The following is a 269,497-nucleotide window of genomic DNA, read 5'->3' on the forward strand; positions in this document are numbered from 1 at the left end:
ATGGTATTTGGGGGAAGTTTATGGAAAATAGGGGAATTCTACCAAAGGGAATTCTAGTCGGGATCTCAGGTGGGAGTTGGTTTGATTGAAGAGCTTTAAAGGCTTAAAAATGGGGGGTATTTCGCGCTTAAGTAGCAGTGATCGTCCCTGAATAGCAGGTTCTCAGTGCAAATTCTTTTATCAAGAACCCCATTTCCTTAATATTTGAAGCTTGTTAGGGATGGAACTCTGCTTGAACCTTAGAAGAAGTGTTCTATGTATTAGTCAAGAGGCTTTTTGGCTTGTTCCGCAGTCTAGGGCACCGAAAAGTCGATCATTGTACCTTAGACTTGCTCTCCCTTGGCCGTTAGTAATGCCCTTTCTTTCTGGTGGAATTGGGATTTTGGTGGTGTTTTGGTGGTGTGCTGCTGGTGTGGCGGTGTGTAGTGCCACTGACTTTTGGCAATGGAGCCGCAGCGGCCAAAAAACAATCTAATGTCAGGCCCCGCTCCCTAGCCAGACTTTGCCTTCATTGAAGCGTTGAAATTTCCAGCGCGCAAAACTTTTTAACAAAACTTTTCATTAAAGTTTTGGCCAAGAAGCAAACCCCCCCGCCCCCCTACTACCCGCCCGCCCCCCTCGAACCACGACCTGGAACAGCAGCAGCAGCAGCAAAAGATGCGAAAACTTTGCCGCTGGCAGGCGTAGTAAACGTCATTTCGGTCGGAGGCGTTTAGCGCTGGGCGTGGTCGAATGCACTAAAAGAAACAACAAAAAAAAAAACTTTCTTTTATATAAGAAATGGCTGCTGCCTGCAAAAGTATTTGTTTTTGGCTCACATGTGTGTGTGTGGGGGGTGGGTGTGTGTGTGTGGGGGGGTGGCTGTGTGTGTGGGGTGCAAGGTTTTTCTCAAGTTTTTAGTCGCCATCCGCAAAATGTTTTTCTCGCATTTCAATTCACCACAAAAACGTTTTGAGAAATTATTGCAAAAGTTTTTCATAAAATGAAAGCGCATAAATTTAGTGCAACAACAAGAGGAGCCCGTACCTAAGGTTATGGTCGTAGCCGACGCTTGAGATGCCCTAGCAGATGTCAGGGAGCACCTTTTCGACCACGACCAACAGGGACTAGGGGCCAGATGTCTTTAGAACTGAAGCACTAGCCCTATAAAGCCTTGAAGAAAGAAGGAAGGAGCCATGACAAGTGTCTCTGGATTCTAATGGAGAATATATATATGATTCTAGTCAAAATCATTGCACCCCCATTGAAGGGTATTCAAAAAGGCAGCACTGCCCTGCGGGGACTTCGGGTCTGAGCCAAATATCAAGAGCTAGCAGCAGCCTTGCAAGCGTGTGATATGAGCCACACACAGATACCCACACATACACATACCCACGCCGTCAGTGCACCTTTGTGCGACACGTTAAGTTGTAAAAACAAAAACAAAAAAACCAAAAAAAAAAGAAGAGAACCCAAATACAACAATTGCAAAGCAACAAACAGCAAACGAGTGCGAAAAAGTTGTGTGGCGGATGGGTAATGTAGCGCAGTGGAAGGGTTAAGGGGGAGGAGGGGGAGGAGGGCTTTCTAAAATTGAGAGTACTTCTACATGGCCACTGGAAGCCCCTGCAGATATGCCTTCATTGTATCCAATTCAATACAGGAATCTCTAAATACCCAATGAAGTACTCGCAGATTCAATCAAGTTTCAACTTGGATCGGCCAGCCATTAAATCTAAAACTATATTTAGGTCCATTTTGGAATTTCGAATTTCAAGTGCTGGCCAATTCAGCGCATCCATAGTTCGTCCAATTCGGTCTTGGGGCTGGGTCGGATGAAATTTTCCGCTTTCTATAGTATGCTTGTCTGTACCAATGTCTGGTCGTATTTTTGTCGACTTTTCAACTTGGCGATGGCTATATGGTGGTGCCATTGCCGGTGCCAGAGCCGGTGCCAGAGCCGGTGACGGTGACGGTGACGGTTGGTGGTGGCGGTGCGGTGTGCATTTGAAATATGGTCGCTTGTGCCACAAATAAATAACGCTTTCAAATCGCTCGCAAGTGGATACAGCTACATTTCAGTGTGCCACTGTATCTGTATCTGCAGCTGTATCTGTATCTGTGCGCCATTGTACATGTGTGTGTGTGTGTGTGGCTGATTGTTGTTCTGGCAAAGCCGAGCGGTCGGTGGAGGGGGGCGGGGGGCGCCTGCTGCTAGTTAAGCACTCACCCACACATAAACAGGAATTAATATGAAACGCTCTCGCCGGCAGAAATAAGTGAGCAGCAGAATGTAGATGACTAAACACAGATACACCAACAGGAAGATACAGACACAAAGAGATACAGATACAGATACAGCTAGAGCTGTACATAGATTTCGTTTTGTTGCGTCCCCCGAAATATTTAGCATTATTTTTAGAGAAACTTTTCGATACTGGATAAACGCCAATTGGTTTTGTTTCTGGACATTTGGATGTATATTTTTTATAAATATTTAAACATATTTTAATACGTATTTGTGGATGCTTTTAAACACCCAAAGAGTTTAGCATTTGTTTAGAGAAAACATAAATCAAAGAATCAATTACTTGAACAAACATTTAAGGACCCCAATGATGAAAAGCATTGGAATTTGTAACTTGAAATATATGCAAAAAATATAGAAATTTAAGAAGAATTTTACAAGTCTAGAAACATATTTTTAATAACCTTTTCTTAAAGGTATTATTGTATTACTTCTACAGAGTATTTTAATAGTATCCGACAACATGCATTCATATTATATTTTAATATTTTTAGAATAACCCCAACTCAACAAATTTATACACTAATTTTAATTTAGAGAACCCTTAAGTCTAACGCCTAAAAAACAATAATTTTAAAAGAATAGAAGCAAATTCAAAAGCATTTTTTGAGTAGTATTAAAAGGTATTCGGGATAATTTTGTGGAATGTATAAATGGGTAAATAGCTCTTTATTTTAGTCGTACAATATTATACTTTTGCAACAATTTCTACGAATATTATTACTTGAAGCCTCAGGCCCGTAAAATAGAATGTTTCTTATTAATTTTGGAATAATTCCAATTGAACTTTCAGAGTCCCTGAATACCTTAAAATTTCAAGGAATATATATTAACATTTAAATAGAGCTTCTTAGAACAACCTGGTGTTTTGGACAAAGCCATTAGCATATTAGAAAGGCTTCAAGGCTGTGAAAGGATAATTATTTTTGGAGAAGAGCAGAATATTTTAATGTTGATATATTGAGTATATTGATTTTTAGGGAATTATCATCATAAGTTAGGAATTGGGGAGCATTTGAAAACAGAAATGAATGAATCTGATCTCTCAGCCGGTAGGGATTTCACCCACGGTGGCATATGTATGCGAATGGAGCTCGATGGCGCTATACAAATACCCCACCATCGCTCTCCCCCGCTCACTGGAGTATTTGAAAAACAGTTGAATTTCCATTGAAGTAATTTTCGAAAATGAAACCCAGAAGCATCTTTAAGCCCCTTGAAGGGGACTCAATCTGAGTCGCAGCCAAAGTTATGCCCTTCAGACAGACGACAACTTTCGGTGGAGGAACTTACAAATGAAATCAGACATACTTAAGTTGGTCCACACGCACACCCAGATAGACATCGAGAGACACAGAATAACAATTAAACATCAAGCTGACAAACTTTGGAACAGCAAACAAACAAAACTACATAGAAGACGGGTCGGGGGGCATGGAGAGAGGCCCAGAGGTAGAGCCTTCGAGCGGGACAAGTCAGAGGATGTGGAGACAAGTTCGAGACTGGAGTGAGCCAGGGCCCCGGGCAAATAGCAGATACAAGAGTTTATATACATATATATATATGGCCACAAAAGATGCGCCGCAGAGATGTTTGAAACTTCGCGCCAGGATGCGACTCAAGGATAAGCCTGAGCGAGTTTGTGGAAAGGGAAAGGTTATGGGGGGGGGGGGGGGGGGGGGGTCGGTGGAAACTTTGTCAGCGAACGTGACATGAAAATCGCTGAGCTGATGAAAAATGCTAAATCGTGACGGGAATCTGCAAATCGTCGAAACGCCGAAACGCTTGGAAAACTTGCAGGCGACACACATGCACGAGAATTGTGCCTACAGCGGAGTGGCAAGGGGCACCGTGGGCACAGCCCCAGTCTGGGAGATCGAGATCCCCAAAAAGAAACTCGAGATCGCTGGAGCTGGGGCCTGGGGCCTGGGGCCACTGGCACTGGCCAAATATAGCGTATAGCCAACTTCATTGGAGAGTTTATATTTAGGCCAGAAGTTCTGTTTGCTAATGGCTTCATTTGGTCTGGCGGACGATGAATCTCTGTTGCTGGCTACCCCCGGACACTTGATGCCAATGCAGAGCACATCGGAGCAGATCAGAGCACACCAGAGCAGAGCTCTTAATGCACTTGACTTCGCCTGCAGCGTTTTTATCGTTTAAAAATATCATAAAACGATCCACCACACATACGGGCTATCCCTCCATCTCTTTCTCTCTCTCTAGCCTTCTCACTTGCTCTGCGCTGCTCTAAAAATACTAAGAGAACAACAAAAAGCAACACAGATCTCAGTTGTTCGTTCCGGCAACACATTTGTGTTGCAGCTACGGTTACGTGTTGATGCCACACTCTTCGCTCTTTCTATGCCCATCTCCGAGTTGGTCTTTCTCCTAGACAAAGGCTAATGCACTCTCTCTCCGCGGAGACATTCAATTACCAACGCATCGGGTATGGGTGGAGGAGCCTTTCCCCGATTTATAGAGATCGATGCACGTGTAGTCCGAGGCATACTTTCCCGCCTAATTGCTCCCTAAGTGGCAAATATGCTTAGACCCCGATGAACGGCCTGTCAACTGGCAGTCGGAGAGGCTCAGCATGTGGAGATCCAACAATATTGAGTGAGGGTATTTCTATTTTGGTTTGTCAATGTGGGAGGTTTCCCATATCAACCTGAACTGAAACAGAGACAGTGACAGTGACGGTGACGGTGGGGAATTCATGATTTAAGTCTGTGGATCAATTATTATGAGCGGAACGACTGAACACATAGGAAGAACTCTTTGATGGGAGGACAGTATATATAGGAATTATGAAAAGACTATGCTGTGGGCTATTTTAATCCATGTCTAGTGTGTAGTAGTATCTGTTGTCTATAAATAAGAGACGCAAAGAACAACAGATTATTAAAGTCTTAGATATAACATCTATAGGCCTTTGTGATGTTTCAAGGAGTGATATCTTAACTTTTTCCTTAAGAGATGAGCATACAAATAATAAGGCATGGTAAATGTTAATAAAACACGAGTAATGAATACATAAATACGTCATATCGGAATGTACTCATCTGAAAAAGTAGCAAATATCTTGGCCTTTCCATTCTCTGACTGAAATCAACCATTATGGCGGTCGCCGCATGAGGGGAACTGTTTGGGGGCTATAAAATGTAGTTCCCTAAATGAGAATCCACACCATCAAAGGGATTCCATGAAGTATGTTTCAGGCTATTGCCTGGCATTGGATCAGTGCAACCTGGTAAGGATTCAATACTCTACTTCTACACTTTTCTGAGCTGCTGGCCATCCCTGGACATTGGGCAAAGGATTTGACACCTCTACTCCCGTTTCGAGATTCAAACCCTTCGATAATGTGGACGATCCACACACACAGGTCAAGGGACAAGTGAAGCAACAGGGCTGCACCGCTGATCTGATCTTTAAAGTGCCCGAAATCATTACGTATGTGTCCAAATATATGACCCAGGGGAGCCCAACGATCTGATACTTATAGGAAATTTCTCTTTAAGTAAACAGTTGGTATCTGTTCAGCATTATGTACCGAAAATTCAGCTTAAAGGAACCCCTAACCATATTAACGATCTACAGAAAATACCCACAAATCGTAGGATTTATTAAAAATGCATTTGCAGCGTCCACAATTTGTTGCAAGTTGTTTTGGAACGCACAAAGCAGCCTCGAATGAAGTTTGTTCTGCAATTTACTCGAACCCAGACTCTGGGACTCTGGGACTCTCGAAGTCGGCCACTTTATTAATTTTAAAATAAAATGGCACAACCATTAACAATGCACCAGCAAAGTCCACTAACAGCCAAGAGCCACAATAGCAGAAGGCATCTAAAAAACAGGCAAAGCCACAATAAACAATAAACAAGCACAGCAACAGCAACACGAAAACAAGGACAAGTCGAGAGCAGAGCCGTGAACAGGACCGGCAGTGGGAGTGGGAGTGGGAGTAGGAGGGGGGGGCAGGATCCCGAGCTGGATCCAGGTCCAAGTGCCACTGAAAAGCTGCAACGAAATAAAACATGCTTACTTACACAATGTTGAGTACGTGTAGAACATATATACGAGTGTCTGCAAGAGGTACATATACTACTGTGATGCACTGTAAAAAGCACAAAACTTAGTCAGCCAGTCAGCGATGCGATGCTGAACGGGAGAGAGAGAGAGTCCGAGAGAGAGAGGGAAAGAGGGAGAGAGAGAACTTTCTTCGCACGCTTTGCAGTCATTTGGAGCATATGTTTCGAACATTTTTCATAATCAAAAAGCTTTTAGCGGCGGACAGTGGCAATGATGGCCAGAACGTCGGCGAGGATGCTACGATGCCACGATGCCACGATGCCACGCCTTCCTGCCGCTGACCCTGCCACCACTACCACACCACGCCCGCTGCTGATTCTGGCCAAGTGGAGCTTATTGTCCGTTTCATTTTCGAGTGCAGCAGCGTGTAAAATCGCAATAATGCACAAGATTCCCTGCCCAGTGGCCCTTTTCCTTTTCCAGGGATAAAAACTAAAGCAAGTACCTTGCCCCCAAACCAAGCCTAAGCGGGAATACTCTACAAAAGGATCGCTGGTGGCAGAACCTTATCAGGGCTAACATATCAGGGTTTAAAATGGATATTCTAATTACAAGAACTTATAGATTTTGAATCTTCTGCCTCCCATTGGGAATACCCCCTTTGAAAGTGTCTCCAGAAGATCCGAGTTCCTAGCCACACATTCAGCTCGACATGCCCCTCCAGGAAGGGTATATCCACTTGACAAATACAAGCCAAACGGCAAGCAGAAGCGACAACAACAACCACTGAAACAGAAACAGAAACATTTGTCATGGCAATTGATTGCCAAGAAATCCAAAAACACCCAAAAGCAAATTCAATTTAACTTTCAACAAATAAACGGGGGGGAAAAAAAAACAATTGCGAAAACGAAATGCAATTCAATTTTCATAGGCATAAACATATATCTAACAAATAGCATTAAATTACCGGGGGTTACACAAACGAAATCATTCCATTATTACTCGTATTGCAATATTTTGTGCATTTCCCCAAAAGCCCCAAAATACAATATTTATTTGCCGTTGACAGGGGAGTGGAGTGGAGAGGAGGGGAGAGGAGTGGAGTGGAGTGGAGTGCACTGCAGTGCCTGTCCTCGAAAGAGAGCCGCATTTAATATGTTGCTGGCATACATTTTATTATTACATTTCCGAATGCTTTTAATTGCCTTTCATTAATTTTTACGCAATGCCGGTCGGTCCTTCGTATGCAAATAAATTGCGCATACGCCTCGTTGATGCCACATAAAGCACAGCCGTTGCAGCCGAGTATTTGGCTAGAGATCCGCCTGGGCTGGGGAGCAACTCCGTTGTTGTGTACGGCTTGAAATTATGCTATCAAATATTTACTTGGCTTATTTAAATGATTCGAGAAAAGATGCGCCTAAGAGTATGGAACAAACATTTGAATAAGGTTACTCTGCCATATCCATGATTGGTTATTCACCGACGGTATTTTGGTGGCGTTTTGGCAATCCACAAACTAATATCTAAGCCGATAAGCTATGGAATCTATTCATCATTTCAGAAGCGGTCCAGGGCATTCAGTTTGATAACAGCTTTTGTGGCTGTCGATGGCTGATAATAATATTGTTGAAATTTTAGGCATTTTTCAAGAACTTCCTGGCACAAAATCATTTCCAACAAGACCACATATATTTCAATGCTTAAGATTTTAAATTTAAAATCTCCTTCTGTTGCCAGCCAATCGGCAGCAAACCCCCAACTTTATCCGATGCTTTGTGAGCCTTTTGTTGGGGGAATCTTGGCTTCGTTTAAAGTTCCTGCCGCAGCCCAGCCGGCTCTGGGGTCATAATTTCTGGTTAAGCCGAGCGTAATCGGCACTTTTACCTAAATGGACCATAAGGCGTTAAAATGTTGTTATCGCCCCGCACAAAACGTGGCCCAGGCCCACTCAGACAGTCGTTCGTTCCACTCGGCAGCCCTTAGACCCCCACCATTGTCTTGGCCAGGCCAGGACTCACCTTTGGCAAGGCAATAAAGAGGCAAAATACATTTCGATTATGCGGCAAGAAAGCACATTTCTCTTTTCTTTACTTTCCTTCTGTGAGTTTTTCTTCTTTTTTATTTTATTTTATTTCTCTAAATTTCCAAGCGGGCCCCCAACGACAATCGAGAGCGTGGGCCAACCCTTATGCCAGCTTAAGTTAATCGAATCTCCCGTACCATTTGCAATAAAAGAGGAATTTTTGTAAGAAAACGGCATAAAATATAATTTGCCTGAAAGCCAAAATATGCTCACTCGAAGGGAATGCCTAATGGAGTCTGGGTTGGGTTATCATTTTTATGGGCAAAGTATTCCAATTGTTTTGCGACAGTAATAAGCCCGAAATTGATATCATTTTACCCCAGAGCATATGCCCCGACATGGAGGAGGCCCTGCTTTATCACTAATGCTCGTAATTTCTGATTAAACAAATTTCAACAAATAAAAGTTTACATTTCAAAATCACAAATTATGTGTGTCGGAATAATCGGATCTGCCCTGTGCTGGTAAGCAAGTGTTCCTCCAAACCATTTCAGAAATTGGACTAGTTTTAAACCGTTTTCAGCTGCCTTAAGTTGGGGACAAAGGTGCTGTTCTGCATCGCCTGCTCTGGAATCGGGATACTGATCATAGGCGGTCTGGTCATATACTTTGTCTTCTTCCACAACAAGTCGGGGAAGAAGACCACCACGGTGGAGGACGCGACGACAGTCACTGTAGCAGTCAGAGCAATGGCTAATCGAGTCTATAACGAGCACCTGAAACAGCATTTGTTTGGAAATGATATGCCGGATGAGAAAGCTGAAGATGATTTGGGGCCACTCCCCGAGTGACCCGACCAAACCGCTGATGAACACAAGTGTATCCGCGACCTTCCACTCATATTTACAAATTAAATCTATTCTACGTCTACGTCAAACATCGTTCGAACTCCTCTCAAATGTTGCCCCTTTGGAAACTGTTCCAAAAAGGCCTACGATTGGGCATCGTGGCGGTCCTATTTTTCATTATATACGATACTATGGTGATAATAATCTATTGCATAATACAGTTGCTAAAAGCGAAAGATGAGAGCTTCTAGGACACAAGGTGAGAGGAAGTAAAGCTTATGAAATGTAGTATTTATAAATGTTTCCTTAATTTGTTCAAGGTATCCGTATTGTATCTGGTGGGATGTGCCTAAATTCGTCGTTATTTTCGGTGTACAAATTATTCTCTTGGAATACTGTTCAATTGATGTTTAAACTATGTAACTTTTTGGTAAAGTAAGCAGCTGTTTTTTTGCATATGGGCACAATAAATATTGTTTAAAGTATGGGTATCGAGGGATATTTCCAAGGAGACATAACCTATAGAACCTTCCAATAGCGATCACCGAACAAATCCACAAATGTGTGTACAAAGTGAGGGAAAAGTTTAGTAGATCTACTGCCAATGAGACATCAAATGGTAACCGAAGTGCGCCTCGAAAGGACCTTGTAGAGCCTTGTAGGATAGCCCCACCCTGATATACGCATTTTCTTCAATAGTTTTAGGCAAGGCAGGGGGACATTTTCCCACCTCATCTAAAAGGAATATCCACCTCAATCCAAAGAGGACTCCCCTGGTCAAATCACTTGGCTTTTGGTAATCTTCAGGCTCTGCACTCCTTTTATTTTCTTTCCATGGCGGCACCGGGAATGGAAATCAGTGGAAAAACCGCCAAACCATCAGCGGAGGGCTGTTGTGTGAAAAACTGATGCCACTAGTTAACTGTACTTTGTATGCAAAGTGCCAGAGAGAGAGAGAGAAGACAATGGAGAAGAGTGTGGAGTGTGAGTGAGAGAAAGCGGAAACGGAAGTTAAAGCGCCAGAATGCGGAACAGAGAAACGCCAGACGAAGAAGACGTCTGCCCCTGGCCACAGAACCGTTTTTTGGCTGCTATTTGATTATATATAAAATGTTCCTTTTTTCTTGCTTTTCCCTTCTCCGCCGGGGCACTTTACTGGCTGGTTGTAAGCGTTTAGTGGCAAACAACTGACAGCTGCCGAAATGTCGGCGGGCATCTCCAAATCGCCCGAGTAAACGTTTAGCTCCGCCAGCTGCCGCACAGAATGCTCCGTGCGGGTGTTGCCACGGTATCTGTGATGTGATGTGATGTGATTAAGATGGTTAGTCATTCCATTTAAGAGCTCGCCCCGAGGCTCTGACTTTGCCATTGATGGGGCCAGGGGAACGGACTCTCTCTCTCTCTCTCTTTTGGTGTTTCATTTATATCTATGTTTGTCTAGGGATAGTGATTGCCATGGAAATTGGAAAGAAGATTTCAAATGATTTTGATATTAGCTGGAAATGTATAACCATATTATGTTAGATATCATCCTATTACAATCGAGTATGCGTTTTTGATGGCAACAATCCGAAGATATCTCCAATAGTTGGTAGTTTTCCATCTTCTTGTTGACACGGAGGCTCTCTGGGGCATGCCACTGTTTCTGTACTCCCATGTTTTTTTGTGGCAGGTAAAAAACGTGCCTGATAAGCGGCAGTATCCTGCTATTAATTCCTTTTTTTTTCTCTTCCATCCAGTACCGAAAAAAAACGCTTCAATGAATTTGGATTCATTTGAATGGATTTTCGGTTTCCTTTATTTTTTCATTATGTGAAGAGCTTCCTTCGTCTGCATTCCAGCACCATTTCGAAGCTTTTTCCATTGCCTTTTACAACATTTGAGCATTTGGTATTTGGTATCTAGCCATCTACGAGGTGGCAATCGAGGGGGGGGGGGGGGGGACTTTGCCATTACTTCGATTTGTTTCTTATTTAAATTTTGTATACACTTCAATCAGAAAAAAGCAGAAAGTGCGAGAGTGAGTGGGTGAGAGGGGGAGAGGGTGAGAGAGCAAGAACGTTAAGTGCCTTTGTCGGTTGGAAAAGCGAATTAATGCTGGGCGGGAGACAGAGGGAGAGAGAAAAAAACGCAAGGGAAAATCGCTGCGGTTTCCTACTCTAATGCGTTTAATTTATATCCATCCTCCCGGGCATCCGTGGCCCAGCCCCGTCCACCCACAGGCAACTACAACAAAGAGAAGTACAAGAAATGGATGGTGCGGAATGGGTATATATAAAAATATATATTTATTTTACAGCTGCTGCACTTAGATGTGCGATGGCAATAAAAAGCAGCCCCAGCAAGTGGCATTCAACACCTTTTTTTTTTTGCCCCACCGATTCTCTATTTCTGCCCCAGCCAGAAAAGCTTAATAAACAAACGACGAAAATGGTCTAGAGTGGGGTGGTGCCACGGCGTGGAGTTGCGTTACTGGTGGTGGAACGTTGCGGAAGGCGGGGGGGCATGGTGGGGATGCGTTATAAACATTTAAGTCCACAATTTGCACAGACTGTAAGGGCCAGAACAGAGCGTAACAGAATACCCCAATACCGAATACCGAATGGCACTCCACTCCACTCCACTCCAGTCCGCTTCTCGTGTAACCAGCAGCCCAGCAGCCAAATGCTGGCCAAATGCAATTTTCACGTGCAACCGCAACGATATTTATGCCACTCCAGCAACAAAACCAACGCCAGAACCAATTTCTACACTCCACAAAAACTAGGAGGATCACAAGTTAGTTTTTGGAAATGAATAAATCACACCACATTCGAAAATCGAATATATAATGGACTTTTTCCTCATTTAAATGAGGACTACGGGGGCACATAGATCCCTGAGAATGTTAGAGACTGTCTGAAGACTTTCCTGCCACGATCATTAGGGGTTTTTCTTCTATAAAGTACTGGACCTTCGCTGAAGGACTGTTGTGGTCTCTGGGAATCTGAGGTTTACCTTTTTTGCTTGGGAAAACGACAAGTTTTTATAGCAACATTTTTCTCACGTTTTCCTACATTATTCCAAACATTTTTAGAATGTGATACAGAAACAAGTGCCTCTAAAGTTTTGTGTTTCGGCCCAGAATTTCTCCAAGTACAGTAGTGGCAGGTGGCACAGCTGCTGCCAGGCTCCACCACCAACTGACAATGGTTGTCACCGCCCCCACCCCCACCCCCACTCGAACCCGTTAGCCAGCTCCAGTGGCCCCCACCCAAAGTCACAGCTGCACCTATCGCCCCTGCATGCATGTATGTGTGTGTGTGTGTGTGCAGGGGGCTGCTGGGTTTGAGGCGAGGCCTTGCATGCGTGCCCTGCCACGATGTGGCAACATAAACATTGAACCAACAGCAACAACGACCGCAACAATACCAGCAACCACGCCGGACTACTAATAGTAGTAGTAGCTTGCCCCATGGACAATTTGAAGGTGTAAATAATTTCGGAAACTTTGAGTGGGAGAGAATTCCTGATCAGTACCCAGGGAAAGTCATAGAGCACTTTAAGAGTGTTAATATTTTATTTGTATCCACATGAATAAATCTTTGTTTATGGGCCACATATGTAAGCCTTAATCTATAATGTCCCATCGTTCAGGGGAGTATATCTCCAAATATCTCCTCACACCCCTTTGATTGCTTTTATGGCAGCTCAGAGGAGGAAGCCATCACCTGCCTTTCGCACCTTTGTTCGGTGGCTGGCTTATTTATGGCAGTTGAATTCAAATGAAAAACGCTTGCTGCTGCCACACTTCATTTCTGGCGCCCAAACCCAATGACCGGGCAATGCGAGGAGCTTCCGTTTACTAACGACACCGGCGACAGCCCCGACGACAGCCCCCACAAGCACAAGCAATCTCAAGCAGCCATAAACACGACTGGAGCACCTGCAACCTGCAACCTGCAACGCAGCGCCGAAGCCTTCGAGCCATGGAGGGTAGGAGGGGGGCGTGGGGGCCCATGATGGTGGGTTTGGGTTTCCGTTTCCGCTGCAATGTGTCGCCGCCATTATGCAAATGCCTGGTCTGACGCCCGAGTGGACAGACTGCTCATTCCGCAATCTGCATTTAAATGACCTCGACGAGGTGCGAGGACGCCCTGAGATTTCTCAGCATCATTTGCAAAAATATTAAAGGAATTTTCTATATGTATGTACGCGGCGAAATGGAATCTTTTTTACCTCTAAGGAATTATGCATGACCACGCCTTTTGCCTCAGTTATCATACGAAATGAGATTCTGGAGGAGCTGGAGCTGTGTAATTGAAAATCACCTTCAAAAGCGCTGCTGGGTGATGGTTTAAGATTTGCATCAGCAAAGCTTCCGATAAGCGATTTATGGGAGGACTTCAGATGGAGATTCTGGAGCCCACAGATCGGCAATATCTTAAAGGACATGGAAAATACCCATGTGGGACGGGAACCTGGAAAAGCAACAACGGAAAGGGATTTGTTCCATGGAAATCCCATGGAGGACTCCCACAAAAGATTATAAATATTGGTGGTAGTGCCACAAGCCCTTTTCGACACTTATCTTTAATACTATTCTGCATATTTTTAGCAACGATCTGTCCTTGTCTCCTCCTAAAGATACTCCTACTACACCACGTGAAATTCCCTATAGATAAAACCAGAGCATTTTCATTTGTTTTTGCCACATTTAATTATATTTAAACTTTGGCGTTCCAATCCTTGATTCAGACTTATGCACCCACATTGTTTCTATGTGCACGGTATATGGAAATCCACGCCCTAGACTAATTTCACACACGGCTAGACCGAGGGGAGCAGCAACCGCCAAGAGGGGCCTGTGACTGTGGCAGGGGCAGGGACAGGGACAGGGACTGGGGCAGGGACAGGGTCTGTGAACAGAGCCAGTTACAGCAGGTCCCCAGACATTTTCATAACTTTGACAAGGTAACACACACACAGTCGCACACTGGAGGCATACGCACAGTCACAGTCACAGACTTGCACCATTGGGGAGACGGCTAATAAAGTTACACGTAGCACACACACACACACAGGCACACACACATACACGCACAATCCCATACAGACTGAAAGATTGTGTGTGTAATGCGTTTTGTTTGGGTCCCCCCTCGGCGGCCCAAGAGAGTTGTTAACGTTTTTTCATAGCCGTGTTTACTCTTTTTCATCTTGGCGCCGAGACCCTAATGACACGCCCAACCCACTCCTGCCCCTCAACAGGGCACGGACACGGCACGAGCCGGGGGTACGGCACACTCCCCTCGGAGGCAACGATAAGCGACAATAAACATAAAAAATGAATGCTCAGCTCCGGCCCCACTGGAGCAGCAGGGCCACCCCATCGCTTTTGCCGGCTTTGCCGCTTTTCCAGCAGTGCAACGGGCACGCTTGGTGGAAATTTAACAACCATACGAGATTTTTCCGCCGGGCTTTATTGTTGCTGTCACGGATTTTTTGGGGATTTTCATCGCGTAAACATCTTTTTCATATTCATTTCGACAAGAAGAAGGACTGCGGCGGCGACTCGTTCGCCGAAGCGATGAATACACTGCCGTCAAGGGTGCCTGTGGGACAAGCACTTGATTTATGTGGGATGTAGGATATGTAGGAAACCAAAGAAGATTACGAAAATCACGATCCGTACTCAATTTGGTGCCGATATCTGGACTTTCCTTGAGGCCACAGCTACCTGATTTGTTCCCGATATCCGTACCGAATTCCAAATTGTACGCGATTTCCATAAGTATTTTGATTCCGATATCAGTTGGGCTTCCTTTCAGCGCTTTCAACCTTCTTCACACAATTTGTGAACCCCCTGAAAGGGTATAAGTTCGTGGCAGGCCTCACTGATGAGCCTGAGGGGGGGGCGGCGGGCATAACCATCCCATTGGGAACTCAAATTAGTGCACAACAAAAATTTATTAATTGAATCATAATTTACGAGCACAGGCCCCAGAACGGGGGGACAGACAACCAATCTTTATTAATGCAAAATATCTGAAATATGGGCATAAAAAACTCAATATTAAAACTAATAATGCAAATATTTTTGAAATTCATTTAATTGATTGCAATTTATGTGCGAGGAAATATGCACGGACTGCATTCATTAATCATGTGTCAGTGGAGTGAAAAAAGACTAATGCAAATGCAGCAGATTTTGTCTATAAATGGAAAGGTATCAGGTCTAAAATTATTATTCAAATTTCCGTAGAACCTCTAAGGAAAACTCATTCGGAATGCAAAGAAAGCAACAAGTAAGAAATACATATTTGTACCGAATTTTTAAATTATAAACAGAAACAAAAAACATTTTTTAATAGAGATGGAAACATTGTTGAAGTTGTTGCCTTTGGAGCCTGTTCCAGAACCGAATTTCATCAACAAATGGACATCAATAAAGGAGGGACTCTCCTAAGACTCTCCCCTGCCTAGGACTACTAGACAAAGAATAATATTTCCCTGTAGCGATTGAAACTTGGAACCCACAAGAACAGACTCTAATCCAAAAATTCGATGTTATCAATAAAAGAAGGGCATCTTCTCAGGTCTAAGAGAAAGACCCAAAGAATAATACTACTATGTAACAACCTAAATAATGGATGCAATAAAGATCTTTATAATTTTATTAATATACAATTCAATAAATAAATTGAAACAGGTATGTAATGGTGGCGATGAGGAGATCAATGAGGAGAACGATGACACAAAGATGAAAATTAAACTGAATAATTATGAGCATATACATTTTAAGCCAACCATTACTGCTTGTTGTTGCATTGTTTCGGGTAAATTCTTACCCCAAAAAATTTCAAATTAATTTAATTTAAAATTAGAAACCTACTTTTATCCTTTATTCAAAGTCATTCCTTGTCACTGTCGCTCGATGTAAATAGTCAACCCGCTGACGGCCTGATTTAATTGCGCTCATCGCTCATCTGCAAAGCTAGCGTGTAGATACAAATGTATCTCGTACAAGACATGCAAGAATATTAACAAATTGGTGTGCCATCGCATCCACATCGCATCCATCCCGGCTGTCAATTTGTCGCATCAACGGATAAAGAGGCAGGCAAAAAAGGCAGGCTAGGGAACCGCACAAGGAGGAGCTCCTCCAGATGGAGGATAGGATGCCGGCAAGATGACTGTCAATACAATTGCCGAGTAATTGAATGGGGAAAATGTCGGGCGAGGAATTGCTGATGACTGGCTGGATTGGCTGGGTGTCTGAGTGTCAGCTCCGAATGCGATCAGAGAGACAGCTAAACCGAGAACCCCACACTCGGGCGTTGACAGGGATACGAGTACGCGTACGAGTACTCAAACAATTTGGCAATTGCTGAAATAATTTCCAGCCGGCACTCGCCCCCCCTCCCCCCAGAAATGTTTGTTAACTGCCAAATCAATCTGCGCCAATCGATGCTCGACACAAAAACGCATCGTTCGCCTATTAAAAACCAATTTAATTTACTGGATGGAGCCGGGGTACGACGACTGGGCGGGGGGGGATGGTAGCTGGAGCTGGAGGTGGAGCTGAGAAGTATTGAACACATTTTCAGCAACCACGAAATTTGATCAGAGATAAATTCCAATTATTAAAATCGAATTTGCACAGAAAGTCAGGGAACACACTCACACACACACACACACACACGCGCAAGCACGCACACTAGCAGAAGGACTTTTGTAGTTGCACGCAACATGCAATGGGCGTGGCATAGAGGGCATTTGGAAGGCATTGCAACATTTTATCAAATTCTAATTATGCAAAATAGAAGGGAAAAAAGCAATTAAGCCGAATGTCCCAAAACTGTTGCAAATTATCAGATCTCTGTGGGGGATACATTGGGTCGGGGAGGCAGTCGCCCCCCTTTCTTGATTCCTTTTCCAATTAGAAATGGCTCTTAGCATGGGAGTGGACTGGAGGTACATTTGATTAACAAAATCACTATAGAAACATGTCAGTTTTTCTATCCCAAACCCTTCCACTGAAAGGTGTAGGGAGGGCACTGATAAGACTACCTTTTCCTCTGTGTTTTTTTTGCGATTTGTTCTTCCCCGGACCACTGTTGTAGCATAGGGTTCATTTGATCAATAAATGTGCTGTAAAATGACTCTGTTTCTGCTTCAACAAATTGTCAAATCTACAAATCAACAATCACTAAATCTATGCTGGGGTCTGTTCTACGTGGCTCTTGGGGGGAGGTTTACATATGCATATGTAATAGACTGTTAACGCATCATAAAATTGCACTTTAAACAATCGAATTCGCGAACAGGGAAAACAAAAAGAGAGAGAGGGAAAAACAAAACCAGGAAGAGTGTCCACAACAGCGATAGCATAAAGAATAAATTGTGAATAAATAAATTGTATCGCAAGGCGAATTGTTGTCCTGTCCTTTGCTTTTGTTTTACATTTTCTGCACCATACGAGTAGTCGTGCATTCGCATTTGGTAATCGACAGAGAAAAAGTATGGCAAATGGTGGGGAAATAAATAAAATGTGTGAATTATAAGCAAACAGTGGAAGAGGCACGAACATATGTACACATTTATGCAACAGAGCTATCATATCACATGATTATCTGTTGGGCATGAATTTTAAACGACTACCAGGTACTCTGTAAGAAGAATATGAAGAACCCCCAATTTCAATAATCGCAAATGAATTTCCCAAAATAGATCCTTGATGGTAGATTTCCTTAAGCTGATAAATCATCAAAGAATACCTTAAGGACCTTTAGCTGGTGGTACTTTTAATCCAAAAACTATACTTTCATATTGTTATATTTGTTCTCTGGCCTAATGTAACCAGAAGCTCACTTAATCCTGCCTGCACACAATTTAACTCCTGGAGAATGTGAAAAAATTCGCTGCATATTCAGGGGCGCCGATCGCTGCTTCGTTCGGTTGCATAAATGTGTGTATATTCTTTAATATTTCTGAATAAATGATGAAAGAAGTAATAACAAAGTGTATAAAAACAAATATAAATAATGCATAAATACTCGCACAATGACGAGCAGCCAGCCAGACATAAAGACGCGACCCATTAACGTAAATGTTCTCTCTTTCACTCGGGCCCTGTGTATCACTCTCGTGTGTTGTTTGTTTTTTAAGCTTTGGCACGTTGTCATGAAAAATGCATGCCTCATATTTACACGAAAGGCATTAATTTTGCAATTTCACTTCCGTTTCATTGCCATACACGAGCACACATCGCTATATGTGTTATATTCCTGCTTATTCTTTTATTTGTTGTGAGCTAAACGGTGTAAAATTGAAAAATGTTTCCCCATAAATATGCGGCAGATGAGATGGAGTCATATTCGCTGACATCTACAAGTGAGTGCTAACTCGGGGCAGATAAATTGTGGATAATTTTCTGACCAGGGCCATTTATAGAACGAATCGATAGCATGATTATCAAATGGGTAAAATTGTCCATGAAGAGTTTCTGGAGAGAAAACCTAGACCTAGACCGACTCGAATCGCAATGGTATTGGGACTCCCTGCTTAATCTTCGAGCAGAAGAGTACATTTTAATCGATTTCAAACAATTACTTAATGCTTAAATAAACAAATCTAAGGAAGACCTCCCCAACTATTCTGTTTGTTATGAAAAAATTGCACAAATTTCCATTTATTCAATACTCGTAGAGCGAAACATAAATACTTATTTATAAATGCCAAATCCCCATTGAACGCATCAAAGGCAGAATGCCAAATATTTTCATAATTAATCACATTGATTTACGCATTTTGCGTGATTTTCCTATATTTTATGGCTGTTTTTATTATTTTCTCACTGAGCCCATAAATCAGGGGCAAAAGCTGCAACTGCAACCAGTTCCGTTCCTGTTTAGGGGGCCATCCTGCCGCTTAAGCGGCACAATGGACAATTTCAATTATTTCTGAACGCTAATTAGTCTCGAAACTAGAGCCATTATGATTATTATTTCTCCTTTGCCATTTACACGGAAAAAAATTGAATAAAATCAATTAAGCGGGCCAGCGAACAGCATGGAAAATAATCTCGCCATGAGGACAATGGCGATAATGATGATGGTGCTGATTCCGATGCCGATAATTGTGATGGATATTTTATGTGACACTACTGACAGGCTGTGCCAGAGGCCGACTGAGGCCGACCTCAGTGCAGCGGATGACATTTTTGATGCTGCTTTGTTTCCGTTTCCGTTGAGCCCGGCATGACATCTGCGAATCGGCTGTGTTTCGCTGGCCCCCAGCAGGAAGCATTAATTCAATTGCTGTGACACTTTTAGGAATATGTATCTATTTATCAATCCACACAAAAACGAAATCACTGTGTGGAGCATTTGCACAGAATATACCACATATTCTCTATACGTTTTGGCGCACTAGTTTTTTGAAACATTTCTTTCCAATGCACTTAGGACGATCGCAAGCCCGAAACTGATTGAAGCGCAGCGAATTTCATGCCACAGCGCCTAAAGCAGGGTCATATGACGAGCATGTACAGGCATAGGAATTCCCCTTCCATATGCCAATTATGTTGCCCCAATATTATGTCTTGGACACACTTGAATGGTTCCCGCAACTGCAAAAGAACAACTACTGTCTGGGCTTACTTGCAACCCGAACAAGTTCTGGGTGTGTGTTCGATACCAATTGGGGTATTATGATGAATTCCACATACACCATTGCCGCTGTACATAAATGGGCAACTTTTAAAATTTAAGTCGAATACATTTTATTCCTAAAAATAACAGATAAAAAACCATGTGTCCACAAAGTTGTATACAAATCTGTACGAATTACACAGAAATCACGGAACGGTTTTTTGTCCAATGATACGATTATGTTAATTGTTTAATTATCTTTTTTTTAAAACATGAATGAAATTAGTTTAAAAATTCCATTTTTCGTGCGTCGATTTCGATTTTTTGTCACAGTTGACGTGCTGCCAGACCAGACGAGTTCGTACCCATAGCTCCAGATCATGGCAATAGAGAGCGTCCTGGTCGCAGTTGAAGTGTTGCCAGACCAGACGAGCTCGTACCCGTAGTTCCAGATCAATCCAATAGAGTGCGTATTGGTCTCACTTATGGGAACACTGCCTACAGTATTTGCCGGCGGCGAGCTTCTTGATCTTTTTTGTTTAAGCCGAATTTCAGACACAATCAAAAAAAGGGAGTCCCTTAAATAATTCAGTCATATAGAAAATGTATTCATCAATGACCTTAAATTATGTGGGCAGAGCTAAGGGTTCTATATAGCCAGCAATATTCAACGGAATATCAAAATCGAGGAATATGTATATTAGAACATGATTTCGTCAGTATATTTACGGTATGTTTTTGGTATTTTCTGAGGATCAGACCGTATATCGTTAAATCCGCGGTCACACTGACGGGCGCGCAAAATAATAATAAAAAAAATAAAAACAAGCCGAGGCAGCGACTATAAAAGCCAACCGCCACATCCGAGAGCATCGCAAAAACAAACGCGCACACCCGAGTAACAACACACAACACAACCAGCTGTGTGAGATAAAAGTTCCGTAAAAATAGTTAAAGTCGAGAGAATTGCCGGCATTTCTTGCATAACAAGAGCAACTGAACAGAATAGAATCAACATGCAATCCATGGCCAAACAATCCATGCGCGCCCTGCCGCAGGTGGGCAAGCAAGGTGTGTGTCTAATCCTCCGCGAGTTTTAGCCTAAATAATCATCTCCATTTACCAAATTAGTGAGCTACCTGTCGACGAGCAGCGCCTGGCGTGCAACAGTTGGTGGCAACGATTTGGTCGTTGATGTCTCCGAGCCGAAGACACGGACCGAGAAGCTGATGGCCTTCCAGAAGAAGCTGCGTGCCAAGACGCCGCTGGGGAAATTAGACGAGTTCTCTCGCCATCCCTACCAGGAGAAGGAGCCCCTAAAGCAGTGGCCCAATCAAACGAATCCTTACACAGGCGAGGTCGGCGGTCCCGCCGGTCCGGAGCCAACACGCTATGGCGATTGGGAGCGCAAAGGTCGCGTCTCCGATTTCTAGTCCCCCCAAAAGTTCCTTTAGCTAGCACTTAGGCTGTTATTTAAAAATTACAATTAAGAGACAAAGCAAATCACGTATACTCGACGCTTAATATTATGGTTTAGTATATAAAGTATAAATATAAAAATTTTACAAAGAACACAACATTTGTTTGGTGTAATTTAATGGTCCTCCAGCAGTTCGGATACCAGGTGCTCGCTGAGGTGCCACAGTTGCTGCTGCAGTGCAGCACTCTTGGAGAGCTTGCTGGGCTCACAGAAGTAGCAGTTGTTAAAGTATAGTCCCGACAATCCTGTCAGCTCGTTGGCTGTGGCACAGTAGATGCTGGTGGCAGCAGCTTGTTGCTGTCAGAGAGAGTACTCTTATAAGTGATAGTCAATTAAATTAAATGCGTGTCTCTTTTTCTCACCAGGGACTTGGTAAAGGGTCTCACGATGGCAAACAGCCATCGATAGAACCAATAATTACGCGACAATTCCGTGGAGACCATATTCCCAGGATGCACGGAGAACACAGAGATTCCGCGTTGCTTCCAGCGCTTCAGGTAGGTACAGAAGATAAGAGTTCAATTAGTGACCTAATTCTTGGTGCCAAATTTGGTCATGACTCACTTGAGCCAGTTCCTGGGCGAAAAGTACGTTGCACAGCTTTGCATTGTTGTAGGCCATCATGCTCCAGTATTTCTCCGCTGGGGGGGATACATGATGAATGGCCAGGTTGTCCACAGGCAGATTGGCGAACCTGAATACAAGCGATGGAAAATAAAGGATTGTTCATTTTTAAGACGCATTTGCTGGTTAGCCCAGTTCTTCCAATTTGAGTTAGTACGTATGGATCAGCATATATTATTCATCCAGCCGAACCCAGTGGACTTTGCCCCCCGTCAACGCCAATCGCCAAACGAGTCTTGATTGGCATTGTCGTTGTTCTTGTGTATTGCCGGCGCTTAACGCTCGTTATTAATGAGATGCATCAAGTCAGAATCAACAAACAGTACAGCCACAAAGTACAGGTCATTGACAATGACTAAGCCCTCTCCTACGTACACACATATGTACATACATATATTTATCTTGAATGCCCCCAACAATGGGCTACAACAAGTGGCTAGTGAAACAAAGCCCAGACATTAAACTGAGTCCCACAAGGACTGTCAGAAGTGTCTTCTGAGAGTCTGTTCAGAGGGGCTTCATCAATGGAGAGGGAGCTCCTTTTCGTGTAGCGCATGCTCAGGGCGCATAGAGCCGCCTCCAACATGAAAGTTTGATTCGCGCACATTCTGGACTTTGGATTTGTTTTCATTTTTCAAATGCCCGCGCATTTTCAATGCGCTCTCGGCTTGGGGCCACAGCCCACAGAACGAAACAGAACAGAACGGTCAATGTAAAAATAACGTCGCAAAAATCTATGCAAATTTGTATTTATTTATGCATACATTTGCTGCTTTCTAGATAAATGGAACTTGCTGTTGGGCTGGCTGTTGTTCGGGTTTGTGGGAGTTATTTGTTGTTGTTGGTTTGTGTTTGAGTTGCGGTAGGTACAGGCCGAAACGAGCATACGTGTTGTTTATGGCACTTGTACTTGTACGGAGTGGATCATATTTGAACAGCTTAGCATTCATTTGAGCAATTAATAACAAATAGTAATTGCATTAGCTAAATGCATTAAAGATTTCTGCATAATGATGTGAAAATCTTTTCAATTGTGCAAACAAAAAAATCTGTTCATTTCACAGGGATCTTTAATCATTATGGAGTGTTGTTTGCCTTCAAAATTTTTCGAAAATGTTTATCAGTTAGCACCCATTTGCTTCGCTTTTGACCCCAATAGGAACTGGGTATAATTCATCAAATCTTGGCCGAGCATTTTGTGGCATACATGACTATCAGCAAGTACACCGCATGGCGCACGCGACTTTTTGTTGCACGCCAGACCCGGCCTGGAAAGATACATACTCGAAACGAGAAGCCAAAAATGTAGTACGTGAGCAGAGCAACGCGCACAGTCAGCACATCAGCAGCAGCAGAGGCAGCCGCAGAGGCAGCAGCAGCGGCAAAAAAAAGAAACCACCTCCAATACTCGTAACAAACTCCCCTCTCCATTCAATTGCGTTTTGTGCTTCCTCCACTCGATTCACGCGAGTCTTCCATCATTTTTATATGTGTGACTCTGGGCACAGTGGATCAAGAGATGATGGAAACTAACTAACTTCCTATTAAGGTGCAGTAAAAGTGCTATGACTTAACTGAAACCCATCGACTATATCAACTGATCTTTATTTCTTTTATAAATTTAAATAAATTAAGAAACGGCATTCTCTTATGAAAGAGTTATATATGATGTTCTGGCTATGAAAAAGACATTTCACAGAATTGGAATCCTACAGGTTTCTTATAAACTCGACTTGGGGATGTTAACGGTTAAGAAGTTTGACTATAATTACTTATATCCGTTTGCTATATTTTTCACACCGGCCAGTAGGATTATGTGGTAGATCCCTTGGATCCCTTTTAATGGTGGATATTAATTTCCAAATTGACCCAACTGTTGAGATTTTCTAGAGAGTTCTATAGAGTGCTCCGATTTTTCCTAATCCATTTCACAGCATCAATAGCTGCCTATCTCTAAAAGTGATATTTCCCTGAGAGATGTCCATTTGAATGTCTTACTCAAAATTAATGGATTTTTTCTTTAGCATTTCTTTACGACCCTCTGTATTTAATATACAAACTACATCCCACTGTGCTTACATCTGCACGTGAGGGTTGCGCCCTGCCTCTACATGTGGGGTTTCGATAATGTAATCAAAGCTGTGGCGTTGTTGTTTTGATAGCAGAGTGGTTGATTCTGGTTTATCTGAAATTACGAATACGAATTGTGCGCAGCTCTGGATCGCCGTTGGATGGTAGATCGAAGTTCAATTGCGTTTCGCCTTGAAACGAGACCAAACAGAGCTTCAATCGTAGACAAACACAAAAGAGTCGAGGCAGATGGAGTGACGCCACAAGATTAAACATTTTTTGGAAACCTACACTAGCCCACACGGCATAGCTGCGAAATGAGTATGCAGGCGAAATTATTTATTTTTGGCTCGCACTATGAATAGTTTGGCCCCAAAGCGAAAAGAAACCGGTCGGGTCCAAAGTCCACATTGCGGAGGGGCATAAAAGTGCAATCAACTCGCAAATAAAATAAATAAATGAAGACATGTAGGAGCGCCATAAGCGATGGTGACGACCACCAAATACCTCGCTACTCTAGTAAGATCTCTGAGATCTATAACAACGATTAAGCTCAAGCCATCAAACCTATGTATTCTAAAGAACTTTTCAAATGCCAAACATTTACATTTCTCTCGAGTCCTTCCGTTTTATAGCCCCATATGGGATCTATTTTCAGAAACATGTTTCAAAATAAACAAAAATGCAGACAGGTCTACATATTGTGGACTGTGCAGATAAAACGAGCGATTAGCAGTGATTAGCTGACGCTGACCCAAAAACGAAATACAACAGACTTTGGTCATTGATAAGATTCGCCAATCGATCGATTGTGGGTATGGGGGATCGCAAAACGCTGCCTTCAGTTCCTGTTGCAAAGACCATGATGAATATACCTCATACTCTCCGAATACCGGTTGCAAAAGTGTCAAATGCTTGCCGCACAAAAGGAAAATATGGAACTTGAATGGGATTTACACTGAAGGCAGCGTAAGTGATCCCAGTTCAACATGACACTACAACGTAAAACACGTACATATGTATTCTGAAAGATGTTTTGAAAGGGAGTGGAGTACCTATTGTTAATGGTAAGATGGTATCAAATTCGGTTTACCTTCGAATTCGATAATTCAGATATAGATTCACCTTAAAGGAAACTTCACCTTATCAATGAAAATGCAGTTGTCGGCATTCTTTTCATATCAATTGTTTAGTTTGCATTTGAGGCCTTATCGTATATCAACAGTCTGACAATTGTTCCATTAACTAACAAAACCCCGCATCATATTTCAAATAAATAAATACCTGTGCGACTCAGATGACAGAACCACAATCCTCGTCTTGTAATCAAACAACGTCTCCAGTTGCATAGTCAAGTAGAAATGGGACAGATGCGATACTTGGAATGTGGTCTCCAGACCATCCACGGTCGTCGAATAGGGTAAGGCGAAAACGCCCGCGTTCAAGATGAGGTAATCAATGTGGCTGGAAAATACATGAATTTGTATATTTTTTATACTAGTAAACCTAATTGGTAGGCACTCACCTCACACTCTCCTTGATCTCCCGCACAAACTGCCGGACAGCACGCAACGAACTCAAATCGAGGGCCACAAAACGGCAGCGGGCCCGAGCCGAGGGTCGTTCCTGGGCAATCCGGTCGATGGCAGCTTCTGCGCTGGCCCGACTACGACAGGCGAATATGATCTCACAGCCATGTTGAGTCAGAGAGCGAGCAGTCTCAAACCCAATGCCGCAATTCGCTCCGGTTATCAGAGCAATTCGTCCATGCAGATCCTTGCCATGGAGCACCTGTAGTGCTGTGCTGCAGGAATCAAATCTCTGCCGCACCTGGGCCACATTCTGAGTGGGCTCTTCCACAGCGAAGGCTAGTCGGGGATCCACATTGCTACGCTGCTGGGTTTCTTTGTTCAGGAATATAAATTTCTTGAGCTGCTCGTCATAGTACTTTTCCCAGCCAATCGGCAGTTCCCCAGTAATTCGTTTGGACCGGCCAGTTCTTGGATGTGTCCACTGAGAGGTTTTGTTTTGCTGGCTGAAGAGATAAAAATCCATTTATCAGCTACGTTTTGCGATTGAGCTTGACCTTTATACTTCACATAGCAGACGGTGCCGTCGTCTGTGGCGCGCTCTTCCCAGCCGGGGGGCAGCTCATCCTCACTGTCTGTATCCGGTAAGGACATCATTTTTGCACGTTCTAAGCCTGGAAATTCGAAAAAAAACAAATCCAAAACAAAGCCAACAAGTCACCTGTTTTGACCAGTGTAACCGCGGATTTATCGTTAAAATTTACTGGCCGACCCTCAGAAATATACTAAAATATACCGTCTCATTTAAAAAATATACCGTCGCTTCAATTTTGACCTTAAAAAATACCGAAAAGTATCAAAAATACCGTAAATGGTCACCCTGGTTGTGGCTCTAATGTGCAGTGCCACCTGGGCACCAATTCATCGATATAAATATCGACTGGAGCAAACCCGAACTTTGGCGGTATAAATGCGAATTTGAAATAAAATTCAAAACTCAAACTCAGAAAAGAAGAAAGAGCCATCGGTTTTTTGTACACTATTTCACTTAGTTTATTATCATATTAAATTGCTTCTTAAATGCCTAACTAAAAAGTCAACGATCTTACATACTAAATCCTAGACATTCGAAACGAAACCTAATTAGCCGTTGGCGGTTCATTGATGATCCCATAGAACAGGATAAGCTTGGTTGGATCATGGCGCACCAAGACAATGAATGGTGTGTCGCCCCGGAAGAGTACATCGGGTCCGGATTTCTTCACATACGTGACCGTGGCCGCCGCTGCCTCCGTGCCCTGTTCGTTGACGGTGAAGTCAACCTTGTGGACAATGTCATCCACCACTAGATCAGAGCGTGCCGCTGGAGATGCACTCCGTTGGGCCTCCAGATTATGTAAGGCGTTGCCCCCCAGACTATTGCTCAGTCCATCTGAGGAGGCCGAGGGACCACCCGCCGCAGATTGCGCCTCATTTGTGGCAATCAGGGAGAGATCATTTTGGACTGTACTGAAGATGCCGCCGATACCCATGTGCTGGAGCATGGTCTTCAGGCTGACGGACTCTGTAATGTGCATCTTGGGAAAGGCCATCACGGCAGACCGGCGAACCATCCTGCTGATCAGGTCCTCGATCACGTCTGCGTTCAGTCTCTGCTGGAGCATATTCAACTTGTCCACCGACGACTTGAAGGGCTGGATGATATACATGGTGCTCAGGTTGCCGCGATAGGGCAGGCCAAGGATCTTGCAGCCCAGCTGATGATCCTCGTGGTAGGGAAAACTGCCGCCCGTAGCCATCATCGGGACACTCAGCACTGGTTGTGTGCCCTCGCCATTCGGATAGAAACTATCCGGCTTGGTGGCTGACTCGATGAAGTCCGTCTCCCAGAAGCCCTTGAAGTACAGGGCATTGGCCAGAATCATTCGAGTACTCTGCGGTATATCGCTTGATATAATGCTGTCAATATGGTTTCGCGTGTGTTGCGCCACCCAGCTGTTGATGTTGTAACGCGCCTTAGCCGGACTCGCTTCAAAATCCTGCGTCTCCAGATCCGATCCATATATTTCACGGATCACTTGACTGCAAATGCAAATAAAATAGAACACATGAGTAAAAAATCATCATGAGCTAACGAATTAGTGCAAGATCATTTGGAAGATATGTTGGAACAGCTGGTTCTCGGGATGGACAGACTAGGAGAATTGTAGTCAATGCAATAAAGAAACGCTTTAAAATGGTTCACTGAAACTAACAGATTGGCGGTGTAGATCATTAAAGTTTATGGTAATTCACGGAGGGAGAACCTCATTGTATGGACTTGCTAGGGATTTTCCTACTATGCTATACATTTCATCAGATTGCTTTTCCCATGCTATTTAAAGTTTATAATGGATGACGCTTTGCTGATAATTCTTTAATTTAATCCATATGTGAGTATACGTGAAATTTGCATGCATATATAGAATATATGCGAGAAAGTCTTTCCATTCTTGAAAAGTGTTAATCATAGCCTGCTTGCTAAACAACATTTTTCTCTTAAGTCAATCTGTATTGGATTCGATCTTGCACATTTCTTTGCATTGAAATGGCACAGATAAATGATCTCGCAATCAAACAATCCCAATCTTACTTTACATGATTCGCCGTTGAATCATTCTTGATATTCCAGATCGCTGCTCGATCGCTTCCCAACGATCCGATCTGATGGGGCCATCCCGTCCGAAGCAGCTCAAGGCAGCCACTAATAGTCTGGCATTCCCCATCTCCAACCTGAGCTCAGCTCAGATCCAGTTTATCGTTAATTAAACTCACCTGTAGCCGGCATTGAGCGTGTAGCCCGTCTGGGTGAAAAGTCCGTTGGCCAGATGCACCTCGTGGGGTGCAGGTCGCAGATATCGTCGGTACGTGCGCTGGCCATTACTTGTCCGCCACGGAACCAGTGGGCGCCCGGAGGACACCATCTCGCGGTTGGGTTGCCGCACATCCTGGAGCATCAGGCCGAATTGCTCGTGAAATTTGATTGTATCCGACGTGCCGAACACAGACGACAGCTCCTGGTAGCTGCGTCCCTTGGCGCCGAGCAGTAGCAGAGCCAGCGAAGAGACAATGCTGAGAGGCGAGAATACCTCTGTCTTGCGATATCTACTGCTCAGTTGATTCGCCAGATTCTGGGCGAAGTTCAACACACTGCGAGCTATCTGATCCGAGCTGGCAACGTCCACGTAGGATGAGCCGGAAGCGGAGCCGGAAGAGGCACCACCGCCACCCCAAGCAGAGCTGCCAGCACTCCCAGTTGTTGACCCTATCCGACTGTTCACGTTCTTGTTGGGAAGGCCACTGACAAGGCCGGGCGATAGCAGAGGTGCTGATTCCTGTATGGGCTGGAACTGGAACTCGGGCTGTGATTGCGGCTGAAGCAGGGGCAGTGGCTGCTGGCTGTCTTGCTGCTGTTGCGCGTTCTCTTGCTGGAGCCGCATGATATAGGCCTGGGTCTCGGGAGTGCGGAGATCGGATCGCCACAGATCTGTCTCTGATCGGACCACACTCATCATCACCAGTAAAGCGAAAACTAGGCGCCACATATTGTACGAGTAATAGTACGAGTAATTTCGAATCTTATCGGATCAGTGAATCCGTAGATGAGCACACAGATATACCTATATATATTTGCTGTATATAGTATATATATTTAGTATGAGTGTGAGTACGCGAGCTTAGAATTCGAACGCGATCGAGGCAGCTGCGTTGCTAACACCAGGCGACAGACTAAACTGCCACCGCTCAGCGCGAATCGTTATAAAACTTGAATCGGAAACTCGTTATCAGGTTTAATACGAACTGTTGTACGTACACACAGAGCAGCTCCTTCAAGCCGAGCTCTCTCGCTCTCTCTTTCTGGCCCTGTAATTTTCTCGCTAGCGTTTGTTTGGCCGTCGACTCATACCCATACCATCTGGTCTGGGTTATACCCCGATCGGACTCTGTTTACATTGATGCCCCCGAGAGGGGGTTGTCTGCACTTGTTATTGATTCCAATCGGTATGATCGGTACTTTCTGGGTTGTACGGATGAGACACAGCGCGGCATGCCGGTGCCTCCCTCATTTTTCTGCGAAACCAGTAGCGGAAATCCATTGAAGCTCTCTCTCTATCTCTCCCGACCTCATGTGACGTGCATACTAATGTGCTCTCTCTTTATATCTCTCCCGCCGACTACACAAAGAGGTAGAGTAAATATTTTAAATATTTATAAGGTACATATATTGTATGATTTATGTTAGATGCGTATTCTCAGACCCCGTCACTGGAAAGTTTGCGCTTTTGTGGAGCTCTAACAAGGCCCTTTGTGATAAAGTTAGGGGTTTCCCCATTTTGGCAGAAGAATGATATGGAAATCCGTTGAAGCGATGATGCTGGTAAAAGCCGCTACAAACAATTACCAAAGAACGCGGATTAACATGACCATTAGGCTTTAGTAGAGAAGAGCGGGAAGCAATCCGACCTCAGCACATTTCCGACACATTTTAAGATCATACAATATTCCAAGTTCGGGACCTCAAGAGCTGGTCTGAAAATAAGTTCTACCTTAAATAGCCAAATGATGTATCAAATGTTCTTTATTTATTACGAAAATTGCATTTGTTTGTAAAAATGTCTTTGCATTCAATTTTGTGCAATTGCACTGCATTGGAAATCGCCGAATATTTCGTATTAATTTTTGTCACCATTAATCTTCAACACCATGAAATCATTCTCGTCAGACAGGCTCTGTAGGAAACACTGACAATTGACAAACTAACGAAGATTGAATTAACTTTGGTCACGCGAAGGTGATTATCGCTTTGTAAGCCAATTTTTAATTTTTGAAAAGTAAAACAATAGTCGAAAAAAACTGTAATTTAAATTACATTTTAGTGATGACTAATCAGATGAATCCAATGATTGAATGAGTCACTTGTATAATCCAAACCATCTCTTCCCAAAAGGGATATGAAAACCCCAGGAAATGCAATTGTATTTTTGTTTATAAACTAAGACATAAACAATATATCAATTAACCCAATCAAACTGCCATCGTATGCTGTTTCTATGCCTCGGAATACTGCCCGCCTGTCATCTTATCTTCTGTTTTCTAGAAGTTCCCCAAGTTCAATAACCAAACGGAAAAGAAATAGAACACCCAAGGCATAAGCGGACTTCGCATTTATTAGCCATTAGATTATATTATAATTGATAATTGAGGTTTGAGATAACAGATTTTTGATTAGGGTCTTTTATTTTGCTTATCTATTGATCTGTTTATTCGGCCCAATAGACTTTATCAATCGGTTGGAAACCGATTTTCTCAAACATTCCGCGGGAGGCTGAATTTTGTGTTACCACCGGAGCCACGACCGATTCGCCCAAATCATTGATCTTTTTCGACAGAGCGCGAACCATGAGGCTGCCCAGGCCCAGGCGCTTATGCGATTCCAGAACTTGGAGCAGACCCAAGGCACCAATTGGCAATCTATCGGGTGATAAGAGGGAGTAATTTATAGATCGCACTAGGAATCAATCGAATTGTCTCACCTCAGGCACCAGGCCACCAATTTTCCAGTCTCATCATAGGCGCCAACATTCTCATTATATCGAATCAGTCGTCGGACAAATTTCACGGAATCATGAGCACGATGAGGCCAGATTTCGTTGACCGTTTCGGCATCTTTAACACTCAAATTGTCCAGTCTGATGCCATTTGGGACTCTAGAAGATACCACAATGAGATGGGGGTCAAGAACATTGGAAAATTTTTTCTTACTCGATGATGAATGTGGATACAAGTTCCTTGCTGGCAAAATACCAAACGGTGTCCACAATTCCGAGTTCTTTGGGGAGACATGTCTTCCCAAAATTCCTGACCAAAGGCTCAAAGCGAGAACTAAAGCCAAAGAACAGGTACTCATCATTTGAGGGCTTCAAGCATTCAATTGCCTTCGTCACTGGGCTCAGATCATCGCTCAATGTATTGAAGTAGAGATGCTGAAGATTAAGTCCCATATCGACCTTAATTCGGATAGATTCTCTTATAAAAGTTCTCTCAATTGCATACAACACTGGTACTCACAGCTATTAGGAATGTTCCCTCTTGTTTCCACTCCCCATTTAGCGATAATACTCTGACTGGCAGTTCTGGTTCTTTCTGCACCCAATTTATATAGTTATTAATGCACATGTAACCATGTGGATCCGTACCTCGGTCGGCATATAGATCTCGCAGCTTTATCCAATCGCCGCGTGGTATCTCAACCAGTGAATCCATTCCCGACGTGGTACCGACCTGAATGATAGCTGAAAACCGAATGAACAATAGAAAACTAAAATTCAATGCAAAGAGCACGAAACACCCCATAATCTAGAGCTCAGAGCAATATGCAATCTAATATAAGAGAGTAACTCGTAGATACAGATAAGAAACCGTTGGTGTTTGCTGAATTTTCTTTCTTACAGTAGGTAGAAACAATGGAAATGCAGTTTGAATGCAGCAGTGAATTATGGAATTATAATTTTTGAACTAAAATTTAATGTTTTATGCGGCGATGGTTTTATACAAGAATTTTATGACAATTTCTTGCCAAATATGTATTTCAATCTATTGAAATGTTATTCATCTGTCTGCATCTGGGATTCTGGCATTACCGACCAATACAATGCATTGATAACGTGAAAGCCAAGTTTCTCAAACATTTTGCGTGATTTCTCATTCTCAGGAACAACCGTGGCCAGAACTTCAGAGCCCGAGGCGGCAATTAATTCGGCGATGAAACGAACTATCATGGAACCCACTCCCGCACGTCTGTACTCGGGTAAGACATGCAGGTTGCTCATGCTCCCATGGGGAGATCTGTGGAGGAATGACAGTATAAGAGTAAGTCCCAAAACCCCTTTCTTGTCCCACCTGAGGCACCAGCCGTGCAGACTTCCAGTCTCATAGAAGCCGGCACTAATATTGTTCTTGATGAACCCTGTTATCAGTTCCAGAGAATCAGCAGAGCGATAGGGCCAGTGCTTATCCACCATTCCGGCCTCGATGGGCTCAAGCCTACGGCAATAAAATGAGGGAGTATCTCTGAAAGATTGGGTGATTAGCTGGGTTACATTAATAGGCCTTACAGTCTTACGTTCGTGGAAATTTCTTGATTTCGGATTTGGGTAAATGGTAGACAAGAGTGCCCTGATGTACCAGTTTACATGGATGTCCCCTTGCTGCCCAATAATGCTCAACAATGGGCTTTAGCCGTTCGTCATAGCCACAGATCAAATGCCAAGTTTGTAGATTCAAAGAGCACAGCGCGGATTGCAGTTCCTCCAGAGATTCTTTTACAGTATTCAAATAGACATACGCCTTCTTGGCCACAGCATGCTATCAGCAAAATATTCATATTAGTTTTTGGCTCATAGTAGATCAATCTTAAAAAAACAACAATTAAAATATATCTGCCATGTTCCGGAAAATCAAGATCGGTCGTATAGATCTTGATCGTTTCATCACTATCGATTGGTGTCCAGTTTATAAAGTATTCTATTAGGTCATAGCCGGTGAGATTTGTGCGATCGCCGGCATACAAATCCCTCAAGATTGTCCACTGATCACGAGGGATCTCTGTCAACTTGGAATCCATCAGATATACAGCTGAAACTGCATCAAAAATTGAACTGAAACTGAAAGCCTAAATGCTTATCGCACATACACAGCAAAAGTTGTGACGAGAGTGAGAGTCGGCGCGCGGTTTGAACGGTTTCGATCTGGGGACGGAGATAAGATTGTCCACTGATCACGAGGGATCTCTGTCAACTTGGAATCCATCAGATATACAGCTGAAACTGCATCAAAAATTGAACTGAAACTGAAAGCCCAAATGCTTATCGCACTTACACAGCAAAAGTTGTGACGAGAGTGAGAGTCGGCGGGCGGTTCGAACGGTTTCGATCTGGGGACGGAGATAAGATGCTTCCTTTTGTGCTATATACCCTCTGCAAGGGTATAAAAATGAGAGTAAATTTAGCGTGTTTGTTCTCTTGAATAGATAGTTTTTCTCTTAAATTCAAAATTCTCTTCATGCTTCTCTTACGATAGTTTTATTGAAATGCGATAGCAGCTTTACTCATATTTGCGTTGCCACCAATCGAATATCTATCGCCGGCGATCAGCTGCTTGTTGATTTGTTTATATTTGTAATTTTTTTTTGTACATAAGACAATTTCATTTCGAAGATTTTTGTAAATTTTTTTTCGAAGATGGATGATAACTATCTTATCTGGAATAAACGACCGGAAACAGTCTGAGCTCAAAATAGACTTGCGAACTACGGGGTGAGTGTGAAGGTTCTACAATGCATCATTCTTTAAATGGTAAATTCTGTTTTGCAGATGTCTGCCGACAGTTCAAGAAGAGCTGTCAGCTTCTATAGTTTCTTGGAACGACTTGAAGAAAGCATGGAAGAGCCGGTTGTCAAACTACTCCAGCGACTGCATCCGCCATAGCAGCTATTGCCTTCAATAGATGGCTTCGATAAAGTTGTCAAGATTCTGTCCAGACAGCCACACCTCACGTCGTCTTTACACCGAAGCAATTAGCTGCCCAAGAACAGCAGCAACACCATCTAGAAATCATAGTCAATCATGACACAATTACGATCTGCTCAGAGATGTTTCCATTCAGAGCCGATCAATTTACACACGCATGTCTGGTTTTTGGACACCCGAGGCCGTCCACTAGCTGACACTGGGGTCAGGCATGGCATACCATACATATGTAAAAACTGTTGAGCGAAGATGCCAGAACGGAACGGGGTGCCTAAACAGTCGCCGTCGAACGTTGGCGCGTTCCAGTTCAATCGAAGCTTTCGATGATGACGTGATCACAGTTGTTACAGTTTAAATTGTCTCGACTTTGCATTCCATTGCATTTTAACCAAAATATAAAATGCCAGCTAATTGTGGACACTAGAGAGTCGCACACGTCGGATGTCTCCAGTGAGGCATTGAAGTTCAAATACCGCACCTATAAGTTCATCGGACAAATCCACACCAAAGCAAAGGCTTATCAATTGACGGCCGAACCGGTTTGCCAATATATTTATCTACTCGGAGCTTGACTACGCCCTCCCTCGGTCAAAGTTTCGGAATTGTTAAGATCCTAAGTATGGGACAGAAACTGTCGTACTGCAAAAAGTGTAAGGATTGGTGGAAGAAGAGTGATCAGGATGAGACAAAGCCTCGTGTACGCAATGTCAATGCCAACTACTTGGCAGGAGCTCCCGGTCGAGATACAACGGGTGAGTGGCAATCAGGATAACGAATAAAGGAAGAAGTAAATATGTCTGACTGAGGTTTTATTCTCTCCAAATATGAAGCATGTCTGTACAAATCTATCCCTCTCTTTAAGTTTTCTCCAAGCCTGGGGCTCTCTGTCCCCATTTGATTTGATCTTTGCTATTGTTGTTGACTAACTCTATTCAAATTGATTTATTTTGTTGTGCAATACTCGTACCAACAATTATGCATTCGCTTCTATTGATATCGCCTTTTATGTATGCAAATTGCTGCCGTGAGTGTATCAGAATTCGTAGTTAGCTGCCCACCAACTTGTACCTTGTCTAGATCGAACAACAGCCAACAGCCAATCGAATTATTCATTTTATAGGTGCAATTTTCGAAAATTGTATAAAAACAAACAAACCAAAAACACACCTGCCAGCTGACAATGATCTTGCACAGCAGTTCTATCCCCGAAAAGTTCGATATTTATACAATTATTACTCACAAATAGCCAATGAAATGATTAATAAGATCACAGCTTAAATTGCGAATGCAAATTAATGATGAGCATTGAGAAATTCCTAAGAAAAACTAGTTTATAAGGGACGTTCCGACCTAGGGATACCATTTTTGTGCGCAAAGTAAAGTACGATCTAATTAAAATGTTATACATTTTAGGAAATGATCAAAAACAAACAAAAACTATATCAAGAAAGACTTAATTTTCTTTAAACCTTTTATAGCTAGCAAATTGTAAATGCCGCAGTTTTTCTATAGTAGTAGTAGCAACTCTTTAAGAGGTCTCCTACAGGCGATTCTTTCTGCCTGTTACATCTGTACCCAAGAATACAATATGCCCTTGACTCCCACTAGTACCGAGCATAACAATCAGTTTGCTCTTTTTGCTCTTTTGAGGCGGTTTCCAATCAAGATGTTGGCTGCCCATGAACGATGACGTAGTGCCTGAAACAGCTTCTTCGCCGTCTTACCAACGGGTCGGCTAGAAGCTGCCCTCAAGCGCTGCTTCCCGTAAATAATTATTAATGGCAGACTACCAATCCGAGAGAGATCCAGAGACATGGAGAGCCCATATAGAGAGATGTCTGAGAGCGAACCACACGCATTGAAGGCGAGGCAACTATCTGGCCCAAGCGATTTACTGATGGGCAGAGCAGAGAGTGATCAGTTTAGTTTAAAGCGTTGCGGCGTACACTTCGATATACGGGACAAAGAACAGAAAGACCCATTCGAGACGAGACTTTGAATCGAAGCGTTTCCGTTAGGCTTGCTGTGTTATTATAGCTATTACGGTTACTGTTGCTGCTTGTGTAAACCGTAGCACATAAATAGTCGTGCCCCAAGGCTTTCATTTCCCTAAGCCGAGTCGTGCTAGACAGCAGTGAAAATGAGCTACTGGAACTATCGGAATTATACCCCCAGCTGGATCCAGCGCTGGTGGCCTCAGTCCCCGCCCCGACGAGTGAATCCCTTCCGCAGCACACGTCCTGGTCCGGATATTGAAAGTAAATGCCCATTCCCCTGCATGCCCATTAAATGCGTGTTATGTGACACTTGTTGTGGGGAACTACCAGAAATATTTTCGAATCTTTGGAATATTATTTAATTTTGCTTTTGTTTGATTGTTTTTTTTTTCGGTCTATGACTTCACTTTTGTGTGTTTTTGTTTCCGTTCTGAATATTTGTATGGGTTGTTTGACACGTTCGGGAGGTTTTTGCTATTTCGCGCAATTTATTAACACACAGATACTCGTACATACAAATATGCATATTTCAGTGCTATTATATACGTATATACATACATATCAAATATTTGAGTTGATTACATTACTTATCAATGTCGAAATTCCAATCAAAAGTTCAACTAAAACGATTCAATTGTTTGCTCCCCTTGATTGAACAGTAAAGTAAACTGCACAAAAAGGTGGGGTGGCAGGGCAGCCATGTGGAACAGCGAGGCATCTGTAAGCCACATATCATAACTGCAAGATAGTTCTCAATAAAAATGAAAAAAATTATGCCTTTTTGATCATGCTCTTGGCTAATGTGCTTAGATTTTATGGGACACGATTGGACAATGGGAAAATATCTTTTGATGCTCAGGGAAAGGGAAATCGAATGGGAAGACCCATTTTCATGGTTCGATACGTTTTGGTAACCTTTGTAAATGGATTTTAGACATAAAAACACTTTTTCTGAATTTAAGAAGCTTTGGATTGAAATTGTTTTCGAAGAAGTTTCTCTAAAACCTGTTGGTCATTAAACAAGATTCCTATAAGGAAAAAGCAACAGTTTTTTTGTCTACTCAAATAAGCAATAAATAATGCAAAAATTTTAAATTTTAATCCTCAAAGCCAAAGTACCAAATGAGTAGGAATCTATTAGATGCACTATAGTTTGAAATTCATTCAATATATACATATTCTCTATAGATTCATTTAATAGCTAAACGTGCCAAAATTTATAATCTCTTGGGGAACAATATTTTCTTTGGCCACCAAACCATTGATCACAGAAAAGCTTCCCATTTGGTTATTAAGAAATACGATTTAAATAGGATTTATAATTTTTTTAGAAAAGTGAATTGGAACAAAAAAAACCCCGTATCTTTTAATCGGCTTCTTTCCGTTTATTTTAACATCTTAGATAATGATACACTTTTTATTCTCAAATAAGATGCCTTAGTTCAGACATTAATTATTTATTTCAGTTTTTTGTGTTGTGTTGACAGAAATCTTGAATGCTTTAACCAATATGTTATGTTCATCTTTCCGCTAAAAATATATCTTTATTGAGATACATAGTGACCAACTGAAGGAATACTTTCGGTCTATGAATTAAGTATGATTTGAAACGTTCCTAAATTGGCTTTTAGCAATGAAATAGTCGGTTATAAAAGTATTCGAGCTTACTTTATTGACATAACACGTGCCAAACAATACTAAATGCTAATTTTCTTTAGCCCAACATATTTTGAAGAAATTGATTTCTTCTCTTGTGATACATACTTTCTTGGAAAAGATTTCGCAGAACTATTTTCTACTTTTTTCTCTGCTATTTTTTGTCAATTTTTGTTGCTGTTTTTTGTGTGTTAGCGTTGGCGTCACTTTGATTGTCGTCCACTGAGAGAATTAATTGGCTTGGCATTGAACTTTTTGGCCATTGTGGCACAAGTTTGTTATGTTTATGGCCAAAGGCGATTAGTCAGTGAGTATGTTGCGAGGAAGGGGATCGTATCGCATGGGCAGACCAGCTGACAGGCCATTTGCTTTATGAGATCATCGCCTGTACCAGACAGAAGCGATCAGCTACGAGTAGAACCCCTCACTGACAGATTGTAATGAGAGCCGACAATTGACTAATCTGATTTTGTTATTTATATAGATGCGGCTAATTCGGCGGTTCTCGGTGTGCTTCGCGTGGATCTCTGCCAAGAGGATAACCATAACGAGCACCACACAAGCCACTTCTATGCGGCGGCGGCCAAGGAAGCTCTCATCGTGCGCCGCGGAGAACCCTTCCGCCTGCGCATTCACTTCAACCGCGACTACAGCCCCAGCAAGGATGCCATCAACTTTGTCTTCAGCGTGGCCGATGACAAGAATCCCAGGCCAGGACATGGCACACTGACTGCTCTGGTGCCCCACGATGGAATCGACGATCTGGGCGACACCCTGGACTGGGGAGCTGGAATTGAGACGCACGAGGGTACGCTCCTGACGGTGCTGATCAAACCGCCCTCGACTTGTCCGGTGACAGAGTGGCGTCTGGATATCGACACCAAGCTGCTGGGTGATGGCTCCCGCAGCTATCCCGTTCCGCTGCCCATCTACGTGCTGTTCAATCCGTGGTGCCCGGAGGATCAGGTGTATCTGGAGGATCGCGAGCAGCGCAAAGAGTACGTGATGCACGACACGACCCTCATCTGGAGAGGCTCCTACAACCGGCTGCGTCCCTCGGTGTGGAAGATTGGCCAGTTCGAGCGGCATGTTCTCGAATGCAGCCTGAATGTTCTCGGCACCGTGGGCCGGATCCCACCCGCCTACAGGGGCGATCCTGTGCGGGTGGCCCGTGCCCTGTCCGCGCTGGTAAACTCTGTGGATGATGATGGTGTGCTGCTGGGCAATTGGTCGGAAGATTTCTCGGGCGGCGTGGCGCCCACTAAGTGGACGGGCTCCCCGGAGATCTTGCAGCAGTTCCACAAGACCCAGAAGTCCGTGAAGTTCGCCCAGTGCTGGAACTTCAGTGGCGTCCTGGCCACCATTGCCCGCAGTCTGGGCATACCAGCCCGCATCGTGACATGCTACTCTTCTGCTCATGACACCCAAGCCTCGCTCACCGTGGACGTCTTCATCGATGCCAACAACAAGAAGCTGGACGCGGAGACCACCGACTCCATCTGGAACTACCATGTGTGGAACGAGCTGTGGATGCAGCGTCCCGATCTGGGCGTGGGCCAGCATGGCGCCTACGATGGCTGGCAGGTTGTGGATGCCACGCCCCAGGAGGCATCGGACAACATGTACCGTGTGGGCCCAGCCTCCGTGCTGGCGGTGAAGCATGGCGAGATCCTCAGACCCTTCGACGGTGGCTTCGTCTTTGCGGAGGTCAATGCGGACAAGCTCTACTGGCGGTACAACGGTCCCAGTCAGCCGCTGAAGCTGCTGCGAAAGGACACCCTGGCCATTGGACATCTGATCAGCACCAAGGCGGTCCTCAGGTGGGATCGGGAGGACATTACGGATAGCTACAAGCATGCCGAGCGGTCCGAGGAGGAGCGTAGCACCATGCTGAAAGCCCTGAAGCAATCACGGCATGCCTTCAGTCGGTATTACCTTAACGACAACTTCAACGAGGTAGAGTTCGATATGGAGCTAAAGGACGACATCAAGATCGGCGAAAACTTTAGCGTTGTCCTAAAGGTGACCAATAAGAGTGCGGAAAAGAGTCATCTGGCCACCGGTCAAGTCAACTGCGATGCGGTGCTTTACACGGGCGTGGGAGCCATGGAGGTTAAGTCCATCGGCTTCGAACTGGAGCTGGAGCCAAAGGCCAGCGAATACGTCCGCATGGAGGTCATCTTCGAGGAGTACTTTGAGAAACTCTCTTCCCAGGCGGCCTTTCAGATCTCCGCCTCTGCGCGAGTGAAGGATACAGACTACGAGTATTATGCCCAGGATGATTTCCGAGTCCGCAAGCCGGACATCAAGTTCCAGATGGGTGAGGGCAGCATTGTGTCCCGTAAAGAGATTGATGTCATTGTGCGCCTGGTCAATCCACTGCCAATACCCTTGCACAAGGGGCTCTTCACCGTCGAGGGTCCTGGCATAGAGCAGCCATTGAAGTTTAAGGTGAGTGGGGATGGCAATACATGTTTCTGAGTATTCTCTTCTAATACAAACTTTTTCAACAGATTACCGAGATACCTGTTGGGGGAACAGCTGCAGCCACATTTAAGTATGTCCCCCCGTATGCCGGTCGCGGCACACTTCTTGCCAAGTTTACCTCCAAGGAACTGGACGATGTGGATGGCTATAAGCACTACGAGATCGAGCCCCGTCCCGAGGATCTGCTCCAGCCCAACGGCAGCCATCGAAGTAGCAACATCATCCGACGACGCACAGATGTTATAGCATAATACGCAGAACCCGACCTCAATTGAAATGGGATTCGTTTTGTATTCATAGATTAAGTTTTTTGTTGTAAATAATATATATTAATATTAATAATATTATATTAATTTTTGATATTTTTAATAGAAAATGATGATCAGTTGTTCAAGATCTCGTCAATGCCCAGGGCGTAGCTCGGCTTGTTCGACGTCTTCACAAAGAAGATGCCTCGAGCATCGCGGGGCACTGGATCACCCATTAGGATTTTGCCGCCAGTGCAGTTCTTGCCCTTAAGTTCGTCCAGACCCGAGCACGGAACACCGTAAAAACCCTTTGGGGAGTTGATGGACTCGGCATAATATTCGTACGAGCGTCCATGACTGCAACCAGCTGGAAAAATATATTTCAGATAGGGAAAATGTATGAGGAAATGAACAATCTATCCAAATATTTATACAGATTGATTGGAAATCTATCTAGCTTATTCAGTGTTACCTTCAGAAACATTTAAGGCTCTTACGAATTTTTCAAAACTGAATGACGTAGTACTGGTTCTGTGAGGAAAAGTCCTCCAGAAAAAAACTAAGTAGTTTCCATAGAAGAACTAGAAAATGTCTAACTTATAGGGCTAGCTAATTCCTTCCTCTGTTTGTTACTAACTTTTGGTTAAGATTGTTATATGAATTAACCACCATACTCACTGAAAATCTGGGATAGCTCCTTGCAACCGGGTTGCGGTGGACCACCGCCATTCGGATAAAAGTCCACCATGCCAATGGGCTTGCGGAAGCCCAGATATCCCGCACAACTATGTATGACATCCACAAAGTTGGCATCCGTCTCATCCAGATGATTCTCCGGCCCAATACAATCCTCGAATGCAGGACGAGCAGGATCTAGGCCTGTAATACGATTCACCCTGTACTTCGTGTACGATCCCGCATAGCCCATTATGTGGGCACCCAGACTGTGGCCGATGAGGTGAATTCTTTGAGGATCAGCGTCCTTTTCCTCCACCAGGAGATCGATCAATTTGGCCACCGCTCTTCCCACTTGGACCGTATACCGAGCTGGAGTCAGGTAATAGATATTGTCCGCCTGATCCTGCCAATTGATAGCGAACACATTCACCTGACCGCGCTCTATGTAGGCCCCGCGGATGGACTGAATGGAGTTGCTCATGGTACTGGACTTCCAGCCGTGGACGAGGATTTTGGTGTCCAGTTCGGGATTGAATTTCTCGGCCATTTCCTGCCAGGTATCGCGCTTGTGTCGCTGCGTGAACTCAAAGTTGTTGTCGTCGATCCAGAAGTCCGCACTGGAGCTGAGAGAGGAATCGCTGGAAAAACCAGAAAATATGAGATTGAAAATCGAAGCTCGAATCAATCTTAGAAGAAACATACCTTCCATACAGCTCAAATTTTATTAGCTGCGGCAGATTGATACGGTTTTCCGGCGGTGGTTCCACCAAATAGGCAACCTCTGGCTTCCCCTCGCCATTTGGCATATAGATCCAGGTCTTGTTGTAGTCCTCCTGACTTAAAGCCACCTCCCCGCGTATGCCAACTGCAAAAGAGAAGTGGAAAACCAATCAGGAAAAGCCCAGTCACGTCGATGAACCACTTTACAGAGCAGCAGCACGGGCCGCACCACTTGAGCCAGAGCCGCAAAGCCCGTGATGAGCCACTGGATAACCACAAACGTGTTGGATACTTCATTCCGGCACGGATTGATCACATTACAGATGCAGGCCAGCGCATTGGAGGACATCTTGACCAGCTAAACGTTGCCCACCGACTGATCTGTCGCGATTCGGAGAACTCCCCATGATGACCCAAGGCCCAGCTCTCCAAGTGCCAGCCGCAGCGAACTCTTTAATGAGGCCATGCTGACGCATTAGTAATCCTCGAAACCGGTTGCTGTTCCAGCAATTAATTCTTGGCCTGGAGCGCTTTAATTATTCTGAATCAAAGCGCACTCACTGCTGCCGTCTTTGTGCATGTACGAGTAATAACTCGGACAGACTCAACATACTCAAACAGAGGCGGAGACAAAGCCGTATCCAAGTTATCCATAACTCACCAACCAGCCAGCCAAGGGCCACGTATAACCAGCAAAGCTTCAACATATTTGGACGTCCAACGACTGTAACTATGGCACGGCTCAATAAAGCTCCGCTTTTATAGTTGCCAGCGGCTCTTAGATAAGCCAGGACAGGGCCAGGTGTCAATCAAGACTGTCTTTTGAGCTGTGGAGCTTCCCAAATGGAAGCCTTAGCTGCAAAGTTTTTATCAAGCCTCCACGGGATGTCCAAAGCGCGGCACTGTTAATGGGGTTACAGCTAGTGCGGTGGGGCATGCTTAAAATGGTGCAGTGCACACAGATTGTTGTGTGGGGAAAAACTCGAGGGAAAATATCATCAAACAATCATTATACCATTGGAGAGGGTATATTAAAATTAAGCAGCAGTTTGTAACGCACAGAGAAAAGTATTAAGTAAGTATATATTCTTATTTTATTAATATTCAGATCATTTTTCTCCATCGGCCGGATCGTTACACCACGTTACATCATTAAATTTGCCAAAAATCGGCCCCACTTTCGGAGTCGAGATTTTGATACAGTTCGGCAGTCTGGATTCTCCCGATCCTGGGAGAGTTGGTCCTGCAGCGATCCGGCCCTATTCGTCTGAGATATAGCCTCCCGAATATTTGGATTTTGCATTTCGTTAGAATACTGGTTTTTTCTGCACGCTATATTTCCGCTATCCGTCAGCCGATGGGAGAGCGGTATGTCTTTTCGTGATCGGGAGAGTCCTGCAAGTCGATTTCCATCGGAAAAAGGGACATCCATTTTTTCACGATTCATCGATTCATCATCATTAAAATTGCCAAAAATCGGCCCCATTTTCGGAGTCGAGATTCTGTTACAGTTCGGCAGTCTGGATTCTCCCGATCCTGGGAGAGTTGGTCCTGCAGCGATCCGGCCCTATTCGTCTGAGATATAGCCTTCCGAAGATTTGGATATCATTAAAATACTGGGTTTTCTGTAGTCTATATCTCTGCTTTACGGCAGTCGATCGGAGTGCGGCATTGCTCTACGTGATCGGGAGAGTCCTCCCAATCGACTGACATCGGAATAAGGGACATCCAGTTTTTCACGATTTTCGCAAAAAATCATAATGGTTACATCATTAAAATTGCCAAAAATCGGCCCCACTTTCGGAGTCGAGATTTTGATACAGTTCGGCAGTCTGGATTCTCCCGATCCTGGGAGAGTTGGTCCTGCAGCGATCAGGCCCTATTCGTCTGAGATATAGCCTCCCGAATATGTGGATTTTGCATTTCGTTAGAATACTGGTTTTTTCTGCACGCTATATTTCTGCTATCCGTCAGCCGATGGGAGAGCGGTATGTCTTTTCGTGATCGGGAGAGTCCTGCAAGTCGATTTCCATCGGAAAAAGGGACATCCATTTTTTCACGATTCATCGATTCATCATCATTAAATTTGCCAAAAATCGGCCCCATTTTCGGAGTCGAGATTTTGATACAGTTCGGCAGTCTGGATTCTCCCGATCCTGGTAGAGTTGGTCCTGCAGCGATCTGGCCGTATTTGTCTGAGATATAGCCTCCCGAATATGTGGATTTTGCATTTCGTTAGAATACTGGTTTTTTCTGCACGCTATATTTCCGCTATCCGTCAGCCGATCGGAGAGCGGTATGTCTTTTCGTGATCGGGAGAGTCCTGCCAGTCGATTTCAATCGGAAAAAGGGACATCCATTTTTTCACGATTTTCGCAAAAAATCATGATGGTTACATCATTAAATTTGCCAAAAATCGGCCCCATTTTCGGAGTCGAGATTTTGATACAGTTCGGCAGTCTGGATTCTCCCGATCCTGGGAGAGTTGGTCCTGCAGCGATCTGGCCATATTCGTCTGAGATATAGCCTCCCGAATATGTGGATTTTGCATTTCGTTAGAATACTGGTTTTTTCTGCACGCTATATTTCCGCTATCCGTCAGCCGATCGGAGAGCGGTATGTCTTTTCGTGATCGGGAGAGTCCTGCCAGTCGATTTCAATCGGAAAAAGGGACATCCATTTTTTCACGATTTTCGCAAAAAATCATGATGGTTACATCATTAAATTTGCCAAAAATCGGCCCCATTTTCGGAGTCGAGATTTTGATACAGTTCGGCAGTCTGGATTCTCCCGATCCTGGGAGAGTTGGTCCTGCAGCGATCTGGCCGTATTTGTCTGAGATATAGCCTCCCGAATCTTTGGATTTTGCATTTCATTAGAATACTGGTTTTTCCGTAGGCTATATTTCCGCTATACTTCAGCCGATCGGAGAGCGGTATGTCTTTTCGTGATCGGGAGAGTCCTGCCAGTCGATTTCAATCGGAAAAGGGGACATCCATTTTTTCACGATTTTCGCAAAAAATCATGATGGTTACATCATTAAATTTGCCAAAAATCGGCCCCATTTTCGGAGTCGAGATTTTGATACAGTTCGGCAGTCTGGATTCTCCCGATCCTGGGAGAGTTGGTCCTGCAGCGATCTGGCCGTATTTGTCTGAGATATAGCCTCCCGAATATTTGGATTTTGCATTTCGTTAGAATACTGGTTTTTCCGTAGGCTATATTTCCGCTATACTTCAGCCGATCGGAGAGCGGTATGTCTTTTCGTGATCGGGAGAGTCCTGCCAGTCGATTTCAATCGGAAAAGGGGACATCCATTTTTTCACGATTTTCGCAAAAAATCATGATGGTTACATCATTAAATTTGCCAAAAATCGGCCCCATTTTCGGAGTCGAGATTTTGATACAGTTCGGCAGTCTGGATTCTCCCGATCCTGGGAGAGTTGGTCCTGCAGCGATCTGGCCGTATTTGTCTGAGATATAGCCTCCCGAATCTTTGGATTTTGCATTTCATTAGAATACTGGTTTTTCCGTAGGCTATATTTCGGCTCTCCGTCAGCCGATCGGAGAGCGGCATGTCTTTTCGTGATCGGGAGAGTCCTGCCAGTCGACTGCCGTCGGAAAAAGGGACATCCATTTTCACGATTTTCGCAAAAAATCATGATGGTTACATCATTAAAATTGCCAAAAATCGGCCCCATTTTCGGAGTCGAGATTCTGTTACAGTTCGGCAGTCTGGATTCTCCCGATCCTGGGAGAGTTGGTCCTGCAGCGATCTGGCCGTATTTGTCTGAGATATAGCCTCCCGAATATGTGGATTTTGCATTTCGTTAGAATACTGGTTTTTCCGTAGGCTATATTTCCGCTATACTTCAGCCGATCGGAGAGCGGCATGTCTTTTCGTGATCGGGAGAGTCCTGCCAGTCGACTGCCTTCGGAAAAAGGGACATCTATTTTTTCACGATTTTCGCAAAAAATCATGATGGTTACTTCATTAAATTTGCCAAAAATCGGCCCCATTTTCGGAGTCGAGATTTTGATACAGTTCGGCAGTCTGGATTCTCCCGATCCTGGGAGAGTTGGTCCTGCAGCGATCTGGCCGTATTTGTCTGAGATATAGCCTCCCGAATATTTGGATTTTGCATTTCGTTAGAATACTGGTTTTTTCTGCTCGTTATATTTCCGCTATCCGTCAGCCGATCGGATTGCGGCATGTCTTTTCGTGATCGGGAGAGTCCTGCCAGTCGACTGCCATCGGAAAAAGGGACATCCATTTTTTCACGATTTTCGCAAAAAATCATGATGGTTACTTCATTAAATTTGCCAAAAATCGGCCCCACTTTCGGAGTCGAGATTTTGATACAGTTCGGCAGTCTGGATTTTCCCGATCCTGGGAGAGTTGGTCCTGCAGCGATCTGGCCGTATTTGTCTGAGATATAGCCTCCCGAATATTTGGATTTTGCATTTCGTTAGAATACTGGTTTTTTCTGCACGCTATATTTCCGCTATCCGTCAGCCGATCGGAGAGCGGTATGTCTTTTCGTGATCGGGAGAGTCCTGCCAGTCGATTTCAATCGGAAAAAGGGACATCCATTTTTTCACGATTTTCGCAAAAAATCATGATGGTTACATCATTAAATTTGCCAAAAATCGGCCCCATTTTCGGAGTCGAGATTTTGATACAGTTCGGCAGTCTGGATTTTCCCGATCCTGGGAGAGTTGGTCCTGCAGCGATCTGGCCATATTCGTCTGAGATATAGCCTCCCGAATATGTGGATTTTGCATTTCGTTAGAATACTGGTTTTTCCGTAGGCTATATTTCCGCTATATCCGCTATTCGTCTGAGATATAGCCTCCCGAATATGTGGATTTTGCATTTCGTTAGAATACTGGTTTTTTCTGCACGCTATATTTCCGCTATACTTCAGCCGATCGGAGAGCGGCATGTCTTTTCGTGATCGGGAGAGTCCTGCCAGTCGACTGCCTTCGGAAAAAGGGACATCTATTTTTTCACGATTTTCGCAAAAAATCATGATGGTTACATCATTAAATTTGCCAAAAATCGGCCCCATTTTCGGAGTCGAGATTTTGATACAGTTCGGCAGTCTGGATTCTCCCGATCCTGGGAGAGTTGGTCCTGCAGCGATCTGGCCGTATTTGTCTGAGATATAGCCTCCCGAATATTTGGATTTTGCATTTCGTTAGAATACTGGTTTTTTCTGCTCGTTATATTTCCGCTATCCGTCAGCCGATCGGATTGCGGCATGTCTTTTCGTGATCGGGAGAGTCCTGCCAGTCGACTGCCATCGGAAAAAGGGACATCCATTTTTTCACGATTTTCGCAAAAAATCATGATGGTTACATCATTAAATTTGCCAAAAATCGGCCCCATTTTCGGAGTCGAGATTTTGATACAGTTCGGCAGTCTGGATTCTCCCGATCCTGGGAGAGTTGGTCCTGCAGCGATCTGGCCGTATTTGTCTGAGATATAGCCTCCCGAATATTTGGATTTTGCATTTCGTTAGAATACTGGTTTTTTCTGCTCGTTATATTTCCGCTATCCGTCAGCCGATCGGATTGCGGCATGTCTTTTCGTGATCGGGAGAGTCCTGCCAGTCGACTGCCATCGGAAAAAGGGACATCCATTTTTTCACGATTTTCGCAAAAAATCATGATGGTTACATCATTAAATTTGCCAAAAATCGGCCCCATTTTCGGAGTCGAGATTTTGATACAGTTCGGCAGTCTGGATTCTCCCGATCCTGGGAGAGTTGGTCCTGCAGCGATCTGGCCGTATTTGTCTGAGATATAGCCTCCCGAATATTTGGATTTTGCATTTCGTTAGAATACTGGTTTTTTCTGCTCGTTATATTTCCGCTATCCGTCAGCCGATCGGATTGCGGCATGTCTTTTCGTGATCGGGAGAGTCCTGCCAGTCGACTGCCATCGGAAAAAGGGACATCCATTTTTTCACGATTTTCGCAAAAAATCATGATGGTTACATCATTAAATTTGCCAAAAATCGGCCCCATTTTCGGAGTCGAGATTTTGATACAGTTCGGCAGTCTGGATTCTCCCGATCCTGGGAGAGTTGGTCCTGCAGCGATCTGGCCATATTCGTCTGAGATATAGCCTCCCGAATATGTGGATTTTGCATTTCGTTAGAATACTGGTTTTTCCGTAGGCTATATTTCCGCTATCCGTCAGCCGATCGGAGAGCGGCATGTCTTTTCGTGATCGGGAGAGTCCTGCCAGTCGACTGCCTTCGGAAAAAGGGACATCTATTTTTTCACGATTTTCGCAAAAAATCATGATGGTTACTTCATTAAATTTTCCAAAAATCGGCCCCATTTTCGGAGTCGAGATTTTGATACAGTTCGGCAGTCTGGATTCTCCCGATCCTGGGAGAGTTGGTCCTGCAGCGATCTGGCCATATTCGTTGTTACATTTAGCTTGTTTCCCAGAGGGCAATGCCGGCTAGCTGTCGACCCCAGGGCTGGGTAGTTCCCCTTGCCCGCCAAATGTAGACAAAAAAGGAGACATACTACTTCTCGGGACATCAGAACTAACAACAACCTAACAACAACAAAGAAAATCATAAACAGACGGCTATCAAGTGGGTGAAGCTTGGGTGTTACCACTTCGCGCGCCCGCCCTACCTGTGACCAAACACAACGTTCATTTTGGCCACCCTCTGCTGGAACGGTAACGGCTGGCCTAATCCATGGCTTACGCCACGCGTCCTCCCTCTATTTTAAATTTAACGCATCATACTTCAGTCTATATCCAAGCTTTAATAATTATAAATTGACAACTTCATATTTCTTATTAATAAATAGCTATACTCAAAATTATCCCTAACCAAAAAGAAACACCAAAACGTTCGACACAAAGACAAACACGGAAATAACTGCTGCAATTTCGTTTAACCTACAGGGATACCCTCACCCATTCGTACTGGACTATGTGTAGGTGAGTGGGGACTGGATCCGTCTTACGGGAGTTAATTCAACTCGGGCCCCTACGGAGACCTGACCTACCAAGAGCTCTTGTTAAGGGTCCCCGGGACATAAACAATATTTTCCACAATTCACTCGACCAAATACGGTGGACTGATGGGACCCCCGCGTCACCCGCTAAGGGTTAATCTTCTGGCGTTGACCAGCTGATCGCAGATTTACGTTTGTGAAAGGTGTTGGTGTTTTTACATACATATTTTTTTTCACTGGCCAAGATTTTACGTTAAACGTTTTAAGCTTATACTAAATACAGAATAAAGGACAACACACGGCACAAAATAACATTTACAGTGGAACGGTGTTTGGAGTGCGGATTATTTGTTTTTCTTTAAGTTCAATAACGTGGGCTCGCTGATCGCAGGCCGTGGCCGGTCAGCCCTAAATTTATCTAGGTTCGTGTATACGTGTGCGCGTGTGTGTGTGTGTGAATAGGATTTCGAGGTTTTCACTTGGTAAAAGAGCCCAAACGTGTGGCACGCACTGGACGGCGATGCAACGGTCGTGCGGTGTGGCTAGAATCGCCCTGGCCGCTCACTCGACCTCTTTCACCCCCCCCCTTCACACGTCCCGCGCTACTTGGCTCACACACGCGCAACTGGAACGAACTCACTCAGGTCCCGTTGTATCGTCTTCTTCTCTGCAGTCGACTTTCTCGGACTCCAGTTTTCCTCTCCAGGAAATCTTCCGGCCCGGTTCTAGTGGCTGTATTCCTTGCCGGTTCAAACTGTTTGTAAAATTTTGCATTACTACCTACTTTATTGCCCGCTTTTTCGGTACTCACTTCAAACTGTTTGTTTTATTCACAAAATTTCGGATCTCGACGTGACTCCGTCCACGCTCCACGATTTTCATAACCCAATCCACGTTTTCTAATCTTTTCACTCCTATTTATCCCTTTTTCCCTTACTAATACATATAACTAATCCTATTCTCTTCCTTATATCCCCAGTAACGGCTCCAGCTCCCCCCGATGTCCCCATCGACCATCGAGCCTCCCGGGACTTCCGCTAGATGGCGCGTCGCCCTCAGCCCTGGCCACCTATCGTTCAGGTGGGACTGGAACACCACCACGAGTATGTCGTCAGTCCCAGGAGGGACAACATACGCGTGGGCATGCCCACCGGATTCCGGAACACTATTGAGCACCCGCCGGCGTGCCCTGTATTCTTCTGCCGCGCCCAACGTAGGCCACACCCACACCTCACTACATTCTCAGGTCTTTGGCGTGGTACACTCCTATGGGACGGCCGTTAAGGTCCTCCAGAGCATACGCGTTCTCTCCTACTGGCTTCACTACCCGGCATCGGATGAATTTGCGCGCGAACTTGGCATTAAAGCCTTTTCCGAAGTCACTAAGGACAAAATTTCGGCGGAATACCTCTTGTCCCGGCCTCGCGTAAAACACCCGAGCTCGCTGGTTGTACCTTACCCTACTGCGCTCGTATGCCTGATGTAAACTAGCGCGAATCCTCTCTTGGATGAGTTGTCGCTTGTCCTGACCCTCCAGCAGCGATATGTCATGCTCGCCGATTGACCGCAGTCGCTTTGCCAACTTGTAGCATGACCCATGCAAATACATTTGCTGCCCGAAGACTGCAAAGAATGGCGTTACGCCTGTCGCCTCGTGAACCGAGTTCCTAATAGCCAGTTCTATCTCCGGCAGATGCACATCCCAGTCCCGGTGATCGTCTTCCAGATACGCCCGAATCGCGCTGAGTACTGTGCGATTCACGCGTTCGGCTGCGTTACTCTGCGGAGAATACACTGGCGTCCTCATATGAGTGACTCCGAATGCATCGGTCATCTCCTTAAAAGTTTTCGAGACGAACTGAGCCCCATTGTCCGAGTGAATCATCTCCGGCACTCCAAACTTGTAAAACACCTCGTGAACGAGGAATCTTACAACTTCCTTTGCTGTGGCCTTGGTCATGGTCTTTAGGAATGTAAACTTCGAGAAATGGTCAACTACAATAAATATCCACGCCTGACCGTTCTTTGACCGCGGATATTTACCCAAAAAATCAATATAAAGTTTTTGGAACGGGCGCTCAGTGAACACTTCTTGCCCCATGCCGACCTGCATCCGATAATTCGGCGCTTTCGACTCCTTGCACACGGTGCACCGTCGGATATAATCCCGTACCTCTATCGCCATGTTCGGCCAGTAAAACTGCCTACGCAATAAGTGCAAGGTTTTCGCGATTCCTCCGTGCGCTGTCTTCTCTTCCGAATGTGCTTTGTCTATCAACGCGGCCGTCAGCGAACTCGGAACCCACAATTTCCAGGCGGCGCCCTCCAGTTGATCATCCAATCGTTCAAAGCGCATGCGCTTGAATATCATGCCGTCAACAATCTGGAGATCAGGTAAGCGGTCTTGGTTCTCTGTTATTTCCTTCCTTAACTCCTGATATTCTACAGATTCAAACTCCACCGTTTCAAAACCCAGGATACTACTCGGATCCACTTCCAGCTCTTCAATACTGCGTGACAATGTATCTGCCACTACATTGTCCGCTCCTTTCCGGTGTTCTATGCCGAAATCGAAGGCCTGCAGTTGAAGGGACCAACGAGCTAAGCGACCATCCAGGTTCTTCATGGTCATGAGCCATTTGAGACTGGCGTGGTCAGTTATGACTGTAAACGGCATAAGCTCTACGTACGGACGGAACTTAAGGATCGCCATGAGAGCTGCCAGACACTCCTTCTCTGTCACTGAGTAGTTTTTTTGGTGGCAATTCAGTTTGGCAGAGAAAAACGCTATGGGCCTTTCGTTCTGCTCGTCATCCCGTTGGAAGAGTACGGCTCCTACCCCATAATGTGAGGCGTCGCACTGTATGTAGAAGTGCCGCTTGAAATCCGCGTGTACCAGGACTGGTGCCGAGGTGAGTGCAGCTTTTAGCTCCCCCATGGCTCGTTTTGCCTCCTCCGTCAATTTAAACTTCCCATTTCCCGACTTTTTCAGGGCGTCTGTGAGCGGACCGGCCATCTCAGCATAGTTTTTCATAAAGCGCCGGTACCAGCCCGCAGTTCCCAGGAAACTACGCAATTCTCGAACAGATCGCGGCTCGGGAATGCGCAAAATGGCCGACACACGATCCGGATCCATCTTCAGCGCTCCTCCTCCCACTATAAATCCCAGGTATTTAATGTTTTTATAGCAAAAATGAGATTTGCTCAGCCCTATCGTTAAATTTGCTTCTCGTAGACGCTCGGCAACCTGTCGCAGAATCTTCACGTGCGTTTGGAAGTCCTCAGCTATAATCAGCAAGTCGTCGAGATACGCATAGACGTTTGAACGCATCTCAACCGGAATCACCTTATCGACCAGTCTACATAGGCGTTGTGCGGCGTTGCAGAGGCCAAAGGGCATCATACGGAACTGATACAGAGGGCGTCCCGGCACCGTGAACGCAGTATATGGTCGACTCTGCTCGTCCAGCTCGATTTGCCAGAAGGCGAATTTTAAGTCGACGCTGGAGATATATATCGTCTGATCGAGACGCGACAAAATCCCCTCGATGCTAGGAAGTGGGTAAGCGTCCTTGATGGTTACTTTGTTGAGCTTTCGGGCATCGAGACAGAAACGATTTTTGCCCGGCCTTCGCACCACGGTGGTACGGTTGCTCCACGGACTATCACTGTACTCGATGACTCCCAAAGCCAACATTTTGTCCACCTCACCACACACCACTTCCTGCATCGCTGGCGACAGCGGGTAATGTCGATCCTTCACAGGCTCGGTCTTCTCCACCAATTGAATTTTGTGAGTCTCTCTCGACGTCCTCCCCAGGCCTACGGCTTCGAAAGTCAGAAACTCTGCCTTCACCTGATCCAAGGCTGCCTTTTGCTCTTCTGACAACTCCCATTCTTCCTGCACTATCTCCTTCTCCGGGCCTTCCACATAGTGGGCGACTTGATCAGCCAGCACTTCTTCCACTAATCTGTGAGATGCCCCTACTGGACCTTCTCCCATCACCTCAGGAGCCAATGAGAATACCCGCCAAAAGTCTACCCCCAAGTAAATTTCCTGTTCCAAGAAAGGGCATACGAAAAACGTTAATCTTTTTACCTCTCCCTTGTATTTCACCGGTAATTCCACTCGGCCAACGATTGCGCGATCTTCCCCATTCGCTACCTTCACTATAGAAGAATATCGACGAGCCTCCACGCCCAGCTTCTCCAGGAATTCCTGACCATTACACCCTAGCATGCTGTGTGTAGCGCCTGAATCTAACAGGCCTCGCACGGACTCGCCCATTATAGAGATTTCTGCGAAAACTCTCGGGTCTTCCTTGCACCAACGCTTTACTGAAGCAATCACCTGCCTCCTCATAGCTCGCCTTTGCTTAAATCGGGATCTCGCCTTTCTCACCCGCACCGACAGTGCTCGCATACCATCCACTCGGAGTTCAGAAAATATTCTATTTCTGGTTTCTAAATAATTTCTTAAGCGCTCTTCATATGATAAGTTCCTTAACCTAGCATGCAATTTACGTCTATCTAATTCATTTTTATTTTCTTCTACTTTCTCTGCGCAGGCCCCTTCTGTGAGCGTGATTCGCCTGCTTGGATCGCACCCCTCTTCACGTTTCCCGCGCAATTCGGACAGGTTGGACAATATGCATCGGGCTTTCCACACCGGTAGCAGAAAATTCGCCTCTCCGATGCCATGCAATCCCTAAAGCCATGATCGGTCTGCCCGCAGTTCCAGCAAATCAACTTCTGTGGACCACGCTGTGTCACTTCCGCTTCCTCAATGACCTCTGCCTCTTCATCGCTAATCGACCGATCCTGCGCGACCTCGCTGACGTTCGCATTCGCCCCGCGACCATAGTTTGTGGCTTTGGGTGCTCCTCGCCATGAAGATCGAGCCTTCCTCTTCAGATGTGCCTCTATTTCCACGCACTCATCCCGCAATTGGTCTAAGGAATAAACCCGTAAGCCGTAGACGAAACTCGCTATCTCATCTGTGAGTGCCTTTTTGACGATTTTTATCATCTCCTTTTCAGGTGGTGGCATCTCCAACCTCGACGCGAGCTTTCTCATGACGTGGAAAAAGTCTTCCACACTCTCGTTTGACCGCTGCATTCTTTCTCGCAGTTCTCTCATGCGGTCGAACTCGGACGCCGTGCCTCGGAAACGAGCAATTAAGTCGCCCCTTAGTTCCTGCCAAACACCACCGCCATGATCACGGATGTACTGCCAGTACCATTCTCGCGCGTTTCCTGTAACCAGGTGATGAAATCCCCTTAGAACTTCATCCCACGGACAGCGGCATTGGGCTTGTAGGAATTCAATTCGGAACACAAAATCTTCGACTGTCATTTTGTTGCTGTCTCCGTCGAACGTCACGTCCCATTTTTCGACTCGGCCCCACCGTGGCCAAGGTCTATTACCCGGGGGATTTGGATGCGGATCTTCTCGAGGAATTCCACCACCTCTCCTACCCTCGCCACGACCCTGACCCGAGTGTCTGTGTGCTATTGGGTTTCGCCAATTTCGCGCTTGATGCCCACCCCGTTGATGCTGCTCACTGGATGCGGTCTGTCCTACTCCTGAAGACGGTTCCGGACCAACACCACCTCGCCCCGAGCGAGACAAAAATGGTTTTGGTGGCGGAATCGGCGCATCAGTCGTGCTAGACGGCTTCCTTTTCGGGATTGCTCCTCGATACTCTTGCTCGTGGTGAACCTCCTCCCGCTGCGGTTCCTTCTGCTGCTGCAGCTGTCTAACCGGCTGGAGTACCTCGTTGAGTTGGTGCATCATCTCGATAAACCCCTTACGCAACTCTTCCTGCAACACCCGACTAATCGAGTCAGTGTTCGCTGCCCTGTGTGTCGCATGAGCCTGGGCCAACGATACGTTGACTGCTGATGCCAGTTCGGAAGCAAGCGTGGGTGTAGGATCGGACATTGGCCATTCTTCTGACCTGGCCTGGACCGGTGTTCTTGGCAACCCACCCACAGCTCCAAGTTCCTCCCGAGCTTGATCAAACATCGCCCCTGACCTTTCTCCTATCTGGTCCACTGTTTTGTTTACGCGTGATCGCGTAGGATACTGTCGACTACCCCCTTCTTGTGGCATCTGCACCGAGCAACACCAATATTACAAAAAAAAAAGGATACTCCTAAACTAAGATAATATATATAAATAAAGAAATAAATACCCAAAGAAATAACTAGTAAGAATAAATAACACCACGCTTCGGACCAATAAATACTCCGATAAATAAATAAATAAAGACGGATATAAATATTGCGTCAACTAGCTCCGTTGACGATAAATATGCAATTAAATATTTGAATAAATAATTAAATAATAACATACATGTATATTCGATCGACACCTAAGACACTCAAACTTCAAACACATTCAACACAACACAAAACCTAACAACAAAAATTCCTAACAGTTCTTCTTCTTACTAGATTCATTAAGAGGGGGACACGTGACTAGCCGGGACCGGTAACCGCTCCAGTTTCTGCGCTCCACTTGACAGTCGCCCTACGGATATCCTACAATTACGAACACCACCTTTGTGTGGCCTGTCATCTACTCTAGTCATCGCTCTACGCGATGGCCGATAAACGAGAAGCCTCACGGTGCATGAGCTCACTTTGCTTGTGATTTGTTCCTGTCATCCATCATGCCGATCTGCCATGACAACAGATGCATCGCGGGTTGTCTTTGCGACTCCCGGGCCACCTACTCCTCACCACCTCTCGGCAGACAGACAACAGGTCCAAAAACACGAAAGCGGCTTTGTTTTAAACAAACAGGTGCGAAACTACAATGAACATTTACCTACATGACTTACTCTAACTTATTCCAATATCACATTCCATCACAGATTTCTTCGATATCACAGTCCACCAGGCAATGTGTCCGTCGCAAACTCCCTGTTCATATTTTTGTTGAACGGCAGTGACTTACGTTCACTTGTGACATCGAATAGCGACAAAATGTTCAACTGTAATTCGTAAGTCCCTATCACATATTTTATATTTCCGTTAACTGCCTCCGTCTATCCATCCCTAGCATCAATCACCCCGCGCCATTAAGGACCAGCTTTACGCTCACCTTAAGCCTGCAGCTGCGACTTCTGCCGGGACAGCTAAACTGCACTTCGCGAGCTGTCGTCTTCTCCACAAGATTTATTTTTTTTTTCATTCCCCCGCATCTGCCTTTACCAGCCCGAGTGACATTTGTTGTAATCCCACTCGACCCTGCGTCAGTCCAGATGCATGCGAATTCGAAAAACCATTGGGCGCCATTTGTTACATTTAGCTTGTTTCCCAGAGGGCAATGCCGGCTAGCTGTCGACCCCAGGGCTGGGTAGTTCCCCTTGCCCGCCAAATGTAGACAAAAAAGGAGACATACTACTTCTCGGGACATCAGAACTAACAACAACCTAACAACAACAAAGAAAATCATAAACAGACGGCTATCAAGTGGGTGAAGCTTGGGTGTTACCACTTCGCGCGCCCGCCCTACCTGTGACCAAACACAACGTTCATTTTGGCCACCCTCTGCTGGAACGGTAACGGCTGGCCTAATCCATGGCTTACGCCACGCGTCCTCCCTCTATTTTAAATTTAACGCATCATACTTCAGTCTATATCCAAGCTTTAATAATTATAAATTGACAACTTCATATTTCTTATTAATAAATAGCTATACTCAAAATTATCCCTAACCAAAAAGAAACACCAAAACGTTCGACACAAAGACAAACACGGAAATAACTGCTGCAATTTCGTTTAACCTACAGGGATACCCTCACCCATTCGTACTGGACTATGTGTAGGTGAGTGGGGACTGGATCCGTCTTACGGGAGTTAATTCAACTCGGGCCCCTACGGAGACCTGACCTACCAAGAGCTCTTGTTAAGGGTCCCCGGGACATAAACAATATTTTCCACAATTCACTCGACCAAATACGGTGGACTGATGGGACCCCCGCGTCACCCGCTAAGGGTTAATCTTCTGGCGTTGACCAGCTGATCGCAGATTTACGTTTGTGAAAGGTGTTGGTGTTTTTACATACATATTTTTTTTCACTGGCCAAGATTTTACGTTAAACGTTTTAAGCTTATACTAAATACAGAATAAAGGACAACACACGGCACAAAATAACATTTACAGTGGAACGGTGTTTGGAGTGCGGATTATTTGTTTTTCTTTAAGTTCAATAACGTGGGCTCGCTGATCGCAGGCCGTGGCCGGTCAGCCCTAAATTTATCTAGGTTCGTGTATACGTGTGCGCGTGTGTGTGTGTGTGAATAGGATTTCGAGGTTTTCACTTGGTAAAAGAGCCCAAACGTGTGGCACGCACTGGACGGCGATGCAACGGTCGTGCGGTGTGGCTAGAATCGCCCTGGCCGCTCACTCGACCTCTTTCACCCCCCCCCTTCACACGTCCCGCGCTACTTGGCTCACACACGCGCAACTGGAACGAACTCACTCAGGTCCCGTTGTATCGTCTTCTTCTCTGCAGTCGACTTTCTCGGACTCCAGTTTTCCTCTCCAGGAAATCTTCCGGCCCGGTTCTAGTGGCTGTATTCCTTGCCGGTTCAAACTGTTTGTAAAATTTTGCATTACTACCTACTTTATTGCCCGCTTTTTCGGTACTCACTTCAAACTGTTTGTTTTATTCACAAAATTTCGGATCTCGACGTGACTCCGTCCACGCTCCACGATTTTCATAACCCAATCCACGTTTTCTAATCTTTTCACTCCTATTTATCCCTTTTTCCCTTACTAATACATATAACTAATCCTATTCTCTTCCTTATATCCCCAGTAACGGCTCCAGCTCCCCCCGATGTCCCCATCGACCATCGAGCCTCCCGGGACTTCCGCTAGATGGCGCGTCGCCCTCAGCCCTGGCCACCTATCGTTCAGGTGGGACTGGAACATCGTCTGAGATATAGCCTCCCGAATATGTGGATTTTGCATTTCGTTAGAATACTGGTTTTTCCGTAGGCTATATTTCCGCTATCCGTCAGCCGATCGGAGAGCGGCATGTCTTTTCGTGATCGGGAGAGTCCTGCCAATCGGCTGCAATCGGAAAATCGGACATCCATTTTTTCACGATTTTCGCAAAAAATCATGATGGTTACATCATTAAATTTGCCAAAAATCGGCCCCATTTTCGGAGTCGAGATTTTGATACAGTTCGGCAGTCTGGATTCTCCCGATCCTGGGAGAGTTGGTCCTGCAGCGATCTGGCCATATTCGTCTGAGATATAGCCTCCCGAATATGTGGATTTTGCATTTCGTTAGAATACTGGTTTTTCCGTAGGCTATATTTCCGCTATCCGTCAGCCGATCGGAGAGCGGCATGTCTTTTCGTGATCGGGAGAGTCCTGCCAATCGGCTGCAATCGGAAAATCGGACATCCATTTTTTCACGATTTTCGCAAAAAATCATGATGGTTACATCATTAAATTTGCCAAAAATCGGCCCCATTTTCGGAGTCGAGATTTTGATACAGTTCGGCAGTCTGGATTCTCCCGATCCTGGGAGAGTTGGTCCTGCAGCGATCTGGCCATATTCGTCTGAGATATAGCCTCCCGAATATGTGGATTTTGCATTTCGTTAGAATACTGGTTTTTTCTGCACGCTATATTTCCGCTATCCGTCAGCCGATCGGAGAGCGGTATGTCTTTTCGTGATCGGGAGAGTCCTGCCAGTCGATTTCAATCGGAAAAAGGGACATCCATTTTTTCACGATTTTCGCAAAAAATCATGATGGTTACATCATTAAATTTGCCAAAAATCGGCCCCATTTTCGGAGTCGAGATTTTGATACAGTTCGGCAGTCTGGATTCTCCCGATCCTGGGAGAGTTGGTCCTACACCGATCTGGCCGTATTTGTCTGAGATATAGCCTCCCGAAGATTTGCATATCATTTAAATACTGTTACTTTAATTAAACCTTCCTATCATTTTAGCAGCTTGCACCCTCCGGTGGCTAGAAATACCTTTTGCGTGCCCGTGGTCACCGATTTGCCCACCATTGTTTACAAGGGGCATCACCAGTCCAGAAGAGCGATTGTGCGCTCGATGACGTCTATCTACTCCAGGCGCCTCACCGGCAGACATCGTGAACCCCCGCTGGCTCCAGCGTACAGGGACATGATTCCTGTCCACTCACAAAACAGAGTACAATCCCAGGATTACAGCAGAAAAGAAGCGCACCCCTGCAAGATCCTGACCAAACAAGAGATCTTCATCCTTCGACGTGGCCATCGACAACAAGGACTTAGACAGTGGCAATCAAGGGAAGGCTACGCGGGCTACTAGACTCTAGATAGATATCGTTGTTGTTAGTTTTTAAGGATATCTGTATATCTGTATGTATATTGAGATAGTAGATACAAATTAGTTCCACTTGTATATTTACTTATACTAAGCTAAGTTATGATGAATAAAACTATTGAAAAATTATCCTTGTTGTATTCTGTTTTGGGGGAAATATAGCGGGGAATTAAGGAAAAAATGGCAGAGAAAATTTAATATTTTTGATTCTCTAAAATGTCCTTGATCCTTGATAAGGACTCTATCAAATCAGGGACATTTTTTGGATCATAGAGAGCCATCGCACGCCCAGATCGGCCCACAAATAGCCCAGAAATATAATATGTAGGTTTGGTTATCTTGGAGTCCTTACCGAAGGATCAGGGAAATTTTTCTGATCACGGCGGGCCATGGCACGCCTCGATCGGGCCACAAATAAGGCAGAACACAAGATATATAGATCTGGAGGATATATCCTTGATCCTTGTTCCTTTATAAGTAGTCCTTCAGATCAAAGATGTAATTCCGCACACAGGAAGTTGTCGCACGTCCCGTTCGGGCCTCAAATAACGGAGAAAAGAACAAAAGTTGTTGTTGTCATTTGTGGTACAACAAACTATTATTGTTGTACAACAACAACCATCAACTTGCGAGCGCTCAAAAGGCAGAAAACGAGAATTTCAAAACTGGGATACCAGGCGAACAGAAATCAGCAGAAGGTCGCTGGTTTTTTAAAAATTTTTTTAAAATATTTTTTGCTCTTCCGTTTTTCAAACCCCAAAAGTATGCAACAAATTTTTTTTAGAAAAATTTTTTTCCTTAATTCCCCGATATATTTCCCCCAAAACAGAATACAACAAGGATAATTTTTCAATAGTTTTATTCATCATAACTTAGCTTAGTATAAGTAAATATACAAGTGGAACTAATTTGTATCTACTATCTCAATATACATATGAACGCGTACAGATATCCTTAAAAACTAACAACAACGATATCTATCTAGAGTCTAGTAGCCCGCGTAGCCTTCCCTTGATTGCCACTGTCTAAGTCCTTGTTGTCGATGGCCACGTCGAAGGATGAAGATCTCTTGTTTGGTCAGGATCTTGCAGGGGTGCGCTTCTTTTCTGCTGTAATCCTGGGATTGTACTCTGTTTTGTGAGTGGACAGGAATCATGTCCCTGTACGCTGGAGCCAGCGGGGGTTCACGATGTCTGCCGGTGAGGCGCCTGGAGTAGATAGACGTCATCGAGCGCACAATCGCTCTTCTGGACTGGTGGTGCCCCTAGTAAACAATGGTGGGCAATTCGGTGACCACAGGCACGCAGAAGGTATTTCTAGCCATCGGAGGGTGCGAGCTGCTAAAATGAAAGGAAGGGTTAATAAAAGCAACAGTATTTAAATGATATGAAAATCTTCGGAAGGCTATATCTCAGACGAGTAGGGCGAGATCGGTGCAGGACCAACTCTCCCAGGATCGGGAGAATCCAGACTGCCGAACTGTATCAAAATCTCGACTCCGAAAATGGGGCCGATTTTTGGCAAATTTAATGATGTAACCATCATGATTTTTTGCGAAAATCGTGAAAAAATGTATGTCCGGTTTTCCGATTGAAATCGACTGGCAGGACTCTCCCGATCACGAAAAGACATGCCGCTCTCCGATCGGCTGACGGATAGCGGAAATATAGCGTGCAGAAAAAACCAGTATTCTAATGAAATGCAAAATCCAAATATTCGGGAGGCTATATCTCAGACGAATATGGCCAGATCGCTGCAGGACCAACTCTCCCAGGATCGGGAGAATCCAGACTGCCGAACTGTATCAAAATCTCGACTCCGAAAATGGGGCCGATTTTTGGCAAATTTAATGATGTAACCATCATGATTTTTTGCGAAAATCGTGAAAAAATGTATGTCCGGTTTTCCGATTGAAATCGACTGGCAGGACTCTCCCGATCACGAAAAGACATGCCGCTCTCCGATCGGCTGACGGATAGCGGAAATATAGCGTGCAGAAAAAACCAGTATTCTAATGAAATGCAAAATCCAAATATTCGGGAGGCTATATCTCAGACGAATAGGGCCTGATCGCTGCAGGACCAACTCTCCCAGGATCGAGAGAATCCAGACTGCCGAACTGTATCAAAATCTCGACTCCGAAAATGGGGCCGATTTTTGGCAAATTTAATGATGTAACCATCATGATTTTTTGCGAAAATCGTGAAAAAATGGATGAGCCTTATTCCGATGGCAGTCGACTGGCAGGACTCTCCCGATCACGAAAAGACAGGGCGCTCTCCGATCGGCTGACGGATAGCGGAAATATAGCGTTCAGAAAAAACCTGTATTCTAACGAAATGCAAAATCCACATATTCGGGAGGCTATATCTCAGACGAATATGGCCAGATCGCTGCAGGACCAACTCTCCCAGGATCGGGAGAATCCAGACTGCCGAACTGTATCAAAATCTCGACTCCGAAAATGGGGCCGATTTTTGGCAAATTTAATGATGTAACCATCATGATTTTTTGCGAAAATCGTGAAAAAATGGATGAGCCTTATTCCGATGGCAGTCGACTGGCAGGACTCTCCCGATCACGAAAAGACAGGGCGCTCTCCGATCGGCTGACGGATAGCGGAAATATAGCGTTCAGAAAAAACCTGTATTCTAACGAAATGCAAAATCCACATATTCGGGAGGCTATATCTCAGACGAATATGGCCAGATCGCTGCAGGACCAACTCTCCCAGGATCGGGAGAATCCAGACTGCCGAACTGTATCAAAATCTCGACTCCGAAAATGGGGCCGATTTTTGGCAAATTTAATGATGTAACCATCATGATTTTTTGCGAAAATCGTGAAAAAATGGATGTCCCTTTTTCCGATTGAAATCGACTGGCAGGACTCTCCCGATCACGAAAAGACATGCCGCTCTCCGATCGGCTGACGGATAGCGGAAATATAGCGTGCAGAAAAAACCAGTATTCTAATAAAATGCAAAATCCAAATATTCGGGAGGCTATATCTCAGACGAATAGGGCCTGATCGCTGCAGGACCAACTCTCCCAGGATCGAGAGAATCCAGACTGCCGAACTGTATCAAAATCTCGACTCCGAAAATGGGGCCGATTTTTGGCAAATTTAATGATGTAACCATCATGATTTTTTGCGAAAATCGTGAAAAAATGTATGTCCCCTTTTCCGATTGAAATCGACTGGCAGGACTCTCCCGATCACGAAAAGACATACCGCTCTCCGATCGGCTGACGGATAGCGGAACTATAGCCTACGGAAAAACCAGTATTCTAATGAAATGCAAAATCCAAATATTCGGGTGGCTATATCTCAGACGAATAGGGCCTGATCGCTGCAGGACCAACTCTCCCAGGATCGGGAGAATCCAGACTGCCGAACTGTATCAAAATCTCGACTCCGAAAATGGGGCCGATTTTTTGCAAATTTAATGATGTAACCATCATGATTTTTTGCGAAAATCGTGAAAAAATGGATGTCCCCTTTTCCGATTGAAATCGACTGGCAGGACTCTCCCGATCACGAAAAGACATACCGCTCTCCGATCGGCTGACGGATAGCGGAACTATAGCCTACGGAAAAACCAGTATTCTAATGAAATGCAAAATCCAAATATTCGGGAGGCTATATCTCAGACGAATAGGGCCTGATCGCTGCAGGACCAACTCTCCCAGGATCGGGAGAATCCAGACTGCCGAACTGTATCAAAATCTCGACTCCGAAAATGGGGCCGATTTTTGGCAAATTTAATGATGTAACCATCATGATTTTTTGCGAAAATCGTGAAAAAATGGATGTCCGATTTTCCGATTGCAGTCGATTGGCAGGACTCTCCCGATCACGAAAAGACATGCCGCTCTCCGATCGGCTGACGGATAGCGGAAATATAGCCTACGGAAAAACCAGTATTCTAACGAAATGCAAAATACAAATATTCGGGTGGCTATATCTCAGACGAATATGGCCAGATCGCTGCAGGACCAACTCTCCCAGGATCGGGAGAATCCAGACTGCCGAACTGTATCAAAATCTCGACTCCGAAAATGGGGCCGATTTTTGGCAAATTTAATGATGTAACCATCATGATTTTCTGCGAAAATCGTGAAAAAATGTATGTCCCTTTTTCCGATGGAAATCGACTGGCAGGACTCTCCCGATCACGAAAAGACATACCGCTCTCTGATCGGCTGAAGTATAGCGGAAATATAGCCTACGGAAAACCCAGTATTCTAACGAAACGCAAAATCCAAAACTTCGAAAGGCTTTATCTCAGATAAATAGAGTCAGATCGGTGAAGGACTAACTCTTCCAGGATCGTGAGGATTCTCAAATAAGTTTCAGTAAAGTTAATACAAATATTTTCACATCGGTATATTTACGGTATATTTTTTGCCACCATGTCCAGCTCACACACCTTGCAATGTTGATACTTTTTATAGAATTTTGAAGTGTATTTAAAGACGCGTTGTGGACTATCCAATGCAACAATGTAGATTCAATTAAGAAGAGAATTTAAAATTAGTCAGTCTTGTAGGAAATTGATTTACGAATCGGATAAAATTATGAGTCCACAATTATGAGTTCACAACTTATTGGTTTTGGTCAGTATATTTTCGGTATATTTTGTTTTACTTCTGAGGGTCACACTGCAATTTGTATACATTCATAAGAAAACAAAAAACCAAAAAGATTTAAAACATGACTGAAGAGGCCACTATTTCCGATCAAATAGCTGATGGAAAGAATAAAACCAATGTGCGATGCCAGTTCTGCAACAGTTTAATGCTGAAGGCGCGCGAGGGGAGCTACAGCGAGCAGGAGGTAAGTGCCGGCACGCATCCATGATTAAGATATTCTAATGCTTAAGCTGTTCTGCCAGATAGATGTCCCGCTGATGGTGCAAAAGCAGGACAGGACGGCGGACAACCTAAACACTGAGCCCTTGAAGCACTTCTGGCTGGTGAAGGATATGCTGACGTTCGAGAACATAGGCTTCTCCCACACTGTGGATGGCAAGAAGTTTCTGGTGTGTGCCGACTGCGAACGTGGACCCGTGGGCTATCACGAGCTGAGCACAAAGCATTGTTACCTGGCCCTCAAGCGGGTGGTGCATACGGACTAAGTGGCGGACTTTGTAGCTAAGATTTCAAGGCTTCATTTATCATTAAACGCACATTGCTTTTAACTTTTAACTGTCCGCAAAGGCCCATTAAAAAGTGTGTATTATATATCAGTGCGTTTTGTAAGATGTGCCGCACAAGAGCTGTTAAATATACATGTATTATCACTGTATTTTAAGCAATCCCTGGCCTGGGCAACACGGAAAGACACCTAGTTTTTGTATTCATATTTATTGTTTTTCACTTTAAACATTTTACAATTTTATTGCATTATAAATATTGCATTTTTAGAGGAGATTCTTTCTTAATTAACTAAAAAATTGTCACTATAAACTGTTATTTTGCTATTTTGAACTAAAAATGATGTATTTGTTGCTTTGGTTGGTTTCTGTAACGTTTAACATACATTTATTTTATTATTTTTATTTTCTTGCATTTATCTCTACAATGGACAAAACTTTTGCACATTTGCATTCGTTCTACTACTTGGATGTGGATGTCCCATAATGTTGGTTCCTTTTTTATGTGGGATGTGGGGATGCCTTTAGCCGGGAGGTGGCTCCATTGTGGGTTTGGTGTCGGTGTCCTCCTATTCCTCCTCCTGCTCCTCCTCCTATGCGGTAGATGAATCGATTCTCAAAGTTTTCCGTTTTTGGCAGTTGGTTACAACAACGAGTGTTTTTATTTTCTTTTTTTTTCGTTTTGGGGGAGTGCGTTAGATGGGGGCGTGGTTTTCGCTTGGCCTCTGGCTGTGTGGTGTCCTTCAAGCGTGCTTCAACTATTCTAGGAATGGGTATGGTTTTGGGTTTAGGGGATTTTCATTTCTTGATTCTTACTTTAGCTTCTTTTCTAATTATACTATAAAGTGTGTGTTTAATGCTTTTTCACGGCTTTGGCTGCCATTTAAATACTTTTTCGTTTGTTTAGCGGTTTAATTTTTTAGAAATTTCTTTAAATTTTCTTCCATTTTTTGTTTGTTTTTCTTTTGTTAATTTTAAGTCTTATGAAAATAAAAATAGAGAAACTTAGACAAAGAGTGTTAACATTTATAGTTTATTTACTACTGTTAGTTTGGGGCCTCCTTTGACTTTTATTTCGTTTGGTTTAATTGGATTTCTTTAAATACTTTTTAACTGCGGTAGGTTTTAGTTTTTATCGTTATATTATACTCGTATTCTCGTACATTAGTTTCAAAATTCATACTGTGTAAAATAGATTTGAACGATTATATTGGCCAAATGTAACATGATCTCTTTTTGTTTTTTATATACATTTACAACTTAAGCAATTCTCTCGTTTATTAAATGTTTCGTATAAAGCTTTTTACGGTTCTCCATTCAAAAATGTTACAAAATCATGCTGGGACAGAGCTGCAAATGATACAGATACACCATTAGATATTAGATATGATTGTTTTTCTTATTCTCGTGAACTTTTTTCGGTTCTTACCAAGCTCTGTGGCAGCTCTCTACGTGTGGACCATCTTGATGGGAGGGTGAGAGGGTAAAGCGGCAACGGGTTTCACAGAAGTGTCACAGAAGTTAAAAAGAGTCAGCAACAATACGAAAACAAAAAACATTTGGTTGGATGATGAATCGACGAAAAAACAAACCAAAAAAACACAACTGAGGCGGCTCCTCGCGTCTCCTGCGGCCGTCCTAACGCTGCAGCCACTGGAAGGCGCCCAGCAGGAGACCCACCATGGCCACCACACCCACCGTGGAGGCACTCATCGTGGCAGCGCCATTGCAATTGTCCGTATCACAGGAGCAGACCACCTGGCGCCCGCCAAAGCCGGCACGCGAATAGCAATAGTTGGTCGAGGTCTGGTTCTGATATCCGCAGGTCCGTATCACGCGGCTATCTGGGGGCACTGCAACAAGAGACTCTCAATTTAATGTTCATCAGTTTCGCTGTACTTTCTATACGTACGGCTGTTCACAGAGAACTCAATGATCTGTGTGATCTTGCGACAATAGGTGGGTATCCCCTTGCCACGAGACGAGTACTGCTCATCGCAGTCCTTTAGCAAATTCTCTGGCGGTATGTCCAGTGCACAGTTGGCATCTTTATGGCTATTGCAAACAAAGCATTTGATGGCATAGCCTGGAAAAAAGAGTAACGAACGGGTGTATATAGTGGTTGTAGGGGCTATAGTGGTTATAAAGGATGGGATCTGTTCCTCCCTGTTTAAAAGGTACCCTTTACTGATGTCATTCAAGCAAGACAAAACCTTTCCTCTACTTTTCTCTGGCACAGAATTGATTTGATTTCCATAATTGCATTTATGCATCCTGTTGGGAAAATTTCCCCCTCCTATTAGCTAATGGCACCCATATACCATTGCTAATACAATATTCCTGCCTTGCTGGGAATATTGCCTTCTGGTGGCACTCAGTGTTCCACTTAATTGACCACAAAGCAACCAAGTTAATGCCAATTAGAAATTTTCCATTCCTAGCATACGTTTAACCTTAATAGTTTGATAAAAAAAAAAAGCAGAGAAAATAATAGCAAAAAGCATATAAACAAATATCAGACGTTGTCAGGGCAAATGATACACACAGCACAGATTCTTCTATATAAAGAGATCTTTATAGTACTTTTGATGGTTGTGTTGCTGCCTTAGCTAAATTGAATTTAAGGTCGTGCGCGACACGAGATTCGCATTATTTAATCTTCGGAATATACAGATCCAAAATGTTGTGTCTACTGCTCTCTGCACTCTGCTCTCTACAGTGCCCTCTTCATCTACAATGATGCAACTTGTGATGCGCTTTTGCTTCACACTGTGTGCCAAAAATGGCACAATGGCACGGAAACGGTTGAGATGCCAGTGATGGAAGCGACGCCTCCATTAGTGCCATACTGCGAGTCTCTTCAGAGGCGATTGCTAATTGAAACCACAGCAGACATTGTTAATGGACTCCAATAACTTTGCTACTCCTCCTCCTCCTCCTCCTCCTCCTACTGCTACTATACTTCTCACCCAATCTGGGTTACATAAGCAAAGTGGCCATAGCGGAATAATGCCTGCTTTTAGGCAGTGCAGCTGATGGGCGAACAATAGAAAGGAAAGTAGTAGAAGGAGTATACACTCTGTGGGCTATAAGGAATCTTTTGTTTTAGAAGTATATTGATTTAAAAGGGTAGGGTATAGCTCATCCTATAGGGTTGTCTATTCGATAAATTGAATGAGTGAGTTTCTGAAACATCAATGAATAGGCCCAGAAGCTTGTATTTCTAACTACATCTGTTAGAGCTACAAGTCTCTATCATCTTTATCATACGATCTATCTCAACTCTGTTGGAATTAATAGTTTGAGAACATCTCGAACGAAGATATCATCATGCAATCCATGCAATAAAATTTGTATGACTTTAATGACTGAAATCCTGAATGACTTATTGGCAATCAAATCAATCCATCAATTAATCAATTAAATACCCTTAGTGGAACATTTTGTGTCGATTTTCAGACAGTTCAAGCATTTTCCGTCCATTAAATATTCATTTAGAAATTTTCTTGCCATAAAAGCTTTAAAAGTTTCCACTGTTTGCACTGTTAGTCATGACAAATTAAGGTTTGTTATAGTTTATAAATAGCCATAGATGCAATTGCATTGATTGCATTGCACGTATAGTATACTTGAACGAATATGTATCTATATTTTGGGGTATAACCAAGAATGAGGGGATCTATTGGGTTGTTTACAAAACACACAGATTTCCGCTTTCTTCAGTCATATCGACTTGAAGATTCCCTTTATGTAAGACGACTTTGGGGATATGGGATTACTGCATTTGGCCCCTGGCCGGACTCTTGGCCAAATAGAGTGCGCATGTCCTACATTATACTTGCACACACATATACACATGTCGACACAGGAAAACGGGGGGAAAATTTGATCCACTTTTGAAAAAAGAAGGCAGGAAGAGCCAACGGAAATGTAGAGTAATTAGGCCTGTCATTTGAGTTATTTTAATGACAGTTTGGGGGGACTTTACAACTTGTATCCAGAGATAGTAGAGGTGTCAAATTTTGGTGGGGTGTCAGGACAACAACCCTTAAAGACAATGCCCTAGCTCCTTTTTGGGGGAAAAAGCTGTGCGCTGTGAAAGAGAGCCGCCAACAAATGAAGTAGAGAAAAAAGTTCAGTTTTTGGCCAGGGCTTTGAGAAGAGAGAGATAGAGAGAGACGAGACGAGACCGAGACTCACTGAAAGGAACCTTACACACGATACACGATATATGTATCTATTGGAATGCAAAAATGCTCTTACTACTCGGAAGGGGAGTGTGCGTGCGTGCAAGTCGTGTCGGGGTGTGTGTGCTGTGATGTGATGGACAAAAAGGCGCCATGGCGGCCGGCTTAGATACTCCTTGGTGGCGTCAAGACGGCGCCACAAGCTCTCCCCAATTCATTGCCCCCACCCAAAGGTCTCTCTTTCTCTCTCTCTCACTCTCTCTCTATCTCTACCGCTCTCTGTGGCAGAGTGAATCGCTTATTATGTAATCGTAATCGCGATGTAAGGGCTTCCGCTGGCTATGGTAATCTCTACTCTACGAATAAGTTGGAGGATGGTATGTTTTTTGTGGGAGTGTTCCATTTGGTATGGTATCCTTTTACCTTGCTGCACGGCTACGGCCAGAATCAGCGCACTAATCACATAGATGTACTGCATTTTTATTCGATTCTTTTAATTGTTGTCAATTCTACGATGATGATGATGCTCTTCCAATTGAAACACACAGCCAGAAGGGACGTGACGCGCTTCGACTCGGAACTCGACTATTTAGTTGTGGGCACAAAGTAATTTAGCGAAATTGATTCGTTCGTTCTTTTCTCTTTTTGTTCAATTGAGCTTCAGATTCGACTCAATTCACGGCTCCTGATGCTATCTCTACACACAAAACGATTGTATTAAATTATTTTCCCTGCTGACTCTTGTGCAAAAAACAAGCGCTCACGGCGCACACGGCAAACGCTGACAAACGGTTGACAAACGACTGGGCGAATCCGGCAGCAGGCAGCAGGCAGCTCCACACGACAAATGTAGCACGAATGATTCGTTTCGTATGTGGAGGCAGCTGGCAGCTGGAGCTGTAGATGGAGACCGACCCCATCTAGCCCCAAAGCTTTCGCGGGAAGCTTTTTGAGTGCGCGACGCGGCGCTGCGTCCTCTTTCTTTCGGTTTTGAGTGTGTGGCTGCTGCACAGGGGAGGCAGGGAAGGAGCCGAGCCCCGAAAGAGCCGCAAGTGCAAATGGTTTTGGGGACTACACTGACCAGCATGGGTAGGGGTTATGGAATACAATTTTCAGCCTAAATAAAGCAAATAGAGCAAAATTTCATTTATAATCGTATATGTATAGGAGTGACCACTTGGCTCCTTCCTGGAGAATTGATTTCTTTGTACAAGAGAAGTGTATAGCTAAATAGCTTTGAATAGCAAAAACGTTTCAATAAAAAACTGCAGCTAGAACCACAACAGATCTTCCTAGAAAAACCCCGAGTTCTTTCTCATTGATGCTCCCATTCTCGTTTTCCCACTCCAACAAATTTTCATATTCATAACTTTCGTTCAAATATGTCCTAATTAATTCTAATTTTGCAGCTTACTTTGCCGAGAGACTCTCAAGTAATTTCAGCCTGCAATTAAGCGAAGTGACTGCACTGAACCCCATGGCCTAACCCTGAGCGCCACTTCAACCGGCCGTCCAGACACTCAATAAAGAGGCACACGTGAATGGCCCAAGATCTCATATCAGTATGCACTATACGTACGTGTAAATGATCGTGTACGATCATAAGCTAAGCATAAATCAGCCTAGTGCATTAATTAAGCTTAATCGCAGGCTTCCTCTTCGAGCTTATCAAAAAGTCTCACAAATTGTGGCCCCAAGCCGCTGGCCAATTGAATTAGGGGTCTCGTCTCGTCTCTCGTCTCTCGTATCTCGCTTTCTCTCACTCATTCTCACTTTATCAGCTTATTCTTATTTTTGCGGAGCATTTTGGCTTGGACTCTGCCTGCCTTTGTGCCCCAATCAGCGCGAAAATTAAAGAAGCCATGGGGAGATTGATTCAGGGGTTTGCCCTTTGGGAGCACACTAGTTCTCCTTGAGATCTCTTCACACTTCTCAGTCTGGTTTTTTTTTGTCACTCTCCTCCAATTGATGCTGTAGCTATAAATAGATATACTTATAGTGGGAAGCAGTTTTGTCGTAGGGTTAAAGTACGTATAACCCATTAAGGGCTGCTCCTAGACCCGATTTATATGAAACTTTGATATGTTTGCCTTGAAAGGCATAGTAGTTGATAGAAAGACAAAAGATCCATTAGGTATTAGTAGGTACCATTAGTATGGTATTGCTGTTAATTCTGGGATGCTGTTTGTAAGTTTTCCATGTCTGGTCTGCGCGAAAATTATAGTTTATAGTTTATCATTTTCATGGGTATTTAAATTCCCAACGGACCCGAATTCTCAGAGTACATAAAATTAAAGCTTTCTAAGCACATTCTAAGCTTTCTAATCCAAAGCTTTCAATCAGTGAAACCCGACTAAAAGCTTTAATCTAACTTAAAAAAAACAGGGTTAAGTTTATACTGGGTTTTTGATTTTGAAAAAATTTCCCCCTTTTTTGAACAGCTCAAATTTTGTTCCCTCTCATTTGAATTGGTTTATTTTGTTAAGGGAAAGCCCATTCATTTTGTTTTTTTTTATTACAATTAATCTGGAAATTAAATGCGACAATTAAATGCTCGGTGGGGGCAATAAAGGGGGAGGGTAGGGTCGTTACCTCTCCAGACAGACAGACAATCACTTGGCTGATTCAAATTCAAACCAAACCGGTTCCAACAAACAAGAATCTGTTTTCATAATTCGAATCCAAAGTCTGACCCACCAATAACGCAATAAAATTTTGTGTGTGTTTCAGTACTTAGAGAACAGCTGATTCCATGGATCGATGCGATCTCAATGCCATTTGCCCCAAAGCCAATGACAACACAACACTTTTTCTAGAATTTAGTTACACGTTCGATTTGCATGCGTTTGGTTCCGCTTACTGTCTACTGCCGGTTGAGGTATTTCGCTATTTGAGTGTTTCAAAAGTATTTACAGATTTACAGACTGCAAAGTTACGTTTAAAGTGACATTTAGTGTGAGTAAACAAAAATAATAGGGAATATTTGAACATTCTTCGAATAAACTAATTAATAAAAGTACATCCAATGGATGACCTTGAAAGAGTATTTTTTACCTGAATAATTTACTATTAAATAAAATAATTTCCACTCTTTGAAATAGTATTTTATGGATAGTTTTTGGTAGGGACGATTCTTTAAATCCACCCTTTTCTTATACACTTTTCAAATTTCCTCAATTTCCTTTCACTTTCCATTTTAACAAGCAAATTTTCCACTCTTTTATGGCCAAACGATCACGTCATAAATCCAAGCGCTTTACCTGTGAACCGCTTCGAACTGGCTAAAACCGGCAACTGAGTCGGTTGACCACGGATCTCATTTCGTTGAGCACCGAAGCAGAGTGGAAAATTTCAAATTTACATAGTTGCATGGCTTGCAGAAACCGAAATGAATGAATAAAGAACCGAAGAGAAATGAATTAAATTGAATGTTAAGAGGCACATGCAGCGATGACTCAAGAAAATGTTATTGTGAAACTGAAACCGCCCTGAACTAGGACAGATGATAAGCCAGGCGTGTACTCCGCACACTCTGAATCTCAATCACTCTGGCATCTATCTCTTTAATGTTTTCCTCAATTAAGAATCAGAGTCTTGATGTCTGGCACTAGACCAAACCAACACAACTGAGTTTTTGGAGGTAAATACCAGTTTTAACTAATCCCCAAAGCTGATAAGAGGGCGGGAAAAACATATAGAGAATGGCAGTGTTTTGGAGCGACCTCCGGAAGAAGCAACGCTCTCTGGCAGGTCTGTGCCTAGGATTCTCCTAATAAAACAATCAACAAGAAATGGGGATTCACCTGCTAATTATTTTGGGGTGGGAAGGGAACCATTCGGAAGCAGGTATTCAAATGGGGTTAATGTCGGCTAATGAGATGTCATTTTGGTTGAGCAAAGTCTTTTGTTGTCTGGGTTACAGTGACGTCACAGCGGTTTGAACCGGTTAAAGGCGGTAGATAGCCGGCTTCGATTTGGTTTCCATATTGTTTTGTTTCTCGGCTAAGAACCAAGCAGTAAACCAACTGGAGCCGGACCTTATCAATGCACTTACCTTGTAACATCATCTCTCTCTCTCTCGCGGAGAGTTATTTTCCCCATCTTTCAATGCAAAAGGGGGCTTCAAGACCCCGACCCGGCCCCGAGCAGACGATCGTGTGACGGAAGTTTTTCTTATTTGCTGCCGCCTGTGGGGCGTTTCATTCTCTCCCGCAATCTTTCTCTCTCTCTGATTCTCTCATTTTCTCTCTCTGGCTGAGCTGAGTCTTTTTGAAAAATCAACGTTTTTTGAAATATTGAATACGAGTTTTCAGATTCATCTCGACGGTGACCGCGTCAAGTTCCCCATTCGCCAGTCGCTCTTTACAATCGACATACATATAATAATCTTTACATCAATCCGATTGTGTGTGAATAATTGCGTGTTTTGTAATATTACGTATGAATATAAATATATACAAATATTGTGGCAGTTTATCAAATTGATTTGTTGAAGGTGAATAAACTTCTATGCCTACATTTTTAAGTGTGCAAAGAATTAAGGAAATGGAAAATATCAACCTCGAGTATTTATGAAATAAATGTGTGGAATTATGTAGATTATTTTCAAGAACAAAGATAAAATATGAGTGGTTAAGATCTTCAAGAAGTATTCCTCTGTTACACAGATTCCAAAAAAGTATTTTTGTATCAGCTTTATACGAAGAACTGGTTAAACGATTGTGTTTTGAGAGCAATTTCTATATATACTAGTATGGAGTATTCTAAAAAAAAATTGTGTAATATCTCAGCTTTTAGAAAAATTCTAAGCCTGCAAAGATTTCAAGGATCAAGGATGTTTTTTAGATGAAAAAATTTCCTCCTCGACTTTTGACCTAGTTTAAATAAAGGAAAAACTGTACAAATTCCACCTGCACCTTCATTTACATATTTACTAAGTAGAGTATATAGAAAATCTGAAACAAATAAAGCAGCTTTAGTAACATATTAGCACTTGTCACGTTGTGGGGCCACGCTTTCATACCGGTTTACAAAAGTGTAAATAAAAACAGCATACGTTAAATTATAGATTATAAAAATGCAAAAATGCTAATGAAAAGACCTCCGCCGCTGCTTTCTGCGCTAATCAAATTACAAACAGAACAAAATATCAGATAAATATAATAGATTTTCCGTCTGTTTCAGCCTCAAGGTTGGATAAGCCATAGATAGGATTGACCTCAGATTGGAGATCAAGTTCGCAGATCCGACACATCCCAGAAGCATTTCAGAAAAAAAACCGCAGAAATGTCAACGACGCTTCTCGCCTACGCCGTGTGCATTGGATTGATCGTCAATCTCTTATCAGGTGAATATATAGTCTATATTTAATCTATAGTATATAGTACGTATAGTATTGGGTCTAGCACATTCTCTAGAGAAATATTGGGGGTGGCGGTGGCGGAATTCGCCAGCTGCCTTTTGTTCATTAATCACATTAAAGCCACATCCAATTTGCCCAAAGACAACAAATACAAGCAAATTGAGTTGTTCTCTGCTTTGTATTAGGCAAATTGATTAGTTTTTATTTTAGCAAATTGATTCGGGGCTTTCTTTGAGTCTTAAATCAAATGAAATCAACCGCATCTCGTCAGGCAGTCGGACGCGCTGATGTGGAAACCCATGGCAAACACTTTTCACTTTGTTGTGTGGGTGTTGTCTGTGAGTCACCTAAACGGATTGCCTTTGCAATGGAAAATGGAATCCAAACATCAGAAATTTAATTGATTTACCAAAAATGGAACAAATTCTGCTCTCCTGTGGATAAATGGACGAACCATTTCTTCCCTTTCTCTGGCAGCAGCTCTAATCAAGTGGAAGCCATAAAAGAAGTAGGTAGAAGTCATCCCAGATGATGAATGGCTAACCAATATTTGATCATTGATATGGCTAGGTGTTGGATAGATAGGTGTGTAGGTGGTTATGCGGTTATGTGGGTTTTAGTAGAGGAAAGATAATGTGAGACAAGTGCAAATGCCTTTAAAAGTGCTCGTTTTTGTTTGAGATGCGATGGAGAAGATACCAAGAAGAACCATTGGACAAGCACGCAATCAACATAACACAACTTTTATCTTTTCCAAAAATAGTTAATCTGTTTGTTAAAGAAAAGAAGAAGACTGCTTTCGTTACTTAAACTAGTTGGAGTTATGAAAAATTCGAGCTAAAGGAGCTTAAGTAGTAGATTACTTTCAGTCTTCTATCCATCATATTTATACATTTCTGCATATTTCATTTAACTTTCTTTCTATCAGTACGTTTTTCGAGCCATCTATTTATCAATCTATCTATCATACGAGTATATCTATCTACTTGGGCAGCTATCTTTATATCTATCCAATATTCTAGGTGTATTTTGTTACCCAGGTTTATGTATGTTTCAGGCTATCTACATATATTTATAGCCATATATACAGCCTATCCATCCATAATTCTATAAAGCTAAAGCTATGCATCTGTTCCCATTTTGGCACTATCTTTCTCCAGCTCGTACGTAGTATTTTTCAAAAATTCTATTCTATATACTACACCCACTCCGAGTATCGCTATTGGCAAATTGATTGTCCAAGCAAATTTCCAGCTCGCACTCACCTGCTAAGGGAATATTTGAATGGCGTTAAATTATATTGAAACTGTTTGTACGCGAATATATATACGGCTGTAATCGGTAATGCAAATATTCACGTTTATGGGCATAAAAGCGGCAAGTAAATGCCACTTTCCCAGCTGCCAGTCCCTGCCCTGCCCCCTTTCCAAGGCAAAGAGCCCCGCGATTCAAGAGCGCGTTTCATTAGCGTACGATTGTCAGGCGGAAAGTTGCAACAAAGGCAACAGTTGTGCGGCGCAGAGAGTGAAAGAGGGGCCACAGATATCACGCTTGAGTGCACCACCCAGCCCCTTGCCCTGATACACCCGCCCCTCTCTGTTCAGCTCAAGTTCAAGTTTGCTGAAAGCCGCATGAATATGCAGCAAATGTAAAATGCAAATGAAAATAGTAAAATGCAAATTCCGAATCAGATTTCAAATACCAAATGTAACTCGAGACTACAACTGCCACTGCCACTGCCACCGCAGATTTTTATGGCAGGTGATTTTTTATGACACAATGTTTGTACGTGTTTTTATTTGTCTTAATTACCAAAAAAGAGGGGCACGTGAGTGGCTTACGAGGCGTCTAATTTCCCCCGTTTTCACTGCCCTACGCCGTCTCTATGCAAAAAGTTGCGCATACGCCTCACTAAGCGCTCGACATTTGTAATCCTGACAGGTTCAGGCATACGAGTATTTCAAAATTTACAAGTACAATATCAGAGACCGCTATTACTTTTGTCTGCCTTTGTTTTGCTACAAATGTCCTTGCCCTTTGGCGTGGAAGTCTGTTCCTTGGGATAGTACTATCAGAAATACCCTTTTTAATGATCAATTATATGTTTTCTTTACAGGAATTTGAGGTGGGGCTTTAGAAATCCGATTGAATATGCGTATCATAAAGATTCGTTTTGATCATTTTAGATATGATATCCGAGATATCATTTTTAGCTCCCAGTAAGGGCTCCCACTCTTCGCTGCAGCTCTGCCATCAGCCGAAGGCAAGGCAAGTTTTTTGTACGCCTCTCGACGTCTCGCGTGCCAGCAGTTGGATATGTTTCGGCATTTACGAGTATTTTTTGCTGTGCCCCCAAAGTAGTTGACATGCAATTATTCAGGTTACTGCAGCACGTTGACGGGGGGCTACGTTTGAGAGTCGGTTTGTCAGGGGCTGACATAGTGGCTGACAAGGCCTGGGACTAGGGGCGGCGGCGATGGCTAATAAAATAATTTACTGTCAAAGTGTCGGGGAGTTTGAAAAGGGCGAATCGCGGCATTTGAATGCCGTTAGACATTAGAGGTTGCAAATATCCAATTAATTTGTCTCCTTCTACGATTTCAGTGGACGCCCTGCGATGCCATCAGTGCAACTCCCATTCGAACGAGGACTGCGCCAGTTTATTGGTCAATACTCCACGCGCCCAGCGAGATGACCAGTTTCTGAAGGACTGTGCACCCCGTGGTGAGAAGGAGGCCTTCTGCCGCAAAACGATCCTGAAGTTCGAGGTGAACGGGGAGCACCGCATCGAGCGAGGCTGCGGCTGGATCGAGGAGAAGATGCAGAACGCCTGCTTCACTGCCGACAACGAGGGATACAAGCAGACCATATGCACCTGCAGCCAGGAAGGCTGCAATGGAGCCACCTCCCTCCTGGGGGCACAATACACTCTGGCAGCCGCTGCCATCAGTCTGCTCGTCGTCAGCCTCATCAGAAACTAACCTTAGGCCAATCATTCATCCGAAGCGTATGCGCCTGCTCCCTAAAAGTACGAGTACCTTCAGCTACCTGTTTTTTCAGCTATGCCATATAAGTAATGTTATGTCTACATCTTCCGAAGGGACGGGCGCTCCCATCTGTCCGGCAACTGTTTCGCGTTTAGTTTTGTATTTCTATTTAATTTCTATGAAAATATAAGCCTTACATTTAACAAAAATATCCCCAGAGCCCGTTCCAACTCTCGCTTGCTTGCTTTTCATTTGGAGCTTAAAATTTCAGCTTGATTCTGCAACTTTAATCCTTGGACCAGACCTTGGTCCTTGGACCACTTGGGCTGGATGTGCATGATGGGAGGATGTTTTGATAGCCTCAATCTCGTGCTCTGAGCTGTTATTGCTTCCTGCGTTGGCCAAGCCCCATCGCCATCCCCATCCCTATCCCTCTGCCCTGCCATATTTCTCCACTTGCAAATTGTTTAAGCCGTCGGAAAGAAAATGGATAAAATAGGTTAACTTAAACGGAAGTGAGACTAAAGCAGTACAAAGATAATGTTTATAGTATCAGGCTACAAGAAGATTAACTATTAATATTAAATCTAAATAAAAAAGAGAAGAAACGTGGCTATTTGCTGATAAAAGTGTACAGATATGTACATATCTTTAGATAGGCTCCATCTACAAAACACATTCAAATCCTTAAATCTGATACATTTTCACTCTGCTTTGCACTCAACATTGATTCTCTCACAGAACCACAACATATCATAATCCTTTTATACTGAAGCACTCTGCCGAAAATCGTTAATTACTCTGTCCGACCAAAAGGCTGTCCATTAATTCTCGATGTATGCCTAAAACCTATAATCGTTTCCCTACAGCAATTCAATTATTTATGTTTTGCACTTAAATCACTTTGACATCGACTGAGAGAACTTTCATTTTGGCAGAAATCCGAAATTTATGCGTTAAAAGGGAATGCGGCGAGATGGGGCTCTTGGCAGCCGGCTGTGCAAAATGTTGCGGCAATTATATAAAATCGAAATTTTCATATGGAAAAGGCAGTGGGATGAACGCATGAATTGACCAAGGACTCGCCTACACTCTATACATTTGGGAGTGTCTGTCGCCCTGTCCATCGCCTTTGATAGTAGCTGCTGCCAAAATGTCTGCTGAAATTGCTTTGGATGTGTGGCCAAAAGCAGAGACCAAAGTCAGTGTCTACGCAGGCCAAAAATAATAGGGCAACTTTGTTAGTTTTATTGTTGAGGCTGGGGAGGATGGGGAACGGGAACAACCCTGACGACATGTTGGCCCATTAAGTCAAGCACAGAACCCACCCAAAGACCCACTGACTGGTGGCTTTTTTTTTTGCTGTGAACAGTAACTTTAATGCGCTGGCAGTTGTTGTTTGTCTTACCACAGACACAGATATACAGGATATACACTCTCACAGATATGTATACAGGATACTCTGTCTCACAGAAGGCTACTCGGACACAGAGACAGTCTACACTCACAGATACATCCTCAGAGCTACAGATACAGATACAAGTGCTAAGACGACCTACATGCGTTACATTTTGTGTTCTGTCGTCGCCAGTTCAAATAGTTCTGCAGCTTTTGTCTATGGGTGCGTTCTGTCGCCAGTGTGGCGCCCCTGGCCACAGCAACAGCATCCGCAAAGCAAAGCATGCCAGGCCCCATGATCCGCCATCCGCTGTGGCCCCCACACCATCCCGCATCCCAACCAATGCTCGACCCTGCCCCAGCCTTGCCTCATGTCTGTGTTCAGTCGCTGGCTTCCTTTTATTTTTGTGGACAGCTTGGCGCCAACATAAAAAACATTGATTTTGAATTCACAGAGCGCCCTCGGGCCAAAAAATATTGCTCAAATCATTTATTACTGTTGTTGAAGAGCATTTTCAGCATCTGCTTAATTGTTTAAACAAAGTTTTCTAGAGCAAGGAGTGTTACTTTTTTCCCAAAAACCTAATTATAGAAATCGAAAGAAAGTTTTCAATGATAATTTGATTGGCAAGGGTGTTATAAATGGCACTTCATGTGCTTACGACTCATAATAAATTATTAAGATATTATTTTTTTTGTTCATTTATCATGATAATTCCGAACACAAGAAGGTATGGCACGGCTCAGAAAGCCCCACATATAGCGGTTAGCAGCTACAGATTTGAATTGTTTTATGCCTATTGAATTTTGCGACATGATTTCTACATACCATTTCTACAAGAATTTTACATATTACTTATTGACATTAATGGTCCGCTACCTTCGTGTTGCATACTTTCGGGCTTGCGGCTTTTGGCGAAAACAATTATTGAGGAAACTACGCATACGCGGTGTTGTACGCAACGAAAACATTTCTTCCCCCAAGTTTTAAGTTGGCTTTCTTTTTGTTTTCTCTGTGAACGTGTAAATATGAGTGCAATGCCATAATCATAATATTGTGCGAGTAGGAATTTCCATAATCAAAGTTGTTCTCAGTTTTGTTTTCCAGGCACTTCTGAAGGGGTAATTGTCTGTGAAATCAGATGGGTTTTTATGTGGTGGTTGAACCAAAATTTCTTGGAATAAATTTAATATAATTTTAAAGTTGTTTTTTTTTCTTCAAAATTTGAGATGTTTCTAATGCTTCTACAAAACGAAAAATTATCCGACTATATTAAGAGAAGACCTCTAGAGTTTTCCAAAGCTTATCATCTTCGGGGTATATTCATGTTCTTGTGTCGCCTATTTCTACATATTATACAAGTATTTTGTTATTTTTCTTAATGCCATTGACGCGATATCCTATCCAAGAACATCTTTCACTTTCTAATGACGTTAAAATCTCAACAAAGTTTTCGTTGTGCTCGCATACAATCTGTCTCTGGCATTCGTTAGCATTTTAGAGCGACTCGCAGATTTCTTATGTTAATCAGTTGGATGATTTATATGTGGCTTTGCGTACTGCAAAAGAACATAAATATTTTTATTGTTGCCCGCTCGAAGGGAGTCACGTACCGACCATGACGTATACGCAATCCGTAGGAGATATGTATTTTCACATTCCGCCTAGGATATTTTGTATTTACCACGCCCTCAACCGAAAGGCTGATTGTTGGAGATGGTGGTGATGATTCTGTCACTGCTGCTCCTGCATTCTAGGTCACGTGCAGAGGGAGACACCCACAAATTGCTGTCATAGTTCTCCCCGGGTGCTTCCACTTCCGCTACGTGCTCAGTCAGCTCATTGACCTGTAAATTGTAAAAGACAAGTGGGAGAAGGAAATTCTTTTCCCTCTTTTACCAGCTTTTGTTCTCTGCTTTTCGCTAGGGTCTACCTGAAGCCGCTGCTCGAATTGCACTGAAATTGCAGTCAAGTGCAAGCGATTGCTGGAAAAAATTACGTACTTTGTGCATTGTTTGCCTGTTAAATTGATTTTATGTGCTTTGCATTCTTCAGATGATCCATAAGGGATTATGGCAGAGCGGGGCGGTGTCTGCTACATCATTACTGCGAAGGGGATTTGTGGAATTTGGAATTTCTATTAGAAAAACAACACTTATAGGTGAAGTACTTGTAATATTTTCCCATATAACATGTTTTCTCGTCATATTTTCCATTTCTCTAGTGTACTTTTATGTCATGCACTAACTTTTCCCTTGAAAGTTTTTTATGTACCATAAAATGATCAAAGCCATCCGCATATCACATAAAGCTTATTTAAATAAGTTATTCGACACAAAATGTATTAAGGTTTTAGTTTAAGGAAATTGAATCCCAAATCAGCCATTAAATATACCCATAAAATACCTCCTCTATCAGAATATATAGTGCAGAATAATCCCCGTGAGTAGGGGGATGGATATCCATTGTGAAAGAAATTTGTATGTCTTGACTCTCCTTGCGACCCCAGCATTTGCAAGCGCATTTGTAGCGATTGATTCGCCCAGAAGCTGCAGATATGGCCAACGATAAAGTTTTATGTTTATTGCCGGCTATGGAGGTGGCTTGACGCTGTCCTTGGTCAATGCCAGGGCCAGTGCCAGTGCCAGTGGCAGTTAATTAGCTTCTGGAGAGAGCTGCCGGCAGCAACAGCCACGCGTGTACCTCGGGGCGTATACGTAATAAAACTCAATTAAACTACAGTCAACAGAGAGGCAGAGACTGCCATTTACTGACGTTCTCTGCAGAATCTTTTATAGAACTGACATTTACCGACGTTCTGTTCGAGGATGTTCCATTAGCAACGTTGCTCCTTTTATTGAGCTTCGGTGGATTGTCGGAGATACTTAAACCGTAAATATTTCATAGCTGCGACTGCACAGGAAAAAAGTTTTTCAATTAGCATGCCAGGCGAAAAATTTCAACTAATTAAAGGCCATTTTGTGGGCGGAGGCGAAACAACTTTTGACCCACAAATTGTTGTTACACATTTTCTTCTTTTTTTTGGCAAGACAAAATTTATGGGCAGGCAAGGGCACGAAAATAAAAGCACGCTTTACGATGTGCACGGTTTAATGCAAAAGATAAGCAGGTTGTAAATCCAAGTCAAGTCGTGGCTATATGTTGGATATGGAGCGCTAGAGAGACCGTTGCAAAAATGTGTCAAGCTGTAAAAATCGAAAACATAACTAATGGCTGCCTCTAGCGACATGCCATGCATGACCTTTGGCCAAAGAAAACACAATAACAGGGCAGAGCTAACAACAACAAAGACTTGGAGAAAAGAATTGCTAACCGGAAACGGAAGCGTGCGTAAACATTCTTTAATTATGTCCTGTCGCTGTTAGCAAATGAAGTTGCGGCATGCAATGCCCGGGAAAATGGATGGGAATCGGAGGAATTATGACATCAACATGGGCGACCAGCAGGCGACGACGTCACCATCATCGCCATTGTCCAGACAGACCCCGACTTGCCCAATGTGTCCTTGTCACGCAGCAGTCGAAATGAATTGGACTGGCTCTGATTTCAGTTGGTTTTTTTTCTTTTGGCACTCCGATTTACATTTTCCGCCATCCACCACGAGACGGCAACAGGCTGCACTTTGGTGGCCGCTAGCCAACGTTTCTGGAGCCAGGATTAACCCTGGAAATGGACGCCCGAAAGGGTAATTGAAACAGATTCTGGTTATACATTTTGCTGGCAATTCTCTTGCCAAAGAAACTTGTTGATTGGAGATTTTACAGTGTGGTTTTGCGAACAAAACTGGCCCTGCGTCTGCCATGTCAATATGTAAATAGAAAAAAAGAGTTTTTCTAGCCCAGAACAGCCTCCAAATAATTTTTGGCATAGGATTAGACTAACAAAATGTTGGACTACCACAAAGCAAGTTCACTGCTAATGGCAACCCACACTACTAATCCCACTTTACCCCTACTATCCACCCCCACACCCACACTCACATATACTCGTGGAGAAACAAGCGACCACATTAGCCAACACTTTTGGCGGATTTGGGGCCAGGGCCGGGGTCGCGACCTACACCAATCACAGTCTGCATTGTTTATGATAAATTGAAACGCTTGCCGGCGTGCACTCTGCCCCGCGGGAGATACGGCTGTCATGGAATGGTAGAGCAGTAAACCCCTTTGGATAGCGATAAATAAGCGCCCACACCCAGGATGTCAGTGTAGTCGTCGTCGTAGTCCAGAGGCGAGGTCAGAGCCAGAGCCAGAGCCAAAGTCAAGCCGCAATGCAAAAAAGCGGATGAGTTTTTCGCTCTTGGGCGCCACTAATTGCTGCGCATTGTTGCGCCATCCTGTGGTCTCCAAACCCGTTCCTGAGACAACTCCCCAGGCACTCATAATTTCACAGAATCCCAAGGATCCATTTCCATGGCTCCATGGCTCCACGGCTCCCCCTCCGGTGTGGTGTCGCCACGCAGCTCGCTCTTCATTTTCCGCTTATTTTATGAATACATAATTTCATTTTGGCTCAACCGCGCCGAGTCCAGTTACTGATAGGTCAAATGGGTGGGATAAACCCCACTCCCTGGACTCCTCCAGGACATGGTTTATTGCTGCTGGTTTCAAGTGGCTGCTGGCCTTGCGGCCAAAACAGTTTTTGGCTAAGAGATTGCAATATTCGAAAGAGGGAGGCTGCTGCTGCTGCTGCCGCTCTTTCTTTGACGAACGCTTCCCTACCAATCTTTTGGTTTTGCATTTCGCAATTTGAATAATTTTTCTCTTTTGCAGCCATGTGGGGGTACCCAAGATGTTATTACTGTCAGAATCAGGAGCCACTCGAGCGACGACGTTGACGTCGACGTCGACTACGACGCACCCACGCAATATACACCAGGAGGGAAGAAGGACGAAGGACGCAGGACGCAGGACCCCCGAGACGACAGTAGTCGTTGCCTGTGAAGCCTTCGTTTGGTACACTCGTGCCCAAAACGATGACGTCGCCCTCGTCGTACCCGTGGCTGTCGGTTCAGTCTAGCGTAGGTCCTCCTCTTGAAGGCAATTGCCTTTGCCTTTCTGGCTTCCAATTTCAGTTTTCATTTGGCCAGCGGCAGTGGCACAACACACCAGAAATTGTGGCAAGTGCGAACACAACTGAGTTGAGAGCTCAGGGCGCGAGTGGAATAAAATATTTGAAAAGTTTCCAAAAAATTAAATATAAATCAAAAACACAGAAGAAGAAACCACGTGAAAATAATGAGCTATAAAGAGTCGGCTATTTTGTGGCTGTTGGCCCTGCATTGCTGCATATCGTATGGTGTGTGTTACCTGTGGCTTTTTGAATGCTGAATTTCAAGTAAACCGAAATATCCTTCTATCCTGCAGGCGCAGCCATACAGTGCTTTGTGTGCGATTCGAGCGACAATCCCAGTTGTGCCGATCTGGGTTCCAATTCGAGCATTGTGCCGGAGGTAAGTCGGTGAACAGATTACGAATTGCGAAAGGCTCATCCATCACCAGTCTGGTGGATTGATTGATGATGTGGGACCTGTTGTTGAGTTGCGTATTCGAGAGGCCCGTCCCTTCTAGGCGGCACATTTTTAGCCCGGTCATTTCACTTAACCTTTTGCCAGCCTAATCACATCTCTCGTGACCTTAATCAAAGTGCTGGCACTCACAAATTAAAACTACATGGCCCATAAATCTAGCACCTTCAAAAAAAAAAAAATATACAAAACAGGAAAAACTGTTAGAAATAGACCCCACAAAAGCGGAAACGGAAACGTGCAACGTCGTCGTCCTCCGCCTCCGTTAAGTGAATTTTCTGTTACTGGCATCTCTCTCTCCCTCTCTCTCTCTCTCTATCCAAAAACTGCGAGTGGTGTCCCAGTGAGAATGCCAAGGCAAGCGACGGAATGAAAGGAACTTAACCCGGCCACGTGCCAAACAGTTGGAATACTTTTACAAAAGTCTAACAACGTAAATTTTCAGCACTTGAGTTCCTCTTTCTCCCCCTTTGTGACAGTTCTGTGAGGGAATCTCGTTAGCTCTTGGCACAAAAAAATTAATTCAATTCTCTTGTAGAGCAGCAACTGCCAAAACGATTGCCATCTATGATTTGTAATCTCTGTGTAAAATAAAATTGAATTGGCAAAGAGAAAGATGTATAAAAACGACTGCCAAAAAGGAATGGAATGAACAAATTCCTGGAATTCACGGAACAAAAATATATGTATGTTTGAAAAGAGAAACGCGTCCAACGAGCATATCTTTATTATTTAATCTGAAATGTTGGATAGACTTATTGCAATTCAATTGTAACTACAACTCCTACAGATTGTTCTGTTCCACTTTATACAAAAATTAAAACAAATGAACAAAGTAATTAAATTCTTCGATAATGATGAGAATTCCAGTAGTTTCAAGCATTAAGCGTAATCTTATGCTACTTACTTAAATTCCATTCTATTCCCGTACTACTATTTACTTATTCAAGCTATAAATTCCACAGCAGTTGAGTAACTCAAAATATCATCAAGATAGTAAACCAACTTTAACGGGGAACTACCCATCTTTAATAAATTTCTGAGCTTTCTTATATAGGCCGTAGTTATGATTAGAGTGCCCTTATTTCTCCTCATATTTGTGATATCTGTGTTGAATGCAGGGCAGCGCAGTTTCAATAATCGTTATGTGAGTGCATTTTCCCCATTGATAGCGAAGGTCGTCTCGTCGCATCGCAATGCATCAATACTGATACTCGTATCGCTCATTGACCATATATTTATAGATAAGATAAATCAGTTACTAGCAATCACAATTAAGGCATTAATTACAGACTGGAGACAACATTGTAGTGAATGCAAATGCAATGCGACCATTTCTCTCATTATTTCTAGTGAAAGTCAATCGTTTTAGTTCATAAAAGACACAATTCTTCAAGATGGTTCTATCATTTTCGTTTCAGACCTGCACTTTGGACAAAATGAAGTCACTGGACACCTGGCTGTTTGATCTGAACAAGTTCTCCTACTTCGATAATGGGGCCAACAAGAATCCGCTAATGAATTGCCAAAAAGTTGTGGCCAGAGATCGTAAGTAGAGAGGGTTTTGAATGGTAAAAAGGTTGACGACATGTTGGAGTGGAAGTGTTTGAAGTGAAAATTAAGACATATTTTTCCAAAAGAAAGAAAGGATATTGGATTGTGCCTAACCTTCGAATTAAGATGTACGATTATCTGTCATATCTATTTACATCTCACTCCATGATTCATTTATTGAACCTAAACCTCTGCTCTCTGTCAGCCACAAAGTATATATCTGGTTTATGGCTGACTTTTATCAGAGAATGGTTTTGCGATACACATTTCGTTGCACATTTCGTTATCAGTTTTTTTTTATGACAAGGAAATGTTCAAATATTCCCACTTTTTATGAACCAGAATCGAAAAAACCTTTTTATAAACAATCGAGATTTATCGATTTATTTTCTTTGGAAAAACATAAACTGCACATCAGTTTCACCAGAATATCATAGTTAGAGCTATCCGTTCTCTACTTTTTTCCCACAGCTGACACCAGAAAGATCGTAACGGCTCGCTTTTGCCAGCTGGACACTGGAGACTCGGATGCCTGTGAGATTCTACGAAGCAAGCTGCGTATCACCAATGCGGGCGACAGCAGTCGCGATCAGGGCCGGCGGGATCGGGACCAACAGCAGCGTCGCAAGGGCCAGCAGGGCTATGGCTATGGCCAGGAATCGTCCGATAATGACGAGGAATCGGAGGAGGATACCTTCTTCTGTGACATTTGCAGATCGGATCGGTGCAACGGGGCCGCGGCAGTGACGTTGACTTTGGGTTCGGTGGCGGCAATCCTTTTGGTAAACCTAATGCCAGGACTAATACACTGTTGAAGGAGGTGTTGGTGGATGTATGGGTGGCTTATTGGTAGCGTTGGTTGCATTTAGGTTGAGTTACCGTTAGCGTTACCTTTACCGTTGCCGTTACCGTTTACTTTGTAAATATTTGAGTGCAATGTCGTTGATTTGAACAAGCCCTTTCAATGGCACTCGCCCTCGTCTCCCCCATCTACAGACCCACGCCTGACCCTGCCCCACCTCTCTCTTTACCTCTCCCCAACCCCTAGCCATGTAAGCACACACACACACACAATCACACACTTTCCAATACACCGATACAATCCCACAAACACAGATACAGACACAAACTCGACAACCTCAAAGAGAGAAAAGCTCATTCGCTTTTATTCAAAACAAATATGAAAACTTTCAATTACCAGGAGATGAGATGTTGATGGAAGGGAGAATGGACCTCTAAGGGATATGCTTATCCAAATATGTACTACATACGATCCCATATATATCAAGGATGGAGGACCTGTTCCATTAGCTCTTATTGTAGCTTTATTATATGTTGATTGTTATATTGATAATTGTTAGGGAAGATGAGTATAAGAATTCACCGATTGCCTTTAATTTTCATATTCATAGCAAGCAATATAGATGGGAATTATAAACATTAATACATGTATTAATATGTATTCTTAGGTAACTTTAAATGTGCTTAAATCGGAGAAAACAACTCTAAGAGAATTCTAATATATTTTATGTTCAATTACAGAATTTATGGATTCGTTTCATAATGAAATTCCTTCAATGCAAAAACCGCACGCAGAAACAATCAACAAACAAATATTATACAACCAAAAATATGCGAATTTAACAAACAAAAATATGCCATAAATGCAACTAAATGTTCAATTAGAAATCAAGCAAAAAGATGGATAAAACCCAAAAGCAATGCAATATATGATACGATATATATACATAAATGTAAACCGTAAATCTGTCAAGGGATGAGCACTGAGATATAGCTTAGATATGCCTATCAGCCACGCCCACAATACACACTCTGATTTTTAGTCAAGCAATCAATTCTGTTTAGTTCATAAGCGAATTCTCGAGTGGAACTAAGATCGAACAAAAATACTTAGCGAGCACACGAATAAATGCTGTATGACAGTATAACGATTTTGTTTAAGACATTTCTACGACGCGATTGTGGGTGTATAACAGTCATAGATGTGATTCTTTTTGTGATACCCTTTAGGGGAGGTATAATATCATTCTTGCAGCGGGTGGTCACAGTGGGATCTCACTCTCTGTGGCAAGATACTGGGGGTGTAAGTATGTTGAAATATTAAAAAGTATGACTATCTACGAAATCATTTCAATTCCTTCCTTAGAACTTTATTGATAGCTCTTACTGAAAGATTCTAATTATTGGGAAATGTTTGGTGTTTGGCAACTTTCTGCTGAGATCTTTCAGAACATACATATAATCTTTATCATCATCAAGAGCTTAGATCATCGATGATCATGCCCTTATTTTTGAAGCGAAGAACTCTTTCAGTTTCAAATTTGCATGATTCACCAACTCTTCTGGATCATTAGGATAACAAATTCTTTTCAGAGTAACATATATATTTCCAAAGCCAATTCAACTAAACTTCCTAAAGGTTCACCATCATTGGATCAATATATGATAAAGCAAACGCCTTAAGGTATATACACATTCGACTTTCATTTCTAGCTTGTTGATTTTTGACTTGTTTTCCCCCAATCAAAGATAATTTTCCCATTACTCATGTAAGATGCTCGAGTGCAACATCCCAGCTCCCCTCGCCTTTCAATGCTGTCTCTGTCTTTCGCATTTCATTAGAAACGTCGTTGGCGATGCTATCGTCAGAGGTTATCTCTGTCGCCGGGCGAGACATGTTTCACCAAGGCAGCAAATTATTTTCTCTACCCACCGCCTCGTCTCCAGCCCCCACCATTGCATGATAGCCCAGAAATCTATTTTGATAGAGGAAACAACAGCCTCCTCCATTGCTGTCGATGTCTTCGGTCTGGCAGTTCCATTTGAATTTTCGGTGGCGCTTGCTGACACGAAGAGCACCAAAAAAACCAACCAAAAAAAGAACACCGGAACTGTAAAAGAAGAAGCAGTACTTTTCGAGCCCACATTCTCATCCGGGGAGCGCTGGACACATCGAAAGTTGTTGAATTTTTTGACGCGTTGACGGTTTGCAAATTGAAAGTTTTCTCCTTCGAAACACACAAAAGAATGCAATCGTTGTTGTTCTTGTTGCCGTTGCTGCTTCTGGCGTTGGTTTTCAGTGGATCAGGTGTTTCAGGTATGTATAGCACCAGGTGGTGTTCTGTTGGCCATAAATCACACGGCACTAAGCCATGGCACCCGTCCGTTCCTATGCTAATTGATTGACCCCAAACAAAAAGTTGCTCATACGCACCGTTGAACCCTGCCAGGGGCCCAGGCAGGGCGGATTACTCATCCGCCTGATAAGAGCTGCTGATAAGACCTGTCACGGTCGCACTGTGCACCAACCCACAACTAACCCAAGGTCGTCGTGTGTGCTTTTCCAGCTCTGCGTTGCTATACCTGTCAGGACTGCGATGAGACGGCCAAGCTGAGCGAGATGGAGGTGTGTAGTGCCTCGCCCACGTCTGCGAATGGTGATGGAATGCTCATGGCTTCCATTTCCAGCCAGAGCCCCAGTGTGAGTCCATCCAGTCCGGCTGCTAGTCCGGCTGCTAGTCCGGCTGCCAGTCCTGCTGCTAGCCCTGGTGCTAGTCCTGGTGCTATTCCAGGGGCAGGTTTGTCCAAGCCCCCAGCTCCTCCTGCTGCTGCTGCGAATAATGGTAGCGAAGAAGAGGATGAGGACTATGACAGCGATGAGTCAGCTCCAAATGCGGCACTGTCCCCCATAGGCATAGGAGCAGCTGCTGCAGGAAATGGAGTTGGTGGAGGAGTACCCGGAGCAGCAGTGGGAGCAGGCGGGGGAGCAGCAGTTGGTACAGGAGTGGGAGCAGGAGCAGCTGCAGGTGGTGCTGCAGGTGGTGCTGCAGGTGGTGCTGCAATCGGAACCGGAACCGGAGTTCGGCCCGGAGCTGCTGCCTCTGTTGACAGCGAAGGTGACGAGGATGAAGACGAGGACGAGGATGAGGACAGCGATGATCGACGCAGGCGTAGAACCGTCAGACAGGTGTCTGACATTGCCGTGTGCTACACAGCCAGGCTCCAACGTAAGCATCCACCTTATCGTACAGGCCATTCACATTGCTGCATCGATATTGATAAGATAGTAGCGAGTAACGATGACTGAATCATCGACTGACATCCTCCGTGACATTATCGCAGCAATGTGAACTGACTTTCACCGAGACCTTATCAGTTAGCTAACCCCCTTGATATATCCACCAGGTAACGATACCGTGATCACTAATCGGGGCTGCACCATGGCCAGGTCGGGCAATCAGACCGCCGCCTGTGATGCGCTCTTCGAGAACTGGAGCGTGATGGGGTGTCAGCTGTGCGAGGAGAATGGCTGCAATCAACCCATTGACATAACCATGGGATCGATGTATGCATCTGGCTCAAGGTCGACGTCAGCGCAATGGACAATCTCAGCACTGACGCTACTGGCGATTCTTGTGGCCTAAACTGCGGAACGGACGGAGCGGGGGATTGATAGCGAAATATATAATATATGGCCCCAAAACAGAATTCCAAGTCTGAGTTGATTTTTGGAATCGCAGTTGGGTGATTTATGAGAGGTTTGATTTGATTTTCGTCTATTTATGGCACACTTACGCCAATGTCTCATAAAAATGGCAAAATTCGGGAGGCAATGAGAGCACCTGGGCTATTTTGGCATAATTGTTTAATTGGCTTCGATAAGACACATATATAACTATGGTTTCCCTTTTTTCTGGTTGGTGGGAAAGTGCCCACTCATTGGGGGCCGCTTCATGTTCATTCAACCTGGAACTTGTAGGCGGGCGAAAGCACAATCAGAATCGAATCAATTAGGTTCGGACGATAAGTCATCCATCCAGGCACGCAGGCTATGACGATGAGGGGAGGGTGCTCCCGTACGCAGTTATGCGGTTAGAATTTTCAAATAGAACTCAATGACTTCATGCAGCTAATAAACTGATAAATTGATAAACTGATACACTGCCCAGAGCCATTTAGCCTGATAAGCGATAGGTAGTCGAGTGGCAATTGCAGCCTTAAATTTCTACTAGATTTATGGCGCCATAAGAGGACTGGACTGGGCTGGACTGAGATTGATATTGGTATTGAGAGTTCTCAATCGGGCGATGAGCAACTCGATGATGAGGAAGCTCGATATCAGTGCGCTTAAGGAAACTTGTTCTAAGCAGACAAACGGTTAAATCAACTGCCAAATTTGTTATGTTGCTCATAACTTTCACATATATAAGTACTATATACAATACGAGTATCAAAGTGGATGGGGGTTGGGCTCGTGTTGGGGGCATTTTTTTGCTTCCCCGTTTTATTTTCGTCAATGTTGTCTCACAACTTCCGGGCCGCAGTTGTAATGACGAACATGCCCAAAAGGCTTTCGAAATTCTCAGCTTGTCTTGGGGCTTTTTGTTGACGATTCTGAGCTGTAAAGAGCACTCTTCTGGGGGTAGAGAAAGAGCGATATCGAGACTGGCAGTCAGAGCAAGAGAATCGTCACTCCGCGCTTTACGTGATGTCGCCGACACTTGGATTGATATTTTATTCCACTTTTTGGGAAGTTCAGCTTTTTATCTCCCGTCTGCGGCTCTCAGACTGATGCGTCAGTTGTCTCAAGCGGCACTAAACAGATCTACTGACTATTCGGCACGAACCCCCCAGATGAATGATATACTCGTATATATGCATATTGAACGCACGATTTATGATGGTCTCTCGACCATCAGAAAGCCATTTCAGGGCCAATAGTTATAGCCGCTAAAAGAGAAAGAGAACGAAATGTTTTGTTGCATTTGGGCGGTTTTGTTGCGAAAAACAATTCAATAAATCTTAAATGTAATACAGATAATTATAGAAGCGAATTCATCTCCTAAATTTAATATGTATTTAGATGGAAAATTTCTTTGCACCCAACTATTGGTAATATTCTAAAAAAAACCCGAACTCTTTTCTAATTAAATCATTGAATGACCTGTTAAATAATTCATCTCTTCTTTTTCCGTGGATCTCAACAGGTTCTAAGATTGTTCTTTTCTTAGCAAACTTTTTCTCTTTTTATTAGCACATAATTGTTGTTTCAGCTCATCTCTCCATGGCAGAGCTCGTATATTCTTTTGTTATTATTGATAATAAAATATATAGAAAATTTAAAAATAAAAAAAAAACACACAACAAACAAAATATTTGTATTCCAATTGAAAATGCAGTTTTTTTTGCAAATATATACATATGTATATATATATTCACACCTGATAAAACTCACCTTATCGGTTGACCTCTATTTGCCAGCCAGCCCGTCTTCACCCTGTTTTTGTAGGTCAGTCTGGGAATTTCATTAACTTTCGAGTGGATTCGACCTTGCTGCGCACTCGACTGGAACATTTCGTACTGGTATAAGCTAGTGCGACTCCAAAGTTCTTTCGCCCCACCCAAATCTCACTCCTTCTCCCGCGCCGACGACAAGGTGTCAATAGGATGAACCAATAATATTGCCATCAAAATATCACTGTTAATTGTTTGGCTCTGTCTCTGCCTTTGTCCAATCCTGAGTTTGTTTGCTTTGCGTGATGTATGTATTTTTGATATTGAATAATAATCATGGGACATCAACAGAGTTAATATTCAAGCAACGAAATTTGCGAAAATTGCGAGCGAGTATATATTCCATTAATTTTCCCATTAAGAGGAAGTGCACCGATTCCATTTGCTAACTAAGAATAAGTATCGTATCGTTACTCAATTTTGAGATGGAAAGGAACGGAATCACTTACATGGCAAATACCTAAGAGCCGATCGCATTGGAGACCCAACGAGAAGTCACCCTTGAGAATCAAAGAGTAAACAAAAGAAATTTAAGAAAAAATAGGTTCAATCAAATCTGAACGTAATGAATGGGGTAGAATTAATCCCCGCAACTGAATCATATGAATGGGAAAGACCTGACAACCGATCGGCCGCTACCGTATCGCTATGTAAAGAACCTAAGAGAAAAGAGCCCCCGGGAACGGAAGAGAATCGGTAGAACAAACAACTCTCTTTCGGTTTTACTTTCAGGCAATTAAATTTTGCGCGCTCGCCGCTTCTGCATTATAAATTAATTTGTTATCAATAAAGAAAAGAAAAGTAAAACTTGTTTTACGGTCTCTCCATTGGTCGCTCTCCCGCTCTCTCAGCGTTGGAGCTGCTGGCGCCGTAGCCGCTGTCGCAGTATAAAACTCTATAAAAAGTCTGAAACAAATCACAAGATTTTCAGTTAAATTTGAGAATTTGCAAACTGCGGTCGACCCAGCACACAGACCAGATATCGCGAAAACAAAAGACACAAAGTGCAAAAGTATAATACAACCAATTAGTACATATACTATATCATCTGTGGGACTCAGATTTATATAAAATATATATCCGAAATATATATTTTAAAATAAAACCAAACACACAGCACCATGCCCAGCAAAAGTCACATCTTTTTGGCCAGCTCTCTGCTGTTGCTACTCGCGTTGCCAGGTAAGGACTATACTCGAAGTTGCCGAAAGGGTATACTAGAGTATCGGGAAAAGTGTCGTGATTAAATTTGATGGGTATTTCTTGGAGAAGAAGTGATACATATATCTGATGGCATGCTAAGACCCAAGGAAGAACTGAAATATGCACAAAAAGTGTCATGATAATATCGCATATCATTCGATTCTAGATATTCTGGACATCTAGATAAATTCAAATATTCAAGTCGTGACATTACCGATATCTGGACACACCATGCAAGTATATCCGATATCAGATAGTAGCCCCCCAAGCCGTAGGCCCAGCCAGAAAATCATATGATGTCTGATAAAAAGGTCTTGTGGCTCTTGAATTGCTGCTGCCGCTATAAATAAATGAAATTTGTGTATCAGATTTTATTAGTACATAAATGTGCAGCGGCAAAACGCGCATTCGAAATGAATTTAAAATTCAAGATCATGAGCGGTTTCGCCATCGAATTTTGAATATCAAACATCGACAGAAACAACGTCAGCCGACGCAAACGACATTAAAAAGAGTAAATTAACTCTTTTTTTTTGCTGTTATTATTAAACTGTCATAAATAATGCAAAGATTGTTGCCAATTTGCGGGCATTTCAGTTTTCGATTGTGATGCGGAAATGTCATCCGACTGGAATTGTTAAGAGTCAGGCCCCTACGCCCTGCCCACTAGAAGTGCCATAGGTCCCCTCTAATTTATGGCTCCGATGAAAACTCAGTCAGTCAGCTGCAGTTCGTGCAGCTTTCAAATGGATATGAACGAAAAAACTGAACAAATACAAAATATTATTTGACATTGAGCTGGCGCGCCAGGCTGTCCGCTAATTGAAAATGTTATAGTTACACTTAACACATTTTGCAGCAGCAGCGGCCCGAAATGGGAAAACTTGTCTGGCCCATTAGCACCGCTTAGAAAATACCTACCTCTCTCGTAGCCAAGGGGGAGAAAACCTGAAATTCTGTAGTTTTTTCACAACAATCTCTTGACGCAATTGCGAACGATTTAATCTGGGATTGTGGGGTGTTAGCCGGGTTCTGGGGGAGTTCACCAAGTGTATATTACCTGACAAATACAGAATGACTATTAAAAAATATGTATATTTCCACTTAAGAAAATAACTTTCCTCGCATTAGAGATTTATATTCCAAAAGGTATTCCAGTATAAAAGATGGATAAAAAGGCGTTAGCTGAGATATGTGTATATCTGTAATCTGTTTTTTTGGGAGACCATATTCTGGGTGAAGCCAGTTTGAAGTAGCCTCATTAAAGAATTTCAAAAGAGGGATATATACTCGTAGATTTAGGAGCAGAAAGATTTCTTGTCTATGGGAAACTCTTTGCAAAAAGATATACATATTTTAGTAATCGTTGGGCTATGAAGAAATCAAGTGGTTAGGTAAGATATATGGCGTATACTATATTGAATATTGTTTTGTTGTTAGATGCTAAGGGAGGCCTGTAAAGACGCAATAGAAATGGTTACACAAACTTCAATAGAGGCTGCACTCTGGCTCAAAGATTCAATTAAATATGTGTTGTACAAGTCGGCACTTCCCAACAGCAAGCAAGCTTTTACGATCCACAGAGTATATGGACTTACATAAACCGTCTAGAACTCTGGAAGCTAAACAATTAAACAAGAATTAAGGCTTAATATTAATGAGTAAGTCAAATGCAAAAGTCAAATGTGCAAATTCCAGAATGGAGAGGTTCGGTGGCGCTTATCACGTGCCATTAAACCCACAACAAGCTGTGCCTCACCCCAAAAGGCAGCCATCAATCAGAATGATTTATGATAAATTAAAAAAAGAATAAACACCAAAAAATAATATTATAAATTAACACACGACAAAAGTTGTCCATCATTTTAACAACAAACAAAAATTTCCAAATATTAGGATCTTATCTATAGGGAGAACAATCAAGTTGAATAATATCTATAGGGAGAACAATCAAGTGGGGATTTTGTCTATAGGGGACTAGAGTCAACAGGTGGAAAGTAGTTAAGAGAGGATTTATCGATTGTGAAAGGCACAGTCCCCAGAAGAATTATGTATATGGAGAACTGTCGAAAGAAGTTTCATCTATAGGAATAACAGGGACAATATCTACAATAAGCGAGCGAATAATCTATAGTGAAATTAATACCATGGGGATTTATCTATCGGAAACGCAGTCAGTGTGGATTTATCTATGGCGAACGCAGTCAAATGGTGGTTTAGGCCTATTCGAATAATCTTACGGGAGCCATTGTAAGGGTGAGTCACCTGCTATCTCCGCTGATAGTTCCGCATCCACATCCCCAGATAACACTATTAGGGCAATTATGGCAATGTACCCATCCCGTCCCGATAAGTTTGTCTGTTTACCTGTTTGACGCTGGCAAATATTTGTGCAAGAGTTGCAAATGCAAATTGCTCAGAGGGGGAGGGGAAATTCAAATGAAAAATTCCAACAAAGTAGTTGCTGCTTAAGAACAAATACACTGATGCCAAAGAATGGACAAATAATACGCCAAAGTCGGCGGTTTATAATTTGTGTTGATTTATTACCCTCACATGATCCACTCCGCGCCCTGTCATCGGTCGGTGTTTGCCCAAGCTATATATTGAGCACTTTTAACTGATAGATAGCTTTTCCTGGATAAGAGCACATGTACAAAAAATATGGGCAAGGCACCCAGACAATAACGAATAGGGAAATAAAGAAAATTGTATACATGAATCACATTCAGATGATGGATAGCTTTTTTTGGGATATGAATATATCAAAAAAGGTTAAGACCCACAATATATTAAGAATAGGGAAGTACAGATTGCAGATCGATCGATATACGTATATGATAAAATTATTTTAGTAAACACCAACTTTTCCTGCTATTTGCAGCGATTAATGCCGATCTCATGTGCTATGTTTGCGATGATTGTGCTAATTTGCAAAAGGACACACCACTACTGGCCTGCAATGATGACTTTTTCAATCAGGGCGGCAGCACTGAAGCCTCCACAGTGACCACCACCACCACAACGGAGGCGAGCACCACCACGACACAAGAAAGTACGACTGTGGAGAGTACGACACCGATGGAGACGAGCTCCCAGAGTACTACCGTAGAGACCAGTCCCGCCACCACTGAAGCATCAACCACCACAGTGGAGACTACGTCCACGGAACTGATCACAGAGAGCACTGCGAGCACAGAGGCGCCTGCACCGACGCCACCGACAGCTGGACCGGTCGAGACCACTACCGGATGGCCAACGCCGCCCGCCGAGGATCTGTTGGCTCTGGCGGCCAGGAACACCACACGTCTGGTGGCCGTGGAGACCGAGAGCACCACACCATCGATGGCCATCAGACAGCGACGATCGGTGGTCGATACGGAGTACACCTTCCACTGCTACTCCGTGCAGGCGAAGGGTGAGTAGACTATATCCGAACAATCTCTAAACCAAGACTAATCATTCCCTTTCCAATCAACAACAGTCAATGGCACCCTGATCACAGATCGCGGTTGCTCCCGCGTCGGCACCTATGAGGCTGTCTGCGAGCAGCTGCAGCGCCAGAACAACGGGACGGAGCTGTCCAACTGCGACCCCTGCAGCATGAATGCCTGCAACGGCAGCTCCACGCTCCAGGCATCGCTCCTGGGATCTCTTATGCTGGCCATCGTAGCGGCTGCACTGCATCGCAACTAGAGACCAAGTCATCATCATCATCACCCGGTGCTACAATTTAGTATTCCTCGTTTCTTTAAGACAACACTCCCACACACACCAACAAAAGACACACTCATAAGACAGCACTCATCGTTAAGTGATTCGAAATTTTATATAATTTTTAAGAGACACACAAAAACACACACAACACACACGCAAAACGAATATCGAAATATATACAAATGTATTTGTATAAACTAATTAAAGCTAACCAAATGTGAAGCATAAGGAAAAAACTTAATAAATACATAATATATAGTTTTAAAAGGAAATCCAATTAGTTTAAAAATTTGCCAAACATTATCAAAGAAACTCCAGAACAGGTTCGGAAATGCGTTCGTTCTAGACTCCATAAACTATACAAATTTTATCATAAACAGCTGTCTGGATTTCGAGCCCGAGAAGAGATATGGCAGCCAAAAATGTACGATATATTTTCCACTTTAACAGAGATGAATTGTTGTGGCCATAAACTCTTCTGAATGTGAAGACTAGATCTGCAATACATTCTGACAGACAACAAACTTATCCAATAAAAGAACTCTCGCTGTGTCTTACATATACTAACAGACAAAGATACAAATATTACTATTAATGTAAGAAGGAGTGCGCAAGCTGTCCCATTGAAGGAGCAGTGGTTAGCAGCGGGGAACAGCATTAACAGCAGAGTCACAGCCGTCACAGCAGAAGAACAGCGGTCACAGCAGAGGAAAATCAGTCACAGCAGAGCAACACCAGTCACAGCAGAGGAACAGCAGTCACAGCAGAGCGAGATAAACAGCAGACAAGCATCGAAGGCAGGAGGAGAGTACCGCAGAGAAGAAGAGGAACAGAAGAAAGACTAGACTACCAGACTAACGCGTTTTAATAATATCAATAAACTATAAAAAAAAATAATACATTAAAATTAATATTAATATTGTATAACGCTTCCATTACAAAACATTGTGATTGGCCAACTATTAAAGTCCAGAATGAAGCGAGATAAATTCGTATAAAATTCAAATCCTTTTTGTAATATCTACGAGTATGTTCGTTGGATATTTTTTTTTTTTATTCATATATATAACTATTATTTTTGTTTGGCAGCCCTGTCCTTTTTACTGGCCTTTCTAAATGAAACGCTGAATGGTAATCCATTCCTTTAAATTTGAATCCAACAATTACAGCTTTGCAATTTTGTAGCCATCACCTTATCATTTCCTGAACTACGGCCGAAAGAATAAACTTGCAGATGACTATGGCGAGGATATACATATATCTTATCTGCAGTGCAAACAGATAATAATCGTTTGCGGATTTTATATTGAAATACAACCGAAATTAAGATACATATTGGTGTGGCTAGATGACTACATCGACGGTAATCTTATCAGATTCTTAGATGATTAATAAGTAATGCATTCTGGAATAATGCATTGGGGAATCACTTTTGCACTTCAATAGCAATGTCACGTATACGCGCGAGGAAAAACGTTGCGTATACGCGATGGTTCCGTTTTGATTCGTTGTGTAAACAGCTCCGATAACAGAAGCAGAACCAGAACCCATGCGGAGGCATACTTTTAGGCCATTTGTGCTATACAAATTTGTCCAAGACAAACCCAAAACAAAAAGTCCCACAAAACCAAACCGAAAAACAAAAATCAAACACAAGGCAACAAAAAAGACTTCAAATCGATAAGATAAGATTTCATTATACAAATTTTGGTACTTTTTGGCCACACTGAATGAAAATACATCGCGACCATGCGTAAATCATTAGGATCGCTTTATGGCCCCGATATAAATACTACAGCGGCTGATAAGTAGGTTCAACTAAAATGCTCAAGTATTTTACGGACCAGCAGGCGCACCGCGCACTTCAACATGGAATTCCCATTGTTAAAGACATATCTCAAGTGTTTTACAGATAAAATTGAAACTTACAAGTAATTAGTAATGTTTCATGAGTGACAAATCAACTTATGATTCGATCTAGAGTCGTCAGGTTAAGTCTAATCAATAGAAAACGGGGTGTTTCACATAGAGAGAGCTCTATATTGCGTAGGTCAAACCTTTAGATCTTTAGTCACACAGAAATTCCTATAAAAAAAGTCCCGTGCACTGGTATGGATGATATGATTACCATTCTCATCTATTAGGCTGCTGTCCAAAAAATAATATGAATCATTGCAAATAAATGTACGAGTATTAATCTTTATTCCACCAAACCGACAGTGTGGTTTCGTTCCTTTATCGAAGTTTGATATTCAATTGGCCAAAGGTTCGCAACCAAAGCAGACACGTATGTATATGTACATGACTGCAAAATATTTAGTTTCTACATTTGCCTATCACAAACGTACTATACGTCCACACATTTATTTGGTTAAATATTACTCAGCAACAGCCATAGAGCCTGGCACCGACTTAGATGCCTTAGAAATCGATTAGACTGATTAGATATCTTCCGCAATAAATTAAATACTAAGCAAGCAAAGATTTTCTAGATATCCTCGAGCGTAGGACAGTCGTCTGCATGCCGCCAATTGGTCTCTATGGTGTATGCGAATATCTAGGGGACCATAAAGTTTTTATCTGGAACTTTCCGCCAAAGGTGAACATATCTCAATTAAGTGGGGAGTGCTTTGTGTGTCATGGGTTTGGCCGTCTTTGAAGGTTCCTTAAAAATTCCAGAAGTGCCAAAACCAGTTAATTGCTTGCGCACATTCAATCTATATCTAATCGAATTATAAGTTCTAGGAACGGACAAAAACCCAATAATAAACCACTCGAGTTAGTATCCTGAGGAAGTGAATGGCCCAAAGAATCGTAAAATTTTACCAATCATATACATTGGCTATCTGGATTTGTATGACCGCCTTATCAACAGGAAGGTGGCCCACACAAAATGATGGGCAGATTCGGGGCAGTTCCGTCCGTCCACAACCTAGAACAATACAATGCCTGAATGCTGTTCCCCTCTTTACTGCTCTGTGCTGCTCTGCCCAGCTCCGCTTTTGGGGCTTGCTGCCTCTGCTGAGCTGCTATCGCTTATCAGTGAGGGCGGCGGCTCGAACTGTGAATGATAAAAAAGCCATGTTAACATTATATTTAATTGGTAGTTCCCATTCAGGCGTCGTGCGGTACTGTTCTCGTTTCTCGACTGCTCTTTGCCTCCATCCAAGGATCATTCACACACTCACAGGATCCTTCGGTTAATAGAATAATAGAAAAATACTCGCAAAATGCGTTCGCTCCCTGTTACCTTCCTACTACTGGCGTTCTGCGCCTCATCCACTCTTTGGAAAGGTGCGCCTTACTTATTAACAAATTTCTAAGTATCCAGTGCACAGTGCAAAAATAATAGAATAATTTAGACTTGAAATTTAATGATTGATTTATCGCGTGTCAATGTCAGGAATGGAAATTACTTCATATTCTATGGACTGTTTTAGTTTTGTGACAGAGAGAACATGGGCTCGGTCTCCTTATCAGCCATGTTTGCACCGACTTCCAGTGAAGAATATGCCATGGCCAGTGCCATTATTGTAATTAGTTTTGTGCCACCAATAGCTTCTAACCTCAATGAAAAAATTGCGAAGGCATAAACAATATTGGAAAATATATTTTATACTGACTCATAAAAAGCTCTCCTGCACCTCAAAAAATTGTTCGAACGATTATTTCATCAGAACAGCATTATCAAACTTCAAATAATATCTTTTAATTGAGTATCCAGATATATTCAGTGATATTTTATGAGTTCCCACACGAGCAACGTATATATCGTACTTTATCGATATGGAATAGCTTAATATACCAACTACAAAGGCTGCTGTCCGATAAGGGGTCATAAAATTATGTAGAGATATTTATGCTGTTTCCAAAAACGTGTCCAATAGGTTCTCATATAAGGGAAGTGATGGGAAGATCGCTGCTATCGATCGTTTTTGATAAAACATTCCCTGCTTTTTGGTGACGTCGTGACTATTCACGACAGCAGTACAATCTATATCTTTTTTGGCCCTTAAGCAGTCTGTATACCCTGATTTACATTTTATTTACCCTGCAGCAAATGCCCTGGAATGTTACGAGTGCATCGGCAGCCAGTGCGACGATCTGGAATTTGTGAATGTGGTTAGCTGTAATGCGGATGATGCGCCAACCGATACGACAACAGAGGTAAGAAACCATTCTGCCAGGGAAAATTATTTTAATAATAATCTAACTGTTCTTACTCTTTCTAGGATGAACCTTCAACCGATCCTACAACGGCAGCTCCGATAGCTTCTACTCCTGATGGATCTACAGCTTCTACACCTGATGGATCGGACGGTTCTACAGCTGGTGGATCGACCGATTCTAACACGGACTCTTCCACCAATCCTGTGACTGATTCTACATCGAATGAAACTACCGATTCTTCAACTAATGAAACTACCGATTCTTCAACTAATGAAACTACCGATTCTTCAACTAATGAATCTACCCATTCTTCAACTAATGAAACTACCGATTCTTCTACTAATGAAACTACCGATTCTTCTACTAATGAAACTACCGATTCTTCAACTAATGAATCTACCGATTCTTCAACTAATGAATCTACCGATTCTTCTACTAATGAAACTACCGATTTTTCAACTAATGAATCTACTGATTCATCAACCAATACTGCAACTGATTCTTCTACCAATTCTGAAACTGAATCAACCAATTCTGAATCTACCGATTCATCATCAGATTCTCCAACTGATTCTTCAAGCGATTCCACAAGCGATTCCACAAGCGATTCCACAAGCGATTCCTTAACCGGTTCCACAACCGGTTCCACAACCGATTCGTCAACCGATTCGTCAACCGGTTCCTCAACCGATTCTTCAACAGATTCCTCAACCGATTCCTCAAACGATTCTTCAACGGATTCCTCAACCGATTCGTCAACCGGTTCCTCAACCGATTCTTCAACAGATTCCTCAACCGATTTCCCAACTGATTCCACTACCGACTCCGCAAGTCGTAGCAAAACGTTGGCTGCTATGGCCACAGATGTTTTGCTCCAGAACTATCGCACCATTTCCCGTGCTCGAAGGGACACGGATGGTACTATTAAGTTGACTGCCTGCTACAGTATTATGATGGGTGAAGGTATGTAAAAACCACAGAACCACACGTAATTTTGAACTGAACCACATCTCCCTTTTTCATTCCTACAGTGAAACATCTCGGCTGTGTTCGGGTATCGAATGGTCAGAGTGGATGTGAGGCGGTACGAAAAGAAGTCGGTCTTCCGAGTAATTCTACCGACGATGAATGCGAGCTCTGCTTTGAAGATCGATGCAACGGCAGCACCAGTCAACGCGCCTCTCTGGGCATGTTGCTCTTACTCCTGGTGGTGGGTGCGAAGAACTTCTTCTAGAAACAGTTCCTGAGGGGTGATGGTGTGAACTTCCATAAGTTGTATTATATATTGATTATTAAATACTATTAAATACAAAATTTAAAACCATTGACTGGAATTATTCTTAATAAAAGCAGTCCCACAAAAACTCTGCAAGTATTTCCTTTTTATAGTACTCCTTTCCCAATAGCCACTCAACTATCAATAGCCAATCAACATGAGTTTTTTCGACTGCCATTCAATAAAAAATATAACAGAAAAGTGAACTTTTTGATCTCTCCGAATGAAAGATTCCACACAATTCACACGATTCGCAAAAAGAATCATCGACAAATGTTTTATTTAGGAAAGACGTTGAAACTTCGCTAGTTTCGTGGAACCTTATCTAATCAAAATGATCGTTTACGGATCATAAATAAAGAAAAGAAACCATAAGATATTATTATTTTTTATTATCAAAATTTCTTCGTCCTTATCTATATCTTAGTTATTGTCCATTGTCTAAGATTGTTCTGATTCTGATTAATTGTCTGGTGCGGATGGTCGAGGGTAAAGATCACTCAGCTGGGCTAACACCTAACTCAATAAATGCAAGACTAATATATACATATAGCACTTTCATATTTTCAGAGAATTTTAATCAATTTACCAAAAATTGCACTAAGTCCCTCATGTTTCTCTGGAAGTTAATATTGTCAGCACTGATTATACTAAGGATCAGTGCTTACGTTCGATTCTCGTCGTCCCTAAATCCTACTACCCTACCTAGCCTTAATGTACTTTGTGAGCGGTTTTTTTCTGGAAAAATTCCAGCCTTCGTAAATTAATAAAAATGCTGATTAATGTGCAACCATTAAAAACGTAAACGGACGTTTTTTACTGACTCCGAACCCCCAGCGATCACGACCGCGACAATCCACCCGACTATGGATTCATCCGAAGCCTACATATTACATACACACTAGTACATATATCATTATATAGATAATATTTATATTCAATTATATCAAAATGAATATACGTATTATATCCTCCAAATTATAATAATTTGAAATGTACCTTTTATTTATAACTGCAAAGCTCATAGTATCTATAGAACTAGATACACTAGAGAGTACACAAACCAAAAAAGCTTCTTCTACTCTAGGATTTAAGCTTTTAAAGCGCCTATTGAAGGGTTAAATAGAGTTGGCACAAAAACATAATTAAAATACAAATTAGTTTCAACTATTTCGATCAAAATCCAAGATTAGCTATAGCCCAATTCTTTCATTCTATATTGTGAGCTTATTGGCTGACAATGGGTTAATGTCAATGGTTTTTCAATGGTCTGTGAAAGCTTCCGACTCTAACCGCAACTGTGAATAAAATTCAAAGCTGCTACTTATCATATACCATTCTATATGTACACACAGATATGTATATATATTCGTAAATTATCGCAAAAGTGTATTGAAGTTATCAGTAGAAAAGAAAACAGAAATGCTTGTGAAATACATACATAAAAAGAGATAAGCATGTGTGTTAAAGTGAAATTGATTAGGGGCATTTGTGATACCGAACCCTTTGGCCGACAGTTAACCAAAATTGGTCGAGGCAAGCACAACACCCGATCGGATCGCTATACCAAAACTAAAAGAAAAAGAATAACCATGGGTAGTCATACACTTTTCACCGCTCTGATAGTGGCCGCCCTCGGTCTCAGCCAGCTGGACAGCTGTCTGGCCATACGTAAGTTGGCCCAAACGAAACGTGGGTTCGAACTTAACACTAAATTATTTTCTTTCTAACCACTGCAGAGTGCTATAACTGCACATCAACTGACAATGGTGAAAATTGCCTAAAAAATCCCGCAAGTTTTTCTACCGTGGACTGCACAAATGATTGTTTTACTTCTGCAGGTTAGTACCCCACCTATGACTCATGACAGATTATAAGACTCGCAACACATACTCGTTCAATGTGCAGGAAAGTGTTTGTACGTACAATGGCGAAATAGAAATATGTTACTGTTTAAACAGCTTAATCTGATCCATTAAAATGGGGTTTTGTTGAAACAGTTATAGCCAACAAAGACCAACATATCGTATCAGGAATGAAAGATAGCATCTTTGAATATTTGAATTTGAAATAATATTAAGCAGAGCTAACCAATTTTTTGGCGAATATGGTTAGGTAATTCTTAGACTCCTGTTAGGCGCTCTTTTTACTCATATTCTGCTGACTGTGAAACCAATAATTTCGAAACAAAGGGAAATTTTAATCAACAGTATGCTATCGGCTAGGGGTATCAATGATAGCCGCCATAAACGATTTACTAACTCGTTGGGGTGGTTGAGATTATTAAACTGATATTCGCTTTTGAGAGTTCACACTTCACTTTTTCGCGGGCATGTACTTCCAGAGCCTGGAAACATAACTCGCGGCTGCCTTTCCGGTGACGCCAACTGCAGTGGTTTCAATTGCAATAGTTGCAACAGCGACAAGTGCAACACGAACCTCGTTTGCCAGCAATGCCTGGGCCAGGCCGAGTGCGGTTCATCGAATGTGACAGATACCAAATACAATGTGGTCTGCGGATCGACGGATCAGGTCTGTGTCAATCAGGTGAACGAAAACCAGACGGTGACGCGCCAGTGCGGCTCTGCCTGTGCCACCGATGCCAAGCCGGACACCTGTTCATCCTGCAATACGGCCCTCTGCAACGAGGGCATGTACCCAACGACACGCCTCCAGTGCTACAGCTGCACAGGCGAGACCTGTAACACACCTGCCATCACCTCGCTGACTGCCTGTGAGCTTGTCAGCGCTCAGTGCTACATGACCGGAACGAGCGCCACTGCCATGCAACGTGGCTGCACCTCGGATGCAGGGGCCAAGTGCCAGGTGGGCAGCACGGATACGAGCTGCGTCATTTGCAACACGACGAGCTGCAACAATCTGGCCTACGAACGGGATGCCGGTACCTGCATCGAGTGCACCAATTGTGCCGCGGAACAGAATACTACCATTGCCAAATCCTGTGGTAAACTCACCTACAACCAGGAGGATCTCGGCTGCTACACCTTAAACAATGGCACTGTGACGCGTGGTTGTCTCACCGCCGAGCAGGGAGCCTGCACCACGGAGAACAGCTGCAAAAAATGTTCGGAGGCGAACTGCAATGTGGCTGCCGAGGCCGTTGAGTTCCAGTGTGCGATGTGCAGCACTCTCACCGATGCCAAGTGCCAGGCCGGCGTTGATGCTCCTTTAACAGCTTGCACCTCCAACAATTGCTTCTACGGATATTGGAGTAAGTTTTATTTGTTGGTCATATGTTCGTTATCTAACCTTTCGTTTACCAGATGGAGCCGGTATACGCGGCTGCTTCGATCAGGCCAGCGAACTGATGCAGTACCAATGTGTTAACGAGAAGAGCCACGAATGCGTGCAGTGCACGACGTCCCTTTGCAATAAGGTGCCCTTCTCCGGAGCAGACACCCTCAAAAAGCTGAGTGTGGGTCTCCTTGTGGGGCTCGTTCTGGCCCTTCGATACACCCTGTAAGCCCCATGACAAAACCGAAAACCATTGGCATTGTTTTTATTTTCGTTTTCCACATGGTATCTACAGAAACTAATCACGGCGCTTGGCCTATGAGTAAGGCGTACCCCCAAAGGAAAACGTAAAATAATTATGATAATAGTTAGGAATATTTGTTTTATCACAAATAAAAGTCTTGTACATAATGTATACCAAATTATTTGAAATGTTTTCTGTATTATAGTCGTACATTGAAGATTTCTTGCAGAAATTGTACATCGTACATCTTATCTGTCTGTCTGTGGAAATAATAAATATTTAGATAAATAAAAACATGCCTTATCAATTGATTAGGAAATCGCTTTGTTCTGCATTCTATGAACTCGAACATGCAGGCCAATAAATCTTTTTAGTTTTCAATTAAAAATAAACCGTTCCCGATTCGGAATATTTTGAAGAGCTGCACAACCATGAGAGTAACTGCGATTTTCATTGCAATATATAGTTCAAATATAGTTTAAGTCTCTTTCGTAATTTTTCCGTAGTCAACGATAAGATTATTGAATGAACACCTTATCGTAGGTTGGATATTTATACATATATTGTATGATTTTCTATATATGTATGTAGACTTAATTTGATTTACAAGAAAAATTTTTACCTCCGGTCGTTTAAATATACATTTTATTAAAACTTGGATCAATAATCGCGAGTAAATTTTTATATCAAGCATTTTTGATTATAATTTTTAATATGTATTAGATTCAAGAACAATAAATATACTGATATACTATCAGGAGAATGAAAATGCGATAATTGAAACTCTGCTCACAAATACACTTGTAACTTCCATGACTCATAGTGTTCCTAAGCATTCACCAAAAAACTGATTAAACAAATGGCCAAAATGATTAGGGCCCTGCCCATCAATGGGGGGGCAGAGTTCGAGTAACCACCTGGCTTAGATGAAGGTTTTGTAGGCACGTATATGGAATTACAGTCCGTTTGGGAGCACGTTGAGCAAAAGATGTTTCCGTGGCAGTATTTCGCGGAATTACCCACCAACTCGAATTCACAGCCTCGGCTGGTAATATTTTCGGCCCCTAAGAGATGAGGTCATATCATTGGCTATGTTGTCCACCCTGAAAGCATCCTACTTACTCATGTAAACGATAATGCAGGAATTCTCCCTGCCGTCTCTCGGAAAGCATTTTGTTCGTTTTGTAAGCTTTACGGAACAGTTTTCATCAACTTTGGGGTCACAAACGAAGCAAGATATAGGCAATGTATTGGGTATTGCTAGAGTAGTGGTTGGTTTTGTGGGGTCAGGATAAGTTTCAATATCTCTTAAATGTCCCACTGAGATCCCTTCGCTTGGCCTGTGCAATAGCCCCATCAACGTAATCCAGATAAACAAATTATTCAGCCACATTCTGGTCAGTGATATCCTTTAATCGTAGCGCGGTTTGATACTGCTTTTGTTTCCTATCTGTTGATGTTTGAACCGCGACTGAAACAAAACTCATTGAAATTTTCTGGTCTTATCCCCTATTGACAAGCAACTATACGAACACCAACAACGAAGTCCTAATTAAATCGATATGGGGTCCCTCTGGACATTGAACAATTAAAAAAAAAAAAAAGTCGGAATGAAAATTTGTATTATGGCCACTACTATACGATACCCAGGAGACGGGGTGATGTGTTTTAGGAACTCGTTCTTTCATTTTTTAGCAGGAATTGATCTGAGATTATCCAATATTAATGATTTCTGGCACATCACTCGATTTATTTATATACATATAACTAAGGAGACTAATGTAAAACCAACTTTAAAAGATATCTGGCTACATTTAGGAACAGAGCTCTTAGGAAAAGATCACCATGTTATGGAGCTGTAAGTTTAACGAAGAATCGATCGGAAAGTGTTTGTGAAATCATGATATTTCAATCAATCTTCAGAGCAGTAGCTAATTTGTTTTATTATTTGTAAAATTTAAGAATCTACAAGGACTTATGAGTACAAGATAGACTTTATTTAAACTCTCCGAATCGTTTTTTCATTCATGTTTCTCATTTTGCTGCATTATGTACATTTATTAATCATTTACTTAACAATTTTTGAAATAAACTTTTCTAAAAGTATACCCGGTAATGCTTAAAATGAATCAAATACTCCACCAAGCTTTTCACGAACGAAATTGATTTAAATGTGCATGGCGTATCTCTCCTCCCTTATCATATTTATCGATTTCAATAGAATTTTAAAACGGTCATGACTCAGAGTCGAGGGGTTCCTACATCGTCACCAGACACCTAAGTATACAAATTCCCCAGATAAGGGCACTGCCCAGCAGAGGAGCAGCTGCCGCATTCGACAGCGTCACCTCCTTGGCATTACAGTCGTTCTCGTAGCACATTTCACAGCCTTTCGCATTCGATTTGCAGTAGTTGTGGCCACTCTCCGCCAGTTCGGAAATGCAGCCACGCAGCACAAGCTTTTCATCATCTAAAGCAGTGGAAGATATTAGTGGACACGTCGATCACACTCCCAGGCGGTACTTACTCTTGACGAAAGTTAGGCACCCATTACGTTTTCCCGGAGTCGAAGCGCACTTTGTTCGATTCTTGGGCTTCTCCTTGCAGTTGCTGCAGCTGAAGCAACTTATTGATGGAAATAGTGGTACGGGTAGAGCTGAGGTTGGGGGGGGTGTGGTGGTCGCAGGTGTAGGTTGGGTGGTTGCCGGAGCGGGCTCTGTTGGTTCCTCATGCGGTGCATCGTCTTGGTAATCCTCAGCAGGAGGGTGCGGAGGTGCTTCCGTTTCTGTTGCTGGCTTATCCTTATCGGTATTTTCAGTTGATTCGGTTGTTTCGGTTGATGTTCCTGTGTGCTCTGATTCTACGGGTTTTGGATGGGCAGGAATTTCTGATTCTCCCATTGGCGGTTCTGTTTGTTCCCCTGCAAAAGGAATATCCAATGTTCCCTTTGAAGGTTCATCCGGATCTTTTTCTTCCTCTTTAGTAGGAATATCCTCTGTATCCATTGGAGGTTTCTCAGCTGGTGGCTCTTCCTTATCCGCTTCTGATTGGCCACCCAGATCTAACTGTTCGCCTGATGATGGCATATCTGCAGAACCCATGGACGATTCCGGCTGTTTATCCGCTTCTGATTGTGGACCCAGATCTAAATGTTCCCCCGATGAAGGCATGTCGGCTGTACCCATTGAAGATTCCTTTGGCTTGTCATCTCCGCTTTCGTTTGCTGTTGAGTTTTTATCATTCTGTTCCTGCATTTCAGATGACTTCAGTTCTTTTGGTTCCGACAACGTAGTCCCTGCCTCCATTTCAGGCGTCTGTTCTGTGGCTGCGTTCACGCTAAGTTCATGGATATTATCCTCCTGAGCCTCGGTCCAATGCAAGAGGACCGTCAGTGCGATCCAGAGGAGAAGTTGCTTCGTCTGCATGGTGGCTAGTGATCGGTTGTAGCTTCACGGATCGTCTGATTCTGAGGGGGTATTACAGTTTCCGCGAAATACAGCTCCCACTTGACCTCACGGGAGGGAGCTTTATCTGGATGTTTATGCACGAGTATCTTCAGCGATATCGTTTTATCCGCCAGCTCTGGAGAGCTCTGCAAACACTGGCAATGCAATCGGTAACGTAAAGCCAACAAAGTGCTGCCCTAGATGAGTTCGTTGTCGTTCCTGTCCAGTTGCTGTTTTTCTGTCTACTGAGAGAGGTTTCCACTAAATTGCCTTGTCATACTGGTCATACATATACTAGAATCCCTTGATTGTCACGCAATTATCCGAGCTCTAAATTAAATCGATATTGGACGGGGGCGGGGGTGCCAAGCGGGTGCCCGCTTATGAGCCGCTCTCGACATCCTTGCAATGAATGCGGAACGGGACCCGTACCCCACCGTACCCACCGACTGAATTATTGATGATGTGAACCTTTCGATGGCCAGATGGGTTACACCGATAATGGGGTCAAGGCATATGTGTGTCACATTATGGAACATGTCATTATGCATATGGCAGACAAATGTGCTTTGTTCTGTCCTATTCTTTTGGCAGTTGGGGATTCACTAAAAATCTCTTTACGAGTATTGCCCATGGCTTATCCTTCTCACTAGAACTAATAGTACTATCATTTCATTATTCTGCAAATTGATAAGTCGTAAAATATTCGTAGATTATAAATTTTAATGTGCAAACAAAGCCCATGCATTATCATGCAGGTCCGTTTCTAGAATGGTTCGTCTGAATAAACCACCTCTCCTCCTGCTGCTGCTGCTGTCTCGTAAGTCCGTTCCCAGGCCTTAATTGGTTTCCAATAATACGATGACATGTCGGTTCTAACAATAGGCTCGCTGCACTCTGTTCGGGCCATTGTCTGCTACCATTGCGACTCGATTGCCCTGCCCGAGTGCGCCCAGACCCTGGGTGAGGTCGGGGTCTTGCCCTACGAGGACTGCACCAACCAGCTGTCGTGTGCCGTGTCCATTGGTGAGTCCACTGCCTCCCAGGCATTGACCTTCAACTCTTCAACCGCCTCTTGCAACCAATTCAATCACCAACAGTGGGTTTGGTGATTTCGCGCTCTCTCTGTCTCTCTCTCGCCCAAATACTCGTAATATCACCCATAATATCTCAACAATAATTATTAATATAACACAAATATTATAACCATGGTCTTAGCAATGGTAAGAGTATGTTCACTCATGTTAACTCTAAGTTTTAGCTCCCTCTGTTTTGTAAGTCTTCCTCTGTTCTGGCTTCGACAGTCTATATCTTTGTAGTCCCACTCCAATTGTATCATCAAAATGTTCGAAAGTCAGCGCACACACATATGATCTGTACTGTCTGTAGTTCTACGAAGATACATTTCTAATTGATTTGTAAATTATGGACAAAACAGATAGCCAGCTAATAGTATACATACACACAGGAGTTTAGCAAGGATTTGTGTAACCAAGAGATTCATTAAAGAGTTTTATATATGTGTTTTGCGTGTCTCAAGTGTTAAGTAATATATTTTTATCAAGGGTAAATAAATTTTACAAAATTTCTGTTTCTTCCATATAGTCTGATTGGGAATCCCAATCTCTTTCATACGATCTTTACGATGAATAGTTAATTAGTTCTCGAAATATAGAGAACACCATACAAATATTACGAAAGAAAGGTTTCTTAAATACTAATTCATGTCGATCTTTCTGTAGTCTTCCGGTCGCTCCACCCCATCCTCGGATTCTGACTCGGACTCGGTTGGCTCGCTGCTTTCCTCTTTAGCTGTGCTTTTTTGAACCATCCCCAATCCATGATCACGCATCAACTGTCCGAGGTTGGTTCGCTGTCGCTGATGCCATTTCTCCTCGACATTCATCTTGTCGTAGTTCAGTTGAAAGAACTTTGAGAGGACGAATGGGGTGGGGTAGTAGCCTGGGTTCATCTTTTGAAGCTCAATGTAAACAGTGCGCCCTTTCATGGCATGTTGTACGCCCTTGAATATCATGCCTGTGTTTACAAAGAACTCGCAGCTTTCTGATCCGGATTCTCCTATAGGAGTAGCCTGGAAGAAAACACCAGTGCTTTCTAGCAGTCGTGTTCGGTAGGACATTTTCACAGATTCACATTCTCAATGAGCAGCACGCTGAGCACCCGGACACGCTCATAGGTATAGCCAGACCCCTTCGAAGTCTTCCACAGACACACGGCTTGGTGTAGCGGTGGCCAGTAGCGTGGTGGTGGCTCCACCCTCTCCTCGGTGAGCCTCAAGTTCATCAGGACCGGAAAATTCCTGGCGGGGTGTAAATCGCGCCATTTACCCCCCGGGGGAATGTGCTCGTAGACGATCACACAGTAGTGTCCGGGGGAATAGACGCGCAGCACGTGGACCTTGATGTCCCCCGAACAGGGTACCGCAGATGAACGGCGATCTGCTTCGTGTAGATAATGACGATCACGGCACATAGTATCCCAGCAATCACCGTTACCCAAGATCTTTCTGCAAATTGGCTTCACAATGTTTTTCATTGCGTTCATCTCCTTGCGGATGCGAGCAGCCATCGCCACAATATTGGGGTCCAACTTCTGGCGGAGCTGCATAAAATCGACTAGTTTGGGCAGCTCTCTGGCGTTCCCTTCATCCAAGAGGACAAGCGAATCCAGGATCCTTCCATCGGTTGCGGTTGCTGGTGGGGACGATGCCTTGGGATGCGTCAGTACATTGGGCACGTTGTCGGACATGAACAAGTAGCGATTCTTGAATTTGCCCCATGAGCTCATGTTGTAGTGGATTATGGTGTGCGCATTACGTATTCTCAGCTCGGGACAGTAGTCGGTGCAGACAAAGATCACGCCACGGGTGTCACACGTCCAGCTGGTTACCTTATCGAGATACGGCAGATCCACGGTCTGGTAGTAGGCCAGACAGTCGTACTCGAAATACTCTAAGGATCTGACCAGCAGGGCCATCTCCTTATCGCCAGCGCAGAATATGATGGTGCGATATTCCGCCGGCGGTCGCTGACGAAGCAGTTTCACCACCACAGCGACCTTGTCCACCGCCGCGATCATATTGACTAACAATCGCATCCCGCCATAAAGAGCAGCTTCCAGAATATCGCCAAAGATCAGGCAGGGATGTTGATTGAACCGGCGCACCTGGGCCAACAGGGCTGGAGTGTAATGTTGGGAAACCATCATTATGGCGCCATCGATTATGGCGTTGAATTATCTAATTCCCGAATTTTGAAGTTTGAATATCTCCCACCTGAATATTAGTGCTCATCTCATATCTGCGAGGCCGCAATCAGAACTGCTCTACTGATCTGATAATATGTAGTTGAATTATTGATGATGTGAACCTTACGATGGCGATCTGGGTTACACCGATAATGGGGTCACGGAATTATGGAATATTTCAGTATGCATATGGCAGAACAATCTGCTTGTTCTGTCCCATTCTTTTGGCACTTTGACTGTTGTTTGTCTGAAAAGCTCTCTACCAGTATTGCCCATGGCTACTTCTATGGCTTATCCTTATCATTTTAACTTATGGTACAATCATTTCATTACTCTACAAATTGATAAGTCATAAAATACTCACAGATTATATTTTCAATGTGCAAACAAAGCCAATGCATTCCTTGTCCGTTTCTAGAATGGTTCGACTGAATAAACCAGCTCTCCTCCTGCTGCTGCTGCTGCTGTCTTGTAAGTCCGTTCACAGGCTTTAATTGGTTTCCAATAATACGATGACATGTCGGTTCTAACAATAGGCTCGCTGCACTCTGTTCGGGCCATTGTCTGCTACCATTGCGACTCGATTGCCCTGCCCGAGTGCGCCCAGACCCTGGGTGAGGTCGGGGTCTTGCCCTACCAGGACTGTACCAACCAGCTGTCCTGTGCCATGTCCATTGGTGAGTCCACCGCCTGCCAGACATTGACCTTCAACTGATTTGGCCGCCTCTTGCAGTCGATTCCATCACGTACCGTGGGTGTGGTGCAGATACCCCCACTACTGGTGCAACATATTCTAAGAGCTGCTCTTTGAACCTTTGCAATGCTGGGGTCTATCCTCCTGGGCGTCTCAAATGTCATCATTGTGCGGGGCCGGATTGCGTGGTGGCACCTGGGGCCAAACCAAAGCCATGCCGCTACCATCACGAGGAGGATCAATGCTACACCGAGGTACTAAATGCCACCGAGGCCTATCGCGGCTGTGTCTCGGAGGGAAATCACACCGTCTCGAGTGCCGCAAAGCTGTGCGAGTACAACGGCTGCAATGATGAGCAGGGAGCCTGGACACAGACCTGTGTCACCTGTGATTCCAGCAGTGGACGTGGCTGCAAGATGGATCTCTTTCAGGTGAACAGCGCCAATTGCAATGTGAGTCTGTACGAGGATTGCCAGCAGGATGTGCTGCTGGGTGAGCAGGACGACAAGTTCTGCTTCAGTTATCGAAAGTTGAGTCGTGTAGTGAGAGGCTGTTCCACCACACTGCCAGCGGATTTGGAGCCACTCCTAGAGGAGCTGGACAAGTGCCAAACGGGTGACAAGTGCAATGCCCGGTGTATTCCCCAGCAGCGTTGCTTGACCTGCAACTCCGTGGATCAGCCACTATGCCGGAGCAATGTCACTGCGGTAACCAACAGCACGTGTGGCTCTGCCGAGGCCTCCTCCTGCTTCGCCTGCGAGTACTCTGACTGGAATATACGCAGGGGATGCGGTGCCCCACCCACCGAAGCGGGAATCCTCAATTGCTATGAATGCGACACAGAGTCAGGCTGCAACAGTCGCGACTTTACACGATGCTATCGCTGCAGCTCGGATCAGGCGGGAGCGGCCTGTGTCAACTGGGAGCAACCCGGTGGCATATACATAGAGGAATGTGCCCAACCGGGCGCACAGTGTCTCGTCCTAACCCATAGCAATGGAACCACCGAAAGGGGATGTCAGCGAGAGGATTTCAGCTGCACTTCTTCGAACCTCTCCGCCTGCAAGAGCTGTAATGGCAGCTTCTGCAACAAAGGAGCCTTTCCAGAGGAACGTCTCTGGTGCCATCAGTGCACAGGCAATCAGCCGGACTGTGAGAAAATCTCACGAGGATCCAATGCTATTCCATGTCCACTGCAGCCCAACGAACCGGCAGAACAGGCGGAGGCCTGTCTGGAATACTACGATACACACAAGCAGCTGGTGGTGCGGGGCTGTCGCTCCAATCCTCAGATGTACTACGAGTGTCTGCTGCAAAGTGGCCGCCAAGACGGTTGCCGTCTGTGCCACAGTCCAGCGTGCAATTCGAGCCCCGGTGAAGACCTTCGTGCCGACTCCGATCTGGAAATTAGAGCACTTGAGCTCGTCTTGGCCAAGAATTCGTCGTATTCTGCAACTCCAACGTCAGTGGTATGTGTAATTTGGTCATTGTTTAGCATAATTTATATTGTAACTGCACGAAATTAAACTAATAAAAGAGCTGGCAGCGTTTCCATTCCATGCTGCGGCGGCTCCTATTGGACCTTTTCGGATGGCGTGTAGCCCGGATTCAAAGCACGTCCGCGGTGATTAAACGAGTAGAAAGATGGGAAGTTGCCCAATGTATCCCAAGTCTTTTGCTGCATGTCCACAGTGGCACGAATCTCCTTGAAGTGGCCTACAACCTCAATGATGTTGTACACAACCACCACCAGACTGATGACGGTCTGCAGAATAATCTGAAAGGGATGATGATGGATTAGGTAAAGTGGAGACTGCAATGTGGCGGGTATCCCTTACATCCAATGGCAAACTATTCCATTCCTGCTCTGTAAGACGCAAGTACGTGCGATCTGCGGATTATTAATTTGGGTTAGTTTTCATTTCTGGTCCAAAGTTCCCTGTAACAGCGGTGAAAATACTCACGGTGTGCTGCCGAGAAGGCGGCGTGGGCTAAGCTGGCGAAGCCAGCAATCAATAAAAGCTTGTTAAAAAAGGTGCTTCCCATTTTTGATTCACAAAAATTCAATTTACAAAAAATTTTCTGTAAATTTGCTGGTAATTTGACAATGCGGGCACATTTAGGCAAACATGTAGCTGTACATCACATCTTTTTCTTGGGTCTAAAGGTATTTTTCAGGTTACGGTCACATTGAAAATACCTAAAAAACCTAATTTCATTAACAAACCAACAAAAAGAGTTATTTAATTTAACCACTCTTGTAGAAAATTGATTCATCAATCGGATAAAATTACATGCTTAGTGCTGAGAGTCCTAGTTAGCTGGTAAAATTAGACCGAATATCAAAATTGAGGAATCTGATTTTCATCGAGATTTTTCAGTTTACGGTTACACTATAAATATTAATGTTTTTTGGTATTTTTTAAATTTCCGTTTACATCATTTTTTTTGGATTGCTTTGCTACCTCTTTCGCGTTTTGCTTTGCTGCCTCATTCGCGTTTCAAATTTCGTTTGGTTCGGACGTTCGCGCGCATTTTCTCGAGATACAAAAAAGCTCTAATCAGACAACAACAGAACCTGCTATCAAAACTTGTATCCCGGCTTTTTGCGCGAAAAAATATCCTAAAATTCCAATCAAACCAATTTGCCGATTCACGAAACTCCTTTTTCAACCACGCCCCCGCCTATCGGTGTGTGCTTTTTGTGTGTGTATCCTGCCATCTCCTTTTGCCAGTGTGTATTTGTCCCCAGAGGGTGTGTCCCCCGTCGCCGCCGCCCACGCCTTCCAGTCTGAAGGAAAATAAATTCCAGCACAAAACAAAACAACAGAAAAAACTGACAAAAATGTCCGTCTCCTCGAATGCTTCGTCGGCCTCGCGCAATGGCAGTGTGGATGATAGCATCACTACCACCACCACGACCACGACCAATACGGACAGCTCCGAGCTGACGCACATCCTGAACCGCCGGCAGGAGATCATGGATTCGCAGGAGGCCGGCATTGATGTGCCACGCACCTTCAAGGTGGTCAATGTCTACACCGAATTCCACGAGTTTTCGCGCAAGCAAATCAAGGACTACCAAAAGACCTTCAATACGTAAGTAAATAGACACGACACCGACACGGTCAAGGCCGTAAGCAGGGGGGTTTTGTTTTTCCTTTTGCTGGAATGCATTGCCTTGAGATGCTTTTTAGTAGCTGCATTGCCTCTAGTGGCTGCAGCACCCGATGATGCAGTTTTCCCATGTCCATCAATCGAGAAGAAAACTCAAAACTCATGCGCCTAATGGGCGAATAAATTGCATTTACCAACAGACGGAGGAGAAGCTGATCTGCGGGCTGCTGGGTGCAATGGGGCATGACTCACACCACGACGACGACGACAACGTCGACTGTCACAGTCGCTTGATTATTCAGTTTGGGTTTCAATTCGAGTCGCCTGGCGTATCCATGACTCAAGACTGATTTTTCAGCCCCCCAAACCTTGCAGATTGCACTATGTGGATATATACATATACATATGTGGATCTCGTTACCCCGACGACAATGTCAGACCTCGGGCACTGGCACTGACACCAACAGCTTCTCTCCAAAATGAGGGTCTCTGCTGTGGTTTTCCTAGTCTTGTGGCAGATACACCAAGATCTGATTACAACGTTTTGCACCCGTCAGTGTCCAGTGTGAAGTGTCTAATCAACCGCAGAATGATTGCGCAATCTGTCTTTTTGTAATCTTTAGAATTTTTTCATTATTTAAATTTTGCTGTGGAATAGAACGGCACGTAGGAGAGAGGTCGGTCGGTCTACGATGATAAGACCAGACTATCTCAAAAGCTCATCCATTTATCTGTTTTTCAACTGAAATATGCTCAGAGCCAGAACCTGTCTCTCAGTAGCTGATTCAACATTTTTTCCCCACTTCCACCTGAGGCTGAATCACCCGTACTGCTAACTGGCAATTATCATCGCTGAATTGATTTCAGACGCCTGTTTTGCACTTTCTTTAAGTCATATGTATTTGAGATGTATTATTTATATAGTTTCCAGACAAATTGCCATCTGGTGGTACCCTTCTGTGAATCAGCACCGCATTTGGGTCACTCCACACCCTCCAGCTCCAGTTGCAGTCATGGTGTCTGCATTGGCAAATTGTCAAAGAGAAGTAAAAACAGTCCCCGTAGCAATCTCTGACTCTGTGCTACATTATGGCACTGCCCCGTACGTGCCCCGCAATTGTAATGCCCCACAGTCACAGCCACAGACAGCGCACAGAAACAGAAACAGACAACTCCAATCCGTCTGCTAAAGCCACTGAGAACGGGCTCCAAGCAGCAACAGTTTTTTATTTTTTTGTATTTTGGTCTGGGGATTAGCTAATGTCATGTATAAGGCGAATGGAATTGGGCATGGCCAAAAACGAGCTCTAAAATTGGTTAGATAATTGCCTTTTTTGCTGTTTTCCTTTTTTAGTGAAAAAAAAACATATTTTTGTACAGGAATGATAATAGGTGAATGTTGCATTCCATTTATTAATATTTGGACATATTAATGGAAGGTTCTTTAACTTTTCAGAGGAGTAGCCGTTGAAAAACTATCAAAAGGTGACCAAAGTCCACTGAACGCGACTGAATACTTAAAGATCTCTAAAGAATCATAAGAAATCAGAAAGATCAGATGAATCCTTAAGACGAAATAACGTAAAACTACCTAAGAAAACCTAATGTCTGGAATGTCTATCAGTCTGATTTAAAATTTAAAATTTTTGGACAGAATTATAACTCTATGACTCTGAAAAGATGTACTTTCTCAGAAAAACATTTTATTAGGAAGAAAATTCATCTAGAATGAGTCATGGGGGGCACCTGAATTCACTTCAAGTTCCTAGTAAGAGAACTTAAGCTGATAAATTACATATTATAAGCCCAGGAGGTTGTAGATAGAGTTGAAGCTATGTGTACATCTTTAAATACGCAGTACATGATGTGAACTGAAATAAACATTATTTTAATCTTAATTTACACATCAACAAGTTAATAAAACTTCAAGTTAATTCAATCCGAAGTCGAGTTCTACTGCCACTGAGAAATGTCAACCCATTCGAACCCCCCTTCCAGCGCTCTCAAAGCTTCTTCGTTTTTGTTTTTATTTAGATATCCATAAACCGGCTAACAAAGCGTCTCTTTTGTGGTCTGTGGCTGGCTTTTGGCATTTCCAGTCACGTTGGTTGGGGTCGTCGTCGTCGTCGTATCTTTTGATGCAGGGCGAGGGGGTTGGGGGTATGGATGTGCTAAAACCTGAACGAATTTAATTAAAATATGCCATCAATTCAGTGAAATGAAAGCAAAACACTGAGGACTGAGTCACGCCTTCAATTTGCTGTTCAAAACAAATTTTGCAACTGATTCAGAATAAGGAAAGGCAATAATATTCCTGGAATCACCACAGAATTCGGTTAAACAATCGAATAAAAATGTAAACAATGACAACGTCATAGAATCTTCTCTTTAAGTTTTGGGGCAAAGTCGTGCGATAAAAAAAAGACGGAACCCAACCCCAAAAATTGTGTGTAATGGAGGGGATATGGTATATGGGGGTATATCGTTCCCGCGCTCTGGTTCCATTTTTATCATCGCATAAACCACACACGCAATGTGTAAAGCATTTCCCTCTGAATGAAATGATTTCCTGATTGTTTTTCCTTTATTTATAACACGCCATTTTCCGACAACTTTTCTGCTGAAATTTATATGGATCTTGGGCGAGGCAGAGACTTCCGCAAGGCGATAAACAGCAGAAATATACAGAATGCGAGTACGATTAAGAGTACGAGTACGAGTACGAGTAGAACGAGTGTTTGTGTATCGATTATGCATTTAATGGCGCCTTCGTTTCCCCATTTTCCCGGGGGGAGTACAGTATGGTACGCCTGTCTGTCTGAGCGTCTGAGTGTCTGGTTCTTTGCTGATAAGCCCTGCCAATTCCTGACTAAACTTTGGCTGAAAACCACCACCCAACGAGGCTGATGATGATGATGTCCAGTAGTGTACATTTAATTCAATTTTTGCATACATACTATACTATATGGAATATAATGGCAGCATGTAAGTGGGGAAAAAAGCCTCTTTGTGCCCCTCCGCCGCTGCTTTTGTGGGTGTCTATGTCGTCGCTCTGGTTACAATTTCAGTTCACGGACACGCACTTTACAATACAAATGGGGGGTGGCTTTTGTGGTAAAGAGAACTTTTAATTAAGTTGAATGTTGGCTTTGCTTTGCTGTAGCCATTGCCATTGCCACCACCACCACCACCACCACCACCACCAACACTACCCTATCACCCTATTAATGCAAGTATCACTGAGGCATGGCATAACCCCTTACTTACTCACTTAGTTCCCTCCTGTGTTACGCAAATTACATACTCATATGTTGCATAGGGGGTTGTTCCATTGTTGCACATTTCAGGACAATTGCAGCAAGTAGGTTCTTGAAAATGTGTTCAGATACATACATACATATGTGCCTCTTAGCAGTCATGTGCACATACAGTGGAGGCTCTGTGAGCGGACAGATTTACAAATTCACATACTTCTGTGTGTTCAGTCAATGTAGATTTCTATAAATGCAATAGAATGGCAGACATTGATTTGCTGAACAAATTTCCCATAAGCGATTGGATACATTATTTGTGAATGAAAGTAAAGAAAGCTTTTGCGAACTTTATATAAGGAAATATTTCTTTTGACTATAGATGTACTTTCTTTGAAAAGCATGTCTTACGAATCCCTTTGGATTCTTAGATCTTATCCTCCTTTAAACGATCCATAATCCATCCACTGCAATCGTATAAGATTCGGATCATTCACCTGTGGACATCCCATCCAAAGTTGATATTTAAATATTTATAAACCCAATTGGCTCTCATAATCTGCTGTAAAACCATGAATGTCCTCGCCAAAAGAGCTTTCACTGTACTTCTTCGTGCATTTTGTACGCGTATGCGTACACACCCAAAAGTGAGCAGCAAATCTGCTCCTCCTCTGAGGTTCATTGACATTCCGATTTGTTGTTTGCATAAGTTTTGATGTGCAGCCACAGCACAGCCTTTGTCCGCATCGCCAGAGCCATAGCCATAGCCATAGCCATAGAGCCAGCCACATCTGCATTATCTGACATCTGACTGTGTCGATGCAGATATGCAGGTTTCTGGCCAATCGATAACAATGCATTAATGTTTCCACTACTCGCTTCCGGGGGCACACAGCCACTGTCACTGACACTGGCACTGCCAGAGCCTCCGCCAAAAATTGCAGATTGTGCCACGAGTTTTGAGTGGCGCTGGAGAGTCAGGCAGGCAACGCGTTGCGGCGACCAGCAGTCTGGTTTGCTCACACAGAAAACTGCAAAGTAAATGAATTGAATACTGAATGGATTAGGAAGCATTGGGCACACCAAGGTGTGTATGCTCTTGCAGGTGGCATGCTCTGTTGTAAATAACAAGTTTAGTGAGAGATTCAGCCGAATATCTTCACTTTTCCTATAGCAGATAATGAATATCATACAAATATCACATTGCACTCAATTACAATCATACGGAAGACTGCAATCATGGCTATCTGCTCAAGATCCCCTTTATAACGATCTTGAATTCCACTAAGGTATTCCTTTTTTCAGGAACACACACCATACAATATATTCTCGTATAAGGTTCCAATACCATCCCTCTTTCTGGGCTCTACAAACATCAAAGCAACATCATTATAACCCCTAAAAGAGTACAATAAAATACACTACTCAGTAGTTGAACCAATGGGCAAATGACAAGAGCTTCTCTTCCTTCCTTCCCCCACTGCCACTGCCACTGCCACAAGTCCACTCCATCGATGCCTCATTGTGCGCATTGTGATTACATTTTACGCGCACTTTGCGGTGGATGACAGTGACATCCCAGCAGTCCAACAGTCCAGCAGCTGCCAGTGTAGTTGTAGTTGTTACGAGTGTTGTCCACTCAATTGAGGAAATATCAAATTATGTACACACTCGTATGCAGCATTATGCAGTACGAACGACGAACGACAAACGACGATCATCATTCATTGTGGCCCCAACTTGTTGCAATTAGTCATTGCATTTACATTCACTCAGTCACTCATTCACTCTTTTGTTCAGCTGTTTGATTTGGCTCTCAGCTCTGATGATGCCGATAAGAACGGCTCTACGATGAGTAAATGCTGCTGCTGCTGCTGGTGCTGCTTCTTGCTTCCTGCAGCAAATACTCGTACTAAAAATAAGCAGGCAACCGACCCACGCAACGCCTTTTACCCCTCCCCCATTCCCATTTGCTGCCGTTGTTTGCTCCAATTTCGAAATGTCAAAATATGCAGAGTTTATTTTCGGACTACAGTCCAATACAGTAATGGGAAGATTGTGGAGTGCAGGGCTTACAATCATCAAGCATCTTTGGGGGTCTCTAAAGGGAATGGAACAACCAGAACTAAGGGATAGCTATGGGTATACCTCATACCTCATAAAGTATATGTTATCAGAGTTCTATCGAAATATTCGGTATGATGTCGAAAATAACAAGACGCACCAAAGTTCTTTACTTCATTGAAAGATTAAACACACGGGGATCTTCCACATCATCCTACTGGCCAGTACAAAATATCCATCTCTAGCTCTCAAAAACAATAAAAGAGAACTCCCTTTGAAAGAGTAGAAATCAGTTCGAAATCATCAAAGAACTGCCAAAAATAGACAGACGACCGCAATCTGCCAGCTCTAGAACCAGCAAAACAATCAATGTTTTCCTATTGATTAGCAATTTTACATCTTTTACAAGCATAAATATACGAGCAGTAGATACAGGTGTACAGTGTACAGGTGTATATACTGTGCAGGCCATGTGCACAGGTGCATGTTTGGTGGTTTCGAAATGAGGGAAAAACATTCAGTGAGACGATCCAAAAAACCTCCAGTCGAGTCGAGTCTGTTCGTGATGAGCGAAATAAACAAGAAATTGTGTATGCAAGAGACATCACATCATAGAGCTTTCATACATAGCAGGTACCAGTGCCAGTGCGAGTACTCCTTCTTTTTGGGGTTACAATAATACAATAGATAAAAGACAAGACCCCTCCCTGCCTTTCATATGATGAAACCTGGCGTGCTGTGCATTTCAAAGACTTACAAAACCGATAAACCCCCGTTACAATAAAGTTCAAGAACATGACGCGTTTTCTAACTGCAACAAAACCATAAAAATGAAGCGAATATCGTCGTATTGTATGCGAGTAACCATCCATGTGATGTGTCTGTCTCTGTCTCCCCCTCTCCCTCTTCCTCTCTTCCTTTGGCATTAACCTGCTTCGACCATCAAAAGCCTGGGCAAAAAGCGAGACCAAACCAATTACAGTGGAACTTCTGTAACACTAACGAAAGTCCATTAGAAATTAGCATTTGAATGGTGTGAATTTTTGGGTTGGAATTCTTAAAGAACTATGGAATCTCTTACAAAACATGAACTTTTTTTGGCTATAGGGAAAAACACTCATAGCTTCATGCTTTATTTTGTATTATTTGCGGAATTACAATATAAATCATTGAACTCGAACACATTTACGTTTAAATCAAACAAGATTTGAGGTAGAAAATACGAAATTTTAATAATTTTGGAGAAGAATGAAATGCTAAAATACAAGTCAATTTGGATGACCTTTCAGACTTAAATAACAATTGAATTTGCATAGTTCTTTCAATCTTTTTTATTAAATTTGATCGAAAGATAGACCTTTGAAAAGCAGGGGTAGATACATATCTCTGGTTTGTTTATGTAGAAATTATAGTTAGGGAAGTTCGAAAAAGGGAAACTAAATCTTGAGATCCTAAAATGTCATTTTAACAGACCATCTTTTAAAGTACTTGGCTGTACAGGCCTTCATGGACCATTGATATTAATTAATATATTCAACAAAGTGTTTACAATATTTATTGGAAAAAGGTCTGTGTAACACAGCGATCTTTATTTTATAGGAACTTCCTTTTAGAGAAGTACGACTGTAACTTAAAGCATACTTCATTCACTGGTGGACTTGGACAATAGCGAGGCATTAAGTTGCTAATAGAGAAGAGCCTATGCGAGTATGCTCAATAATTGCAACTTGTGGCAGCAGCAGAGCCCCAGAAGGCGGCGCATATATGTATGTACCGCCGAGTACTCGAACACTTACGAGCACTCGCGAGTATGTAGCAAAAAAACACATGGATACATAGATAAAATTTACGATGCAAATTGCGGCAATGCATAAACAACAACGAACGAGAAACAACACTAACAATGGCCGGCTGACCCCGTTATTTGTTGAACTGTACACGAAATAGCTATAAAGATAAAGAAAAATGAAAATCGCATGCCCTGCCACAACATGCAATGAGGCATAAAGATTGTTTAGGCCCGTCAACACCCCCAGAAAAGCACACACACACACACACACCTGCAGGAGGAAGTGTGAAGTTTCGATCCGATTCGATTCGATTCATTGGAATGAAAACAATCGATAAAAATTAGGCTAAATGGGGAAACATTGGATGGGAGGATGTGAGGATGAGTGTTACCACACATCGACCACAGCAGGTGCCAAGGCGGAAGAGTGGTACAGTCCCACACACCCGCAGAGAGACTCCCTCCTAGTGTATTGGGCGGTAAATAGATAAATCAAGATCTTTCATTGAATTAATTTCATTTAAAAAGCGGGAATTGGCAGAAAGCGGAGAGACAGCATTGCCAGCAGCAACAATAAGACCACACACACTCACAGCATTGCCAGTTGTCACATTGACGCAATCCAACAAAAGCTATTAAAGAAAACACAGAGAAAGAGAGCTGGTGGCATGGGAGAGTGCTTCAATTGAAGTTAATTGAAGGCAGGGCAGGTGTGGTCAAGGCTATTATAAGTTACGGCATAGAACCCTAAAAAAAGGTCACTACAGAACCTCAGAAATAGGAAAGGTGTTTTGGGTGTCCAACAGCAATCGCAACAAGGGGCTTTGTGATCGAATCATCCACAAAACAAGTCGCATATTCTCCCTATAGGTCATTATCATTTATCATTTACCGTGGGGTTCAATGCCCACACACACACAATTTTTGGCAAAGTCAAAAGTTCAAACGTTTGCTTCCGTTCGACTTCCGACAGTATACGAGTATGTGGGCAGGAAATTGTGGATAAAAATGTAAATAAAAACCCATTTACCCATCTAATTGTGTAATATTTTAAAAGAGAAAACACCAGATCGCGTGAGGAGTCGAGTCTTGCGGCAGATGAGCAGCAGGGAATATCAGTGGCCAAAGCAACAGCCAACAATGGTGGCGGAAACAAGTTGCACAGGCTTCACTCGACCTTGCCGCCGACAACTGAAGGATGTCGATGGCGATGATGGCGATGATGACGATGATGATTGCAACAACTAGAAACGAGTCAAACTAGTTGGGAACGAAACCTGGAGCTCTCTAGCTAAAAATACTACAAACTGAAACTAAAATGCAAGTGGCCCCACACAAGGCCAGACCAGACCAGATTTCAGCCAAGGAAGCCCGCTCCACGATCTTCACGCTCTCCACTCTCCGCTCGTCTGGACAACACTCCGCGAATGAGCATTACACAAATCGTTAGGCAATCGTTAGATACTGCCACTTCCACTGTCGCTCAACTTTCAGTTTCAATTTCAATTAGAAGCCACGTAATGCCGGGTGCCACAGAAGAGAAATAATTGTACAAAAAGAAAGGAAGAAAAACTATTAATAAAGTTTCGCTTTCGTTCGGAAAGCTCATAATTGTATTATGGGGGGATCTTCATAAATAATAAATAATTGTAAGAGTACGAGTACGAGTGCGAGTGCAAGTATCTGTATCGACAAATTGCGTGATTGTGCAAGGCATTAAGGAGAGGACTGAGATGAAAGATAGTGAAAGTAATTAAAAGAGATGGTTGGATGGATGGATGGATGGATGGGGGGGAATCATCTCTCAAGCGTGATGATGGAAAGGTGTCACTCGTGTATTTTAACCGCAGTCAAAGATGGCCAATTAATTTGTGGCTGTCTGCCGCAGTGTTACGCCGTCTTCTCGCTGTCTTTAATTAACTTCAATTGCAGTCTCCCATGGCATCGCCATCTATCTCTCTTTCGCTTGGGTTCGCCTTAATAATATCTGTTGGATTGCGTCAATGTGACAATTGCTGGAGTTTTTGCATTTTCTGTTGGCACTGCTGTTTGGTCGTGAGGTGTTTCGATATTTTGCTTTCGTTTGAATTACGTCTCCCCGCTTTCCAGCTGTTTAAATGCAATTAATTTAACATAGGCCTGTGTTTATTGAATTATATTTCATCAATTTAGCAACCAATACAGAGGAGAAGGTGTTTCTATCTCTCTCTCTGTGGGTGTGGGAATGTACCACACTCTATACTCTATCTTGGCATGTGGCATCTGTGTCTTTAGCAGGGCCCTGAATTTTTTTCATCGTCTATAATTAGCAGATAATTGTTTACTAAATAAAGATGATTCGGACTATTTAATGTATGTACTCGCAACGGAAACTGTCCCTTATTCGAGGATGTAACATTCCATACAAAAGCCTTGCTCTTTTTCCAACAGAACAGCTTTTGTAGGCGTCATGAGAGCCCTTGTTAATTTTATGCAGGGCTTAAATTGTTGGGAAATTTAGCCTGAAATTGGGTTGTCTGCCCACCCGTAACCACCTCTGACCTCTGACTCTTTACGCCTGTGCCTTCTGCACCCACGATTGCATTATCGATTGGTTATACCCCCACACACGCCCATAGTATGGAGGGGTCTCTTGTGGCTCGTGTCTCGTGTCTGGTGTCTGTGGGTCAATGACATCTCTCTTCTAACGTTCCATCTTTATTCATTGTTGACTAATTGATTTGCGTTTCTGCTCTGTTCTGCTCTTTCCTTTGCAGCTACGACACGGCTCGCGATGGTTTCTTGGACCTAAATGAGCTCAAGTTCATGATGGAGAAACTGGGTGCACCGCAAACCCATTTGGGCCTCAAGAAAATGATCGCCGAGGTGGATGAGGACAACGACGGGAAGATCTCGTTCCGTGAGTTCCTGCTGATCTATCGCAAGGCCCAGGCCGGCGAGCTGGACAGCGAATCGGGTCTGAATCAGTTGGCCCGTCTCACCGAAATCGATGTGGACCAGGTGGGCGTCAGTGGAGCCAAGAACTTCTTCGAGGCAAAGATCGAACAGCAGCTAAGGACGAACAAGTTCCATGACGAGATCCGGCAGGAGCAGGAGGATCGACGCCGCGAGGAGGAGGAGCGTTTACAGCGCCGGCAGCAGTTCCAGCAGCGGGCGGCGATCTTCCAATAAAGACCCTGTCCCCTTTTGTAGTCTAGCGCGTAATGCTTTTTTGGGCGTAGGTTAAACAAAATGTGGAACTAATCTTAGGAGGAGCAGGCAGGCAGGCAGAAGCAGGCATTTTTCAAGCATCAAGCACATCACATACGAGTACTACTGTAATCCAATATCCCATATCCATATTAATCGTCCATATATATACATACATGCATACATACTACATAAAACATACCTACTACATAGATAAACGATCCATACCAAATGCCTAAGTTATACACTATAATTAGTTACTCGATTTAAGTGGGGAATAAGTTTTAGTTTTTTTCGTTTCATTCTGTTTTTATGTTCTTTGAATTTTTCTGCTTTGTTTTATGTTTAGTTTTTATTTTCACAAAATTTGTTTCTTTTTATTGCAATTTGTAATTGTAGTGCCATTTTTTATTTGTGTTTTCTTTTTTAGTTTTGTTTTTAATAAAAGTGAGGAAAATCGAATAGATTTATGTTGATAAGCAAAAACCATAAACCATCTTATTGCCAACCTTCTTTGTATATATAGAAAACCTTTGTTGAATATTGAATTTGGTTTCAAATCGGAATATATGCAATTTAAGTTTGAATTTCAGTATTTTCATATGTTAAATTAAGCCATCAAAAGCAATACTAACGCATTAAATATGAATATTGAATACAAAATACATACTTTTAGTGAGCGCAAAACTTATAACGCAAACTGAATAAATTGATAAATAAATGTATATAATACAAATAATATGTTTTAACTACTGATTTCTTTTATAATTATTCATATTCTATTGAGATTCAGTCGCCTATTTGAAGGATTGGCAGCATACTCCATAATCGTAAATCTTTATAGCCCTAGGCCACAAGAGCCCCCCATAACGCCAAGAGCTGCATGCCAAGTCGAACTCTTCATAGCCTTTGAGGGTGAGGCCACTAAGCAGGCACCCCATGGAGCTCCATGGGGCTCAGTGCTGATAAATAGAAGCAATACATTAGGCTCGCAAAAGAGCACAACGTTTCAGCTTTATTCTGTGGAAAGATTTCCCTTTAGTTTCGTGGCTCACTCTCCTGCCCCGCCACGATGCTGGGAGTGTCTGCATCTCAGCATATCGCACTTGAGGGCATAGCAATGCCTACACACTGGACACTCGTGTGGCTTGAGCTGTAGGTGGTAGCCCTTGATGTGCTGCGAAAGGCCGTTCCGTCGTTTAAAGACACGCTGACAGATGCCACACTTGTGCTGTCGCTCCGTCGTGTGGGTGATGTGATGCTGTCTTAGACCACTGAGCGATCCGAACGACTTCTTGCACACGCTGCAGGCGTAGGTGGTGGTCACAGTTGGTGTTTGCGATTGCGATTGCGATTGAACGGCAACAACTCTCCGCGCCTTCGTCTGAACCTTTGCCTTGGACGGGGAATGGCGTGGTCGGCACTTGAGCTCGTGCCGGCGATAGAGTCGCCAATGAGTGAAGGTAATGGCCTGGCAGTGACGGCACTTGAAACTCTGCAGACGCCGCGTACTCCTCAGCGACAGGGACTGACAAATGTAGCGCATATGTTGCCGTAGACCCAGACGCGAGCTGAACAGCTTCAGGCAGCCGCAGCATCTGGCGGCAAAGGGACGATTCAGCTTGGCAAAGTGCGTTTTCAGTTGCCGATGGCGTAGCAGTCGATTTAGGCTGGCAAATCCTCTTCCGCAGTGTTCACAGCGATGCCGGTTCGGATTCTGTTTCGTAGTATGCTTCAGTATCCTACACTTCCGCTGCAGACGACGATATTGGAAGGCCAGCTTGGCCAGATTGGCCGTGACCACCGCCAGTTGGGGGTCTGCGGCAGGATTCACTGCCACTGGCGCCGCTGCCGCCGCCGCTGTTAACTGTGCTGCCGTCGGTAGGATATCGTTGTGATGCAGAAAGCTGCGCTGCATGTCCAGTATGTCGATCTTTTTCTTCGCCGGCAGCTGAGTGGGCACCGGACTGGCGGCGGCGGCGACTGCTGCTGGGGTGTTCTGCCAGTCCGATTGCCAGTACTCATTCGGTTGTGTTGCTGGCAGGCCCACAGAGCAGCCGCTAGCCTCCAGTTTGAGCTGGTTCGTTGGAATGCTGGGCAGGCTGATGTTCAAGGGTGGCACACTCACCATCGGTGTGGGTGTACTGTGGGCGTGGGTGTAATGCTGGCTTAGACCATCCACCGTAATGAACTTGGCCGTGCAGAGGCTGCAGTTGTGCAGACGAAAGGCGGCCGAGGACTGCACCACGCTGTCGTTGAGCACCACAATGTTGGGCTTGGGCGGAACAGCTGGGGGCGGCAGCAGTTCGCATAGCATTTGATTTGGTATCTGGCTGACATTGGTCACAATGGGCTTGCAGGAGCGGGGCTCTGGAGCTGATGTGGGCGGCGGGGGCAGCAGCAGCGGTGGCGGTTCGGCAGATTCAACGCCTTCCACTTTCTCCGTTTTGTACTGATGCGGCGGCAGCACCCAATCCTCCTTGGCATAATTGTGCTCTTCGTTGAGGAGCTCGGATTGAAGCATCTCATTAGCCGTGGGCAGATCCCCTGAAGTGCGGGGCTGCTTCGCCTGGCACTGCCCGACATCCGCATCATCTGGTATGTTGATAAACGGATCATCTAGATTAATAATCTCCATGATATCACAGTTATTTATTATGTCCTGGGCATTTAGCATGGGAAAATCGCAGAATTGGAACTTCTGTTCAGTTTCATCGTTGGTGCCGGGCTCATGGTCGCACCCATCATCCAAGGCCATGTCTAGTTCGTCGGGGAATAGATTGTCCAGGCTCTCGCAGGCCTCCTGCTTCACCCGCACCAGTGGTTCCTGTTTAATCTTCAACTGACGTCGATATTTCCGCTGCAGTTCGCTTTGAGTTTGCAGAACCACATCGATGAATTGCGAGAAGCGTTCCAGCTTCTTGTAGCACTCCGAGCAAATATCCTTGGGCAGCGTATCATCCTGCAGGATTTGTAGAGTTGGAAAACACTTCTGAATCATGCCAAAGAGCTCGAAACTATTGTCAAACGAAACGCAGTCCATAGCAGAGGAACCACAGAAGCGACAGGTGCCCTTTGTACCACTGACTGGAGCTTCGGCGGCACTGGACAGCGTCTGTTTACCAGCACACTCTTGCCATCGGCTGTTGGTCACCTGTTCCACAACCACATTCAATGATTCTGATTCCGTCAAACGCACTGATGGCACTGCATTCTTTTTCAGAGTTTTCCGGTTATGGCTGCAACTGAAATCTGTATCCACGAAGTGGCGACTGCAGACAGCACTCCACCGGGATGGCATCCATTGGGCACTACGTTGCGTAAATTCCTTCCACTTCTGGAACAAATCCTTTCGCTTGAAGGGGAATCTGTAAGTGCAATCATCAGAAGTTGTTTTACAATTTTGAATGCGAGCCACCCACTTGTGGAATGATATACTAGTAGCGTGCGCATATTTATCGTTGCAATTTACCACCGCGCAATATGCGGGCATGTCTTGGAAGGCAATCTATAAGCTCCAATTTGCAATATTTTATATACTTTGTTTTGTTTGTTTTTTGCCAAAAATTCCGTGCATCAGCTGTTTCTATTTTGCCATTCGCAGGGAAATGCAGTACGGGTAGTGTTGTAAGGCGACCACTAATCATAAAAAAAACGGGTTTATCCATGACCGGAACGTTAATACCCTTTCAGATCGATCGTTGCTATTGTATATATATAATATTTATCTGATCTGGATGTGATATGGTTCAGATTGATATCAAGGCATGAAATTACAGCATAAAGCTTTTTTTGTACACTAAATTGTATTGTATTGAAAAAATAGATGCTTTAAAAACTGGGAAATTGTTTTAATGTTGGCGAAGATCCGCTCTTTGCATTGCAAACATTTCCTCAAAATCACTATACTCTCTGCAAGGGTACAAACAGCTGATAGTAACACATGTTATCCCCGCCACCCAACACACCCATTCCCTCATCCAAAAACACTTATCAATTAACGCTTTTATGACGATTCCCCGTGTAGATCGTCTAGGCTGCGGCCCCAAATTTTCAGACGACCATACCACATACGAATTCTCGCCCCACGGAATTCTTTCACTACTCTGCGCTTTAGTCTCTCTGTTCGTGCGGTGGCGGTTAGTACATACATATGTACTCTTTTGGGCAAGGTCAGACAAGGTCTTTGACATAGAAAAACGTACATTTTACGCCGGATTCGATTACGAGAAGAAAGTGAACAGGAACAATGGCACAAGTGCGACAACTGTTACAAGTGGGTGGCCCACTTTTAGGACGTGGTCTGGCCAATGCCGGTGGTGCATCGACGGCCACCGCAGCGAAAAAGAACCACAAACGGTGGCAGAGCTCCTCGATTAGTGCTGGGTAAGAAAATCATAGATAAGTTCCATTTTTATGGCGCGTGTGCGGTAATAATACTGCCCTCTCCAACCCCACCCAATAGAGATTACGATCTGGTTGTGGTCGGCGGCGGTATTGTGGGAGCGGCTTCTGCCAGAGAGATTCTTCTGCGGCATCCCTCGCTGAAGGTGGCCATTCTGGAGAAGGAGCCCAAGCTGGCCTTCCATCAGAGTGGACACAACTCGGGAGTCATTCATGCCGGCATCTACTATAAGCCAGGCACTCTGAAGGCGCGTCTCTGTGTGGAGGGACTGCATTTGGCGTACAAGTATTTGGATGACCACAAGATTCCGTACAAAAAAAGTGGCAAACTGATAGTGGCCACTGATGAGAAGGAAGTCAAGCTTCTGGAGGATCTTCAGCAGCGTGGCATTGCCAACAAAGTGCCCGATCTCAAGATGATAGAGGGGGATGCCATCCGGGAGATTGAGCCTTTCTGCAAGGGCATCAAGGCTCTCCACAGTCCACACACTGGTATTGTGGACTGGGCTTTGGTCACGGAGCACTATGGCGAGGACTTTAAGCATGCAGGGGGTCGCATTTATCTGGACTACAATGTGACAAAGTTCAGCGAAACGAAAGAAGGAAGCGCCGACTATCCAGTGACCATCCATGGATCGAGGCCCGGTCAGATAGTACGCACCAAGAATGTTCTCACCTGCGGTGGCCTTCAGTCCGATTTGCTGGCTGAGAAGACTGGCTGCCCCAAAGATCCTCGCATTGTGCCCTTCCGCGGAGAATACCTGCTGCTGTCCAAGGAGAAACAGCACATGGTAAAGGGTAACATCTACCCGGTGCCAGATCCACGATTCCCCTTCCTGGGCGTGCACTTTACCCCGCGAATGGATGGTTCCATTTGGCTGGGACCCAACGCTGTGTTGGCTCTGAAGCGGGAGGGTTACACGTGAGTGGGAGTCCGCTCCGAACAATATTATTCTGGTTCTAATTCCTTCTCGCTTACAGCTGGGGCGACATCAACCTCTTTGAGCTGTTCGATGCCCTGCGCTATCCCGGCTTCATGAAGATGGCCAGCAAATACATTGGCTTTGGCCTCAGCGAGATGTCCAAATCGGCCTTCATCAATCTGCAGATCAAGGCCTTGCAAAAGTACATCCCCGACATCACCGAATACGACATCCAACGTGGTCCGGCGGGTGTGCGTGCCCAGGCCATGGATCTGCAGGGTAATCTGGTCGACGATTTTGTCTTTGATCGGGGCGTAGGATCTGGTGCTTTGGCCAAGCGCGTCTTGCATTGCCGTAATGCTCCATCGCCGGGTGCCACCAGCAGTTTGGCCATAGCCAAAATGATTGCTGATAAGATTGAGGGGGAATTTTCTATTGGCAAGTGAGACGATGATGATAAGAAATATGTTTGTTAATTTGATCTTAAGCATTGCTCTTGCATTTAAAAGTTATTTTATTTTATAAAACCTTTAATTCAGTTCCAAAATATGAGGGTTTCTCCTTGCTGGAGGCTTATCCTTGATACCCATCACCTTTATTTCTTTGTGCAAGGATTGCGCTTCTAAACAGGTCTGGATTAGCTTCCGGCACTTTTCATTCAAGATCTTTAGACCATTGGCCGCATGCAGACGCATGGCTGGGTCACACGATTCCTCCGATTCAATGGCTCTCAGAAGACGATAAATGGGTAGCAGCATTTCCTGGTAGGCAATGAGATTATCCATGCCATTCAGGAGTTCAGCTAAAACAAAGACAGCAGCCCGCTTGGCGGGCAGATATCCTCCTGTGGCACTCAGTTCGCTGTTGATCAGATCCAGCAGCTCCTGGAAAAAGTTCTGCACCTGGTAGGCCAGTAGGCGACAAAGCTGGGCGAGATTTGCAAAGGCGGACGTGCGAAACTCGTGGAGAGACGACCGCGAGCCATGCATAAAGCAATTGAGGAGCACACCCTTGTACCGATAACATAGGGGACCTGTAAAATCCAATCTTTAAGAAATCCTCCCATCAAAAGCGGCATCCATCACTTACCCAGCTCCTGCGAGGCCTTCAGGATAGCCTCTCCCACCACCAGACGATAGTCCAGATCGGCCGTCTCCGACAGATACTCGTCACTCAATTTGTCCAGTACTTCGGATTCCATCACATGAACCAGGGCCACAAAGAGTCGCACACAATTCAGGAATGTATAGGACTCCTTGTCCTTGAGTGTGCTGAGGGCCAGGGCTATGATTAGATGACCCTGGGCCATCGTAGCGGGGTCCTTCCGCTGCAGGAGGTCCAACAACATTTGTATGCCATAGACCTGCAGATGTGATTGCTTCTCCTCGATGAGGGAACGCGCTTTCTGAAATGGCTGCAATTTGAGGGCTTCACTTGGCCGCCACTCGCCATGTAATATATTGAGCAGGGATTCCACTGATTTCTTGATCAAGCGATTGACTGACAGAGCTCCTAGCTTGCCGAGTTGCTCCTGCAGCTCTCTTGTGCTCTCTGTCAGCTGCAAATCCTCACTGCGTTCTAACAGCTCCTGCAGAAGGTTGAGAATAAGAAGTAGGGTCTGATCAGTGGCCTCCTCTTCTGCGGTCAATCGCTGCTGCAGTAAATCCTTGAGCAGCCGCAGGAATTCTTTGGTTTGCATCGCCAACTGTGCTCGCAACGGCTGATGGGACACCAATTGATTGAGAGCTATCAGCAGATCTAGTTTTAATTGGTAGTTGTGCTTTAGGAAGGCCACGAGTTCCGTTTCCGTGTATAGGAAATCCACTCCTAATGTGGATTTCTCCTTCAATTGGCAGCCTATGAAACCCAAAAGTGCCAGGAATACGTTGCAGGTGAGAGCATGATGCGAACTGGACATCAATAGACTGGGCAGTATCCGGGCCATGTCATGGTCTATCTGGTGATCCGCAGGGGCTACTTTTACCTGAACTCGATCCGATTCTGTTGAGGGCAGGATTAATATGCGATGGTGAAGGCATTGCCAGATAGGTTCCTCTTCGAGCTGCCACGTGAACAAACGTTGGACTATTGCAGGCAGCTCCTTATCTCTATCCCGATTGTCCAAGCAGCGGGATATGATAACAGCCAACTGCTCCCTGGCAGGCACCTCCCTGGGAAGGCCATCGTACAGCTGGAGCAGAAGAGGTAGAAAGCGTGTGAGCAAATTACTCGGCAGACATGCCACGCTGGAGCTGCAGAAAAGATGTTGCCAGAGCTGGATACGATTGCATAGCTCCTCATGGTTCATCAGGAACAGACCACTTATCAGATCTTTCGGATCACTGAGCACCTGCCAATGGGAGGACAGGTACTTCTCAATCGTCTGCTGGTTTTGTGCACCCAACTCATAGAGTCTTCGCAGGGACAGGACACCCACACACATTCTGTTGGCATCCATCAGAGATAATTTACAATAGTCCTGGACCTGAAGCATCATTTCATACTGTGCCGCCTGCGAGCAGTCCTTCCTAGCCACGATACTCGCAACGATCTCTGCAGTTCTCGTGGCACTCACATTCGGTGTCTGCTGCAGAGCATCCACGAAGCCGGCATAACCCTGCGGTGCGTGTAGCTTTCCCAGCAGCTGCTGGTGCAGGGCCTTGGCCAAGGGGGGACACAGTGGAGTGGCCTTCAGTAAGAGCAGATGCCGAAAAAAATCCGATTTGGATTCATGTCGCCAGAGGTAGGCGAGGGCTGCCTCCAGCTGCGGACGATTAATTTGGATGCGTAGACTCATGATGGCTGCCAGAAGATCCCGCTGCACTAGCTCCATGGAATTGGCTATGTGAAATTGACGTATGGGAACCAGTCGGACGAAGAACTGAACGCTGAGGAGTAGCAACGAGGGATTGCATTTGACTTTGCCCTGTGCCTCTTTGAAAATGGGTGATTTAAGGAAATCCTCATGCAACTGGCAGCGGAGTGCGTAGTAGGACAGCTCCTGGGTGGCTTGGATGCACAGCTTAAGGTGTGCCACCGATATAAGGTCCTCCTTGGCATCGCTATCAAAGTTAATGTTCGAGAAGAGCATCTGGAGCGCATGCTGCAGACGGATAACGTAGCATATGGCGGGATCTGAACAATCTATGAGCGCCTCCTCTTCGGGGGTCAGCTGGAATAATGTGCATAGCTTATGCAGCTGTTTCACAACGTTTTGTTTGGCATATTTCCCCAAAAGGTTCAAATTCTGAACAATCGAGGAATCGGAAACCGACTGAATTCCATTTGTCGTATTTGCTGTGATGAAAACACCAATTAGTTAAATTGTTTACACCTAAACACGCTAATTTTTACCTAGAGCCTGTTCGAACTTTAAACTCTCCAGCAGGGAAAAGTATTTTGCCGTGTTAATCATTGTAATATCTGAATCGTAATTGTCATGCAATGTTATTGTTATCGGCCAGAGATGTCCACAAAGAGCATCGACGTCCACTATCGTTACCGCAGTGCAACCCTGTCTGCAACGAAATCCTAATATAAAAGTTTTTCAAAGGCTCAAAACTCAAAATTTCAGCGAGTACCTTTCTTGTATGAGACTTCGTATCCCCGTGTACTGCTGTTTGCACTCCTTGTCCACGCCGTTATTGGTTGGGAGTGGTCAACAAAATTATGATCCCCACCACACGGGCCAAGTAATATAGAGGGCACCGCCGAAGGTCTTACCACAGGAATGTACAAATAATGGAATGCCATAGCTGACACGTTGGTTGCAGCTATCGCCAGCACTTTCCACTTCGGTGTCGGTAGAAATATCTGTAAATATATAGTTATTAATTATAATTTGCCGAAGCTGCAGACCATATGACCAAACATACCATATGAGGGATATGATACTCATCTATCATTATGAACAAAAATTCATGCTGGAAATATGTCAAGTGCGACACAAAGCTAATCTTTCCCTCTAACATTGCCGGCCGCAGTAGCAACGTTAGATCTTAACTTCCTCCTCCCACGCTTTACCGGCACAGGAGCCTGCGCTGACTGGTTGTTGGTACTTGTTGGAGATGCCGCAGCTGGAGGCAGATGTGCATCTGGTATACCCAGCGGTCGTTGCTGCTTGTGGTAGCTGTGCTCCAGAGTGACTACATAGCCATTGTCTCCGAATGCTAAAATAAGGAAAAGAAACCAAGATAAATATCCTTGCTCCTTGCAAAGAACTGCATTAAATACACACTTGTTGCTGATGATGTTGAGCTTGTCGGGGGGTACCAAATGGCAATTGGCAGCGGCCACTTGGCCAGCGGCTGCTGTTCAATATTGCGCTTCACCGTGGCCGTCTGCTGCTGTGCTGTTCCACTGGCCTTTACCGTACCCGTATCAATATCACTATCCATTCAATTGCAATTCGAGCACTTGCACTTTAGATCGGATCGAAATTGTTTTGAAATTTTTGCGTGCGCCACTGTTGAAATTTGAAATTCAATTTGGTATTGCAACCCTAGTCACGTCACGACACGCACCGCACCTATCGACTGTTCTAAAAACAGACGCGATAGAACCACCTCCACACTACGTAACGTACTATAGTATTATAAATTAATATTAATCAATTAATATAATTAAAATAATTACGTTTATTCAAGCATTTAATTTATTAATATAAATATATTTTATATAAATATTCTTTCGATACTATTGAATCGATTCTGCCAACAATTCTGCAGCCCTAGGCAAAAGTTCCGTTATGTTTTGGCGTCGCCGCGCGCAGAAAAAATGCAGAAAAAAATGGTGTCAAATCAAATGTATACGGGATCCTGCTGCAAAGCGCCACTGCAGGCGAGCGCTTGCTGATAAAGCAACACAAGCAGGAGATGATCTCCCACTCTCACTCAGATGACCTCTCACTCAGGAGCGCCCAAGAGAGAAACGGACGCTCACTTCTCTTGTAGCGAAATATTTTATAAAGAACAACATTAAAATGACGTCAGAAGACAGCAGACTCTTGGCGCGAAACATGAAGAGAGTCTTTCCGCTGGAGTCTGAAAATTGGGCGAAGAAACTACAGTGGGTAACTTTAATATTCGGCATTTTTTTTTTTCAACTTCAAACGCGAATAAAATGCATTAAACTACAAAAAAATAAAAAATATGGTATGGGGATTCATTGTAAATGTATTTAAAACTCTCAGGTGTGGGTGGAGCCGGACTCCACCATGGATGAGAGAGCAGTCTCACCCCACCCCCTCCCATGGACAGAAATCTTGTTCTTCCACGTTTTAAAATTTACAGAAAATATATGTTCATATAGTGATGAAGTTGGGTGGTGATATTGATATTGAGATGGGACTTGGGTCGATAGTATCATGATAGTCACCAAAACATCGATACTATCGATAGTCCCCTCGATGGTTTGACTCTGAAAAAACAACTTTCTTTTTCCTCTCTGCTGTGTGTGTGTGAATATATGTGAATGCAAAAATATAGAGTGCGCAAAATAAATTAATTAGAAACACCAGTACGACTCAAACGTTAATTAATTGGCTAGCGGCTGTGACGCGGCGCGTTTCTACACGCCTCCCAATAATTGCCAAAAAAGAAAAGAAACGGGGGCTCCTACGCGAACGCGAAGATAAAGTGTGATTTTGTGCGAGTGTGAATGCGAGTGTGTGTGTAAGCTGCTGCAGTCGACGTCGCTGCCGCTGTGCAGTAAACAAATCGCAAAAAAAAAGTGGAGAAAATGAAGAAAATCCTATCGAAATTCGAGCGCAATGAAAACTCGAGACTGGAAAACTCGCACAACACCAGCTCCTCATCCTCCAAGGAGACGAATAGCTTTGTGGGCAAGGTTTTCACAGTGGGACGTGTAACGGTCACAGTCGAGGATGTCCTGGCCGAAGGTGAGTCGCAGTCTCCCCCCGCGCTCCCCGCCAAGGAGTATGTGAGGTCTTATCTAAACCCACGTAGTGTGGGGCCTATCTAAACGTAGCAGTGTGATTATGGTTATCAGAAGTTTGATACACAGATAGGGGAAAGGAAAGGCAGGTGGATCCCTTAGTATATCTGTTCATGCTCCAGATTAGATAAAATACATACAAATGTGCCCACATTTGTGTCTCGACTGTCTCCAAAATGTGGGGCGTACATATAGTACAGAAAACAGCTGCGTATCGTATCCCCCCCTAATTAGGTACGCGGCGCCACTTGTCGGCGTGCATTTCCAATTTCCCCACGAGACAAAAGAGTTAGTTGCTCGGCCTCTGGGCTCAGGTTAGGTTTTCCATGGAATAGAACTACATACAGGCACACAGCATGGCCACAAATCAATTGAATCAATTATGTTAATTTAGCCAATGAAGCGGCAAGACCAACACTTAACTTCCTCTGCCCTCTGTTCCTGCTGCTATGTCACCTTTTCGAGCAGCAGCAGCAGCAGCAGTGAAATGTCAAAGTTCGCACAAGGAAAATCGCCTGGGAACGCCGACTATCCATCCACTTGTCCTTGAATTCTGAAGTGATTAATATCCTGCACTGCAAGTGGCTCGTCGGTCTGTAAATGGCTTGGCAAATACTACTACCCACAATTGATTATTCCGAGCGTTGGTCATAGAAAACTTTTTCCTGCCTTTTACTTGCGCACATTCGATTTTTTGTGAGATTTTGGCAAGCGATTGGTAAAGTTGTTATTGCGTTGCGCTGGCGCCGCTGTCAGAGGAGTCAGCTGTTTGGATACCCTGCATTTACTAAATACAGGGAGGTTGATCAGTTATGTTACGGATGATAAGTTTGGGGTACATTTTCTATGCTTTATCCCGATATAAATTACATTTTGATAGAAATACGGAACATCTTGAGTATAAGTATCTTATAGTCGGTAGCATACCGTTTTTCCATTCTTACCTGCCATCTTCTCCTCTACTCTGGCAGCACCAACAAATGCAAATGACTAAGCGACAGACGATTCCCTCTACCCTACCTCCACTTTCCCCTGTCCTACATACTGTGCAATGCTTTCGGCGAACTGGTCGGGCCGCTTGCTCTCTCCCTAGTTGGGCGTCTCGAATTGCCTGCCTTCTCAAGTATTTTTTTAGCTTTGTTACAATTGTGCATTATTATTGCTGCTTTTATTACTATTATTATTATTTCTGTTGATTTGTTGCTGTCGCGCGGGGCTGCCAACCTTCGGCATTGATTAACATTTGACGCCACAGAATTTCACAAATACCAACTAAAAAGTCGGTGCAAAAAAATCGAGCAAACGGTTACATACGGTGTATGCCCCGTTATTCTCTCTCTCTCTCTCTCTCTGGGTGTCTGTCCATCTGTCACTGTCGCCCCCTGTGGGGTGCTGCTCTGCTGATATTGTTATTGTGTTGCATGTTACTGTTGTTGTTATTTTTGTACGTGACCTTCAATAGTTTATAGTTTTTATTGCGTTGCTTTTTTTTATCGTGCTCTACTCGACAGTTGAAGTGCTATGCTGCAGGGGAACGACATTTAGGGGGGTGGGGGACCTACTTGAATTCTATTTGCAATAAAATGAAATAAAATTCATGCAAATCGCTTGTTAGACAAAACATGTGTAAATCGTAAATTCCATGGCCAAACACAGTTGGTGGGAGAGAGACGGCGACAGTGGCTTCCACTATGATACTCTGTAAGAGAGCGATATGGAGAAGAGTGGGCTTTCTTTCCAAATACCTTTCCAAATGAGAAAAAATAAATCGAATTTTAATACGAAATGTTGTATGTTTGTAAGACGGTACTCCAATTAGGAAATTATAGTCTCCACTACAACTGATCATCTACTACTCGTATAGGGTATTCAGCAAGTCGACTGTGCTTCCCCGTATACCATTCTCTGTTATTTGTTGTTTACCGTTTACAGTTGACAGCTGCTCTAGTCGTCTAGTCTGTCATTGTACCCAACTCTTGCCCCCCACTAATGCTCTCCTCCTCTTTCAATCCATCCTACACACGCAGGTGGCTTTGCCATGGTCTTTCTGGCACGCGGCAATGGCGGCGGCGGCTCCTCCGCTGGAAAGTACGCCCTGAAGCGAATGTACGTGAACAATGAGCACGATCTGAATGTGGCGAAGCGGGAGATACAGATTGCTGTAAGTAAATAACGAAAAGTAAATCAATTTCATTGTGTGTCCCGTAAGTGCATTATTGATTCCTGCTACCTGCATCCTTGACAGAGCAATCTCAGTGGACACAAGAACATTATTGGCTATGTCGACTCCAGCATTACGCCCACAGGGAACGGTGTGTGCGAGGTGCTGCTCCTGATGCCATACTGTAAGCATCACATGCTGGCCATGATGAATGCAAGGTAACACACTGCATTAAAGCTTTCTCTTTCTAGTCTCTCAAAATATTTCGTATTTTACAGATTACACGTTGGCTTCACCGAGCCCGAGGTGCTAAACATCTTCTGTGATATTGCCGAGGCGGTCTCCCGTCTGCACTACTGCCAGACGCCCATTATACATCGCGACCTTAAGGTGGAGAACATTCTCCAAACGGATGCGGGCAATTTTGTGCTCTGCGACTTCGGCTCGGCCACAGCCAAGACGCTGAATCCCCAGCAGCACGGCGTCACTGTGGTCGAGGAGGAGATCCAAAAGTACACCACACTCTCCTATCGGGCTCCCGAAATGATCGATCTGTACAGCGGCAAGAGCATCACCACAAAGGCAGACATTTGGGCACTGGGCTGTATGCTGTACAAGCTTTGTTTCTTCTCCCTGCCCTTTGGGGAGAGCACGCTGGCCATACAGAATGGACAGTTTGCCATCCCGGACAGCTCCAAGTACTCGAAGGGCATGCATCAGTTGATCAAATATATGCTGGACACGGATCTGGAGCATCGCCCAAACATTTGGCAGGTGTGCGAGGTGGCCTTTAGACTCGCTGGCAAGGATAATCCCGTACAGAATTTGCATGTAAGATTTCCTCAGTTTTCTCAGTCTTTCAAACGATTAATTCTCTCTCGAATCTTTATTTCAGAAAACACCCATTCCAAATTTTGACCAGCTCCTGGTGCCGCCATTCGAATCGGAGGCAAAGCGGATCAGTGCTGCCGCATCGAAAGCAGCCAAATCGCAGAATGTGTCGATTATAGAGGCGGGAACAAGCGTAGCTCCACGCTCCAGGCCCAAGGGCTCCAGTTCAGTGCATGGGGGGAATGCCTTGGGTCTCGGCTTACCGCCCAGTCCCTCGCCTCGTCTGAATATCACATCACCGCAGCCCCAGAACCAGCCTGTTGTGGAGCAGTTTCAGGCAAATTTCCCAGCCATGCCGTGCCCAGCAGTCCCTCCGCCTCCTCCTGCAGCTGTGACTCAGGCTGACACAGTTGTGGCGGCAGCTGTAACCAATAATCTATTCGAGTCGACTGGCTATCCGGATCCGTTTAATGAACCAGCGCAGGCCACAGCAGGAGCACCTGTAGCAGCGGCAGTAGCATCAGCAGCAGCCCCCACTGCTCCAGCCCCCGAGGAGCTCTCCAAACAGGAGGAGGTGCAGGTGGCGGCTGTTCAAGAGTCTCTGGTTGTCTCTGGCGGCACACCCACGAAGCATATGCTAACGCCTCCGAAGCCCAGCGGCGTAGGAGGACATCGGCGCAATGTCAGCGATACATCCGCATTCAATAAGTAAGTAGTGACGCGATTCCCCCGATCTCGCGCACGATCTCTATGTGTTCTGTGTTCTGCTCTTCTCTTGCTCTCACTTTCTGCTTGTCTCTTTCTGTGTGTTGTGTGTGTCCATTTCTTAAGAGCTACAAATGACCGGGACGATGCCGATGATCCGCAAAGTCAATAGATATTTTGTAGCCTTAAGATTTTGTCTTTCTTTATGTTCACATTTGCAATGCTTTTGCTTTTGGTTTCTCCTTTTTGTGTCATAACCATGTCTACCGTCTATCATTCGAATCATTCACTCATTCATTTATTTTCGTTGCGCTGCAGAACGTTTGCCAATGAGACAAGTCAGTTTTTGGCCCCATTCAACAACAATTTGGCCAGCATGGGCGATGGACCACAGACCACTTTGGCCAGTGCCATCTCCAATCCTGGCATATTTGCCTCCTCTGCCTCGATTTCGATCAGCGAACTGTCCCGACAGACAATGGACAAGCGTGTGGAGGCCTGGAATCCGTTTGAGGAAGAGCAGCCGTTTAGTCAAATGACCGAAGATCATATATTCGAGGCAGAGTTTGACAAGATACGTCAGCGTGGCAGTCAAGGCAGTAAGTAGATGGAAAGCTCTACACATACTTATAGATTCGATTTATGAGCTAATTATTTCGCAGGTATAACAGCCAAGTCGGCTTCCACAACGTCCACACTGACGCCCACTGAGCAGAGTGCAACGGTTGTGGCACCAGCAACGGTCCCTGCTACAGTCACGGCTGCCGTTTCTGTTTCGCCACATCCACCGCAGATGGCTGAGGATCCGTTTGGGTCGGCGCCATTCAGCTTGCCACCCGGACTGCGCGAGAAGGCCACCAGTTCGTTGCGCAAAACCGGAGGTAAAGCATGAAATTCCTCCACCTTTAATCGTTTTTTGCAAAATGCCAGAAATACGTTTAGTTTTCCGATTGTTGCTTTTGTTCGCTCTCAATCTCGATGCAGAAAGTGGTGATGAAGAAGAAGAAAGTGGTGAAGATTTGAACGTAGACGTAGACGTAGTCTAAATACCTTCCTAGTAAGCGATCGAACTACACAGAAGAATGGAGCAGCCCCCCAAAGGCTTCTCCTACTCCTCTACCCAACAGAACGACAGCTTCCGCACAGCAGTAGAGAGAGCCTCCAGCTATAGATTATCTTGTGTGTGTACCGATTCACGACTGCTCTGCTCGATAATCGAACGACAGAGAGAGATTTAGTGTGCCATAGATGGATAGAACCTTGACCCAGACCCGAGACGTACAGCCACAGATTCAGCCGCAGTACACTCTGCTGTCCTTAGACTTAAACATAAGTGCAATCAACAAACAATTTGTAAATATCCCAATGCACCCACTAACCAAACAAACCAAACAATAACCTGACAAAACTCTATGTAAACTTTGGCTTATCTTTAAAGCACGATTTCCATATGTTTCGTGTTGGAAATAAATGCTATAAATGCTTCTTAACTTTCTTCTCCAATCGTAAGCGCTTCTAACAAAGTAATATTTGGTGCTGGAACAACATATATATATATATGCTAGAATGAAACCAATCAATACATATACACATATTATACCTAGACTCTATTTAAATTTAGTCATTAACAGTAAACAGTTAGCGGTTGTGGAACTAACCAAAAAATCAACAAAAAGCAGTAAAAATTTCAATTATTGTAAATGTATTTTCATTATTTACTATTTCTATTCCTGTGTGTAATTTTTGTGTAAAAATTTTTAGAGAATTAAGAAATCAAATACTATTTATTCATGTTGTTGTTGAAGAAAAAAAAAAGCAATCGAATATCGTATATTTTTGCCATATCAAAATTGAATAATTATTGTTCAACGTGCAATTCTAAAGATCTAAACAAATATACGCTATACTCTAGTTCAATATGCAATTCGAGAGATTATTAGGAAATCTACAACCATCTTTTGCTCAAATTTCCAATATAGAAAATATTTTTGATTATATCTTTATTCTATTTTGATTTCGATTTCGTTGAAAGTTCGCGTCAAGCTGCGTTCCCTGTGGATGTGGCGGCAATCAAATAAATAAGAGTAAACAAAGCCCTCTTTTAATTGTTAAAAATCATCCGAAGACAATATAGATAGATTCATCCCCGCTACCCATTACACACAGCCAGCCCACACGAGAAATCGAAAATGTTCAACAAATATTAGATGTAATAACTCCTCCTGTTAACACTTACCTGTACATAAAGTTAATCCAAAGAAAGAGTAAACTCCTAGGAAGTATATAGAGAAGCCTTCAGCAAACAGTCAGGTAACCAAGACACATAACCAACCAACCAACCAACCAGAACATATATATATTATATACAGAAGAGATACATACATACATACAGCACTATATATTTATATACCAAAAGTTGAGGCAGGGCGTTTAGAGCTTAAGTTTTTGGCAAACAGCTGCAAATTGTACTCGTATGAGAATTAAACCAAAAAAAAATGAAGCAAAAAGTGCAATAAATCCTATATTATGTTTGAACAACCAAACCTCCAATTTACAAAAGAATGTAACTTAGGGACGATTTCTCAATGTTTGAACACACATAAATCTGTCATGCTAACCTCTAGAGCAGCGGTGGGCATGTCCTTGCTCGTCTCGAGATGCACAATGCTGCAAAAGAGACAGCCCGAGAAGAGTACAAAAAAAAACCCACATATAAGACGTGTGCATGCGGGCCGAGATGTTCGCTGATCAGGGATTTTTTGCTGTTTCTGGACTGTTCCTGCTCATCGCTGCTTTGGAGGAATGACATGCTGCGCATAGATGTGAATGGCACAATGAAAAAACCATCTTTCCAATTGAGAAATAGTACCTTAAACTAATTTAATCAATGGGTCAATTAAATATTAAGCAATTATATGCAGAGCCATGCATAGGTCCCACTGTAATGTACATGTACATTAATGATCATCAATCATTCCCTGATTTCTCAGTGGAATCTGAGATCTAAGGATGTCTACACCTCTTTGTTCCACATTCCCAAGCATTAAACTCCACTTTAACCTGGGATCTACATCGAGTCTTCCGCGATTTCTTTTCACAAATGTTACCTATTCTTCATGTAGTATATATAGATCATCATTTATACCAACATCTACCAAAACATTAACTAATAATCTCTTGGGGATCACAAGCACATATGCTCATGCACATACGATCATGCAACTGTTAACCGTCCATATACTAATTAGTCGTAGAGCAGAACAATCGTAAACCCCAACACACAGAAAACCAGAAATCCTTAATCTCATTACCTTACTGCATAAAAGTCCTTCACTCTCATCCACAGCAAAATTCATCAGCTGCTCATCGGGCGGAGGCGGCGGCGGAGGTGGAGGCGGAGTCTCGTCCAGCAGTCTGACTGGAGGAGCCAATGCCTCGTCCAAGTGGCTGCTCTCGCCCACCCTTGAGATGTCCAGCGAGGAGAAGACATCGCTGATTAGCAAACTGAAGACAGACTCGGAATGCGGACTACTGGTGTGCGGCGGTGATGGCTCCAGCAGCTTTGTTAAGCTACCGCTGGAGGATCGCAACAAGTACGAGAAGCTGAGGAGCAATGATCAACCCACTTCCGATGATTCCGACTCCGGAACGGAGTTCTTTCAGCAGGACAGCGACGACGGCGGCGGAGGCGGAGGCAGCGCCAAAAAGGCGGCTCTCTTCAAGCAGATGCAGCTGGTGACCAGCAACATACCAGAGACCATCCACAAGATCCAGCAGGTGGCCTACCACAAGGTGGACAAGACCTCCAATCTGCCCATCGTGAAGAAGCTGCGCCAGACGACCAAGAAGCCAACGACTGCTGCCCACCAGGCGGCCCAGCAGCTCAACATTATGGCCGCTGCAGTGGCTGCCCAGGCTCAGGAGGCCAAGGCAGCCGAGGCAAAAGCAGACTCTGATGGCGACTCAATTGGTTCCGCCAGCGATCTGCGAGCCGAGGATGATGACCTGTTCGACGAGAATCCGCGACAGACACAGACCAAGTTGCGTCGCCCCTTGCCCATGGAAATGGATGGCATCAGCGAGAGTGTCAAGACATGCAGCAGCTCGGCCTATCATGCCGAGTGCGAGAGCGTGACCACTCACGAGGATGATCGGAGTCGTGTAGTGGTAAAGGTGCGGTTGAGGAAGAAGGATCGCACGGTGGCGGCCAGTGGCGATCTCGCTGCTGCTGGCCTGGTCTCCGAGGAGCTCAGTCCCACGTCCAGCGATCTGTTGCACAAGTTCGGCGATCGTCCGCTGCTCCTCGACGACGAACTGGACTATGGCTCTGGCGAGAGCAAGAGCAGCAATGAATCTCTGAAACAGCCGCAGCAGCAGCATGTTGCATGCGGCGACGACCAAGACTTGGATGTGTTTGCCATGGCTCCGTTCAAGCTGCCCGTGGGCGTGCCCCTTAAGCGGAAAGCCAAGCCCAAGCCGAAACCCAAGCCAAGTGAGCCGGAAATGTGGACTTCTACGCCGGTCAAGGGTCAGGGCGGCGGAGGAGATGGCAACCAGGCCAATTTTGCCAGCTTTCCAGCCCATCTAACGCCGACGCCGCCTCAACGGGAGACCCAACTGGACGAGTTCAATGAGCCTGTCTTCAATCCCTTCCAGGAGTCGGGTGCTGTGCTGGTGCAGCAGCAGGAGGAAGAAAGTAATCAATGTGATCTCTTTGGCTTGGAACCATTCCCACAGGTAATTCGTAAATGTGTTGATGTACCACCACCCGTGGAACAGAACCCGATACCGCTACCGCTGTCAATCCCGCTACCGGTCCAGATCCAGCACCAAAACCAGCACCAGATCCAGCTCCAGCTCCATCACTTTCCCAGCCACAACAACAACAGCAACAATAATAATAATAATATCATCAAAGTGCCCGCTCCGGCGTCCACTTCTGCCACAATTTCGGCACCAGCTACAGCTTCAGCTTCCGTATGTGCAGCACCCCAACTGGTGACCATAAATCACTCGATCATTATCAATAAAACCCCAGAGCCACAGCCGTTGATTAACCACAACAATAATCATACGAACAAGTTGAGCGGACCAAGCAGTGTCTATGTGAATGTGCCGTCCTTTTGCACCAATACCCAACCCCAGCCCATCTCTGTGCTGTCCATAGCACCTCCGATCGGAGCAATAGCAGTACCGATAGCACCTGTTGCGCCAGCTGCAGTCTCGGTTTCGGTACCCGTGCCGCACCTAAGACCTTTGCTGCCCATCGCTGATAATGCCTATGTGCAAATCTCCCAAGATCGCTGCTCCGACTTTACGCCCGATGACGAGGAGGAGCCCGTGGTGTTGCGTGGTGCCTCCGATATGGTTGCAGACATCGCCGACATCGCTGCTCCCATCGCTGCAGCCAAACCGAAGAAGGAGAAGTCCCATTTGGCTGTGAGGGTGCTACCGGGAAAACTCACACAGAAAGTCAAGGGTCACTCGTACAAGAAGGTCAGCGCCGCTGCACTGGGATCCACCAGCTCCCTGAGCTCGGGCAGCAAGCAGAAACATCAACGCCTCCAGTATCAATCCCATGACGACGATGACGATGAGGATCAGGACGAGAATCGAGCCGCAGGCAGTCGCAATTTCCAATCGAACACCATTCAGAGCTCGGCCAAGACGGGTTTCAGCAACATGAGCTTCGAGGACTTCCCCTCCGACCAGGAGATGGATCGTCTCTCCAAGACCATACCCTTCGAGGTGGTGCGCAATGAGAAAATGCTGCTGGAGGCTGAGAAGAAGTTCGGGTCGCTCAAGCGACGCAACAATCTATTTTCCTAGACAAACAAAACTGAGGAGGGACGGGGCGGGACCCGACCTATCCCGAATCTATCCTTATCGATAGCGGAGAAGTTATCAGCGAGTGGAAATTTTTCGAGCGAAGAGACCTTAGACTGAGTGTTTCCAAAATATTTGGCATTTTGTTTTTGCTTTTCTATGTTCGGTTTTTGCGCTGGTTCTTTCGAATAAGTTTATTCAATTTTTCACCGTTTGTTTTCGTGTCTGTTCAATGAAACAACTCTAGTTTTGGAGCCTAGTATTTGCGATGGTATTTTATGAGATCTAGAGACACAAATGTTGAGAATGGATCCAGACAATTACAATACAATACAACATAATATCTACATATAATTGTTATTTAGTGGAAAATGTAATTAGAATTAGCCCGACTATAACATGCGGATTATAAGGCAACTAAGAAAGTGGAAATGTTTTGAATTTATACAATGCGTAAGTTGTACCAAAGTTACATTTATTTTGTTTTTGCGTGTGGCATTTTCAGCATTTTGAAATTCCCCTGCTCCCCTCGCCCATTATTTATTTATACAAGAAAATTATGTGATTATAATCCCAATAACCAAACCCAAAAACAACAACTACAACTAATTAATTATCTATTAAACAAGCAACATTCATTTAACCCCAAGGTATTTAAGGTTAATATTATGTATGTATATTCGACCCAATATTGAACAACAAAAACATACTTGAATATGTTAGTACTCGATTTGTTTTGCATATGTATTATCTCCGACTATATAAAATATGCGTACTATATTTATATTTTAAATCGAGTGTTTTATTTGTCCTTGAACTCGGTGCAGAATATTTTTGGCCTCGGCTATTAATCGGAGGCCCGCTCACTGCACGCCCCTTAGTAGTACTATATTTTTGATAAATGACTAGTGGGAGGGGAATATTTGTTAGTCCACGAGAAAGTATATTAGGACCAGCACCATCTCAGAAACACTAAAGCAATTTTCACTAATACCCCCTCTGCACTTGTTGCCTTGTTTATAGCTCTTCCGATGTCTGAAATCCTATACCATAATTGTGACATTTATAAACATTTCCTATTTACAAGTGTCCTGCAATTTATACTGTATCTCTTAAATGATATGCTTAAAATTTGATCATTGACTGTCAAGAGGAACAAACAAACCTTTACTGTTAAGCGGCAATAAGGTGTAGGGTATAGATACTGCTAGATATGAGGTGATGTGGGCCTTGACTGTTGGTGGGAAGGGGAATCTCAAGTGTAGGGTACACACAATTTCAGCCTTCACTGTTCAGCCAAAGGGTGTACATATGTATTCCTATCCACAAAGAGAGGTTTTCTTGTGGAATATTCCAACAAGAGAACAGGGGCCGGCAGCGTTCTATGTTCAGCGTGTAGGTGAGTGTTCTGCTGCTGCACTGCCGCTTACGTACACCTACATTGTATGTACATTTGTATATTACTGTGGTTGTCACCAACACATTGTTCCGTTATGACTGCTGGCACACACACAAAAACAGGTGAAAATATGCGCGCCGACCCCAGCCGACCTTTGGAGAAGCATCTAGATCTCCACGTCCCACTTAATTTCTCTGCTCGTCTCGTCAACCATTTGTTGCTATTTTAATACTTTATCAAGTTCTCCCCTTGGATAAACGGTAAACAGAAAACAGCTGACCGCCGCATCGTGTATGTGTGTGAGTGAGTAGAAGAGAATGAAAATTCACATAAGATAAGTTGCCAGCACAAGCGAAAAAAAGGGAAGAACAGAACCAGAAAGTATTCCAAAAGCAGAGAAACAACAACAACACGAAAGCGACAAAACTCAAAATCTCACGTATCAGAGAATATCATATAAAAAGTATACAAAAACCAGGCAAGTAAATGTAAAAGTGTTGCAATATTAAGCGACAACAGCACCGCTACACTAGTCTAGTAAAGCTCATCACGTACGCCAAGAACAATGTATGCCTTCGAGGAGGAGAACGAGAACCAGAATCGACCGGAGCAGCCCCGCGTGCTTGTCAAATGCGGTGGCTTCTCTTCCCAATTGGCGCACAATGTGGATGAAAAGGTGGACGGCGACCCGTTGTGGGGCTCACGTTTCGATGCAACCAATCCGCAGGCGGTGATTAAGACGCACCTGGACTTTCTGCGCAGTGGAGCTGACATCATATTAACCAACACCTACCAGTCCAGCGTGGAAGGATTTATGAAATATCTGGCGCTCACACGGGAACAGAGTGTGGCCCTGATAGAGAAGAGCGTACACCTGACGCAACAGGCCAAGGCGCAGTATTTGAAGGAGATTCTCCAGTCGGGCGAAATCATTAAACCCTTTTTCCCCCTGATCTTGGCCTCGATTGGCCCATATGGTGCCCATCTGCATGATGGTTCCGAGTATTCGGGCAGCTATGCTGATAAGATAAGCAAGGAGAAGCTCCAGGACTGGCATCGCACACGGATTGAGACCTGTCTGCTGGCCGGAGTCGATGGCTTGGCCGCGGAGACGCTACCCTGCCAACTGGAGGCACTCGCCATCACTGAAAGCATACTCGAGAACTATACGAATGTCAAGTTTTGGGTATCCTTTCAGTGCAAGGTGAGTTGTGCTTTGGATTGATTTCATTGATTTTATCGCTCACCTCACCCTTTTGTATGTCTACAGGACGACACCAGTCTGGCAGATGGTGAATCCTTTGCAGAGGCTGCTCTAGCCGTCTGGCGTATGGTGCAAGCTTACAAGGCACAGACTCGCCTCCTGGGCATCGGCGTTAACTGTGTGAATCCCACGTTTGTGACGCCCCTCCTAAGATCTCTCAATGCAGCCGCCGGCTTGGATCGCATTCCGCTGGTTGTCTACAGCAATCGTGGAGAGATCTACGATAGTGTACGTGGCGAATGGACTGGAACGGGTGAAGATGTGGCCAAATTTGTGCCCGAATGGGTACGACTAGGTGCACGCGTTGTGGGCGGCTGTTGCCGGGTGTATCCGGACGATGTGCTCAAGATCCGCAAGTGCGTTGATAGCCTCAACATCGGCTACAGCGCAGAGTCACCGCAATCGCACATTGTTTAAATTGATTGTTGACTTTTGTTGTTAATGCGAAATGTGGTTTCATGTTGCTAGACCTAGACCTATTTAGTTTGCTAAATACATATATTTTTGTATACTATGTACTCGGGAGATGTTGTGCCTAATCAGCTGCAATGTACCGACAGTGTGTAGACAGAAGTAAGTGGATGCGAGTGCGAAACGACGACGCCAGATTTATAAAGATTTAAAGGTACAATCGTGAATGGGTAGTACACTGGTTGTCGCCCAATCCAAATCTGAAAGATTTCGACTATTTATAATCGGAATATTATTACTTTTTGACTCAATTATGTTACCTACACAAAGTGTGGCTGATTTAGCCGTGAATATCATTATTTTTTTAAACTCATTTTTCTTAAAACAAAATATTACCATTTTTCCTAATTTTCTTTAACAAATGAAATCTATTTTATAATCGATAAGGAATAATTTGTAAACATCTCAGTTAATATCATATCTTTCTAATAAAAATGTTTAAATCATCAACGAAATGACTCAAAAAGTGGAAGCATTTATCGAACAAAGACGAGTCTAGCATCAATCTGTCTCTTTATGCACAGGACGTGTATTTTGTTTTTTCCCTCATGGGCATTCTCTTTTGGACTTTTCGCTTGTGCGTCCGAATGGCTTTGTTCTGAATGACATGAAACTCCTCTATAACATAGACAACTCCAAGTTTCACCAGTTGGCACTCCTTCCGTTTTGGGACCGGCACCTTCGTTGTGGTGGTGATGTGATGATAGTGTCATCTGCAGTCATGGCGGATGGTGCCGTCCTGTTTCTGTTTGGCCACCGTCTCAAGATTGGGCAGAACTTAAAATTGAAAAAAGAACATTTAAAATTTTGTATATTCGATCAAAATTGGTTCAAGTATTATGTTTTGGCACGGCAGCTTCTATGTCAGGATATACCTTCTAGTACCCTGTGATCCATGTCCAAGGGGCAGAGTCAACCAACAAGATGTGACTGATCAATCCGGCACCAACTGGTGCTTTAGTGACCAAAGGTTATCGAAGAGGCGTCGTCTCAGCCAAGATGCCAGGCAGACCGCCTGTGGTCCTATCTCTCGCGGAGACCACGCACTGTGACGATTTCATCAGCCTTGTTCGGGAAGAGGTGTCTACCCCGCGGATCGGATCGGATCGTTCTCTGGACTGTTGTCTGGCAGCTGTGACTGTGCACCCGGTGCCGGCGGCAATTCCTTATCAAATCCAAGCACTTGCCCACCAGCGTACTCGTAGTTCTAGACCTATCGCACAAAGACACAAACCTACATGCATATACAATGTGTTTATTATTTTTTTGTGTATTTTGCTATGTATTTTATTTATTTATTATTTTTTGCTGTGATAAGCGACAGCTGAGCCAGCAGGCAGCAACGAGCGGGCAGCCAACGCGCGGCAGATAGCAGGCTATAAAAGCTTCCAGCCGTCACTGTAAAACACTTAAACGCTCGACGAACATACAGTGGAGTAGATCATATCCATAGTTTGAACAGACGACAAAACAACAGCTAAATACTTGATTACAGGCCAGACAGCGACTTATCTAATAAAGTTGTTATTGAATTGAGACATTTACAAGATCTCTATAAATACGATTTCAAGGTGAGTGAGTGTGTGGGACGATGTTGTGTGTTGTTTGTTTTCTGGTTTGGACTCCATATTAATTGAAAATCAGCTGCTGGCGATTCACAAGTTGTTTATGCACTTAGCTTCCTCAAAGTTCGTTGAACTCGAACTTCTACTAGTAATCGAGCGATAAGTACAGTTGGCGTTGATGCAACGGATGTGTTTGCTGGTCAATTATTAAGAGAATGTGGCAACGCCAGCAGATTCATTTATACCGTTGCAAGGGCAAAGGATTATAACAGCTTTCTGCTGAATGAAATTGAACACCTTTTTGCTGATCCAGATCGGTGCAAAAAACGGACATCGTTGTAAGAAATGCCTATGGCTAATTCCTAAATTGTTGTCGCTCTTAATCTTAATTGATTGATCTGACGGTCGGCCCCTAGCAGATGTCAAGGCTCACATAACTGAGCTGCCCCCCAGCTGGACACAGCTGCAGCTTTTGTTGATTGCAGTGACGCTGTAAGATGGCTGGTCTGCTGGTCCTCCTTCTTATCAGTAGCAAACTAACACTTGATTAAGTATCATCCCACCCTTTCTCTGCCTTTCAGCTCTACCGTGTAATCATGGGTCTGACGCGCGTGCTGGTGAAAGATGGCGGTTTTGGCACACAGATGACCGTTCATGTGGGCAACTCTGTGGATGGGGATCCCTTGTGGAGTGCCCGCTTCAATGCCACTAATCCGGCGGCCATAATTAACACCCACCTGGATTTCCTGCAGAGTAAGTCGAGCCGACCCACCGATACTCAATTAGCAACAAGATTTAATTTTTGTAATGGCCAACAGATGGGGCTGATATCATATTGACGAACACTTATCAGGCCAGTGTCGAGGGTTACATGGAGTATTTGGAACTGGACGAGGATCAGAGCATCGAGCTGATAAGAAACACGGTGCGTCTGGCGCACATAGCAAAGGAAAAATATCTGACCGAGTGTTATCAGGCCCAGCTGGCGGTTCCAGAAGGTACGTGCACCCACACTCCAGGCCCTTAATTGTGCTTGTGCTAATTTATTGCCCCTTCCCCAGGCTATCCTCTGATAATCGCCTCGATTGGACCCTTTGGCGCCCACCTTCACGATGGCTCCGAGTACACCGGTAGCTACGCCGATTATGTACCAGCAAAGACCATCACCGACTGGCACCGCATCCGGATCGAGGCTTGTCTGGAGGCGGGAGTAGATGCCCTGGCCATTGAGACAATTCCGTGCCAGATGGAGGCTGAAGCCCTCGTGGAAATGCTTTGCGATGACTATCCGGATGTGAAGTTCTGGGTGGCATTCCAATGCAAGGATGAGAGCACTCTAGCGCATGGCGAGACCTTTGCAGATGCGGCAAATGCCATCTGGGATATGCTCGCCGAGCGTAATGCTCAGGACAAGTGCTTGGCTGTCGGTGTGAACTGTGTGCATCCCAAATTTGTGACATCTTTGTTCAAGAGCCTTAATGGAGACCGCAGCGTGGAAGATCAGATCCCGCTGGTTGTTTATCCCAACAGTGGAGAGGTCTACGATGTCGTCAAGGGCTGGGAGGGAAGGGAGCATTGTGTGCCCCTCGCCAACTACGTGCCCGAGTGGTCGCAGCTGGGAGCCAAAATTATTGGCGGCTGCTGTCGCACATACGCCAGGGATATTCGCCACATTGGCGAGGCCATCCGCAACTGGAACAAACTGAAGAAGGTCGCTTAAAGGTGGCAAGAACCTGCGGATCTCAGTAACTGTAACGAACAAAATGCATTTGAATTAGTTCTGTATATATACATACGTAGTTAGGTATTTAGTTTTAATTATTTTTTGAATTAAAATTCAAAAAGACAAATACCGCTTTTGAATATGATTTCTAAATCGAACGTTTGAACCGTGTTTTTGTCAAAACAAAAAACATGCAATTACTTAAAAGTAGTTAATCTTGAACAAAATGGATTCCGCAATCATATAAAATTATGTGGGAAAAGCTGAGAGATCTATATACCTAGTAATAATCGACGGAAGATCAAAAACCAGGAATTTGTCTTAATAACCGGTTGACAACAATGATTCCCGGCAACATTAATTTTCATACCCTAGGGGAAAAGAATATTATAGAATTGAGAAAATGTTTGTCATCCCAGGCTCCGTAGGTATCAGAATCGAGATGAATTTATACAAGATACTAATAATATACATGAATATGTCTACAACATATCAATTTGAGAAAAGGTCTTTAAAAATTACCTTTTATCTTTATATAAAATTAACGAAATAGGGTGACGGAATCTCTAAATTGAGGATATGAACAACTATCCTTCTTTCGTCAGTAAATTTACGGTATTTTTTAAATAAGATGGTATGTTTCGGTATATTTCTGACGGTCGGACGGTATATTTTATCAATAGGTCCGCGGTCACACTATATACGAAACAGGCACCATTTGCGAAATTTTAGTAATTTAATAATTTAAATAATTAATAATTAATTAATTTACGCGAAAAGCGAATAAAACACACAAGAAATGTTGATCAAAGTGAAGGTAAGTATGGAGTAAAATTTCGGGATGAAGCCTCCGGCGGCAATACACACTTCGGAGCCTCCATTTCTATGCGTCAGCTAGCAGACAACAACAAAATATGCAAAATGTGTTTCTTTACGGATCCGATCCTAAATTGCAGACGCTGACCGGGAAGGAAATTGAAATCGACATCGAGCCCACAGATAAGGTGGACCGCATCAAAGAGCGTGTGGAAGAGAAGGAGGGCATTCCGCCACAGCAACAGCGTCTAATCTTTTCCGGCAAACAAATGTGAGTGACCGGCAGAATTACATTATATATTCGGTCAATTAACTCTGGCCATTTATTTCCATGCAGGAACGATGACAAGACTGCTGCCGACTACAAAGTTCAAGGCGGATCGGTGCTGCATTTGGTGTTGGCTCTGCGCGGAGGCCATAGCCATGCCTAGACCTCGGATGTTGGTGAATCTTAGTAAATTTGGTTAAGAATTATTACCCCTCGCCGGCGCCAGGGGGAGCTTATCTTTTTCTACAAGCTACTCAAATAAATCTAAATCGGCGATTCGGTATCTAAATATATGAAAAATGCATTTATTCATGTGTTGGTTGGGCAGTATCAATACATCAGTTCAGTTCTGTTTCACAAAACGTCCGACTAGCAAGTGATTCTTTGGCGTGCACTGTTCGGGCTTGAGGCGTGTGAGTATCACCTGGTAGCCCGCCTCCTCCGACTGCAGCTTGCGGTCCGTGTCCACAATGGACATGCATTGCAGACCCTGCAATGTGGTCTCCGGCTTGCAATTGGTTGTGCCCATTTCATGGGCCTGATCCGCTGTATGGGCTATGTAGAGATAGTCGTTTGTGCTTAACACCCGCTGGAAGCGTTGACTAAGTGGATAGGAAATGTGGGGCATGGGCTGCAACGAGCCATAGCAGCAGGGGCAGCAGACGAAATGAGCAACGGAACGGCGACACTGCTGGAGAACAATGTCGGTGGCCGTGCCGCAAGCGTGAAGAGATGCTCCTATATCGAATCTTCCCACAAAGTAATCAATATTGCATTGATAGAAGACGCAGTTGCTTAGCTCCAGCTCCAGGGCTCGCTTCTGGGCTTGGGCCAGTGAGAAAGACTTGTTCTCCATGACGATAATGGTGCAGAGGGGCAGCTTAAGGGCCAACAGTATGGCTAAGTGTCCAGTGCCGCTGCAAAAGTCCACAATGCGATCTCCTGGCTGTGCCAGAGACACCACAGCATTCGCCATATTCTCCAGCTGCTGTCGCTTGCGTTCCAGGCGCTCCTGTGGCAGGGCTGAGCTCTTAGCATGCGTGGGCTCGATTTTCTGCCAATCGATGGTCTGCTGGCCAAAGGTGTGTTCCGAATCGGTACTGAACACCAGTTGCAGTTCAGAGAGCTTGGCGAGAGCCAGATCTACCTCGGCCTGGCTGGTGTAGATCCGATTGCGAGGCTTGTAGCGCTTGGGATCGGCTTTGTAGAGACTAGTGGCATCGCAGTCGGGTATAGAAAGGAGCTCTTCGCCCTGCGACGCCGCCTGCGGCACATATAGCTCGCCAAGGATCTTGGCACAAGTGCCATCAAATGAGTCAATCTAAAAGTACACAATGACACACAGTTGGTTAATTCTTCTTCTATAGAACACTCCTTTATCATACCTCACTAAACCACGTGCTGGTCAGGGGAAAATGGGGCAACATTTGCCCACAATGCTGGAAGACTATTCGTAGCAGGGGGTACAAAATGAGATCTGCTATGGTGAAGCTAATTCCTTCCGCAAAACGATGCTCAATCAGAAGTTGCTCCTTGGGCGTCCTACCATCGATCTGAACACGATGTTTCCTCTTAATCTTGGCACCGTTCTCAGTTTGGTTGGCCTGCTCCCTGGCCTGTTTATAGATATTATGCATGCGCACGGGTTCATTCATGTGCTGCTCGAAGCGTACCACTTCGTCGGGAACAGCCTTCAGCAGAAGGCCCTCATGAAGACGGCTCACGACGTCCACGACATCAACTTCGCAAAATCGAGTCCAGATCGAAGCTTCCGATGGAGCCAGTAGACAGCTCTCCTTGAAGCCCAGTAGTTTGCGCAGTTCGGTATTCGGCTGTCGGGCAATTAGTTCCCTGCAAACAGCACAGGTCCCAGCTATAAAGGTATTTCCATCCTTCTCATAGATGGGCAACCGGAGATCCCGAATAGCTGGCAATTTGGCCGCCTCGCGGCATGTTATATGCTGATCGGTGAGCTCCCGCCGCAGTTGGGAGCTGCGTAAAGCTATCTTACCACTCTCTATTTTGGTGGCCACAAAGTTAACTTGGATATTCTTGGGCTCATTGAGATATCGGTATGTGTATAGGGCTAAGAATGAAGACACGCTGGTGTAAATCGTTGTTTCGGCATTCCGAGTGCTTATCTCAATTTCTAAGTACAGCTGATCCATAGTTTAATTAACTAATCATTTAAATAGTTGAGAAAATAAATAAAAACAAAATTCTAAAATCAACCAAAAGCAAAACAGAAGAAACGAAAATGAGTAAAAAGAGTGAGGTTATGGCGAAAGGTAAATAAGAAATCAGCTGGGGGCAGAATATAACAATCGCCATTCACATGGCTGCGTTAATGCATTGCTTTGAATTTTTGAATGTGTTCGTTTTTAGTTGTTTTAATTTTTGTTGTTGTTGTTAAATGATTTTATTGAGTTTTAGTTGCTAATTAGTTACGTTACAGTCGCTTGGACGCACTGCGACACTTCACACCAAAAACTATAGGCCTAAATGCGAGCCATCGCTTTGAGGTTTCAATCCATTGCATTACAATTTCAGGTTTAGTCGACCATTCGTTCGAGCGGGAGACAGGTGTCGTCGTGTAAGCGTTTATAGGCCAACCAAAAGGTAATACTTGTATTAGTTATTTCGTATGTATTTGATTGACAGTCAGCTGTGCATATTTACATTCATTATTTTTGTAAGTATGTCTGTATGTTTGCATATTTGGTTTTTAATTACCCTGAATGTGCGTTTGTGTGTGCGTGTTTGCGCTCTTTTTACGGGTGTGGGTGTGTGTCTGTGCACTGCTTGATGGTGTAGTGTGTGTGTTGTGTGTGGCGCCTGACCAGTGGAAAAATCTTAGTAACTTTCATTACGCTGCATCGCATGAGTAAATAAACTCTAATTGAGGCAAGGCCACTTATCCACTCCATTTATATTGTAAAATATTTATCAAAATTCAATTGAATTGAATTTTAGTCATAGTTCTTCATTCACTAGTGGCTGTCTCACGATTATCCCAATCCGAATACAGCGAATCAGTCTTTTTTTTTCAAGTGAAACAGCTGTCTTAAACGATCCAACTGTGACTTTCTTTACCAGTTACACCGATCCTTAGTCATAGTTCTAAAACTACAGAAAATTGCAGCTCTAGAACACTTAGAATTCGCTAATAAGGTGGTTTCCACAAGATTTATGGCCCCCCAACAAGGGCCCCTAAACTTTTTCGACTATTTCCTTAGACTCGGGGCCTGTCCTGTGCATTTACCTGTTAGTTTTACTAATCTAACGTAATCTCAAGTCCATCTATCTGATTGATAAACATATAATTGATATGCCCCAACTTTCTGGGAGAGAGCGTTAAGTGGTTTAATAGAAACCGATCACGACTTGAATTTTGGTTGGGCAACGGCAACAGATACGAGGGGGAGGGAGGAGTATCTGCCCTGATGATAAGACACTCCCCCGGACACTGCACTCGGCAAATATACATCCATCTAGTGTTGCCGCAATCAAAGAGTAAACAGGGGGAGAAGGCTTTAAGAAATTGTACAAATAACCAAATTAACGCTGGCACCCAGGCACCCGGGGTGGCACAACACACAGACACACACACACACACCGCTGCACTGACAAGACAGAATCAGAGACACACAGATGCACACTTGCGCAAGTCTAGCTAAAAAGATATAAAGAAGACAAGACGCTGCTGCGGCAACGAACTCGTTCCAATTGAAACGAAACTGAAACCCCAACACATCTCTCATTCCGCTCTGGAACGCGCAACCGAAAACATTTTCGCATTCGTTTGCGTTTACTGATCCGCAATTGTTTTCTTATTGTTTTTTGCGTCTCCGATAAAGCAGCAGCTACCCACCCCGCTAGAATGGAGCAGTGGAACAATGTGGAGCTGACGAACATGTCCAAAAAGTCATACACACTGAATCATGCCTATAATATGGCCGAAAAGCTCAACAAGGAGAACAACGCTGCTCCGACCTCCAATGGTAGTGGTAGTGGTAGTATTAAAGGCAACGACAGTGTCCAGGCCAAGGACCAAACAGACAGCTCAGTCCTAAAGCCTGGCTCTGATGTACGGCCAAAAGTGGAGCCCGAAGATGTGGAGAACCTTTTGCGACGACTGTATGGCATCACAGTGAGCGAAGTGAAAGAGATTCTGGCCTACGATGATCGTAACTTTCTGATCCATGAAGACAGGTAAGCTCTTATGTCATTCCTGTAGCCGCCAATGTGACAAATCTATCGGCGAAAAATATATAAAAGGTAAAAAGTGGGGCAATGGAACGGCTCATGTCAAATCTAACCGGGAAAAAAACACAAGCCTATCATCAATCATTCCTTAGCCGATTTAAGCACACATATAGCACATATAGAGGAGGCTCTTGGTTGAGCAGTAGCCGCTGCACGACTGATAAATACAAAAAAAATTTTTACACTGGAGCGAGATTCAGGTCAAGGGGGGTCGTGTCAGTGTGGGGACATGGGCTGGTGTAGCATCTATTTATAACCATTTAATTAAAGTTGTTAGGCGCGGCAGTTGACTGTGACGCGTCGCAGTACTGCGGCACAGTCACCTTGCTTGCCAGCAGCATCCCATCCCCATTGTTATCTTGATGGATTCATTGGGATACCATGCCATACCATACTACACACTCTGTTGTCGTCGCTCGCTCACTTTAATAAATTAGATTAACTTACAGAACTAAGTGCACAAAGGTGAACAGGAATGGCCGTTATTTAAGAACAGGCCTCTTCTGGAAGCCGAACATGCTGAGCTTGGTTTGATTTGGACTCGAGGAAGTGCCCAGTTTGCTGTTCTTGGACTTGGACAAACCCCTTTTGGCAGTTGTGGTGCTGGTGCTGGTCGGCTTGGTGAGGCCCACGCGTCGTTTGCTGGACACAAAGAAATTGTTGCGTTGAACGGCAGCTTCCTGGCTGCTGGGGAGCGTTGCTTCCGAACTGCAGCTGTCATCAGACAGCAAATTGATGGTGTCTGAAGAGGCCGGCTCCTGAAGCTCTCCCGCTAGTATGTCCAAGGATTTAACACGAATATCCTTGCTGTCTTCAAGCTGAACACTTTCTGATGATGGCGTCATTTTATTGCTAGATGCATTTAAACATGGCTTTTCATCCTCTTCGGAGAGTACCATGTCTGTAGGCTCAGTAAATGCATTCGTTTTCGTTTCCAGTCTTAATTTCTTGTTGGAGCCACTTGATCCCAACTCTTGTGGCGACTCCTCCTTTTTCGGCTGCTCCTGCCGCAGCGTTGTCTGTTCCGCTTGAGTGGCAAAAAAGCGACTACGCACCTCCACCTGCTCCTTGGCAAAGATGCTTCGCTTTAGGGAACTCACACGCGTCTCCTCCGCTCCTTCACCGCCGGGATTGCATTTCTTTGGGCTTAGCAGACGCAGCAAAGAACTATTCTCACAGACAACTGGGGACCGTAGCTGCGAATCCTGTCCTGTGCGTTCCTTGGCAAAGGGATTGTGACGACTTCTCGTATGTACTGGCGATGGGGGCGGTGTGCGTTCTCTATCCGTAGACCCACTACCGCTTGGACTTCTTCTCCGCTTCGATTTGAAGCTGTACATGGAAAAGACTTGCGCTTCCGTTTGCTTAGCCTGCTCCAGTCGCTCATTGGCCTTGATTTCCTCATCTATCGTTGGACCAACAAAATCCACCTTCTTGAAGAACAAAGCACAAGGTGATTGCACCTTTTCCGGCTGTTCATTTCCTTGATTCTGTACAGATGATACATTTGATAGCCAAATACTTTTGTGCTTGGTACGTTTAGTATTTTTGGGAGCAGAAAGTGCTTTGCCGGGCTCCCAGCTATCCAGGCGTTTGAGCGAAAACGGATTCAAATTCCCTAGAGCTAAATGCAGAGCTAGATGGCTATCTTCCAGCAAAGTGCCAGCATTGCTGCAGTAGCTTTCATCTGTCTCGTATTCCTCAAGAGCGCAAAGTCGCTCCATGCGACGCTGCAGAGGATTGTAGATGAACATGTGCTTGAAGGTAGCCTCGGCTTTCATAAAGTTCTCAATGTAGTCATCGTCCACCTAGAGAGAGCAATGGAAAATTTTACTCATCTTTTAATGAAACTCACATGATATCTGACTCACCTCCAATTTGCTCATATTGAGGTAGCTTGGAATCTTTTTCAATGCTATCCGCATGTCGTCCTGTTCCGTTTTCAGCATGAACTTGCAAGCCTTGGCCAGACCTATGCCCGGTAGTGAGTCGAGGTAATCACAGCCCGACAGTATGCACATGCGTCGAAACTTGTCAAAATGATATTTCGCCTGCGTGCAGCCCATTGCCAGGTAGAGCTTGTCCGCCTCCACCAGCAGACCGCAGCCATTTAGGTCCAGTTTGAAGATAATCTTCTTTGCGCCAAACAACGTCAAGTCGGAGTCCTCGGTGATTATGTACTGGGCGATGTTGGCCTTGTTGAGCCAGGCCATCTGGGCATCCGCCTCGTAAGGCGCCACAATGCAGTCCACATTGCGATTCCGGCACTCGCGTATCAGTCTCAGGGCCATCTCGTGGGTAACATCCACACAGCGACGCATTTGGGAGCGTGCCTCCTCCACACGACCCAGGCGCAGGAGTTCTGCTGCCCGTTGCTTGCTCTGTTGTCGCGACTCGCGCCGCCGCTTCTCGGTCAAAGCCTTTGCCGGCAAATGCTGACCATCGAATACCAGAATTGGTTTGATGTCGTAAGAGAGTAGCATCTGTATGTATTTCAGACAGTACTGCACGTACTGATCGCAGTCCTCGCCGCGGGCTAGCTTTTCCGCGCAACTAAAGACACCTTTGTGCAGCCAACAATAAGTGTCCACAGCGACGGTGCTACCGCGTATGTCTTTCAGTTGCAGCTTCGACGATGCCCTCTCCAGAAATGGTATCAGGCCGGTAATACCCATGGTCAGGCATGCAGGAGGTCAATTTGCTAGCTTAATGATAACACAAATTAAATAAAAACCAAAGCAATAAACACAACACACGGTGGAACTATTCTACCGCCAAAATATCTCCAGTGTTGTACAATTGTAAAATGTTACATTGCCATTCACCCCGATTTTCTGCTATCACTTTCCAGCACTATACCAGGGGCACACTAACTAATCAAATTATAACCGTTTTTATCCATTTAGCAATGTGAAGAATCCCCTGATTGTCTCCCACTGCCCCCATGGCTATATCCTGAAGATTATGAATTCGTTGGACTCTAAGAAAGAAGACGTTGTGGATGCGCAGAATCAAGTGATGCTTTATCTATGTAAATACTCATTTACATTATACATGTTTATTCAACTGAAACGAATAATCTGTTCTTCTTTGTTCTGCAGCAAAACAACAAATAAAGTGTCCCCGTCCTATTGCCAATGCCAGCGGAAAGTATTACTCGGTGGAAAAGCTAAATGGCACAGCCCATGTGGTGCGCCTCTTGGAGTTCCTTCCCGGCCAAATATTCCGCGATGTTCCAATCACCAACTATCTGCTGTTTCAAAGTGGCGAATACTTGGCGAAATTGGACCGAGCTCTGAAGGATTTCACCCACGAAGCCTATGAAACCCACACAACAACATGGATGCTGCAGAACGTACCGGCCGTGAGAGAGTTTCTGTTCGCCGTCAAGGATCAGGAGCGAAAAGCATTGTGTGAGGAGGTGATCGATGCCTTCGAGTCGAAGGTATTGAGTGTGGTGCCCACCCTGGATCATCAGATAATCCATGGCGACTTCAATGAGTCGAATATTGTGATCGAAACGGCACCAAATCAGACGGACCACAACATCAAGGGAGTGATCGATTTTGGGGACATGAGCAAGTCGCCGCTTCTCTTCGAAATTGGCATTGCCTTGACCTACATGACGCTGGAGGCGAAAGATCTGGCCAGCGGTGGCATCTTCCTGGCAGGATATACCAGCATAAAGCCAGTCAGTAGCACAGAGCTGGGATATCTCAAGTATTGTGTGGCTGCTCGTCTCGTCCAGAGCCTGGTATTGGGCCTGTACACGCACAGCTTGCATCCCACCAATGATTACTTGCTGTCTACCCAACACGAGGGCTGGAAGTTGCTCGAGAAGCTGTGGAAGGATAGTTTTGACTCCGTGGACGAACTGTGGTCGACCACAGGCCATCAGTACTTGACGCAAAGCAATAAATAAACTACAAAATTAGAAAAGTGTCAATTATAAGAAATGTTTGCTTTAAATATTACTTTTATCCGATATATTATTATCATCATAATCTTTACAATAAAACTTGTTAAACAAATACAAATACATCGTATGTAGTACATATTGCTTAGATTTAGGTGTTTCGTTAGTTTTGGGTTCTCTAGAGACGTGGCAATTACATATTTCCAATCGATTTTCAGTTGAATTGAACTAATTAACGCTAATTACATTTTGGATCGTATTCGTGTAAAAATATGTTTGAACAAAGTTCGTTCTTCCTGCCAATATACAATTTGTTCCTCCCCCTGGCGACTATCTAATTCTAAATATATATCCATTGATCTGGCATCTACTTAACGCTATAATTACAAATATCTCTCCTTTCTCGCTTAACACCTACTGAAATGTACAAAAGTGCAGTGCCGCTGCGGGATCTGCTTTGCACAAGCTGTAGGCATGATTATTGATGCTCCTCTTCCTTTCTTATCTCGTTGCCAAATGGTAAACTCATCAAACAGAAGACGTCTTGAACAAATGGTATATATGGTGGGGACTGCGACGCTACTTGTTGTTGCTTAAACATGTTTTTTACAGCTTGAAAATCAAGTTTTATTTATTTTTGTATATATTAAGGTGTTTTTTTTTTGTTTTAACTAAAAAGAAGTTAATAAAGTAAAAAAACAATACGTTAAAGATAACTTTAAGCTTAACACAATTTTTACACACGCTCAAAAAAAAAAAGTAAAAAAAAAGAGGGGAGTGGGGGGCGTATAAATTTACAATAAAAGTCAAAGATAATAATCAGACATATACCTGAGCACACAGACGCACACACAATAAAACATATAAATAAAGGGAAAAAATTGTTACAATTATGATCTATGAAAAAAAAATTGGTTTAAAAATTTAAAGTCTATAAATGTCATTTTGTTTTTATGCCAAAATTAGACATTTACAATAATAATCAAGATAGTAATCAGAGATATACCTGAATGTATAAAAAAGCTCTTATCAACACTCAGACGCACACACAATAAAACATATAAATACAGGGATAAAATTGTTGCGATTACGATCTAAGAAAAAAAATTGGTTTTTAAATTTAAAAAGTCTAAAAATTTCATTTTGTTTTTATGCCAAAATTAGAGACCAGAGCATGTCCTTTCTGTGGGTTTATCACTTGCGAAATGTTGATAAAGCTGAGATGTTGGAACCCGATCAAACTAAGCGACTGTTTATGGGATTAATCATCTATCATTAAAATATTATATAGGATTACGTCGTGAGGGCAGACACAATCTAGCGTGGAAACTCTTTAGAATTCCTTGAGGCATAGATTGCAGGGCCAGAACCTAAAAACTAATGTTTTTCCTTAATATTTCAATAACCTAAATAAGATTTAAAAATAGCGCAAAAAAAAATTAAGGAATAATAATTAATGTGTATTACATAGGCAACGTCATTGGTTAATGAAGCCACCATTATCCACCTTTGGCACGCCACTGCTACTTCTCAGCTCACGAAGAGTCCTCTGCCCAGCTAACGCTTTCTTTGCCGCTTGCGCCGCTTGAGGAACACATACGAAGAGTTCATCTCCTGATGCCTGGATTCGGCTGCGGTGAGAGGTATCTTTTTGCTAGCTAACGTGGCCACCGGCACTGCCTCAGCCTTCGCCCGGGCAATGGCTGTCAGTGCTTTCACCGAGTCCAGCCAGGGCAGGCTGAAATCAGATCTCGCCTCCATGTTGACCACATTTTCACCGAACGCCTGCACAGGTATTTCCGTGACAATTTGTACGCCTTCAATGTCCTCGGGCAGGGGGTAGAAGGTGGACGTGGGCAGGGGATCGAGTTTGACCAACACCTCATCCTGATTGTGGCGCTGCCGCAGAGCCTCGCTCCTCATCTGCTCCCTCATGTAGCGGGCATCGCGGCGCTTCCTTTCGATCTCGTCCTTTACATACTTTTCGTGACGCTTCACAAAATCTTCATCCGTCAGGCTCTCAATGTCCTTGTTGTCGGTGCTGGGCGGTATGGGTGTATCCCGCCATTTGGGTATCTCCAAGCTCGGATGATCCGACAGCAGTTCGTCGGCTTCCTCATCGAAGAACTCGTTATCGCGATGGAACTCCTGATCCTCCCAAGAGCGTGTCGTATACGGAAACAGGACAGTGCGATATCTGGATGTGGATTTGTGAGCATAGTTTTGGACGATCGTTCGGGATGCGCTGGCGCCGGTGCTAGAAGTTGTGCTGCTGCTGCTGTTGCTGCTCATCGACTGGGGTGTCAGGGGTGCCGCAATTACTATCATCGATTTATCGTCTGCCTTTGTTTCCGTCTCTTCGGAGGTGTCTACTATCAGATTTGCGGTCGAGGGCGGTGGCGTCGTTGACGGCGTTCCTGGTGGCGTCGTTTCAGACGCTGGTGATAATGGTGATGAGGGTGGTGTGGGTGACATTGAAGTTGATGCATGCGCTATCGGGGGATAGATCAAACTTGTGTTGGAGCTGTTATCCTTGGGGGGTTTCTTGAGCAGCACCACCGGCTGTTGACTCAGTCGCCTCTGCTCCTTTTTCAGATGCTCCTGAAGTTTGCGACGCATTTCCTCCTCCAAACGGGCCACCTCCTTCTCCTTGTCCAATTTGTTGTTGTTCTTCAGGAAGGAGGAATCATGGAATTTCCTGTCATTGGAGAGTCCATGCTGCTTGAGCTTCACCTGCAGACGTTTTTGTTTCTTCATTGGCGGTGCCCCCGCTTCAGAGAGCTCTGCCTTGTCTCCTTCTATGTCTTGTATGAGGTTGTGGGGGCGTTTCTTGGGCAATGACTGATGATTGGCCACGTGTGGCATCTTCTTATCGTGCTGTATTGATTCGCTCTTTGAGGGACTCTTGCTCTTGCTCTTGCTCTTACTCCGTTTCTTCTTTTTCTTTTTGAACTCTGGTTGGACCACGGCAGCAGATTTTACACTATTTAGAGCTTCAAATCGAGCGGGAAGATCCTCTTCTGCTGCTACTTCTATTTTCGCTGCCTCCGGTTTCTCCGGTTCAGAGGCCTTGGCCTTGAGAAGACCAGCCACTGGTGCGGGAGCTGCAGCGTTTCCCTTGTGCTTAGTCTTCTCAACGGATTTTTCCTTCTGCAGAGTTTCGACCAGGGATTTTTCCTTGGGTAAAGCTCCTGCCAAAACGGAATTTTCCTTTGGTACAGCTGCTACAGAAGACTTCTCCTTGGTTTGAGTCTCTGCAACAGCAGCCTGGGTCTTTGTCGTAGGCAGACAGAGGGTTCCCGCCGCCACAATAGTGGACTTCTCCTTGTGAAAAGCCGTCACCGCAGTGGAGTTTGCCTTGGCATGGCCTCCAACACGAGATGAATGACCCGCCGGCACTTTGAGAATCAGTTTAGTCCCCGTCGCCTCCTTTGTTGCCCTGTCCACCTTCTTATCGGATGACTCTTCCTTAGATTTAGAACGGTTTACCTTGGTGTCTTTTTCAACCAAAGAAGAATTTGGTTTTGTTGAAAGAGCGTCTACCACAGCTGGCTTTTCCTTGGGTGGAACTGCTGCGACCGTGGAGTTCGCCTTTGTTGGAGATGCTACAACAGCGGAGTTTGCCTTGGTTGGAGGAGCTTCTACAACAACCGACTTTTCCTTGAGCGGGGCCACCACGACAGTGGGCTTTTCCTTGCTCGAAGATACTTCGACACTGCAATTTGCTTTCGGTGGAGCTTCTACAACAACAGACTTTTCCTTTGATAGAGCCGATACAACAGCGGACTTATCCTTGGGTTCAGCTCCTACAGAAACGGACTTTACCGTGGGTACAGTCGCTTCAATAGTAGACTTTTCCTTGGGAGCAGACGTTTCCTCAGCAGTGGACTTTTCGTTTGATGAAGTGGCTAAAACAGTGGGTTTTTCCTTCGGTACAGTCGTTTCTTCAATAGTGGATTTTTCCATGGATGAAGTCGCTTCAACAACAGACAGTTCCTTGGGTGCATCTGCGGCTTCAACAGTAGACTTTTCCGTAGGCACAGCAGCTTCTGCTAAAACAGTAGACTTTTCCGTAGGCACAGCAGCTTCTGCTAAAACAGATTCTTCCTTGACTGGAGCTGGTACTATAACAGACTCTTCCTTAGTTGGAACTTCAACGATAGCAGAATTGGTCTTGTGTTTAGGTTCCACGACAGCGGAGCGGTTAGCCTTGGGCAGAGCAGGAACAGGAGTAGCAACAGGAGCGGGAGCCTGAGGATTGCTAGCAGATGTTTTGGGCAGGACATGCTTGCTGATTGTCGTGGTTGTGACCTCCTCTGTTTTGATTTCAATTTCCATGCCGGCTTGCTCTACAACGGTCTCCTCCGTGTGAACTTCCACAGTCTGTACTTCCACCGTCTCTATGCCCATGCCCACTCCCAATTCCACACCCACACCTGTCTCCAGTGTCTCCACTTCGAGAGTCTCTACTTCGACAGTCTGCACTTCCATTTCCCCAGCATCCATTTCCAAGGGCTCTGCGATGACAAGTTTCGGCTGCTGGCTGTCCTCCTCCACTTCAAGAAGCTGACGCGTTTCTGATGGCTCCTTTTGTGGGTAACGCTGCGTAATGTGCTGGTGATTGGGTGTTGAATGGGCTGATGGCGCCATGCTCTTATGCTCCGGACTTTCCATGGCGTGTATCTGAAGAAAAGATTGCGATTCCTTGAATCTGTTACCACACACAGATAAAACGCCAAAGAGACTTACCTGATGATTGGCATGTGACATCGGAGGGACTGTCTGCCAACAACTGTCGTCGCCTTCATTTGGGCGCAAGGCATCTAAATTGTTAACATCAGTTTTTGAGGGTGGAGGCTGGATATGCTCCCGCTCCCCCTCATCATTGTCCTCGCTTTCCTCGTCCACGTCCTCATCTTCACTTCCGCTTTCGCTCTCATCGTCGCTCTCTTCATCATCATCATCATCGTCGTCATCACCATCATCATCATCCTCCTCCTGTTCGTTTTCGAAGCATTGTCGATCCTCGATATGGCCATTATACACTGTGGTCTGTACAATCTCCTCTACGGTTTCCACGCCCATTTCCTCCTCGGCTTCAAGAAGTATCATTCCATCCGGCTGTAGGGCATAATGGAAAATGGTGTTTTCTTCAGCAATAACCACCTCCTCCATTTGGTTCATCTGATCCATTGCAACCTCCTCCGTTTCGATGTCCTGCTGCTGTTCCACCGTCTCCGTTTCGATGACCTGCTGCTGCTCCACCACCTCCGTTTCCATCACCTGGGGTTGGGTCTCCACTTGCTGTTCCAACACCTGCTCCCTTTCGATGGACTGCGGCAGTTCTGCCAGCTCCTCGGTTTCCATAACCTTCTGCAGCTCCTCCTCCTTTGTTTCGATCACCTGCTTTTCCACTTCCGGCTGCTTCTCCTTCTCCGGCTGGCTATGTGATGGGATGTGATGCTGGGCTGAGGATGTGAGGCTGGAGTCCTGGTTAACCCGATGAAGAAACATGGTGCTAACCTTCTTGCCATTGTATTCCCCTCTCGCTTTGCTCTCCACGGGCGGAGTGCTGATTGTCGGCGGCAGATTCGTGACGGAGGTAACAAGAGTCGCTTTGGAAGAGCTTTTGTGCGGAGACTGATGGAGATGATGATGCTGCTGCTGACGATGCTGTGGCGGTTGATTTTCCTCCGCCTGCTGCTGCTGACGATGCTGTGGCGGTTGATTTTCCTCCGCCTGCTGATGCTCCTGCTGCTGCTGTTCCCTTATAGGCTTGGGCTGCTGCTGCTGTTCCTCCCTCACAGGCCAAGGCTGCTGCTGCTGCTCCTCCTCTCTGATAAGTGTGGGCTGCTGTTGTTGCTGCTGTTCCTCTCTTATAAGTGCGGGCTGCTGTTGCTGCTGCTTTTCCTCTCTTATAAGAGTGGGCTGCAGTTGCTGTTGCTGTTCCTCTCTTATAAGTCTGGGCTGCTGCTGCTCTCTTGCAAGTCTAGACTGCTGCTGCTGAATGTCCTTTACAAGTCTAGTTTGCAGTTCTTCCCTCACCATCCTGGTCTGTGGCTCCTCTCTCATAAGACGCGGCTGCGGCTCCTGCCTCACAAGACGGGGCTGTGGCTCCTCAATCGTTTGAGTGGGCTGCTGCAGCTCCTGCCTCCGAAGAGGGGGCTGCTGCTGCTCCACACTCATTAGAGGGGCCTGCTCCTGCTGTTTTTGAATCATTAGATGGGGATGTTGGGGCTCCTCTCTTACCAGCCTGGGCTGCCTTTTAGCCTGGTGTAGATAAGGATAAGCCGGCTCCGGCTGTGCCAGATGATGCGCTACCAACTCCGTTTGTGTTTCCGCATTGCACACAATCTTCTCCTGCATGGCAGGTGGCAGTTGATGATCGTCATCGTCATTGTTGTCGTCGTCGTCGGGGCCCCCCCTCCTGTTCTTTTTCCTTAGCTGCTTGCGTAGCTCCTCGATGGTGGCCTCCAGGTGGACATTGACCAGCTTCAGGTCTTGGTTCTGCGAGAGTACGGCGTTCAGCTTGTCCGTTTGACCGTCCAGTTCCTTCTCCTTGGCCGCCAGGCTGTCCGTCTGCTCCTGCATCAGATTCAGATGAAGCATAATCATACGCTTCAGATTGTTGTTCTCCACGATGAGGGTGACCACATCCGAGCCCGAAGAGTTGCCCGAGGCGGGCGGCGCCATGGCGCCGCCTCCGACCCTGGGCAGAGATGGTTCTGCTGACGGCGGTGGCGGGGGCTTGTAGTAGCTGCTACCCGTATTGGGCTTCTGATAGCTATAGCCATGTTGCGGGCGTGAGTAATTCTTGTGGGCATGCGAGTGCGGATGTTTTTTCTGGTAGTAATAGTCTCTATCACCGCCGCCACCACCACCACCACCACCGCCGCCGCCACCGCCGCCACGCGACGTATGATGGTAGGGTGGATCCGAGTAGTTGGCCTTCTGGTTGAGTGGCCATTTGAATCGCTTGTCCATTTCGTGTGTGAGCGCTCCTGACAAATTCTATGCGAAGTTCATAGTTTGGATTTTTTGTTTTGATTGCTTTATCGTCGCCCGCCACACCACGCCACACCGTGACAGCGCCGCAGCTGATACAGTAGAATGCGTAAATCTTGATTTCCACCACACTTAATTTTTTTTGTTCTTGTTTCTCTCCCAATCACATCGCTTTTCCCCAGAAAAACGTTTTTGGCGTCAGTTTTAATGTATTTTACGTTGCCCCAATATTGCACGTGGAGACACCATTTGGCTGGATAGTTGGGTTACTTGTTTTCGTCACGCTTTACATGTTTTTCATCGCGTTTTTCACAATTATGCGGAAATTTATGAAACTTCGCCCGAAAAATGCCTTGAAGTATGGCGTTTGCGCGGTGTTGCCAGGCCAGCCCAAAGGCAGGGTTGCTATATATATGCCACGCTGCCAACTGCCAGAAACGAAACGCCGGGAAAGTGGTTTTTCCACTTTTATACCCCTTGAAAGTAATTTAATTAATTGTTTATATTGTTACTTATTATTTTCGCATGGCAGGGAACTAGTTATGTAATGCGAAACTAAGAAGAAAATACGTGTGGTTTTTTAGAAAAGGTGGCAGCTCTGTCTCTTGTGTAAGCGCCAGGTGCGAATGCCACTGGCGAAGAAGCAGAAAATGGCGGCAAATATCTTTGTTGTGCTGAAAGTGGTTGATTTTCCACGAGTCCTTGCGGCATACCGGTACTGTCCATGGCTTCTCTATTCGGCGACGATGGGGTTGATGACTTGTTCAACGACAACGTGTGCGCGGACAACGACCAATTGCCCAGCGATGGCGAGGGGGAGAAACTATTTGCCGACGACGATGAGAACAATGAAAATGCAGATGGAAATCCTGATGCTGGAGTCAAAGTGGAGCCCAAGAAGCGTGCTGTGCGCAATCCAAGGCCGCGTCTCACAGTGGACACCCTGCGTGGCCCACGCGGCATTCACACCATCGAGAATTACTTCAAGGATGTCAAACTGAAGGGCAAGGGCCATGAAAAATCTGATCTGGATGAGGTTTTGCGGCGGCTGCAGCACTGGGGTCATCGCATGTACCCCACCTACACATTCGACGATGTTCTCAACAACATAGAGCGTCTGGGTAAGAAGAAGCCCCTTCAGGTGCACATGTCACGATATCGTCTGGGACAACTGGAGGATTTGCGCATGCAGGAAGGGGACGCTGTCGACGATGGCCAGGAGGAGCACAACGATGATGCAGCCGATGAACCTTTTGACGAGTTCGATGCTTTGTTGGGCGAACAGATAGCCATGTCTAAGCTGGCACCACACACACCAGCAGCCACGTATCAGAGATCCAAGTTATCCAGCACGAGCACAAGTACTTTGGTTACGCCTTCCTTCTCCCGCCATGCAGTTGTGTCCACTCCCTATTCGACGGTGAATGGTCCGACCTTCGATAGAGATGGTGCTCCTATAGATGCGCACGATATGAGTGATTATGGTCAGCCTTTGCCGCCTTCACAGCCTCCAACGCCAGCGACAAAGAAGCTATCGGCGGATCAAATGGCGCGTATAGCAGAGAATCGAAGGCTGGCACAGGAGCGGCTACTGGCCAAGAAACAACAGCAGCAAGAGCTGGAATCATAATTTACGTGTAAAACTTAAGCATTTTTATTGAAGAAAATAAATTAGGATTCGTTTGTAAGAAAGCTACAATATGTGCGTATGTACAAAGAGCAGAAGCTCCTCCAAGTCATGATAGGGATGGATTTGTAGAGCCTCATGTATGAAGAATACTTGTAAAACTATATACTATGGTGTGAATAAACTAAACACTTATTGAATACAAAGCAGTCGAGGTACAGGCGTATGTGGGAGGAATGGGAGCTCGCCTAAGTGTTGAATCGCACAGCGACGCGGGGCAGATACTCAAACAGTCCCTTGGCACCCTTCAGCAGGGCAGCCACAATATTCATTAGAATTACTTCCTGGTTTGGTGAGGTCTGTGGCATTTCGTTCTGGTCCTTTGTGTCGGGCTGACGCTCTTTAACAGCCTCCCGAATGACATGCAGGAGACGCTGATAAAGGAAGGACTGCCTGTAGATGGGCTTGGACAGACTGAGATGGTCATCTTTGAGCAGATAAAAGTCGCCGAAATTTATGCGAGATGACTCCTCGGTGACAATGCGCAGGGGAAACTTAAATGTGGTAAGCATTGTCGGTGATCCCTCGGCCACGCTCATTACCTTGCAATGGCGCAGGGCAGTGTTCAGGCAGCCCATGAAACGTCGATGCATCTCCAGGAGCTTGGGTGCATTTTCCTCCATCTCTTTGACCTCAATCGAGGGGGAGAGGATCATTTGTATATGCTGCTGCCATTTGGCAATCGATGAGCCGCGGTGAGGCGTACCCAGGAATACGATTCCCTTGGTGTTCTTGGCAATCTGTTGAACCTTGGGCTCGTGCGAGTCTATGGATTTCAAAAGCATCAGCTTGGTGAGCAGTCCGCCCATGGAATGACCTATCCACACAATGGGACGCTCATTGCCCACATCAGAGACAGCAATGCGCTCCAGAAGGGTGCTGGCCCTCACATCGATATGACCCTGACCCTTCTCGCAGGGACAATACTTGGTGAAATTCGCCGACCATTCGGTCACAGCCGATGTGTAGTCAATGCCAATGATCCTCGAGTCGGGATAATCATCGGGCAGCCATTCCATGGGCCAGCAGTTTGTGTACTCCTCGTTGTTCTCCTGATTACGCCACTCGTTCCCGGACATACTGAACTTGCCCTCGCAGTTCATATTTGCATCCAAAGGTATATCCGGATGGACCACCTCCCAATCCGAGTCCAGTTCGGGCTGATTGCGTAGGGTCTCCACGAATTCCTTTGTGGCGGCATCGCTGATCATGACGGGATCTTCCTCCACCTTTTTTATGGCCTTTAAAACTGGATCTGTAAGGTTTAGGTTAGGCGTTAATGATTGTGATCTCAAAACGAGTTGCCGCATTTCTTTACCTTTAAAACCTTCCACTTTGGGCTGGCCATTGGCTTTGTTTTGCTCTTGATTGTTGTCTCCTGCATTTTGTGTTGGAACAAGAGGCATTCCCTGCGCCTTCTTTTGCTTGGTGCCATTGACACGCTTCTGTTCGCCCACTAGGAAAACATCATCCGATTCGCTCGTATAGAAGGCATTCTTGCCGTACAGACCCAGCTCTGTGGGCTTCCTATCGCGCTGACGCCATGTGATGAATACGCCGCCCAGCAACCCATGGACAAAGACAATATCTGCCTTGGGCTTGCGACGGGTACGCACTCTGGGATGCAGGGGATACACATTGGGTGGATATGTGCACTGGTTGGGATCATCATGGTCCAGATTGGCCATTGTCTTGGCGGAGACCACTTGCAGCCTGAGATCGGCGCACTGTTGCCATTCGGCTAGAGTACCCACCCAGCCAGAGGTAAAGAAGTGCTCCACGACATCGGGCACCACGGACATGTTGGCCAGAACTTTGCACAATGTGGACAGGGTCTCGTTGTCATCGCAGAAGATCTTGCGCAATTCCATGAGATGCACCAGGCCACCATCTTTGATAATTTTAGCCGAAACGTCGGGATCTTTCGTGATGTGATGCAGAAAAGAGATGATCTCCTTCAGCAAGTCCGTGTCGGCTGTGGCCAACACAATCGTTTGCTCCTGATTCAGATATTCGTGTATGTCCTCCTGCCAAAATAAAGAGATATAATAGTTTGAGATATATTCTTCATTCATTTCTTCTGTTCGGTCGCTTACAATGGGATCCTGATCGGGAAAGTATTTGCTGAAGAAATGCTGCACACAGCCCATGGGACGGAGTCGGGCCAGCATTCCATGCAGCTCCGAAAGCAGCATTTTGGGATTCTTAATGCAGCCACGACGATGCACGGGCATAAACCAGCGTGTGTCGGCACCACAGCGCGCCAGGGAGACGGCTGTGCGAGCATCACAGATCTGTGCCAAATGTCGAAAGTCCCAATCCTTCAAGTGATCCATGCAGACCAATTGCTGGACTGCCTTCAAACGCTCGGGCTGGCTGCCAGTCTGGGCAATATTGAGCAGACGCCAGGCCACCGAATGCTTGGCCGTCTTCCACCATTTGCCAAGAGGATTGATGATAACGCTGATCCATTTCTTTTCATCCTCCTGCTTCTGTTGCATCTTGCGCATGGACTCCCTGTAGATGTGATACTTTATATAGATGTACTCGGCGCGACGCTTGTCCGACTCGGGTGCCTTCTTGTCCACATATTGACCAAAGAAATGACGAGCTTGGGGACTACCGTACAGTAAGAATCCAGCACTAAAAGAAACAAAAAGAGTATTTGAATGATTATCGCCATATAATATTGATCAAATTAGAAACTAGTCGCAACTTTCTATTTCAATCTACCTTTACCATACATACATACCTATCTATGTATATTCTCTATTCTATCTGTATCTATCTTTTGTTTTTCTCATTGCACATTTTCCTCCGAAGTCAAACAACAACAAAAATACTATTATCTGCCAACTATTTTGTTATTAGATAAGTGCAAGATCAACAACAAAAACAAATCCACCGAAAAGTGGGCACGTCAGATTCATGGCAAAAACAAGTCCCGTCCACACGCGCCGCAGCAGCGGCACAATTTCTAATCAACAAAAACAACTATGGTTAAACCATAAACAACAACAACAAAAACTATCAAATTCGCGGGGGGGTTCGCAGATTTTAAAAAAACTGCGCACATTTATGGCGCCATGTTAGTTTTTCGGTTATCTGTGTATGCGTGTGTGTGCGAATGGTGGAGGCCTTGAACAGCTGTTAAAGGCAAAGAAAGAGAAGGCAGAGCCAAAGAGGAAGAATGCCAAATGAGTAATAAGCGGGTAAACAAAAAGCACTAACAACAACTTCACCAATATTGCTATCTCATTTATACAAAATCGTACGTTCTGTTTTGATCTTGTTTGGCAGTAGAGAAAATCAGAAGCGGTGTGATATTAAGCTAATATTGAATACTCTAATGAATGGGGCTATGTTATAAGGAGTTTGTTTTTTGGATGTTGGATTTTCAGTATAATTTGAATTATATTAAAAGGGGGAATATGAAAAAGACTATTGTTATCAGTGCCATATCTGGTATATTTGTATAAAGTGAAAACGAGAACAAGTTCTCTTTAAGGTTTAAGTTTATCCTGTCAAATGAAGTAAATAGTTAATTAGTTACTAACTAAATTAGCCTTTCTATCTTTGTAAGACAACTATTCTTCCATTGATTAGACATTTTTATAGTTTGCCTGCCCAAAAATTGTTGGCGCTGATCTCATATAATGTCCTGTCCTAACAACAACATCAACTGGATTTGAATGAATAATTTGCTTTTGTGAACTGTAATTAGCAGTTGTAAACAAATGACGTCACAGGTGCGCAATAGTGTAGAATGCGGAAAATATCAACTTGTTGTTGTTGTTGATGTTCAAGATATATATTATGTAGAAGCGTGTGCGCATATATTATACATAGAAATCGTACGATATATTCAGGGGCATGTGGGGCCACTTTTCATAAAACGTGTATGAGGACGAGCCCCCTGAATCTAAGCAACCTTGTATAAAGTTCTCACTGGGTCTTTGTGTGATTTAAAACTATTTTTGCCATGGGACCTGTAGCATCTGCTGAACGCGGGTGGACTACTTTCGTTTGGGCGTTTGATATAAGGTGGCGTGATGTGATTCACTTACGTGGTCAAAATACCAACTCCACCCAGGCCCACAAGCTTCGGATAACGTCGCAGAGTTGTTTTGAGATCCTCCAATGACATTGCCTGGTCTCTGGCCCTCCGAAGTTTAGTTGTGTTGTAGTTTTGGTGGTCGAAAACACACAATAACAATTAATGTGTTGCTTCTTTTTGCTTTGAAAGCGTTTACACTATTGTTCACACTTTAAATTTAGATGATTATATCAGTTCACGCCCACAAAATATCACTAGGGCGGCTTGCTTTTATTTAGTTGCTGTCACTTGAGACTGTTTTGTTTTGTTGTTGCTTGCTTGGTTTGTTGGCTGTTTTGCTGGCTAAATGTGCGCGTAATTTCTTTATAAAGGCTTCAGCGAACCTATCGGAAGAGTACCGATAGGTCTGGCAGCAGCAGCTGATTGTATGACACTAGACTTAATTTCTATACATATCTGAAAGACAAGCATGTAATACTTAGTTAATCTAAACTGCTTGAACGGCTGAAAAGAACCGTTTTGGCAAAAATAATGATAACCTGGAAATTTTTGTCTCTTGATTTCTGTGTCTTTCAGGTAAGAGAGGTAGTTCAGTGTAGTGTCATAAGATATTTCCGTTTTCCAACACTCGCCAAACGCTTATTGTATCTTCTTTTGATAAGCTGTTTGTTTAGCAACGGTTTTAGCCAGGTTTTTAATTAAAGTAGCTAGATTTACTTGTTTATATAATGCCCTAAACTTCGCTTTGTATTGCTGCGTTCAGAAATCGTTTCACGCTTTGGTTTTGGATCGGATTTCCATGGCTTTTCAGGCAGGCTGAAAGGAGACACAGGCAGACAGAAAGACATAAATAGCTGTGGGTGGTGGCACGGCCAGGTGGGTGGGGGTGGGTGTTGGCGTGGCGGTTGGGCCTGGCATAAACAACTTGGAGGGAAACGAAAACCTCAAAAAGCAATAAAACTCTGCCTTTGGCGACAACGTTGACCCCAAATACAAAATAACCCGTAGCCCCCCGGCTGCCAGAGTGTCGGCCAAGATGAAAATCCATTTTCGAGAGCAGTACGGCACCAAGGGTGAGGAAATACTGTATGTGACGCCAGCAGGTAAGCATTAATATCGATCAAAGTCCGCAAAAGGCCCTTGCCCACTCCACTATATCTCCCCGCAGATCAGAGCAACATTGTTCGTGTGCCGCTACGTGGCGATAAGCTGGTCATTCAAGAAAAGTTCCTGCTCTTTCGGGTGCTGCAGAAAATCTTCTTGCCCAAAGGCTATCCAGACAGCGTCAGTGAGGACTATGCAGCCTACCAGATCTGGGATACGGTGCAGGCCTTCTGCAGCACCATCTGTGGAACGCTATGCACACATGCCATACTCAAGGGCATTGGCGTGGGCAGTGAGAACATCAATGCCTACTCGGCCACAGTTACCTGGATAATGAAAGAGGGCTGCGGTCATGTCGGGAGAATATTATTCGCCTGGTGGAAGGGCTGCCAACTGGACGTGGACTCTAAGAAATGGCGTCTGCGCGCCGATTTCCTCAACGATCTAGCCATGGGCATCGAAATCTATGTGCTTCCCAAATATCCCCATCTTAGTACCCAAATCCTATGCGGTTCCACCATGCTCAAGGCAATTGTGGGTGTGGCTGGCGGTGCCACGCGGTCAGCTCTGACCCAACATCATGCGGTGAGAGGGAACCTGGCTGATGTTGCTTCCAAGGACAGTTCGCAGGAGACGTGCGTCAATCTGGTGGCCTCTTTCGTGGGTCTATATCTGTTGACGCTGATCAAAAGCCAGGCGGTACTCTATACGGTCTTCTATGTCGTTGTCGCCCTTCATCTCTATGCGAATCTCAAGGCGGTACGTTCGGTGTGCCTGCGCACATTCAACGAATCGCGGTACCTAATTGCACTGGAAGAGTACTTTCGGTCGTCGCGGATGCTAACTCCACAGCAGGTGAGTGTCGCATGTCTTCCGATATATGTATAAAGCGAAGGGGCTTCTACATCTGCTAACTTTTAGGTCAATGCCATGGAGCGGGTGACGCTGGGACAAACTGTGTCTGTTTCTCTCAACGTACGGCTCGGACTGAGTGTAAAGAATCTGATTGACGAGTACAAGACTAGCAGCAGCATCGAAAACATTGTCTCCTCCTTTGATCCCCATGAGCATTTCATCATAGCCGAGAGTAAAAAATACTTAGGCGTCTATCTGCATTTCGAAACGCGCCAGCAGGATGTGCTCAAGGCGTATTTCTTTGCTGTATCCTATCTGCAGGACAGGAATCAGATCAAGGAAAAGTACTGGGATATACAAAGCAAATGGCAGGAGTTCGTAGGTCTAGCACAAAAAGAGGGTATGTCTAAAAGACATTCTTACAATATAGGCATTATACTTATTCTACTTATGTAGGTTGGCTGGTCCATCAACATTTGCTGCTGGTAGACGAGTTCCGCTTGGACTGGAAAGTGTAGGATCCCAGAGGATCCGTTGCTTGACTTTTTACTACGTTGCTCGCTTTAAAACATTTGATTTTATTCGAAAATCATTATCATTCTCACATATCTCACATGGTCAAGTAAACCACAAAACAAGAAGCAAACAAAACAGACGAAAACATTGATATTAACTAAGTGCTACTGATATTTACATAGATTTTAGCTTCGTGAAACTCGTTCGCACATGAACATCTTCCAATTAACTCAGCCTTGGCACAAAGTAATGTTTTGTAACCGATATTTTGATAGGATATTTGTTCGCTTTCTCCCATGAATTTATTACGCTAATTTCAATTATTAGATGTTACTGAAAAAAGCTGGTAAAGAAACAACACTCGACAAAAATGTATTTTGTAAAAACATATTGTATGTATTTCGATATTTCGAGTGCCTACTGTACTTTTTTAGATAATCAAGAAACCTGCTGCACAACGAAAACCCGCTCTTCAAATGCATTCCCCTCAAAAAAGTGTACAAAGTTTTAAAACTTTTTTTACGCTAAATAAGCAATATTTTGTTAATTTTTAGCTTCGAATATCTATTGGATAAGTTGGCGTCCATTTTAGCTTATAATAATGCTTGCATATTAATGCAAATGAACATCTCAACACGCAAATGATTTTAACAAAAGAATTGAATAAATTGAAAATTTTAAGAAATTGCTTTAAATTCAATATCAAACTTCAACCGAAACGTCTACAGTCCGAACTGCACTCTTCGTCAGTATATTTACGGTATATTTTGAAAATAAGTCGGTATATTTTGGTATATTTCTGAGGTATATTTTGGTATATTTGTGAGGGTCTCGAAGAACAACACGTGCGCACCAACGTGTTTTTGTCAACAGAATTTTAGTTTGTTTTAAAGAAAAATTTAAAGTAATTAAAGTGAACTAAGATGGAAAATGAACAGCCGGGGGCTGTAGTAGCGCCTGCTACAACATCAGATCCTTTAAAGACAGCAGAAAGCATTGAAATGCCTGCAACTACCGAAAGTCCAGCAGAAGTCTCACCACCAAATGACGCAGAAGTAGCAACAGCTACAGATAAGGTGGAAGCTACGCCGCAAACAGGTAAGATTAAAGGAATTGTTTATGGTTAACAAAATAAGGACTGAGTGTTTCATACAGAGACGGAAAGTGTGGCTGAAAAACCAGCTGAAATTGAGCCAAAGTCAACAACTACAGCGGCCAATAACCATGTGGAAAATGAAGACCAAGAGAAAAAAGAAAAAGTCGTTGCCAATGCGGAGTCGCCTGCTATAGCAATGGATTGCGAAGAAGGCACACCTCAGACCCCGCCAAATGTCGAAGCAATTTCAGAAGTAGTCCCGACAATTGTTCCTCAAGCAGAGAAGCAGGCCACAATTCAGGAAATGGATTGCCCAGCATCGACCACTCCGGATCCCAAGTCAATTGTTCCTCCAGTGGTCTCAGAAAATGGCACATCTGACACCGTTCCAGAGTCTTTAAATCCGCCTCGTTCTGGCCTGAGTTTACTGGCTGCCTACAGCTCCGATGCCGAGTCGGACTCTGAACAGGCCACCAGAATCGATGACAGCGACAACGAGGTGGTGGAGGTGCCTTTGACAGGTCCTGCCACTGCTACCACCTACCGCCGTCCAGTGGTGGCTGTTAGCTCCGGGAGCGAAAACGAGAAAAGTAGTAGCAGCAGCGACTCGGATACGGAATCTGAAGGCGAATACCTGACAGTTTTGCGCAAGAAAATTGATAAGAAAATCAACACCGAAGACTGTGATGAAGACGATGAGGATTTTGACGAAGACGGTGCGACAGGGGAACGTCGCCGCCGGCAGCCACCCAAAGTGCGGGGTGAAATGCTGTTGGATGAGCTACCGCCCATCCACCAGTTGGAAATTACAGTACCAGAAGACGAGTGCATTGAGCTGGGGAAGGTCCATTCCATTGTCGATCAACTGGTGCTGGTCAGTGTTATCCCCAATTCGATGCTATTCGATCTGGACACTGTGCTGTTTCTGGAGAAAGGTCGCAAGGTGCTGGGCGAGGTTTTCGATGTGCTAGGACAGGTCTCCGATCCCCTCTACTGCGTCCGCTTCAATACTAATCAGCAGATCCAAGAGCGTGGCATCAAAATCGGTGATGTTGTCTACTGTGCCCCCAAAACAGAGCACACTCAATTTGTGATCCTCTCCAAGTTGATGCAGGTCCGCGGCTCAGATGCTTCATGGGAGCACGATGTGGAGCCACCTGCTCGCTATATCGACTATTCCGATGACGAGGCAGAGCGCGAGGCCAAACAGGATCAGCGCAAGAGGCGCCAGCGAGATCGCACCAATTCCACGGATTCGATTAGCTCTGTCTCTACGCAGGCCACTGAGGCATCCTCGGCTGCGGCACCATCTCCACGCCAGCGTGGACGCCGTGGGCAACGTGATAGCTATCAAAATCAGCGTCAGTATCAAAATCAATCCCACCAGGGATCCTCCCAGCAGCAGCAGCAGCAGGCACGGGACTCTCAGTACAATTATCATCCTAGCTATAATCCCGGCAGCTGGCACTCGAACTACTATCACAATTATCATCAGCCGGCGGCCAATTTTAATATGCCGCAGCCGGGCATACCTTATCCAATGCCGCCAGCAGCCTATGGCTATGGGATGCCCTATGCCATGCCACAAATGATGCACATGGGTCCGCCGCCCCCACATCATATGTATGCACCACCACCACCGCCATCGTTTGCACAGCCACAGAACAGGCCACCACCGCCATCTGGAAGTTAGAGCTGGTATCTCTATCTACCTTCAAAATTCTGTGGATTCTCCTCTCTCTTTATTATTCCAATAAAAAAATGGTTCTTAAACAATTTGCGTGTATCGTTAAAAAGATTATTCTCTGGTTTGTTCGATAAAATGCATTTCGTATTTGTATAAAAAGGTACTTAATATTCTCTGTTTGTGGTGTGTATTGTGGGATCTCGATCTCATTGAATGTCGTTTGATAGGTGTAAATATATGTACTATATGCGTGGGAACTATATCTAAAATAATGTGTACTTGGCATTGCTTTTATAATACAATTACAACGGAAGCACTTAAGCGGCCGAAAAACAACTTCAAATGTATATATGTATATGTATAAATAGAGGCTTGCATTCTATACTAAAATATGCTATAAGTGTGCTAGCGTTTATTGTGCACTTTGTATATATTTTAACAGTTGCGTAAAGCCAAAAATCTTTTCATTAAAACGTATTTTGATTGAGCATATTCGAGCAACCAAGTGGTCCTTTAGAACCAGGCACGTGAGAATGTGACAAATAAAGTGTGTTCGCACCAGTTCTGGATTCGTGTGGGAGAGAGCTTGGGGTACAAAAGTTACATAAAAATGATTTAATTGCTCTCTCTGAATCTTTCGCTGGGGGAAGCTTACAAGCTATTTACATTAAAACAAAGAAATAAGCAAAATAAACGAATCAACAATGCGGTTAACAATAATACAAAAAACAAACATTTACGCTGACGATTCCGTTCTCTCTACCTCTCAATCTGATGACGCGGCTTGAGCAAAACTATCACAGCGGTTATGTTGTCCTGCGAGTCCCGCTCCTTGGCCGCCTCGATCAGTAGCTTCGGAATGTCGTCTAGTTTCGTTGTCGGATCGGCTAGACACTCGTAAACAGTGTCGATGATGAAAGTCTCCGGAACATGATCCCACAGGCCATCGGTGCCCAGCACAAGGAAGTCATGCGCTTCATTTAGGTGAACATCTACGAAATCTGGCTCTGCTATGACCGTCTCCAGGCAGTAATCGCCAATGGATCGTGCCACATTCAAGATGCCATTCACACGCCACTGACCCTGGGCGTGCAGGACTGTACCGCCGGCGGCCTCTATGCGTTTGCGCTCATCGGGGGACTCGGGTTTGTGCGGTTTTACCAGCTGCAGCTGTGTGCGCTTGCCCACCAGCAGGGCCTTGGAGTCGCCCACCCAGGCTATGTACAGTTGATCTCTATTGATCAGTGCACAGACACAGGTCGTTCCGCTTGTGATGCGTTTTTGGATAAAGCGTTCGTCTGCCTGCAGGAAGGCCGCCTCAAAGGCATTCCGATAGAAGTCAGAGCTCTGGGTCTCTGTTTGTTGGTCCGCTTGCCTTAGCTGATCGGCCAGGAGTTGGGGCAACTGACTTCTGACATAACTGGCGGATAATGAACCAGAGTGTCCGTCAAAGACCCCGAAGAACCGACAATCCCTGTTGCGCAGCTCATAGATGGCACCAAATCGGTCCAAACAGACATGACGATCTTCCATTTTGCGTGGCTTGTTCTTAACGGCCGCGGATGTGTGAAGCGCCGTTTGGGCCAGTCCGCACATGCAATGTTCGGGACTTTGGCAGATGACACCCTCGTCGGCATAGTCCTTTAGCCGTTCCATCTCCGAATTGTCGGTTAGCTTTATTAGCAGCTTGTCCATTTGATTGCTGACAAACTTCTGCAGCTTCAGCAGATCATATTGCGTGGGACCCTCGACAGAGACTTCACACTCCTTTGCGTAGCATATCTCCTTCTCCAGCAGCTGTGTGGCCTGGTGGAGCAACTTCAGGCGGAAGACCGCCGGACAGCCTCTGGAATTCAGCTGCTGCCAAATTGCAGCCACCAGCTCAGCGTGGCGCTCCTCGACAGACACCTTGTAGGTCTCATTGCAGGTCCGCGTTACACAATTTCGCGTCAAATCCTCCGTGGTGGCGGATGCTTTGGCGGCTGTCGCGGCCAGAAACTCCTTGAATTCCAACATATGAGCGCATTCCACGGCAGGTGCTGCTGGCTCCTTGATCGAGTCGGCCGACATAATTGGGTCAAAAGCGTGGGCCCAGCTACTGTTATTGCTTACTGCCGATCATGTGTTAATTAGATTAGTTTAATTGTTGCTTAACTTAACGATGAATCACTTAATGTTTACGTTCTTCTACTAGAATTTGTTAATGTATTATCGATGTATCGATATACTCGAATGGCTCGAGTATTCGATTTCATTTTATTCACACCTGCCGGCGCTCAGCTGTTGCTTTTGGTTTGTTGTTGTTGCAAAGCCATTTTCATTTTTAAGTTAAAATGTTCAAACATTAAAGTTTTAATTTTAGTTTAGTCAAAAATAATACATAATATCAAAATACAAAATGTCTGCGTTGGAGGCTCAGTCCGAGGAACGCGAGGCCCTGCAGTCCATCTACGAGGGCGATGAGAATTTCAAAGAGGTCGACGCCACCACATTTCAGTATAAAGTAAGCCACATGGATATTATGGATATGAGAGCCAAAGAATGAAACTAACTATATCTTTAGTATGGGGAAGAGAACAACTACAGGTCGTTTCTGGTGGAGCTCAAGTGGGGCGAAAACTATCCGGAAGAGGCCCCCGCGGTCAATATGAACACGTTCTACAACAGGCATCTGTAAGTAGTTCTGCAGATTCATCCCCAGAGTAATCATTCTGCAATTTTTCATTACCTTACCCAGGTTGCCCGCTGTCAAGGAGGAGATCCTTAAGGTTATCTCCGCGGAAGCATCTCAATGGCTAGGCTGTGGCATGACGTATAGCCTTTTCGAATGCCTTAAGGACAACATTGACCAACTGACTGCCGGCCAGCCGGAGTCTGCCCCCGTTGTAGCGATCGTGGATGATGGTGTGGCTGCTTTGAAAATCTCCGATGCTGATGCCGATGCCAAGAAGAAGGAGCCCAAGAAGGAGCAAATGACAAAGTCTCAGAAGCGCAGGCAATGGGAGAGAACTGATCACAAGGGTGATCGTGTACGTGGCTGGGATTGGGTGGACCTTGTTAAGCATTTATCGCAAACGGGCAGCAAAGAAGACTCGGCAGCAGCCGCCGAAAGCGCTGCGGCAACAGCAGCAGCCTCACCCGTGCTGCATCCTCTGAATAATTAAACAAATTAACTTAAGTACGAAAACAACGACAACTTAAACAGCAATCAAAAGCCAGTCCTACGTCAATGTGAACAAATGTGACGCATGTCTCACTTTTGGCCACTAAGCATGGATTTTATAGTTATTTGTTCAACTATTAAATAGAGAAAAAAGAAGAATATGGATATAAACGATGTGAAATGGCTGCAAAAAGCCATTGCTCTACAATAATTTTGATATGCTCCTCAAGCTGGTGGCGGAGCGATTAACCAAGAACTCTATACGAACGCATATTCCTCCCGATTGCCGGTTGTTCCTGACATTAAGGCAAGCCGCTGGGCCGACAGATCAATAAATTAGCTAAAGAAATTTCTTTTTAGGTATTTGGACAGTAGAGAAGGCACCGGGCGTCTGGCAAAGTCCTTAAAAATGGGCCACTCAACCGTGCGTGCGATAATTCGGGAAAACTGTGACGTGTTTTGGACACCACTGTCTCACACCTTTCTGTCCCAGCCCAAAAAAGATCTTTAACAGATTCGATATAGGTGTGGCCTTTATACCTGCAAGTAGGGTGGATTGGCACGATGAATTTGGATCTCAGCTTTTTGAGGATCACATGCTTGGAGAGATGGGTCCCGGAAATGAAGAGAATGCCACCTATGGCTATGCCTTTATAGCCAGCTCTGCTTTTCCCGCACGCTGGCTACGCTGTGGGAAACGAGATCAACAAATAATAAGCTCGGCCATCCAGATCCCATTAAGGATATGATGAGCAAACAATCTTCGGAACCGAGTATATTTGAGGCTTTCCTCGTTGGCTTAGAGTAGAATCGACCAATATGATATGATAGATCTTGGATTAGAATTAGAGCTTATGAACGAACGCATTTATGGGAAAACTTTATTGAAAATCATAATAGCAAAGTACACAAGTAATAAAATCATATTTAAATACAAAACTCAAGATCAAATCGATTATATGGTAATACATTGTTTGCAAGGTTCAACATTCAAGGGATAACTAGTTGTAAAAACGTGGATTCTATGTCTCGGTCCTGTATGTCCAACAGCTATTGGACCGTTTCTTAATTGATCACGCCTTCTGCACGTACGTTCAACGCATCCAGCAGGGCACCCATGGGAGTAGATGGACCAAAACTCTCGATGGTGTTGGCCAATTTATTCTTCATGTTGCGTAGACGCAGTGAGGCGTGTATGAAAGTCACCGAAATGGGCAGCAGCAAGGTAAAGGCGGTCAGCAGCACGGCGCTAATCAGGTGCAAAAAAAGATAACCGCCAAGCAGAGCACCAGCCAGGATGTACCATTTCTGTTGAGCGTTTTGTTCGGCCACAATTGCATTGCCTCCCGTCAGACGGCTTGCAATGAAGCTGGGCTTCGATTTGCTGCTGAAGAATTGCCAAATGACGGCGATGATCAAGGCCTGCACAATCAAGCCACTGATTATCTTGGTTGGATTGCACACAATCATCAGCGCGTAGATGACCAGGAAGAGCAGAATGTAGTTGGTTTGGTAATAGAGCAAGTTCTTCACCACGCGATTGCCCCACTTGTCAAAATCCTTCAGGTTGGGCAACTGGAAACGCGCCGATCCGAGCACGAAATCGTCCAGGGTACGCAGTGGGGCCAACTGCAAGTTCCCAGACAGGGCGGCAGCGGCGTCGCTCACTGAAGCTGCAGTTGGTGCTGACATGGCCTTTGAGTATTGACTGAGTTTTCTGTTCTTGATATTATCGACCTCTTCCGGCGACAACTTTTTGTATGCAGACTGACGTACTCCACGGGTCAATTGATGCAGTTCTTCCACGTTAAACAGCTGAGACAGCTGCTTAATTTTTGGCCGCAGCCCGGAATCACTCGATTTACGACTGCTTTTCGGCAAGAGACGCGACTTCTCGTCTGCGTCAAACCAATTGTACCGCTCGTCGTGGTCACTATATTCCTCCGCACCTAGTCGCTCCAGCGTAAATCGTTGAATTTTCACAAGAGAATTTGTGTGACGAATTTTCGTCTGTGTGGCTACAGTGATTTCATTTATGACAATTTCTTGATCGTCGAAAATGAATTGTATTTGCTCGATTTTGATATTCCGCTTAGTATTACTAGCTAGCTTTAAGCCCTAAAACTGAACATATGATTTTATGCAATAGTCCAATCAATTTTCGACAAGATTGATCTATTTCAAATACTCCCTTTTATTGGATTCTTTAGAAAATAAGGTTTAAACAAATTTTGCCGACTACCAAATTAATTTTGAAAGTGGTAACTACACATTTGCTACATGGCAACTACACAGGGATGAATTTCTCACGGAGGCACCTGTTTAAAACATGTGTGTCATATTACTACACTGGTAATTTGAAGAAACAGTTTCAAACGGTTTTAACTATATCCTTTAAACAAGAATTTTTCTCAGATAAACATGTTGTTATTTTTTACATATTTATGCGATTGTAAGATGGCAATAAAAGGAAAAACAGTTTTTGTATTTGATTTTGCAGTTTATTTTACTGAAATTTTGAAATTGAAATTTGTATGGCGAATTTAAAGTAAATATGATTGTGAATTTTTTCAGAAAATCTCCCACTTTCGTTGAAATTCACAATCAAAGTTACGACTCTTGAGATTGGGAATATGTTTTTGGAACATTGAATAAAATGCATTTGTGCTGTCACATTTTGAGGAATTCTTGTACTCCTTCTGTTGCTGCTGCCCCCCATCGCACTGGGAAGGAACGGTTAAGCCGCTGGAAGATGTGAAACAGTCTCCAAATCGCGGCCTAGAAGGCATTGGCGGATCTGGCATTATCCGCACACTGCATGTGTCCTTGGCAAAACGGGCACTTGAATCGTAGAGCACCTGAACCTCGTTACGGTCATCATCAGGGGGACGTGCAATATTACAGAAATTAACTCCCGGCTTGAGACTCATAATATTAGCTCCTGCATATGTTTTGGACATAGCTAATACTACATTCTTAGCCGGTTGGGACTGTTCCGGAATCCGTTGATACTCGTAGGTTTCAGAAGCGGGGTATTTCTTTAAAAAGGTTTGAGAATTTAAATTCAGGAATTTATATTTTTGAATTGGTGCTTCAGATTTAGTGGTTTTGGTGTAGCTCAGACTTTCCTTTGATGTTCGTTCTTTTGGTTCACGATTTCCCTTTTCCGCTTTTTCTTCGCGTTGTCCTTTGTTTTTATTTTCCTCGTTTGGTTCTTTATCTTTCTTCGCACACCAACTGAAAAAACCTCTTGATTTGGACGGTTTCTTCTCTCTACGCCGATCTTTCGGATTCTTCCCTGGAGTTCCTTTCGATTTCCCAAATGGATGTTTTTGCTGTCTGTCTGGGAGACTCTTATTTTGTTCGGGTTGTTCTGTTGTAAGCTGTACGGTCTTTACCACTATCCTGCAGTTTGGACATTTGGGATTTGGTTGGCATATTTTTGAAGCAGCTGCTTTTTGATCCGCTTGATATTTCAAATAGGAGCACATAGGCTCCTGCTGGCATATCGACTTGGCGGCCTCAGCAGCTGCGGCTGCTTCGGCTTTAGCTGTTCTATATTTGTCAAAGTCCTTTAATATTTGCTGATCGTAGCTATTCAGTAACGGCATTGTGATAAAACTCTTCCGTGTATTCCTCGTATAAGGTCGCTTTTTGGGCTCTAGGTCGGCGTCTGTGGTACGACTAATATCTGTTGGATATTCAGTTCTCCCTCGGGGCTTTTTCGCTGATATAGAGTTCTCTGTTGGAGATTGAGTTCTCCCTCGGGGCTTTCCCGCTGATATAGAGTTCTCTGTTGGATATCGAGTTCTATCTCGGATTTTTTCTGCTGATGTGGAGTTCTCTGTTGGATATCGAGTTCTATCGCGGAGTTTTTCTGCTGATTTAGAGTTCTCTGTTGGAAATCGAGTTCTATCTCGGAGCTTTTCTGCTGATATAGAGTTATCTGGTGGAAATGGAGTTTTGACTCGAAGTTCTCGCTCAGAAAGAGAGAGGGCTGTTCTTCCTTTGGAATGCAGGCATAGTTTATAGTTCGATTCTTTTTCTTGTCTGATTGGCACATACTTGCAGCCAGAGGTTCTTCTCACTAGAAAAATGTTCGAGCGCTTGTTAGATTTAATGCCGAAAACGGGACAGTGTGATACAAGTTTATCCCGAACCTTCGACATGGCACGTGTTTTGAAAAATTTATCCGCCAAATGCGGCTCAAAATCGGATTTCCATTCGAAATTTGTAGGATTGGGTGTATTACTAGGAAAAATATGATCATCACCGTACCGAGTGTGGGAGCTTTTAGAGGAACTTGAATCAAGAGTTTCTCTCCCATCTTTGCTTTGGCCCATTACAAATGGCTCATAGTCCTCTACCCGTTTGATTTCTGGTCCATGGTCGAAGCTGTTCTTCTCTGGTTTTGTTCGCTTTTGATCGGTCTGAGTCGCTTGGTGGGAAAACCCTTTAAATTTCCCTTTATGTTAGAATATGTTACTCGCTTACTTACGTGTCCTGTCTGCATCCATTTTTCCATTTATTTTGTCTATATATTTCAGAATTTGCTTGGTCTCTGGACGCAGTGATTCGCCGTTTATAAAAGGTATTGATGGTTCAGTGATATTTGCGGCTCCACCACACATGCTTTCGGGGTAATAGCACATATTACACTGAAAGGGATCGAATCCCCTTACCCCATTTTGGACTGTATATGTCCAATTGGTGGCTGCGCTCTCATAGCAGTTGTCCACATTGGTATCGATGATATCTGAGCTTTCACTCGAGCGATCCCTATCTACTAGATGACTTGTTGAGCCGCGCCCACGGGCTCTCTGCTCCATTTCCAGACCCTCCAGAGCCTTTTGTAGGATCGCAATAATCCGACTCATATCGCACTCACCTATCCCCGAATTATTTTTTTTTGGTACTTTCGTAGATGACTTTTTGGGACTACGAGATGAAGTTTGAGTGCATGCCTCCGAGTATTTACACCCACAATTAGGGCGGCCACAACCACATGGCCCCTGCTGTTGTGTCGTTCGCTTGGTTGTAGACCCTCTACGACTTTGATTGGTAGACCTGCCCACACTTTGTGGATCTGGAGACGTCGTTAACTCGCTTTGAGGGGAGTCTGGAGACCTGTTTGGAAAATCCTTCGAAGTAGGACTTCGGCTTGGTCGCACTATCTTAGACTGGGATGTTTGAGCGAATGCCTCAACGCATTTGGGATCACAAGTTTTGGTCACTGGGCAAATGCCACAACTGTTGGTTGCGCCTCGATTAGGATTATCGGTTGATGCCTTATTAGTTTCAGCAGCGGTAATCAGTGGCTTTGAGGTCACAGTGGAGGCATCCGCACATCGTCGACACTTTCGTTTGCATTTGGGGTCTTTGCAGGCATCCGTTCGAGGTTGCCTGGAAAATGAATTGATGGAATGCACACTATTCTTTTGCGAAATCATCTGAGATGTTTTCTTGCGTAGGTTTTCAGCACTAGTTTTCACGGGAATAGCCTCCACACTGCTGTTGCCATTCCGCGTAGGCTTTTCTCTGTGGGTACCACGTCTCTCGGAGTTGCCTTTGTCTCGATTCTTACTGGTTTTTTCAATTGCATTGCTCTTGCTTCGACATGGGCTGGAATCTGTAGATTTCGTAGATGCTCTTCCGTAATCAGTGGGTCCTCGTGACATTGCTTGACTATCAGTATTTAAAGAAGCATGGACACTGCCTCGATTTCCTCGACTCTTGGCCTGTGTCTTTCCGGTATTTCTATCTAGACTGCATAAACTTTCTTGTTTTCGTTTGTCCCTCGTTTTTCTGGGTGGACTTCTTGGCTCGTTGCTTGCACTTGACTGAGATGATCCACGAGAAATTGGTGTGTGCCTTGGGCTATTTTTCTTTGTAGCCTGGTTAGTTCTTCTGCTGCTGCCTTCGGTGACACGAGATTCACACGTGCACGAGGTTCTTTTCTTACCCCCTTTGGCGCACATGCAGTCTTTCGAGCAACTACTACCAGGAGAGGAAGATCTCCCCGTAGACTCATCATAATTGTAGGACTCAGGATATGACATGCGGTCTCGTGCCGAACAGGACATACAGTCTTCGACAGCCGCGTCGTGTATATACTTCTCTATGTCCCTCTCAGTGGGCAATTTCATTATCCAACGGCTATCATCAAGCCTACCGCCAGTACCGCGCCGTAGCTCAGTGATTGAGTGATTTTGGGAGGTAGCTAGTTCGAGACTCACATCCGATGGCGTATACCCCCCATAGTCGGTAGGATCGCACTTTTTTGGGGTTTTGCTTTGGCTTTGCCTGGCAGTGGGTTTTGCTCTGGCCGACTCGCGCGAACGTTTCATTTCCTCGCCACTGTAATGTCTGTGCCTTGTTTTTCGTATCCTCAAACTATCCTGACTCGTCTTGGATGGACTCCTGCTTCGCTCAAGAAGCTTTTCCCCAACCATGGACGTAAACATATGCTTAACGGACTTCTTCAGTGGCTTGTGCTTGAGTAGCTTGGGTTGAAATAGTTTGGGCATCGTCTGAGTCTGAGCCACGCACATCTCGCGTGGCTGGTTTGTCCGTCTCTGCCGCTGTCGTCTGGCAGCGGCCCTCATGGAACACTGAACGGAATGGTCGGATTTGAGGGGCGTGCTCAGCTGATGGTCGTAGGGCGTGCGATTGAGACGCGTACAGTTGGTAACCTCCGCCAGGCTGTTGCTCGTCTCCTCGGCTTGCTCCTCACGGTTCCGGACATCCAGAGCCCAGGTGGATGGATAGGCAGAGGAACTGTATCGTGATCGACTGCTACCCCTGGAAGGTGCACCGCCCAGACTAACGCCGGACTTACCTTCCATCAAGTGGGTCTTATATAGACCCTCTGTCGGTGAACGAGAATTTAATGATTTCTTCAGCCAAAACTTTCAAAACTCACCAGAAGTTTTGATTTTCCTCCAAGAACGGGAATCAGTCTTCAGCAGGGGATACACTTGGGCATTCTTTAGGGTTTTCGGTCTAGTTTGAGATTTGGGTCGTCTGTCCGATCTCTCGCGACTCGATTTAGATCGGGAAAAGGTACGCTGCATGGTCCTCACCCGTTTGGGATCCTTCGCCAGCGAGGATAGCACCGTAATGCCAGTCTTTGACAAGGGACCCAGCGGTGTGGTTGTTTCGGTGTCACGGCCATTACGGACACCCTTGCTCAGAGCCCGTCGCAGAAGTATTTGCTTGGCCGTACGCCGTTTCCTTATATAATCATTCATTGTTGAGGCACATAGGAGCAGCACATCCCAGTTGAGCTGCTGGCAGCATTCTGTAGACAGCTAGCGAACAGCCATCCAAAAATCGATTAGGAAAGATTTATGTCGGTTGACTGGGTTTTTTTTTCTACCAGCAACAACCACCATAGTATGTACCACCGCAACCGGAGGTGTAGCATTTCTTGTCCACCGGATAGCAGCAGGTGTTGACATATGGAGACGGTGGACATCTCGGCGTCGGGTTCAGTACAAAGGGCGGACTGGCAAAGCGATCGTATCTGGGGCGCTTCTTCTTGGAACATTTCTTATTGATTGGAGACCCGGCCGCATTGGGAATGAGCTCCCGCAGTGTCCGATCTAGATTACTCGAATCGCAGGCGCACACGATCACAGCATCTTTAAGATTGTCAATAATCACTCCCACATCCGATTCTTCGCCGCTACGAGCGGCCCTTTTATCTCTGCTCTTAGATAGTCCCTGGACAGCTTCCGATGCGTGGAGTTTCTGTGGAGTCCGGACATCCTCCGACGAGTAGCTCTGAGGAGTCTGGACAGCTCCCGTGGAGCCTTTTTGAGGAGGTTGAAGAGCTCCCGACGAACTGATTCTCTTAATAGCCGTAATCTGGGCCGGAAAAGAACACGTGTATTGGGTTCCCGGTTTTCTCTTAGGGCTGCGAACTCCCTTCCCTCGTTTTGTCTGGGTTCCCTTCAGGTTGGGGTTTTGAAAATCCATCAAAGGACGGGATGTTTGAGTAGCCAACGAACAATTAGGATCACAAATTTTGCCCGCCGGACAAATTCCACAGATGCTGGTTGCTGCATTGGTTTTACTTCTTATTAACGACTGACTTCCTTCCCTTGAAGACATCCTGCTGACGGTCATAGTGGACGCATCCGCACATCTGCGACACTTGCGCTTGCATTTGACATCACGGCAGTCACTGTTGTTGTTGCTGCTACTCCGACCGTACTTTTCCCTGTGGCCATTACTCTCGGAGTCGCTGTTGTATTTACTGAAATTTTTGTGGCTACCTCTTCGATTTCTGGTCTTGTTTTTGTGTCTGTTTGGGGAGGAGTTCGAACTTCTGGATCTTTCTGCTTTGTAGGTCTCACTGGCTCTCCTGGAATTTTGGGTCTCACTATGTCTCCTGGAATTGGATGCCCTATGCCGTTTTCTTTCCCGTTCTATAGCATAGTTGGATTCCATTTCATACTTCTTTCCTTTACCACTGGCATACGAATAATCTGATCTTTTACCCTCAGCTGTGCTCTCAATTGGACAAATCCGCCTGTCACGCCTTAAATGCGCCGGGCCATCAGGAGTCAGATTTCCAGAGTTCAGTGCAGGCAAACATCTATGACACTTGCGCTGGGCCGAGGTGGGAAGTGTACAGGATTCCCACATTGGACATTTTTCTGGGACTCCTCTGGAGGCGGGTTTGCTCGGTTTGCTATTAGCAGATATTTGCTGGCCTTGGCAGCGGCATTCGTTGTCCCTTCTTGATGGTACTGGGGAATACGAGTCTCTCAGTCCCATCGATTTATGCCATTCGTTCTGTTGACTATTCCTTCTACTAAATTCATTTCCAGCACGAGATTCAACTTCGCCCCTGGTGGAATGGCTTGGACTTTCGCGTATCCTTGTGCAGTACATAATAAAGTGGGACACATCGGGCAGCATGTTCTGGGGTTTTTGTCTTTCCCTGGCTTCTTCCATTTCGTATTCGCTCTGCATATCGTTGTCATCCTGAGAATTTTCAATTGGGTTAAGATCCCAATCTGATGCATTGTTCTTCCTTATATAGTTCATTTCGCTGGGTATTGGCTCCCTGAACTTGTCTCGATTATTCCGTTCGGATATACCTGGCTGCATGCTCTGGCTGCTTCGTCTTACCCTGGATTTTTCTACTGGGCAGGGGCACCGCCTATCGTTTCTATTCTGGGCATTTCCGTTTGGTCTATTCGAATCTGATCCTTTGACCTTCCTTATATAGTTCATTTCGCTGGATATTGGCTCCCTGAACTTGTCTCCGTTGTTCCTTTCGGCAGTATCTCGCTGTACGCTCTGGGTTCCTTGTCTGTCCCTGGCTTCCTCCATTTTGCATAAGCACCCCTTATCGTTTTGATCCTGGGAGCTTTTATTTGGTCTATGATTCAAAGCAGATCCTTTGGCCTTCGTTTGTCGGGCTATTGGGTCCTTGGACTTGGCGCGAATTTTCCCTTTGGATATGACTGGCTGTATGCTTGGGTTTCTTTGTCTTTCCCCGGCATCTTCCATTTTGCATAAGCACCCCTTATCGTTTTGATCCTGGGAGCTTTTTTTTGGTCTATGATTCAAAGCAGATCCTTTGGCCTTCGTTTGTCGGGCTATTGGGTCCTTGGACTTGGCGCGAATATTTCCTTTGGATATGACTGGCTGTATGCTTGGGTTTCTTTGTCTTTGATCCCGGAAATTTTCATTTGGTCTATGATTTGAAACTGATTCTTTGATCTTCATTCCGCTGGATATTGTCTCCCTGGACTTGTTTCGACTATTCTTTTCAGATATTTTCGGCTGTATTCTCTGGGTTCTTTGAGTTTCCCTGGCTTCTTCTATTTCGCATATGCACCCCATATAGTTTTCATCCTGGGAACTTTCATTTGGTATATAATTCGAATCTGATCCTTTGATCTTCATTTGGTCCCTGAACTTGCTTCGATTATTCCTATCGGATGTGTCTGCCTGTATGCACTGGTTTCTTTGCCCTTCCCTGAAATCTTCTATTTTGCACAAGCACCCCTTATCGTTTTCATCCTGGGAATTTTTATTTGGCCTATGATTCGAATTGGATCGTTTGATCTTCCTGGGCTTGTCTTGATTGTTCATTTCATTTTGATCTTTGATCTTCTTTGGTCTGGCACTTTTACTGGCTGTACTTTCATCCCTTGGTCCTATGATCTTCTTCGATTTACTGGATTCCCTGGACTTTGCTGGACTAATCTTTCTGCTGTTTTTACTCGTGGGACCAGCACCAGCACCTCCAGAACCACCAGAAGCACCAGCACCTCCAGAAGCACCAACAGCACCAGCAGCACCAGCGGTTCCAGCACTTCCAGTCTTGTACGTTACCTTACTGTCCAGGTTGCTGTTTTTACTCGTGGGACCAGCACCAGCACCTCCAGAACCACCAAAAGCACTAGCACCTCCAGAAGCACCAACAGCACCAGCAGCACCAGCGGTTCCCGCACTTCCAGTCTTGTACGTCACCTTACTGTCCAGGTCTTTGCCTTTTCGTGGAGGAGTTTTTGGAGGAGCTTTACCCTGTTCTCCATCTGTTTTCTTGGCTGCGTTGGTTGGGCATTGGCAGCCCCCACAAATCGAACATGAAACGGCCGCGACCATTAAAAATGGATTGTCTTCTGGGACTGCACTGCACGAGTTCCCCTCAGAGCTACCATGATTGGACAGATTGTGTTCACAATTTATTTTGTTATCCATTTTTGGAGCCAAGAGGAGCAGCAGTAGTACATCCCAGTGAGCATTTGTCAGATGTGTCAACAAAAGAAAAACCACCCCAGACCACTTTCTAGGGTATTCAAAAATGTTCTGTCGTTTTTGTTTTGTCCTATGATTGGGTTTATTTTATGATTTCAGAAGCTAGAGAAGCATCCAGAGCATCACCAACAACATGGACAGCAGCAAGCATGACTGTAGTCGCAGTTGTAGCAGCTCCTGCCCACCGGACAGCAGCAGGTGTTGCAGCTATACGCCAGGCAACGCGGCCTGGGGTTCAGGACAAAGGGGGGATTTGCAAAGCGATCGTATCGGACCGTTGGACCAAGGCGCTTCCTCTTGCGTCTCTTCTTCGGGGCGTTGAAAAAGCACGTACAGTCCGTATTGGGTATGAGGTGTTCCAGCGTTCGCTCCAGATTGGTCATATCGCACTCGCACAGGACCTCATCGTGCAAATGAGTTTCACTGTGACTCACCAGGCAGCTGCAATGTCCTTGGGGATCGCAATCACACGTGCGGTTCACATTGTCTTCGTCGTCCTCGTCGTTCTCCTCATGGCAGTCGCAGCACACACAAGATTTTGCATTGCCATGGGTGATGCACACGGGAACTGTGACATAGCGATAGGTCTTCTTGCCTGGCACAATCACCTCCTCCTTCTGGTGAGAGCAGGTCGTTTCCTTGCTGAACGGCAGAGGATTGTCGGGAGGCGTTGACGTGACCTTGCTGCTGACCCATGCTGACTCCGTATTTTTCCCTCGGGCTTTCTCGACGTCTCGAATTCTGTTGGTATTTTCGTTGCTATTTTTGTTGGTATTTTCGTTGCTATTTTTGTTGGTATTTTCGTTGCTATTTTCGTTGCTATTTTCATAGGTTTTTCTGGATACCTCCCGGTCGCCGTCCTCGCAATGGCAGTTCCTGTGACTTGGTGGATTACTTTGCATATAGCGATCATTGTCACTTACGCACATACATCGTTTACTCTGGTTTCTGCTATTTTCTGAGACTCCATCATTTCCTCCACCGTCCTGTCCACATCGACATCTGGATACTTGTCCACGGTCTCCTTCACGCTCTTCATTTGTTCGTCGAGAACTTTCACTGTTTCTCCTCCTTTGGAGTGACAATGATGGACATTAGTTCTCCTTTTAATCAATTCAGATCTTACCCACGAGGAGGGGGTCCCCCTCGCCTGCATCGAATGTGAATGGTATGTTATGCTTTAAAAATCGTCAATCGGTATTCCCACACACTTACCAGCCTTGCGCAGGTGGAGGTGGAGGTTGACGATAACGGTCATCGCCTTGGAATGAGTCTCTCCGATCCCGGGGGTCTCCTCTATGGCTTACATAAATTAAATAATAGTCGAAAGATTTTAATGTGAATCCAAAATTCTTACCTGCGTTGCTGAAACGGACGATTCTCCCGGTAGCCGTCGCTGTAAAAGGCAAGTTTAAGATATTTATGATGATTATTTAGAATAATTAATGGAATGGACACTACTCTGGGTGTAAGATGATGGCTAATCAATGCTATACCTATTCATAAGATAGCTACAACAATTTGCATCATATCTAACCGATTTAAACTGCGTTTAACCCCTATTGTTTATACCCCCATTGGTATAAAGTTCTCGGGCATTCTCTTTTGAAGCATTCGCTCGAGTCGAGAATCAGTATGGGAGCCACCACTTGCTGACATGAACGATGACTTTGCGGGTAGATACTCTTAGAGATCTTTAAAGTTAACGACTCTTCAGGCAAATGAACAGACGGGACAGATTTGATTATCAAATGGTTCTAAAGCTACGAGTATTACAAAACTCTTGACTTCTTACTTGCGACGACGTTCCATGCCATAGTTTGGGCCAGGTCCATATCCAGGATACTGACCATAGTTTGGACCAGGCCCATACCCTGGTGGTCCTGGTGGTCGTCCATATCCAGGTGGTCCTGGTCCAGGTCCATAGCCAGGTGGTCCTCGTCCAAGTCCAAATCCAGGTCCAGGCGGCGGATTATAGTAGCTGCGCCAGGGGAGTAAAATATCAGTTCATGATTGTTAATGGTATCCATCGTCTCATACTTGGGGGCTCCTCTGGCTGGACCTGGGCCGTACCCGGCTCCTGGAGGTGGATAGAACTGATTCTCTGGCGGTTTGCTACCAAAAACACAAACGCTTTATTCTATTTGGGTGCATCAAGAGCATAATGGCCGTACTCACTTGACAACAATCAGCAGGATTGTGGGTTGCTGTGGCTGTTGCTGCGTTTGGGAAGCCCCTGTCGGGTCCATTATAGACGAAGCCGCCGATATACCTTCGGAATTGGGACGAAAGTCACTTTGGCGGTCCGCCTCCAGCATGGTGGCATTGCTGTGCAACGACTCAATGGTCCTTATAGAGGTCCTTCTCGTTCCGACTTCACGTTTATCCATTTTAATCCTTTTCTCCTGTGACTCCTGTGGTATTGCCCGCTGTGCTAGTGCCTTATGTGACAGAGCCTTCTGAGACAGTGACAGTGCCTTTTGTCCCAGTGGCTGGTTATGCTGTGCCTTAGATGTATTTGACTTCCTTTTCTGCGTCCGTTGCCGTTCCTCTTGTAGCCTTTGTTCTTCTGCCTGTTCTTCTTTTGCCTTTTCTTCTGCCTCTAGCTCTAATGCCTCCGGCCAGGGAACGTCTACGGGTTTGCGTAGAACACAGGTTGGACAGCGACAAACCGATTGCTCTGGTGGCGCTTCGTCGTCACACAACATATCCCAATTTAGGATTCATCATGTGTATCATGATGAATGCGGCCGAAATCTGTCTAGTATTTGAATTTGTCGTGTGAGACGACAAGCTGTGAGAAGCTCTTTGACAGCTCTAGCAGGGATTGCTTAGAGCGGGAGAGAGAGCTAGCCCAACCACCATTCCGAAGGATATGGAAGGGATTTGCGTATACTGGACGGTGGACTCATCGACGGAGAACAGTTGAACTTTTTTGGGATACGCTTCTTCTTAATTGGGGTTTCCTTCAAGTACTTCCTCTTGATCAGGGGACCCTGACGGGGGGGTATCTGCCCATTGTCTGGGATTTCACATAGGGATATCCTTTTGATCTCGAAACCATTCGGTGTCGGATGACCCGTTCCCACTGATCTTGTGTTGGGTTTACTCATTATATCCTGCAGTTTTGGAACAACTTTCTTTTCGAACTTTACTTTTGTGAGACGGTCAAGTCCTGGCGCTGTGTTGCCCACAATTTCTTGTCCACTCTTCACGCGCCGAGTCTTAAGGGCGGACTTAAGTGGTTTCTTGAGTCTGCAGGCATTCAGATCGCTGGTGCTGACGGCCTTTTCCGCGGTGGCTCCGACGCAGACGCCACTGGAAGCTGAGCTCGTGATGGATTCGGTTTGAAGTCGCTTGTTTCTGGTACTTAACTTCTTCCGACGCTCCTCCATCGCTTTGTAGTGCTCCTGCTCCTCTTCCAGTTCGGCCAGACTCATGCTGGCACTTCTATACCAGTCATCCAAGCTGTCTGTGCTCTTCGGTTGCTCCTCCAGTTGCTCCTCTATGTAGGAGTACGTCAACTGGGTATTCCTTACGCCGCCTGCACTGCGGATATCAGACGTGGAGCTTGAAGTCATGGCGGTGCTGTCAATAGTGGACTGAGAGTCGGCATTTTCTATGTAGATGGAATTACTGCCCAGTTCGTATTCGTTTTCGTTCTGTGTCAGGAATAGTGGCGGTGGTGTTGTGGGTAAAGGTGGCGCCTGCAGAGGCAGGGTGTCCCCCTCATTTCTTTTTTGAGAGGTTGGACTGCAACACATGTTACCCAGCTCCACATACTCACAGTAACCGCGACAACACGCCATGGGACACCACATGGTGGTGCCACTGTCCTTCATGCTCTTTTTGCTTGACTGCTGCTCAAAATGTTCCGTTTTAAGATGATTCTCTGTAATAGATTATTCTGGGTAAATGTGTTTGCGCATAAATAAAACTTATTGATATTACCTCCGCTATTAATATTGCTTATGGCCTCTAAAATCCTCGGCCATAGATCCAAATCTTCTGTGCTGCAGCCTTGATTGTGCAGGTGTATATAGGTGGGTTTCACCAGACGCTTACGCCTTCTCTCACGTAGCCAAGGCATTCGCACCACGCTAAACCTTGTCTGAGTGCTGGCTTCAGTAGACTCGACTGGGGGCAGACGACTGTTGTGGTTCGCTGCCCTCATGTTACTAGGATGAAACAGAAGGCTATTGCTTTTCAATCCTTCCGAGCCCAACCCCATGTTATATGTTGGCTGCGGCTGCGACAGCAGATGTGGCGGTATCATGTAAGGGGACTTGTGCCCCCCAATCTCTCTCTGAGAGGAGATGAAGCTGTTCAACCTATAGATGGTGTCGCACATCATATCGGTCAGGAGTTGCATCTTGGACTCCTGTGGACCTCCTGACTCATAGTTTGGGTTTATCACACACTCCTTATTTAACTCTTTGTGGACTGGCTCCGATTCATTTGCTAGTAATTGGAGCAGACTGCTCTCCAGTGTACTGGCAATGACCTTCAGCTCGTCTACAGACGCGCTCTGGTGGCCTGAGCTGTTGACATTGGTAAAGAAGCTCCGAGGGCGATTATTTCGCTCAAGAGTGGGGGCATACTTCATGCCATATTCCTGGCCGGAGTTCATGCGCATCTGTGGACAGCCCAAATTCTGATACTGTAAGAAGGATTCCACTGGATCCAAATAGCCGTAATGCAGGTCTCCTTTTGCCTGGTGCAGTTGCTGAGGCTGCCCATAGTCCATGGGCATCGACATCGGGGAAAATGGGTATGGGTAGGACATCAGCAGTTCCCTTCTCCTTCGCCGCCGGGGTCTCAGACTCGGACTGGAGCCCTTGGCCTCAATATTAACACAAACCTGGCGTCGCAGAGTCGTGGTTTTGGTTGGTATTGCAGCTGTTGGCTCCAGTCTTTGTGAACGTAAGCGTCGCTCTAGCATCGCCAATGATCTGTTCATCACTCTCAAGCAGCAGTTGCTCTAGTAGCCAAAAATAATCAAATGTTTTACTTTGGAACTTTCGAATTTAGTTTTTTCTTTTGACAATAATTTTCAAATGAATTCCATTTCATTTTTTCTACAGTACTGTCAAAAATATTACAGATTTGACGTTGACGTGAGCGACTGCACCATCGATTGGCTCAAGCGACGCCAAGACGAAGTTGGTTCGCGCGGATCCCTGGAAAAATGCAGACCACATCCCGTAGACCGAGGGGCGCTGCTGCATGATGCGACACTTGTAACCGAACCGATCGACATTTGACAATCTCTTTAAAAGGGCGCCCCTATTACCCATGGTAGAAATTAGCTTGTAAATAGAGTCGCAAATCATAAAACTATACGTTTACATTATATACATATGTGTAGAGGATAAATTTGTCGACAGCAACCCCAATCTTAAAGTAATCTAATTATCTTTTAATTGTAATAGTAGTTTATTCGTTTGTTGAACCTTTTAGAAAGTTACGAGTACAACAATGAGTCATAGGATTTGTCAAAGGTATCAAAAATATCTAAAATGTAAATAATAACTATGGTGGATAGGTGATCTTCTCTTCTACTAGGGCTTTGGAACCATTAGCTTGTGGCGTACACTGGACCGGGCGTTTTTGTGTGCATTTGTGCCAGGTATCTGTTCGCGGAAGTAGGCCCACTCGTTCTGGTAGTACTGATACAGGGCCACCGGATCGGTCATGCGTCCTTCCTTCTTCGACTTAGCACGACGGCGTACTGAAAGAGGTGCAAGCATTATTATCTGGGCAATGGATAGCAGGAAATCGGTTTGGGGTTACCTAATGAGGCGCCAAGGCTGGAGCTACGCGGACGCGATTTGGAGCCACGATGACGACGAGTCATTGGATGATCCAGATTGGCCTCGGACTCTCCGCTGGATAGAAAAGGTGCGTTTTGTGCCGCCTTGCGTGTTTTGCTGCGACTGCGACGCTTGCTGAGCGGAGCTGAACTCTGGACAGGAGTTGAACTCTGGCTGGCATCAGGACCGGGTTTGGAACTACCCAGAAAGAGCTTATCGCGAAACAGACGAGCAATTTCCGACATGGCAATACCGCCAGCTAAACGCGTCTCACTCTCATCAGTCTTGGAATTTTTCTCCTTGCCTGCTGTTGCCTCAATTGTTGATGCTGGAGCGGCATTCTCCTTGTCCTTGTCTTTATCGTTCTCTCCTCCTAATTTGGCACGCGAGCTGACGGTGCCCCGTTTATGCAGCCTGCTGAAATTGTCGTCCTTTGGGCCCTCCGCCAGACGCTCCTCATACTTGATGAGTTTGCGCAAGTCTAAATGGGAATGGATGGGATCGGATCAGAACAAAGAAGTTTGGGATTTCTTAGGGATTATTGCATGTGCGGGATGATGAACGGAACGGGTGTATTCTGGAGCCCCCCTTTCCCCATCTAAACCGATTCGATAGCTCCGAAAGGAGTATGCTTGAAAATGCATCAACTTTGGTTCCTTAAATCATATGACAGCTAGACCTTACTAAAGTAAGTCTATTCTAATATTGAATCTTAGATTTCTATACGAACAATTTCATAATAATAATATCGCTAGATCTTCCCTATTTAAATCATTAAAATAATATTATCATTATTTTAGTAATACAAAAAAAAAAGATTGTTTTTAAAAGTACAAAAATTTACACTTTCCCAACAAAAGATTCCTACTAAAAACAATTTTTATATGGCAAAAAATGATTATAATTTATCATAATAATAAAATGTCTCTAAAATCGGCCAAAATCTATGCAAAATATTCTATTCCATTATATATCCTATAGCATAAGAATATTTCTCCCTGAGCGTTTGAAAATAATATCTTTAAATCTGTGCCTGTAATTTCCTTATTATTCCGACTATCATAAACAGAAAAAAAATGGAATACAAAATAAATAAAGAACTTCTATACTGATGCTTGATCAAGAATACCTTTAGAAATACTATATTGGATGGGTTTACAGTAAATGCAGCATACAAATTGTGTATATTTTTTTGTTGAATTGAATATTTATATTTAATTTTACTCTTTGTTTTAATATTTTTTACAATTGCTTTTGGTTTTAGTTTTAGTTTAGTTCTTTCTCTCTTACATTATAGTTGAGTGGTTTGTTTGTGGTTTTGCCTTTTTCAACTTGCTTTTCTTTGAGCGTTAACGACAGACGACGTTTAATAAAACGAAATAACTATTTTTCAAAACGAAAAATGGAAAGTTTACTACTTAAGATCTAGAGACTGAAATGAGAGTGTGTTTTCCTTGGAATAGTCCGAAACTGTTGATGATTTTTTGGGGGCGACTTTTGAGGGCTCTGGGTCTGCATCGAGGAATTTGAGCTAAACTAAGATTTAACTAAGGCTTATGATGGTACGTATCTCTCTCTCTGTGTGTGTGTGTGTATTTTGGGGTTTGTTTCAGTTGGAATTATGCTAGCAAAGAAAGTGTGGTTTGAGGTCAGGTTAAACATATGATTGGATGTTGGATGGCCCTATAAAATATCCTACAAATGAAACTTATTTTCTCATCTTCGTTGGCTCTCTGTTTCTGTACACACTACAAGCTAAAAGTGATTGGATGTTATGGATGATGTATGATTGAATGTGTGCTCTCAGCGACGATATCGAAAGCGTCTAAAGGGCGCCCTCAGTCGACGACAGGTGACACGAACCTCCTTCTTGAGAAACTGCGAGATGGCCAGGGATTTCACAGCCGCTGTCGCCGCTTCGGCGGCACAACTGCTGGCCGCCTTGCCACTGTTCGGTGGCGCATACTTGGAAATGTCGAACTTCCGCTTGGGCGTCGTCTGCTGGTGAGGACAGTGCTGCTCATGCGAGTCCCCAGCCTGGGTGTTGCTCAGATCAAGATCCGTGTCCAGTCCATCCGAGGAGACGGTGAAGATGTCCGAATTGTCGCCGCCCAGCTTTTCGCTGGGCGATATGCAGCTACCCAGACTGCCATTTAGCTGAGGAGTACTGCGACGCTGCTGGTGGCCGGTGCTCGGGGTGGAAGTGGCTGGATTCAGACGATGGCCATTGTGGAGAGTGAGCAGCAGCTTCTTGCCGGGGCTCATCGGCTGTGGATCATCGGGTGGGGTAGATACAGAGATGGAGGGCAGGCGGGAACGCTTCTCGGGTGGTTCATCATCATCATCATCGATTGTGAGCTTTGGCTCCACCTCATGAGAGACTTGCTGCTCCTCGAAGGCATCTTCAAAGATATCCTCTTCCTCCTCGTCATCTTCTTCATCATCCTCCTCTTCGATATCCGCATCGGTGGCCTCTATTTCCGCTTCATCGTCCTGCTGCTCATCCACCGAATCCGCCATGGTCTCATCTTCATCGGGCAGACTGTCGTTCTCATCCGCTTCTGCTTCCGCTTCCGCCTGGGGTTCTCCTCCCTGCTCATCCACGTCTGTGGCTGGTGGTGTCATGACAGCCTCTTCCCGGGCAGCAGCACTTTGTCCTCCATCGCCTTCCCCATCCTCGTCTTCATCCTCATCTTCTTTGCTCAGCAGCTTCTCCGCCATTGTGGTTGTTGTTGTGGTGGTGGTTGTAGTCTGCTCCTCCTCCGTCTCCATGGGCTCCTGCTTGATGGGTGACATCTCCCCCAGGCCCATCTTTTTAAAGTTGATCCTCTCATCAGGCATAGATCGAGCACCGAAACCAGCGCCATTACCGCAGCCGCGTCGCCTGTGAGTCTTGGGCCAACCCGTTCGATTCGTCTTCGACTTTAGGCTCTTCCGCTTGCGATAGTAAGTGGTGTAGAGATTTCCCATGCTGCCCAAGCGTCGACTGGTGCCAGACAGCTGGTTCCCTGCTCCAGTTCCTCGGCTGGCATCCTCCTCGTCGTCGCCGCTGCCACCACTGCCCGTCAGGAGATCACAGAGATCAAATTCGCTCGTAAAACAGCAATCCGTTGGGGGTGGCGTGTTCTGCGCACGCTCTTCTGGCGACAGTTCCTCCGTGGTGTCCTCCGTGTCCTCTATTTCCAGGTCGAACTCCTTGCCAGCCAACTCCAGATACTTGTCCAGCTGCCAGGCAACCAGACCAGCATTTTCATACTGCATGGCCTTGTCCAAAGCCTTGAAGGCACACGGCTCCATCTCGTACTCGAGCAGACCCTTCTTGCTGGGCAGCTTGCGCACTCCGCGCATTATTCCAGGCGGCTGCTGTTGGGGAGGACGCACGGCTGGATGGTTTTTCCTTTTGCGCTTGCCCAACAGCACGCTGGCGGAACACGCTTCACGTCGCGCGGAGAACTGCAAACGGCGGGCATAGCTGTGACTGAGACTGGCATTGGCCACTGGTGGCAGACGACGACTTCTGCCAGGCGATTCGGTTGCGGCTGCTGGCGGTTCAGGCTGGACTGGAACTACAACTGGTGCCGGGGCAGGTGGGGAATGATCGTATTTGTTCTGTCCACGCCGCATGCGTTTCACAGTCTCACTGATTTCGGTGGCAAACCGCAGCTCCTCGACGGGTGTGGCCGCCTGGGAGCGTGTGTTCCTCGGTGAGGCGGGTGCCTGTACCTGCTCCTGCTTTAGAGGCGTCTTCAGTTTGGGAGGAACTATAACTGGAGGCGGCGGTTCCGCCTCTGCCTCGGAGTTGGTTTTACTCTGTGAATCCTGACGCTGACGGATGATGCAGCTGACCAGGGCCAGGGTGGAGGCATGTTCACGCGGCGACTTCCTGGGCGGCAGTTCGGCCAATCGTGCCAGCTGCTTGTTACGACAGGTCATGCCGGAACTGGAGCTGGACGTGCTCCTCACACGCTCAATCAGCTGGACACGATCTGTGGCAAATTCACGCTCGAGAAGCTCTGGAGTGCTGGCCTTGCTATCACATTTGGCTATGTCTATGGCAGTGCTTAATTGTGTCTCCTTCTGCTGTTGCAGCTGCTGCTGTTCCTGCTGGTAGCGCTGCAGCAGATGCATCTTCTTGTGCTTGTACATGGAGGACGATGACGAGGATGATGCCGTTCCTGGTTGGGCCTCCGTCTCCTCTTCCTTTTTGACTGGACTTTCACACTTCTGTGGTGCCTCCTCCTGTTTTTGTTTCTGCTCTGCCCGGCACAGGGCGCAACTGTGTGCCGGCAGCGTTCTAGCCATGGGTATGGGTCCCATCTCGTAGGGCAGCTTGCGATACCTCGTGGAGCCATAGTACGTGTAGTAGTTCTCCTCGCCCGCATCCTGCCGCATGAACACACGATTCCACAGCTCTCCATTCGGAAGGGACTCGAAGGTGTATTGCATCTTTCTCAGTAGCTCGCTTTTGCTGCAATCGAAGAACATATCCATGGCCGGTGGCTGTTGTCCCCCCTTCTGACCTTTTTTCTGCTTCGCTTTGGACTTTGGTGTTGTGGGGGGTTTCTGGCTCTTGCCCCGTGGCTTCTTAGCTTTGACCTCAGTCTGCAGGAGCTCCGTCTCTCCGGCACTGCGATTGATGGTCAATCGCGAGCGTCGTCGTTCCGCACGCTCCTCTCGTGTGTCGGAACGCGTTGGTGGTGTCGCTGTAGCCACCGCCACAACTGCTGATGGTTGCGGCTCCAGCTTATGGCGGCGTCTTCTGTCTGCCACATAGTCTTCATCGCTGCCCGAAGTGCAAGAGAATTCCTCATCATCATCATCATCGAGATCGAGATCCTCCTCTACTGCTTCTTCGGGTTCGATTGGTTCTAGTTTGATTTTAATCTTAGCTTTTGTTGCTTCCCCCATCCTATCCTCCAGTTTGACTCCGCCTCCACCTCTCGTCTGCCGCAGCTGCAGCTGCTGTTGCTGACTGCTGGTCGTTGCCGCCGTAACAATGGCGGTGGCAGTGCGACTGCTCTTCCTGGTGGCCGGCGGTTGCTTCACCTTAAGCTTTAGCTCTGGCTCCGTCGCCGTCGTTGGTTCGTCGTCGTCTGGCTGGATGGGGGCGCTCGGAAAGCGCTGCTGACTGTTGCTACTGCTGCTCCCAGTGGATAGCTGACGCTGCAGCAGTGGCTGCTGTTCGGCTGCCGCGGCTGTTCTCCTTCGCCTGCCCACGGCCTGGGCACGCTTCCGAAGCACGCCGCTTTCCGATGGCTGTGGCTGTGACTGTGACTGTGCCTGCTGTGTCTCAGCCTCGCTGGTGCTTGTGTCTAGGCTGGCTGAGGAAATACTGTGCCTGCCCCTCACATCTGACGTGGTTTGGCGATCCACATCCGTTAACAGTTCGCTGCTGCTCCTCGTCGTGGTCGTCGTCGATGCTGTGCGGGGGAACATAAAATTCTCGGCCTCTCCATTAAGGCGCTGCAGCTCCGACTGCCGCACCTTCTGGAACTTGACAATCAGCGAGGGTGAGTCCACATTGTTGCTTGCTTGTCGTCCGCCGAGGCCACCGCGTCGGGGGGGCGTGGCGCCGCACTCATCACGCGTCTCTACGACCTTGTAGAGCGAGGAGGGTGGCAGCATGGCTCTGATGGGTGGCGATAGACCAGAATTCTGTTGGGCTTTCCGTCGCGTTGTGTTGTGGGTCGTGGGCGTGGCCGCTGCCGTGTTGGGCTGCTCCTGACGCTGCAGCTCCGTGAGACTGCCCTGCGCGCTGTTGCCGCCGCTTTTCTTTCCAGTCGGAGAAGGAGTCATCGGGGAGCCTCCTGGGGGTGTCGCCTGGAACTTTTCCGATGAATGCTTGCCTTTGGTTATCCGCTTGGATTTCTCTCTTAGCGCCGGGGAGGGTCGTTGCCTGGTGTTGGGGCTGGGGAGGGGCTGTGGCTGTGCCTGTCGTTGTCCAGCATCTTCGTTCGCCGAGGAAGCACTTAATAGCTGTTTCTCATCAACATCCATATCGATATCGCTCTCTTCGTCTGGCTCCTGCTCCAGAAACCGATTTACATTCGCCGACGACTGTATAAGCGTGTCCAGGGCCAGAAAGTTCTCCGCGTTTTTGGCAAAGAGCTCGTGATCCTTGCTCTTCAGATGAATGGCGAGGATATCGTACTCTATCTTGCAGATCTCACAGACGCCGCCCTGCTTTTCGCTCGACTCTTTGGGCTCTCCACGGCAGTGGGAACGCGGACTGTTGGGTATGACCGCTGCCTGCTTTTTGAGCTGCTTGAGTGCCGGATGTTGGACTGTCTGTTGGACTGACTGCTGTTGCTCCTCCTTTGGTTTATCTCTCTGGGATGTACGCGATCCAAGCGACTTGCGCGTCATACTTTCTTGTTGCTCTTTCGATTTGACTTTCGTAAGCAGACGGAAGGCACCGTCGTCGCTGCTTAAATCAATTTTTGGCCAATCGTCGGGCTGCCTTATCAAATGATAGTAGGGCCTGTAGTTACGCTTCACCGATTCGATCTTCACATACTGCTTCTTAAGCTGTATTTGATGGGTATTAACATTTGATGCTCCTCCTGCACCTCCTCCTGCTGCTGGTCCCTCCTTCTTTCCCTCTAGGTACTGGCGCAGTTCCGTCTGGATGCGCTTGAAGATGCGTTGGGCGTGATCCGTCTGCCAGATGGTGTAGGATCTGGTTGTGCTGCAGGCTGTTGACGTGGATGTTGGTGTGGCAGTGCCCACCCCAACCGCGGTGTTCCCGGTGCTGTTTTGTCGCCGCACACGACTCAAAATGGCATCGGCACGGGATTGCCTATTGCTTTTCCTTTGATGCTGGCCATCATCCTGGCAGAGATGGCTGCTTCCTGTGCCTGGTGTGCCGGGGGTGGCTGGTGTGGCAGGTGTTTTGGGTGGTTGGGGGGTGGTGCCAGTGCCGGTGTTGCCTGGAAGACTCGCCTCTGGCTTATCGGTGACAAAATGTGTGATGCTGTCGCTGAGAAAGAACTCAAGATTGCCGCCGAGTGCCTTGATGTCCGCCTCGATGCGCTTCGCTAGCTGATGGTCGCAAATGTCCAAGTAGAACTTGAAATGGCAAAGTGGACGCTTGCTCTTGATGACCTTTACTTTTGGCCGCTCAGTAGAGGCTGCTGCTGCTGTGGTTGGTGTTGTTGGTGCGAGTCTGCTAGCGGTTTGCTTATCCGACTGCGGTTGCATACCTTCAGGCGCAGATTAGCTGTCCGCACAAGGACCAAGAATTAGAGAAAAAGAACGAGAGAAAGAGAGAGGGGAGTTGAGAAAATGCATACGGAATATCAATACAAATCGTCCTTATCCTTAGTCCAAATTAGCCTATACTCTTATATATGGGTTATATACCGCATTTGTCGATTATTTTTGCTTAAATTTGACTTGTTTTTCTCTGCCGCTGCTACTTCTCCGACTCGAGCACATGTGTGTGTGGTGGGAGGGGTGCGTTTGCGGATGTGCTATGCGCGCGTTATGCAATTCCGCATTTTGATATACACATTTTGAATCAATAACTTGCATTTGCAGCACTTTCGGGTATGTATAACTTAGTGCACCACAGAAATTAAGTGTGAGTTAATTTATTTTAATTCAAAACTAAAAATGGGGCGACGGGAGGCCGACCCCAGCGGCCAGCTGCTGCGACGCTGTGCGTGCAGAGTTGCCACCCAGTTGAAAACTGTTCTGCGACAGCTGTTTTGCTGCAGCTGCAGTTCAAAAACCCGTTTGTTGTATTTCATTTCATTTATTTTTCTTTTAAACATATCCGCTTTACATGGAATAAAACTGATCGGTGATTCAATCAACTGAAGCTAAATTTCCACACCTTTACCTGATCCTAAATGCCGATACGTTTTTGATTATATCGCTATCGATTTTAAACAAAGTCGCGCCACGTTCGTCCCCTTCTGCACATAAAAAAAACTTGCTTTTTCCCGACGTTGTCGTCGGCAGCCGCCCTCTTTGGAGTGTGGAGGGCAATGCTTTTAGCAAACACAGCACGGCATGGAGCACAGCACAGCACAAAACTAAAGTCTTATTTGCTTTCTCGTTCGTCGTCGTCGTCTGCGTTGTCGTGCGGCTGCGAGTCTGCTTTCTGGCTGCCCCTCTGCTTCTGCCCTGAGTAACATGTTTATGTATCTATTCGTCAGCAGCAGCGTACAAATATATTTTGGTGCGTGTGTGTGGTGGGGTGGAGAGGCAGCCATGACAGAGAATTTTGCTAACTTGTCTTTATTGCAGTTGCCATGCAATTTGCAGATTTAGCCAAGCAAAAAGAATGCGAATGAGCGAGCACAGGCAAAGGCATAATCAACGACCGATATTCAACACGGTCTGGCAAAACAGTATGGCAACATTGCTAATCCCCCCCACACGGAGAGCCACAAACTTAGGCCCGCTTCTCGGGCTATGTATTTGGCTATCAAGAAAAGCTTTTATATAACCTGAAAAACAAGCACAGCACGCTGCGCTGGCACTTTTTGTGCGCCATTACAATAAACGAAACGAAACGTAAGGAAAAATACATGACGAACCAAGTGCGGTGAAGGTGGGGAATGGGCAACAACAAAAAACTCACCACAGCGGCAGCAGCAACACAAATGAAAATAAGTAAAAAGAGGACAGGGCAACGAAAGCAGGGGACAAAGTGTAGAGCGAAAAAAATAATACAAAAACACTACTATACGAAATAAGAGCAAACAGAAAAACGCACAATTTGAACTCGGCAAAGAGGAGAGCGACACATGAGCATACAAGTATATACAGACGTACATATGTATGCCTGTACATATGTACGTGCGTATATAAAAATTCATGTGAAGTCGCCGATGAAGCTGGCAATGCGGTGGAGGCCGAAACACACACAAATCACACATACCCTACACACATACGCACGCACACCGTTAAAGATATACAAGCCACCACTGAGGCAGAAAAGCAGGCCCAGGGCAGCAACAAAAACAATCGTTGCTGTTTGGCGTTTGTAATCGGCCTGTACAACGGTGTGTGCACAGTGGTCGCCAAGATTAACTGCTCTCTTTCAGCCATGTTTTAGTACGTTTATAACATTTAATGTTGGTCCCGCTCTGCGACGCCACATCAAAATTAATGCATTGATATGATGAACGTTGGTTATGGTTATGGTTCTGGTTCCACAAAAACTGGCGTTTGTCCCACTGTGACCGGCGTTTCTAGCTCATCCAATCATGTTTATTTGTTTCATATCCAACAACAACTAAATTGTTATTTCAACCACTGTGCCATTCTGTTGTCTCTACCTCCGCATATACTTTGGGACGCCGCCGCTTTTGCTGTGTGGATTTTTTGTCGTGTGTGTGTTATTCACAATTTCCGAGTAATACTCGTTTTTTGTTTTCTTTATTTCATTGCACCGTATTTCTTTTGCTCTCGTTTTTTTTTTCTTTCTTTTTTTTTGTAAAACACAAACACACGAACGTACGAATGGGAGGAAAGATATAAGAAATCAAATAAAAATGGTGACGAATCGTTTGAAATTCAAGAAAAAGCCGAAACTAAAACTTTTGCATAAAATAAAACAACTAAAATTTCAAATACACGTACATGTACTACAAAGCCATTGCAATGGCGGGAACTACGGTCAGTCTTGGGAAAGGGGAGGGGGGAGATGGATGGGGGGGTAATTTGTGGGTTGCTTACCTTTTAGAAATTCACGTAGTTGCTCGGCGGATATATTTCTATAGCCCAAATCATTTAAATGCTGCAGTATAGCCCGTGCATCCAAAGGCAAATGTGACATTTTCTTTTTGTTCAGGAGTAATCAATTGTTCTTTATTTCTAGATTATTTTTTCTTATATTTTGTTTATATTCCACCACTCTCTCGCATACACACACAAACACGAACACATGCAGATGCAGTATCACCGTTTCTCTTTCTTGCTTTTCGTTGTTGTTGTTGGCTTTTTACTGTGTTCACTTTCGGCTGCTTCTTCTTCTTCGCCGTTCGCTGCCGACAATCGAAAATTGTTCACTGTACTTCTGTTCGCTTTATTCGCTGTCAGCTCGCTTTGCGTTGGCTTTATTTTTTCGCCAGCGTCTCAATTACTTAACTGAATTCACCTGCGTAAAACCAACTAGTTACAATTTTAAATATATACACAACTATCGGGGACGAACAGAGGCGAGCGAGCGTCTATTGCCTTCGTTTCGTCGTATACGCCTTTGTTATTTTAGTTGTTTTCAGCTATTTTCTGTGTATCTGTCTATGCGAAAATAGTCCTGCACGCCCAGTTGGAGTGTGAAAATGCAATTATTATTAATTTTCACATATTTTCTTGCTGGTTTAGTAACAATTTTCACCAATTGAAATTAAAATGTACACGAACAGCACAGCGCACACACGCTTGACCAGTGTGACCGCGGATTTATCGATAAAATATACCGTCCGACCCTCGGAAATATACCGAAACATACCGCCTAATTTTCCAAATATACCGTAAATATACTGACGAATTCAATATCTATTTTACATATTCCTCGTTTTTGATCTTCTGTGGAACATTAATAGCTACATAGAACATTTAGCCATGCCCACATAATTTTATCCGATTAATGAATCAATTTTGTACTTAACTGGCTTATTTTAACCACTTGCTTTTATTGCATTTTGCGTAAAAAGAGGTTTTAGCGAAATAAGTCAAACAAAAAACAAGTAGCGAAATAGGTCAATCAAAACAAACGAAAAAGGAAATTGCTCAATTTTGATATTCCATTGAATAATGCTGACTAACTAAATCTTTCAGCAATGCCCACATAGTTTTATCCCATTGATGAATCCATTTTCTACAAGATTGGATAGTTTTTAATCCTTGCTTTTATTGTATTTATTGTTAAAAAGGTTTAAACGAAAAAGTTCACAAACGCATCGATGGGGGCTAGTGATGAGTCGATATACACGAAATTCCAGTCGTTTTGATAGCAAAATGTGGCATACATATATTTTGGCATGGCCGAGTGTGACCAGATGTGCATGGCCTACGGTTACACTGCTATGTGTTATTTTTAGAAATAAAATCAGTTGAAAGTTTAAATTTTGTATGAAAGCAAGCAGGTATTATTTTTAAAGTTATTTTCTTTGTTTTTTTCACCTTTTAATACCATAATAATGCCCTGTTTCAATTCTTTTAGGTCTATGCTTTAACCCACCTGTTTAAATAGAGGGGGTGCAGTGGGTTAAGTTCTTGAGTTCATCGGTATATTTACGGTATATCTTGCTATCTAGACGGTATATTTCTGAGGGTCGACGGTATATTTTATCGATCGCACTGGTGTATTTTATCGGAGGCTGCTGCGTCTGCGTCGAACGCGTAAATAAAAAATAACGTTATCTTCTCGCTGTGCGTGGTTTAGCATTAAATTGAATTAGTAAAATGTCGCGCAGTGCCTATATCGTGTGTCTGCTGGTGTTGGGTGAGTTGTGGAAGCGGGTTAGCGGTGTGTGAAAGTTATTGAAATGCATGTTCTCGCTCTCATTTTCACCCCCTTTCTGGGGCACGTAGCCTGCACTTGCCTGATTGCCACCGTAAATGCATCGCGCAGCAGCTATTACAGAGGCTACAAGGTAGCTGAAGCGCCCCCCACTACGCCGCCACCGCAGACGCCCAAGGAGTATCTGGACAGTAGGGCGGGCCTCAGCACCTTCGGCATCATCCTTATCATATTCACGGTCATCGTGCTTTGCCTGATCTTCTACTACGGCATCATTTGCTATCCGCTGTTGTGTCGAGATGAGAAAAAGTATCGCTTCATGGATGTATCCTCCACAATCACCGCGGCCACATCGCGCTCTATTCAGTCGATAGAGAACTATCCTGAGCAGAAGCACCACCATCAACTTGCCTGATTCTCCGAAATTATTGATTGATTAGCCCCTAGGAGAGTATCGTAGAATAGTTTTCCGAATCGATTCGGGTGCAAAAGACTTTTCCACGAAGAAACACGAAACAAAATTCAAAATAATTATGCTTAAAATATTTAGTATTAACATAGCAATAACCAGTTGAGCACGAAGAACGAATGGGAATTAATCATTCATAATTGTAAATTGGGTTTCCTACGGATCCCACATCCACATCCCTCCTCAAGGTGTCTGTCTGTCTCTGTCTTTGTTTCTCTGTTTATCTGTTGTTTCGTTCATGCGTGTACATTTACTGTAGGTTCTCGACAGCGCAACAAGTTTGCCTGGCCTGCAGAGACCCTTTTTCACCCCACCTCCTTCTCATTTTCCCTTTCTCTGGCTCGTCCGGGCCCCGTTCTTTGGCCGTTTTCATGCTGAGACCAACAGTTTTTATTTCTTTTTATGCAGGTAGTCTCTCAGCCCGGCCGCGTCCAAAACGTTTACACTCTGCGCTGGCCGAGTCTGTCCGAATGTCCCAAGACAAAGCCAAAGTGTGGCAATTGAGTCACGTTGTGCGGCGTTGTTTCTGATGAAATATCTTAAAATTTGGCAAGCAAGACTCTGCTTTGCCTGTGTCTGTGTGAACGAACTTCTTTCGCCCTAATTTACATAACGAATTGCATATATTATCTCATATATATCTGGTAAGAAACGAAACGAAAACCCCGATCGAATTGAACTCTTTGTGATGCTTGAATTTTTCCCATCCTTTAAATCATTTGCCTACAGGTTGTACTTAAATCGAAACCAAGTACTTAATAGAGTATATGTCATGCCAATCATAGTTTAAGCGCCAATCGATTTGCCACCAAGATACGAGTACCTTCCATTCGTAATGCATTTAGTGCTGCATCTAAACTATAAAATGTGTCAAATTATGTACGTTTTTAGACGTCATTTAGGATGTAAGCGTAAACCACTTTATAATTATACATTTTTGGACATTTTTATGAGAATTTTTACAAAAAATAAACTGCCACGGATTGAATGGTGTAACGAAGTAAATGTTTGTTGGGGTATTGTGCTCTTTATGCTCTGGCGAAATTTACAGAAACTTCATGCTATGAGGTAGAATAGTTCTTAGAGGTCTCAGGGGGTCCTATATACTGAAGACATCTTAAATTTAAAGCAAAGTATGAAGGGGCAAACTGATTTCTTGCACCAATTATTCTATTTTAGGCACAAAATATAACCAGTAACGAAATTGGGTCCAACCAAAAACTGGTTTATGAATAAGATCGCACCGAATCGATTATAATGTGAAATAATGACTATTTAGATCTCGAGTCACCGATTGGGAATCCTACAGAAATTAGTATGCATTTTATGCTATAGAACAAATGAAATTCTTTTCTATTCTGCATTCCATCAATTATGAATAAAGCATTCATGCATCTCTTGGGATCTATCTTTATAGAGCCAATCAGATTAACACCCGCCTATAATTGACTCGTTTGTTTGTTGCACAATTTTATTCATTTCATGGTACACAATTCTCATGTTCGCTGGTTTCAATTCATTTAGATCTAGTAAGAGGAAAGTAGTAGAAAAAGCTAATAGATAATAATTATTTATATTAAGATACGATGGCTGACTTATGAAGTTTCTTATATCGTTTCAAAATGCAGTATTTCGTTAGAAATGTGTTCATTAGGTGTGGAAATTTTGAGCTTATGCTGCAGTCTTGATGATAGAGTGATGGGAGAGAAGACCGCTCTAGAGCTCATCCTTGACATCATCATCCAGATCAATGTCGCTCAGATCGATGTCCTCTTCGGTGGGTAGCTGGCCATCCTTGCCATCCCAGGGATCGACGCTGGCAATCGTGGGCTTCTTGGCGCCACGCACGGGAGCCGTGTGACCGCGTCCGTATGAGATGTCGCGTAGGAACTCGTTGATGCCGTCCTTGGAGAAGGAGCCCTTCAGCACTGAGAACTTCATTTTCTTGAAATTAACTACTGCCAGAGCGGGATAGCCAAAGCCTCCAACTTCCAGGGACTCCTCCAGAGCCGGCTGCTGGCCACCCTCAGCCCAGGCCCAGCCCCACAGCTTCTGCTTGTACTTATCGCCCAGGGTACGCAGTGTGGCGAGGAACTTGTTGCGGCACTTGGCATCGCAGTCTAGAATGTGTGGCAGAATAGAGATAATGCACAGGGGCTTGCCCTCGCAGGTGCTATCTAGGGTGGATTCGCTGGTGATTTCCACCAGCTCGGGAGCGGGCACATTCTCCGTATGCTTGTCACTGGCCCAGCTGACGATGTCCGAGGCTGTGCGTCCGCCCTGATATTCCTGAGCATCGCTGGCACTCTTCGAGCCGGCAGCGAAGAACTTGATTGTCGGATAACCGCGAACATTGTACTCGGCCGCCTTGCTCTGGTGGGCGGTGGCGTCCAAGGCGCCCAGCTTCACCTTGCCCTTGAGCTCCTTGGCAGCCTTGGCCCATTCGGGTGCCAGATTTTTGCAATGTCCGCACCACGGGGCGAAGAACTCCACCAGCCAAATGTCATCGGAGTTGAGCACCAGCTTGTCGAAGTTATCTTCGGTTAGTTCAATGACATCATCATCGCTGGATGAGCTGCTTCCGCCACCGCCGCCGCTGCTTCCGCCGCCCAGAGCTGCTTGCACCTTCTTCTTTACCTCGGCAAGAGCCGCCTCCGCAATTGCCTTAGCTGTGCGCTGGCCATTAAAGTCCGTGGGCGAACGCTTGTTGCTGCCAAAGATCTTGATGGTGGGAAAGCCACGTACTCCGAACTGGCCGCTGAGGGTGCTGTCGGAATCGGCATTGACGGAGCCCACCTTGACGACGCCCTTTAGGGCTTTGGCCAACTTCTTATACTCCGGCACCAAAGACTGGCAGTGGCCGCACCACGGGGCATAGAATTCCACAATCCAGACGGCATCATCTTGCACGACTTCGCGATCGAAATTGGAGGGCGTCAACTCCACGACGCCATCGGAGGGCGAATAGAAGGCATTGACACTGCCGCTGGCAATGAATGCCAACAACAAAAGGCTCGCTGTGTGGGGGTGTATTGTATGTTTATGATATCCATTTGAGATATTCCAAAGAAATGTTGTACTTACACAGCTGTCTCATTGCTTTTCTTCTTCTTTAGATGGAATATGCCGGTCTTAGCTTACGTGTCCCTAAAGTTGTACTTAACGTAGGATTCTATTGGCACTTTTCGGTTGTGCTTATCAAACCAATGCTCCGTTGCCTATTAATCACTTCTTTAAGAAATACGTGTAGAATGCGAGGCGTCTTTTATATTTTTTTTTTATTTACCACGTCACTACCACTACCGATAAAATATAGCGATGAAAATCTAACTTAACCCACTTAGACCCCCTCTGTTTAAACGGGTGACCAACGGGAAAATCCATCCCCTATCCAACCTCTTTAAAACGTCAACCATTTCAAAATATACCATAATATATATTTTGTGTTCCAAGTTGCATCATATTCCATCGTTTTTGATATTCGGTTGAATATTACCAGCTAGCTAAGACCCTCAGCTCTGAACTTATTATTTTAACCGACTACTACATCAATTTCCCACAAGACTTGTTAACTTTAAGTTCTCATCTTTATTGGATTGTTTATAAAATAAGGTTTAAATAAAACAGGCCCACTAAATTAATTTCCTACACAATTTCCTAACTACGCATACTAACTACATTTTCATGTAGTTATCAAAGGCGACACCTGAGGGGGAAATATGTACGTTCAAAAATGTTTGGCCGTTTTTTTTCCATATAAGCCCCATGGAAGCGCCACTGTGAAAAACCTCCGTTACCCAATTTTTTACATGCCCTTTTTTCCGACATTTTCGAAAAAATCCCAATTTTGATGGCAAACGATCGGGAATTCGATGCTCATCACGAATCAGTATTCGATGTGGCCTGGGACACGGCTCTAAGTGGTATTTCTACACGGTTTTTACATTGGTGCATTGGCACAAGAGGGTGAATCTAATGACGCGTCTTAAAAAAGCGCCACCTCGTTATTGCTACGCACCATGCACACGCATTCGACGCCTACAATTTGACATTCACAGTTTGTTTATTAGAACAAGTTGGCATGCCCGACCATTCAAACAAAAATAGCGGCATAGAATGCATTATTTTGCATTAAAATGGAGAAAAATAAGCGCAGAAGTTCGGTGAGTGTATAAACTACATCTAATATATTACTATATTCCCACTCGTGTCTGTGTTTCAACAATTTTACATAAATATTTTCAGTTGCGGCAGCCGCCAGCCAGAGATGACGATCAGACAGCGGCAGCGGGGACGCAGAATTGCGTGCTCAAGCGTCGCATCAGCTTTAGTGGCAAGAAGTCCGTGAGGTAAGTGTACAATCGTTTGATTCATTTAATTTACTGAAATAATACTGTACTGCTTCACAGAGAGTTCGTGAATACGGAGGAGCCTCACTATTGGGAAGACTCCTACGAATTATCGGATTGCACCAATGGCGAAGACAACAGCAGAGAGAAGGCGTCAAAAGCTGGCCCCAGCCAGCAGGCCCCGACAGCGGACAAAGAGAATATACCCCTGCAGTTTGAACATGCAAGCACCAGAATCGATATGACGTTGAACCTGCGGACGAGCATCGATGTGCCCATGTTTCCATGTGAAAAGAATCGCAATCGCCCCAATTGTTCGGTGCCCCGCGAGTCGCTGTTTGCCGAGAGTTTCTCTCTCTCTTCGATGGGGCGGGACAAGCTAAAGGATACGCTGTACAGCCATCGAATCACGGACAAGACCATAGATCTGATGCAGATCTCATCCAAAGTTAGGGAAGACTGCTCGTTTGAGTTGTCCTCGTTTGAAATGGAACATATGAAAACACAACCAACGAAATCTGTGGGTGATTCCTTTATGGACATCACGCCACTGGGATATACTGGCCCAGTTACTCCTGCAGCTGCTGCAGTCCCCGTCCCAGCAGAAAAGGAGAATGTTGATCCTGTTCAGAAATTGGTGCATATGGAGGTGGAAGAGGGCCAAAAGGAGATCCAGAGGCAGGAAGATATATCCTTTGACTGCGACATGAATGGTTGGTTTCTTTTGCTTACTCTCTTCCTTTGAACAGCTCTTAATGTGGAAACATTTGCACTCTTGCAGATTCCGATGCCAGAGACCGACTGCCGTCACATGGCTTCTTTCAGACAGAGCCCAACAATAGTACCATCAACTACCTGGGAGACGAGTCTGTTCTCATTCCATTCGACATGATTTCTGGGGAAAACATCAGCAAGAAGCTGAACTTTCGTCAACTGAACGATGACCTGGAAGCGGGAAAGATTAAGGTCTTTGCGAACGGCCCCAGGACCCCGTGCACAGACCGCAAGGCCAAGCAGAAGAGGTTCTGGCATGGCCTAGATGAGGATCAGGATCAGGATCCAATGGACATCAACATAAGGAGCATCAAGCCGCGCGCAACTTTAAATTTCAGTGAGAATATGACCATGTCCCCCTTGGCACAAACAGCGCCAGTAACAGTAGCGGCAGTAGCAGAGCCGTTGCCGCGGGAAAAGCTAAAGATACCGGATGATAAGCGCAAGTATCGGGTCTCGCAGGCGGATGAGATGATGCTGGACAACACGAACTTCCTGGCACATGCCAAATTGGGCGATGAGACCCAATCTCGCAATAGTTCCAAGGTCTTATCGAGGAGAGAGTCTACGTATGAAAGCTCGGAGCTCGATTTGGGAACGCCCAAGAGGAACAGCAGCTGCAGACAGGACTTCCAGCCATCCACCATGCAGGAGGCACCATCGAAGCATTCCAAGCCCAGACAGACCATTCATATGCCTGTGGAAATGGAGCAGGATATGTTTCGTTTGGAAGAAGCTGCTGCCGCCGCCATCCCTCCAGGGCGCACCTCCTCCTCTGCCAGACTTACCATCAGCCAGAACGAGTCCATGGACCAGGGAAATATTGTCGACGAGAAAGCCACAGCCATCCAGTTCGAAGATAACGTGCCGCGCAAGCGCACCATATCGAAACGTAGGGAGACTTTGCTCATGGAGGAGAGCATGGAAGAGGATATTATAAGTCCTCTCAAGGAGCTGCATCTCAAGGGGAATGCTCATCCGGCAAAGGAACCTAAGTCCCGTCACACTCTCCACTTGGCGGAACCGTTGGAGGAAGACGAAGCCCTCCCCCGGAATGCTGCAGCCACTGAGGCCATAAGGAAAGATCGTAGGCACCTGGCTGAAGCCGTTCAGGAGCATCTTCAAATGGGAAATCAGAGGTCCAAAGCTAGGCAGAGTATTCTTCAGGAGGAACCAATAGAGGAAGATGTTGACAATGCAGCTACTGGGGCCATAAGGAATGAAGCGGTTCAGCAGAATCTACCCATGGGAAATCAGAGATCGAAAGCCAGGCAGACTATTCTTCAAGCGGAACCAATAGAGGAAGATGTCACCGCAACGGGGGCAATAAAAAACAAATCCGTTCAGAAGCATGTACCAATAGGAAATCAGAGATCGAAAGCCAGGCAGACTATTCTTCAATCGGAAGCAATAGTGGAAGATGTTGACGATGCAGCCACTGGGGCCGTAAGGAAAGATTATGAGCACCTGGCGGAAGCCGGTCAGAAACATCTACCAATGGGATATCAAAGATCCAAAGCCAGACAGACTATTCTTCAGTCGGAACCAATAGAGGAAGATGTTGACAATGCAGCTACTGGGGCCATAAGGAAGGAAGCCCTTCAGCAGAATCTACCAATGGGAGATCAGAGACCCAAGGCTAGACAGACTATACTTCAGGCGGAAGCAATTGAGGAAGAGTTTGACTATGCAGCCACAGGGGCCATGAGGAAAGATCGTAAGCAGCTGGCTGAATCCGTTCAGGAACATCTACCAATGACGAATCAGAGATCCAAAGCTAGCCAGACTATTCTGCAATCGGAAGCAATAGAGGAAGATTTTGATGGAGCTACTGGGGCCATAAGGAATGAAGCCCTTCAGCAGAATCTACCAATGGGAAATCAGAGATCCAAAGCCAGGCAGACTATTCTTAAGGCGGAACCAATAGAGGAAGAGTTTGACTATGCAGCCACTGGGGCCATAAGGAAAGATTATGAGCACCTGGCTGAAACCGTTCAGGAGCATCATGTGCCCACTGGAGATCGTTCGTCGAGATCTAGGCAAACACTGCTTACGGCAGTACCCATCGAGGAGGACCATTCCATGGCATACCAGAGTTTCAAACCGAGAAACACTCCCGAATCCAGGGAGGAGTCGGTGGCCTTCAAATCCAGAAATACTCTTATGCTGGCGGAACTTATTGAAGAAAATATGACAGCCGTTCGGACGTCTAAAGCTCGCCAGACTCTGCTCTTGGCCACCTCCATGGAGGAGGAGGAGCAGTTGAGGGAACCACCACTCGAGAAGTCTACAAAAGTGGCTCCAAAACGTGGATCCCGGGCTGAACAGACATTGATCATGTCTGAATCTATGGAAGAGGAGGAGGAGCACCCGAAGGATTCATCATTCGGGAAGTCTGCAAATCGCGGATCCCGGTCCCAACAGACATTGATCATGTCTGAATCTATGGAAGAGGAGGCGGAGAAGGCGGACGACTTCCAGAGCCCCCTTCAATCAACAGGAGCTCCCCCGGAACTCCTTCCGATCACTCCCATGCTGAAACAAAACGGATCAGGGTCACTTAATTCCATGAATGAGTTTGAAAAGTTCGAGGAAGAGACCAATCAGGCGGCTACGCCTCGCGGTACGCTTCCTAAGACATCGGCATTGCTGCGGAAAATACGCTCCATGGGCGAGTCCATGAGAATGAGTTTGGAGGGCGATGCCTTGGGATGTGGCACTCCTACACGGCACAGTGGAGATGCCAAGCGATTGTTCGCCCACCTCACGCCCAATCAGCCAGAGGCCAAGAAGCGCAATACCCATCTCTTTGGGGATATGGAGATGGAGCAGGAGATGGAGGCGAGTATTGCCGTTAAAGAAGTGACGGCAGCGGTGGACATGAACTTTGACTTGACCTTGCAGCCCGTGAGAGGCCTTATTGGCGAGCACATGTCGCGACCCACTGTATTCGAGGAGAGACCCATCACCGTTTCGGATGTGTCCGCCTACTTCAAAAATCTGTCGTGCAAGGTGAAGAAGGAGCCGGCTGAGGGTACGATGGAGGTGGAGCGCGACACTTGCCCCAGGGACAGTGGAAGCTCCACAGACCGTTCGTTCAAGAGCTACGCACCCACAAACAAGAGGTTCATCAATCTGTCCGGGGACACGACCATCTTTTCGGCTGCCATAGTGGAGACCATTGACGTGGATCAACAGGAGAACAACCAGATAGACAATGTACGGCTCAGTTTGGTCTCCACTCTGGCCGATGAGCCGGACACGGATGAGGAGGCACCGGTTGAGGACGCCTTGGCACTGCCCAAACAGCCTGAGCCTCAGCCTCAGCCAGAGCCTGAGCCTGAGCACTGCCAGGAGCAGCAGGAGAGCTCTCGAGTGGTGGCTGCTGGGTCCAGTGCGTCCTGCAGGAAGTGCGCGAACTGCAGGAGATCCCTGAGTGAGCCAAGGCTGAGCAACGACTCCTTTGTCCTGCCCACCCAGCCGCAGTGGGATATGACGCGGGAAATAGAAATGCTGCGACGCGTGAGAGCGAAGCCCAACCTGGACGACGTGCACAAGTACTGGCAGATTAAGGAGCAGGAGAGGCAGACGATCGCCCTGGAGAAAGAGCTGGACAGCTCGAGTGAGGCGTCCGAGGAGGAAGAGTTCAGCGAGTGGGACGTGAACGAGGTGATGGCGACCTACAAAAGGAAGATGGAAAGGTGAGATCCATTGAAATACAAAGTTTTCCAGACATCCATTCTAACCCGCTCCGCCACCTAGATTCAAGCGCAGTCTGGCCGACAACCAGGAAGTGCTTCAGCAGATGCTCGTCCCACTGGAACCAGTGGACACGTTCTTCGATCGCCTGCACGACCTGCTGGGCGAGCAGCAGCCCAACTGGATATTTGACTACCAGCTAAAGGTCTCCCAGAAACTGATCTTCACCCATCGACTGCTCACCACATTCCGCCTGATCGTTGACTACGAGACTGTGGACGAGTTGGAGACTGCCATACGGGTGTGCGCCATCAATGTGGAACAGGCCACAGTGATTCTGCCACTGCAGAGCTGGACGGCGTTTGAGCACCTGCTCGACTTTCAGCTGCAGCTCAAGCTGCCAGTAAATCTCACCGACTCGATCGAGGGCAGCAGCGTGGAGGCCTTCGCACAGTTTCTGCAACGCATAAATGCCATTTGTGTGGACATACTACGCACATTCCACAAGCTATTGACGGTGCTCACAGCAACAAGGGCGAGTCTTCTAAGGTACATTATCCATTATCCTGTGTGTCTTCGATTTAATTTTTTGTTTTTCCTTTCAGGCAAGCCAATCGAATCGTTGTCAAGAAGACTGTGCGCCGGCACATTGAGGTGGATACACGCACGCGCTTGGAGAAGACCGATTTCGTGATTGAAATCGCCAATGTCGAGGCAATTTCGTTCAGGGATATTCTGCAGCCAAAGCTACATTTCTTCAACGAAAATATTCAGTTTCTGCCAACGGGAGTGGCCTTTTTGGAAGCATTTCTAGATCATCCCGAACAGTATCTCAAAGTTTAATCGTTTTTAAAGGTACAAAATAATATAGTTGAAGCTTTAGCATTTGTACAAACGAATATACTCCCATAAAAATTGTTATTTTTTAAGTCACAGCGGAGAATAGTTAATTGTATAATTTGTGGTATAAATTAGAGTTCGCTGCTGTGTACAGGAGTCCCCCTATCATGGCGGAGACCTTCCAATTGGCATCTAATGATCAAGTAGGCTGGAATATACATTCCCAAACGTATTCCCAAAAAAGTCAGTCGTAGAAAACGTCTCTCTGAAAATAGAAATGATCAACGGGGATTACGAAAGGGCCAGCCCGGAGGAGGTGGCCCAGTTCCTGAAGTTCATTGGGATCAACGACGATCCGTTCGGTCAGAGCGTCACCGCGGGAGGCTCCGTCATCGGAATTCGCTACGACCAAGGGGTTCTGGTGGCAGCCGACAACTGTGTCCACTTCGGATCGACGCCTCGGTTCCAGAACGTGGATCGAGTCTTTAAGATCAACGAGCAAATTGTTATGGGCGGAGGCGGTGACTTTGCCGATATTCAGATGTACAAGCGGACGATTGATGCGCAGGTAGTAACGGATCGGATCTACCAGGACACCACCGAAATGAAACCCAAGACCCTAGCCGGCTGGTTTCGGAGTACCACGTACACTCGTCGCAGCTCCAATGATCCCTCGGCTGTGGCTGTAGTTGTGGGTGGCATGGAACCGCAGGCGGGACCCTACCTCGCCTACATTGATAGTCGGGGACTCATCGTTGAGGACTACGTGGCGACCACTGACACAGCCCAGCAAATGGTCCTGCCCATGGTGCGCGACAGCAAGCCGACGGACCGAGAGTTTACGGAGGAGGAGGCCCTAGCCATGATCCGCCAGGGCATGGAGACGTTGAACAATCGCGACGCTCGTGCAATTCCCTACTACACGGTGGGCGTCTGCAACGCCAACGGATCCCACATCGAAGGACCTTACAATGTGAGCGAGGACTGGACTCTCGCCCGCCACAATAGAATACACTAAAGCCAGACAAACGATTGACATTATATTATGGACTCACATATGGAAAACTTGAGAGTCTTTAAATATCCGAATCTATCTCCAGATGTGGCTAATCAGCAGGAGCAGAACACTTCTCTCTCCCTCTCTCTCTATCTGTCTCTATCTATCACTCTCTGTCTGCCCTCCACGAAATTCCGTTAAGCAATATGCTTAATTAATTTATTTAGATGGAATAGTAGTCAAGTACGTTGATATGTATATTGTTGTATCGCTATTATCATTATTATTCGGGTACTTTGAGAAGCTGAGTCGCTTGCCTCGTGCCAGAGCAAGGAGCTTTTTACAAAGTATAACATTTTTGATAGGTCTGGCAGCCTTGTAAATTTGAATTTTCATGTCATAGCAAGGATTTTGTTTTGTAAGTTGGACCTTTTTTAAAATGTCTGGCAGCTTTGTAAATTTGAGCTGGAGTTTTTGGTTCGTAGCAAGGATCTATTTGATACTGTCTGGCAGCTTTGTAACTTTCAATTAGAAATTTGGTATCGTAGCAAGGATCTTTTTGAAAATGGAACCTTTCTTAAGTGTCTGGCAGCTTTGTAAATTTAAATTTGAAATTAAGGCTCGTAGCAAGGATCTTTTTGTAAATTTTACCCTTTTTAAAAAGTCTGGCAGCCTTGTAAATTTAAATTCGAAATTTTTCGCCGGAAAATTTGTAATTTAATTCAAAAATATAATTTTAAACTTAACTTTTAATTATGCCATATGTTATTTAAATAGTTATAGTAAAATTTTCTTTTCAACTTGTTGCCACAAAAACTCAACAAGTTGTTCGTATACGAGTATTTACCTCCCATTTCGCTGGTCCTTTAATTTCCCTTGACCCCTGGCACAGTCCTACTCTAGCCTCCTCCCTTCATCCATCTAATTTGGTGAGTCCGTTCAGGCTTTGATTTAATTTACTCGGACATTGTTCTGGTATCTGTTTTGTATGGCGCTGGGCTGCTGTTTTGTCGTTCCATCCCCATCTGCCCCAGAAATAGTGGAGCCAGAGACTCTGGCTGCTCTGTTTGTGGCGTGCGCATATGAGATAAAATATGTGGTCAATTTTACTTAATAGCGACTTAGTAGTAGTGTTGCCAAGATTTATGTGACGTTCATATTGCCTCCGACAGAGAGCTAGTACTTCCCCTCTTCGTGCGGTCTCTTCAAGGGTTAATTGGGGGAGTTCTACTTGGTTTTTGTCTTTCACTTTGTGTATTGCTTTTATTATTATTGAATTTTAATGCATATCGAATGCACACATAAAGATTCAATGTCACAGAGACATAACTTCTCTCTCGGGGGCAGGAGGGTGGAGGGAGGGGGGCTATGGCAACCCTTTGTAATGTTTATGCCACATTCGGTTTGCCCTCTTCGCTTTCACCATAAAAAGGCGTAATATTTGTATTACGCCCTATCCTTGGGCTTATCAAACAAACATTTTCAGACTGCGTATGCCCAGCGGAGCAATCTTTTTATTGATACGCTTACGGTTCGGTAGCAAAGGGTGTGTGCCCACTGCTCCAGCTCCACCTCCACCTCCGTCTCATGCTCCGTCTCATGCTCCTTCGCCTGTTGTGTCTGCACTTTTGACTTGCCATGACGCCTTGTCAAAACACCTTTCGTGAAAGGATGTGTGACTGTCAGTGACAGTCCTCTGGGGGTGGTGGAAGGGTTCATCAAACAGGGTGTACGAGTGGGTGGGTTCAAGCACTCGTTTCTGCTTCTCTTTTTTTTTATCATCGAATGGCATTTTGCAACGTGTCATATTTACTCTGCGGATTTGTCCCATTATTCACTTGACAACACCGTGGTGGGGCACTCGGGAGTCGCTTCCCAAAACTCGATTCAAGTGCCTTTTGCGGCTTAGTTTAAAGTTCATGCCTTTGCCACGCGTTTTCCCTTTTCCACTTTCCATTTCCCCTCTTTGTGTTTTTCTCTCTCTCTCTTTTCTTCATTGTTGTTATTTTTTGCAAATTTCGCTTTATCTATTTTTCTATATCATTGAACTGTTTTTTATGTGTTTTTCTTCTTCATTCGGTTTTGGTTTTGGTTTTCGGTTTTGGCTCTACTTCTGTCCTTAAGGGAGTGGATTTCGATTTCTGGTTGATTTGCAGGCGTTGACTTCTTATCGTGTGGAACGTACGTCTGTGCATATGTGCCGCCGAAGAGGGGGAGGGAGAGAGCAATGATGATATGTGGGTTATTATTGTCAATTTTTATGGGATTTTCATGTGTGACTTCACTCGGCTTGCTCCATGGGGGAGGGCGAAAATGTTGCAGTGTTAGATAAGAGCAGCGTGAAATGATGGACAGGGGGGGGGTGGTTGAATGGGTGGAGGTACCACGAAAATTAATAAGAGATGGTTGGGGTTGTTTCGGGATTAAGGCGGTGAATATTTGGTTAATTTGTGCGAGTTCTTTCACCAAAAAGTATCATCTAGTACTTGTGGCCTTGGTTATTCCTCTTGAACAAATATCTCTTCCAGTTCTTCCAAGTTCTCGTTCTAAAGATCCCAAAAAGATGCTTCTTCTAAAATAAATACAGGTATCGCAGCTAGCACATCCTCTACCATCTCTACCATCCAACTATTCCGCACTTGCCCTCCAAATCCACACCTCGGAAGGGCCTCTCCATCTCCATCTCCAGCCACTGCCAAACAATGGCTCTCCTCCAGCCAACAAATAAACTCTCCAACAGAACGTGATCAAACATAATCAAAGAATAAGGTGCACTCCTTGGACCCCATCCTTCCATCCTTCCAGGGAGGGGAAAAACTATCAAGCATGGCCCACTCGCTGGTAGAAGTAATTTTCTTATGAAATAAACTGCAAATAAAGTGAATTTTATGCAAAATATGTTTAATAAACAAAATCAAGTTTGGCCCCAAGGACAAAACGAGGCGAAAAGACAACAAAACAGCCGAAAAGCAGAGCAGAGCAGAGCAGAGCAGGGCAGGGCAGGGCAGGGCAGGGCAGGGCAGGAAAAGGACATCATCAACGACAGTGTGAAGATTTTTAATTGCCTTAGGAAAATGTGTGTGTGTGGGGGTGGTGTGTGGGGGTGGTCCTGTGGCTATGGTGTCTATGAGATGGGACTTGAGATGCCCAAGCAAAGATAATAAGATTGTAAACTATAAAACGATGGAAGCAGATGGCAGGAGGAGCACAGGGTTGAAGAAGAATTATCCTTCCCCCATGTGGCTGTGTGTCTGTGTGTGTGTGTGTCTCTGGTTAGTGCCCATAAGGATGCGGATGTGGATGTCCTTTCTGCTTGGTTTTGCCTTTTTAATGTCATTTCAGCTACTTTACAACGAGAAATTCCTGGGGATCTGCTGATGGGGTGAAGCTTCCAGAGGAAGATTTTGTGTCTCAGACAATTTCAGAAAATGCCAACTCATTAGAATTTCGCCCGACTCCTGGCTCTCCGGCTCTCGGCCACTTTTCCGGAGTCAACTTTCTTTCGAAAGCAAAGTTGTCGCCACTACAATCTGGCCACATAATTAATGATATACACACACCCATACATACACCCTCTCACACCTTTACCCCCCCCTTGGCTTTATTGGACGCCAGTTTTGGTTTTTATTCTGCTGACGCCAACTCGAAAATAATTTGATATTTTCAATTAAAGTTTTTCAATGGCTTTTCAAAATGTTTTTCTGGTTTTCCTTCGAGCGGGGGGCGGGGCAAGGGCCCACAATAATTGCATTGTAATTGACTTTTGATAGTGTTCCCATTCTCTGCTTTAAAAGGGGGGATTGCAGGATGTTTCGTTGTGGGGTTTTGGTTGAGATTTTGCGGCTTAGGGGTTGCCCTTTGACTTTGAGTCTCTGTGGGCTAGGGTCAAGCCAATCCACAAAACATCTTGCGGCTACGCATTTTGCTTTCCTGTCTTTATACATTTTTGTATCTATTACCGATTTTTTCTTTGCATTTTCTGCCTTTTGTTAATTCTTCAAAAAACACCTCCTCCCTTTACGGACTCCTCCCATTTACCTTTATAAAACATCATTCCATATTTCCTTTCACAACGAAATATTTCCTTTTGAACATTGATTCCTCTCGGTGCTTTTTACCGATTTTTCCATTCAAGTATCTCGCCATTATTAATTAATTTTTATTTTTTGTCTTTCCATATTGGGCGTTTTCCCGGAACCACTCCACGGCTCTCTCATTATAAAAAAAAAAACGCAATGCGGACAATTTTAATTTACACCAAAAACACAGAGGAAAGCCCTCCCTTTTCCCTCTCCCCTCCCCACTCCACCCCTCTGCTTTTCTTTTACCTTACCCCCTCGCTTTGCCCCTCTGTCCTCTTTGCCCCGCGAAGCTAAAAATAATTTGCAGCAAACAAAACAGCGCAAAAGGAAAAACTTGATTATTTTATAAAAATATTTTGTTACGTTAAAGAAAATTTTCACCATTTTTCTCTGGTCCTCTTCGCCTCCCTTTCCTTTGCCACGGCTCCTTCAAAGCTTCCTTCCGCCCCCCCCTCTCTGATTTCTTTTCTCTTTGTCGATATTAAACGAAAATAAAATACAAACAAACCGGCACAAAAAAATGCGACAAAAAATTGCAAGTTTTACGTTTCTTTGTTGGTGCTGGTGTGTGTGTGTGTGTGTGTTGGGGATACCTGGGTGGGCGTGGCTGTATTGGGTAGCGAATGCTATTGAATGCCGTGTGCCCCGGCAGCTCGACAATTTCTCCCATTGCACACTTTTAAGCGCAAAATCAGCTTAGGGGCTCATTATCCCCGGCGTTCGTTCATTCATTTAATTTTTAATTAATTTTCCCAACGCCCGCAAAAATCGACGAAAAAACTGAACACAACACAAAAAAAGAACAACAAATTAATATAAGAAGGAATATGCATACATATATAAAAAACGGGGGCGTGGCACTGCGGGAGGGGGGGCATGCAATGTATTTTGTTCCTGCCATCAACACTCGCTAGCTTTTGGCCATTTGTGGGCTTCTTTTTTGCCCTTTTCCCTCGGAAGGAGCAAAGGAAGTTTTCCCCAACAAGAAAAAACTGGCACAAAGGGTTGAGTGGGTTCGTGGTTGGCGCTGGGGGGCGCTGGTATAGGGGCGGGGCGGGGAGCTCCTTTGGCGGCACGCTGCCTTGGCCCTTTACTATTTAATTATTTTCGCTGCTCTTCTGAGTCCCGGCCTTTTGCTTACAACTTGTAAAATACTTACATATAAAATAAAAATAATACAAGCAAATTTTTATAAAAAGAGGTGGGCGGGGGGGGATGGCAAAGCAAAGCGGAGGCAGAAGCAGAAGATGTGGTACTCTAAGAAAAATAGGATCTTAGTGGGATGTTAAGGAATATTACACTGATATTTAGATTTTCGATAGAGAAATATACCTTTTGGGGAGATGCTGTCTTCTGGCACAGAAGGACCCGCTGGAGGCCCCGCTGGACGACCCGCTAGACGACCCGCTGGAGGACCCGCTGGAAAGTGTATCTCTGGCAGGCTTCCTGCCAAAGAGCAGCCTGAAGGAGTGTTCCCAATCCATGGTCCAGGGCCTATTCCTTCAGGATTGAATGTTGATCTGTTGCCAAGACCTAAGACCCCTCTAAGCCCCTCTAAGACCCCAGAAACAGACGATAGAGAAGCCGAAACTGGATGCAGGAAGCAGGCTGGGTTTTCTGCACAAAGTGGGTTACAATTTCTATGCAAACACGCTGGAAGCGATCTCCTACAATGTCTCAAGTCTGTAAGAGATGTCGCTGTCCTCTCCCGAAAGACACTTGAACGAGGGATCACCCAATGACCGCTAGGGGAAACTGGAAGTCGCAACAAGTCCCCAAGTGGCGGAGACACTCCAAAATGTCTCTCAAAACCTGTGAAAAGCAGAAGATCCATCGATTCATTGATAGACTGTGCCCCCTTGCTCCACAATTCCAGCCACTTAGCCCGCCGTGAGTACCCTGCCCTCGAAGAAAGAGTAAAAACCAGCTAACAGGAAGCGTTAATTGATTTTGTTTTATTCTTTTGCGTGGCCTAAGCTGGCCCCGCCACACGGTGCGGCATGTGGGGGGGGCAAAGAAAGGATGTTTTTTGGGAGAAATGGAAAACAAGACGCCACAGAAGCAACAGAAGCAACAGAAGCCACCCTTTGCCGAAGTTTTTCCTTAAGCAACAAAAGGGGGGGACAGAGGGGACGGGGGGTGGGCTGTGCTCCTTTTATGCTTAATTAAATATTCATCAAACACACAATGGAAAACTTTTAAATACTCATCAAGTTTGCGGCATCCTCCTGCCCGTCCTCGACGTCGTCGTCCTCGTCGTCGTCTTGGGATCTGCTCGAAGATGGAGGGTTCGACGATGATGAAGCCAAGTATGTGCTCATATGTTTGGGCCCGAGACTCCGAGGACCCCAGCTCCTGTCTGCTCTAATCAATAACAACAAATCGGCGTTTACTTTGTATTTGAAATCTGCATAGTCCCCCCTTCCATGCCGTATTCCCCTTTGGGACATTAAAAACTCATTTCCCCACTACCGAAAACCGAAAGAACAGAACTGAATCTCAATCTAAACCCTCGACCCCCTTGTCCCCCCTCGCTGCCATTTCTGGGATTTTCTTGTTTTGTTTGTTATTTTGTTATTTCAACATATGCCCAAGTTTTTGTTGTGCCCCCACCCGATCCACCTCTTCGTTTTGGATAGACAAATAGCCAGAACAGGCTTCTATATGGAATATGCCCATGTACTGCCCAGTTAGATAAACTTTGAATAGTTTCCAAGTGTGTGTGAATGATTCTCGGGGGCAGGGGAATGCCTTCCAGGGGCAGGAGCTGCCGTGGGGTGGTTCTTAAGAGCGGACTTCACGATAGTTGGGAGGGGGCCAAGTGTGCGTGAATCCATTAGAAATCACATAAAACTATGGGAATCTGTTTGCTTTGGCTTTTCGTTTGCTCCCTGCGATTGTTTGCGGAACTGCGAGAGGTTTTTGGGGCGGAGAAGGGGGGGTTACCAAATTGGCCAAGGCGTTGCAGGGTATTACAGCACTTAAATGAAAGTCGAAATGGGTAGGAAAATGGGTAAAGATTAAGTGTAAGGAGATCTGCTATAGCGATGGTGGTTTGAGGTCTGAGGTCTTGGGGATCTGCTTCAACAACGGACATCTCCTCGAAGGTGGATCTCAGCCAGTCCTCATGCCCATGACTCCTAGGCCAGAGCCCATTTCTTCAGGAATGGCTGTGAAAGTGAAAGTGGAGGCAACGAAAAGCAGGCAAGTAGGAGACACACTCCAAGGACCTCCAAATCACAAGTCCAACGAAGACTTTGAGACGCCCTAAGTGGGCTTGGATTCAGGCTTGGATGGTCCATTCCAAAAGCACCTAAAGGGTGACAAAAGGTAACATATTTTCCATTTTGAAACAATATTCTAGAGACCTGATGGGCTTTCAAAAGAGGCTGAAAGCACTACCATTTCTACGAGGAATAGCTATTATACGGGCATCATTTCATACATAAATTTATTGTATTTTTGGGTCGTTCAAGGTCTCACATTTCTCCACATATGCCAAAAATCGATGCCCATCGTGGACCCAACTCCCAAGCAAATCCTGACGCCGGCTTCGTTCGCTTTAATTGATTTCTGTGTCTCTGTGACAGCTCGAGCCAATCGACAGCTTTCGGTAATTGCAGCCCTAAGCCCGGAACCCTTTCTGCTTAGCCCTGCCCGAGAAGAGTCTGCGCCAAATGCAATTAACCAGCCGTAACGCCCACACACATTAAACCGGAAACAGAAACAGAGACCCGGAGAGAGGCATTCGTTCGGCTTTTGATGTCACTTTTGGCAAATGAATTTATACAAGGGCGGGACAAGGGGGGTGCCAAGGGGGGGACAAGGGGCACATCAAACGTTCGTTATGCTCATATGTGGAATATTTGAAATATCATAAGCTCTTTCTTTCCATCTTTTGGGCCCGGCAGAAATTACACAAATGTAATTTTCAGCTAAATGGAATGTTTTTAATGAATTTATATTCCCCGAGAGTGCCAACAGTGGGGTGCAGGCTCTGGATTCGAGTGAAACCAGCCCAAGACCCGCATCTATTCCTAGACCCGTAAATCATCTTCGATCTTCGATGAAGTCTGGACCGAAATAGAGTGCCTTTTTTGGGGTAGGTCATTGAACTAACTTCAGTTTTTGAGCATTTCCCCCGCTGTCTGCAGATCAATGCACTCCAAAAATATTTCCCTTCTGCACTCAAAAATTGGGAATTCTGTTTTTTGGGGGGCTGTTCTGTTTCTGTTCAAAATGGAGGCTGGTTTACACTGCTTATGAAAATTATGATAATTTCATGAGGAATTTCACTTCCAGAGGCCTGCCCAAGTTCATTGGGGATTTGCATTTGTATGGGCTCCAATGACTGGGTTACGTATTCGAGGCGAACTTCTATGAAGGAAGCATTAGCTAAGCGCTATTCACCTCGAACTTGAGCTTCCCACATCGGATGTGTGGAGACAAAGCGGCCGCGAGGTCTTTCGATGTTTTGTTCTTCTCTGGTTCTGGAACAGAGAACAAAGGGGAAGCTTGGGAATTTATTCAAGAGTGATTGAAGGGTAAAAGTACTTAGAAAATTTCGGAATTAGTCAAAGGAAACAAGTAATAAATTATTTAAAAATTATCGAAATTAAATTCCCTGCTGTCCAGTGTAGTGGAGCGATCTGGATATCTCTCTCTCTCCGTTTTGTAATCGTACTCTTTCTCTCCGAAACCAATGGAATCGCAAAGCTTTAAAAATAAATGAACTTCGACGTCATCGCGGCTCTGACGGAGGGAGAGCGCGTGGCAAATGAGAGGCCGTGAGAGACGTTCGGACGTCACCGGAACGTATATAAAGCTATGGATTCGCTGCAGTGCCCCACCAGTCGCCGACATGAATCAGGCCTCGCTCTACCAGAACGCCAACCAGGTGCAGCGCCACGACGCCAAGCTGATCCTGGAGGAGTTCGCCTCGACGCTGCAGTGGCGATCGGACGGGGAGGACGCCCTCCTGGACGTGGGCTCTGGCTCGGGAAATGTGCTGATGGACTTCGTGAAGCCCCTGATGCCGCGGGGGGCCCAGCTGGTGGGCACCGACATCTCCAGCCAGATGGTGGGCTTCGCCAGCCAGCACTACCGGAGGGAGGAGCGCACCCAGTTCCGGGTGCTGGACATTGGCTGCGAGCGACTGCCGCAGGAGCTGAGCGGCGGCTTCGATCACGTCACCTCCTTCTACTGCCTCCACTGGGTGCAGAACCTGCGCGGGGCCCTGGCCAACATTTACGATCTGCTGAGGCCCGAAGGCGGCGACTGCCTGCTCGTCTTCCTCGCCTCCAATCCCGTCTACGAGGTGTACAAGATCCTGCAGTTGAACGAGAAGTGGTCGGGGTACATGCAGGACGTCGAGCAGTTCATCTCCCCGCTGCACTACAGCTCCAATCCCGGCGAGGAGTTCACCCAGCTGCTCAACGAAGTGGGCTTCATCCAGCACAATGTCGAGATTCGCAGCGAGGTCTTTGTCTACGAGGGTGTCAGGACTCTGAAAGGTGAGTGGCAAGAGCCTGCAGCTCCTCAAGGAGGTTCCCACTGAATGCATCTCTATTCTCAGACAATGTCAAGGCTATTTGTCCCTTCCTGGAACGCATGCCAGCGGCCCTGCACGAAGATTTCCTGGACGACTTTATACAGATTGTCATCTCCATGAATCTGCAGCAGGGCGATCAGGCCAACGGTCAGGATCAGAAGTTTATATCCCCTTACAAGCTGGTGGTGGCCTATGCTCGCAAGTCCCCGGAATTTGTGAACAATGTCCTGGTCGAGTCCCCGCATCAGAAGCGCCTCAAGGGCCTGAATTAGGGCTCCTCTGAGTGTTAGTGAAATTTATCATTGCAGTGTTTAAAACCACTTAAACAGAGTCTATTTATGCCAAATAATAGCCAAATAATAATCTACTTGTTAAGAAGTTCCTAAAACCCAACCCATGAGCATATTTATGGGAAATTCCCATTAAAATCTATTAAAAATATTCTCTAGAATTAATATTGTATTAAAAATGTATAGCAAATAAATATTAAATATTATTTGTATCAACTGAGATGCTTTATTTATATTATATTTTTCTAAGAATTTATAAGAAAATTGTACAATAATATTTTTAAGGAAAATAAATTCTATAGTTTCGTGCATAAAAGAATTAGTTCAAGATATTATAAGTGCTTGTATAAAAGGTTTATAATTTTCTATTCATTTCTAAATCACAAGTATCTAATTTTTAAAAGAGATTTACGTATTTCTGACTGCAGTACATTCACTGGCGTTCTCATGAATACTCATCCACTTATAGGCAAACAAAGTTTCAGATACAATCGTTATTTCAGGCTTCCACAAAACACTTGCATTACTCAACACTTTTGCTTGTTATGTAAAGCGCGATCTTTGCGTGATCTGGTCACATTGTCATACAATTATCGTCACACAAATCGAATATATATATAATCATGAGATTTCCCTGTGATATATCATTTATATAGAGCGATTGAAGCCCCGGCATTTGTTGTTGGACTGGAATAATTGCTGCTTTTGACAGAAGCAATTATTGGAAAAACAAGTTACACTCTCTCTCTCACTCTCTCTCTCCCTCTCTTTCTATCTGTCGAGAACTGTAACGGCTTACTCTCTCCATTTCCATTTCCCCCTCTCTCTTACATTTTGTGCTTTTGTCAGCCAAAGCCGAGCGGCGCGTCAGAAACCGCGTGCGTTTTAACCGCTTGCGTTTGCCTCGCGATTTTATGAACACAACTTTGCCTCAGACGCGGGACCGCCCATGGAGCGGGGGATGTCGAAAGGGTTGAAAATGTTGCCATTTTAGTCTAAGAACAATTTTAATTGTAATTCTGTTTATACCTCTTACAAAAGGGAGAGCAAGGGCATGATCAGACGCAAAGGTTTGAGACTTGAAAAACCAGAGATTGGAAGAGATTTATACTAGGACTTCCCATCGATGTTCATAGCATAGCTCCTGGCTATAGCTTTTATATTCCCTTCTGTTTAAAATTATGTCTTTCGATATTCCCTGAGGACATACATCCCAACTACCGGGTATCCTTTAGTCGCTTTACCCCCAATAATATTATTCCACATATTTTTTTTGTAAACTCCCGAATCTCTGTGTGTTACGTATGTCGATGTCGGTTAGACGTGGCCCAGGAATTTTGAAATGAGTTATTAACGCGCTGTCGACAGAATGTGGATCCGGCAAATGCCTAGCCATGTCATTCATCAGGGTCGCAGAAGAAGGCCCGGGCACATCCCGGAGCAAAGCGAGGGGTAAGGCGTGAGCCTGTCTAGCTGCCAGGCAATCGTCGGTCTATCCTTGGGATCTCCCCCCCCCCGCGCGGTGGTGGGTTAAAAAGTAGTAAATGTTTGTCTTAATCTTTGATTTTTGTTTTCCCACCCCCCCGCAGTACATCCCTCCCCCCGTCCGTCGCCCGTTGCTTTGTTTCTGGCAAATGTAAACGACAGGAATTAATTTAGATAAATGATTTCTCAAGTGCGCTTCAGACGATTTGCCGCCTGTCAGTCAACCAAAAGGCTGGGAGACGGAAGGACCTTCCTCCTCTTGCCCTGCGTCCGCGGTGGGGGCGTGGCATGCCATTCGAACGGATCTAGAGACCCCCCTCCCCCAAAAAACCCGTCTCAAAATTGTTTTCGCAAACAAATTTTCGTATTGAAATTTGATTTATTTGTTAATTTGTTTGTAATGAATTTTCCGTTTGCTCCACTGCCTCTGGCCCCCAGCTGTGGGAGGGAGGGGGGGGGAGGGGGGGGGGGGTGGTCCTTTAATTGCCTGTGCCTGGCATTTGCTTTGCCTTCTCTGCATCATTTGTTTAGCTAATTTTCCAGGAACTTCCTTGAAAGATTCAACGGGGGAGATTTCTGTGCCTTGGATTGGAAAAGAAATTGTTAATTCGGAGTTTAGGAGGAATTTGTGGGTAGCTCTTTCTGATGGAAATCGAATAAAATTCTTATTAATTCAAGACCCCATAGATATGGTACGAATAGGTCTCCTGACATCGCCCATTGCTGACCATTTGCTGACCCCCGCAGACCCGGCCCGCCCCCATGCCTTTGGTCAAGCGTTTCCGGGGGCGTAACCACAAAAGCAAACACGGCATAACGGAACTAAATGACGGCACATACGGGCATGTACCCGACTGTACGTTCGTTTTCGGAGGGGGCGTGTGCCTTTGGTCAGAGTTCAAACAAATGCGTCGCCAACCAAATGAAATGTTCGGGGATATTCAGGTGGGTTTTCCCTGCACCCCACTCCACCCCCGAGGGGGGGGGCCGCTGACCATTTTGTTTGAGTTTACTTAGCGCCTTTGTTGACTCTCCGGCGTTTTGATTGCGTTTTCCATATGCAAATGTGGCAACCGGAGGGGAGGCTCAAATATGTAGGCTTGTCCCGGGGTCTCTCTATCTGCTGGAAGCGTCCGCGCAATGCAATTACACTCCACGGCCCACAGAAAAGAGCCCAAAATGGGGCACATTATGGAAAATTATAGAAGGAATATTCTAATTTGCCAGCGAGTGTCATGTGCGGCTTTTGTATTAAAAATTCAACATTAACGAGTGGCTTTTTTTCTGTTAGATGAGAGTGCACTGGGTAGCAAAGGGGGGTGGGGGAGTACATCTCTATCTCGTTTTTTCAAGTATTTTTTCACTCTACTTCTCTTGGACCTCCTTCTGCTGCTGTCCTTTGCTTTTTAAATAAGAATTTTAATAAATTATATTGTAATATGACAGAAATGCTTCACTGACCTCGGGACAGGGGCGTAGAGTTAGAAAGGGGCTCCAGGAGCATAAAAATAAAATAATGTCTAAGCTTTGCTCTGCATATGGATAGATTTTTCAACCCAAAAACTAGTCTCAAAGAAACCTTGAATCCCTCTTTGGAAACCCCCTTGCTAGTAGGCGTGGTCACCGCAGTCCTTTGCTTATGAATTTTTCAATAACAAAATGTGGCACAACAGAAGAAAAAAAAAGGGTAACAAATTGTAGAAAAATTTCTCGAAAAATTTGCAGCTAATTATGGGCATCAGGGGAGGGGAGGGGGGGTAAGGAAACCGGAAACCCTTTGGGACGAGGAGTTAGCCCAGGGTTTAATCCTTTTTATTTTTTTTTGTTTTTCCTTTGCAGAATGCTGTCGAGTGTTGTTGCCGTACTTCATTACGTTTCGTTTTGGGCTTTTGGTTTATTTTAATTTCATTTTATGATTTAACTTTACACCTGCCCGAAAAACGAGACGCCCACACAGCCCGAAGGATACGCAGAAGGACACGCAGAAGGACTGTCGACTGCACTTCAATTAAAAACCCGAGTCCTGGGCCAAGGACAGAGGCACTTAAGTGCCTTTCACCCCCCCCCTCCCCCTTGCCAGTGCCTGTCCCGTCCCCTCGAAGGTGTGGGCACATTTCTTTGGCCCCAAAAATATTTCGAAACATTTTCCGCTACGAATAAAAAAGGGACAACAGTAATATGAAGATTTCTCTCTGGGCAGAAGAAGAGTTTTCGGGCATGCCGGGTCAAGGGTGGATGGTTGGGGGCCGGGGAGGGGGGCAAATCTTCGTGTAATCGGATAAGGTAATTGGAGGCTTTGTCTAGACATTAAGTGAACATAGTAAATTCTGTGCTGCCCGAAAGATGACTGCCAAAGTCCTTGGGGGCTGGGGTACAGTGGCAAGAAATTTGTCAACCCTGAGACAAAGCCTCGTGGGATCTTCACTAGAAGATCATAGATTTCCAAGGGACTTTTCTCTTAATTTATCTCTTTTTAAGCGAAGCATTACCGATCGTTTGTCTTCAGTGTTCTGTACTCCCTTTACTATATTCCCGACCCACTGTGCCTCATTGAATCCCTCAAAACTACTCTCATTGGAAACCTTTTCGCTGTTCCTGCACAAAACTTTTGTACGGCAACACATGTTCGAGGTCCTTTGGCTCGGTCCCAGACTCCCGGCATAACAAACTCCTGGAATCACTTGAAGGAACCACTGCGACGGCTTTTAATAAATCGATTTAAATTTCTGATCATATTTTCATCTCCAGAGAAATTTAATAGTTTTTCGCAATAACATTTTATGTGGCAACTCAACATTTTGCAGTCCCTCAGACGAACTCCACTCGCCGACTATCGATGGGGTCTCTGTTCCGACTAAGGGATACCTGGTAATCCCATATGCTAGAAGATGGAAATCCTGCAAAGAAAAGGCCAAAATATATGACGTATAAAAGCTCAATAAGGGATAGTTCTTATTCGGTCTTAAGGTCTGTGCACACGTACCTTTTATGGGGTCTACCCGCACCCTCCTCGTGCTGAGTAACAAGAGCGACGAGAGAGACCAGCGAAAAACTACCCAACTAAAATAATAAGAGCGGCAACAAACTTGGGCAAAACCCGGCACGTTGCCACGTTGGGACAACGAAACGAAGTCCAAACAAAGAAACTGTAAAGTTTACGGGTCACACGATGTGCCATGAGCTCTAGCAGGACCCGCTCTCTCTCTCTCTCTCTCGCTCTCTCTCCCAGGACCCTGTCGTCTATGGTGCTTCCTGTGCAGGGCAATAAAATTACTTTAGCCCATAAGTATGCTACAATTTTAGGTACGAGCTTTCGCCGGCTTTTGGTCGCAAGTGCTGCAAATAGTTTTGCTCCTGCTGCAGTCTCCCACTACCCCCCCTGCCCCTCCGGCCGCCCCCACCGAGACACACATCATAATTAATGCAAAGCTGGCAAATGTATGCAACACCTGCGGTTTGTTTAAAACGACCACAAGCATTGCCCCCCCTCTCCACCTCCCCCTCCCTCCGTCCTGGGCTCTTGGGGTCTATCCTGGGGCTACTAACCAATTTTGGTTATTGAAATTGCTTCGTCCAAGTCGCTGACATTTTATGCTCATTTAATTGCAGGGCCCACAAAAAAGGCTGTCCAATTTCACTTCAATCGAATTCAATACGCTTCGCTTTTCCAATTTCAATGTCCCGAGGCCTCGCAACGAATTGGTTTCTCCGCTTGCGGTCCTGCAGGACCAACTGGCGACGACACAAGTTGTTTTGCGGTTAGCGCAGTGTTTCTTGCCACATCATGCTGCCACCGACGAGTATAATTAACCAGCTTAGCCCACATTCTGTGGACACTGTACTGCGGCTGTAATTGCGATTGCCAATTGTTTTTTATATACATATAGTCTGTTATTCCCTAATTGCGGGTCCTTTGTCTCTGGCTGACATGCAAATGAGTTGCTTGTTGTTGACCTCTCTACATGTCAATTAAGTCGAGCCGCTCGCTGTGGCCATATGTAGGGGGCTGATCCAAGAAGAATACAAACCCTGATGAGGCTCTGCAACTAATTATACGTATAGCTGTGCCGGTGATGACAGACGAGCTATGTGAAGGTCCTTACAGTTCCCAGGTTTAAGGTTTCTCTTACTACACTTTGGTGTTCCCAGAAAGTCATCTCAATCGTCATCTAATCCCAGAAAATATTCTGTTTCTGAAGTGTAATTAAAAAATATCCATGGCATACTTTTGTGTGAACTTTTTGTTGGGGCGTTTCAGGAAGGGTAACCACTCCCCCCTGCCCCTCCCCGCCAAAGGAAACCCAACATCGATTTTGTTCTCAAGTTTCAGGCGCTTTTGTTTACACAAAAATTATGTTTAATGAGCAACAACCCCGCACGGGCCGGCCGCGGCACAGCCTCTTGTTGGGGGTTGGAAAAACTGACAATTATAATTACAAGGTCTTAAGTTTTTCGTGAAAATTATTATTTTAATTATGGACCAGCCAGCCAGCCAGGGTGGAAATGGAAACAGAAACCGAAACGAAACGGACAAGAATTCGATACATTTATGTCCCTGTGACAGATCATAAATTCAACGATTTGAGCGATCTGTTTGGGCAACAATAAACCCGGAGAGCATAAAAACCCCATGCGAGAAAATCATCTAATCAAGTGACACATAATCAGTTTTTATGGGGCGGGGAGGGGTGGGGGGGTACCCAGGGCAATCATAACTTTTGCCCCAAACACATCGCATCGCACATCGGGTTTTATTCTCGCACGTTGATAATTTTTATTTGCCGCTCTGACTGCTCGACGATAGATACCAGCCAAAGGACATACTCCTGTGCGTGTGTATGTCCTGGGCAAATAAAATACATTTTTGCTGCGCTTTTATTTGCCATCAGTTTCAGTGTCCATCCCTTGTAGCCTTTGTAATAATCATTTATTTAATGTGCCCAAACATTTATTATTTCCGCTGACACCCATCCGGGTGACCCCCGGATCTGGCTCTGGCTCCTCTGGAATGGTCAAAGTTAGATTGGACACTTGCGCAATTTTCGCCTAATGAATCTAATTGAGTTTAACAAGTGGCCCACAACATCGGGCTAATGCCAATGCCAATGTTGTCGCTGTGTCGCTGTGACCTTCAATGGTGGCTGTGGCTCCTTCTAGTTGGGGCCTTACCAAAGGAAAAATGGCTGAAGCTTTTGCCAGTAATTAAAGAGAGAGTGGATAGCCAACTGTTGAGGATTGGCATGCCTGGGACCCAGTCTTGGCCTCTTTAATATGTTTTTTTTTCCACATAATTCATAGATTCAAAAGAATGCCAATGGATCGCATGGAAAATTAAAAACTCTCCCTACCAAAAATCCAAGCACAAAGGGGGGGGGGAGTGGAGTGGGTGGAGGTGGTTTTAGATCTAACAAATAAAGCCAATAGCAAAATGTTAAACGAAAATATTTCCAACTCATTGATTGCCATACTCCCAGGCAAAACTCCGATCCCCCGACTTGGCTGGGGCCTTTCTGTTTGCATACATATTTGTGTGTTCAAACAATATACAAAAAAAAAAGAGCCATGGCGGGTGTGGGGGGGGGCTGTGTATGCCCTTCGGAGTTCCAGAGTCTATGAAATAATGAACGCATGAATGATTGCATACTTTTTGGCTGCTTGCCGCTTAACATTTTCATTGCCATTTATTTCTGGGTTTTCGTTTTCCTATATGAAAAAAAATACCAAAATCGGTTAATGTTTATTGAAAAAGCATAAAATTCGTTCTACCAGAATGGAAAATATGCTTTTGATACAATTATTGTGCCTATCTGCAGGCGCCGGCCCTGGAAAACGCACCCCCAAACCTTGGGATGAACCCTCCAGCCCTCCAGCTCTCCAGCCACCCCATTCCTCGCCTCTTCTTTTACGTATTTTTCGTTTTTTAAATTTGTTTTTCTTCTTTTTTCGTTTGAGTTCATTTTGCGAGAGTGTGTGTGTGCCTCCTGGCCGGGTGCCCCCTCAGGGCCTGCAGTTATATGGGTCGCTTGCCGCTGATAACAATTCTGGATAATATTCTGGTCCTGCCACTGCGTTTGGGCTTTGAGCCGAGGAAAGCGGAAAGCAATTTCATGGTCATGAGGTGGAACAATGTCGAGCAGAAATGGAAATCATCGCATGTTTTAGTTCGGTTATTAGCATACGTCGCATTGTTCAGCGGCTCATGGTTTTTTCGTGGAGTATTTATGGAATATGATTGACTTTGGGTAAGTCATGGAATCTGCATAGATTTAGTAGATGAATTCTTATTGGAAATCAAAAGAAAACTTTAAGGACTGTAGACTCATTGCATTCCCCACCGAGATTGCCCTTTTATTTGAGGATTTAGAGTCCCTTATTTTTCGAGAAAAATACCTAACCAAAATACCTTCCAAATAAAATTCAGAATAATTTCTTTAACCAACAAATCAAACATCCTTCAAGGTATAGACTTTCATCAGATATCTAGCCCTTGTTAATTTTCCACCTCATCATCAAAATGTAACAAATTTTCGATTATAATTTAAATGAAGTTCAAAAGGTTGCGGGGAGCTAAGAAAAAAACGCTGGCAAATTACATGGCTTTGATATTCAAATGCTGTTGTAAAGTTTCATTTGCCTTTCAGCCGCAACTCATTTTCACATTTTACACATTTTCACATTTTACACATTTTATGCATTATTCAAAAGTGTTGCCCACTTTGCGGTCCTTGGTCAGCGAAGGGTTAAGAGTGGGGAGGGGGGACCCATGAAACATATTTGATATTTCATGCCCAAATAAATGCAATGAAAATTCATCAATTGACTCGACGACTCATCCGCTCGTCCGCTTTGGCCGCTGTGGCCGCCGTCAACGCCTCAACGCCTCAGTTGGCATCGACTGTGGGTCCCCATTTGCATATAAATTGCTTTTGACATCGTTTGTTTGCCATTTGCCATATACTTGCCATCATATCATCCTCTGCCGATTCTCCGATCTCTTCTTGTTTTTTTTTTTCGGGCCATGTCAAGTGCTTATCAGCCGGCTGTCATCTGTCCGGAAAAGCAATTGCAGAACTCCACGAGGCGGCATCGGCGCTTTTTTAATTGCCACAATTTGCTCTTAAACGTTTTGGCATTTCAACCTGCGATGCCGAGGACAGAGCCTGCAGCTGGCCCAAAACGAACCAGCGACACCCATGGTGACAATTATATGGAGCACTTTCTGGGACGCGGCACGCGGGAGAGTACTGCCCTCGGGGCAGCATTGGAGGCTTACAAGTTGGCCCATTAGAGGCCGTGTCTGAGAGTGTCTTTTGTGGGCGGTGGCACGGCAGTGGGCGGGAATGTCAACTTAAAAGCCAACAACAACAATGGCGGGGGAGGAGTTTAGTACAGGCTGCGATATAGTCGACGGAGTGATGCTCTAGGGGGGTAGTTTTGGGCCAATCTGTATATTGACTATTTTTAAGAGTAAGATGGATTATTATTTTTTTTTGCTTAGTATTTTTTATCATAACAGTTATTACACTTTTATTGGAGTGAGTTGGTAATTTGGTATTTTTCAGTATTTTTTGGTATTTTATTTAGTATTTTTCCTAATATTTTTGGCACATCAAGTATTTTATATCATAACAGTCATTAGTATTTTTATTAGAGTGAGTAGGTAATTTGGTATTTTATATCATAGCACTTATTAGTACTTTTATTAGAGTGAGTAGTTAGTTTGGTATTTATCATTATTTTTTTAGTATTTTATCTGTGGTATTTTTGTAGAATTAAGTGTTTTATAGCATGACAGCTATAAGTATTGTATTTGGTATTTTTCAATATTTTTGGTATTTTATTTAGTATTTTTCTCTAGTATTTTTGGTATATTAAGTATTTTATATTTTTGTTTGGTATTTTATTTAGTATTTTTCTAGATTATAAGTATTTTATATCATAACAGTGACTAGTTATTTTGGTATTTTTCCGTATTATTTGGTATTTTATTTTGTATTTTTTTCGACCCTACAAAAGTATAAAGCAGATATATTTCGTTCTGTATAAACTCAGTTTAGGTTCATAATTCCCAAAATCTACCACCATTCATCCCATCAAGAATAATTACCTCTTAGATATTGCGTACCTCCACAGTCCTCCCTGCGAGAAACAAACCCCATGACAGACCCAATAGACCCCACAATCCTGCTGAGTCCCATTGAAGCCTGGGGCCCGACATGCGGCGTTGACACAAAAATTCGTTAGGAAAACCTCAAGAACAAGACGTTAGAAAAGCAAGAAGGAAAACCCAACGCGGAAAAAAAGACAAGCGCGCAGCGGAGGGTGACATTATTTTTCATGTCGATGCCCAAAAAGGACCAACGGAAAAGGCAAGAAACAGCAGCAGACTTTTGGCGGCTTGTTGTGCTCCTGGCGGATACTTTTGCATTTTTTATGGAGCCTGCCACGCCCCTCACCGCGCAGCCCCGGGGGCAGGTGTCGCGCGTTTTGTTTCTATTGTCATCAAGTGGAATTGGCTTTTAATGTTGCTGCTGAGATATCTTAAGAATAATTGTTTTGCGTGTTTTTCTTGATTTCCGCGGCTGGCGGGGCAGGCGAAAGCCATCCTATAGGCCCCGAAGGTGCGTTTTACTCGTATTCCTGGCCGATTTGAATTTTTCTCGTTGTTGGTTCTTGCCCCCGAGTTTTTAATGTTTGCTTGGGTTCATGTTTTCGAGGGTTCAGTGGGTCTAGGCAATGGTCTTGGGAGTTATTAATTGCAGAAGAGGGTCAAAAGTTTTCTTTCCAAAAAGAGAGCGCACCCGAGACGAAGGGGTAGGGCATTCAAATGAATTAAATTAAAAAAATTTCTAACAAAGAATCTGAATTATAAATGAATTAGCTTCTCGGGGACTTATTTTTTTGTGCTACTTCTAGGACTTCTTCTCTTACGGGCTTTGAGACCTCCAGAAATACTTAAAGATAGATAGATAGACAGACAGATAGATAGATAGACAGACAGATGGATGGATAGATAGATAGTATTTATTCCCTTCACTCACAGATGCTACTTCTAGGAAAATGAAAGAATTCAGCAGCTCATACGGGCTTTTAGTCCTTCAGAAATGCTTTAAGATACAGATAGATAGACAGACAGATAGATGGATAGATATATAGCATCACTTAATCTATATTCTATTTATTACTTTCATTCACAGATGCTACTTCTAGGAAAGAATTTAGAAGCTCTTACTTGCTTTTAGTCCTTCAGAAATGCTTAAAGATAGATCGATAGATGGATAGACAGATAGATTGATAGATAGATAGATTGATAGATAGATAGATTCACAGATTTCCAATAATTGAGGCTTTCTAAAAAAGAATCTGAATTATAAATGAATTAGTTTTTCAGGGACTTGTATGTTGATGATACTTCTAGGAAAATGAAAGAATTTAGCAGCTTTTAGTTGCTTTTGGTCCTGCAGAAATACTTATAGATAGATACATATGTAGATAGATAGATAGATAACCCTAGCATTTGTATTTATATCGTATATTACTCCCTCTATTCACAGATTTCCCGATATACTTGAGGCTTCCCCTTCCTTCAGGCACTTTCCCAAATCTTAACCCGAAATAGTTTATCTTGAAAATGTTCCCAAAAACTCTTTTCCAGTATATTATCAACTCAAATATGCAAATCCCAGTGATGTGTGTGCACGCATCATTTTCGATTTAAATATAAATTAATATTTTAACACGTTTCTGGTGTTTTTTTTTTTTGTTTTTGTCGGCGAGGAGCCGAGGCAGAGTCCTTCCTGGGATCGGGGGCTGCTCATTTAAATTTAAATCCATGCGTGTGTGTGTGAGAGCTCCTTTCTCCTTTTCTCATTTAATCTTAATTAAAAACCGGTTTTTCGGGTTGCTGTTGTACATATATTTTTTTTCCATGCCCAGCTCCAAAAAGTATGCAACAAGGCGGCAGAATTGTTGAGTTTTATTGTTGTTGAAACGGTTTCTGAGGGGGTTAAGGCAGCCTGCCAACATTTATTTAGTATTCATCATATTTCTGATTTATTCAGTGGCGACTGGGCACGCGTATTTATGGTTATAATTACAGCCAGCATCCAGCATCCAGAATCCAGCATCGAGAACCCTCACCCTCGCAAAGGGGTTGTTCCTCATGTGAGGCTGTTTATTCATATGAAAACTGTTGTTTTCGGCTTCGTTTATAGTTTACGCATTTCACGGTTGAATTTACACCTTTGGGATTGTATTAGGGCCGCAGGAGAGTCCCTGAGGAGGGTGGAATTGCCTCGAAAAAGAGCAATAGTGGGTTGTTTTCCCTTGTAACTGGGTCATATGTAAATTGGGTTGTTTTGGGACAAGAGAGTACATAAATTCTGCGTTTTTTTTGTATTAGTTTAAGTAGAAGGAATCGAAGAATCAGAGCCAGTGCTGAATGGGAAATCTAGAGAGTTCTACGGAGTGGACTCTAACAGAATGGATTAGTCTTAGAAGTTTTAAAAGAACTCTTCAATATTATACTATATCTCAGGCCCATCTCAGAAGAACTGTCTGCTGTCTGGACACGATTAGAACGATTTGATGTGATATGAACCACCTTCCTACCATTACCCCAAAAGTATCATACTTTCTTTTAATTTTGTATAGAAAATTATAAAAAAAAACCATTACTAAGAGCTATTAATAATATCTGTATTTATGCAGTACCACATTATAAACCTACAGCTTGAGTATACGTTTATTCCCTGTGCCATTTTAATATTTTTCTTCTTCTTTTTTTTTGGGTATTTTATAACCAAAAAGTATGATAAACATCAAAAGTGACTTTTCGACTGTGCCATAAAAATTGATAGAAACATATCAACGCACACACACTCTTCATATCTCCATAGCCCCGTATCCCCGTTTCCCCATATGTTCTACACAGATTTTTTCAGCGTTAAAATTCCCAATAATTCAGCCAATAGATGGGGGGGGGGGAAAGGGGGAGTTTGGCTGCCGTTTGAGGGGGGTATGTTAAGCGCTACCTTTTGACGCACTTAATCTGCCAATAAAAGTAAATCAAAAGCAGCCCGAACCACCCCCAGAGCCGAGAGGGGGAGAGAGAGAGGGGGGGAGAGAGCAGTTCAAGAGGCATTTCCTGTTTTAAATTGAGGTATGCCATGGGATATTGCCGATATGGATACGGGATATGGGATATGGCAAAAATTCTTTGCCTATTTTTTTCACAGGAAAGAGGCAGGGGGGGGGGGATGCTCCGTGTGTCTGTGTTGAAAAGTGTAATTTTAAAAAGTCATAATCGCAGATAAGTGCGGTCTCAAATTGCCCAAGCTGAAAGTCCGAGCCCCCCGGACCCTTACCCCCTCCCCCCCTCGACTCTGAGAGAAGGCTATTCATTACAACGGCCAACGACTGGCAGGGTTGGGGGTGGGAATGGCCATATAAGAGTATATATCACATATGAGTATGATGATGGTCCATCTCTCGATGTCTGTGGGGTTTTTTTTACACAACTTTTGCCTATAATCCAAGCAACAAAAAGGAAAAAATCCTACGATTTACCAATTTTCATTCCGAAATCCATTGTTGCCGTTCCCCTTACCACCCTTACCACCCACCCCACCCCATGATATATGTAGGTATTAAAAGTTATTGAAAAAAATGCTGACAAAAGAAGTATAAATATTTACGCAAAATACTATTTGAAAGTCAAGAGGGAAAGAGCTGTGGGGGGAGAGGGGGTTCGGCTCTGTTGAAAGAGGATTTCGAGGCATTGTGAAGAGCTGTCGACTGGCAAATGCAAATTATTGGCAAATTTGATGTTATCCGAAACGAAGCACAAGATTGGGAAAGGTTTTGGATGCTGGGCGGGCTTGGGCGGCGAGTTTTAATTACAATAAAGTGGGGGCTTAAGCGGGTACTGGCTACAAGTCATCGATGGCCACTTTGGGGTTTTTAACTGAGAAATTGGACTGAAAACTAAAGAAGATGATGGCCTTGTATGCCTCAAGGGGCAGACTAGACTTGGACCTGCTTAAAGAACCCACATATTTCAATGCTTTTCTCACTTTTCCCACTTTTCAACGTTTTTCCTAGGCTCCAGGCCATATCCCTGCCTGCCCCGCCTCCCCATCCCACAGTCTATCCATTGCACACCTCTTAAGCCCCACATCTTCCACTCGCACCCCCCAAAATCCATGTTTAATTAAAAACTCCCACGCAATTGAAATCCCACAAAGTTTCGCCTCCCCCGCGGAAAACAGAAAACAAAAAGTTTTCATCTTCCCCGTGCGACAATAGATATAAATAAAAACCAAAAATGCTATAAATTTTATGTGAAATATATTTGCTTAATGGCAATGGAAATGGGCCTGCCCTGGGAGCGGAGTCCTAGAGTGAAAGTCGTTCGGCCTTATAAATAAAAATTAATTTTAAGCAGCCTTACGATACCTTACGGTCCCTTACAGTGCGGAACAACAATAACAAGACAATTACACACCACACACACGAAATGAGGCAAGGCTTTTGCCAGGGGGTATTCCCTTACCTGCTCCCTGCCCCTGCCCCTGCCCCTTGCCCTGCCCCTGCCCCTTCCCCTGCCCCTTGCCCTTCCCCTCTAAGGACTAACAAGGACACCACGCCGACAAATTGCTGGCCGCCGTTTGTCGAGTAGAAAATTGAAATTAAAAAGAAAATGTACAAAAAAAAGAAAGATGCCTAAAATGTTAACAACTTTCTGTGGAGGATGGAGGGTTGTGGGGGGATGGGGGGGATGAAGGACAATGGTGCTATGTCATCCTGCGAGGGGGTGGCTGTGGGAAATTGTCGCGTCTTTGGCGATAAATCAGGCAGGTGTCGTCGGCGGTTGGGTGTTAAGCATCTTGCTCTGCCCCTGCCCCCGTCCCCCCCCCCTCCCCTCCTTCTTTCCCTAAGATGTGGTCGCATTAAAAATGCAGCAAAGTTGCCAGAACAAGAGGCAGTACGAGTATATGCCGCAGCGTACCTCATCTACTTACCATCCACCTCCACATCCCCCTCTGGCAACATTTCAATATTTCATGCAAAAAGGCGCAAGTAATTAAATTCAGGGAAAACTACGAGCAGCAGCGAAGACCGCACTGTAAAAATGCCATAATTATACGCGACTGCATGTCGTGTGGGCTTAGTGTGCCGCCATCTTGCCCTCCCCCCGTCCCCCCCGTCCCCCCCGTCCACCCCCCACGGGCAACCTGGGGAGCCCAGCGTCATGGCCTTTTACTGACATCGTCTTGGCCTTCGCCAGCGTCGCCATCGTCGCCATCTTCATGGTGTGGTGGCAGAGGCTGTGTCTTCGCCGACATCATCATCTTCTGGGTTTCGTTTCGTTTGGTTTGGCGCAGTCTCTGACCTTTCTGATACCCTGTACTCCATTTTTTTGGGGAATTTGAAGAGGAAGTAATATTCAGGGCCATCAACATCGACATGTACACCTCCAAAGAAAGGCTCCAGACTGTATTTATTTGTTTTATTCCCTAGCCACATTGGTGTTTTTTTGGATCGCATAGCATCCCTGCAATAATTGCCAGAACACAAGGAACAGCCATCAGCCACTGCATCTTGAAACAATGAATATCTTGGGCAGGAATGAGAATTCTTTTATATAATTTTGATTTTTCTGAAGCCAATGGGAATTATTTCACTTTGTATATATAATCCATAGCTAATCCAGCATCAAAATCGTGATTATTCCTTAAGCTACCCATTTCCTGATATTTTATAAAAGGTTTGAAGGAAATTCCTCTCAAAATATGTTCCAAGAAAAACCTGCCAGGCGCCTAAGGAGCCATGCATCCTTGTGGTTGAGATCCGCTGGACCAGCGATGGCTTCAATGAGCCCATCTGTAGGGTGCTTTGGTCCTCAGACGATAGCTTACAGATCTTTTCCCTTTCCACATGTGGGCCCAGCCAGTTAAGGACTTTCTTCCTTTGTCACATCAAGAACAAATAAATAAAAGAGCCTTGTAAGCCCCCAAATAAATCTCGACTTTGTTATGCTCTCAAAAATATTTATGTCCGATCTTTATAGCCACCGGGACACACCTATCCAACGGATTGTACCGGCATTTTACGGGCCATCAAACAAATATTGCAGCTAGAATAATTTTGGCAATAGTCTGCGATGCTTTCTTAGTGGAACGGGTCTCAGCTCCAAAATTGCTAGAACGAAGGTAAGAGCCAGCAGCCAACGCATCTTGATACGATTAATATCGTTCCCCAGCAATCCTCATTCTTTTATACCATTTACATTGTTCCGAAACAAATTGGAATTATATCACTTTGACCATATAATCTATAGCTAATCGAGCGGGTCTAAGCGGATCTAAGCAACAAAATTGTGATATCATGATATTTTATAATAAGTGTGCAGGAAATTCCTCTCAAAATATGAGGAATATGTTGGAGAAATGAGAGTCGTCTTAAGAAAAGACGAACCTGGGCAGGCAAGCCCTCGATTTCAGACCCATAGGTCTATCGTCTGTCCTTTTGAGGACGATGGAACGGCTTCTGGGGACGCATCTCAAGGCGAGTATTCCGCCTGGTCTAATCCCAGACTCCCAGCAAGGCTAACGGAGGGGAAGATCCATCGCAACGCCCCTACACACGATCACATCGATCGATAGAAGCGTCCCTTAACTGTAGGGAGGTACACCCTACACCCTAGTAGCCTTCCATTTGGACTTTGACAGCAATTTAGCGATAATCACCCCCAAAGAAATCTCGATTTTGTTATGCTTTCACAATCATTTATGTCCGATCTCTGGAATTCCTAGCTCCGACCTGGCACAAGCCCCGTTTAAGGTAGCAACAAATTGAGGGCTGTCGAACAAATATTGCAATTGTAAACATTTGTGGGGAATAGTTTTCTTTGAGGCTCTTTGCTTACTTGGTGAGTAGCTGTCGGGAATCATAACTGCCAGAACGCAGGGCACAGCCAGTAGCCAACGCATCTTGAGACGATGAATATCGTTGGCCAGCAATCCTCATTCTTTTTATATTATTTGTATTGCACTGAAACAAATTGCATTTATTTCACTTTAAATGTATAATCTACGGCTAATTATGATGGTCGAAGCGTGTCTAAGACACCTATTTCCTGATTGTGAAGGAGATTTCGCTGAAAATATGAGGAATATGTTCAGGAACACAAGAGCAAAAAAGGAGTCTGTTCGGAGCAGAACCAACCAGCCAATTATTGGCCAAATTCTTATGTTTTTTGTAAGTCTGTTTCGCTATCATCTATCTACATATCTATAGCTGCTCTCAGGGATCGCATTGGATTGGATCGGCAATGGATTCTTTTAGAGGGCAATCAAGGACTATTTAATTGCAATTTGAATGCCATTAAGGAACAGACTTTAATTTTTTTTATATTATTATTATATTATTTTGAGCCTCTATTGGTTGTAAATCGTAAAAAATTAATTAAAAATTAATTAATTATTTAATAATTACAAAAAAAATACGTATTTTGGTGTGTTCTATATTGGTTACGGCAATATTTCCTTCACATTGATTTATTCAGCTAAAATTAGAATTCCTAACTTTTATTTGCGGTCCATCTTTTTGGGATTTATTTATATATGATTACATATATTGACTTTTCAATAAAAGAATTAGCTTTATACTAGACACCAGACAGACTACTTGCTGGAAAACAATTTATAGAGCAGAAACTGAGAGGCAAGAAGGGAATACTAGTAGAAGATTGTTCCTATTGGTTCCAAGAGCAAAAAGGCTTTTAGATTGCTGCTTTCTTATAATTATAATTTATACTCTTTTCTTATAATTTCTGGATGTCCTATCTACATTATGTGAGAGTGAAATCGAAATACTTTTTGGATTCTTTTTATATTTAGTTTTCTCAAGAGACTTTATTTTATTATCGAGCAACAGTTTCATTCAACAAAACGAGAGAAAAGGCCCTTTTCTGAGCTCTAATCTCCAGAGATCCTTACAAATTTAGTGAATTCTGTAACACGGCGGCTCCAAAAAGTTATTGAAGCTAAAGTAGAATATATATTTTATTAAATTTTGCTTAATTTACTTAAATTACTTATTAATTCAAATCTTTTTAAGTTTGAATTAAAATATATTGGTTTTCTTATTTTGAAGTTTCTATTAGTTATATACATATTTAAAAGAAAAATAAATCAAAAATTCTTCATAAAGTCACTAAAAAGTTATGCTTAAAAATACCCAATTATTACTTCGTCAAAAGTGTACATACTTTTTATAAGGCCGTATCTTTGGTATTTTCCTAGAGTGGCCGTATATTCAGGGATTATTTGCCGTATTGCCTGATAGAGGCTATCCTACCTACCTCTATTTTATTCCGGAATATTTCAATTATAATAATTTAGCCCCAAGCTACAGTATCGCCCCCGTCGAGACCCTGTTCTCGCTGGATGCTTGCTACTTACATAACCACATTTTTGCAGCGCTTTTCATGTCTGCCAACCAGACCATCCATCCACCCACCCTCCTTCTTATGGGTCTGGTGGGGGGTGGTGCGTCCTGACTGCGGCGGCGTTCGCGTCTTAATCCTTTTTCCATTATTATTTTCATAATTCTTATTTACATGACGCCAAACGTCTTCGTCTCGGTCTGTCCTCCCCTCGCCCGTGTCCTTTGCCCTGTCGAGATTTTTGTCTGTTACTGTTGTGTGGTGAGGGGGCTTGGGGGGGTGGGGGTGTGCGCTGTGTGCCACCCCCTAACCCTTAAGGGTAGAGCCTGTCTCTTTCGCTTGCCTCTTTTTTAATGTTTGGCGAAAAATTATTTTCTTATAACTGAATTATTCACTGATTACATGCCGCTGCCTTCGCTCTCCCTCCCCTCCCCCTCCCCCTACCCCTCGCGCCTGTCGTTTTCGCTTTGCCAATCCCTTATCATGCTTACAAATTTATTACTCATACGCCCCGCCCCAAAAACGGAGCTCAAAAGCTCTCTTCTCTTCGGTTCTTGGGCCAGAGACCCGTTTCCGAATGATTTGCTTGTTTGAGTGGGTGGTGGGGTGGTGGGGCGGTGGGGTGCTTGGGGGGTGGTAATGGGCTCTGGTTGGGCTCCCATCATGTGAGAACTGCATAATTATGAGCGCAAAACGGATTTAATTTTTAATTAAAGCGCATTTGAGCATTTGAGTGTCTCCTGGCAGGATTTTTTGCCTCTCTTTGGGATTGAATGTATCTTTCGAATTATAGAGTAGTGAGATTTTGTACAAGATTTATTCGGAATGATTAACGTTTACCGATTTGAAAGTATCTGCCGAAAAGGTTAACCCGGACGGCCCTTAGAGGAGGCCACGCAGAGGCCAGTATGGGCCTTGGTTATCCGGAAAGGGGGAGTGCTTATGAGGTCTAGAAGTCCTCGAGAATGGAGGTTGTTCCTTGGCGTCCTCTAAGAGGCATCTTCTAGTGATTCCCAGCTGCGGGGCGCCCAGGTCTCTTGTCTTTACCCCTGCGAGAGCCGGGCAGTGGCAGATGAGATGTTTCCCAGTCAGACAGTGGCCTGTATTCCCCCCAACAGTCTGTAGAATGGTTTTCGGGGGAGTCTCCACCTGCTTTTGGGCTGTACTCTGGCCTGGTTCTCTAAACAGGGACAGAGGTACTTTCACGACTCTCTCATACGCCTGCCCGAAGCCTTCTGCCGCCAAAGGTAGCTTAAATTTGCAATCCACAAGCACACCTTATATCTATACAAAGAAAAGGTATTGCCGCCTCATTTTGTGGCACTTAAAAGAGCCATCTCCCACCCACACATAAAGGAATATATATCGAACTAGTTGAGATATTAATATACTTAAGCAGGCGCTTTCCCCTCCCCCTGCTTCATAAAGAAACTCCTTCAAAGGGACTGGCATTTCTGGTGGCTTAAATTTCGCCTCTGTGGAGCCTCCGATGAGGGCCACTTGTAACTGTATCTGCTGCTATCGTCCTGCCATCCCGGGCCCTGTGCCGCAGCTCAATATTATGCTTTCATTTCTGTTTGCCGAGTGTTTGCATAAAGCGCGCACTGACCGGCCATAGTCCGGGCCCAGCACCCAGCACCCGCCCCCGCCCCGTCCTCCAGCGGTGGTGGCATCGATAATGTGTCGCATGTTTAACTGCCACTGCCACTGCCAGTGCCACAACTGCACCGAGCGAACCTCTTGTTGCAGCCCCAACTGTAGCTCTTGGACCCGTTCCAGTGCCGCCCGTCGACGTTGATGATGACACTCATAACAATTGCGCGACGGCATTTTACAAACTTTGATACATGCATCAGGCAGGGGCACACCGGCCAGGGCGGGGGGGGGGGGGGGGGGTTGCTCCACCCCAAAGGCAATGGCCAAAACCAAACCAAACGTAAACGCAAATGAAAGCAAAATGCAGCCATGTCAGCAGCATCGGCAACGGCGACGGCATCGGCATCACGATAGCGGGTGCAGTGGATGTTAACAAAACAAGTGAGGGCCAACAACACAGTCCCGAAGGGAAGGCAGGGACACACGTGGGAGTACGATGGGCAGATGGGCTGATAGGCAGATATGTGGCTCGGCCATTTGGCAGTTGGCACTCGAATGCAATTTCAGTAATTAAAATAAACAACAGAGCGCCACGAGAGTCGAGGACTGCCTCGCTGTTGACTCCTTCATGACATTGTCATCATCATCAGCAGCAACAGCATCATCAACATATCATTATCAGACAATCCCTGCGACCATTCGGACGCCTGCCCAACTGCCTTTGTCAAAATAAACAGCAACTGTCCAACATGCCTCCCAGTAAGGACTATGGAATGCCCTCTAAAGCATCTACATAGCCCCGTGTGGGATCTACTACCTTCAGATGTGTGTGGAACGCATCTCAGTGCGGAGCCACGGAGCCCATATATAGAGCCATTTGAGGCTACTTTTAGCCCTTAAGCCCCTTAGCGATAGGTTCCGTATGATAAGCCCAGGAAAAGCTGTATTTATTGATTTCAAGCTCATCTAGTCGCATTTTGAGATCTGAGGAGTTGCGCCCCTGTTATCACTGCTAGAACAAAGGTAAGAGCCAGCAGCCAACGCATCTTGAAACGATGAATATCGTTGGCCAGCAAGTCTCATTTTTTTATACCATTTTCATTGTTCCGAAACAAATTGGAATTGTTTCACTTTGACCATATAATCTATAGCTAATCGAGCGGGTCTAAGCGGATCTAAGCAACAAAATTGTGATATCATGATATTTTATAATAAGTTTGCAGGGAATTCCCCTCAAAATATGTTTCAGAAATTAGAGTCGTCTTAAGAAAAGACGAACCTGGGCAGGCAAGCCCTCGATTTCAGACCCATAAGTCGATCGTCTTTCCTTCTGATGAGGATGGAACGGCTTCTGGGGACGCATCTCACGGCGAGTATTCCGCCTAGTCTAATCCCAGACTCCCAGCATGCCTAACGGAGGGGAAGATCCACCGAAAGGGCTCTACACACGATCACATCGATCGATAGAAGCGTTCCTTTACTGTAGGGAGTACACCCTATACCCTAGTAGCCTTCCATTTGGACTTTGGCAGCAATTTAGCGATAATCACCCCCAAAGAAATCTCGATTTGGTTATGCCACGTCACCAAATGTGTTTTTTTCAAGCTCTATTCAGTCACATTTTTTAATTTTTGGATTGCAGAGTGCCCCTGCAATAATTGCCAGAACAAAGGGTACAGCCTGCAGCCAACGCATCTTCGAGCAATGAATATCGTTGGCAAGGAGTCCTCATTTTTATATAATTTTTTATTGTTCTGAAGCAAATAGGAATTATTTCAGTTGGACTATATTATCTAGGGCTAATAAAGAGTGTCTAAGCGTGTCTAAGACACCGACTTCCTCATATTTTATACGAGTTGTGAAGGGAATTTCGCTGACAAAAAGGCGGAAGTTTCTTAGGAACATAAAAGGACTCTGTATAGCTGCTGGCCAAAGGACAGCCCATTGTTGGACAGCATATTTTAAGTGGCCACAAATTTCTATGTTATTCTCGAAAGAAGCTACGCTGCGTTCAGGGATTGGATCTTTCGGATTTCGATGCCATTAAAGAAAATAAAACCTATCGGACTTTAATTTGTGTGGCGTGTTTTTATTTATTTGTAATAATTAGTCAGAATCTGTCAAAAAAATACTTGAAATATAATAATTTGTTACACTTTCCAGGTCTTTTCGTGGTCCGTGGCCAATCCAAGGCAACTACTAGGGGAAGGTCTGATATTAGAGGGATATATCTATAAAAAAATACATTAAAATTACAATAAATTATGGAGCATAGTCTTCAAGGCGTCTCTCATCTTACATGTGGATCTCTCTATCACCTCTGCCTCAAAAAAGATAACATTCGGCCAACTCGTGGTGGAACAATGAATTTCCTTGGCAAACAATGTACATTCTTCATTGTTTTTATTGTTCCGAAGAATCAATGCTTGCTAATCAAGCATTAAGCTACCGATTTCCCCATGTTCAAGCCCCATGGTCACCAGCTGATGTGTTTACTGATGGACTCTGCCCCTTTACAGGGTACAACCTACGCCCGAAACCTACGCAGTTTCGTGGCAGAGGCAATCGCCGAGAATTGACTTAATTAAATGCAATTTTCAATGCGTTTTTGGTCATTTGAGTGCGCAATTTACTGTCCTCCCCCTGGAGCGCATAGAGCAGGGTCCTTGGGCGGCTCAATGTGTGTGTGTGTGTGTGGGGAGGGGGGCTGGGTGTGAGGGCGTGGTATTGTCACTTTGGTAGGTTTTTATGTTTGTTTAATTGTCGGAGATGCGTTTCGCTTTATGCTTATTTATGATTTAATTAAATGCAATGTGCAGCCCCGCAAAATGAGGCAAGTAGCGGGGTTGGGGTTGGGGTTGGGGTTGCACTGCGATAGGGGGGCTTTTGGGTGGGTTGGAGGCCTGCTGTTTAAGGGTAGCACCATCCATCGATGGCTGAGTAAGTGTTTATTTTGGTTTCGAGACGTTCTTTGTGGCCAGAAAATCACCACAAAAGCACATTTAATTAAGCCGCCCGGCCATAATGAGGGAATTCATTAAGTTCTGTCCCATGGACATCTATATACGGATTTGATATATATTTTTGGTCAACATTTTATTCTAAAAAAGAGACCCAAAAAAACTCCATTTGGTCATCAATCAAATTATTAAGGTCCCTTTTTTTTCCTCTCTACTAATTTTTCTGGGTCGAAAAAAACAAGCGATATTGATTTAAATTTTCTAAAAAAAACCCCACATTGTTTTGACCACATATTTTTTTTGGCTCTAACGAAAGCCCCACACAAGGCCCACCCACTCAATCCACCTTGACGTTGTTTTCAGCTTTTGAATAATTGAATTCTTCTGCTTGACGAAACACAAAACTCAAATGCACAAAACCGATTGAGTTGATCAATCAATTTCGAGGCGGTCTCATCGCAAAACCTGGCCGGATGACCGGTGAAAATGGTTTGAGATACATTGAGTTGTAAATATGCTGCACGGTGGCTTAGGCCACTTCAAGGGGGTGTGGGGATAAAGGATAGATGATGCAGTAAGAGGTTAACTTTTGTTGTAGGTCTGAAGGGGCATAGAGGGGTCCAGAGACGGGGTATATTACTCTATAAGGAAATAATAAGGAAATTCTATGCCATTTCAATCTATAGGTTGCTTTTGCCATCCTTAAGATTAGGCAATCCCTTGGTTCCACTCTTTAATAAAAAAACAAGATACAATCAATCTCACAGTCACCTTATTCCTTGGGGATCATTGAGCCCTGTCCCGAATAACAACGATTAAATACAGTATGTTTTCTTTAAGCTTAATTCTACGAAATATTTTTATTCAATTCCATAAAAATGTATGATTTTTCCTTAAGTACAGCCCATCACAAATCGAATGGATCTAGTCTATATAAATATGGGGAAATAAATCAATTTTCATGGAGAAAGGTAAGACCGAGGGTCATATATTACACTGTGACATCTGAAACACCTTGTGCCCAGCAACAAATCCATTCGAGGACCTGTCTCAGTTGTGCTTTTGGCACTTCATTCATTTGTGAATGTGACAAGTGCCGACGGGCACGGGCCAGAGAGCCCCAAATGAGAATTGTAGATGCTGACATCGCTGACGACGCTCGACTTTATGTTGATTACCTTTTTTGATTATGTCTGAGTGAGAAAGGGCCTCCGAGAGAGTCCTGCCACGGCGCAGGGCCAGGGCCACACGGCGGAAAGCCAGGATAAAACAATAAACATAAACCAAATGACGACGAAAGGAGGAGGACTACAGCCGGCCGGGGACGACGACGACGAGGACGACGACGATGCCGGAGAGCATGAAATATGATTGAAGTCGAAATGAAAGATCCAGCAACCACTTGAGAGGTGGCTCATGTGTAGAGTGTTGCAGGGAGTCGTCGCCGTGCCACTGGGGACACGGATTTCACTCAGCCCGAGTTGAGAGTTGAAAAGGTGCAGCTGGCAAAAGGACATAATCACTTTTACCGGCAAGCGGCAAGCGGCAAGTGGCAGCCGGCAAACGACAAAATTAAATCCCACGAATATGCAGAAACACACTCGGGAGTGGCCCCGGCTGTGTGGAGTCAACTTTCAAACCCCCAAAAACATTCTAATTGCAATAAAAAGCAACATTAACTGGAGCCCAAGGGGTAGCGGATATAGAGCTGGAGCTGGAGATGGAGATGGAGCTGGAGACGGTGGAGTGGCACTCAAAAAACTGTCTCCTCCTTTGTAATAATCATCGAATAAATTATGCAAAAATCATTTCCATTGTTGTAAGTGGCTTTCCCCTACCCCTACCCTCCCCCTCCCCCCCTGGTTGGTTGTCATCGCGCTGTTCTCATCTGTTCCTCTGAGGGGTAAAACATTTCAGTATCGCATTACATTTGCTCTGCTTTTTCGTTTGGGTTTGGAAAATTGGCAACACTTGAATTTTTAATAAGCTCAACAGAAGTTACTTTCAACATTTTGAGCAACTCATTTCGAATATTTGATGGAACAGCAAGTTTTATAGATTTGTTGGGTGCCTTTTTTCCCTGGATATAATTCCTAGGCCATTCCCTTCTCCATCTCTCTATTCCTGTTCTCTTCCATCGCACAACCCGTAAACTTTGAGCAAATCTCGAGCCAAGAACCTGTCGAGGGATTACGGACCACATTATCCACATAAATCCAATTGAGGATTGGCCAATGTCAGAATTATCTCGTTATGGGAGAACCCAACCCCCAACCCCCAACCCCTAGTACCTTTCGAACAGACTGCAGTATTAGCCGGGCATTTTATTTTCCACTTTGCTTGTATTTATTTAAATTTGAGCCTAAGATATAGCCACGATATGGCTGAGGGCCAGGACCAGGGCCAGGACCGGGACCGGGACTGGCTTGGGCTTATCGCTCTCTCGGCTTATTTGCACAGGCGATTGCCGAAAACCAATCGGCGTAAAATTGAAACCAGCACCGGGATCTAATGCCGGGGTTGGGTCCTGCGTCCTGGCTGCTGACTCCTGGGTGTGGCGTGTGCCGAGGCATAAAAATGAAAAACAAATAAAAGGCAGACCCAAATGAAAGCAGCAAAACGTTAGTGAATATGAAATTTCCAAAAATTAAACATGCCGCATCAAACATCGATTGATTGACGCGCGATTTGACACGTGGAAAATGCATAAAATAGGGAAAAACCATACCCCACTTGAAAAGCCATCTGTAATTGTTGCAGCCACCCCTCGACAGGTTCGAGGCGAGGGTGACTCCCCCCCCCCCCCCCCCCCCCCCCTTGACTTCTCCAATTTCGTATGCAAATCGTCGAACGAACCAAACCGCGTTGTTAAGCGTGAAATTTGTTTTTTTTTCGCCGGTTTTTTTTTCCAGGAACTTGACAGACACTCAAATCGAATTTTTGTCGCGTTCGGGCAAGTCATAAGAAAATATTTGAATAAAAGAAAGCGCACTCTGTTTCCTACCCTCAGACCTTTTCCACGGGGGGTGCTACCCGACGCTTGACGCTTGTTTTTCGGCACATTATGCAAAATAAACATGCAAATAAGATTTGCAGTTAATAAAATTGGCGTACAACGTTATCCGAGTCTAGTCTCCCCTCTTTCCCCCCTCTCTGTGGGCAACCCCCGCAGAACATCTTCCCGTCCATATGCCACATTGGGGAACAATTATGTGAGATTTTAATTTTATTGCTAAACGATTTTCCGACACGGTTTGGCAGCCTAGGCAAATTTATGACAGTTCTTAAAAATGGAAAAATATATGTACAACATATACAAAATATTGGAATGCAAAAATTGTAGCGTATCTTTTTTGGGAGGGACAAGAGACAGAGGGACAGATCAGCAGTATTGGGAATGACTCACCCTTTTATGAACTTCACTTGGAACGAGAGCACTTCACTCTCTCCTTTTCGATTCTCTTCTTCACTATTGCATCGTGGAGTGGGAAAGGGACAAAACTTGACGAATTTTCAAGCACGCACACACACACATACATATGTATGTAGCTGGAACTCACGTGATCAAACGAAAAAAAAACGGGACAACGAAACAGTAACACATTTTAGATTTTGGCACATGAAAAAAAAGGATATATGCGAAAACATTACGTTTTTCTCTGTATAAAACACACATTTTACATGTATTTCACAAATTGTCGCACTTTTCCTTCGTCGAGCAGCATTTATGCCGCCATTTTGCCTCTTTTGCGCCCCCGCCCTTTATTCAATACATTTTCTTGAACTAAAACATACTTTTTTTACATAATCAGCGAGTCAGCACACTAAACTTCACTTCACACACCTCCGCGACGTTTTTCCCGTTGAATTTTTCACCATTTTCCCCGTTTTTCTCGAATTTCAACGCGGAGCTGACTTTTAAACGCACGCTTGGCCCGGGTGAAACAATTTGAGTGAGAGCGATGCAAATGCGTTCATTCTATGCTCTCCTACTCTTCTTCCCATTTACCCTCTCTCCTACTTTTTCACGGCTACTTTTGCTTATGCTCAACTACACTCCTTGTCTCCATCCTCTGCTACTGCAATGCGAGATCAATTAATTTCATTAAGTTTAGTAATTTCACCATGCACCTTAACCGCGCACTGTAACTCTCTCAGCAGTCTCTCCATCTTCATCTCACTCCCACAAGGGATCCGTTAGTTTTCTTTTGAGTCTTCTATTACGCACCGCACTGCTGAGAGCGATTGTTTGGTGAGAGAGAGAAGCACAAAGTTTTGCTATTGTACTGTGCAAAAAAGACGCGAGATGAGAGCGAGTTTCGAGCGAGTGTAATATCATCAGGAGTCTAAGCTGCTGAAGAGAGCGTGGGAGGAGAGATGGCAATTAGGAAGAGTCGCAGGCAAGGGCGTACCCAGGGACCAGAAGGGGCTAAGCTGTCCCCCCCTTCAGCATGCTTAGTAGTAGAAAACAAATTTGTATTTAATTTTCGCTGCATATTTAAAAAAAAGCTTTTACCGAATCAATTTTTCCAAATACATGTAACAATCACAGGCCCCCCTCGCGGAATACTGGGTACGCCCTTGGCAGCAGAATAAGAGATCAAAGAATGAATGCATTTGCGCCGCTCTCACTTTCATTTTTTCCCTGCTCGAAGCGTGCGTTCTTAAGTCAGCTCCGCGTTTAAATTCGAGGAAATGCAGAAAATGGTGAAAATCCATCGGGAAAAACGTTGCGCAGGTGTGTGAAGTGGAGCTTAGTGTAGTGATTAAATATAAATGTAAAAAATACGTGTTTTAATGCAAGAAAATGTGTGGAATCAAGGGCGAGGTCGCAGAAGGAGGCAAAATGGCGCCAAAAATGCAGATCTACGAAGAAAAAGTGCAGCAAATTGTGATATATGTACATATGTACATATATATCTATTCATATTTAATATATATGTATCATAATACATATGAGATGTATACAGATGTAGATCAACATATTTTTTGCATAAATTATTTGTTATATGTGTAAAAACAAAAAATGTCTCATTTTGCGTTCTCACAAAAATGACTGACGAGAGCGTGGGAGAGAGAGCAATTAGGAAGAGGAGCAGGAGATCAAGAAATGAACGCATTTGCATCGCTCTCACTCAAATTTTTTCACCCGGGCCAAGCATGCGTTTGAAAGTCAGCTCCGCGTTTCGATCCGTGAAAATCGGGAAAATGGTGAAAAATCCAACGGGAAAAACGTCGCGGAGGTGTGTGAAGTTAAGTTTAGTGTGCTGACTCGCTGATTATGTAAAAAAAGTGTGTTTAAGTGCAAGAAAATATATTGAATAAAGGGAGGGGGCGGAAAAGAGGCAAAATGGCGGCATAAATGCAGCTCGACTAAGGAAAATTGCGGCAATTTGTGAAATACAAGTAAAATGTGTGCTATAAATGGAGGAAAACTTATAATTTTTGCATAATATATTTTTTTTCTTGTGCCAAAATCTAAAATGTGTTACTGTCTCGTTATCCCGTTTTTTTTCGTTTGATCACATGAGTTCCAGCTACATATGCATGTGTGGGTGTGTGCGTGCTTGGAAATTCGTCAAGTTTTGTCCCTTTCCCACTCCACGATGCAATAGTGAAGAAGAGAATCGAAAAGGAGAGAGTGAAGTGCTCTCGTTCCAAGTGAAGTTTCATAAAAGGGTGAGGCATATCCCATACTGCTGATCTGACTCTCTCTTGCTACGTGTGCCTACACGAACTGCCGCCCTCTAGTGCCTCACCTTAAATTAATATGCATAAAGTTTGTGCGCTCTTATTGGAAATATTGTGCGTTTCGTTTGCGGGGGCGCAGAAAAATGGAAAATGGCAACAAAAATGCAGTTGGTCGAAGTAAAAGTGCAGCAGTGTAGATAAACTTATTATTTTTGCATAATTTCTTTTTTTTCATGTGCCAAAATCGAAAATGTGTTGTGTCGCTTTTTTTTCGTTTGATGTGCGTGCTGGAAAATTCGTCAAGTTTTGTCTCTTTCCCACCACCATTACTCGTTGTAGTGGGAAGCTGTGAAGAAGAGAATCCAAAAAGATAACTGATTATATATTAATATTAATAAACGAATGCCCAAAGTTTATGTTCTTATTGGAAATCGTTTTGTGCTTTTCGCTAGCGGTTTCGGTGCGGTTTTGAGCATATGAGAAAAGAACAGAAAGATTATGGGTAAGTGAGAAAAGAGAATGTTTTCTCTATTGCAAGATTGCAGCGCATGAATACATACATATAAGTATTTTCACCATGATTTGACACATTAACGAATAGTCCCAAATATTTACTGTTGTCTCAATGCCTCTTAGAGATCTATTGTTGGAATCGAATTATTTCAATATTTTTATAACCGTTACTCAAAGCGTATAGGGGTCTATCTGTCCGTTTGTCCGTTTCGATGGGCGCCTAGATCTGAGAGTCTAAAAGAGCTGACCCTCATCGGGCAGGGTGCGCCTTCTGTAGAGTCGCGGCCGTAGCTGCGTCTCACCACGTTTCCCCCTCGTTTATTTTGCTTCTGTTGTTTCCTAGAGGACTGCCGTGAACGGAGAACAAATTTGCTTTCTCTGCTTTCGGAGTGGCTTACAAATGGCATGAAATTCATACGCCGTGCATAAGTAGCGTTAAATTGTGAGATTGTATTACATTTTTTCCCCCCTTAGACTGGATTAAGATTTTTTCGTCGTTCGTTTTTGGGGATGCTGTCTCAGACGGGGATCAGACGGACGTCAACAAATGAAAGTTGGAGCAAATCTTGGCAAGCAATGTGGGGGGGATGTCTGTCAGCAAGGGAGGGAATCTCTTGAAAAATGTTTTCTGGTTTTCAAAAGGTGTCAATAAATGGAATCAGCTATAAGCTGTATTTTTGGTAGAATTTAGGAATTAAAATTGTATAGAAAATATTCTGTGTTCCCCTCCCTTTGGTTTTCAGAAAACTTTCCCAATAAAACCTTCCGATAACTTGACCACTTGCTGTATTTGTCAAATTTATTGATAGGCCCATACATCATACTCCCGATTGCAGACGAAACCCTGGAGAGAGCTCCCCTTCAGAGGGGGGGAGGCGAATCTCCTTTCTTCTTGTTTCATTTCACGGACAGAATGTTGAAAACTTTGATTGATGCATCGTCGATAGCAGCCGAATGAAAATTAATCAAAAATGCAAACTGTCTTGCGACAGCCACATGCCGCATGCCGCATGCCGCACAACTTGTTCGACTTTATCTGCCCCGCCACTGCCGCCATTGCCGGCACTCCCCTCCATCCCTGGGCTGCTAATAAATTTTTATTTAAAGTTCATAAAACAAACCGTGCAGGATAATAAATTATGAGTACGGCGGAGCCCAAGGATCCCCGAAACAGCTGCGTCCATGAAATCAACATAAAAAGTCATTTGTATTTCGTGTTTTTTTTTTTGTTCTTTGCTCCTTTGGTTTTTTGGTTTTTTGGGCTTTCCGCTGCTTTTCAGAAAAGATTTTTTCAAACAACAAATTTTAGACAGTTGCTGCGGCTTCACGCTTATTTCCGAATGCTGCCGCCGAAATTCGAGTATGCAAAGTGTGTGGCACTGCCACGGCCTCCCCGCAGACATGCCCCACCCGCCACACGCCGTGTCTTTCTCGTAATTCGCATTCATTTATCTAAGCAGCCGTGTCTTCTTTTGTATGCCCTAACAATGGGGTGTGGGTGTTATGATCTGAAGCAGATGGTTGGAAGCGCAAAAAAAGGGAGTATTTCCCAGCAATACAGTGTCCTGTGTCTCTAAGAGGGAATAGACAGACACCGAGGGAAAAGTTCCTGAAAACTAGACATTTCTAAAGGGTATCCAAAGAGTCGCCTTTACTTATTTTCCCATTGAGCTTGTTTCTTTTTTGTTCCGCTTACTTTTTTACGTGACTTTTGCTTGAGGAAGAAAAGAAAAGAAAAGTGGGTGTGGCAGGAGCAGTGCCGTAAAGTATTGTTGGGCTTATTAAAAAACATAATTTAAGCATTTTGTTTGTCATTTATTATGATTATTTGTGGTAATGGAAAATGAGCAAATGATAGTCACAATTGATGTGGAATACAATACATATTACCGAGCCATATAAAACGTTTAGTTCTATGTTTATTTATATATAATTTTATATAGGATCTAACCACACAAAAAAAAAAATATCCACAAAACTTTGCTTAAGCCCATATATTTTTTTAATTTATTTTTTTTTTAAATACGCTCCATCGCGAGTCTATCTATATTCCATCTCTTCCATCTAAAAACCTTCTCTAAAAAAACCTGTACCCAAAAAACAATTCAAATCCCCCGTGAGGGCAGTCACTCAATGAGGGATTATGCTGGTCCTGCGTCTGTCTCCTCCAATAAGGCCCGAACCACCCTAGACCTAGACCTGGCCGCATCCGGAACCCTTTTTGGCGGTGACTGTGACTGTGACTGGGTGCCGCGACATGATAAATGACCGGTGTTATTCAAATTAATTGATCAAATCCGAATGTCAGACTGTGGAAATCTGCGAGAAATTGCCAAATTACGGCATCAAATGAATTAAGTGGCGACTGCCACTCGCATGACACATGGCCCGAGCGGATGAGGATGTGGAAGTGGGTGGCGGATGGAGGATGGAGGATGGCCCTGTTGCAGAGCAGCTGGAAATTTGCATGTGTCATGCCCGAGTGTCCGAGTGTGTGACACCCCCAGCCAGCGGGGGGCCCCAACCGGATGGGCGTGTGTGTGTGTGCGTGTGTATGTGTGTCAAACGGTATAGCTTCCGGTTGAATGATTGGACAAATGAATGGCTTACAAACGGACGCATGTACGGAACGGACGCAGGATAACCGCATCCACATGGAGAGACCCCACCACCACCCCGAGGGCCACGGGCCACCCTGACCAAACACGTCGACTGTTTGCGGTCACTGTGGGCTGGAATGCCCTGGCAAGGAGTCGGGCAATTGCCCGTTGGGCATATTTTTCGGTGCAAAAATTGTGGCTCAAATTGAAATCGGAATTGCAAATTAACAGCAGCAGCAAACGATTTATTGCCTCAGATATGCCGAGGACTCTGCCACACGTACAGCAGATCTCTGTGTGTGTCTGAGGTGGAGGCGGTGGCGGAGGCGGAGGACGATTCGAGTCAGTCAGTCATTTGAGTTGGATTAATTGCACAGACTTTCGGGCAGAGAGCAGGGGAAGCGGCACAGAGAGAGAGAGAGAGAGGAGAACTGATTAATTTTCTGAGATTTTCGAATTTGAGAGACTCGGAAAAGTGGTTCGAATGATTGCAAAAAGCAATTAAACGCTTAAATTGAGTGCAAAAGGCAAAGTGATTGAATGCTCCCCAAACTCTGATGGATTTTGGTAGGAAATATGAATCTAATGGGACTCCAACGATGGGGATAGGTGATAGGTAGGCCATAACCGATTTAGGCGCCGTCTTGGAGGTACATGGGAGAGGTTTGCTAGAGGCTGTCTTCCTCCGAGCGGCATTGTATGACTTCTGGCTTCTTTTTGCAATGGTAATACCCACATTTTCCCACACACAGGGGCGCCCCCCCCGCCCCCGTGGCAGCAGTGACAAAGCCACTTAACACCTACTCATGTCACCCACACAATCCGCTTAGTTTAAATACCCAAAAGGCTAAACAAAAAACCCCCGGCAGCACCCGAAAACCACCGAAAGCTCAAAGGGAAAGCGGAGTAAGGGCGAGATTTTTTGGTGACTTTCTGCAAAATTTAACAAAAACAACAAGGGTTCTCCGCGCCCCTTTTTTGTGCGACGATTTTCTTCTTTTTTCGAGTGTCGCTGGAAACGCTAAGGGTTTCGGGCGAGGGTCGGAACAACCACCGAAAAACTACCAACAAGGGAAGGGAGGGGAAGGGTGGGGGAGTTGGTAAAGTTTCAACTTTTGTGCCAAAATAAAACCCTTGTCGAAGGAAGCCCCCCCCGCAACCCACCCCCCGCTCTCTTTGGGGAGCAACAAGTGCACACTACGAAATGAAAATACCATTTCAATTGCCATACCAGCAAAAAGGGCAGAAAGAAAGGAGAAAGGAGTGAAATGTAGAAGAAGAAAGAGAGCTACTTGTGGGCGCCGTTGAGTGGTCTGGGGGCAGGGGTGGGAACGGAGCTCCAAGAAGGTCCCACAAGCGACACTCTAGGCTCTTGGGAACTAGTAGATGCCCTTCCCAAACTTCTAAGAGTTCGAGGCGGATAGCACAAGGATAGGACCTAAAGATAGCCCCCAAACCCAAAGACTCCTGTCCAAATTGGCCCTGACTTTCCTTCCACAAATAGTTCCTACATTTCCATACCTTTCAATCATCGCTGAGCCCACCACAAACTCCTCTCAATCATCATTGGACCCCACCATCCAAAGGCAGGGCATCAGGCCTGCAAAAAGAAAACTCCAGCATAAAAGGAAATCCAACAAGCGGATAATAGAAAAGCCACAGAACGTACCAGTGAGCCGGAAGTGTTTTGTGAAGTGGCTTTGACTTATGGCCAAGACATTTCCCGAGGGCCTGCGGTCCACGATGTCAACGCAATTGGCCAGGGCTAAGCTCCTGCCTGCGGGGAGGAGGGGGTTGGCGGCCACAGCTGACCTTTCCCCTCCAATATCTGGCGGGTGATCTCTGCCATTGAAACTGTTTACCTCGGCATCAATTTCAATTTGCATGCAGGGCGGATGCGAAAAAAAACTCGAATGAAATTCAAATTTAAAAGTGTTTATGGCAGCGAAATGTAAATTTGTATTTGCTTAAGCGCACCACGCCGCTAAATAGCAGAGGGTACACTCCCGTGCACTCGCAAAAAACCAAAAAAACCAAAAAACCAAAAAACCTTTTTCGAAAACCGAAAGCCACCCCCGGTAGACGCCAGGGGGTGGGGCTCTTGGGTTTGCTTTTCATGTGTGCTACGTCCACTTGAGTGTCAAGTGCATATCGGTATACTACCCCTCCCCCCCCCACCCTCCCACACCAACAGAGCACCCCCCTTTCCGTAGAACAATATGCAAATAAATTGCCATTAAATAACGTCTAAAATATTATGGTCTGCATTTGTTTTGGGCCGCCTTTTTGGCTATTTTCATTTTCGGAATATTCCTTATTTTTGCTTGGCGGCGGAGGCGGAGGCGGGGGCGGGGCCGGCCCATTTCAATAAAAACAATTAGTGACTGCAACATTTGCATTGACTGCTAACTGGCCTTTGGGTTGTTGTTGCAACTGCTGTTGCAGTTCATGAAAAACGAAAATATTTTCGGGGGGCATTCCAGGCTGCAGTTTCGAGGGGGGCTTTTTGGGGGAGTTTAAAAGATTTTTCAAGGGTAAAAGTGGTCATAATTCATATTTGAAAGATATTTCTTTAAGAAAATACCCCAAAAAATTATGTAAAAAATCCAAAGTACAAAAATTTCTCTAGAAATCATTGAAGCCCTCGTTGAGGATATTTTTTCTGCCTTTTTTAGAATTTTCTTTTCACAAGTTTGCAAGGGCAGATCATTTCCTAAGCCTGTTAAAGAATATTCCTATTTAAGCCACAATTTCTGTATTTTTTTCAATGCTAAATCTCTTTTAGAACAGCCCCAGAACCCCATTTGGGAATCGTCTAACCTCTAGCAAATATTTCTTTAAGAAAATACTCGGAGAATTATAAAAAAAATCCATAGAAATCTTTCAAGCCATCGTGAATGATATTTTTTCTCCCACTTTTAAGCCTTTGAAGCACCCTTTTCCAGGCCTGATAGAGGATATTTATATTTCTACCACAATTCCTGTGTGTTTTCCAACGCGAAATCTCTTTCGAAACAGCCCCAGAACCCCAATTCGGAATCCTATAACCTCTAGCAACCCCGCCAGTATTATCCAAGGACCCTGCCTGGGATCGGAGTGGAGTGGAGTGTAGGGGAGTGTAGGGCAGGGGAGTGTCGTTTTTGTGGTATTTTAATATTGTGCTGCATACTTGCAGGCGGACTGCAACGACCCAAAAAAGGAGGAGACTCCATCGCATCGTCGTCTGCAGCTGTCGTCGTCATTGGGCGCTGACAAAACATTTTGCCCGCATTTAATTAATTGTTCAATAAAATTAATAAACATTTGTGGGCCTCCGCCAGAGAGAAGTCAGAGTCCCAACGACCGCACCCCCTCCCCCCCGCCCCCCTGCGAGGGTCGAACCCGCAATGAAATTCATGACATTTTTTGCCCGACTGCAATGCCAATGCAGTTTGTTTGTGTGTGTTTGGGGAAGCAGCCAAAGGCCCAAGGGCCACAGCCAGGACGAGGACCGACTGCAATCTGTGCAATGTTTGTGCAGGGCCCAAACCCCCCGAAACGGCGACTGCAGCGCCTGGCGAGGAGATGTGAAAAAGTCGTTTGGCGTAAAAACATTTTGTAAATTGCTTCATAAATATCAATTTGTAAAATAATAATTGTTGGCCGGGCTTGAAGGGGGTCCCCTTTGGAGTGGGGGGGGGGGGGGGGGAGTACTAAACGGCAAGGAGTTGCGGCTCTTTATACATTTTCGGTAACCTTTAGTTTTTGGGAGAATTTCCACTATAAAAGCTTTGCCTCCGTCGGTGTTGCTGCGACTCTTGGCCAAAAGAGTAGCCCCAAATGATGTCTGATCCATAGGCATTCCCCAGCCAGCGTCTTTTTATGTTTGCTCAACAATGTGTGACGTCCTGGCCGGGCAGTACCTGGACGCGCAGGACCTCATCAACTGGCCAAGGGCCTCGTAAAAGCCTCGAATGAGGGGGGAGGGTGGGGGCCAGACTGATTAAAGTTGTTGCTGCCATAACTAGTGTAGTGGGATCCCTGGACGGGTGTCAAAAGTCACACCAAACAAAAAGGATGCCCGCGGGCTCAAGTCTGAAGCCGAAGCCGAATTTCAATTTCAATTTAAATTTATGTTTCATTTCATTCACTCGACTGTCCCGCATTCCTGTCTGAGTTCCCCCCCCCTCTGGCTGCTGTCTGTTAACGCTGAAAGTGTTGCTCAAAAGTGCATGAACAATTTGGTTTGTAAAATTTCATTTAGCTTTCACTTTTTTTTTCTTTTTTTTTTTTTTGTGCTGTTGTTGGGCTCATAATTTTCATTACATTTTACGCATTCGAAATGTGGAAATTGTTCCGCCCTCTGTGCGAAAAACTCTTCTGCAGGCAACGAAATTGAAAAGTTCAAATTGAATTTGAATTCAATTTGGCCGCCGACAAGGCAAACGGACAGCAGCAGGAATTGAGTTAACTGCGTATGTAATGGGCGGGCTAGGGGGTGGCCGAGGGGGGGAAGGGGGCGTGTAAGGGCGGAGCGAGAGAGAGTCGGCACGCATTTCTCCTGGGAACGCACTTGATTAGCCCCAAAGAGTGATTGTTTTCTAAATGCTGGTATTTTTTTGGAACAAATTTAGATTTTTCTTTGTTTTTTTTTCTTCTATGGAAAAGTGATTTGGTGGAAAATATTCCATTCCGTTCTATTTTGATGGAAATAAGAGGAGAGCTAGAAAGTTATGGAAGGCGGAGAAGGAATATTCGATTGAAGAGAGAGAAGGGGACTACAGCGTATGAAATAATTAAGGACTAAATGCTTTTAAAATGTATTAAAATAGTAGCAAAAACTAGGCACAGATAAGCCTCCAAACCGAGTGCAAAACTGAGTGGAAAACCCCTCGAATTTCCTCAAACCCTCAGCAGAGGAAAACCATTTCCATTCCCATTTCAATTACTAATGCAAAACGCACATAAATTTCATTAAAAATGCATTTGGTGCTTCCAAGAGAGAGGAGGAGG

At 44.7% G+C, this 269,497-nt stretch overlaps 49 protein-coding genes, 4 long non-coding RNA genes and 1 pseudogene across 71 annotated transcripts; 28 read left to right on the top strand and 26 right to left on the bottom strand.

The window, feature by feature from the left end:
• The first annotated feature begins 5,492 nt into the window (after window positions 1-5,492).
• On the top strand, window positions 5,493-5,910 carry LOC117184003 (acylpyruvase FAHD1, mitochondrial-like; annotated as a pseudogene).
• Window positions 5,911-8,722: 2,812 nt separating this feature from the next.
• LOC6903103 (protein midgut expression 1) lies at window positions 8,723-9,633 on the top strand. The gene is made up of 3 exons (XM_033380533.1): window positions 8,723-8,878; window positions 8,938-9,461; window positions 9,523-9,633. The coding sequence occupies exons 1-2, from the start codon at window positions 8,844-8,846 to the stop codon at window positions 9,203-9,205; spliced, it is 303 nt and encodes a 100-aa protein (XP_033236424.1). The 5' UTR covers window positions 8,723-8,843; the 3' UTR covers window positions 9,206-9,461; window positions 9,523-9,633.
• Window positions 9,634-20,622: 10,989 nt separating this feature from the next.
• Window positions 20,623-21,275, top strand: Sirup (Starvation-upregulated protein). Its single transcript, XM_001356838.4, has 2 exons — window positions 20,623-20,904; window positions 20,965-21,275. Exons 1-2 carry the CDS (start codon window positions 20,850-20,852, stop codon window positions 21,264-21,266), a joined length of 357 nt encoding a protein of 118 aa, XP_001356874.2. The 5' UTR covers window positions 20,623-20,849; the 3' UTR covers window positions 21,267-21,275.
• Window positions 21,276-21,336: 61 nt separating this feature from the next.
• On the bottom strand, window positions 21,337-26,308 carry Wwox (WW domain-containing oxidoreductase). Its single transcript, XM_001356839.4, has 6 exons — window positions 26,102-26,308; window positions 25,533-26,042; window positions 25,292-25,471; window positions 21,878-22,007; window positions 21,676-21,804; window positions 21,337-21,610 (listed from the first exon to the last, which is right to left on the bottom strand). Exons 1-6 carry the CDS (start codon window positions 26,191-26,193, stop codon window positions 21,428-21,430), a joined length of 1,224 nt encoding a protein of 407 aa, XP_001356875.3. The 5' UTR covers window positions 26,194-26,308; the 3' UTR covers window positions 21,337-21,427.
• Window positions 26,309-26,564: 256 nt separating this feature from the next.
• Window positions 26,565-29,314, bottom strand: Spn28Dc (Serpin 28Dc). Its single transcript, XM_001356840.4, has 2 exons — window positions 28,351-29,314; window positions 26,565-27,618 (listed from the first exon to the last, which is right to left on the bottom strand). The coding sequence occupies exons 1-2, from the start codon at window positions 29,118-29,120 to the stop codon at window positions 26,676-26,678; spliced, it is 1,713 nt and encodes a 570-aa protein (XP_001356876.3). The 5' UTR covers window positions 29,121-29,314; the 3' UTR covers window positions 26,565-26,675.
• A 1,395-nt stretch (window positions 29,315-30,709) lies between these two features.
• Window positions 30,710-31,892, bottom strand: LOC26532675 (uncharacterized). Its single transcript, XM_015180789.2, has 4 exons — window positions 31,645-31,892; window positions 31,339-31,583; window positions 31,110-31,283; window positions 30,710-31,047 (listed from the first exon to the last, which is right to left on the bottom strand). The coding sequence occupies exons 1-4, from the start codon at window positions 31,837-31,839 to the stop codon at window positions 30,837-30,839; spliced, it is 825 nt and encodes a 274-aa protein (XP_015036275.2). The 5' UTR covers window positions 31,840-31,892; the 3' UTR covers window positions 30,710-30,836.
• A 266-nt stretch (window positions 31,893-32,158) lies between these two features.
• Glyat (Glycine N-acyltransferase) lies at window positions 32,159-33,334 on the bottom strand. The gene is made up of 5 exons (XM_015180790.2): window positions 33,269-33,334; window positions 33,002-33,216; window positions 32,699-32,940; window positions 32,476-32,646; window positions 32,159-32,421 (listed from the first exon to the last, which is right to left on the bottom strand). The coding sequence occupies exons 2-5, from the start codon at window positions 33,197-33,199 to the stop codon at window positions 32,181-32,183; spliced, it is 852 nt and encodes a 283-aa protein (XP_015036276.2). The 5' UTR covers window positions 33,200-33,216; window positions 33,269-33,334; the 3' UTR covers window positions 32,159-32,180.
• A 482-nt stretch (window positions 33,335-33,816) lies between these two features.
• Tg (Transglutaminase) lies at window positions 33,817-40,561 on the top strand. Of its 2 annotated transcripts, XM_001356842.4 has the most exons (4): window positions 33,817-33,890; window positions 33,948-34,855; window positions 38,241-40,207; window positions 40,270-40,561. In XM_001356842.4, exons 2-4 carry the CDS (start codon window positions 34,723-34,725, stop codon window positions 40,492-40,494), a joined length of 2,325 nt encoding a protein of 774 aa, XP_001356878.2. In that variant the 5' UTR covers window positions 33,817-33,890; window positions 33,948-34,722; the 3' UTR covers window positions 40,495-40,561. The 2 variants fall into 2 exon arrangements, with proteins under 2 accessions (XP_001356878.2, XP_015036277.2); XM_015180791.2 differs by lacking the exons at window positions 33,817-33,890; window positions 33,948-34,855 and adding an exon at window positions 36,008-36,361.
• Window positions 40,562-40,579: 18 nt separating this feature from the next.
• On the bottom strand, window positions 40,580-42,696 carry LOC6903104 (pancreatic lipase-related protein 2). 2 transcript variants are annotated; one of them, XM_015180793.2, is made up of 4 exons: window positions 42,551-42,696; window positions 41,872-42,034; window positions 41,170-41,807; window positions 40,580-40,858 (listed from the first exon to the last, which is right to left on the bottom strand). In XM_015180793.2, exons 1-4 carry the CDS (start codon window positions 42,594-42,596, stop codon window positions 40,626-40,628), a joined length of 1,080 nt encoding a protein of 359 aa, XP_015036279.1. In that variant the 5' UTR covers window positions 42,597-42,696; the 3' UTR covers window positions 40,580-40,625. The 2 variants fall into 2 exon arrangements, with proteins under 2 accessions (XP_015036279.1, XP_015036278.1); XM_015180792.2 differs by lacking the exon at window positions 42,551-42,696 and adding an exon at window positions 42,097-42,282.
• A 13,474-nt stretch (window positions 42,697-56,170) lies between these two features.
• On the bottom strand, window positions 56,171-57,714 carry LOC117183979 (uncharacterized). Its single transcript, XR_004469112.1, has 2 exons — window positions 57,544-57,714; window positions 56,171-57,486 (listed from the first exon to the last, which is right to left on the bottom strand). It is a non-coding gene; the product is annotated as an uncharacterized lncRNA (long non-coding RNA).
• Window positions 57,715-63,866: 6,152 nt separating this feature from the next.
• strat (RAB interacting factor STRAT) lies at window positions 63,867-64,540 on the top strand. Its single transcript, XM_001356844.4, has 2 exons — window positions 63,867-64,069; window positions 64,128-64,540. Exons 1-2 carry the CDS (start codon window positions 63,947-63,949, stop codon window positions 64,368-64,370), a joined length of 366 nt encoding a protein of 121 aa, XP_001356880.1. The 5' UTR covers window positions 63,867-63,946; the 3' UTR covers window positions 64,371-64,540.
• A 231-nt stretch (window positions 64,541-64,771) lies between these two features.
• LOC4817404 (uncharacterized) lies at window positions 64,772-69,447 on the bottom strand. Its single transcript, XM_001356845.4, has 4 exons — window positions 68,999-69,447; window positions 66,301-66,474; window positions 65,818-66,241; window positions 64,772-65,738 (listed from the first exon to the last, which is right to left on the bottom strand). The coding sequence occupies exons 1-3, from the start codon at window positions 69,051-69,053 to the stop codon at window positions 66,027-66,029; spliced, it is 444 nt and encodes a 147-aa protein (XP_001356881.1). The 5' UTR covers window positions 69,054-69,447; the 3' UTR covers window positions 64,772-65,738; window positions 65,818-66,026.
• A 1,994-nt stretch (window positions 69,448-71,441) lies between these two features.
• On the top strand, window positions 71,442-77,135 carry LOC6903106 (U-scoloptoxin(05)-Er3a). 2 transcript variants are annotated; one of them, XM_033379845.1, is made up of 3 exons: window positions 71,442-71,530; window positions 73,760-73,922; window positions 76,542-77,135. In XM_033379845.1, exons 2-3 carry the CDS (start codon window positions 73,862-73,864, stop codon window positions 76,916-76,918), a joined length of 438 nt encoding a protein of 145 aa, XP_033235736.1. In that variant the 5' UTR covers window positions 71,442-71,530; window positions 73,760-73,861; the 3' UTR covers window positions 76,919-77,135. The 2 variants fall into 2 exon arrangements, with proteins under 2 accessions (XP_033235736.1, XP_002132816.1); XM_002132780.3 differs by lacking the exon at window positions 71,442-71,530 and adding an exon at window positions 72,880-73,070.
• Window positions 77,136-83,119: 5,984 nt separating this feature from the next.
• Window positions 83,120-87,374, top strand: witty (without maturity). 3 transcript variants are annotated; one of them, XM_033380245.1, is made up of 5 exons: window positions 83,120-83,642; window positions 83,711-83,796; window positions 85,293-85,419; window positions 85,897-86,207; window positions 86,627-87,374. In XM_033380245.1, the coding sequence occupies exons 1-5, from the start codon at window positions 83,582-83,584 to the stop codon at window positions 86,639-86,641; spliced, it is 600 nt and encodes a 199-aa protein (XP_033236136.1). In that variant the 5' UTR covers window positions 83,120-83,581; the 3' UTR covers window positions 86,642-87,374. The 3 variants fall into 3 exon arrangements, 2 of the variants coding, with proteins under 2 accessions (XP_033236136.1, XP_001356882.3); XR_001451241.2 differs by having other exon boundaries at window positions 83,122-83,642; window positions 85,897-86,894; window positions 86,968-87,374; XM_001356846.4 differs by having other exon boundaries at window positions 83,122-83,642; window positions 85,897-87,374.
• An 858-nt stretch (window positions 87,375-88,232) lies between these two features.
• Window positions 88,233-89,934, top strand: LOC6903108 (dirigent protein 10). The gene is made up of 3 exons (XM_002132782.3): window positions 88,233-88,543; window positions 88,794-89,453; window positions 89,632-89,934. Exons 1-3 carry the CDS (start codon window positions 88,474-88,476, stop codon window positions 89,868-89,870), a joined length of 969 nt encoding a protein of 322 aa, XP_002132818.2. The 5' UTR covers window positions 88,233-88,473; the 3' UTR covers window positions 89,871-89,934.
• A 2,728-nt stretch (window positions 89,935-92,662) lies between these two features.
• LOC6903109 (cell wall protein DAN4) lies at window positions 92,663-96,932 on the top strand. Its single transcript, XM_002132783.3, has 3 exons — window positions 92,663-92,922; window positions 95,828-96,361; window positions 96,428-96,932. Exons 1-3 carry the CDS (start codon window positions 92,862-92,864, stop codon window positions 96,637-96,639), a joined length of 807 nt encoding a protein of 268 aa, XP_002132819.2. The 5' UTR covers window positions 92,663-92,861; the 3' UTR covers window positions 96,640-96,932.
• Window positions 96,933-99,749: 2,817 nt separating this feature from the next.
• Mur29B (Mucin related 29B) lies at window positions 99,750-102,154 on the top strand. Its single transcript, XM_015180796.2, has 4 exons — window positions 99,750-99,954; window positions 100,718-100,827; window positions 100,893-101,793; window positions 101,862-102,154. Exons 1-4 carry the CDS (start codon window positions 99,891-99,893, stop codon window positions 102,062-102,064), a joined length of 1,278 nt encoding a protein of 425 aa, XP_015036282.2. The 5' UTR covers window positions 99,750-99,890; the 3' UTR covers window positions 102,065-102,154.
• Window positions 102,155-103,602: 1,448 nt separating this feature from the next.
• Window positions 103,603-105,786, top strand: LOC4817384 (G surface protein, allelic form 168). The gene is made up of 5 exons (XM_001356847.4): window positions 103,603-103,777; window positions 103,846-103,947; window positions 104,451-105,338; window positions 105,391-105,586; window positions 105,657-105,786. The coding sequence occupies exons 1-5, from the start codon at window positions 103,699-103,701 to the stop codon at window positions 105,661-105,663; spliced, it is 1,272 nt and encodes a 423-aa protein (XP_001356883.4). The 5' UTR covers window positions 103,603-103,698; the 3' UTR covers window positions 105,664-105,786.
• A 1,839-nt stretch (window positions 105,787-107,625) lies between these two features.
• On the bottom strand, window positions 107,626-109,272 carry LOC4817048 (fibrous sheath CABYR-binding protein). Its single transcript, XM_001356849.4, has 2 exons — window positions 108,133-109,272; window positions 107,626-108,075 (listed from the first exon to the last, which is right to left on the bottom strand). Exons 1-2 carry the CDS (start codon window positions 109,028-109,030, stop codon window positions 107,864-107,866), a joined length of 1,110 nt encoding a protein of 369 aa, XP_001356885.4. The 5' UTR covers window positions 109,031-109,272; the 3' UTR covers window positions 107,626-107,863.
• Window positions 109,273-112,686: 3,414 nt separating this feature from the next.
• Window positions 112,687-114,573, top strand: LOC4817385 (uncharacterized). The gene is made up of 3 exons (XM_001356848.4): window positions 112,687-112,789; window positions 112,855-112,995; window positions 113,052-114,573. The coding sequence occupies exons 1-3, from the start codon at window positions 112,714-112,716 to the stop codon at window positions 114,536-114,538; spliced, it is 1,704 nt and encodes a 567-aa protein (XP_001356884.4). The 5' UTR covers window positions 112,687-112,713; the 3' UTR covers window positions 114,539-114,573.
• On the bottom strand, window positions 114,455-115,174 carry EMC5 (ER membrane protein complex subunit 5). The gene is made up of 3 exons (XM_001356850.4): window positions 114,977-115,174; window positions 114,851-114,903; window positions 114,455-114,789 (listed from the first exon to the last, which is right to left on the bottom strand). The coding sequence occupies exons 1-3, from the start codon at window positions 115,056-115,058 to the stop codon at window positions 114,586-114,588; spliced, it is 339 nt and encodes a 112-aa protein (XP_001356886.2). The 5' UTR covers window positions 115,059-115,174; the 3' UTR covers window positions 114,455-114,585.
• Window positions 115,175-115,472: 298 nt separating this feature from the next.
• On the top strand, window positions 115,473-126,700 carry Swip-1 (EF-hand domain-containing protein D2 homolog Swip-1). The gene is made up of 2 exons (XM_001356851.4): window positions 115,473-116,111; window positions 125,990-126,700. Exons 1-2 carry the CDS (start codon window positions 115,858-115,860, stop codon window positions 126,402-126,404), a joined length of 669 nt encoding a protein of 222 aa, XP_001356887.1. The 5' UTR covers window positions 115,473-115,857; the 3' UTR covers window positions 126,405-126,700.
• On the bottom strand, window positions 126,655-130,052 carry LOC4816918 (uncharacterized). Its single transcript, XM_001356852.4, has 2 exons — window positions 129,845-130,052; window positions 126,655-129,790 (listed from the first exon to the last, which is right to left on the bottom strand). The coding sequence occupies exons 1-2, from the start codon at window positions 129,913-129,915 to the stop codon at window positions 127,474-127,476; spliced, it is 2,388 nt and encodes a 795-aa protein (XP_001356888.4). The 5' UTR covers window positions 129,916-130,052; the 3' UTR covers window positions 126,655-127,473.
• A 357-nt stretch (window positions 130,053-130,409) lies between these two features.
• L2HGDH (L-2-hydroxyglutarate dehydrogenase) lies at window positions 130,410-132,298 on the top strand. Its single transcript, XM_001356853.4, has 3 exons — window positions 130,410-130,808; window positions 130,888-131,748; window positions 131,808-132,298. Exons 1-3 carry the CDS (start codon window positions 130,672-130,674, stop codon window positions 132,193-132,195), a joined length of 1,386 nt encoding a protein of 461 aa, XP_001356889.2. The 5' UTR covers window positions 130,410-130,671; the 3' UTR covers window positions 132,196-132,298.
• On the bottom strand, window positions 132,246-136,195 carry Tango6 (transport and golgi organization 6). Its single transcript, XM_001356854.4, has 6 exons — window positions 135,987-136,195; window positions 135,625-135,918; window positions 135,331-135,562; window positions 135,104-135,280; window positions 132,839-135,046; window positions 132,246-132,782 (listed from the first exon to the last, which is right to left on the bottom strand). The coding sequence occupies exons 2-6, from the start codon at window positions 135,718-135,720 to the stop codon at window positions 132,280-132,282; spliced, it is 3,216 nt and encodes a 1,071-aa protein (XP_001356890.4). The 5' UTR covers window positions 135,721-135,918; window positions 135,987-136,195; the 3' UTR covers window positions 132,246-132,279.
• Window positions 136,196-137,162: 967 nt separating this feature from the next.
• Window positions 137,163-148,020, top strand: Nak (Numb-associated kinase). Of its 4 annotated transcripts, none has more exons than XM_001356855.4 (8): window positions 137,163-137,648; window positions 139,732-139,865; window positions 139,950-140,083; window positions 140,144-140,696; window positions 140,761-141,404; window positions 141,720-142,000; window positions 142,064-142,282; window positions 144,748-148,020. In XM_001356855.4, exons 1-8 carry the CDS (start codon window positions 137,489-137,491, stop codon window positions 147,228-147,230), a joined length of 4,608 nt encoding a protein of 1,535 aa, XP_001356891.3. In that variant the 5' UTR covers window positions 137,163-137,488; the 3' UTR covers window positions 147,231-148,020. The 4 variants fall into 4 exon arrangements, with proteins under 4 accessions (XP_001356891.3, XP_033236038.1, XP_033236040.1 ...); XM_033380147.1 differs by having other exon boundaries at window positions 137,165-137,648; window positions 144,728-144,955; XM_033380149.1 differs by lacking the exon at window positions 144,748-148,020 and adding an exon at window positions 143,434-143,951 and having other exon boundaries at window positions 137,165-137,648.
• Window positions 148,021-148,868: 848 nt separating this feature from the next.
• Bhmt (Betaine-homocysteine S-methyltransferase) lies at window positions 148,869-150,408 on the top strand. Its single transcript, XM_001356856.4, has 2 exons — window positions 148,869-149,830; window positions 149,897-150,408. Exons 1-2 carry the CDS (start codon window positions 149,192-149,194, stop codon window positions 150,305-150,307), a joined length of 1,050 nt encoding a protein of 349 aa, XP_001356892.2. The 5' UTR covers window positions 148,869-149,191; the 3' UTR covers window positions 150,308-150,408.
• A 168-nt stretch (window positions 150,409-150,576) lies between these two features.
• LOC117184071 (uncharacterized) lies at window positions 150,577-151,676 on the bottom strand. The gene is made up of 2 exons (XR_004469253.1): window positions 151,237-151,676; window positions 150,577-151,138 (listed from the first exon to the last, which is right to left on the bottom strand). It is a non-coding gene; the product is annotated as an uncharacterized lncRNA (long non-coding RNA).
• A 97-nt stretch (window positions 151,677-151,773) lies between these two features.
• LOC4817337 (homocysteine S-methyltransferase) lies at window positions 151,774-153,711 on the top strand. The gene is made up of 4 exons (XM_001356857.4): window positions 151,774-151,932; window positions 152,508-152,679; window positions 152,745-152,924; window positions 152,988-153,711. The coding sequence occupies exons 2-4, from the start codon at window positions 152,523-152,525 to the stop codon at window positions 153,644-153,646; spliced, it is 996 nt and encodes a 331-aa protein (XP_001356893.1). The 5' UTR covers window positions 151,774-151,932; window positions 152,508-152,522; the 3' UTR covers window positions 153,647-153,711.
• Window positions 153,712-154,307: 596 nt separating this feature from the next.
• On the top strand, window positions 154,308-155,026 carry Nedd8 (Nedd8 ubiquitin like modifier). The gene is made up of 3 exons (XM_001356858.4): window positions 154,308-154,466; window positions 154,606-154,736; window positions 154,803-155,026. The coding sequence occupies exons 1-3, from the start codon at window positions 154,449-154,451 to the stop codon at window positions 154,894-154,896; spliced, it is 243 nt and encodes an 80-aa protein (XP_001356894.2). The 5' UTR covers window positions 154,308-154,448; the 3' UTR covers window positions 154,897-155,026.
• LOC4817220 (glutathione S-transferase C-terminal domain-containing protein homolog) lies at window positions 155,010-157,050 on the bottom strand. The gene is made up of 2 exons (XM_033380643.1): window positions 156,119-157,050; window positions 155,010-156,054 (listed from the first exon to the last, which is right to left on the bottom strand). The coding sequence occupies exons 1-2, from the start codon at window positions 156,899-156,901 to the stop codon at window positions 155,077-155,079; spliced, it is 1,761 nt and encodes a 586-aa protein (XP_033236534.1). The 5' UTR covers window positions 156,902-157,050; the 3' UTR covers window positions 155,010-155,076.
• Window positions 157,051-157,111: 61 nt separating this feature from the next.
• Window positions 157,112-163,038, top strand: LOC4817340 (hydroxylysine kinase). Its single transcript, XM_001356860.4, has 4 exons — window positions 157,112-157,352; window positions 158,594-158,945; window positions 161,906-162,030; window positions 162,101-163,038. The coding sequence occupies exons 2-4, from the start codon at window positions 158,614-158,616 to the stop codon at window positions 162,919-162,921; spliced, it is 1,278 nt and encodes a 425-aa protein (XP_001356896.2). The 5' UTR covers window positions 157,112-157,352; window positions 158,594-158,613; the 3' UTR covers window positions 162,922-163,038.
• tos (Exonuclease tos) lies at window positions 159,406-161,810 on the bottom strand. Its single transcript, XM_001356861.4, has 2 exons — window positions 160,871-161,810; window positions 159,406-160,807 (listed from the first exon to the last, which is right to left on the bottom strand). Exons 1-2 carry the CDS (start codon window positions 161,672-161,674, stop codon window positions 159,482-159,484), a joined length of 2,130 nt encoding a protein of 709 aa, XP_001356897.2. The 5' UTR covers window positions 161,675-161,810; the 3' UTR covers window positions 159,406-159,481.
• Window positions 162,963-170,332, bottom strand: msl-1 (male-specific lethal 1). The gene is made up of 3 exons (XM_033379851.1): window positions 168,805-170,332; window positions 167,665-168,774; window positions 162,963-167,598 (listed from the first exon to the last, which is right to left on the bottom strand). The coding sequence occupies exons 1-3, from the start codon at window positions 169,897-169,899 to the stop codon at window positions 164,473-164,475; spliced, it is 5,331 nt and encodes a 1,776-aa protein (XP_033235742.1). The 5' UTR covers window positions 169,900-170,332; the 3' UTR covers window positions 162,963-164,472.
• A 221-nt stretch (window positions 170,333-170,553) lies between these two features.
• Window positions 170,554-171,753, top strand: LOC4817133 (protein TIPIN homolog). The gene has a single exon (XM_001356863.4). The coding sequence runs from the start codon at window positions 170,645-170,647 to the stop codon at window positions 171,548-171,550; it is 906 nt and encodes a 301-aa protein (XP_001356899.3). The 5' UTR covers window positions 170,554-170,644; the 3' UTR covers window positions 171,551-171,753.
• Window positions 171,551-176,074, bottom strand: LOC4817326 (protein SERAC1). The gene is made up of 4 exons (XM_001356864.4): window positions 175,675-176,074; window positions 173,704-174,250; window positions 172,926-173,634; window positions 171,551-172,862 (listed from the first exon to the last, which is right to left on the bottom strand). Exons 1-4 carry the CDS (start codon window positions 175,752-175,754, stop codon window positions 171,796-171,798), a joined length of 2,403 nt encoding a protein of 800 aa, XP_001356900.2. The 5' UTR covers window positions 175,755-176,074; the 3' UTR covers window positions 171,551-171,795.
• Window positions 176,075-176,260: 186 nt separating this feature from the next.
• On the top strand, window positions 176,261-178,603 carry LOC4817327 (RUS1 family protein C16orf58 homolog). Its single transcript, XM_001356865.4, has 4 exons — window positions 176,261-176,767; window positions 176,833-177,623; window positions 177,690-178,023; window positions 178,080-178,603. The coding sequence occupies exons 1-4, from the start codon at window positions 176,701-176,703 to the stop codon at window positions 178,139-178,141; spliced, it is 1,254 nt and encodes a 417-aa protein (XP_001356901.1). The 5' UTR covers window positions 176,261-176,700; the 3' UTR covers window positions 178,142-178,603.
• Window positions 178,604-178,927: 324 nt separating this feature from the next.
• LOC4816802 (H/ACA ribonucleoprotein complex non-core subunit NAF1) lies at window positions 178,928-181,011 on the top strand. The gene is made up of 2 exons (XM_001356866.4): window positions 178,928-179,237; window positions 179,295-181,011. Exons 1-2 carry the CDS (start codon window positions 179,063-179,065, stop codon window positions 180,926-180,928), a joined length of 1,809 nt encoding a protein of 602 aa, XP_001356902.4. The 5' UTR covers window positions 178,928-179,062; the 3' UTR covers window positions 180,929-181,011.
• LOC4817233 (protein phosphatase 1F) lies at window positions 180,956-183,133 on the bottom strand. The gene has a single exon (XM_001356867.3). The coding sequence runs from the start codon at window positions 182,990-182,992 to the stop codon at window positions 181,682-181,684; it is 1,311 nt and encodes a 436-aa protein (XP_001356903.2). The 5' UTR covers window positions 182,993-183,133; the 3' UTR covers window positions 180,956-181,681.
• Window positions 183,134-183,246: 113 nt separating this feature from the next.
• On the top strand, window positions 183,247-184,238 carry LOC4817293 (RWD domain-containing protein 4). The gene is made up of 3 exons (XM_001356868.4): window positions 183,247-183,425; window positions 183,486-183,595; window positions 183,660-184,238. The coding sequence occupies exons 1-3, from the start codon at window positions 183,321-183,323 to the stop codon at window positions 184,084-184,086; spliced, it is 642 nt and encodes a 213-aa protein (XP_001356904.3). The 5' UTR covers window positions 183,247-183,320; the 3' UTR covers window positions 184,087-184,238.
• A 708-nt stretch (window positions 184,239-184,946) lies between these two features.
• Window positions 184,947-186,157, bottom strand: Jwa (PRA1 family protein Jwa). The gene has a single exon (XM_002132788.3). It carries the CDS (start codon window positions 185,775-185,777, stop codon window positions 185,151-185,153), a length of 627 nt encoding a protein of 208 aa, XP_002132824.1. The 5' UTR covers window positions 185,778-186,157; the 3' UTR covers window positions 184,947-185,150.
• Window positions 186,158-186,564: 407 nt separating this feature from the next.
• Window positions 186,565-191,370, bottom strand: LOC6903115 (uncharacterized). Of its 9 annotated transcripts, none has more exons than XM_015180801.2 (4): window positions 191,008-191,370; window positions 188,584-190,953; window positions 188,364-188,538; window positions 187,969-188,172 (listed from the first exon to the last, which is right to left on the bottom strand). In XM_015180801.2, exons 1-4 carry the CDS (start codon window positions 191,333-191,335, stop codon window positions 188,112-188,114), a joined length of 2,934 nt encoding a protein of 977 aa, XP_015036287.2. In that variant the 5' UTR covers window positions 191,336-191,370; the 3' UTR covers window positions 187,969-188,111. The 9 variants fall into 9 exon arrangements, 7 of the variants coding, with proteins under 7 accessions (XP_033236532.1, XP_002132825.3, XP_015036287.2 ...); XM_015180802.2 differs by having other exon boundaries at window positions 188,032-188,172; window positions 188,246-188,538; XR_004469407.1 differs by having other exon boundaries at window positions 188,035-188,172; window positions 188,364-188,515; window positions 188,580-190,953.
• Window positions 191,371-191,430: 60 nt separating this feature from the next.
• LOC117184163 (TRIO and F-actin-binding protein-like) lies at window positions 191,431-194,844 on the bottom strand. The gene is made up of 2 exons (XM_033380642.1): window positions 194,546-194,844; window positions 191,431-194,407 (listed from the first exon to the last, which is right to left on the bottom strand). The coding sequence occupies exons 1-2, from the start codon at window positions 194,808-194,810 to the stop codon at window positions 191,460-191,462; spliced, it is 3,213 nt and encodes a 1,070-aa protein (XP_033236533.1). The 5' UTR covers window positions 194,811-194,844; the 3' UTR covers window positions 191,431-191,459.
• Window positions 194,845-194,921: 77 nt separating this feature from the next.
• Window positions 194,922-197,714, bottom strand: LOC4817004 (basic salivary proline-rich protein 4). 3 transcript variants are annotated; one of them, XM_015180804.2, is made up of 8 exons: window positions 197,046-197,714; window positions 196,908-196,982; window positions 196,663-196,848; window positions 196,225-196,263; window positions 196,083-196,169; window positions 195,994-196,017; window positions 195,799-195,938; window positions 195,642-195,743 (listed from the first exon to the last, which is right to left on the bottom strand). In XM_015180804.2, coding segments are annotated over exons 1-8 (1,083 nt in total). In that variant the 5' UTR covers window positions 197,576-197,714; the 3' UTR covers window positions 195,642-195,741. The 3 variants fall into 3 exon arrangements, with proteins under 3 accessions (XP_015036289.1, XP_001356905.3, XP_015036290.1); XM_015180803.2 differs by having other exon boundaries at window positions 194,922-195,938; window positions 197,046-197,713; XM_001356869.4 differs by having other exon boundaries at window positions 194,922-195,938; window positions 196,083-196,163; window positions 197,046-197,712.
• Window positions 197,597-199,935, bottom strand: LOC6903117 (uncharacterized). Its single transcript, XM_002132791.3, has 2 exons — window positions 198,819-199,935; window positions 197,597-198,759 (listed from the first exon to the last, which is right to left on the bottom strand). The coding sequence occupies exons 1-2, from the start codon at window positions 199,825-199,827 to the stop codon at window positions 197,717-197,719; spliced, it is 2,052 nt and encodes a 683-aa protein (XP_002132827.2). The 5' UTR covers window positions 199,828-199,935; the 3' UTR covers window positions 197,597-197,716.
• A 349-nt stretch (window positions 199,936-200,284) lies between these two features.
• On the bottom strand, window positions 200,285-210,508 carry Hyls1 (Hyls1 centriolar and ciliogenesis associated). Its single transcript, XM_002132792.3, has 3 exons — window positions 210,371-210,508; window positions 200,661-201,161; window positions 200,285-200,598 (listed from the first exon to the last, which is right to left on the bottom strand). Exons 1-3 carry the CDS (start codon window positions 210,468-210,470, stop codon window positions 200,429-200,431), a joined length of 771 nt encoding a protein of 256 aa, XP_002132828.2. The 5' UTR covers window positions 210,471-210,508; the 3' UTR covers window positions 200,285-200,428.
• Window positions 201,904-210,505, bottom strand: chif (DBF4-CDC7 kinase regulatory subunit chiffon). Its single transcript, XM_001356870.4, has 2 exons — window positions 210,371-210,505; window positions 201,904-207,899 (listed from the first exon to the last, which is right to left on the bottom strand). The coding sequence occupies exon 2, from the start codon at window positions 207,878-207,880 to the stop codon at window positions 202,484-202,486; it is 5,397 nt and encodes a 1,798-aa protein (XP_001356906.4). The 5' UTR covers window positions 207,881-207,899; window positions 210,371-210,505; the 3' UTR covers window positions 201,904-202,483.
• LOC117184164 (uncharacterized) lies at window positions 208,218-209,299 on the top strand. The gene is made up of 2 exons (XR_004469408.1): window positions 208,218-208,865; window positions 208,934-209,299. It is a non-coding gene; the product is annotated as an uncharacterized lncRNA (long non-coding RNA).
• A 1,460-nt stretch (window positions 210,509-211,968) lies between the features above and the next one.
• LOC4817488 (uncharacterized) lies at window positions 211,969-213,633 on the top strand. The gene is made up of 2 exons (XM_001356871.4): window positions 211,969-212,141; window positions 212,231-213,633. The coding sequence occupies exons 1-2, from the start codon at window positions 212,102-212,104 to the stop codon at window positions 212,572-212,574; spliced, it is 384 nt and encodes a 127-aa protein (XP_001356907.1). The 5' UTR covers window positions 211,969-212,101; the 3' UTR covers window positions 212,575-213,633.
• A 445-nt stretch (window positions 213,634-214,078) lies between these two features.
• CaBP1 (Protein disulfide-isomerase A6 homolog CaBP1) lies at window positions 214,079-215,963 on the bottom strand. The gene is made up of 2 exons (XM_001356872.4): window positions 215,713-215,963; window positions 214,079-215,645 (listed from the first exon to the last, which is right to left on the bottom strand). The coding sequence occupies exons 1-2, from the start codon at window positions 215,723-215,725 to the stop codon at window positions 214,345-214,347; spliced, it is 1,314 nt and encodes a 437-aa protein (XP_001356908.3). The 5' UTR covers window positions 215,726-215,963; the 3' UTR covers window positions 214,079-214,344.
• Window positions 215,964-216,641: 678 nt separating this feature from the next.
• On the top strand, window positions 216,642-222,390 carry LOC6903119 (uncharacterized). Its single transcript, XM_002132793.3, has 6 exons — window positions 216,642-216,791; window positions 216,874-216,977; window positions 217,038-217,690; window positions 217,759-221,452; window positions 221,514-221,999; window positions 222,056-222,390. Exons 1-6 carry the CDS (start codon window positions 216,765-216,767, stop codon window positions 222,291-222,293), a joined length of 5,202 nt encoding a protein of 1,733 aa, XP_002132829.2. The 5' UTR covers window positions 216,642-216,764; the 3' UTR covers window positions 222,294-222,390.
• Window positions 222,391-222,567: 177 nt separating this feature from the next.
• On the top strand, window positions 222,568-223,308 carry LOC6903120 (proteasome subunit beta type-4-like). Its single transcript, XM_002132794.3, has one exon. It carries the CDS (start codon window positions 222,568-222,570, stop codon window positions 223,306-223,308), a length of 741 nt encoding a protein of 246 aa, XP_002132830.2.
• An 8,896-nt stretch (window positions 223,309-232,204) lies between these two features.
• jhamt (juvenile hormone acid methyltransferase) lies at window positions 232,205-233,313 on the top strand. The gene is made up of 2 exons (XM_001356873.4): window positions 232,205-232,882; window positions 232,945-233,313. Exons 1-2 carry the CDS (start codon window positions 232,231-232,233, stop codon window positions 233,190-233,192), a joined length of 900 nt encoding a protein of 299 aa, XP_001356909.3. The 5' UTR covers window positions 232,205-232,230; the 3' UTR covers window positions 233,193-233,313.
• Window positions 233,314-249,467: 16,154 nt separating this feature from the next.
• LOC26533470 (uncharacterized) lies at window positions 249,468-249,730 on the bottom strand. The gene is made up of 2 exons (XR_001451243.2): window positions 249,625-249,730; window positions 249,468-249,557 (listed from the first exon to the last, which is right to left on the bottom strand). It is a non-coding gene; the product is annotated as an uncharacterized lncRNA (long non-coding RNA).
• Between the last annotated feature and the right edge of the window lie 19,767 nt (window positions 249,731-269,497).

The sequence above is a fragment of the Drosophila pseudoobscura genome, chromosome 4, assembly GCF_009870125.1.
Source record: "Drosophila pseudoobscura strain MV-25-SWS-2005 chromosome 4, UCI_Dpse_MV25, whole genome shotgun sequence".
Lineage (NCBI taxonomy): Eukaryota > Metazoa > Arthropoda > Insecta > Diptera > Drosophilidae > Drosophila > Drosophila pseudoobscura.

Bases quoted from the DNA above. Each gene is read 5' to 3' on its own strand.
- LOC6903115 (XM_002132789.3), bottom strand. From the start codon at position 191,335: ATGAATGATTATATAAGGAAACGGCGTACGGCCAAGCAAATACTTCTG. The intron at 190,954-191,007 runs GTGAGTTTTGAA...GTTCACCGACAG, and splicing joins GAGGAAAATCAAAACTTCTG to AGGGTCTATATAAGACCCAC. The intron at 188,539-188,583 runs GTAAGTAAGCGA...GGAAATTTAAAG, and splicing joins AATGGATGCAGACAGGACAC to GGTTTTCCCACCAAGCGACT.
- LOC4816802 (XM_001356866.4), top strand. From the start codon at position 179,063: ATGGAAAATGAACAGCCGGGGGCTGTAGTAGCGCCTGCTACAACATCA. The intron at 179,238-179,294 runs GTAAGATTAAAG...TGTTTCATACAG, and splicing joins GGAAGCTACGCCGCAAACAG to AGACGGAAAGTGTGGCTGAA.
- tos (XM_001356861.4), bottom strand. From the start codon at position 161,674: ATGGGTATTACCGGCCTGATACCATTTCTGGAGAGGGCATCGTCGAAG. The intron at 160,808-160,870 runs GTGAGTCAGATA...TGCTCTCTCTAG, and splicing joins TCAATATGAGCAAATTGGAG to GTGGACGATGACTACATTGA.
- Spn28Dc (XM_001356840.4), bottom strand. From the start codon at position 29,120: ATGTGGCGCCTAGTTTTCGCTTTACTGGTGATGATGAGTGTGGTCCGA. The intron at 27,619-28,350 runs GTGAGTTTAATT...TTGCATTTGCAG, and splicing joins ACGCTCAATGCCGGCTACAG to TCAAGTGATCCGTGAAATAT.
- LOC26532675 (XM_015180789.2), bottom strand. From the start codon at position 31,839: ATGGATTCACTGGTTGAGATACCACGCGGCGATTGGATAAAGCTGCGA. The intron at 31,584-31,644 runs GTGAGTACCAGT...ATCCGAATTAAG, and splicing joins AGGGAACATTCCTAATAGCT to GTCGATATGGGACTTAATCT. The intron at 31,048-31,109 runs GTGAGACAATTC...ATCACCCGATAG, and splicing joins TTGGTGGCCTGGTGCCTGAG to ATTGCCAATTGGTGCCTTGG.
- LOC4817004 (XM_015180803.2), bottom strand. From the start codon at position 197,575: ATGTTGTGTGACGACGAAGCGCCACCAGAGCAATCGGTTTGTCGCTGT. The intron at 196,983-197,045 runs GTGAGTACGGCC...TGTTTTTGGTAG, and splicing joins ATCCTGCTGATTGTTGTCAA to CAAACCGCCAGAGAATCAGT. The intron at 196,018-196,082 runs GTAAGTGTGTGG...CATTCGATGCAG, and splicing joins CCTCCACCTGCGCAAGGCTG to GCGAGGGGGACCCCCTCCTC.
- LOC6903104 (XM_015180792.2), bottom strand. From the start codon at position 42,238: ATGTCCTCCAATGCGCTGGCCTGCATCTGTAATGTGATCAATCCGTGC. The intron at 41,808-41,871 runs GTATGTTTCTTC...TGGTTTTTCCAG, and splicing joins AAATTTGAGCTGTATGGAAG to CGATTCCTCTCTCAGCTCCA. The intron at 40,859-41,169 runs GTGAGTATGGTG...ATATTTTTCCAG, and splicing joins GGAGCTATCCCAGATTTTCA to CTGGTTGCAGTCATGGACGC.
- Nedd8 (XM_001356858.4), top strand. The intron at 154,737-154,802 runs GTGAGTGACCGG...ATTTCCATGCAG, and splicing joins ATCTTTTCCGGCAAACAAAT to GAACGATGACAAGACTGCTG.
- LOC117184163 (XM_033380642.1), bottom strand. From the start codon at position 194,810: ATGGATAACAAAATAAATTGTGAACACAATCTGTCCAATCATGGTAGC. The intron at 194,408-194,545 runs GTGCTGCTGGTG...CTGGAACCGCTG, and splicing joins TGGAAGTGCGGGAACCGCTG to GTGCTGCTGGTGCTGTTGGT.
- Jwa (XM_002132788.3), bottom strand. From the start codon at position 185,777: ATGTCAGCACCAACTGCAGCTTCAGTGAGCGACGCCGCTGCCGCCCTG.
- LOC4817048 (XM_001356849.4), bottom strand. From the start codon at position 109,030: ATGCAGACGAAGCAACTTCTCCTCTGGATCGCACTGACGGTCCTCTTG. The intron at 108,076-108,132 runs GTAAGTACCGCC...CCACTGCTTTAG, and splicing joins GTGCCTAACTTTCGTCAAGA to ATGATGAAAAGCTTGTGCTG.
- LOC6903103 (XM_033380533.1), top strand. From the start codon at position 8,844: ATGTGTGTCGGAATAATCGGATCTGCCCTGTGCTG. The intron at 8,879-8,937 runs GTAAGCAAGTGT...AACCGTTTTCAG, and splicing joins ATCGGATCTGCCCTGTGCTG to CTGCCTTAAGTTGGGGACAA.
- Mur29B (XM_015180796.2), top strand. From the start codon at position 99,891: ATGCGTTCGCTCCCTGTTACCTTCCTACTACTGGCGTTCTGCGCCTCA. The intron at 99,955-100,717 runs GTGCGCCTTACT...TTTACCCTGCAG, and splicing joins CTCATCCACTCTTTGGAAAG to CAAATGCCCTGGAATGTTAC. The intron at 100,828-100,892 runs GTAAGAAACCAT...TACTCTTTCTAG, and splicing joins CAACCGATACGACAACAGAG to GATGAACCTTCAACCGATCC.
- Swip-1 (XM_001356851.4), top strand. From the start codon at position 115,858: ATGTCCGTCTCCTCGAATGCTTCGTCGGCCTCGCGCAATGGCAGTGTG. The intron at 116,112-125,989 runs GTAAGTAAATAG...TTTCCTTTGCAG, and splicing joins TACCAAAAGACCTTCAATAC to CTACGACACGGCTCGCGATG.
- witty (XM_001356846.4), top strand. From the start codon at position 83,582: ATGAGCTATAAAGAGTCGGCTATTTTGTGGCTGTTGGCCCTGCATTGC. The intron at 83,643-83,710 runs GTGTGTGTTACC...TCTATCCTGCAG, and splicing joins GCATTGCTGCATATCGTATG to GCGCAGCCATACAGTGCTTT. The intron at 85,420-85,896 runs GTAAGTAGAGAG...TTTTTCCCACAG, and splicing joins AAAAGTTGTGGCCAGAGATC to CTGACACCAGAAAGATCGTA.
- LOC6903119 (XM_002132793.3), top strand. From the start codon at position 216,765: ATGGAGAAAAATAAGCGCAGAAGTTCG. The intron at 216,978-217,037 runs GTAAGTGTACAA...ACTGCTTCACAG, and splicing joins AGTGGCAAGAAGTCCGTGAG to AGAGTTCGTGAATACGGAGG. The intron at 222,000-222,055 runs GTACATTATCCA...TTTTCCTTTCAG, and splicing joins ACAAGGGCGAGTCTTCTAAG to GCAAGCCAATCGAATCGTTG.
- LOC4817404 (XM_001356845.4), bottom strand. From the start codon at position 69,053: ATGCAGTACATCTATGTGATTAGTGCGCTGATTCTGGCCGTAGCCGTG. The intron at 66,475-68,998 runs GTAAAAGGATAC...TCTTTTTTCCAG, and splicing joins GGCCGTAGCCGTGCAGCAAG to GCTATGCCATCAAATGCTTT. The intron at 66,242-66,300 runs GTACGTATAGAA...CTCTTGTTGCAG, and splicing joins TGAGTTCTCTGTGAACAGCC to TGCCCCCAGATAGCCGCGTG.
- LOC4817233 (XM_001356867.3), bottom strand. From the start codon at position 182,992: ATGTCGGCCGACTCGATCAAGGAGCCAGCAGCACCTGCCGTGGAATGC.
- strat (XM_001356844.4), top strand. From the start codon at position 63,947: ATGACTGAAGAGGCCACTATTTCCGATCAAATAGCTGATGGAAAGAAT. The intron at 64,070-64,127 runs GTAAGTGCCGGC...CTGTTCTGCCAG, and splicing joins GGAGCTACAGCGAGCAGGAG to ATAGATGTCCCGCTGATGGT.
- LOC6903109 (XM_002132783.3), top strand. From the start codon at position 92,862: ATGCCCAGCAAAAGTCACATCTTTTTGGCCAGCTCTCTGCTGTTGCTA. The intron at 92,923-95,827 runs GTAAGGACTATA...TGCTATTTGCAG, and splicing joins GTTGCTACTCGCGTTGCCAG to CGATTAATGCCGATCTCATG. The intron at 96,362-96,427 runs GTGAGTAGACTA...AATCAACAACAG, and splicing joins CTACTCCGTGCAGGCGAAGG to TCAATGGCACCCTGATCACA.
- Tango6 (XM_001356854.4), bottom strand. From the start codon at position 135,720: ATGTTAGAGGGAAAGATTAGCTTTGTGTCGCACTTGACATATTTCCAG. The intron at 135,281-135,330 runs GTACTCGCTGAA...CTTTTATATTAG, and splicing joins CGAAGTCTCATACAAGAAAG to GATTTCGTTGCAGACAGGGT. The intron at 135,047-135,103 runs GTAAAAATTAGC...TTTTCATCACAG, and splicing joins AAAGTTCGAACAGGCTCTAG to CAAATACGACAAATGGAATT.
- msl-1 (XM_033379851.1), bottom strand. From the start codon at position 169,899: ATGGACAAGCGATTCAAATGGCCACTCAACCAGAAGGCCAACTACTCG. The intron at 168,775-168,804 runs CCCGCACTTATA...GAACAGCAGCAA, and splicing joins AAAAGCAGCAGCAACAGCAG to CAACAGCAGCCCACACTTAT. The intron at 167,599-167,664 runs GTAAGTCTCTTT...TCTTTTCTTCAG, and splicing joins TGTCACATGCCAATCATCAG to ATACACGCCATGGAAAGTCC.
- Wwox (XM_001356839.4), bottom strand. From the start codon at position 26,193: ATGATGTCCTTACCGGATACAGACAGTGAGGATGAGCTGCCCCCCGGC. The intron at 25,472-25,532 runs GTGAGTGCCTAC...TGTATTTTCCAG, and splicing joins GAGATCAAGGAGAGTGTGAG to CCACATTGATTACCTCATCT. The intron at 22,008-25,291 runs GTATTTATTTAT...GCTTGTATTCAG, and splicing joins CTGTCATCTGAGTCGCACAG to GTTCGCCAATCTGCCTGTGG.
- Bhmt (XM_001356856.4), top strand. From the start codon at position 149,192: ATGTATGCCTTCGAGGAGGAGAACGAGAACCAGAATCGACCGGAGCAG. The intron at 149,831-149,896 runs GTGAGTTGTGCT...GTATGTCTACAG, and splicing joins GGGTATCCTTTCAGTGCAAG to GACGACACCAGTCTGGCAGA.
- jhamt (XM_001356873.4), top strand. From the start codon at position 232,231: ATGAATCAGGCCTCGCTCTACCAGAACGCCAACCAGGTGCAGCGCCAC. The intron at 232,883-232,944 runs GTGAGTGGCAAG...CTCTATTCTCAG, and splicing joins GGGTGTCAGGACTCTGAAAG to ACAATGTCAAGGCTATTTGT.
- Nak (XM_001356855.4), top strand. From the start codon at position 137,489: ATGAAGAAAATCCTATCGAAATTCGAGCGCAATGAAAACTCGAGACTG. The intron at 139,866-139,949 runs GTAAGTAAATAA...CATCCTTGACAG, and splicing joins AGCGGGAGATACAGATTGCT to AGCAATCTCAGTGGACACAA. The intron at 140,697-140,760 runs GTAAGATTTCCT...TCTTTATTTCAG, and splicing joins ATCCCGTACAGAATTTGCAT to AAAACACCCATTCCAAATTT.
- LOC4817488 (XM_001356871.4), top strand. From the start codon at position 212,102: ATGTCGCGCAGTGCCTATATCGTGTGTCTGCTGGTGTTGG. The intron at 212,142-212,230 runs GTGAGTTGTGGA...TGGGGCACGTAG, and splicing joins CGTGTGTCTGCTGGTGTTGG to CCTGCACTTGCCTGATTGCC.
- EMC5 (XM_001356850.4), bottom strand. From the start codon at position 115,058: ATGGGAAGCACCTTTTTTAACAAGCTTTTATTGATTGCTGGCTTCGCC. The intron at 114,904-114,976 runs GTGAGTATTTTC...AATAATCCGCAG, and splicing joins CGCCTTCTCGGCAGCACACC to ATCGCACGTACTTGCGTCTT. The intron at 114,790-114,850 runs GTAAGGGATACC...CATCCCTTTCAG, and splicing joins GGAATAGTTTGCCATTGGAT to ATTATTCTGCAGACCGTCAT.
- LOC4817385 (XM_001356848.4), top strand. From the start codon at position 112,714: ATGCATTCCTTGTCCGTTTCTAGAATGGTTCGACTGAATAAACCAGCT. The intron at 112,790-112,854 runs GTAAGTCCGTTC...TTCTAACAATAG, and splicing joins GCTGCTGCTGCTGCTGTCTT to GCTCGCTGCACTCTGTTCGG. The intron at 112,996-113,051 runs GTGAGTCCACCG...CGCCTCTTGCAG, and splicing joins GTCCTGTGCCATGTCCATTG to TCGATTCCATCACGTACCGT.
- LOC6903117 (XM_002132791.3), bottom strand. From the start codon at position 199,827: ATGAACAGATCATTGGCGATGCTAGAGCGACGCTTACGTTCACAAAGA. The intron at 198,760-198,818 runs GTAATATCAATA...AATCTATTACAG, and splicing joins AAGCAATATTAATAGCGGAG to AGAATCATCTTAAAACGGAA.
- Glyat (XM_015180790.2), bottom strand. From the start codon at position 33,199: ATGGATTCCAAGTTGACAGAGATCCCTCGTGATCAGTGGACAATCTTG. The intron at 32,647-32,698 runs GTAAGACTGTAA...CCAATCTTTCAG, and splicing joins ATCAAGAAATTTCCACGAAC to AGATACTCCCTCATTTTATT. The intron at 32,422-32,475 runs GTGGGACAAGAA...ATTCCTCCACAG, and splicing joins CTGCACGGCTGGTGCCTCAG to ATCTCCCCATGGGAGCATGA.
- chif (XM_001356870.4), bottom strand. From the start codon at position 207,880: ATGCAACCGCAGTCGGATAAGCAAACCGCTAGCAGACTCGCACCAACA.
- LOC4816918 (XM_001356852.4), bottom strand. From the start codon at position 129,915: ATGCCCGCATATTGCGCGGTGGTAAATTGCAACGATAAATATGCGCAC. The intron at 129,791-129,844 runs GTGGGTGGCTCG...TTGCACTTACAG, and splicing joins ACTAGTATATCATTCCACAA to ATTCCCCTTCAAGCGAAAGG.
- LOC4817340 (XM_001356860.4), top strand. From the start codon at position 158,614: ATGGAGCAGTGGAACAATGTGGAGCTGACGAACATGTCCAAAAAGTCA. The intron at 158,946-161,905 runs GTAAGCTCTTAT...TTATCCATTTAG, and splicing joins TTTCTGATCCATGAAGACAG to CAATGTGAAGAATCCCCTGA. The intron at 162,031-162,100 runs GTAAATACTCAT...TTTGTTCTGCAG, and splicing joins TCAAGTGATGCTTTATCTAT to CAAAACAACAAATAAAGTGT.
- LOC6903106 (XM_033379845.1), top strand. From the start codon at position 73,862: ATGTCAACGACGCTTCTCGCCTACGCCGTGTGCATTGGATTGATCGTC. The intron at 73,923-76,541 runs GTGAATATATAG...CTACGATTTCAG, and splicing joins GATCGTCAATCTCTTATCAG to TGGACGCCCTGCGATGCCAT.
- LOC4817133 (XM_001356863.4), top strand. From the start codon at position 170,645: ATGGCTTCTCTATTCGGCGACGATGGGGTTGATGACTTGTTCAACGAC.
- Hyls1 (XM_002132792.3), bottom strand. From the start codon at position 210,470: ATGTCACATTTGCCTTTGGATGCACGGGCTATACTGCAGCATTTAAAT. The intron at 201,162-210,370 runs GTAAGCAACCCA...ATTCCCATTTAG, and splicing joins ACTACGTGAATTTCTAAAAG to ACTTGCGCAAACTCATCAAG. The intron at 200,599-200,660 runs GTAACCCCAAAC...CACCTCTTTCAG, and splicing joins CAGCCTTGGCGCCTCATTAG to TACGCCGTCGTGCTAAGTCG.
- LOC4817293 (XM_001356868.4), top strand. From the start codon at position 183,321: ATGTCTGCGTTGGAGGCTCAGTCCGAGGAACGCGAGGCCCTGCAGTCC. The intron at 183,426-183,485 runs GTAAGCCACATG...CTATATCTTTAG, and splicing joins CCACCACATTTCAGTATAAA to TATGGGGAAGAGAACAACTA. The intron at 183,596-183,659 runs GTAAGTAGTTCT...TACCTTACCCAG, and splicing joins ACGTTCTACAACAGGCATCT to GTTGCCCGCTGTCAAGGAGG.
- LOC4817326 (XM_001356864.4), bottom strand. From the start codon at position 175,754: ATGTCATTGGAGGATCTCAAAACAACTCTGCGACGTTATCCGAAGCTT. The intron at 173,635-173,703 runs GTAAGCGACCGA...TTATTTTGGCAG, and splicing joins TTCCCGATCAGGATCCCATT to GAGGACATACACGAATATCT. The intron at 172,863-172,925 runs GTAAAGAAATGC...TAAACCTTACAG, and splicing joins CAAAGTGGAAGGTTTTAAAG to ATCCAGTTTTAAAGGCCATA.
- LOC6903120 (XM_002132794.3), top strand. From the start codon at position 222,568: ATGATCAACGGGGATTACGAAAGGGCCAGCCCGGAGGAGGTGGCCCAG.
- LOC6903108 (XM_002132782.3), top strand. From the start codon at position 88,474: ATGCAATCGTTGTTGTTCTTGTTGCCGTTGCTGCTTCTGGCGTTGGTT. The intron at 88,544-88,793 runs GTATGTATAGCA...GTGCTTTTCCAG, and splicing joins CAGTGGATCAGGTGTTTCAG to CTCTGCGTTGCTATACCTGT. The intron at 89,454-89,631 runs GTAAGCATCCAC...TATATCCACCAG, and splicing joins CTACACAGCCAGGCTCCAAC to GTAACGATACCGTGATCACT.
- LOC4817220 (XM_033380643.1), bottom strand. From the start codon at position 156,901: ATGGATCAGCTGTACTTAGAAATTGAGATAAGCACTCGGAATGCCGAA. The intron at 156,055-156,118 runs GTATGATAAAGG...GTGTACTTTTAG, and splicing joins CCAGCACGTGGTTTAGTGAG to ATTGACTCATTTGATGGCAC.
- LOC4817327 (XM_001356865.4), top strand. From the start codon at position 176,701: ATGAAAATCCATTTTCGAGAGCAGTACGGCACCAAGGGTGAGGAAATA. The intron at 176,768-176,832 runs GTAAGCATTAAT...ATCTCCCCGCAG, and splicing joins ACTGTATGTGACGCCAGCAG to ATCAGAGCAACATTGTTCGT. The intron at 178,024-178,079 runs GTATGTCTAAAA...CTACTTATGTAG, and splicing joins AGGTCTAGCACAAAAAGAGG to GTTGGCTGGTCCATCAACAT.
- LOC4817384 (XM_001356847.4), top strand. From the start codon at position 103,699: ATGGGTAGTCATACACTTTTCACCGCTCTGATAGTGGCCGCCCTCGGT. The intron at 103,778-103,845 runs GTAAGTTGGCCC...TAACCACTGCAG, and splicing joins GGACAGCTGTCTGGCCATAC to AGTGCTATAACTGCACATCA. The intron at 103,948-104,450 runs GTTAGTACCCCA...ATGTACTTCCAG, and splicing joins TGATTGTTTTACTTCTGCAG to AGCCTGGAAACATAACTCGC.
- L2HGDH (XM_001356853.4), top strand. From the start codon at position 130,672: ATGGCACAAGTGCGACAACTGTTACAAGTGGGTGGCCCACTTTTAGGA. The intron at 130,809-130,887 runs GTAAGAAAATCA...CCCACCCAATAG, and splicing joins AGCTCCTCGATTAGTGCTGG to AGATTACGATCTGGTTGTGG. The intron at 131,749-131,807 runs GTGAGTGGGAGT...TCTCGCTTACAG, and splicing joins CTGAAGCGGGAGGGTTACAC to CTGGGGCGACATCAACCTCT.
- LOC4817337 (XM_001356857.4), top strand. From the start codon at position 152,523: ATGGGTCTGACGCGCGTGCTGGTGAAAGATGGCGGTTTTGGCACACAG. The intron at 152,680-152,744 runs GTAAGTCGAGCC...AATGGCCAACAG, and splicing joins CCACCTGGATTTCCTGCAGA to ATGGGGCTGATATCATATTG. The intron at 152,925-152,987 runs GTACGTGCACCC...CCCCTTCCCCAG, and splicing joins CCAGCTGGCGGTTCCAGAAG to GCTATCCTCTGATAATCGCC.
- Tg (XM_001356842.4), top strand. From the start codon at position 34,723: ATGGGACAGAAACTGTCGTACTGCAAAAAGTGTAAGGATTGGTGGAAG. The intron at 34,856-38,240 runs GTGAGTGGCAAT...TTATTTATATAG, and splicing joins TCCCGGTCGAGATACAACGG to ATGCGGCTAATTCGGCGGTT. The intron at 40,208-40,269 runs GTGAGTGGGGAT...CTTTTTCAACAG, and splicing joins AGCAGCCATTGAAGTTTAAG to ATTACCGAGATACCTGTTGG.
- Sirup (XM_001356838.4), top strand. From the start codon at position 20,850: ATGCAATCCATGGCCAAACAATCCATGCGCGCCCTGCCGCAGGTGGGC. The intron at 20,905-20,964 runs GTGTGTGTCTAA...TTACCAAATTAG, and splicing joins GCCGCAGGTGGGCAAGCAAG to TGAGCTACCTGTCGACGAGC.